General features: G+C 46.8%; 20 protein-coding genes across 51 annotated transcripts; 12 read left to right on the top strand and 8 right to left on the bottom strand.

Annotated features, from left to right (window-relative positions):
- Positions 1-11,781: 11,781 nt before the first annotated feature.
- SEMA4F (ssemaphorin 4F) lies at positions 11,782-46,994 on the bottom strand. 2 transcript variants are annotated; one of them, XM_064268779.1, is made up of 13 exons: positions 46,847-46,994; positions 44,489-44,640; positions 43,836-43,895; positions 38,634-38,727; positions 20,371-20,490; positions 20,120-20,271; positions 19,288-19,466; positions 18,927-19,074; positions 18,569-18,791; positions 18,352-18,461; positions 18,081-18,241; positions 14,606-14,664; positions 11,782-14,350 (listed from the first exon to the last, which is right to left on the bottom strand). In XM_064268779.1, the coding sequence occupies exons 1-13, from the start codon at positions 46,992-46,994 to the stop codon at positions 13,740-13,742; spliced, it is 2,217 nt and encodes a 738-aa protein (XP_064124849.1). In that variant the 3' UTR covers positions 11,782-13,739. The 2 variants fall into 2 exon arrangements, with proteins under 2 accessions (XP_064124849.1, XP_064124848.1); XM_064268778.1 differs by lacking the exon at positions 44,489-44,640 and having other exon boundaries at positions 46,847-46,931.
- Positions 46,995-52,715: 5,721 nt separating this feature from the next.
- LOC100675299 (meiosis 1 arrest protein) lies at positions 52,716-125,313 on the top strand. Its single transcript, XM_010593671.3, has 6 exons — positions 52,716-52,955; positions 82,608-82,793; positions 84,755-84,923; positions 109,176-109,349; positions 117,049-117,211; positions 118,390-125,313. Exons 1-6 carry the CDS (start codon positions 52,716-52,718, stop codon positions 118,553-118,555), a joined length of 1,098 nt encoding a protein of 365 aa, XP_010591973.3. The 3' UTR covers positions 118,556-125,313.
- A 5,908-nt stretch (positions 125,314-131,221) lies between these two features.
- Positions 131,222-135,934, top strand: LOC135227785 (meiosis 1 arrest protein-like). The gene is made up of 3 exons (XM_064268777.1): positions 131,222-131,609; positions 133,364-133,504; positions 135,061-135,934. Exons 1-3 carry the CDS (start codon positions 131,370-131,372, stop codon positions 135,217-135,219), a joined length of 540 nt encoding a protein of 179 aa, XP_064124847.1. The 5' UTR covers positions 131,222-131,369; the 3' UTR covers positions 135,220-135,934.
- A 406-nt stretch (positions 135,935-136,340) lies between these two features.
- Positions 136,341-139,710, bottom strand: DOK1 (docking protein 1). 3 transcript variants are annotated; one of them, XM_064268775.1, is made up of 7 exons: positions 139,597-139,710; positions 139,346-139,450; positions 139,086-139,178; positions 138,438-138,737; positions 138,218-138,311; positions 137,818-138,002; positions 136,341-137,592 (listed from the first exon to the last, which is right to left on the bottom strand). In XM_064268775.1, the coding sequence occupies exons 3-7, from the start codon at positions 139,143-139,145 to the stop codon at positions 136,783-136,785; spliced, it is 1,449 nt and encodes a 482-aa protein (XP_064124845.1). In that variant the 5' UTR covers positions 139,146-139,178; positions 139,346-139,450; positions 139,597-139,710; the 3' UTR covers positions 136,341-136,782. The 3 variants fall into 3 exon arrangements, with proteins under 3 accessions (XP_064124845.1, XP_064124846.1, XP_010591972.1); XM_064268776.1 differs by lacking the exons at positions 138,218-138,311; positions 139,086-139,178; positions 139,346-139,450; positions 139,597-139,710 and having other exon boundaries at positions 138,438-138,523; XM_010593670.3 differs by lacking the exons at positions 138,218-138,311; positions 138,438-138,737; positions 139,086-139,178; positions 139,346-139,450; positions 139,597-139,710 and having other exon boundaries at positions 137,811-138,207.
- Positions 139,711-139,928: 218 nt separating this feature from the next.
- On the top strand, positions 139,929-158,388 carry LOXL3 (lysyl oxidase like 3). Of its 5 annotated transcripts, XM_064268768.1 has the most exons (15): positions 139,930-140,055; positions 141,463-141,766; positions 143,379-143,542; positions 144,192-144,406; positions 152,488-152,547; positions 154,794-155,013; positions 155,253-155,433; positions 155,581-155,735; positions 155,963-156,130; positions 156,267-156,429; positions 156,627-156,870; positions 157,132-157,247; positions 157,325-157,461; positions 157,571-157,682; positions 157,863-158,388. In XM_064268768.1, exons 2-15 carry the CDS (start codon positions 141,475-141,477, stop codon positions 157,934-157,936), a joined length of 2,301 nt encoding a protein of 766 aa, XP_064124838.1. In that variant the 5' UTR covers positions 139,930-140,055; positions 141,463-141,474; the 3' UTR covers positions 157,937-158,388. The 5 variants fall into 5 exon arrangements, with proteins under 5 accessions (XP_064124840.1, XP_064124838.1, XP_064124839.1 ...); XM_064268769.1 differs by lacking the exon at positions 152,488-152,547; XM_064268770.1 differs by lacking the exons at positions 157,132-157,247; positions 157,571-157,682; positions 157,863-158,388 and having other exon boundaries at positions 139,929-140,055; positions 157,290-157,402.
- Positions 158,336-161,467, bottom strand: HTRA2 (HtrA serine peptidase 2). Its single transcript, XM_003413698.4, has 8 exons — positions 160,945-161,467; positions 160,638-160,842; positions 160,354-160,548; positions 160,107-160,139; positions 159,780-159,885; positions 159,550-159,619; positions 158,810-158,905; positions 158,336-158,688 (listed from the first exon to the last, which is right to left on the bottom strand). Exons 1-8 carry the CDS (start codon positions 161,445-161,447, stop codon positions 158,523-158,525), a joined length of 1,374 nt encoding a protein of 457 aa, XP_003413746.1. The 5' UTR covers positions 161,448-161,467; the 3' UTR covers positions 158,336-158,522.
- A 264-nt stretch (positions 161,468-161,731) lies between these two features.
- Positions 161,732-164,713, top strand: AUP1 (AUP1 lipid droplet regulating VLDL assembly factor). Of its 4 annotated transcripts, XM_003413697.4 has the most exons (12): positions 161,732-161,865; positions 161,945-162,082; positions 162,161-162,311; positions 162,517-162,701; positions 162,903-162,975; positions 163,071-163,144; positions 163,392-163,458; positions 163,566-163,668; positions 163,798-163,917; positions 164,018-164,133; positions 164,322-164,440; positions 164,542-164,708. In XM_003413697.4, exons 1-12 carry the CDS (start codon positions 161,816-161,818, stop codon positions 164,576-164,578), a joined length of 1,233 nt encoding a protein of 410 aa, XP_003413745.3. In that variant the 5' UTR covers positions 161,732-161,815; the 3' UTR covers positions 164,579-164,708. The 4 variants fall into 4 exon arrangements, with proteins under 4 accessions (XP_003413745.3, XP_064124844.1, XP_064124843.1 ...); XM_064268774.1 differs by lacking the exon at positions 163,798-163,917 and having other exon boundaries at positions 164,542-164,713; XM_064268773.1 differs by lacking the exon at positions 164,542-164,708 and having other exon boundaries at positions 164,260-164,434.
- Positions 164,714-164,883: 170 nt separating this feature from the next.
- Positions 164,884-173,135, top strand: DQX1 (DEAQ-box RNA dependent ATPase 1). 3 transcript variants are annotated; one of them, XM_023552806.2, is made up of 12 exons: positions 164,884-165,324; positions 165,518-165,773; positions 166,019-166,212; positions 166,607-166,991; positions 167,337-167,570; positions 167,664-167,763; positions 167,868-168,026; positions 168,111-168,302; positions 169,982-170,101; positions 170,279-170,469; positions 170,782-170,972; positions 171,179-173,135. In XM_023552806.2, exons 2-12 carry the CDS (start codon positions 165,537-165,539, stop codon positions 171,333-171,335), a joined length of 2,160 nt encoding a protein of 719 aa, XP_023408574.2. In that variant the 5' UTR covers positions 164,884-165,324; positions 165,518-165,536; the 3' UTR covers positions 171,336-173,135. The 3 variants fall into 3 exon arrangements, with proteins under 3 accessions (XP_023408574.2, XP_064124842.1, XP_064124841.1); XM_064268772.1 differs by lacking the exon at positions 166,019-166,212; XM_064268771.1 differs by lacking the exon at positions 166,019-166,212 and having other exon boundaries at positions 164,884-165,773.
- Positions 173,136-173,247: 112 nt separating this feature from the next.
- On the bottom strand, positions 173,248-175,111 carry TLX2 (T cell leukemia homeobox 2). The gene is made up of 3 exons (XM_003413584.3): positions 174,378-175,111; positions 173,690-173,927; positions 173,248-173,539 (listed from the first exon to the last, which is right to left on the bottom strand). The coding sequence occupies exons 1-3, from the start codon at positions 174,775-174,777 to the stop codon at positions 173,323-173,325; spliced, it is 855 nt and encodes a 284-aa protein (XP_003413632.2). The 5' UTR covers positions 174,778-175,111; the 3' UTR covers positions 173,248-173,322.
- Positions 175,112-180,649: 5,538 nt separating this feature from the next.
- On the top strand, positions 180,650-188,668 carry PCGF1 (polycomb group ring finger 1). 4 transcript variants are annotated; one of them, XM_064268766.1, is made up of 10 exons: positions 180,650-180,792; positions 181,218-181,323; positions 181,442-181,594; positions 182,099-182,170; positions 182,298-182,403; positions 182,585-182,618; positions 182,723-182,809; positions 182,962-183,042; positions 183,304-183,449; positions 188,536-188,668. In XM_064268766.1, exons 1-9 carry the CDS (start codon positions 180,700-180,702, stop codon positions 183,439-183,441), a joined length of 870 nt encoding a protein of 289 aa, XP_064124836.1. In that variant the 5' UTR covers positions 180,650-180,699; the 3' UTR covers positions 183,442-183,449; positions 188,536-188,668. The 4 variants fall into 4 exon arrangements, with proteins under 4 accessions (XP_064124836.1, XP_064124835.1, XP_064124837.1 ...); XM_064268765.1 differs by lacking the exon at positions 188,536-188,668 and having other exon boundaries at positions 183,304-184,409; XM_010593664.2 differs by lacking the exons at positions 183,304-183,449; positions 188,536-188,668 and adding an exon at positions 183,133-183,273 and having other exon boundaries at positions 180,652-180,792.
- A 592-nt stretch (positions 188,669-189,260) lies between these two features.
- On the top strand, positions 189,261-195,510 carry LBX2 (ladybird homeobox 2). The gene is made up of 2 exons (XM_003413695.3): positions 189,261-189,540; positions 190,545-195,510. The coding sequence occupies exons 1-2, from the start codon at positions 189,336-189,338 to the stop codon at positions 190,922-190,924; spliced, it is 585 nt and encodes a 194-aa protein (XP_003413743.1). The 5' UTR covers positions 189,261-189,335; the 3' UTR covers positions 190,925-195,510.
- A 295-nt stretch (positions 195,511-195,805) lies between these two features.
- Positions 195,806-202,706, bottom strand: TTC31 (tetratricopeptide repeat domain 31). 5 transcript variants are annotated; one of them, XM_064268760.1, is made up of 13 exons: positions 202,541-202,706; positions 202,293-202,381; positions 199,227-199,329; positions 198,878-199,107; positions 198,617-198,700; positions 198,133-198,210; positions 197,964-198,044; positions 197,670-197,864; positions 197,306-197,357; positions 197,135-197,225; positions 196,911-197,052; positions 196,609-196,704; positions 195,806-196,425 (listed from the first exon to the last, which is right to left on the bottom strand). In XM_064268760.1, exons 1-13 carry the CDS (start codon positions 202,578-202,580, stop codon positions 196,126-196,128), a joined length of 1,581 nt encoding a protein of 526 aa, XP_064124830.1. In that variant the 5' UTR covers positions 202,581-202,706; the 3' UTR covers positions 195,806-196,125. The 5 variants fall into 5 exon arrangements, with proteins under 5 accessions (XP_064124830.1, XP_064124831.1, XP_064124832.1 ...); XM_064268761.1 differs by having other exon boundaries at positions 195,806-196,422; XM_064268762.1 differs by having other exon boundaries at positions 198,154-198,210.
- A 5-nt stretch (positions 202,707-202,711) lies between these two features.
- CCDC142 (coiled-coil domain containing 142) lies at positions 202,712-208,238 on the top strand. Of its 4 annotated transcripts, XM_003413581.4 has the most exons (9): positions 202,712-203,912; positions 204,194-204,280; positions 204,360-204,527; positions 204,680-204,810; positions 204,884-204,997; positions 206,996-207,110; positions 207,314-207,491; positions 207,639-207,838; positions 207,980-208,238. In XM_003413581.4, the coding sequence occupies exons 1-9, from the start codon at positions 202,838-202,840 to the stop codon at positions 208,234-208,236; spliced, it is 2,325 nt and encodes a 774-aa protein (XP_003413629.1). In that variant the 5' UTR covers positions 202,712-202,837; the 3' UTR covers positions 208,237-208,238. The 4 variants fall into 4 exon arrangements, with proteins under 4 accessions (XP_003413629.1, XP_023408564.1, XP_023408566.1 ...); XM_023552796.2 differs by having other exon boundaries at positions 207,639-208,238; XM_023552798.2 differs by lacking the exon at positions 207,314-207,491 and having other exon boundaries at positions 207,980-208,214.
- A 1,027-nt stretch (positions 208,239-209,265) lies between these two features.
- MRPL53 (mitochondrial ribosomal protein L53) lies at positions 209,266-210,002 on the top strand. The gene is made up of 3 exons (XM_003413580.4): positions 209,266-209,370; positions 209,469-209,581; positions 209,691-210,002. The coding sequence occupies exons 1-3, from the start codon at positions 209,279-209,281 to the stop codon at positions 209,798-209,800; spliced, it is 315 nt and encodes a 104-aa protein (XP_003413628.1). The 5' UTR covers positions 209,266-209,278; the 3' UTR covers positions 209,801-210,002.
- Positions 210,003-212,432: 2,430 nt separating this feature from the next.
- On the top strand, positions 212,433-224,046 carry MOGS (mannosyl-oligosaccharide glucosidase). Of its 3 annotated transcripts, none has more exons than XR_010317954.1 (5): positions 212,433-213,870; positions 214,058-214,284; positions 214,738-214,934; positions 215,192-219,991; positions 223,033-224,046. XR_010317954.1 is itself a non-coding variant. In XM_003413694.4 (4 exons), exons 1-4 carry the CDS (start codon positions 213,531-213,533, stop codon positions 216,933-216,935), a joined length of 2,508 nt encoding a protein of 835 aa, XP_003413742.1. In that variant the 5' UTR covers positions 212,433-213,530; the 3' UTR covers positions 216,936-221,005. The 3 variants fall into 3 exon arrangements, 1 of the variants encoding a protein (XP_003413742.1); XR_010317953.1 differs by having other exon boundaries at positions 215,192-220,087; XM_003413694.4 differs by lacking the exon at positions 223,033-224,046 and having other exon boundaries at positions 215,192-221,005.
- Positions 217,245-219,663, bottom strand: WBP1 (WW domain binding protein 1). Of its 2 annotated transcripts, none has more exons than XM_010593661.2 (4): positions 219,578-219,663; positions 218,418-218,520; positions 218,115-218,291; positions 217,245-217,939 (listed from the first exon to the last, which is right to left on the bottom strand). In XM_010593661.2, the coding sequence occupies exons 1-4, from the start codon at positions 219,629-219,631 to the stop codon at positions 217,488-217,490; spliced, it is 786 nt and encodes a 261-aa protein (XP_010591963.1). In that variant the 5' UTR covers positions 219,632-219,663; the 3' UTR covers positions 217,245-217,487. The 2 variants fall into 2 exon arrangements, with proteins under 2 accessions (XP_010591963.1, XP_003413741.1); XM_003413693.4 differs by lacking the exon at positions 219,578-219,663 and adding an exon at positions 219,444-219,553.
- On the bottom strand, positions 219,927-223,195 carry INO80B (INO80 complex subunit B). 2 transcript variants are annotated; one of them, XM_023552793.2, is made up of 5 exons: positions 223,087-223,195; positions 222,686-222,878; positions 222,354-222,472; positions 222,012-222,181; positions 219,927-220,835 (listed from the first exon to the last, which is right to left on the bottom strand). In XM_023552793.2, exons 1-5 carry the CDS (start codon positions 223,193-223,195, stop codon positions 219,927-219,929), a joined length of 1,500 nt encoding a protein of 499 aa, XP_023408561.1. The 2 variants fall into 2 exon arrangements, with proteins under 2 accessions (XP_023408561.1, XP_023408562.1); XM_023552794.2 differs by having other exon boundaries at positions 220,152-220,777.
- Positions 224,047-233,157: 9,111 nt separating the features above from the next.
- RTKN (rhotekin) lies at positions 233,158-250,769 on the top strand. Of its 5 annotated transcripts, XM_003413691.3 has the most exons (13): positions 234,632-234,729; positions 235,099-235,509; positions 243,404-243,603; positions 245,313-245,374; positions 245,470-245,523; positions 245,621-245,738; positions 245,944-246,153; positions 247,525-247,619; positions 247,718-247,824; positions 248,047-248,175; positions 248,855-249,023; positions 249,218-249,322; positions 249,903-250,769. In XM_003413691.3, exons 2-13 carry the CDS (start codon positions 235,438-235,440, stop codon positions 250,235-250,237), a joined length of 1,656 nt encoding a protein of 551 aa, XP_003413739.1. In that variant the 5' UTR covers positions 234,632-234,729; positions 235,099-235,437; the 3' UTR covers positions 250,238-250,769. The 5 variants fall into 5 exon arrangements, with proteins under 5 accessions (XP_003413738.1, XP_064124828.1, XP_064124827.1 ...); XM_003413690.4 differs by lacking the exons at positions 234,632-234,729; positions 235,099-235,509 and adding an exon at positions 233,158-233,389; XM_064268758.1 differs by lacking the exons at positions 234,632-234,729; positions 235,099-235,509 and adding an exon at positions 233,158-233,389 and having other exon boundaries at positions 249,716-250,018.
- Positions 250,751-255,700, bottom strand: WDR54 (WD repeat domain 54). 2 transcript variants are annotated; one of them, XM_023552790.2, is made up of 10 exons: positions 255,623-255,700; positions 255,026-255,305; positions 254,818-254,880; positions 253,089-253,155; positions 252,947-253,000; positions 252,492-252,619; positions 251,532-251,632; positions 251,276-251,438; positions 251,016-251,090; positions 250,751-250,938 (listed from the first exon to the last, which is right to left on the bottom strand). In XM_023552790.2, the coding sequence occupies exons 2-10, from the start codon at positions 255,245-255,247 to the stop codon at positions 250,807-250,809; spliced, it is 1,005 nt and encodes a 334-aa protein (XP_023408558.1). In that variant the 5' UTR covers positions 255,248-255,305; positions 255,623-255,700; the 3' UTR covers positions 250,751-250,806. The 2 variants fall into 2 exon arrangements, with proteins under 2 accessions (XP_023408558.1, XP_064124829.1); XM_064268759.1 differs by having other exon boundaries at positions 250,751-250,868.
- On the top strand, positions 255,432-265,740 carry C15H2orf81 (chromosome 15 C2orf81 homolog). The gene is made up of 3 exons (XM_064268756.1): positions 255,432-261,929; positions 262,017-262,235; positions 262,359-265,740. Exons 1-3 carry the CDS (start codon positions 261,636-261,638, stop codon positions 263,724-263,726), a joined length of 1,881 nt encoding a protein of 626 aa, XP_064124826.1. The 5' UTR covers positions 255,432-261,635; the 3' UTR covers positions 263,727-265,740.
- The last annotated feature ends 11,000 nt before the right edge of the window (positions 265,741-276,740 follow it).

Here is a 276,740-nt window from a genome sequence, read left to right as displayed (position 1 = left end):
ACTAGGAAAGATGAAAGCAGCTGCCACAAGGCAAGCATCAGGAAGTGATAACCCAATAATGATCAAATGCAAGGGCTGGAAAAGTGTGGGACCTCAGAGAGCAGAAACAACCAGTCCTGTGCATCTAGTATTCCCACACAGCACAATGACCGATGTGTGTAATGGGAATCCCAAATCACAGCAAAGAGGGGTCACGTTCAGCACTCTCTTCAGGAATACTGCACGTGGGGCAGGGCTCCGCTTGGATCGTTTGTATGGCATTTCTCAGAAACCCACCCAAGTGTATTTTCACTGTGGATAAATTGGTATCTTAATATATTTAAAGCATAAAAACCCATTGCCTTGGAGTTGATTCTGACTCATAGCAACACTACAGGGCAGAGCAGAACTGCCCCATAGGGTTTCCAAGGCTATAATCCTTACAAAAGCGGACTGCCACATCTCCTGCAGAGCTACTGGTGGTTTTGAACTGCCAACCTTCTGGTTAGCAGCTGAGTATTTAACCCCTGCACCACCAAGGCTCCTATTTAAAGCACAAGTAGTGTTGTTTTGCTGCTTATATGCTAGTTCCTGGAGCCCTGGTGGTGCGCGGGTTAAGTGTTAGGCTGCTAACCGAAAGGTCAGCAGTTTGAATCCACCAGCCGCTCCTTGGAAACCCTATAGGGCAGTTCTACTCTGTCCTATAGGGTCGCTGTAAGTCGGAACCGACTCGACGACAACCGGTTTGGGTTCGTTTGTTTGTCTGTTTTGGTGCTAGTTCCTAAAACTAGCTAATGGAGAGGAAAGAAAGATGGACCAATTAACTGTTAACAACTTAAGTTCTACGGTTAACCTTACTTTCCTCCCCTGTAAAATGAAGTTGATAATACCTGGCTGGAATATTTCGAAAGATGCCTCGGGAGATCTAATAGGGTGGCTAAGTGAAAATTCTAAGGCAGGTGTTTTAAGGTAGTAATTCCTCCTATCTAGACCGGGACACAGACTAGAATTATAAGAGAAATGAAAATGACGAGTACTTATTATAGAGTGGCTATGAGTCAGGATTGACTCGACGGTTTGGGTTTTTTGGTTATTATTCAAATGTTGGAGATTAGGTAAATCTCGGAGAGATCATTGAGTAAGAATTGGACCCAGCTCACAGAGACCATCTTCGCAGCAGTAGCAATGCGCCATTCTCGGGAAAAGAGCGACACCTACTGTACTCTATCTGTAATTAACCTGGAAAACCAGAGGGCTTTGAACTTGAGTCAGGACCTGTTTTATTCAGGCAGGAGATTCCCACGGTCCACTGCAAAAACAAAAACTAAAAAACGTCAGATAGTATCTTCCCTGCAAAAATCACAATTTTCTGCCTTAAAAAAAAATAACTGTTATTACTTCTTCAAATACAAATGCAATGTGTATTAACTGTAGAGAATTCAGAAAATAGAGACCAGCAATGAAAAGAAAATAAAGATCACCCATAAAATCATTACCAACACATAATCCATATAACCAATAATTGGTGTACAGCGGATACTGTCTTCATCTTCTCTCTCCCCGTTTTCCTCCTTTCTCTTCCCTTCAGTCATGGATCGAATTGTACCCCCTGAAAATTTGTGTCAACTTGGTTAGGCTGTGATTCCCAGTGTTGTGAGATTGTCCTCCACTTTTGTGTTTGTAATTTTATGTTAAAGAGGATTAGGGTGGGATTGTAACACCCTTACTAAAGTCACATCCCTGATCCAATGGAAAGGGAGTTTCCCTGGGGTGTGGCCTGCACCGCCTTTTATCTTACAAGAGGTGAAAGGAAAGGGAAGCAAGTGAAGAGTGGGGACCTCTTACCACCGAGAAATCAGCACGTCCTTTGGACCTGAGTTTCCTGCGCTGAGAAGCACCCAGACCAAAGGAAGACTGATGACAAGGACTTTCCTCCAGAGCCAACAGAGAGAGAAAGCCTTCCCCCGGAACCGGCGCCCTGAATTTGGACTTGTACTCTCTTAGACTGTGAGAAAATAAGTTTCTCTTTGTTAAAGCCATCCATCTGCAGTATTTCTGTTACAGCAGCACTAGATGACTAAGATACCTTCACCTCCTCCTCTTCCTGCTTCTTGTTCCTCCCTCCCTCCTTCTCTCTCTCCCCAACCTGGAATGGGGAAACTGGCAGGGGTGGGAGACTGGACTATGAACATTGTAGAACTATTTGTCTTTAAACTGTATATATGCATAACCTTATGAAAAATGACCATAAAACACGCAGGTAAAAAAAGCTGCAATTGCGCTTAGAATAAGATCTAAACAAGGCCCACCTGATAGGCTGTGGCCCCTGTTTACTTCACCACCTTCATCCCAGGCCACACCCCTGCCACGCCCTACTGAGTGCACTTTAGGCACTCTGGCCTTCCTGAGTTCCTCAAACTCAGGCCCCTCAGGCCTTTCCTCTGTTCTGCTTCCTCTATATAGAATGCTTCCCTTCCACACCTATTCCATGTCCTCTCCTACCCTACTCTTTCAATGGCTAGCTTCTTACCCATTAGGAGTCCTAGTGGTGCAGTGGTTAAGCGCTCAGCTAACTGAAAATTTGGCATTTAGAACCCCCCAGCCACTCCTCGGGAGACGGATGTGGCAGTCTGCTTTGGTAAAGATTACAGCCTTGGAAACCCTGTGGGGCAGTCACTATGAGTCGGAATTGACTCAAGGGCAATGGGTTTGGTTGGCTTCTTATCCTTTAAAGCTCCATCTCAGGGAGGCCGTTCCTGCTCACCTTTCTAAGGCAGATCCCCTTTTTAGCACACTGTATCATGCTTTGTAATTATTTTGTTTACTGCTTTTCTTTAAATCTCTCCCTATGACTGAAAACCACCATGAGATGAATCATGTCTGTCTTTCTCAAGTACCGGCACAGTGTTTGCAGACTCAAACCAAACCCATCCCCATCGAGTCGATTCCGACTTAGAGCAACCCTATAGACAGAGTAGAACTGCCTCTACCATCTCCCCACCTAGGGTTTCCAAGAAGCAGCTGGTGGATTTGAACTGCCAGCCTTCTGTTTAGCAGCCAAGCTCTTAACCACTTTGCCACCAGGGCCTCATATAATAGGTAGGTGCTCAGTAAATATTGATCGCATAAGTGAATGAACAAATGTGAAGTATTAATGAGCAGAGGTTCTTGGAGGCCCATGACCATCCATGCCATATCACTCATTCATGCCACATTTCTCCCAGGCCCCACTGTAGGCTGGGCTTCACAGACATCTCCCCCTAAAGTCCCCCATTCCTACCCATCATGCATACTGAGGAGGGACCTCTCTTCCCCTGCATCGTGCCTGTGGCTCCAGGCTTCAGTAGAGAGTCCTAGTCAGTGACTGGGAGCCTCTAACCCAGACTGTAGATACACATAGCACAGCTGTGTGGACTGATCCTGTGGGAAAGGACCCCAGAGTGCTGACTGAACCCCCAGTCCCTTCAGGCTCCTTGGGGCATGCTGGACTGAGGAAGGAGCACAGGGCCTCCCAGGGGTAACCCAAATCTCTCATTTCCAAATCTGGGGAACAGAGATTCTAGTTTTAAGTTTCTGTTGCAAGAAGTATCCGGAGATGGGAACAATTTGCAAGACCAGAAGGCATTAGGGCAGGCAAGCTTCAAATTTGAATCATTAAGGCTGTTCAAAAACAGTCCTGTTGTCTGGGCACATGGCTAGGATAGCCCTGCTCCATCCGCTTGAACTGAGGCATAGCCACATGACTTGCTTTAGCCATTGAATTGCGATCAGAAAAATATGTGCTACTTATAGGCAGAAGCTTCAAAGACCAGCACAAGGTGGTCTTTTCCTTGCTTCTACTATCAGGAGGGGCCCTGGTGGCACAATGGTTAAGAGCTTGGCTTAAGAGCTCAGCTGCTAGCCAAAAGGTTGGCAGCTTGAATCCACCAGCCACTCCTTGAAAACCCTATGGGGCGGTTCTACTCTGTCGTATAGTGTCACTGTGAGTCAGAATCAGCTCGATGGCAAAGGATTTGCTTTTGGTTTACTATCAGGAGGCACTGGGAGGGGCTCCAAGGGCACGAGGCCGGGAAGCAGACGTTGAGACACCCTTCCTTGGGGCAGAGCCTGCCCACAGGCATGGCGGATTAGAAAGGGTATTTGGTGTGCCCACAACCAGCCCACACTGGGGAGCTTCGCTCAGACTTTGTAGACCATCCAATGGCCTCTTTCAGAACAGGATTTTGATGAGTTAAGTGTGAATGAATCAGAAATACATGGGTTGGATTTCCCTCCAAATGCACTGGGGTTTAAAAGGGACCTTTCTTTTCCATTATTTTTTCTAAGTGGTTACTGTTGAAAACAGGAAAGCTATTAATTTTCGTACATTTATTTTGTAATGGCTGTTTTAACTGAACTCTCATTATTTCTAATAGTTTTTCAGTTCAATTCTCCCAAAGGAAAAAAAAGTTTAGGTGATGTGACTAAACTGACAAAAACACATGAAATCCACCACTGTTCTATATAAAAATGCATAAAAATCAAGATAAAGACGCTTCAAATGCAGCCCAGGGAAGGAAGAGGGAGTCTGCAGAGGGAAGACGTGGCTTAATCAAAAAGGCCTTTTCTTCTTTCTGTTAACTTTTACCACCACCGCCCATTGGCTACTGTTCTCTACCATCCCTCCACCCCAACCACCTCATCCCCAGGGGTGGGAGACCCAGGTCTTTGCTGCCTGCACCCAGCAGAGGACCCAGGCCAGCTCTGCCAGCGTCAGACTCAGGGGGAGCTGGACGCTCCTAGACTCCCTCCGGCTACTTTCCAGGGTGCCTGGTGGAGGCAGCTGGAAGCCTTTCCTCTGGAGACAGTGCCTCTCTGTCCATGCTCGTCTTCTGAGGTGGGGGCACCCAGGGCAGTGAGGGCAGTGAAGTGAGGGTGCCAGATGCCCATCTGGGTGGCATACTTGGGTTCACAGGGACTAGACTGTGGTCCTAGAAGGAAGTGTCTCATAAGGAGGCAAGTTTTCAGGCAAGACTGTGTCTTTATGTATTTAAATCACATGTATTATTTTATTCCTTCATTATAAACATCAAACTTCTTTTTGGAAAGAGCCCTGGTGCAGTGGTTAAACCCACCAGCCACTCACTCCTCAGGAGAAAGACGTGGCAGTCTGCTTCCGCAAAGATTACAGCCTTGGAAACCTTATGGGGCAGTTCCACTCTGTCCTATGTGGTTGCTATGAGTCGGAATCAAATTGATGGCAATGTGTTTGGGTTTTTGTTTTGTTTTTTGGATTATCATGGAAGCATGTGTCAACATGGAGCCTCCATGAGTTTTGGTTCCTGAGTGACTACCTATGATGGACATATGGAGTGAGAAATAAACTGGTTGTTTTAAGCTACTCAGAGTTTGCAGCTGTTTGTTACTGCTTCATAACAAAGACTATCCTGGCTAGTATAGCAATAAATACCGAAAAAGAGTAAGAACTTATCTAGCAAAGTTCCTAATAACAATTTTATCACAAATCTTTGTAGCAGTAGCATTTGGACACCTTGGTTTGTTAACTAGGACCCTACCCTGTACACTTATGTTTCCTTCTGAGGACATTTACCTGGGAGTTACAAGGTCATCATAATCTATGTTGAGCTGTAGTAATATGATGAATCCACAGGTAGACTGCATAAATTCAGTAAACCTGAGAAGTAATGCATTTCGAGTCTGGTAAAAGGTTGACTTGGTGGATATGAGTGGGGAGAAGATGGATTAGTGGGAATGGTTCCTGCAAGGGGTTGGAGGGAGACCTTCTTTATTTCAGACACTGGAATCCCTGGGCAGCACAAACAGTTAAATGCTTGACTACTAAACAAAATGCTGGCAGTTCAAACCCACCAACAAGTGCCTTGGAATAATGGCCTGGTGACCTGTTTCCAAAAGGTCACACCCTTGAAAACCCTACGGAGCACAGTTCTACGCTGACACACGTGGGATTGCCGTGAGTCAGAATCAATTCGGCAGCCACTGGTTACTGGTTCATTCAACTCTATCCTATCTACAGCCAGTTCTCCTCTCTCAAATTATATGCCCATTCATGATACAGATTGCTCAAGACTCAGCTAATTTTTGAAATGCAGATATTAGTATACCCACTCACCCACTGCCGTTGAGTCGATTCCGACTCACAGCGACCCTACAGGACAGAAGAGAGCTGCCCCATATGGTTTCCAAGGCTATAAACCTTTACAGAAGCAGACTGCCGTATCCTCCTCCTGCAGAGCAGCTGGTGGGTTCGAACCACCTACCTTTTGGTTAGCACCTGAATGCTTAACCACTGTGCCACCAGAGTTCCTTAGATACTAGCATAATGGGTATGAATTTTTCTCCATAAACTCACGGGTACAAAAAAATTATTTCTATAAATCAAAGTAACCTGGTTCTGAGCTCCCATTTGCCTGATGGGGAGATGTTCTATCTCAGCCATCTTGGGGATGGTCATCCCTCTCCCTAGAACATGAATCCAGGGGCTCATGTGGCTCCCAGCAAAGGACAGAAGAGCCTCTGGATCTTTCGATTGCTGCTGAGAAACTTATCATCCAAGCCTACACAGACAAAAGGTAGGCAGCTCCACCCTTCTAAATGATAGTGTCACTTCCCTGCAATCCTCAAGGTCATGACTGTCTCCACATCCCATTCCGCTCAAGGTTCTATCCCTTCTGGAGAAGCTGCGTGGAGGCAGGGCACAGGTCTACATCACTCAAAGACTAAAACACCCATCCCCTTCCTCACCTCAGGGAAGGGCTGTTTCTGCCTCACTTCTTCTGAAGGAATAGGAGCTTACCTGTCACCCACGTTTAAGTGTGTCTTAAAAGAATAGTACTGAGGATGGTTGCCAAGTCTCTACGTTTTGAGACTCACAGGGGAGAATTCAGATGAATCTGTCTGTGGCTAATTAGAACTGCTTACCTGACAGACGAAATCTGCCAGTGAAGGCCTGAGGGCTGAGCTTTCACCCTGAGTTCTCTGCCTCAGTCTCTCTCACCAGACAGATCTAATGAGTCTCTTCAATCCTTAACCATCAGGGGGGTCCCTGAAGTGAACTTTGGTCCTGAGATTTTATTCTCAGTCTCAACTCAGAGCATGGCTTGAACCTGAGGGTGAGATGTTGGTCCTTGGATCCACCATCAGTTTTTGACTGTTGTGATTCTTTGTGTGGTTCAGCACTGCCAAGTACCAGAGTCCATGAGATGGGTGCCAATTCTGGCATAAAAGAGGAGGACTGTCCCCACCAGTGGGCAGGTCTCTTCTTGCTTTTATTGCTAGTTTTTCTTCAGTTGGTGAAAACAACTTTTTTTTTTAATTTCCTCTGCTACAACTAAAAAGGCAAGTTTTATCCCTACATCCTTGATAGGGGATCTATGCCCAGTGGACCAAAAGCAGTCACTGTGGCCACAGCTGGCCCCCCAATAACAGGGGTAGAATAGCCAGGAGGGTCAGAGTCCAGCAGATATGGAAGGTGGCCCTTTCCTGTCATTACTGAGGCCACTTGTCAACCTGTGGAGTTGCTGGGGGAAAGGAGGTTGTCTGGGGACTCCTGGGAAGGGAGTGGGCCTGCCTCCTGTCAGGTTCAGGGCCAGTGGTATGCTGGAGCCAGTTTGGCTCACAAGAGCCAGGGTGTGTTTCTTTCTAGTTCTGATGATTAAGTAATGTCACACTGGTAGCAGCAGACCACAGGTTACAGCTGACTAGCTGAGAGCCACCCTCATGGACTAGGGACTAGAACCAAAAGCAGAGAGGAATTTGTGTGAGGGACAGAAGGTGGGCAATCCTTGGAGTCTGGAGGTAAACACAAACACGAGGCCCCCTCACGGCTGATTTAATGTGCTACAAGCAGGCAAGGTCTCTGGTATCAGATTCCTAAGGGTCTTCCCTGCAGGAGCATGGGGGACAGGACACTGGGTGTCCCAACCCTGCACTCTTCTTCAGTTGCCTTGTCCACGGACTCTCTCCCTTTCAACACCACCATTATCCAAAGATAATACAGTCAGGTATTCCCACTGTTTCTTTGGGAGTTGGTTTCAAATTCATGTCCTATTACTTACTCTTGGGCTTGAAATTCCAACCATTAAGATACGGCTCCTCTCCCTTCATGTGTATTTCCATCCTTCCTCATTTTTTCTGCATTCCTCATCTCATCTTCCTCCAAGAGCCACTGTTCATGGACCAAAGGCTCCCAACCCACCATGGTCTGATCCTCCCCACCCACCATGGTCTGATCCTCCCCACATCACCTAAAGAACACTTCTCCTCCCTCCCCAAAGAGATCCCAGTCCCCTCTGACATCTCCCTTATCTCCCTTCCTCCCCAAGAGCAGAACTAACCCATAAACCTCAAGAGTAGGGTGAAGTGAGAATAAACCAAAGTACAGAGGCTTTCCTCTATTCCCATATACCCGGACCAGAAGCTCACTAAGGTCAACACAGCTAAGGATAAGAAACACAGGTGGTGATTCCCAAAACCTAGTCATTGACAGCTAAGATCAGTCCAGAGATGACCCAGGACTGGATGTCTGTGCAAGGTAATTACCCTCCTTCCACAGAATGGGGCCTAAAGTGATTCCATGTGTCATGGTTATTGTATGGCTAAGCTGAATGATAATGGTATAATAAGCCAAATTTTACAACAATAATCTATTTGTATAGATTTCCACATGTCTGCCAGTTCGTTGTATTGTGGTGACTTGAGTGTTACGGTGATGCTGGAAGCTATGCCACCAGTATTTCACATACCAGCAGGGTCACCCCTGGTGGACAGTTTTCAGCAGATTTTTTTTTCCACACTAAGGTAGGGTAGGAAGAAGGACCTGATGGTCTATTTCTGAAAAAAATTGACCAGTGAAAAACTAATGAATAGCAACAGAACACTGTCTGGTATACTGCCAGAAAATGAGCCCCTCAGCTTGGAAGGCACTCAAAATACGACTGGAGAAGAAATGCTTTCCCAGAGTAGAGTCGACCCTAATGACGTGAATGGAGTAAAGCTTTCAGGACCTTCGTTTGCTGAGGTGACATGACTCACAATGAGAAGAAACAGCTGCAAACATCCATTAATAACTGGAACATGGAATGTATCAAGTATGAATCTAGGAAGATTGGAAGTCATCAAAATTGAAATGGACCACATAAAGATTGATATCCTAGGCATTGATGAGCTGAAATGGACTGGTATTGGCCATTTGGAATCAGACAATCACAGGGTCTACTATGCCAGGAATCACAAATTGAGGAGGAATGGCATCGATTCATAGTCAAAAAGAACATTTCAAGAACTATCCCGCAATACAATGCTGTCAGTTGATATAATATCGATACCCCTACAAGGAAGACCAGTTAATACGACTATTATCCAAATTTACGCACCAACCACTACAGCCAAAGATGAGGAAATTGAATATTTTTACCAACTTCTGCAGTCTGAAATTGATTAAGCATGCAATAATGATGCAATGATAATTACTGGCGATTGAAATTGAAAGAAACGAAAAGATCGGTAGTTGGAAAACACGGCCTTGGTGATGGAAACAATGCTGGAGATTGCAAATACCTTTTTTTCAGCAATATAAACAGCCACTATACAAGTGGACCTCGCCAGATGGAATACACAGGAATTAAATCAACTACATCTGTGGATTGACACAGTGGCTGCAACAGTGAGCTCAAGCATAACAACAATTGTAAGGATGGCTCAGGACCGGGCAGTGTTTAGTTCTGTTGTGCATAGGGTTGCTATGAGTCGGAACCATGAGTATATTCCACCTGAATTTAGAGACCATCTTAAGAATAGATTTGACAGGTTGAACACTAATGACCGAAGATCAGACAAGTTGTGGAATGACATCAAGGACATCATAGCTGAAGAAAGCAAAAGGCCATTAAAAAGATAGGAAAGAAAGAAAAAGACCAAAATGGATGTCAGAAGGGACTCTAAAACTTGCTCTTGAATGTAAAGTAGCTAAAACGAACAGAAGAAATTATGAAGTAAAAGAGCTGAACAGAAGATTTCAAAGGGTGGATTGAGAAAACAAAGTATTACAATAAAATGTGCAAAGACCTGGAGTTAGAAAACCAAATGGGAAGAACATGCTCAGCGTTTCTCAAGCTGAAAGCACTGAAGGAAAAGTTCAAGCCTCAGGTTGCAATATTCAAAGATTCTATGGGCAAAATATTGAACGACACAGGAAGCATCAAAAGAGGATGGAAGAACACACAGAGTCACTGTACCAAAAAGAACTGGTCGATGTTCAACCCTTTCAGGAGGTAGCATATGATCAAGAACCAATGGTACTGAAGGAAGAAGTCCAAGCTGCACTGAAGGCATTGGCGAAAAACAATGCTCCAGGAATTGATTCAATACCAGTTGAGATGTTTCAACAAATGGAGGCAGCACCAGAGTGCTTACTAGTCTGCCAAGAAATTTGGCCAACCAACTGGAAGACATCCATATTTGTGCCTATTTCAAAAAAAGGTGACCCAACAGTGTGGAAATTAATGTACATTAACATCACACACAAGGAAAATTTTGCTGAAGATTGTTCAAAAGCAGTTGCAGCAGTACATCAACAGGAAACTGCCAGAATTTCAAGCCGGATTCAGAAGAGGATGTGGAACAAGGGATATCATTGCTATGTCAGATGGATACTAACTGAAAGCAAAGAATGCCAGAAAGATATTTACCTGTGTTTTAGTGACTATGCAAAGGCATTCAACTGTGTAGATCATAACAAATTATGGATAACATTATAAAGAATGGGAATTCCAGAACACGTAACTGTGCTCACGAAGAACCTGTACATAGACCAAGAGGCAGTTATTTGAGCGGAACAAGGGGATACTGTATGGTTTAAAGTTAGGAAAGGTGTGCATCAGGGTTGTATCCTTTCACCATACTTAATCTGTATGCTGAGCAAATAATCTGAGATATCCGCCTATATGAAGAAGAATGCAGTGTCAGGATTAGAGGAAGACTCAAGAACAACTTGCAATATGCAGATGATACAACCTTGCTTGCTGGAAGTGAAGAGGACTTGAAACACTTACTGATAAAGATCAAAGACATCACAGCCTTCGGTATGGATTGCATCTCAGCATAAAGAAAACCAAAATCCTCCCAACTGGAGCAATAAGCAACATCATGATAAAATGGAGAGAAGACTGAAGTTATCAAGAATTTCATTTTACTTGGATCCACAATCAACGCCCATGGAAGCGGCAGTCAAGAATTCAAACGACATATTGCATTGGGCAAATCTGCTGCAAAAGACCCCTCTAAAGTGCTAAAAAGCAAAGATGTCACTTTGAAGACTAAGGGGTTCCTGACCCAAGCCATGGTGTCTTCAATTGCCTCATTCGCATTCAAAAGCTGGACAAGCAATAAGAAAGACTGAAGAAGAACTGATGCATTGAATTACGGTGTGGGCGAAGAATACTGAATATACCATGGACTGCCAGAGAAACAAACAAATCTGTCTTGGAAGAAGTACAACCAGAATCCTCCTTAGAAGCAAGAATGGCAACACTTCCTCTCACGTACTTTGGACATGTTATCAGGAAGGACCAGTCCCTGGAGAATGACATCACACTTGGTAAAGTAGAGGGTCAGCAAAAAAGAGGAAGACCCTCAACGAGATGGATTGACACAGTGGCTGCAACAATGGGCTCAAGCATAACCATTGTGAGGATGGCATAAAAATTGTGAGGATGGCATAGGACCAGGCAATGTTTCAGTTCTGTGGTACTTGGGATCACTGAGTCAGAACCAACTTTACAGCACCTAACAACAACAACATTGGTATAGATAGTACTTTATTGTTTACACATTTTCTTATATAATCCTTGCAGCAACCCTGAGGTAGGTATTATTATCCCCACTTTACAGATGAGTAAACTGAAGTTCCTAGGTTAGATTACCTGCCAAAGATCACACACTTATCCCAAACCAAAGGGGACTCTTTTGAGTAGTTCACAGGCTGCTGCAAGAAGTGGAGCTGAAAACTTCAACTGGGGAGGGCTGGTTTGTTCACTGGAGCCCAACGGGTGCCTCATCAGGGATGAATGAGGCACATTCACAGGCCAAGACTGGAACCGAGCAGAAGCCTGGAGCCGAGCAGAAGCCTGGAGCATCTGGGAGTTGTGAACCAGGAAGAGGCCCTCAAGTGTGGTAAGAGTTGACGTTGTTGCTAGTTGCCGTTGAGTAGATTCAGACTCACAGTGACCCCATGTGTACAGACTAGAACTTTTCCAAAGGGTTTTCAAGGCTGTGACCATTCAGAGGCAGACTGCCACGCCTGTCTTCTGAGGTGCCTCTGGGCGGGTTCAAACTGCCAACACTTCTGCTATTAGTTGGCTGCTTAACCATACGCACCACCCAGGAACACTATCTTCAAATATGCACAGAGCCCAGCTTGCAGGAACTCCAGAAACAAGAGATCACCCAGCGGCTCTAAGTCCAGGGGCCAGCCACAGGGCAGAGGCAGCGGGGCCAGGAAGAGCTGCTGCAGAATGTCACCATCTTGGCATGGCCAAAGCACAGTGACCTCAGGCAGTGGTCCTTGCCCTTGTCAGAGCCTTGAGGATCTCATGAAAACCATAAAACCTCCCCCCCAAAAAACACATACACACAATTACATACAACATTTTGTATACAATTTCAGGGAGTCCATGGACCCCAGGTGGAGCACTCCTACTTGAGGGCAAAGATGTTACCCTGAGTAAAGTCGCTGATACAAACCTGTCTCAGTGCTGCTTGTATTTCCTGTGACTGTTTTTCTTTTGTCTTCCCTGAATATTTAGAATGTCGTGAAGTTTATTTTTAATGAGAGTCAAGGAAATGGGGTTCAGCCCAGACTAGCCAGAGGAAAAGCAGCTGTGGCATGGCAGTGGTGGCAGACAGGAGGCAAAAACCAAAGAGAAAGACGGGGTCACAGGTACCACTGCGCTTCCCACCCAGAAGGTCACTTCAAGAGGTTTTCAAATTTAGAGAAGGGTTGTGGGAGTCATTTGGGGAGGGGCAGTCATTTGTTTCCTTTTAGAAAGGAAAGCCATTCCCAAGCTGGCTACAGGGTCTAAGGTTCTGCAGGCAATGCCCCCGCTATGACCTTCCCCTTTCGGACCCCCCATAAATATGCCTAAGCGCTGGCCCGGTCATTTATGCACACGTGCCCAGGCCTCCTGTAAACAGCCATGTATTTACACATGCTCTTTCATGGAAGGAGAACTGGAATGGGGAGGTCTCAGGGCAGAGATTCCGTGTTGCAACATGGGGACCATGCACCCCACACAGACAGTCAGCTAAACTGGGCTAATCAGCAAACCACCAGAGGACTCAGAGTCCGTTAGCCCCAACCACCTCCAAGGCTTCTCCTTCTGGCCAGGACCCAACCAGAAGCCGAAGTCCTAGCTGTGTCTTGTGCCCCATCCCCAAAACCAATGGGCCCAAGATAGGGGCCAGAGCTGAAGGGGACACAGGGGTTCAGAAGGCAAGGTTGGGAAAAGCCCAGATTAGCTGCAGAGCAGCACCTCTGACCTCTCATGGGAATCAGGAAATGAGGCAAAGGCCTGTCTTGGACATTAGCCCGTCCAAGCCCAGAGAGGGCAGATACTGAAGTCCAAGTGATCACTCAGACTCAAAAAGAACTAGAGGCCCCTATGGTCTTCCAGGTCCAGCAACCCCCACTTCTGTGGTCATGCCATTCCAGTGATCACCATGCACTAGTGGTCATTTACCCAGCTCTAGATGGATGTTTCATCACACGTGGCTAGAGGAGCCCCAGTTAGCCGAATGTGGGCTGGGCTCGGGCAAGGATCAAGCAGGAAGGGTGGAGGAAAGCCACCAAAGCCACTTGCCCTCTTGGCCAGGGCCAGGGGCAGCCGCTCATCTTCAGGAGAGGGGGAGGGAGGGTCCTGGCTGTAGCTCGTGGTCCCAGACGCTGGGGCCCCCAGGTCCAAGCCCACCTTGTCTCGTGCCAGGAGTTCCCTCTGCCGCCGTCGCTGCTGATGCCGACCGACCAAGAGGAGAGTCAGGGATGCTGCAAGAACCCCCAGGAAGAAGCCAGCCACCCCAGCCCCCACTGTGTGGGCCCGGCTTGGAGGGGCCCGCCGGCTACCCCACACCAAGCTGTAAGCGGCTACTACTCGCACTGCCCCACCCTCCTGACATTCACAGGCGTAGGCGCCCAAAGCCCCTGGGGTCACCACCACCTCCAGCCCATCCCGCCGGGGGGTGAATGCCGTCCCTCCACCAGGCTGGTGCCATACACAGGATGCCCACGCTGAGCTTGGGGAACATGGCAAGACCACGTGTGCAGCTGCTGCCACAGGCACTTCAAACACTACTGGGTGTTCTGTGAGGAGACAGCAAAGGCACAAGAGGTGGTGAGGACACAGGCTGGGGGTGTGAGGAGGAGAAATATGGGGTGGTATTGGATACGAGAAGGGGCCATAGTGACAAAGCCAAAAAGAGGATTCCCAATGAGGGTAAGATCCTGGGTCATCAGCTGCCATGCCTCCTAGGATCTAAGTTTTAAAGTGGGTCCAGAGTAGACAACTTTCTAGCCCTTTTCACCCATTCCACCCACACTTCCCTAAACCATACAGACCTCCAGGCTCCTTGGGACACAAAGAAGAGACGTCTGCTGACTCCATGCCTTGCACCAGCCTATAAAGAGAGTACTTGGTAAATCCAGCGTCAACATTTCCTCCATCCTCAGTGTCACTGAACATGCACTGATTGCATCCCCCATCATCTCAGAAATCACTCCTAGAAGTACTGGCCAACATTCTCCTCATCGCTAAACTTTTCCCCAGTCAAAACTCAGTCACCTCTTATACCCCTCGTGACATTTGCCTTGCCAAATTCTGTACATATTTCTAGCAGCCCACAGTTAACTAAACTTGCACTAGGTCTGTTAGGTAGGAGTGTGCTTTTAAAGAAAGATGAGAGCTTTCCAAGAAATGTAGGTGGTTGTCCACCACCACAAGATTTCTATGGAAAAAAATATATTAAAATGGCATTTCTTTTTTTTTTTTTTCCTGTTATTTAAGAAAAAGAGAGAACTTCTTTTCTATAAAAGCTAATGAAAATTCTAGAGAGAACAAGATGATCTCCACAGATGAAACTACATGGGGACTCTCTCACTTCAATACTGTTGATATACATTGGTCTCTAATGGATCTGTTTCAAACACAACATAATCCTCATACTTCCAGAATTTGGGTGGATTGTATCTGACAGAGGGATAGCAAGACAGACTGCTTGTTGAGGAACACCCTGGCACCACTCTCAGTAGGGTGAGCCTTCTGATGCCTCTACTAAGGCTGCCAGTAAAGAAGGTTGGTCTGAACACATGAACATCTTGACTGAAGATAAACCTAGCTTGAGGGTGAACTCCTTCAAGTTATTGAGCCCTCTGAAATGAGTCCTGAGGCTGGTACAAATGGATGGAACTCTATTGGGTAAAACCAAGGCAGACTAGTCCAGCTGAGCTTAGGGAACATGACAACACCACATGTAGCCACAGGAACTTCAAAGTCCAAGTATATTTTTCTCTCTTGTCTGAATTGAGGTATGAAGGATGGAGTGTACTGAAGTACCAATTCAGGCCACTGGCGCACACACATCCCTCACGTATATATGTTAAGGGTACTCGTGAAGCTTAAGAACATAGGCTGCCCTAGCCCAATGAAATTCTTATTTTAATGAATATTAAAACAATAAAGGAAACAACAGATCACCTGATTTTGTCCTAGACATTTAAAATTCTCCCAAGAGAAACTAGAAGACCAGGTCAGAGTTCTTAATCAAAAATGTGAAGCCAGCCAAACCTGCCATCCAACAGCTACTTTATATCCCCAACTGGTGGAAAGTTAACAAAAGAGTCTGAGCAAGAGACGGCACAAAATCTTTCACTTATAATTCAAAATGAATGTCAGAAAGACAAAATCGAAATTTATGTTGTATTCTATGTGTCAGTTATCATATTAAACACTTTCACTGTTTTAACATGTATGAATTAATGTGTTAAATCAGTGGGTCTCACTTGGCTGCATATTAAAATCACTTGGAAAGTTTTTTTTAAAAAATCTGTGATGCCCATGCTACATTCCAGACTAATTACATCTGGGATGTGGGACCAAGGCAGCAGAGCCACAGCCCTAAGCCTTTTTGAAATTCCTACATCTAAGAGGCATTAGCAGGTGGACAGATCCAGGCCCAATCCACAAAGGGTCTGATAATTAGCTCAGATGAGGCCAAGCCAGCAGACAGACACACTGACAATGTAGAGTCAATGTACAATAAGCCAAACATCCTAACAGTTCAGAGACAATATTCAGAAAGACATATGGGTAGCATACAGAGGACAGAGCTAATAGATGAAAAGCAGATCGCATCAATGAACAGGGAGAATCAATGATACAGAAACAACAGGTTAAAAACACTCCTGTATCAGAGACAAAAGACCAGGGAAATCACAGTCAAAGAAATACAAATGACCATTAAATTTAAAAAAAAAAAAAAAAATTTAGCCTGCCCAATAATCAGGAAAATAAAATTAAAATAACATGGAGATTCTAGTTTTACCTGTAAGACTGAGAAAGATGAAAAGGAATCATCCCCATTTTGTCAAAGATGGGGGGAAATGGGTATTTCCTGACATAATTTTATAAATCCCAGAATAGTATGAAAAATTGGGCTTGATGGGATGATGGGTCAAAAGTATAAAGAGAATGTCATACAATAGGAGGGAGAAGGGTGTGGGAAAGTACCTCAATAAATCTGATGCTGCCAGGAAACCAGTCTTAATTCAACCTATCTATTTTCTACTAACCCGGATTACAATGGATCTTCTTAGTGTGAAAATACTCCTCAACTCCCTTCCTTTACTGTGAGGACTAAGAAGGAGTTGCCTGGGATTGTCTCAATAGTGTAGGGCCACTTGTATAAATAGCAAAACCCTCACGGGGCAGCCTGAGCCTGTCTAGAGAGCCTGAGTCCCTCCTGAATGGAGTTCATTACTGACTTCCTGACATCCATCTTTACCCACCCATCCATCCCCAAGAATCCCTCTTGGAAAAGGGGGAAAGCTAAGAATGGGCTCCTATACTCTTCTGCCCAACTCTTAAAAAGGAAATCGTTTTGGTAAGGTCTCTAGAAAATAACCTATTTTTAATCAGGGGCATGATACAATCTGAATGTCTTGTGGTAGGTACCAAAATGAACAAAGGGTGATGAGTTAGATTACTTGAGTAGTCTAGGTAAAGAAGTGATGAGGCTTGGACTAGGATGGTGGCAGAGTAGAGAAGAGAAGAGGATATGTTTTGGAGCTAGAATCAAGGTAAATTGCAATACAATGTGGCTGATTTCTGGTTGGATTACTGGATGAATGGAGGTTCCTTTATTGAGGAAAATTGGAGGAGGCGTTTATGAAACAATAGTGCATACTTAGACTTGCTAAGTATCCAAGGGGAATACCAAGTAGGCAGTTGGATAGAGAATTCTGTAGTTCAGTAAGAGATACATTTGCAGTTGTCATCAGCACTCAAATTGTATTGAAAGTGGGAATGGAATTACCTCGAGAGAATGTGGAAATGTAAAGGGGGTCCAGGACTGAACCTTGAGGAACATCAGCACACATGAGTTGATGGAAAAGGAATCAGTAAGGGAGACAGGCTAGTGAGGTAGGGAGGAAAACCAGGAGAATGAAGAGTCATAGAAAGCAAGAAGAAAGAGTACTTCAAGGAAGGAAGTCGTGGTCAGCTGTGAAAATCTTCTGAGAGTTCTTGTAAGAAGAAACCTGAGAAGTGTCCACTAGAGTTGGTAAGAGGGAGGTCAATCACACGGTCAGAGCAGATCTAGCAGAGAGGCAAGGGTATTGATGAAGTGGCACAAGACGGACAGACAGATGAGTTAGTATGGACCAACATGCAGACACACAAGTGACACAGACACTAACAGGAAGAAAAACACACACAGAGATAGGGCAGCATGAACAGATGGATGAGACCCAAACACAAATCTATGGATGGAGCAGAGCCCCAGGACAGCAGGCAAGAGACCAGTGTGGGTACACTCACCCTCCATGCTCCCCGGTATGGGGCACGCAAGCTCCCAGCCGGAAGCTCCAGGCACAGACAGGGTCTTGGGCCAGGATGCACTCTGAGCAGCTCTGGAGACGGCCACAGTTGGTTGTGTTCACTTGTGTCACTTCAGTACGTGAGCCGACCAGGAGCCAGCCCTAGAGAAAGGGAGTGGGTAAAGGGAATATACTGGATCTCCCAGACCTAAGGGTCACAAACTACCTCTGGACTCAGGTGTCTCCCAGGCCCCCCAAAATCTACAACTCACTTGGTACAATTTCATGTTCTCAATTGGCTGTGGCTCTGAGAATAAGGCTAGATCTTCGAGGACGCTGAGCTGGGCCCCAATCTGCACTGCTCGGTGGAGATGTCCATCCTCTAGAAGGCAGGGACATAATGACATCACTGCACCTGTGCCCAGGATGTTGACGCCCAGCTAGATTACATCTGCACTGGGTGGGCAACGGCTGGACAATTAAATATACCTGTCCCCAGGTAGAGCACATCATAGTCTTTCCCTGAGAGGCTGGTCACCCTGTGGGCCACAACTCTGAGATAGACTGTATCTGTAGTGACCAGCAGCGGATGGCCAGCAGCTGGAAACACTGGCCTGTCCATGAGTGGGTGGTCCCGGATGAAGGTGAGTACACGGTCAGGTAGGGAGAGAGACGAGCCAAACTGCTGGAGCTTCATGTTGTTGGCGATGCACTAGAGGGAACACAGGGGTGGGTAACAAAGCTTTCCAGGGGCCAGAAAGTGTCAGTGATTGTTGGGTGGGCTCCTGCACTCATAGTAGCTCTTTATTTCAGGCCTGGGGATAAAGAGCTGGTCCAGCGCCCTCACCTCTCCAGGTCTGGGCTGGGGCACATCATTGTCCAGGACAGGCAGTCCCCTGTTGCAGTCATGTTTCAGCTCTCTGAAGGGTCCGTTCAGCACTGTCCGAATGTCTTGTGGTCGGAAGGCACAGACAGCAGAGATGGCAGCTCCCTCCCTGGAAGAGTTACAGGTTGGAGCCAGATACTCGAAGGGAGCTAGGGGAAAACAACTCATCCCTTGTCAGCTGAGATGACCCATGAGACATCCACAAGGAGCCTTGCCATCGTGGGGGGGACAGTCCTCCCTCTCTGGAGGAACAGCCCTGACATTGCGCCAATCCCACACACCTCCCACCCCATAACGCTCCTCTACACCAGGACGCCCTCACCACTGGGAGGAAAAGATGCCATAAAAGGTGGGGGTCCTTGCTCCATGCTCAGGTCGAAGGATGGCCATGTCCTGCAAGACACTGGAAGCCCGGCCATGCTCAGACCCTGGACACAGCAGGTCAGCCTTGAGAAACGTTGTCCACCTCTGTTGGAGGGTCTTCCGACCCCCAAGGTCCCCCTGGAGTGAAAAGTACATGGAAGTTCTCTTTAGAAGACCAGCATTGTGGGAGGAGCGAGGAGATGAACACAAGTTTCCTCTCTGACTTCAGGACAGACAGATAGGGAGACAGATATACAGAAATGCAAGAGGAGAGATACAGAGTAACCTGGAAGATAATGAGATACAGGGCTTCAGTATGAAGGTGGGAGGGGTCACGATAAAAGAGACAGTGACTAAGTTAATTGTGTGCTTATGGAGTGCTGTGCTGCGTGCTTTACACAAGTTACCTCACTTAGTCCTCAGAACAACCCCGTAGATAGGCATAATTAGTATCTTCATTTTATAGACGAGGTTCAAAGATGTCAAAGAACCTGCCCAGAGTCACACAGGCAGTACGTGGTGAAGCAGGGACTTGAACCAGGTCTGTCTGTCACCAGTTCCTGCCTGTAACCTTTACACTAGGCCACCTCCTGGTGACAGTGTGTCACGAGGGTAATTATGGGAGTCAAAGGGGCCAGAGCCCCTCCACGCACTCCTCAAGCTCCCATAAAAGCAGCCGCTGCAGAGAAGCAGAGGAGACAGACGGGAGACGCAAAGACAGGGCCCAGAGAGGAAAAGACAGGAGGACAGTCAGAGCAGGAGCCGACAGACAGTTGGGATCAGGGTCTCACCGCACACACGCGGGCCACCCGCGGGACCTTAATGCGCTCGTATGAGTCAAACGCCCGGGAAGACTCCGTAAAGAAGAAGTAGATTTCGTCGTCTCCATCTTCATCCCCCCACTCGGCTGGGCTCAAGGCCATGGCTGCGACAAAGGCTGGGGCTGGGGAGACCGGCGGCCTCAGATCCCCACAGATACATCCTGGTGCCACCCGGCCTCCACCCTCCTGCCCCCCCGGAGCAGCCCTCCCCGTGTCCGCACCGTTAAGCCAGGACGGCAAGGTCTCTGTCCGAATCCAGTCCTCAGCGCGACCCACAGCCCGGGAGATAATTGGTTCCGTCCCCAGGTAGTTTTTCACAGTGGCAGCATAGAGGACCCCCCCTGCAGGGCAAGAGGAAGGAGAGGAGCTGTCAGAGACCCACTGAGGAAAGCAAAAGGGGTCACAGGCAGAGTGGGAGATAAAGCAGAGGCAGAAACTATCAGGGACTGAGCACCCTTAAGTGCCAGGCACTGCTAAGCACATTACAGACGCCACCTCACTTAAAATAGGAAATGAAGTGCTCCTGGGCAGTAAGGGAAAACAGCATTAAGGGGAAACTGCCGGAGGGAGAATAAAGGCCTCTCCTGTGGAAGTCATTTTTTTTGGCATAACCATAAAAGCTAAGTATACTTCTTTTCATTTTCTTTAGGGACTTCTCTACCCCATTATATGCTAATTGGCCTGGAACTCTCCAGGAGCAGGGTTGCTCTATAGTATGTTCCAAGCTTACTTCAGTTCTCCCACTGTGGTGAATGTCTGAGGGAACTAGTGTTCTTTCTGAACAGGAGTGGGTATACAGTGCTCTAGAACAAGTCAGATTTTTATGGTATCCTAGAATCACTTCGGAAGTTGATTAAAATGCAGATTCCTGGGCTCTGGGCCCAGAAATTCTCATTCAGTAGATTTGGGGAGTGGTCCAAGAACCTGCATTTCAAACAAGCAACAAGAGTTATCCTGATACTGGAAATTCAGGACCTCACTTTGAGAAAACTAGCCAAGGGGATTAATGGGGGTCTCACAGACAGTCAGGAGACACAACAAGGAATTGAATCCTCCCTCCTGGTACAGTGGAGGGGCAAAGACACTCTAGGGGTGTTGAGGATTGAGGAAGGGAAAAATCATGGACATTCTGGAAGGAAGGTGAAGCTCTGTTGACTGAACACGAGGGAACCAAGGGCCTGGACATGAGCAGGCACAAAGTGATTCAGGGGGTAGGAGAAGGTTACAAACACACTGCAGGGGATTCGAGTCTCACAGGTACTCTGGAGAGAACATGGATTTTTTGACCACCTACTATGTACAAGGTTCTGTGCCAGGTACAAGGCACACTGTTGCCTCCAAGAATTCCCATCTGAGTCAGGAAGACAAGCGTGTCATCAGATGCCAGGAGGAGGAACACAGAAGAGGGCCCAGCTACGACTACCTAGGGGAGGTGACATCCGAGCTGGGTCTGAAGAATGAGAAATTTGCCACTAAAAGGAGAACTTCAGGGAGAAAGGCAAACAAATGATGAAGAGGTGAGTCATGTTCAGGGATGGTGGGACCCTTCTTGTGGCTGAAGCTCCAGCTGGGGAGAGAGGCAAGTGAGCTGAGATAAAGTTGGAGATACAGAGATAGGCACTGAATTGTGATGAATTTGCCAGGGAATGTGAACTTTATCCCACAGGTAATCAAACAGAGTTCCTATGGACTGTCTACTCAGTTGGCCTAACAGTGTTTTTAAAGTTTCTCTTCTACCCCCTAGTTTGCTGAGTAGTGCCTGGGGTCTTAAAAGCTTGCTAGTGGCCATCTAAGATACAATTGGCCACTATTCACCAGAAGCAGCAAAGGAAGAAGACCCAGGAATCAGAGAAGGTAATTGCCTCCATAAACTACTGCCTCCTTTGTCATGAGACCAGAAAAACTGGATGGTGCCTGGCTGCCACTACTGAATGTTTTGATCAAAGACTCAATAGACGAATCCTGATCAAAATGGGGAGGGAGGTGGAACAGAATTCCAAATTCTTATAGAATCTAGACTTATTGAACCCACTGAGACTGGAGGAACCACTGAACCTATTGCCCTGAGAAAATCTTGAACTGAAGCTATCCCCTGACTTCACCTTTAAATGACAGTTTAGCTAAATTAGTAGGAAAAAAAAATGTTCACCTTGAGCATTGCACTCCTTTAAAGAATTATTTATATTAGATCAAATTGACAACAGTAACTCTAAAGTATAGATGAGAAGTTCAAGGAGTAGTAAACCTAAGTCAATGCTGGTGAAAAAATATGGGTAGAAACAGCAAGAATGATGTCACAATATGAAAAATGTAACCAATGTAACTGAAATGTACATGTAGAAATTGTTTACTGAGTGTATGTTCTACTGTGTATATTGTCATAAAAAAAAAAAAAAAAAACAACAATCACTGGGTGGTGCAAACAATTAACACACTCAGCTGCTAACTGGATGGCCAGAGGTTTGAGTCCACCCAGAGCTTCCTGAAAGAAAGGTCTGCCAATCTACTTCTGAAAAACCAGGCATTAAAAACCCTATGCAGCACAGTTCCATTTGGACACACATGGGGTAGCCATGAGTTGAGATCAACTTAACAAAAACTGGCTTGTTGATTTTAAGAATACAACTGAAGAGGTATTTTGAAAAGGCGAATAAATTAATCCATTTTGCTTTCTTAAGATAATGCTAGGAGGTGGAGTAAGATGACAAAGTGAGTGGAAAATTCCACTTACTTCCCCAGCAACGAACCCACTGAACAAAGAATAAAAACAAGCCAAGATCTCAGAACTCTGGACAGCAGCTGAGGTGTTACAGCATCAGGATGAGTCCAGAAGTGGGATAGAGGAGGAGTGGGGATAGCACAGAAACTGGGAGAACCTGCCATTAACAGTGTGAGCACTCCCTCACTGCAGCCATTTTAAGACAGGGCAGGGCAACACACTAAACAGGAACACAGAAAAGGAGCTAATCTGAGGAAGCCGTAGCCCAATTTTTTAAGGCAGTGCAGATTGGCTGTGAGAATTTGTGGGCCATGCAATTGGGAGGGAAAAAGAGAGACCATGACACTATGAGAGAGTGCTGTTGAATCTCGCTGAGGCCCAGACAGACAGGCACTAGGCCCAGAAGGAACTGCAAGGGCAGCAGGGTGAGGGGAATACTTCAGGCAGGCAGCGACACAGAGGGAAAGGGCTACCCCCTTGCCCACAGTGGGACATCATGGGAGGGCCTGTCAAGGGGCCCCTATGAGGTAGAGATAGAGAGAGCCCCCCACCTTCACCTCAGGAAGTTGAGCCCCACAGCTGATATCAGAGTCTGCAATAAGATAAACTCCCCCCTTCCTGCACATGCGTATTACATTCCAGAGATCAAGCATACAGGACTGAATCAGCACTGAAAAAAAACCTAAGGATAAGAGTGACCTGTAGTGGTTCTCAGGAGAAGATACCAAGCCCACTGCAACTCGGTCGATTCTGGCTTATAGCAACCCTGTGGGGAGATGTGGAGCTTCCCCATGGGGTTCCCAAGGCTGGAGTCTCTGTAGATACGGGCTGCCGCATTTTTCTTCCACAGAGTGGCTACTGCGTGTGGGTCCAGCCTTTCAGTTGGCAGCCAGATGCTTGGCTGCTGCACCACCAGGGTACCCAATCAGAAAATTTTCCCACATAAAAACAGAAAACAAAATTTTAAGTAAAAAATAATAATAACAAAATGGCCCAAGTTCCACAAAAAATGTTAAAACACACAAAACCACAAGAGAAGACAGACGAATCAAAAGGAAAACACGAAGAGGAAATTTCTCCTATAGAAGCCAGACTAATGTAAAGAATTGATAATTTTCAGACCATGGTGCTAAACATGTTTTTAAAAAGCAAAAACCACACTGAAAACAAACTAGCAGAGATCAGGAAATGAATGGAGGAACAAAATGAGAGACTCAACAAGGAAACTGAAAACATAAATAAAAAAAAAAAAAAGAATTGCTGGAACTGAAGAATAAAGCAATTGAATTAGAAAAAGTAAGAGAAACACTCAACAATAGAATTGAACTGAAGATTAATAAACGAACTAGAAGACAAAATAACTGAATTGATCAAGTCTCAAAAGAAAAGAACAAAAGCAAACAAATTAAGAAATCTAACATCAGAATTATTGGAATCCCAGAGCAGCATAACAACAATAAAGGCATAGAAAGTTTTCCAAGAGATAATCAGAGAAGTTCCCAGATTTCAACAGGGAACCAAGCCTGCAAATACGGGAAGCTACATGAACCCCAATTAGAAGAGACACAAAAAGATCAATGCCACACTATACCCTAATAAAATTCTTGAAAACCAAAGACAAGGAAATAATTCTGAAAGCAGCAAGAGAAAAACGCAACACAACATACCAAGGGGCTTTCATAAGAATACTACAGATTTCTTCCCAGAAACTCTAGAGGCCAGAAGACAATGGAGTGACATATATAAAACACTAAATAAAAACAACTGCCAACCAAGAAAAGATGTATTTTTTTGCTTTACCCAGCAAAGATGTAATTCAAAAACGAGGGAGAAATCAAGACATTCCCAAACAGAAGCTCTGGGAAACTGTCACTACCAGACCAGCTCTGCAAGTATTACTCCAGAGACTACTCCAAATGTAAAGGCAAGAGCATTAAGTACTCATATCATATCTATACATGGGGATAAAACAAACAAAAAATAAGAGAGAGAGAGAGATTTCCAAAAACACAACAACCCAGGCAATCATAAGGGCCAATTATTTGATATTGTCAGGGAATAAACTCAATAATTAAATCCCACAAACAATAAAACATCCAGTTTGTAAGAAATAAGTACAAAGTAAACTTATCAAATATAGGTTGTATACTGATGTTAATGGAGACACATCAACAGAAGTGGAGGGAGGAGCATATCAACAATGAATTTATTATGTTAAAGCTGTATGTTAAATGTTGTTCACATGTTAAATGTCGTTGCAAGTCTAAGTTGTGTAATGTAACATACGTGGCAACCACTAAGAAATCACAAAGAAACATTCAGAAGAGCAAAAAGACTCACCACAAGAAAGTAGCCAACAGCTCAATTGGACTGGACCAAAAGCAAAGAAGTTTCCGGGATAAAATGAATGCTTCAAAGGTCAGCGGAGCAGGGGCGGGGGTCTGGGGAACTTGGTTTGAGGGGACTTCTAAGTCAATTGGCAAAATAATTCTATTATGAAAACATTCTGCATCCCACTTTGAAATGTGGCGTCTGGGGTCTTAAATGCTAACAAGCGGCCATCTAAGATGCATCAATTGGTCTCAACCCACCTGGAGCAAAGGAAAATGAAGAACACCAAGGTCACACGACAACTAGGAGCCCAAGAGACAGAAAGGGCCACATGAACCAGAGACCTACATCATCCTGAGACCAGAAGAACTAGTTGGTGCCCGGCCACAATCGATGACTGCCCTGACAGGGAGCACAATGGAGAACTCCTGAGGGAACAGGAGATCAGTGGGATGCAGACCCCAAATTCTCATAAAAAGACCATACTTAATGGTCTGACTGAGACTAGAGGAATCCCGGCGCCCATGCTCCCCAGACCTTCTGTCGGCACAGGACAGGAACCATCCCCGAAGACAACTCATCAGACATGAAAGGGACTGGTCAGCGGGTGGGAGAGAGATGCTGATGAAGAGTGAGCTAATTACATCAGGTGGACACTTGAGAGTGTGTTGGCAGTTCTTGTCTGGAGGGGGGATGGGAGGATAGAGAGAGAGGGAAGCTGGCAAAATTGTCACAAAAGGAGAGACTGAAAGGGCTGACTCAATAGGGGAAGAGCAGGTGGGAATACGGAGTAAGATGTATGTAAACTTATATGTGACAGACTGATTGGATTTGTAAACGTTCACTTGAAGCTTAATAAAAGTTAATAAAAAAAAAAAGAAAGTAGCCAAATACAAACAAAAACAGAAAAATCAGAATAAAAAAAGAAGATATAAAACACTCAAAAAACAAATAGCAAAATGGGTGAGGTAGACACTTTGCTTTCAGTAATACCCTTAAATGTAAATAATTTAAAGCTTCCTGTAAAAGCCAGAAAGTGGAAGAATGGATAGAAAAACATGATCCATCCTTTTGCTGTCTACAAAAAGCATACCTTAGACATAAGGACACAAACAGACTGAAAATAAAGGATGAAGAAAATATTCCATGCAACCAGTAAACAAAAAGAAGACCAGGGGTAGCCACACTGATATCAGAGAAAACAGATATTAGATCAAAATCTATTACAAGAGATAAAGGACATCATATAAAAATAAAAGAATCAATACAGCAAGAAGACCTAATAATTATAAAAATATGTGCAACTAACAGCAATATTCCAAAATACATAAAACAAACACTGACTAATATGAAAAGAGAAACAGACAACTCCACAATAATAGTATTGGACTTCAACATACCACTTTCAACTATAGACAGAACATCAAAAAAGATCAATAAGGGCATGAAAACTTAAATAAAACCATAAGCCATTTGGACCTAAAGGACATATATAGAACACTCTACCCAGATTCAGGACAATACACATTCTTCTCCAGCACACATGAATCATTTTCTAAAACAGATCATATGCTAGAACACAAAACAGGTGTGAACAAATTTCAAAAGACTGAAATCATACAAAGCATCTTCTCTGACTATAATGCTAAGAAACCAGAAATCAACAACAAGAAAAATAAATACACGGAAACTAAAAAAACTATTGAGTCATAGAAGAAATCAAAAGAGATATTAAAAATTTTCTAGAATCAAATGAACATGAAATCACAACATTTCAAAATCTCTGGGAGACAACAAAAGCAGTACTCAGAGGGAAATTCATAGCAAAAAAATGCCTACATTAAAAAAGAAGAATGATCCAAAATCAATAACTTAAACTGACAACTTGAACAAACAGAAAAGGAACAGCAAAAGAAGCTAGTAGAAAAATGGAAATAATAAAGACCAGGGCAGAAATAAATGAAATATAAAATAGAAAAACAATAGAAAGAATTAACAAAAGCAGAAGTTAGTTCTTTGAAAGGATCAATAAAATAGACAAACCACTGGCTAGGCTGACAAAATTAAAAAATGAGAAGAGGCAAACAGCCAAATTAAGAATGAAATTAGTGACATTACAACCAATCCAACAGAAATACAGACAATCCTAACTGATTACTATGAAAAATCATACTCCAACAAATTTGAAAACCTAAATGAAATGGACAAGTTCCTAGAAACACACTACCTACCCAAACTAACACCAACAGAGGTAGAAAATTTAAAAAGACCCGTTACAAAATGAGAGATCGAAGATGTCATCAAAAAGCTGCCAAAAGAATGAGGCCAACATGGTGCCCTAGACAGACATACCACGCCATCTCTCTGCAGATAAGACCTGAAAAATTAAGTAAAACAGATACAAACATCAATCTTGGAATCCTACGCATCAAACGAAGGGATAAAGAACTAGATCAAACACCAAGTGGAAGAAGAAACAGAGAACGAGGAGAGATACAGAGTGGAGGTCTCCTGCTGACTAACACAGCACAGTGTCACCATCTGGGCACAGAGCCAGCAACGACCACACAGGAGCAACATCACAGAGTTCCAAAGAGGAGACAGAGCACCCAGAAACCAGAGAAACACACTTTCCTACCACTCACCCTTCTCATGAGTTGAAGCAAGAACCTCCCCCTCCCGCCATCCCGCCTGCTCGCACCGTTAGGATCCACAATATAAGCCAGACAACCAGCTCAACCTACTCTCTCCCACTGTGCAGCTTTTTCTCCCTCTTTCTTCCTTTTCTTTCTCCCTCCCACCTAGGCCAATACATCACCTCACCCCATTCCCGCAAGCCCCCCACCACACTGCCATTTTTGTACTTTTCTTTTTTTCCCTCTCTCTTTTCTTTCTCCTTCCCACCTAGCCCTGTACGCCACCACTGAATCCCAGCCATGTCATTGCAGCAAGAGAGCCACTGGCATACTACTGCCCCGGGTGTACCCCACCCCCAACTACGGGCTCCCCCACACCACTATTTTTCTTTCTCTTTTTCTTTCTTTCTCTTCTGTCTTTTACTTCTCCCTTCCACCTGGCCCCATACGTCACCCTGTCTTCCCACTGGACACCAGGTCTCCCCTTCCCTTAGTCCTTGGTTCCTGCCACACTACAATTTTATCTTAGTTTATTTTTCTTTTTTCCCTTTCTCTCTCTCACCCAGACCCAACTCCCCCTACCTCCTGCCGAACCACTGCCATGCCATCGTGGCTAGAGAGTCATGGGCCCACTGCTGCCCCAGATCCACCCTTACCCCAACATGCCAAGTCCCACTGTGCAGCCTTTTTTTTTTTTCTTTCTCTTCTGTGTTTTCTTTCTCACTCATACCCAGCCCTGTACATCACCTCCCCTCTCTTCCCACTGGCCCCCTCCCCTCTGCCCTGTCCCCACCTGCCGGCTCCTACTGAGCCATTTTTGTTTGTTTGTTTTTCTTTTTTCCCTTTCTTCCTTTCCTTTCTCCTTCCCACCTAACTCCATACACTACCTCCCCCCTTTCCCACCAAACCTCCACAGGTGAACCAAAATCAGGGGGCATACAGTGCCTGCCCAGACCACCCTCTGCCACCTTGCCAAATCAGTGTACAGAGAAATGGGCTCACCCTGCCTGCTGCTCCCCTGGCCATCCAGACAAGGTGGTGACAGCTTTTGCGCCCACAGACCAGCAAGCAGCAAAGCACTCCTGGCCCACCCAACCTGACATATCAAAACAAAACAAAAAAGCAGGATGAAACAAACATACAATAAATAAAGAAAGAAAATAATAGCTTAATGTCTCAGAGACAGCAGACAGTATCAAAACATATTTAAAAAAGTGGGACAAAATGGCTCCAGCAAACGGCTAATAAAGGCAATCAGACAACCATACACAAAACTAACTCAAAATGGATCAAAGACCTAAACCTAAAACAATAAAGATCAAAGAAGAAAATTTAGAAACAATGCTAGGAGCCCTAATACATCCGATAAATTCAATACAAACCAGAACTAACAATGCACAAACACCAGAAGATAAACTAGATAACTGGGAGCTCTGGAAAATTAAACACTTATACTCATCAAAAGACTTCACCAAAAGAGGAAAAAGAGAACCTACAGACTGGGAAAAAAAATACTGGCTATGACATATTGACAAGGGTCTAATCTCTAAAATCTATGGAATACTTCAATGACAAAAAGACAAATAATCCAATTTAAAAAATGGGCAAAAGATATGAACAGATAATTCACTAAAGAAGACATTCAGGCAGCTAACAGACACATGAGGAAAAGCTAGAGATCTTTATCCACTAGTGAAAGCAAATCAAGACTACCATGAGATACCATCTCACCCCAACATTATTGGCACTAAAAAAAAAAAAAACAGAAAATAACAAATGTTGGAGAGGTTGCAAGAAGACTGCAACTCTTATGCACTGCTGGTGAAAAGGCGAAATGGTACAACTACTACAGAAAATAACATGCTGCCTCCTTAAAAAGCTATAAATAGAAATACTATATGATCTAGCAACCCCACTCCTAGGAATAAGTTCTAGAGAAATAAGAGCTGTCACACGAATATACATGCACACCCATGTTCATCGCAGCATTATTCACAATAACAAAAAATGGAAACAATCTAAGTACCTAAAACCAGATGAATGGATAAATTATGATACATACACACAATGGAATACTGCACAATGAAGAACAATGATGAATCTGAAAAATATCTCACAACATGGATGAATCTGGAAGACCTTATGCTGAGTGAAATAAGTCAGTCACAAAATGGCACTACAGAAAACAACAATCTTTGATGGTTACAAGGGAGGGAAGGGGTAAAGAGGGAAAATCACTACCTAGAGAGTAAAAAAATAAAATAAATAAATGACAAGTGTTAACTTTGGCGAAGGGATAGACAACACACAATATAGGGGAAGTCAGCACAACCTGACCAAGGCAAAGTCACAGAAGCTTCGTAGACATATCCAAACACCTTGAGGGACCAAGTTACTGGGGCTGAGGGCTGGGGACTATGGTCTTGGGGGACATCTAGGTCAGTTGGCATAACATAGTTCATAAAGAAAATGTGCTACATTCTACTTTGGTGAGTAGCATCTGAGGTCTTAAAAGCTTGCAAGTGGCCATCTAAGACACAACTACAGGTCTCTACTCACCAGGAGCCAAACAGTAAGAAGTTAACCAAAAGCTCAGAGAAGAAACTAGACTACACGGGTCACAACCTCATCTACCCTGTGACCAGAAGAGCCAGACGGTCCCCAGCTACCACCACTGAGCGTTCTGACTGGTGTCACAATAGTTGCTCCTGGATAGAATGGGAGAAAAATATGGAGCATAACTCAGATTCTTATTTTAAAAAAAAAAAGAAAAGCCTGACAACCTGGAATAGTAGCGAACAGAGGACTCCCCGAGACTATCGCCCTGAGACGCTTTTTAAACCTAGAACCGAGCCTATCCCCTTAGATCACCTTTTAGTGAAATAGCAGAGTGGCACACAAAATAAAGGATATTACCCATAAGATCAGTGCCCTACTTAAAAACCATCGGTATGAGACCAAAAGGTCAACAAATTACTCAAAAGCAAAGATGAGAAAACAGGGGGAATGGAAACTAGAGTTACTGGAATGGGAACAAACAGGACACAATTAAAGAGAATATCACCGAACAATGTGCGTGGAAACTGTTAAATGGGAACCTAACTTGCTGTGTAAACTTTCACCAAAAGCTCAATAAAATATTACTTAAAATAAAAGAAGATAATGCTAGTTAAAAGACCATTTACACAGTCCAGGCGAGAGTAGAGGGCCTGATCTACAGCAAACACAGAAGGAATAAAGAGGCTGGATTCGGGAGATATTTCTGAGGTAGAATTAGTGAACAAGGTTTGAAAATCAATCGACTCTGAGATGTCAAAGAATATAGTAAGAAAAACATCCCTAAAGTTTCTAGCTAAGATTGAGTAGATGGTGGTATTCTTAACAAAGTCAAGAAATACTAGAAGATCCATAAAGGCAGTAGTTGAAGAGGAAGTATAGCTGGACACACTAAGGTTGAAGGGCCTTCAGAACATCTAGTCAGAGATACTGGAAGGCAATTAAACAGAAGGGCCTAGGAAACAGGGTCAGAGTTGGTCATCTGGGAGTATTACACATCATGTTTAAGTCATCACCTGAAGCGGAAAGAAAGGTGAGCGATAGAAAGCCCTAATGAATGCCACCATTAACAGGGAGGAGCTACTGAAGGCAACGAGAAGATCAAGAACCGAGAAAAGCAAGTGTACTGGAAGCCAATGCCTGGAAATCCTAGCAGGAACCATGGTGGGGCTCACGTACACTTGGAGGAAGCAAGAGAGGGTCGGGCTACTTAGAGGGAAGCACGATCATCTTGGGATCACAGATGCGAGACAGAAGCTGCATGTCTCAGGCTCTGCAAAGATAACCAGCATTAAAAAACACTTTAGGCAGAGCAAAAGCCCTCTGAGGATAGCAGTGAGGGCTAGAAACCCCCTTTGAGGTGGGGAAGGGAGACTATCATTTGAGATTGTGAGAAGAATCCAAGAGTTTTGGAGCCAGGCAGTCTTGGGATTAGACCCTACTTATTAGCAGTATGATCTCAGGCAAATTAACCTTCTTAAGCCTCAAGTTCCTCAAATGTAGAATGAGGATAATACCACTTTCCAGACTGGTGCTGAGGGCTAAATGAGTAACAAGTACAGAGCCCCAGCTAGTACCTGGCAGATAGTCGACATTCAATGCATGGTAGTTGCACTGCTTGATTTGTTGCCATAAGGAAGGGGGAAATACCCTATAAAATGCCTTCTCATTTCCTTTCTGAGGATTTCAGGAGGGAGAAAAACAGGGATACTGGTCATCAGTCCTGGCAACAAACAGAGTAACAAATAGGTCAATCATCATTTTACTCCCCAAAGTAAAAAAAAAGTTGATACATGGGCCAGAGTTGTATTGAATATTTCCCCTAAGAGAAAACATTCTAAAACCAAAACTCGGGCAGAAGCTGTGTCATAGAAAGCCTGAGAACGGAGGGAGGTTTGGGGGAGGGGGCAGTCATGAATATCGTGGGGCATGACTTGTTGTGTAGGGTATGGGGGAAACAATCATAAACATTCTGAAAAGAGTAAAGGACCAGAGATACCACGCAAGGACCTGGTCGTAGATGGAGGTGAAGGGTTCCAAAACTTACTAAGGGATCAATGGGGAGGTCAGCAACACGGAGTCTAGAAATGCTGAAGAGAGCACGGTCACTCAGAGTGGACTCACAGAGGGTCACAGACACTGGGGGACAGCAGGATGGGTGAGAGCTTTGGGAGGAAGTAGAAAGGCTCCAAATGTTCCCAGTGTAAGAAGGGGCTTGTAACAAGCCTTCCTTTCACACACTGGAGAAGGCACAGTCAGCATCACAGGCACGAAGACAGGTGCTTGGGGCGGGGGGGCACAGGACCACCACACTCCCTAGAGTCTCAAGGACAGTCTCAGTGCCAAATACTCTGCTGTACTGTCTATCTAATAAAACACCCCTGAAAGTGCAGTTGTTTGGCAAATTATTGCTGAATGGGTGAAGTCAGGAAACACTAAAATACGCATCTGGCGAACGATGGAGGGCGATCCCCGCAGTGCTAAGGAGTTACTGAGCAGTGTTAATGATGTTTGCCTCTGACTAGTGGAATTACAAGTGATTTTTATTTCCTCCCTTACACTTTTTTGTATTCACTGAACGTTCCTTGTAGTCAGCATCTCAATTTTATAACCTGAAAAATTAAGATATTTTCATTTTGGAAATATCAAAAAATAAATAAATAAACCCAATGGATTAAAAACCACAAACAAAGAAAAATCACAATTATGTATGAAAATGGATCCCTACTTGCCGAGATGTAAAGCCTGAGAACACAGGCTTCCCAAATGTGTTGTTATTAAGTGCCATCGAGTGGATTCTCACAGCAACCTCATGTGACAAAGTAGAACTGCCCCACAGCATTTTCTAGGCTGTTATCTTTACGGGAGCAGACTACCAGGTCTTTCTCCTACAGAGCCGATGGGTGGGTACGAACTGCCAACCTTTCAGTTAGCAGCTGAGCATTGAGCCATTGTGCCACCAGGGCTCTTTCCAAACGTTAGCAACACCACAGTGCCAGCCAGGAAGGGTATCATACCAGTGAGGAGTATACATAAACTCTGGGGATTTCAAGTTTTCACTCTGGTGTCAAAATGAGAAGGTTTATAACAAGAATATCCTGTTCATTAGTTTTAGAAACAAGATTTTAAATATGCCCTGGCCTTTCTTCCTCCACTCCCTTCTCACAGTTAGATGCCTTTCAGATAGACAGTTCCAACCCTAACGTCTCCATTTCCTTATCTAAGGATTGGGCCAGCTCAATACTTTTTTTTATCTTAACAGCCTCTTAAGAAGCATAATTAGATAGTTAGAGATGCAGTGTTTACGTTTTCCTCTGCTGGTCATACAGGACTTCTTCTAAAACTACCTTATTTAAGTGTATGAATGTCAGTCTTGGGTCAGGCATGCACAGATTTATGAGGTAGGCTGGGCTCCAAAATGCTGGGAGCACCCAATGTGCAGTGAGTGCTATTTTGGCAGATGCGGTAATCAAAAGATGTAATGAGGCCAACAGGAGAAGAAAACAGCCCAGGATGGGTTTCTAAAGAGAAAGGCCAAAGCTCCCTCCTTCCCTGCTCTTCTTCATAAAAGTCTCATTACAGGAGGTGGTAGGGAGGACCAAAGACAACTGACTGCTGCTACTCTAGCTTGGGTGCCTCGATGGCAATGGCGCCATTCACTCAGACAGGGGGCACTGGCGGGGGGGCAGGTTTGGGGAGGTGAGTGAAGATGATGAGCTTGGGACATGCTAATTTTGAGATGCTGGTGGAACTTCCAAGCGGAGATATCTGGAAGGCAGATGGATGTTTGGTCTCTAGCTCCAGATAAGGTCTGGGAGGCCATACAGATTTGGGAGGTAACAGAATACAGGTGAAAACAGAAGCCACAGGGCTGGTTGAGATCTCTAGGGTAAGCACACAGAATGAGATGAAGATCTTGGGTGGAAGCCTAAGAAACCCCAAAATCTAAAAGATGAGCAGAAGACAAAGAACCCATAAAAGAGACAGAGACACAGTCGCCAATGTTCTTCAGGCTAATGAGAAAGTTACTGTCAAAACAGTCAGCTTTTTCCAAATTTGAATAGTACAAATACAGACACTGAGAAAATTTCATTGATTTTATCTAAGTGCTTCATATTTGAAGACAAGATTTCTGCAGCTTTTCCCAAAAGAAATACAAGTACCAATAAACATATGAAGAGCAGTTCAACCTCACTAACAGAAATGCATATCAAAACACAAATCAAATTGGACTTTGGAGGAGGTCATTGTTTGCTTGCATATTAACTGTATTCCTTGAGATTGGCAAGGATGCGATGAAACAGGCCCTCTACTGCATTGCTGGTGGGACTGACTGGAGGTCAATGTGGTCAAATCCATCAAGCCCCATAAAAGTCTTTATACCCTTTGACCCAGCAATTCCCAGTCAATTAGGTCCCACTCAATTTTTGGATTGACTCTTATGCAATTGACTTGATTTACATAAAAGATTTATATAAAAATGTATGTAAAAGGATTTCCATGGGACTAATATCCCCACTATCAAATCCTAATAATACCTCCTTCATAAAAGCTTTTTTTTTTATTTCAGAATTACCCTGAAGAAAATTTTCATAGACTCTAACTCGGAATTTGGGTTCCAGTTCTTATATAATATTACCGCTATTTTCTGTACTGCTATTTTCAAAACACAGGGGCAGCTGGGCATAATGGATCAACAAGGATAGCCCCAAGTAAATACCAGCACTTATGTCAGTCCAAGAAAAAGCTTAAATTGTAGCTCAGGAAAGTCAGAACTTCAGAAGAAAATTTATAATATTTGGTGTGGACTGATTAGGATCTGGGACAGCAAGAGACGGGGAGGTTCTAGTTAACTATCTGAAGCTAGCCATTCTAAACCATGACAAAGTGAATTCCCATCACTTCTGTCAATTCACAGATGAAAGGTCACTCTGAATTTCACTATCTGAAGGTAAAAAAGGAAATCCTCGTGGCGTAGTGGTTAAGTGCTATGGCTGCTAACCAAAGGGTCAGCAGTTCAAATCCGCCAGGCGTTCCTTGGAAACTCTATGGGGCAGTTCTACTCTGTCCTATAGGGTCGCTATGAGTCTGAATCGACTTGACGGCACTGGGTTTCTGGGAAGGAAAAAAAAAGGACTTGAAATCTTTTTGAAACGTTCTCCTCTCTGTTATACAAAAATTTTATTTGTGAAATTTGTGTTCTTAAACCACATCCCAATGTGAATTTGCTTGCTGAACAGAACAGAGAAATTACTGACGGTCACATGTGCTTAAAGATTACTACTTTAAACCAAGAAAGTATGTTAAATGATAGTCTTAGAATGTTGCAATTGATCATTTTTGTTGATTAACAACTTTGTGGAATCAAAAGACATTCACAAGTACTAAAACTGAGAAATCTGTCTTAAGGATTCCAATGGCCAGCTCAGAGTTTTGCCAAAGACACTTGATAAAAAGCCAAGAAAAATTATCTATTGACTAAACTTTTATTCAAATATGTGTAAGTATAAGTAAGGTCTCATCAATTTCAACAGATAAACGATAAAAATGATAACCTCTATGCTCATTTCCAAAAACTTTTACGTTGTTTTATTATTTTTTGGAAAAGGTGATTCATTAACTGTGTGACTAAAGAGTGGTTTAATTTTTATAGATTTTAAGACTTTTCCTATAAAGTCATACACAAGGAAAAAAATTAATTGTTAAACCTTGTGTCCCAATTTTTGTTGTTCCTAAAATACTACCCAAAAGTATAGGTAAGAATTAATTTTACAATAAACCAAAACCAAAAAAAAAAAGCCCACCACGTTCAAGTCGATTCTGACTCATAGCGACCCTAGAGGACAGTGTAAAACCACCCAAAGGTTTTCCAAGGGGTGACTGGTGGATTTGAACTGCCGACCTTTTGGTTAGCAGCCAACCCCTTAACCACTACACCACCATGGATCCTTTATGATTAAGGAAGAAGCATTTGTCAGTGAAGAAAGAGAAAGGTCTGATGAATAATGCTAAGTTACTGACTAGCTAGTCAGGAAATTTTTTAATTTAGATCCCCATCTCGTACAATTCACCAAAACAACTTCCAAACAGATCAAAGAGTTAAATGTTTACGGGAAAAAAAATTGTAAGAAGAAATTTTATATCTGCTCTCTAAATGAGGAAGGGTTAGGTTTAGAAAGAAATAATCACAAAGGAAAAGACACGTAGACTGCAACACTAACATGCTATACCTAATAACCTCTCCAAGAACATGGGCAGAGAATTTATCAAAAAAGAAATAAAAATAAGTACTACAACATGAAGAATGTTCAACTTCACTAATATTCAAAGAAACACAAATTAAAACAAGGTGCCATTTTTAGTCTCCAATTAGCAAAGATTTTTTAAACGACATAAATTCTGAGAAAAAAAATTCTCATTCATCATCAGTTTTGGGTGTAAACTGATACACCCTTTCTAAAAATTCAATTAGCAACACATAACGAGCTGTAAAATGTTCACACCCGTTGATATAGTAATCCATTTCCAGGGATCTGAAGAAGACAACGTAAAATAAGGAAAAAATCCCAGACACCCTTTTAACTCAGTACTAAAGTCATTCCTGAGGTTCACCCTTCAGCCAAAGATTAGACAGGCCATAAAACAAAACGAGACTAAATGGGCACACGAGCTCAGGAGCAAGGACAAGAAGACAGGAGGGGGCAGGAAAGCTGGTAAAGGGGAACCCAAGGTCGAGAAGAGGAGAGTTTTGACATGGCTAGCATTTTTTTAGCAACTAATACCACGAAACAATATGTGTATTAATTGTTTAATGAGAAACTAATTTACTCTGTAAACCTTCATCTACAGTACAATAAAAAATAAAGAGAAAAACTTATGTACAAAAGCTTCAATGCAGCATTCTGGATAAAAGCAAAAACTGTGCAGTAAACTAAATAAACTCAAAAATAAACTTTGGAATTGCTTAATTATTTTTTTTTTTTTACAGGATGAGTAACACGATATTAAAAAGTATTTACAAAGAATCTTTAAATTTTATAGAAAATGCCTATGATATAAAGTTACATGAAAAAATACAAAATTTTATCAGTACACCATGGAATTTAAAAGTTCTATACACGTGTACATGCACATAAATTTTCCCTTAGTCTGCTTGTTTTTCACTATTGTGAGAAAATACCTGAGCTTTCACTTGAATTTGGAGGGTATGTGTGAGGTGGTCTGACCTAAAAGAGAGGCTATGTGGCCCACAAACAACTCACTTTGTGATCGACAAAGAACTAAGAGAGTTATTCTCCAGAAGAGATTTCGGCATTATTTGTGACAAAAACACTCCACACTTGAGCAACTGTATATATCCAAAACCCACTGCCGTCGAGTCAATTACCGACTCATAGCGACCCTACAGGACAGAGTAGAACTGTCCCGTAGAGTTTCCAAGGAGTGCCTGGTGAATTTGAACTGCTGACCTCTTGGTTAGCAGCTATAGCACTTAACCACTACACCACCAGGGTTTCCACTGTACATACAGTGTTCAAAAATAAACAAATAACAGTAGGGATTCATTTAATAATCATTAAAGATTTCCCTGAGCAACCAAGGATTGGCCAGCAAAATATATGTGTGTGAGTATACATGGGTACATGCCCATACAGAAAAACAGGCTAGAAGGAAGTACTGCATTAATATGGTAGACACTAGACGCATGTAGCAATTTGCATTAAAATTTAAATGAATCACAGTTTAAAAATTCCATTCCTCCGTCTCACTAGTCACATTTCAAGGGTTCGAAAGCCACACGTAGCTAGTGGCTGTGGTACTGGACAGCACAGATCTAGGATGTTTCCATTGCCGCACAAAGTTCTTTTGGACAGTGTTGTAGATTTTTATGTTCTTCTTTATACTTTTTCCAAATATATTGCAACATGCATTGTAGAGGATTTCCCTTGTACACAGAAAAAATAAACACAATGAGAAAAGAAAATGAGGTTACCAGAGGAGGCATTCACACTAGGTGTGCGAGAGGACACACCATCTAGAGAAAGCCTTGGAGAAAGAACACTGCAGGGAAAAGCGGGAGGTCACAGGTACACTGGGAAGGACAGAAAAGGCTACTAAGAAACATGGGAATTATAAACATTCTGAGAAAAGTAAAGAAAGGATGCAGAAATTCCAACAGTAGGGTCGGAGAGGATGCAATACAGAAAGAAGTCACAGGTTCTTGTCTCCCCCCCCCACTCACCAGCCATTACAGCTGCTGACCGCTGAGCTGGCTCAAAAGGACATTTCCCCCGGCCACTCTCAAGTCTTTCAACCTGCCGGAAACTGGACACATCCTAAGACCAGAAGGGTGCAATTGGTTTAGGGGTCAAAGGGAAGATTCATGGTGAGAATTACAAAGATGGTCACATGAAGGGAAAGCCCAATTCCCCATTCATCTCCTATTGCCCCCCTACCACACCCATATTCCCAGTCTACTATTCCTGACCACCCCTACCTGTGCCTGCATTGCCCATCTCTGCCACCACTCTTTTCATCAGTTTCTCTTCCCTCAATGCCCCTAGTATCCAAAGCCCACGTGCCCTGATGAAAGAACACCTAGGAAGGCCTTATAAGACACTAAGAGGCAGACAGGTAGCTCTTTCCTCTGAAACACTGGAGAACTGTGGGTTTTATAACTGGCTGTAGGATGTGGGACAGGACAAGGAGGACCAGGGAAGCAAGTAGGCCTCCTGAGGACTGGAGCGCTTGGGGAGGGTCAAGAAGAATGCAGCCTGATATAGAATGCTCTGAAGTCCAGGGGCCTAGATAAAGAAGGGCCATCCTCCCCCTACTCCCACCCCAAGGATGAGAGACAGGTCCAAAGTCAAGGATACATCCAAGGGAAGGAGGGGATCTGCAAAGTCAGTGAAGAATGACCTAAGGTTCAGGTCAGAATGTGAAGTTTTGGTAGGTAAGGGCCTCCTCACCCAGGGACAGTGACCTGAATAGGGTACAAGGGGTATAGTTAACTTAACCTAGCATCCAGCACTGAGAGGCTTCAAGATAACATCTAAAATGGATATCAGGGATGATTTCAACCTAGGTCTGAGAGGGAAATTAACCGTGGCTGGTTGGAAGTCAAAGTCATGGCATGGAAGTGTCAGGCATCATATCTCTAAATCACAAATAGGACAAACATATGGTCTGGCTGGAGCCTAAGTACTCTGATAGCAGTTGGACTAGCAACATAACATATATCCCCTGAGCATACTACTGGCCCATTCTCATTGCTCATCTATTTACTGCAGATAGCAAGCAAGATTTTATTTTACTAAGAGCCTTGAAGGCAACCTGCTAGAATCAGATGTGATCTGAGTCTCCATAAAGGGAATAATGAGTCAAGAGAGTCCACTGGAATGGAATAACCCAGAGGCACAAGTATCTTACCTCTGTGGCAGTGGAAATAGTCTAGCCTAAGGAGAAAGATGACAATTTGGTGAGAGATTACTAAGATGTTCAGGTCCTTTGGAGATGGGATGAATACCTGCTGCTGCCCTTCTTAACCCTCACTTAAACTACTGCAATAACCTCTTTTTCTCTATACTATCTAGTCCCACCTCCAATTTATTCTACATATCCACCCCAGATCAGTATGCCTAGAGTATCAGTCACTAACTTGATGATACATTTTTCAGGAAGAGAGTAACAAAATGACTCACCATTGGCTGGAGTAAAAACTCTTTGGACCAACCTACTTATTTTCTGCGACTTCTCAAACTGAATTCTGTTCTACCCAAATCAGATCACCTGTTATTCCATCTCTATGCCTAAAACTACTCCCTTATATTTTACCAAGGACTAAAAGGATGAGCTTTTCTCAGTTCTCATTCTCTTTAATCTTTATGCACAATTTAATATTTTGACTCACTCTCTTCCATGGTATACTCCATTCCTGACTCCCTTAAAATGCGACACTCCTAGAGTCCCTCTTCCTATCTAATTGTTGTTTATCTGTCTCCTTCGGTCATTTCTCTTCTTCTCACCCCTAAACATGTATCCTAAGGATCCTTTTCACATAACCCTCAAAGATCTCATTCATTCTTACATTTCCAGCCAGATCTTCTATACATATGATTCCCCAAAGTCTGGGAGTTCCTCTTCCAAACCCTAGCCATATTTTCAATTGACTGCTACACTTCCTCACAGAGATCATCTAACAGCCCCTTAAAACTCAAACTAGTCCTCTTCCAGTTTCCCCAAGTATCATCATCGAGTCATCCAGGTTTATAACCTTTGAGAAAGTGAGCCTTATATTAACTAGATAGGTTATGATTATCGTATTTAATTAGGGTCTGAAAGAGGCAAGGCCATCCCACTATATTCTCTATCTGGTGAAATTCTTCATTGTATCATCATTGTTTCAATCAGCATAGTCTCTCAAAACCAGTTATGGTGAAGGCAAGTCCCTCAAGCTGAAAGTCAGAGCTGGGTAGGAAGGCTCTCAGTGAGCTGTGGGGATGGAACCTGTCTTTTGGCCTTGGCCAAGAAGGGTACAAGACATACGAGGTGGTCAGAAAAACAAAGATGGTCCTTGTTAACATGAAGCAGGTTTAAGACAAGAAAATGAAGCCAAATGAGCTCTTCTGGGCTGCAGGCTGGACCAAACACAGGAGCAGAGCCAAAAAAATCTGAATTTGAATCTTGGCTCTCCCTCTGCTAGCTATACAATCTTAGACATGGTACCTAACCTCTCTGAATTTCACTTTCCTTACCGGTAAGGTATAAATAAATACCTAAATATCATGATATACTGATGAGAATTAAACTCAATCATGAATGCAGTGTGCTTAGTACCAAGTTCAAGACAGAACAGATACTCAGTTGAATGGGGATTCTTTTTGTCATCATCTTCGCTGTTGTTCTTGTTGTTAGAAGTTCAACATTTTTCTCTACTAACTGTTGAGGAGTTACTTCAAAAAACAAAATATTTTCTTCCAATGTCCAATGAACTGTTACTGAAGGGCAGCGTTCCACATTGTTGGAGCTGGTGGGTCTGGCATTTGAATTTCCTTTGTAAGTCTTCATTTCTCCATAGTCATCTCTGAGCAAGTTGTTGTATCTGGATCAGCAAGTCAAAGCTCTGAGATAAGGGTTATGTAGCCTCAAGTCATCAGTCTGGGTCATAAGAGATTCAGCACTAAAGAAAAGGCAAGAACTTGGTCAAGCACACTGGGGTTGCCAGGAAGCAGGATAAGACAGATAAAGGCAGAAGAGAATGTTCAGAAAGTCTACAAAGCAGACTCAGGGTTAACACTGGTGACTTCTTCAGGGCTATGTTCAATATTCTCCTACAAATAAGCCTTGACAAAAGAACAGCCCTTCATTTCACAAGCTAACCAGGTACCCTCCAGAGAGGGAGAGAGCACTGAAGTTGTGGAGCTTAGGATATAGATCCCCTAGTTTCAGTCTTCGTTGCTGACATTCTTCAAGAGTGGCTAGAGGTCCAAGTCACAGAAATCCTGATAAGTATGTCCAGAATACACCTTATTTGACAACCACTAGGGTTGTATCTCTGAGAGACAAGGAAGAATAAGAGGCACTGAGAGACTAACTTGGAACAATTTCATTGTAGATAAGCCATTGCTCTGATATTCACACCTATGGGCTCCCCAAGCCTGTGCAGGCCAAAAAAAAAAAAAACCCGTTGTCATCAAGTTGATTCCAACTCATAGCAACCCTATAGGACAGAGTAGAACTGCCCCATAGAGTTTCCAAGGAGCAGCTTGTAGATTCAAACTGCCGACCTTTTGGTTAGCAGCTGAGCTCTTAACCATTGTGCCAACAGGGCTCCATAAAGAAAACTAGACTCTTAAAATCACAAGATGAGATACAAAGATTTTCATCACCACCCTGAACTGGAAAACTTTCTAGCCACCAGCCCCAGAATAAGGGAGCTATCCATGCCTAGATAGAGTATCTATCATCCACATTGCAGAAAGGACTCAACATATGCCCAACCAACCCCAAAGGTAACCCAAAGGGACTGACTGGGGCAATCAAGCAAATATAATCATGGCATCCTAAGCCAGAGATGTGAAGATGGTCTGTGGCAAAGAGGGATTTGGAGATACACGCTGTAGATCCAGGTGGCAAGGATTACTGGGATTGTAGAAGGGTCAGGTCAAGCTCTCCAGTTAAGGATTAAGGCCAGAAGATGGGATGGTTCCACCCCCTCCTATTGTTCTATGGATCAGAAAGGGAAGCCATTAGACACAAAGACACGTGAGGCTTTGCACAAATGTGTGCTGTCAGAACCAGTGACTGGCTACTGGACAACCGATGGGAAAAGCTGAGGATTCAAACAGGATAAGACCCCTGCTGAGATGTCACCAGTCCCAGGGACCCATGTAGCCATGACTACCCTAGATGTGATTAGGGGTATATATGTCCCAAGCCTGCCTGGGTCAGAGGGTGGATATGTCCACAGCTTCAGAGGCAAGGAAGAAGATTCAGAAGAAAATGTGGTTGACAGAGTGCCCACTGTGAAGCCAAGATCCAGAGTATGGGGCCAGCAAGTACTACATTAGTGGGCAGTGATCTCAGAAGCCGTGAGAGCAGAAAGTCACAGCCCACAAGAAAATGTGGTCGTCAGGAGAGGTAGGGGAGGGTGAAAAGGGATAGTCACATGCTATGGGAGGAAGAAACAGGCATGGACTATACTGATTAACAAAAGCACCCATGCTGCTTGGACAAAGCATACACAGGACAAGGGAAATGTGAGTTCCTGGCCTCTGTAAGCCTCTCCTGGACTTATCCTCTCCCCACCACAGCCAACATCCCTAACTTCTTTCACCCTCCCACTATGGCTCCCTTTACGTCCTGTATACCTCACCTTCGATAGATAACCTCCCTCCTTCTCCCTTTTATGCCCCTCCCTCAGTGGCAAGCAAAGGCTCCACCCTGTAAGGGCATCCCCCCCACCCCACCCCAACGCTTATCATGCACAACAGTTACTCTAAGCATGCGCCCATCATGGTCACTCACAGCAGGCCCTTCCCGCCCCCTTGGCCCCCATCCCCGAGTAACTCACACTGGTGCAGGCTCCCTCTCCCTCTCTTCCCACCCCGTCACTCACAATAACCCCGCACTTCGGGTCAAAAGCGAAGGTGCCACAAGTGAGGAGGTGAGAAGCATTGGCAATGGCGAGAATCTGGACAAAATTGTGACATTCGTCCTGGGGGTCAGAGATGGTTAGAGAGAATCAGAAGCAGCAAGTGCAGAAAGGGTTGGGTAGTGTCAGGACAGTTAGATGCAGCTCTGGGATCAGAGATGATGAGTGATGGCATGGTGTTAGAGTCCCTGACTAGGCCCATGGGATGGGGGCGCTGCAGGGGACTGACAGAGTCAGAGCTGGACCAAGGCCTCAAATGACACTCAGGACAGGGCCCAGATTCACACCTACCTCCTTCTTGCCTTTCTTCCTACAGTTCTGTCTGTGCGCCTCAGGCACCATCCAGTCAATCTGAAAAAGGAGGAGTGATTGTTCCCCTCAGATCCCCACCCAAACTCCCTCAAGGTCAGGGAAGGTGAGATAAAGACCCCCTAGTGCATTGTTCTTTCAACTGGAGGTCCCCACCCATTGATAAGTAGTGAAATCATGACCAACATAGTTTTTAATGAAATAGAACACAATATATCAGAATGTATCACACACAGGAGATTAGATGCTGTTAAACATTTCTTTCCAGTACACACTTTGTTTATTGGGTCACAATGTAAAATGTATTTCTTACTAATGGGTAGTCACAAAAGGTGAAAGCTGCTGCCCCAGCGATGTGATTCTAGTCATTCCTCTGCCAGCTGTCACCTGAAATCTGGTCACTGTGGCCTCCTCCCCAACATCATGACCCTCCCTCATAACCTCCCCAGGCACCATGACCCCCACCACCCTTAGCTGACACCCTCAGCTGCCATCTCCCCTATTCACTTTCACCAATACTCCCCCTCCCACAACCACCGTTAGTTACAATGAAACTCCTACACACACACATCCTATAACCATGGCTCTAATCACATGCTCTAGGGTCTGGCGTCCTCCCAACTCTCAACTCTCACCCTGCGGGAGCTCTCCCCAGAGAAAGGCAGAGATAAAGCGAAGATGGTGTCCCGGGCGCCAACATAAAGAGTGTGGGAAGCAGGATCCACAAGGAGAACAGAGTAATTGTATGTCTGAGGGACAGCAAACCGGGTGAGGTAGGAGTCAGCCTCTGGCAGGAAAAGAAATGAGAGTGATATTAACCGTTACTTCATAAGGGTTGGGTCCACAAGGGTAAAGCCAAAGAGGCCAATTTTTGGTTTCTTCCAGCTGGTGTTTATTTAGCAGCCATCCGGGAAAACATAGAGCTTGGACCAGCTGACCAGCTAAGCTTCCCCACAGGTAACTGATAAGTCCAGAATATTTAACACATAATCCCATCAAGTATGCTTTTTATTAAAATAACAGCATAAATATTAAGTCTGTAATTTCTATTTGTAGCAACCTGATACATAACTTGAAAATACTTACCAAAGGTTCAAATACTTTCCTCTGCTATACTTCATTTTTTTATCACTACTTAATAATAATTTATTTTCACTTAGAATGGAAGTGTTTAAACTCTTTTTACCAATACACTGAGAGTCTACCTTCCCTCTCTCCCCCACATATTGACCACCTTCCCAATTCCACTCAAAGAGGTAGAGAGTGTAGTGGAAAAAAGTACTTTGGAAACAGACCAGTCTGTGTTTAAATGTGGCTCTTCACTTACTAGCTGGATGATCTTGAGTAAGCTACTTGCCCTCTCTGAGCATCACTTTCCTAATCTGTGAATACCACCATCCAGGGTTGTTCAGAGAATTAAATGAGATAGCATATGTAGAAGCACCAAGCACATAGTACATGCTTCACAAATGGTTCCTTTCTTCCTTCCTTATGCATATGTTCTGTTTTGAACAATTCTAAACCTACCAGCATTCAGAACTCTTATATGCTTAAAGATTAAAATAAATTAGCACAAATTTACCTTCTTAGCTCAACCTCTGACTCTAGAGACCCTATCCCTGCACCAACACAGCACTACTCTGCCTGCTTCATCTGTTCATCTTTCCTTTCCTTAAGGCAATAGAGGGCCATCAGCCATTCATTCTTAGATGTGATATATGGAGTCCCACCCACCTATCCTCCCCCACACACACACTCATCTCCAGGCTACAGCCAGCCTACTCTCTCATGCTTAGAATAAGCACTGGATCGCCCAACCTCCCGCCCTACCCCCAACTCTGCTTCATCTTGCCACCTAGGTCTGTCCAGATTCTGGACATGACCCAACCTGGCAATCTCAACTCCATGTTATGGCTATTACTCCGGCACAACAAAATGAAACCCTAGGCTCTGATCATACAGCACTCCTATGTGTTACTGGTATGAAGTTTAGATTCTAAATTAACATTACCACTGGTGATTTTTGGCCAACAGGTTGTACTTTCCGCTGTACCAGTTCTTTTTGCCCAAGGTGCTAAGAGTCAGTGCCCTCTGAGAAGAAAACAAGATCCAAGACCACTCATGCCCACGTCAGCAGAGAGCCTTGAAGTCTGAATCACTCCTATTACCACTTTTAATGTGTGGCATCCATGGCTCCTTCGACGTCTTGAAAGGGCCATGTCTCCCGGCCCCCTTTCCTTTCGAAGACATTAAAAATCATCTAAACAAAACTTTAAATCAACTCCTTGAATGGTCTTCCTACATTCCACGTAGGGAATGGGTAGAGGGAGGAGGGAACCTTGAGGAAATTAGGAGGGTTAATGGATTGGATATCAGGGAAGATGGGCGCTAGCGTTAGAGATGTGAGGGGCTGGAAAACGAGTTAGGGAGATAGGGCCGTGAGCAGGGCAAGGCTTGGAGGGAGGTAGAATTGATGACAGGGGATAAACGTGAGAAGTGGGCACACGAAAATGCTGAGCTGGGGATTGGAGGGATGGGTGGTTGGAATGAAATGGAAGACCGATGGGTTTGAGAATAGAATGGGCGCCAAACTGGACACAGGTGTGTGTGCAAGAAAGTGGGAAGTGGGGAATAAGGGAGAGGAAACTTCGAAATGGAAGACCTCAAGCAACCCCCCATCCCCTCCTGGGCCTCAGTGTCCGCGTCTTTACCGTAAGGGGCTCCATTCCTGCGGTTCTAAGAATAAGGGGCCGCGCAGGAGCAGCCAGGGCGTGTCGTGGGCACCAAGGCGCGAGGCCCGGGCCGGGGATGCGGTGGAGGAACATTGCGTGGGGGTCCCGTCCCGGTGTGGACTGCTCGGCGGGGGTGTCGCGCGCGCGCTGAATGGTCCTGAGTGCCGCCGCCCGAGTCGGAAGAGCAGGTGGTACGGGCACCTCTGGGCGGGGGCCTGGGCGCGGCGCGAAGGGCTGACGGCGAGGGTGCCCGCGCCTTACCGGAGATGGGAAGGGAGGTCCTGGGCACCGAACGGGGAACGTGGCCGGACACCGGGCCGCTCAGCACCGCCAGCAGCAGCAGCAGCGGGAAGGGCGAGGCGAGAGGCGGCCCAGGGCCCGGGTGGGGCCGCACGGCAAAGGCCGGCATCTTTGGCTCCGCCTGGCTGCCGGGTGGGGCGCGCCCTGCCGCCTCCACTCCCGGACACAGCGCCACCAGCGTCGGCTTCACTCAGCTCTCCTCGGCCGGGCTCGGCCTGAGGCTGCGGGATGGAAAAGCAGCCCAGCTCCGCCCCCTCAAAAAGAGACCAATGGTCGGGCCGCTTTCCTTCTCCAGCCAATTGGGGTTGCGTGGAGACGCCGCTGAGGAGAGGAGAAGCCCAACCCAGGTAGAGGCGGAGTTAGACCCAGGTGTAGGTGGGAGTTCTGCATCCAACCTGGGCTGGAGGTGTAGTTCTAAGGACCTCAAGTGGCAGGTGGGCTCTGGCATCTCCAAAAACTTAAATGCCCAGATCTGCACTAATAGGGAAAATATGTGGGTAAATGGGTATACGCACAAAGTTTCTCATAATTATTCCTTCTGCAAGCATTTAATGAGGGCTCCCTATGTGGCAGATACAACGCAAAACACTAAAGATACAAAAAATCACAGCCCCTGAACTTAGAGTGTTCGCAGTATAATGGGGCAGATATGTAAACAAATAACTGCAAATAGATAATTGCAACACAACGTGATATATGTTTGCTGTTTAATCTGTTTTTACTATGAGAAACAGTTGAGAGGAGAAAAAGTGGTTTAGTGGGTCTAGAACATAAGCAGGTGACCCTTTTCCTATTGAAACGTCGAACCTGTCCTGATCCACTCATTGGCACACTCGGGTCCGCCCTTACTTCCTCCACCCCCAACCTGCATCTTAGACCATGAACTCAGAGAAAGAAAAATATATATATTAATAAAGACAGAAACAAAAGAAACCTATGTATCTATTCATTTTTGGTTTGGCATTTTCTCCCTCTCCTGTGGGCTCATTGAGAGAGGGATTTCTATTCAACCCCACAGAGTTGAAGACCCAGACCAGCCAGCTGATAAGAAGCAGGACACTCCTATCCTATATAGATTTTGTCAAAGAGACTATAGGAATCAACAGCAAGTAAGTGAGGATAAGTATAAGAGGGACAAACCCTCTTGGGATGCCGGAGTTTGAAAAGACTTAAAGAATTTCCTGAGGGTGGACTAAACTCTTAACTTCCATGAAGGCAGGGACCATCGTTTGTTTATCTACTATACCCCAATTTTTACCACAGTGCCTGGCACATACTGTGCCCTCAATAAATATTTATTGAATAAAATGGCGACTGATGAATGAATCAGTGAATGAATGATGTAGAAGAAAGGGTTAAAGCCAAGAACACAGTAGGGATGCTACTGGAATGTTTCATTGGAGGTGGGGTTAGGGGGGGAAAGCTAAGGAGAAAACGCCAGGTTTAGTATAACATTCCCCACAGAGATCCCAAACTCTATTGAAGGGCCAAATTAGGACTGTTATAGGTGACCCGGGGCGTGGAGACCGTGAGCCTGAGGTTCACGTCTGAGGTGAAATCCTCCTTCCTCCTCCGCCCCCCGCAGCTCGCACACAGTGAGCTGCCCCTCCCAGCCGCCGCGGGCCTGAAGGGGGCGCCCTCGGCCGTGCGGGTGGACGCCGAGAGCACGGAAGGCCAGGTAAAGCGGCTCCTGGTGTCTCACGGGAGAGTGAGGCCGTCCGCGCTCCTCCACGCCTCAGGGCAGGAGAAGGGGCTGAGGGCCTCCGAAGAAGGGGTGAGCTCAGCCGCCCTCACACAGGTGTTGGCACCTCAGGAAGCCCCCAAATGCGGCCTGGCCCAGAGCAGGTGCCGAGGCAGGATGGTGACCAGATGCTGAAGGGGAGGAACTAAAACCCACTGCGGGCCCAGTGGTCCTTCAGCTGGCGTGTACTGAGCTGCCGGGTTTTGACCCCGGAGCCACAATGTCTGCCTCTGCAGACTGCTCAGGCCTGAGGGCAGGGCCGTCTGTCCATTAGGCGTGATTAGGAGCGCGCCTGGAGACCCACACAGATTTTTTTTTTAAAATAAGAACAAAACAATGGAGACGGGACCCACAAAATTCATAATGCGGCCCTACCTGAGGGAAAGCCATTGAATCACCACAGGACGAAGTAAACTGAGGGTTATAAAAGCGTTGTATAGGCACGTTTATGGGGCTTATAAAGAGGCCCTAACCTACTAAGTTGAGACCCAAAGGATGACTATTAGGAGAGGATATTCAGGAAAAAAATGATCAGCAGCGGGAACTGAAAGGCACCAGAGAGGGGCTGGGGGGAGAAATGGGCGTTGAGCAGTAGATGGCATGGCATGAGACACAGGCAGAGTTTTGGGGCCGGGGTTAGGATTTTTTTCCAAGTATAACTGGAAGCTGTTGAAGGGTTTCTGTGAAGTGACTAACTGCAAGGGTTTTGGTGGCTGAAGGCCGTGTTCCAGATATAACCAGTTTACAGGTGGAAACCATTAAGTGTTCCTGGCAAAAATGAAGAGTGTAGGGTCAGAAATAAAGTCAGATTCTGCTTAGTACTCTTACCGGAGAATGACCTCGGCTCTCGTCTTCGGTGTAGGAAAGAATTCAAACACTGAGACAAATAGTGCCAAGCGAGCAGAAGTTTATTAGCAAGCAGAGGGTTAGTAGTAAAAGCACACTTGACTAGGAAGCGTCAAGTCGGCTACTCAGGTAGAGAAAGAATCTGAGTGCCCCATAGTCCTTTTCTTAGGATTTTATACCCTTCTTTTTATCTGTCTCTGTTAACCTTTAAAAGCCAGGACAGGACCCCCTATGAAGACCATTTCCTTGGCTTAAGGTTTAATTACCAAGTTAGGGATCTTATCAAGTTAGGGACTTTATCAAGTTAAGGACTTTATCAAATCAAAGACCCCTGTAAAGATCATTTCCTTGCCTTAGAGTTTAACTCTGTGGGGACCCTCTTATTGAGGAATGTCACCACCCCCTGTCTCTTCCTTTGTAGGGATTGTCTCACTGAGGAATGTCACCACCCCCTGCCTCTTCCTATTCCCAAGTGCAAGCTCTCCCCCTCCCCCTTACAGTACTATGCCCAGACACATCAGATGCATTTATCGATCATGTTTGAAGATACAGAAAAGAGAGTTGCCTCTTAACTCATTTAGAATCTTCACATTGTAAGTTAGTGTGAGATGGTCAAAATGACTGTCCAAGCTGAAACCATGCAAAATTATCTAAATGGGAAAAAGTACAATTGTTTTGTGACCTCTTAAAATTGTTGTTAAAACAGTAAAAACTCTGTCAATTATGTGTATAGGGAAATGAAAAACATAGACTAATATTTATGTAGCACATTGTACTTTAAAACATTAGAAACACTGAGAATTAAAATGTTTTATTTCTCCAAAAAAAAAAATCATCAAGAGTAGGTTTGAACAGCACTTGCCTTCATCTCATGGTATTACTTACAATACAGAGCAAGCATCTTTTCTATGCCTTAAAAAAAAAAAAAAATTTTTAGCAAGTCATTATACTCCTTTCTGAGTGTGAATCAGCTTCTAACATTTTATTCTTTGCACTTTGAATGTTACAAAATACCTCCAAGAGTTCTTTTAATGTGAAGTCTTTTGCCAGGGTCACTTTCTCTGGGATATCTTCAGCCATTTGGTCACAACCACTTGCCTCATTTGTGTTGTTAGGTGTTCGTCTTCCCTAAGTTCCTCTGGCTGCGTATCTTAGAGCCTATCAAGTGTGCCGTGTCAACATCCTCATGGTCAGCTGTTTCTTCTATAACTCTGTTTACATTCTAGTCAAATTTCACTTCCAGCATTAACACCTTTCGTTTCTTTACTGGATTTTTGTCTTTGTTACAAATATCCTCTTTTGATTACTCAATTATGTAAAACGTCACACGTGTTTATCCTTAGAAGACAAGGAGATAACAAAACTACACACTTTGCTGTCTGTGTGTGAACTGACTAGCAGATGTGCTGTCAGCAACCGACTTTAGGAAAAATGGGATTGGTCACTGATGATGATGCACGTCTGTTATTTACATAGTGATTTGCAGACTGAAGAGCTAGCTGCAATTTGTACTTTATATATAATTACTCATCATATTGTTGGGGGCCTGGTGTTATTTAACTAAATCAGGTAACTGAAATTGGTACATACTGGAGCCATAGCAAAGTGAGGACTGCCTGTACTCTAAAATGACAAAGCAGGGTTTCAGATGTGAGGGAGGATGGGCAGGGGGAGTAGAAGCTTCTACATCAAATAAGGTATCTGTGTGCCTATTTGCCTCTGTGAATCTGTGTGTCAGCCTCAAATTCAACAGTCCCTGTAGAAATTGGCCCCATGCACTTAGTTTAAAAGTATAGTTAAAAGACAGTTATGTGCTTTCTTGGTCGTTAGTCACTGATTTGGATTACTGGTTCAAGATTAATTTTAACAGAGTAGCATATTTATTTGTTCTGTTGTACCCAGCATGTAGTTAGAGATTCATAAAAAATTGTTGAGTAAATGAATACCAATTTCTACCATCCAAAAAGGGAAATTTGAAGGAAAGAACTTAGCATATTCATTTTGAGGAGTTCCTGGGTAGTGCAAATGGGGGACATGCTCAGCTGCTAACGAAAAGGTTGGAGGCTTGAGTCCACCTGGAAGCACCATGGAAGAAAAACCTGGCAATCCACTTCTGCAAAATCAGCCACTGAAAACCCTCTGAAGCACAGTTCTACTCTGACACACATGAGGTCGCCGTGAGTCAGAATCAACCTGACAGCAACCAGCATTCATTCTGAGAAACACATTTATCTATGCACTTTTAGATAATTCCTAAAGATCCTAAATTACAAAGTGTTGCTGAAAAGTATCATAATCATCTTTCTCTTGGTTGTTGGAGAAATTAAAGAAGCCTTTATTTTCCCTGCATTTTTTAGCTAAAAAACAATTATCTAGATTCATTTTAGTTCCCAGAAGTAGGAACCTGTTTCTTTGATCTAAAGAACATTTCCATTTATGGTTGTTTTAATGTTCCTTTTAAAAAATTATTTTTGCTAATTTTTTTATAACACATATAGAGAACATTTCACAAAACATGAATGTACAATTTAATAATTATAAAGTGAGCAGCCATGTAACCACAATAAAGATCAAGGAACAGAACATTGCAAATACCCCAGAAGTCCCCCACCTTGTCCCTTCTGATCATAACGCCCTCCTTCCTTCCTAGAGAAAATCACTATCCTAATTTCTGTGATAATCATCTCCTTGCTTATAGTTTTACCACTATGTATTCATCCCTAAACAATATACTTATTTTTGCTTAATTTTAATGTCTATGTAGGTACAATCATACTATATGTATTCTTTGTGTCTTGTTTTTTTAGAGTCATCGGTGTCGCTCCATTCACTCATTTTCATCTCTGTATGTGTGAATATACTACAGTTTATCCATTCTAATGACCTTTGTGTTTGCAGTTTGGGGTAATTGTGAACAAGGCTGTTATGAGCAGTCTTTTTGCTGCTATAGTCTGACATTGTTCACTTATCCACGTGCATGTCATTATTCATAGATTACATGATTCTGAACAAAAAATCCAGAAGATTTACAGATAAATTATTATAACCACCAAGAGAGTGTAGCAAGATTGAATTTAGTACCCAGTCTGACTCCTTTTTGGATTTAGTCCACTAGACCTCTGTTCGTTGTTTCAACAGAACACGTATGTCAGTTCTATGAAAGCCAGTAATTTCTCTTTCCTTCCCTACAGGTGTCAAGAATAATCAGAGAGTGGCTGCAGTTCCACCTCTGGTCAAGCTGCCATGTATCGTGGGCCAACTACCAGCAAAGGGCCCTCCACGCCTGCACATATTTACCAGCAACCACCACGACTTCTCATTGTGCATGTCACTCTGCCTTCGTGGGCTGATGTCTGCTCCAACCTGTGTGAGGCTCTGCAGAACTTTTTCTCTCTAGCCTGCAGCTTGATGGGCCCCAGCCGCATGTCCCTGTTCAGCTTATACGTGGTACAAAATCAGCACGAGTGCATCCTGCCCTTTGTGGTGAGTGGGATAATAATTTTTAAATATCTATATTTTATCCTGAAAACAAACATGAGATTTCTGAAGCAGAGATCAGAATTATTACTTACAGCAGTAACCACGCTGGTTCTCCACACCCAGTACCCACAGGCAACATATGGAAGTTTGAACCCCAAAATTATGAATCTGGGAATTATTATGGGCTACATGCCCCCCCCCCAAAAAAAAAAGAGAGCCTTGGCTCCTTAGTTATTTATAATCCTCTGGAATGTAAACAACTGACTTCATGGCTCTGAGTTTCATCTCCCTTTGACATGTAAGGAGCCCTGGTGGTACAGTGGTTAAGAGCTTGGCTGCTAACGAAAAAGGCTGGCAGTTTGAATCCACCAGCTGCTCCTTGGAAACACTATGGGACAGTTCTATCCGGTCCTGTAGGGTTGCTATGAGTCGGAATCGACTCAAAGGCAGTGGGTTTGTTAAGGTCTTTTTTGACATGTGAACAATTAAGGAAATAAGTCTCAATCTTTTCAGAGGTCTCTGACTGTTCAGTCACGCTTTCACCTCCAAGACTCATCCTTTAACCCAGGTTCCAGTTTTCTTTGCTCAGAAAGCCCTAACTGTGAAGAAACATGAAAATATATTCTCCGCAGTTCCACATAGAACTTGGTGAAATTCCCTCTAGGGTTTGAGAAGGTAAAGAGTGGGCCAGGCTTATTGCTTTTACAAAGCTCTCTCACACATAAACAACTATCTCTCCTCCTCCTCAAACATAATTCAAATCTTCCCTTTCTCCCCTATGGAAAGTTCAGAATCACAGGGATCAGAAAGATTTCCCAAGGTTCTAGGTGCATCCCTTTCTTTGAGGCAGCCTTGTGCTGATATATCCTATTAAATGGATATAAATCCTGTTATTTAAGATTTTCAAAGGTGAAAGTTTTATAAATCTATTGCTGAATTGCTAATATACTACCTGACTACAATTAACTCATTTTTTAATTAATACCTTAGTTTCTATCATTTGAAGTGGTAAGATAACATCTTTGTTGATACTATAAAGAATAAAAATAATATTCATTGCTTTATGCCTCTTTGGTTAAAACATTATAAAAATACAAAATTATACTCTGGTGGCTTTGAAGGTACCTTAGGCTCAAAACAGGGGTTTACTTCTCAAATGAAATCATATAAGAAAAGTTTTGCGTATAAATGCTGCAAGTGCTATGTCTGGTGGTTTTGTGTGTGCATTGTTACTTGGGCTGGGGTAGGAATGATGAGGAATGGATGAGATTAATTAAGGAGTTCAACTTATCCTTTCCACAGCCTGAATAGAATTTAGTTCCTATATTAGTTGTCTATTGCTGCATGACCAAAAAAAAAACCATTGCCATTGAGTCAATTCTGGCTCATAGCGTCCCTACAGGACGGTGTAGAACTGCCCCGCAGGGTTTCCAAGGAGCAGTGGGTGGACTCGAACTGCCCACCTTTTGGTTAGGAGCTATAGCTCTTAACCACTGTGCCAGCTGCATAACAAAATATCCCAAAATATAGTAGCTTAAAACAATAAACATTAGTTATCTCATAGTTACTATGGGTCAGAAATTCATGAGTAATTTAGGTAGGTGGTTCAGGCTCGGGGTTCTTCATGAGGTTTCATTCAAGATGTCATCCATGGCTGTCGTCATCTGGAGGCTGGAGTATCCACTTATAAGGTGGCATATTCACAAGGCTATTGGCAAGAGGTCTCATTTCCTTGCCACATAGGCCTATCCATAGGGCTGCTTGAATGTCCCAGCCTGCGCAGCTGGCTTCTCCCAGAGCAAATGATCCAAAAGACAGGGAGATCAAAGAGGAAGCCAAAATACCTTTTATGACCTAGTCTCAAAAGTAATGCATTCCCCTTTCCTCCACATTCTATTTGTTAGAAACAAATCACTGTTCTACCCAAGATGGAGTAACAGGGACTAAATTTACCCTCTTGCTTTAAATAACAAAATAACTGAACAAAATATACGAAAAACAGTTTACAAGACAGTGGACATCAGGCAGCAGATGACAGTGGTCCCTGAAAGACAGGAAACAAAGGAAGTGAGGCCTATAATTGCCCCCCAGCATACCGTCTTGAGAAAATTTCCAAGCTACAATGCAGAGAGGAGGAAACCAGGTGGGCCCAGTGATCTCCCTGAGTTGAAGAAATACATTTGAAAGTCCGGGGAGACCAAAGCAACTGTTCAGTTCATGGATGTAAAGAAACTACTGAAGGCCAAGAAACTAACTGCCTGAAAGGATTAGAGACAGTAGTACCTGGTACAACAGAAATAGAACATGTTCCCATATGCCAAATTGGGAATCCTCATAATTCACAGTACACTGGTTACTCAGAATGGTCTTGCCTCAGTAGTGGGAATAGACTTAGTACTGTTCGGGATCATCTAACAATTCATAAACACAAGATCCAAAAGGATCAACCTGTTTCCAAGTAACTCAACCGCATCCCAGGGTAAAGCTCAAGAATATTTATAGAAATACAAAAATACCCAGCTCCCAACTAGGTGAAATCCACAATGTCTGGTGTCTTAGTCATCTAGTGCTGCTGTAACAGAAATCCCACAAGAGGATGGCTTTAACAAAGAGAAATTTATTTCCTCACAGTAAAGTGGGCTACAAGTCCAAATTCAGGACGTCAGCTCCAGGGGAAGCCTTTCTCTCTCTGTCGGGCTTCTCATCAGTCTTCCCCCAGACTAGGAACTTCTCTGTGCAGGGACCTCGGGTCCAAAGGACGTGCTCTGCTCCCGTCACTGCTTTCTTCGTGGTATGAGGTCTCCTCTCTCTGCTCACTTCCCTTTCCTTTTTATCTCTTGATTGGATATATTGAATCAGAAATGTGACCTGGGTAAGGGTGTTACAATCCCACCCTAATCCTCTTTTACATAAAATTACAATCATAAAATGGAGAACAACCACACAATACTGGAAATCATTGCCCAGTAAAATTGATACATACATTTTTGGGGGGGCATAATTCAACCCATGACATCTGGTATCCAATCAAAACTTGTCAAGTATGCAAAGAAGCAGCAAAATATGATCCATTATGAGGAAAAAGTCAATCAAAACCAACCCAGAGTTTATAACAATGTTAGAATTAGCATACAGGGATATTAAGACAGTTAGTATAACTGTATTCTGTATGTATGTTCAAAAAGCTAAGTAGAGGCATACCAAACCAAACCCGTTGCTGCCAAGCCAATTCCAATTCATAGCAACCCTATGGGACAGAGTAGAACTGCCCCATAGGGTTTCCAAGGAGTGGCTAGTGAATTCGAACTGCTGACCTTTTGGTTAGCAGCTGAATGCTTAACCACTGTGCCACCAGGGCTCCAGAAGTAGAGGCATAGAAGATGTAAAAAAAAAAAAAAAAAAAAGACCCAAATCAAACTTTTTAGAAATGAAAACTAGAATTTCTGACATGAGAAATACACTAATAGCAGATTAGACATTGCAGAAGAAACACTAGTGAACTTGAAAAAATAGCACTAGAAACTATCCAAAATAAAACACAGAAAGAAAAAAAGAATAATAAAAAAGTGAATAGAGTATCAGTGAACAGTGGGACAACTTCAGGCAGCTTGTTATATGTGTAGTTGTGGTCTCCGAGGGAAAGGAGCAAGGGACAGAAAAAATATTTGAAAAAATAATAGCTGAAAATTTTCCAATTTCATGAAAACTCTAAACTCACAGACCCAAGAACCTCAATGAATGCCAAATACAAAAACAAATGAAAACTACACTAAGGCACATCTTATCAAAACTACTATTAAAGAGAAAATCTGAAAAAGAACCAGGCCACTAGGGACATCTAAGTTAATTGGCGTAACATAGTTCATAATGTTTAGTGAGTAACATCTGGGGTCTTAGAAGCTTGCAAGTGGCCATCTCAGATACAACTATTAGTTTCCTCTCATCTGTAGCAAAGGAGAGTGAAGGAAATCAAAGACTCAAGGAACCAATTAGTCCACAGAACCAATGGCCCACACGAACCACAGCCTCCTCTAGCCCGAGTCCAGAACAACTAGATGGTGCCCAGCTACCACTACCAACCACTTTGACCAGGGACACAATAGAAGGTGGTAGCTAGAATGGGATAAAAATGTAGAACAAAACTCAAATTCCTAAAAAAGACCAGACTTACCAGACTGATAGAGACTGGAGGAACATCTGATTCTGTCACCCTAAGACACGCTTTTAATCTGGAACTAAAGCCACTCCTAAAGGCCACCTTTCAGCCAAATAATAGATTGGCCTATGAAATAAATAATAACACCCATGAGGAATATACTTCTTAGAAGAATCAGCTATATAAGACCAAATGGGCAACATTTGCTCAAAAGCAAGGATGAGAAGACAAGAAGGGTCAGGGAAACTGGACGAATGAAAACGGAGAAGGCAGAGTGAAAATGGGGAGTGTGCTGACACATTGCTGGAATAGCAACCAATGTCACAGAACAATTTGTGTGTGAATTGTTGAATGGGAAACTACTGTGTAAACTTTCTCCTAAAACAATAAAATGTTCAAAAAAAAAAAAATTTCACCCACCCCTGGAGCAGGGCCTAACTCATGGAAGTGCTCAATGATTGTTGAATGATAAATACACCTCTTATTTTTGAGGCAACAACAACAACAAAAAAAAAAAAAAGGCAACCAGAGAAAAGACACATTATATACAGTATAACAAAGATAAAGATGAGAACATATTTCTTGTTGGAAACAATTCAAATAAGAAGACAGTGGAGCAAAATCATTAAAGTAATGAGAGAAAATAGAAGTCTGTACTCAACAAAAACATCTTTTAAAAACTAAGGTGAAACTTCCAGTTCTAGAAAAGATCGAGTATTATTCATCCTGCCAGGTACAGCTAAAAGCCCTAGACATTATGTATAAAACAACTCTAAAAGACTCTGAAAAGTGAAGAGAGAAAGTACTAGGGACCTCAGGACCCAAGAAATGACATGGCAGTAAGTTCCCTGGATTTTCTTTTTGCCTCATATCATCTGAACTGGGTGGTAGAGAATTCTCCAACCTGGAAACACAGATGCAAACAAAACATTCCTGAGGAAAAGCCTGCTCATTCTAGCCAAAGGACCAGGAAAGGGCAGCTTAGCAAGACAGAAATTTTTTAGACAATAACCACCCTACTGAACCCAAACATCATGGAAAAAAAAAGTGCAGCTCCAACTCCATCCGCAAAAGCCCAGTGGGGAATAAACTTCTACCCTTGCCCAGCTATGACAATGTACCTGTCCCCTCCAGGCTGGAGATGCCAGAAATGGTCTAATAGAGAGCTAGGACTTTCATCTCTACCTGGCAATAATGAGACCCCCCTCCCACAGTGTCAATGGAGGCCATGTGAGTAACCTGGACTCCCACCCCCTCCCTACCCAACATTAACAAGGTGCCCTTCCTTATCCCTACTGAGATGGCATCACAGGAGGCAGAGCAGATGCCATGTGGGGAAACAGGAGTGAGGCATCCTTTCATCTCCAACCCAGGGTGGCACCAGTGAAGGACTAGTAGAAAGCCAGGACTTTCATCTGCACCTAACAGTAATGAGCCCTTACTCCTAATGGTGTTAGTGAAGGTCAATGGGAGCCTGAACGTCCACTCCCCACCCAGCCTTAACGAGGTGCCCCTCTCCCCTAGAGTGTAATCAGAGGCCAAGTGGGGAACCTGGATTCCTACCATCACCTGACAGTAATGAGGCAGCAACTCCCTTTTTCCACTACCACAATATCAGAGGAGTCCTGCTAAAATGGAGGATTTAAATAAGATCCAGAGTCTCGTAACATAATACCCAAAATGTCTAGAATATCATAAAAAGTCAATCTGCTTATTAGGAATCAGGGAAATCTCAGCTTTAATGAGAAAAGACAATTAACAGATGCCAAAACTGAGATGATACAAATGTTGAAATTATCCAAAAAGTATTTTAAAGCAGCCGTCATAAAAAAATGTTCAGCAAGAAGTTACAAACTTGTTTGAAGCAAAGGGAAAAACAGCAAGTCCCGGCAAATACATACATATATATATACATATATACATATATACATACATACATACATACATACATACATACATACATACATATATATATATATATATATGGAAACCCTGGTGGCGTAGTGCTACAGCTGCTAACCAAGAGGTCGGCAGTTCAAATCCGCCAGGCAAACTCTATGGGGCAGTTCCACTCTGCCCTATAGGGTTGCTATGAGTCAGAATTGACAGCAGTGGGTTGGGATATATATATATATATATATATATATATATATGTATCTATGTATCTATCTATGTATGTATATGTATATATATGTATACATACACACACATATAATATAAAAAAGAACTAAATAGAACTGAAAAAGAGAATAACAAAACAAAATTTTTAATCTCAATGGATGGGCTCAACAGCAGAATGAGGAGACTAGAGGAAAGACTCAGTGAACTTAAAGATAGAATAGAAATTACCCAATCTGAGCAACAGAGAGAAAAATACTTAAAAAAAAAAATGAACAAAGCTTCAGGGACATGTGGGACAATAAAGATCTAACATTCACCACTCGTGTCATCAGACTCTGATGACACGAGTGGTGAATGTTAGATCTTTATTGTCCCATATGTCCCTGAAGCTTTGTTAAAGACTGTGAGGCTGAAAAAAATATTGAAAAAAATACCACATTTTTACACAAATAACACACCCTTTGAAATTTTCTGTTCAGCTCTCTTATTTCTTCATTTCTTCCTTTCACTTTAGCTATTCTACATTCAAAAGAAAGCTTCAGAGTCTCTTCTGACATCCATTTTGGTCTTTTCTTGCTTTCTTCATGTATGATGTACTTGAAGTCATTCCACAACTCATCTGATCTTCAGCTGTTAGTGTTCAATGCACCAAATCTATTCTTGAGATGGTCTCTAAATTTAGATGGACCATACTCAAGGTTGTATTTTGGCTCTCAGGGACTTGTTCTAATTTTCTTCAGCTTCAACTTGAACTTGTACATGAGGGATTGATGAAAAATTTACCAAAAAATGAAAAGGACATTGAGCCAACGGAAGAAAATTAAAATTACCTGCAATCTTAGAGGTAGATTTCCTTTTTCAAAACAAGTTAGTTTTTAAATATTTTTATATGGGAGAGGAGGAGGAGTCACTAAGTACAGCCCCTATTCAAGGAATGAAGAATTAGACTCTATCTTTTGAAGAGAGGAGTGTCAAAGAATTTGTGGACATACAGTATTTTAAAGCCACCACAGTTCCCTTTTGAAGATATCTCAAAAGCTTGAGTCGAAGGATAAAAGCCCTGGATTCTCTAATAGGGGAACTCAATCCTCAAGTCCTTTCCACTGACATTTCTGCCCTTAAGAAATTCTCTCTACAGTACAATTCCCTCATAAAACAAAGGAACAAAATGTTTATTGGTCATTTTCAAACGCGTGAGTCAGATAAATCATCCTGTTTCCTAATTTGTTAATATTAAGCATATACTGTGCACTCACTCCTCACTTATTGACATGGTTAGGCTCCAAAGACCAGGTTATTATGCAAAAATCAGCATTATGTGAAAATGCAGGATGAACACATCAAATCACAAAAAGGAGGATGTCTACATCATTACATACTGCCAAACCACTGAGAATCACGGCCCAGCCAAGTTGACACATAACCTTAGCTATCACAGCCAGCGTTACTCTTGTCTCGCACTTTGGCATTCGTTACTGCCAGACATATGGTTATTGTGCAAAATAGTCAGACGGTAGATTTTTCATTATTGTCACAAATGTGAAATGTCTGATAATGAGACAGTTGATAAGTGAGGTGTAGGCGTATTGTGGAGTGCTTACTGCATACTAGGCATCATACTAAATGTTTTCATGGTTTTCACTTTTATTCTAATATGTGTATTTGTTTATTGATGATGTATTGAATGTAATATTTTTAATCTACTGTGTTGCCATTTAGCTTATAACTTTTCAAATTATTTTAGCTGTCATTTTACTTTTTAAAATAAGGAACTAATGTAAGGAGCTGTATCAGTCAAGGTGTCAACAAGAAACAGATGACATACAAATTGAATAATTTTCAGAGAGAGATACAAAAGGAATGTTTACATAGGTGTAAGCAGAGTTTAGGAAGAGGCACCAAAAGATGGTGCAGAAGCCATATGACCTCTTGGACTGAAGAAGCAAGGGGAAGGAAGCTATATGAAGCGGGCTACCTGACAGTAGCTGTGGCCTTTAGTAGAGCCACACAGCCATCCCATAGCAATCTGGTGAGGAGGGAGCCGGGGGAATAAACATCCTGACCTCATTCTCATCCTGCCTTCTGGGTCTCCTAGCAGTACCTCCCATTGGACAAGCCCTGGTAGAAATAAGAATGTAAGTGAGCTCATTGAATCAATCCCTAAAGGTCAGTATCTTAGGAGGCGCAGAACCAGTAAAGTGTATAAATAGAGAGAGAGAGAGAGAGATTTATATCAAAGAAACAGCTCATGCAATTGTAGAGGCTGGGATATCCCAAGTCCATGGATTAGAATAGAGGCTTCTCCCAATTCACGTAGCTGCAGTGGCTGGCAAACCCAAGATCAGCAGGTCAGAATGCAGGGTTCTTGCTCACAGGCTGTGAATATCCACGAATCCCAAGATAGGGAGATAAGCTGATAGCTCAAGTCCCAAAAAACGGAGGTCAGATGAACAGGAGGCAGCCACAGGATCCAGAGTGAGCAAAAAAGCCCGAACATCTGCTTATATTGGGATGCAGTCCACACCCCCAAGGAAACTCCCTTTCGACTGATTGGCTTCTCACAGCAGATCCAGTCATGGGAGTGATCACATATAAAGACTGAGAATCATGGCCAAGTTGACACACCATCTTAACCATCACAATCAGCTTTCTAGGGCACCAAACACAGTGGAGAAAAGTAGAGAGTGATCTGGAGGGGCAAATAGAAAATATTCAGTATAGTGGGCTTGTTGGAGAGTGAGTTCATGACCCAAACGAGGGTAATAGGAATTTTTTTTCCTCCTCAAGTGACTGTGTTATGGCCCTCCAGCACTCCTCAGCAATTTTGGCCCTAAATGAATCCCTCTATCTCTTACTCACTCCATTAAGAAAGGCAGACAGCTTTACACTAAAAGGCACTGACTGGTCATCAAGAAACAATTGCAAGCCAAAATTTCCTTCCAGAAGAACAGTAAGTTCAACTGTAGTTAAAAGCTCAAGAAGATTGCTGGAACAATGCTGTTACCTTATATACAGAGCAATCCAATCTTCATTTAAGGAAAAGCACAGCCTTAAATTCATTGTCTCTGCCCTATTTAAATATCTGACATTTTCTCTACACAGAGTCAGCACAAAATATAAATGGGGAAAATAGCAAATGGGAAATGTTACCCAGGAAGAGCACCTCGATATATTTCATCATATTTAATTTTTTAGTATAATCGAATCTGAACTTTTTATAAGGAATCATGACAGAAGATTCATAATTTAAATATTAAAATTCATTTTATACTCAACATGCCCTTAATATACATAAATCTGACCAAAATTATTTTCTCCTCTTAGAGCAAGATTTCAGAAAAATTCCCTTACTATAAAGATCTTACCAATTCTTTTACCTTTTCATGAAAACAGTTATTTAAAGCATATATTATCTACAATGTGATTTTTTTTTTTTTTAGTATTTTATTGTGTTTTTGGTGAAAGTTTACATAGTAATTAGGTTCTCATTTAACAATTTCTATACATATTGTTCAGTGACATTGGTTACATTTTTCAGTCTTTCCATTGTCATTATTTCCATTCTGGTTATTCTGTTTTCATTAATCTAGCTTCCCTGTCTGCACTTACCTTCTCATCTTTGGTCTAGGGTAAATGTTTACCATTTGGGTTCATTTAGATGATTATTTAGAGTACTCATGGGTGATATTATTTATTTTGCCAGCCAGTCTGTCTTTGGGCTGAAATGTAACCTCCAAGAGTGGCTTGAGTTCCAAGTTTAAAGGAGATTTCCAGGTGGTAGTCTTGGGAGTTCCTCTAGTCTCTACCAGTTCAGTAAGTCTAGTCTTTTTTTAGGAATTTGAAGTTTGTTCTATATTTTTCTCCTATTCTATCTGAGACCATCTATTGTCTCCCTGGTCAGAATGGTTGGTGGTGGTAGCCAGGCACCATCTAGTTCTTATGGTCTCCAGGTAGGTGAGGACTAAAAGTGCTATAAGTTGAGTGTGACACGTATTTCCTCATCTTTAATATCTGACATTCATACATATTCATTTTAAAATAAAAAATAATGCAGATATATTAAACCATGTAAAGGTAAACACCAAGAAAGATAATGTAATAAACTGTAATTGACTGCTGCAGGACATGGAGAAAAGTTAAAAAAAAAGAAGAAGAAATATACTAATTTTGTCATTTTCATAGTTGGGAATTAATCAATACCGTTAAAGAAATAATTTAAGGAAAGTATATAAACATAGCGTTATAAACACTGGCACAGAAATACAACTTTCCTAATTATGACAAGAAAACAATATACAGAAAAAAGGAAAAGAAAATATACAGTCTAGTGGTTTTCCAAAAGCTATAAAAACAGAAAGTCTACCATAATAGAACTAAGAACAAACTTATATGTCTTATCAATAAATATGTGTGCTAAACTTACCTATTGAAATACTTAAAAAAAAAAAACTTACAGATTTGATTACAAAGCAAAACCCTGCTATATTCAAGAGACAAAGCTACAACAAAGCGGTTCAGGAAGGTTAAAAATAAAGGATGGCCAAGGATATACTAGGCAAATGCAAAGCAAAGGAAAAAGAGAGGATCATGATCTTAATATCAGACAAGGATGAATTTGGGGCAAAAAGCATTCAATAAGACTATGAATGGCACTTTAATGCTAAGGTACAAAATAGAGTGGAGAAGAGCAGAAAATGATCAAGGGGGACATATGGAAGATATTTAGCATAACAGACTTGTTGGAGAGGGAGTCTCTTAAAAATATTTATCAGTTTTGAATACCTGTGCACCAAATAATATAGCATCAACATTTTAAAGACAAATATAATTAAACAGGAAATCTTTACCCTCCTGAAGTGTTCATGGAATATTCACAAAAGTCAACCATATAATTAAGCCTCAAATAAACCCAAAAATTTTAATGCATTCCAAAAAGTTTAGACATCCTTTGAACACACTGCAATAAAGCTAGAAATAAATGACAAAATAAAAAATCTGTACCACTTGAAATTTTTTAACTCTTAAACAACTTTTGGGTGAAAGAGAAAGCCAAGCTAAAAATGCAGAATATCTTTTAACTCAATAATGAAGTCACTTCTGAGGTTCACCCTTCAGCCAACAATTAGACAGGCCCCCAAAACAAAATGAAACTAAAGAGGCACACCAGCCCAGGGGCAAGGATGAGAAAGGCAGAAGGGGTCAGGAAAGCTGGTAAAAGGGAAACTAAGGCCAAGAAGGAGAGAATGTTGACATGTCGTGGGGTTGGTAAACAATGTCACAAAACAATATGTGTACTAATTGTTTAATGAGAAGCTAGTTTGTTCTGTAAACCTTCATCTAAAGTACAGTAATCAAAAAATAATAATAATGCAGAATACCTATAAAATAATATTAATGAAAAACCTACGTATCTGGACCTAAGGGATACAGAAAAGGCAATGCTAAGAGGAAAATTCATACCTTTAAACTGTATTAATTTAAGTAATTTAAAGTATATGAATAAACAAGAAAGACTGAAGGTAAATGAAGCAAACAACTCAAGAAAAAGAACAACAAAGCAAGCCTAAGGAAAGATGAAGGAAGGAAATAATAAAGATAAAAGCAAAAATTAATAAGTGTGGAAAGTCCAGAAATAAACCCACACATGTAGGGTCAACTGATTTTTGACAAGGATACTAAGTCCATTCAATGGGGAAACAAGAGTTTCATCAATAAATGGTGTTGTAAACATTGGATTTCCACATGCAGAAAAATGAAACAGGATACATGCCTCGCACCATACACAAAAACAAATTTAAAATGGACTAAAGACCTAAATGTGAAAACTAAGCCATAAAATTCTTAGAAGAAAACGCAGGGGTAATGCTGTCAGGCCTAGCTTTTAACAATGGATTGTCTATTATAGAAACAAAAGCACAAACATGAAAAGACAAAATAAATAAATGGGACTTGATAAATTAAAATTAAAAACTTTTGTTCATCAGAAGACTTTACACAAAAAGTGAAAAAGCAAGCTAACAACTGGGAGAATATCTTCAGGAGCCATATATCCAACAAGAATCTAATAGGCAAAATATATATATATGACTTCAGCAACTTCAAAGACAAATAACCCAATCAAAAATGGGCAAAGTACTTGAATAGACATTTCACCAAAGAGTACATTCAGATGGTCACCAAACACATGAAAAGATGCTCAATGTCATTAGCCATCAGAGAGACGCAAATCAAAACCCCAGTGAGATACCATTTCATTCTCACTAGGATGGCTAAAATTAATTAAAAAAACAGAAAATAACAACTGTTTGTGAGGATGTGGGGAAAATGGAACACTTATCTATTGCTGATGGGGATGCAAAATGGTACAGCCATTGTGGTAAACAATGTAGGGTTTCCTAACAAAAACTAAAATCAGGACCACCATATGACCCAGTAATTCCACTCCTCAGTATATACCCAAAGGACTTGAAAGCAGAAACGAAACCGAAATTTGTACACCTATGTTCATTGCAGCACTATTCACAATAGCCAAAAGCTGGAAACAACCTAAATGCCCATCGATGCATGAATGAATACACAAAATGTGGTACATGCATACAATTAAATACTATTCAAACAGTAAGAGAAATAAAGTCTTAATACATTCTACAATATAGATGGAGCTAGAAGACATTATGCTTAGTGAAATAAGTCAATTACAGAAGGACAAACATTATATGATTTCACTCATATGAAAAGACAAGAACACACAAATGTATAGAGAATGAAGTTTATTAGTGGTTTCCAGGAGTGGAAGGGAGGGGGAAGGGGTGGGCGGCTATTGCTCATGAAATACTGATTTTCGTTTTATGGTGAAGAAAAAATCAAATTGATTAAGGGTAGGGTTCCACAGCTGATTAATGTAATTGCTATCAATAAGTTGTACACCTGTAAAAAGTCGAATTGGCAAAAGTTGCATGATAGATATATTTACAACAATGACAAGAAAAGAGAGAGAGAGTAGCTGCCAAGGCTGCTTATATACAACCAAACACCTCATGGGGTTTGGTTCCTTGGTTTGGAGGTTTAGGGTCATGGCTTCATGGGACATCCCAGTTAATTGGCCTAATAACGTTTAGTGCTTCTGTTCTACCTCCTAGTTTGTTGCATAGTGCCTGGGGTCTTAAAAGCTTGCCAGTGGCCATCCAAGCTAAATTGGTCTCTATTCACCTGGAGCAACAGAGGAAGGAGAGTCAGGAATAGGAGGAGAAAATGGAATGTGTGGCTACTTGCCTCCATGAACAACTGCACACTTTGCCATTAGACCAGAAAAACTGTATGGGTACCACTACCGAAGATTTTGGTCAAAGATTCTATAGATGAATCCTGATCAAAAGGGGGAAAATGCAGAACAGAATGTAAAATTGTTATGAAACCCAGATATTCTGGAGTCGTAGAGGCTGGATAATCCCCTGAAACTATTGCCCTGAGATACTGTTTAAACCTTAAACCAAAAATATCACCTGAAGTCTTCTTAAAACTAAATAATAAGTTGGCTTAACTAGTAAAGAATGTCTGCTTTCAGCATTGTGCTCTTTTAAGATTTATCTATATGAGATCAAATTGACAACAGTAACTTGAAAGATTAGATAGGAAACTTAGGGGCAGTGAGTTTATGTAAATGGGGAGGAACAACTCAGAAAAGGAGGGTGACTGTCTCAGTCATCTAGTACTGCTATAACAGAAATACCACACGTGGAGGCTTTAACAAAGAGATTTATTTTCTCACAGCTGAGTAGGCTAGAAGTCCAAATTCAGGGCTTCGGCTCCAGTGGAAGGCTTTGTCTCTCTATTCGCTCTGGAGGAAGGTCCTTGTCCTCAATCTTCCCATGGTTGAGAAGCTTCTCAGGCACAGGGACCCCGGGTCCAAAGGACGCAGTCTGCTTCTGATGCTGCTGTCTTGGTGGTGTGAAGTCCCCAACTCTCTGCTTGCCTCCCTTTCCTTTTATCTTTTGAGAGATAAAAGGCAGTGCAGGCCACACCCCAGGGAAACTCCCTTACCTTGGATCAGGGAGGTGTTATAATCCCACCCTAATCCTCTCAACATAAAATTACAATCACAAAATGGAGGACAACCAAACATAGCCTATCCAAGTTGATACACACACTTTTGGCAGGACATCAGTCCATGACACATTTTTAAACTGTTCCATAGCACAGAAAGAAAAAACATTCCAAATTATTTTTATGAAGATAACATAATGTTGATACCGAAACCCAAAAACTTTTTCACAAAATGAAAACTACAGACCAGTTTCACTTATGAATATCTATTCAAAAATCCCAAATAAAATGTTGGCAGTAGAATCCAGCATTACATTAAAAGAACAACATCCCAGAAATTCAATATTAGGAAATGTATTAATATAATTTACCATGTTAATATATCCAAGGAGGGGCAGGGAATCATATGATCATGTTCATCTCCAAAGCTACTGAAAAAGCATTTGATAGAATTTAACATCCAATGTTGTTTTTAAAACCTTAATAAAATGGGAACAGATAGGTATTCCCTTAGCACAATATATCTATGTCAGTGCAATCCAGCATCATATTTAATGAAAAACACTAAAAGCACTCCTATGCAAGACAAGGAAATTTACTATCATTACTATTACTTAACTGTATTCTAGAGGTTTTCATTGATGAAGTTACACAAGAAAAATAATTAGAGTATAAAAATGGAAAAGGAGGAAGTAAAATCATGTTTATTTTCAGATTATATGATTATGTATCTAGAAAACCAAGAGAATCAGCTAGAAAATTATTTCAAACTATAAAAGAATTCAGGACAATGGTCTGGTACAAAAATTAATACAGATATTAATACCCTTTATGTGTCCAAAACAACTAGTTAGAAGTTACAATGAAAAGAAAGTTCCTATCACAATAACCAAAATGGTTAAATAATGAAATTAACAATAAATGTACAAGATTTATATGAATTAAAATGCTATTGAGAAACAAAGAAGACTTGAACAAAATCAGAAGTTACTAGTTCTTGGGAAGACTCAGACTCAGAAAGATGTCAATTATCTCTGAATTAATCTATAAATGTAATACAATTTTCAGTAAAATATTCCAACAGTAGAACTAGACATCAAATTAAAAACAAAACAGAACAAAAGACAAGCAAGAATAGCCAAGAACTATTCATATCAGATATTAAACAGATATGCTCAAATGGTGTGATATTGGGGATTGAAAAGACAGAGAGAGCAATGGAATACAATTTAAAGTCCAGAAATAGATCCCGATACATATGGGGATTTAGAATATAATAAAGATGGTATTTAAAATTAGTTGGGAAAAAAAATTACTCAATAAATACTTGGGTCAACTGAGTAGCCATATGGGAAAAAAATTAAGCTAGATCTATACTCACAGCTCATGCCAGGATAAACTTCAGATGAATCAAAGGTTTAAATGTAAAAACTGAAACTATGTAAGTACTAGACCAGATGGTTTCAGTCTGGGCCTGATCAGGAGACAGAAACCATGCAGTGATCTATATAAGACAGGAATTTTAGTACAGTTTACCGTATTAAACTATGATAACAGAGTAACTATAAGATATAGGAGAACTTTACACAGTGCCCTAAGGCTGGGGGAGAGATTCTAAGAAAGGACAAACTTGAAAAGGGGACCTCCTCCCCAAGGCCAGGATTCAGACTTAGAATGTGTAGTTGCAGCCCACTAGAGGGCAAAGATGTTCACTGGTTTTCCCAGGCCACAGTTGGTCCACAGTTGCTGGGAAAGCAAGAAGCAACACTCTAGGTATAGGCTAACTGCAGCTGGTGGCTGGGTACCCAGATATACAGAAAGAATGGGAATGATAATGAGGGCAGGAGGTCTGGTACACACAATGTCCACGTCAGAAAGGCAGTGGCATTGAGAGGGCCACAGGAGACAAACTTGTCAACAGGGACAGGTGAGCAGCGGAAATTGAGCATCCGTGCAGGCAAGAGGCCTGAAATATATAGTGTCGCTGTCAAGCGGCCTGCGAGAAGGCCAGGCCGGGGCTGCAAGGTCACCAAGGGACTGCAAGCTCTGGGGGCATGGGTAGAGCACCACCAGATGTCCTCCATTTCACTGCTGATCCATGGTGTACCTGCCAGTAACAGCAAGAGAGCCCCTTCCTCCTGGAGGGTCTCTCCAGTACATAGCATCGTGCCCATTGCAAAGGGGAAATGCTGAGAGGAATTCCATCTATTGTCACAGAGCATGGATTGAAGAGTGGATTTGGCACTCAGAGGCAATAAACTGATAATTAGTACACAGGACATGGGGAAAAAATAGTATTGAGTAGGAAGGCCCTTTTAAGCATAACACAAAACTCAAAAGTCCAAAAATAAAAGATTAATAAATTCACCTATATAAAAATATAAAATATATGTTTGGCAAAAAACATTTGTCATGGATTGAATTATGTTCCCCCAAAAACTGTATGTATCAATTTGGCTGGGCCATGATTCCCAGTATTGTGTAGTTGTCCTCCATTTTGTGGCTCTAATTTTATGTTAAAGAGGATTAGGGTGAGATTTTAACGCCCTTATTAAGGTCACATCCCTGATCCCTGTGGTGTGGCCCGCACCACCTTTTATCTTAAAAGAGGTAAAAGGAAAGAGAAGCAATCAGAGAGTGGTGGACCTCTTACTACCAAGAAAGAAGCACTGGGAGCAGAACATGTCCTTTGGACCCGGGTTCCTGCACAGAGAAGCTCCTAGTCCAGGGGAAGATTGAAGAGAAGGCTGACAGTGAGAGAAAGTCTTCCCCTGCATTTGGACTTCTAGCCTACTAGACTGTGAGAAAATAAATTTCTCTCTGTTAAAGCCATCCACTTGTGGTATTTCTGTTATAGCAGCACTAGATAACTAGGACAACAGTATAGCAAAATTTAAAGGCAAATGAAAATATGAGGAAAAATACTTGCTTCTCTTATCACATAGGGTTAATTACATAAATAGCTTCTACAAATGAAAAAGAAAAAGACCAATAATCCAATAGAAAATGAGAAAGGAAATATACAGTTTTCAAAAAAGAAAACACAAATAACCCTTAAATATATGAAGATATGTTTAACCTTGCTCATAGTAAGAAAAATATAAATTAAAATTATCCTGCAATGCCATTTTTCACCTACATGATTGATGAAGATAAAAAATTTTGATGACATACTATTGATGAAGATATGAAGAAATAGGCACACTTATATGCTGTTTCTGGGTGTGTAAATCAACACAATTCTATGGCAGACAATATGATGACAGTGTCACAGTTCACACGCCCTTCGACCTAGCAAGTCCACTCATAGGAACTTACCCAGTAAATATACTTGCACATGTGCAAAAATGATTTAAGTACAAAATTATTTTGTATGAGCATTGTTTGCAGCAGAAGATTGGAAACAACCTGAATGTCCATCGATAGAGAGTTAGTTAAATAATGGGCCATCTATTATTAATGGAATACTTTGCAGCCATAAAAGTATATTTTTGTAAAATAGTTGTAATTTTTTAAAATTTCATGTATTGATGTGAAATGAGTGAAATATAAGTAACAAAAGCAAGATATAGAGGAGTGTTATAGTCTCTTCTATTTAACTAAGAAAAAAGATAGGGTTAAAATATTTTTTTTTTCCATGTAAACAAAGTATCTCTGAGAAGATACCCAAGAAGCTGGTAATATTTATTACCTCTAAAAAGTTACTGGTTACCTGAGGGATAAGAGTGGGAAGATGTCTTTTTTCTATATACCCTTTTGTAACTTTTGAATTTTGAACTGAGTATATTATGTATTCAAAATAAAGTTAAATATTTTTTAAAAACATGTAGAGAAAGTATCAGTTATATATGGGGGTTCTATGCGAGATTTTTTTTTATAAAAGGAGCTTCTACTGATATGTTTTTTTTTTAAATCACTGATCTAAATATATTCTCATTTCTTGACCTGACCTCTAATGAGACATCGATCTGAGTTGTCCTGAACTGTTTACAGGCTAACCCCAAAAAGTTCATGTACGAAAGCTCAGAAATAGAATTCTCGAAGGTTCTGTCTAGCCAAGGCATGTGCATGATGACCAACCAATATTAGCCATACTAAGTCCTTCAGATCAATTAATGTATGTCTACTGATTCCTGGAGTCTGTTCAATGTTATAAACTTTTTACCCCATATTTCTTATCCTGACTTTCTAATAACCAGTTCAACTGGGCCACAGCTCTCCAGTTCCCAAAAACCTCTTCACCTTTACCTCAGTCATGGTTTATACTGATCTAGCTCTAACCTATGCCTTTGAGACTGATGCCTCCAACAGAAATGTGGGCGTCATCCTATTTCAAGGCAGCCCTTGATCTGGAGACTACACTGTGGATGCTACATTTCTAGGAACTAGGCCCTACTGTACTTACACCAAGAGGCAGTGGTTCGAACAAAACGAGGGGATACTGCGTGGTTTAAAATCAAGAAAAGTGTGTATCAGGGTTGTAAGCTTTCACCATATCTATTCAATCTGTATGTTGAGCAAATAATCTGAGAAGCCAAACTATATCAAGAAGAGCATGGCAGCAGGACTGAAGAAAGACTTATTAATAACCTGCAATATGCAGATGACACAACCTTGCTTGCTGTAAGTGAAGAGGACTTGAAGCACTTAATGATGAACATTTAAGACTGCAGCTTTCAGTATGGATTACACCTCAACATAAAGGAAACAAAAATCCTCACAACTGGACCAATAAGCAACATCATGATAAATGAAAAAAAGACTGAAGTTGTCAAGGATTTCATTTTTCTTGGATCCACAATCAACGCCCATGGAAGCAGCAGTCAAGAAATCAAATGATGCATTGCATTCGGCAAGTCTGCAGCAAAAGATCTCTTTAAAGTGTTAAAAAGCAAAAACTTCACTTTAAGAACTAAGGTGTGCCTGACCCAAGCCATGGTGTTTTCAGTCACCTCATATGCATGTGAAAGCTGGACAATGAATAAGAAGACCAAAGAAGAATTGATGCCTTTGAGTTAGGGCGTTGATGAAGAATATTGAATATACCATGGACTGCCGGGAGAATGAACAAATCTGTCTTGGAAGAAGTACAGCCAGAATGCTCATTAGAAGCAAGGATGGTGAGACTTCGTCTCACGTACTTTGGGCATGTCATCAAGAGGGACCAGTCCCTGGAGAAGGACATCGTTCTTGGTAGACAGTCCCCGAAAAAGCGGAAGACCCTCAATGAAATGGATTGACCCAGTGGCTGCAACAATGGGCTCAAGCATGACAATGATTGTGAGGATGGCACAGGACCAGGCAGTGTTTTCATTCTGTTGTACATAAGATTGCTATGAGTCGGAACTAAATCCACAGCACCTAACAACAAGAGGCCCTGCTAAGGTCAACTATCTCATGCAAAAATTGAAGCTGTTAACCATCAAAGATACTTTCAAGGATTGAAAGTAGAGATATTGCCTCAAAGAGGCCCATGACCTCATGTCACTACTCAGAGCTCACCATTTTGGAGTAATTGAGATATTGTAAATCTACCCACACCATAAAATTTCAGTTGCTTTCTTCTAATCATTCTGCCTAACCATCTGCATCCTAAATGGTAGTAGAATCTCTGGGAGGATAAATGGCTTATCTGGAAGTATAGGATGTTACTGAAGTAGCCCTACCCTCAGAAATTCTCTAACCCTAGAACTTTGAGAAAATATCTGATGAAGTCAGGATGGATTCCTGTATATAGCAATGTCAGACTGAGAATAAATCCAGTCAGGGACACTGGATACCAGGACAGTCTGCTCTCTGAGATAGGTTACTATTTGTCCTAGCCAGGGAGATCTACACTCAAGTACTGTGCTTGTGTTGAAACAGCACCCTGGATATCATCCCACCCTATTCAACACTGAATAATCCATAAGAATTGTTGGCAACCTCATACCTATGTATACTACTATACTCTAATGCATCTAGATTCAAGGGATTATTTTACTCTTTCCTGAACCCCTCATATTCTGGGACATCCCAGTCATGCCCCTTCCCACAGCCATGACCCCTCAAACCAAACAAACCAAACCAGTTGCTGTCTAGTCAATTTCAACTCACAGGGACCCTATAGGACAGAGTAGAATTGCTCCATAGGGTTTCCAAGGCTGTAATCTTTACAGGAACAGACTGCTACATTTCATTAGCAGCCAAGCGCTTAACCACTGCACCACCAGGGCTCCTTCTATGACCCCTAGTGACAGTAAATTTAAAGAATGATGGATTTTATTCACTGCACTAGTCCCCATCTGTTCCAGGCTCAACTACCATATTTAATTATATGGTCTCACTCCATAGATTTTCAAGCCTCCAGCTCCGGTTACAGCTTCAGTTTGTGTCCAGAGTTTAGAAGGTGAAGTTCAAGATCTCTAACATCAGAGCTGACCTGTGCACAATTTATCTCTCAAAGACTGACTGTCAACTGTAGTATATCCATTTGACATTATGGATTACTCAAAAACCCCACCGTATTCACCCCACCAAAGTCCTTCTAGAACAACTTACTATACCCATAGGGACCTCTAAAGTACCCCACCATGCCATGGATCAGAACAAGGAGAACATTCACTGGTGCTGGACCCAAGGAGAGAACACCTTCGTGGCACATCTGTAACACCAGTCTACAAAAAGCTGGAAGAAATGTAATGAGAGTCCATCAGTCCTTTACCCATTCATCCCAACTTCCACCCCTCTATTCCATGCCCATCTAACTGAATCAGGGACTCTACTCTGCAACTTGAAAAACCCACCTAGACGATCTAAGACAGAGAGCCTGAGTTAGGTAACGGACTCCCAACAATGTTGTTTGCCAGCTTCAGTATCTGATTCACTGGGAAGGAAATGGGATGGAGAAGTGATCATAAGGACCTACATTTAAACTCAGGAACTTGCCAGAGCATGTTTGAATCTCTCACATTGGAAACCTCAAGTCTCCCATCCAGAGAAGTTGGGTGGGGAGGCAGAAGAAGTTACGGGGTTTGACTGCTTCTTGTCATCTCTAACTATGCCTCACACCCAAATTGTAGATTGCAGGAAATTTCAGAACTCCAGCTCAGGGGCACCGAGGCTTTATCCATTCTCATCCTCTTTATCTAACAGCTCCCCATAGGCCCCTGACCCCAATGGTTTCACATCTTTTGGATTTGGAACTCAGCTCTGAACTATTTACTGTGTTACCTTATAGAATGCTGCCGAGGTAATTCATGAGGAAAAAAGCTAAGAACAATTGTAGCATTCATCAATCTGTTATCAACCTTTGATATAGGAAAATTGCTTCTGGGCCAAACTATATGAGCTCTTCACATCCTAGGCAATTGAGGTTCCAGAAAAGCCTGCATTTTTTTAAAATCATTTCCAGAAGCAGAATTGGTTCCTGAGAGATCAGATTTCATTTTCAAGAGGTATAAAGCATAGCTGTTTTCAGCCTACTTTCTGTTTAGCTTGTATCTAAATGACGTAACCTTTTAGATGAATTGGGTGCATGGCCTCCTGCTTTAACAAATAGGAAGTATCCTCTTCTACCCTGGTCACTTGATCTTATTTCCATTAAGCAGGGATGTCTCAAAGGAGTGACTGATCATATTATTTGATTACTGTCAGAAAAACAGCTTAATTTCGTTATTGTCAAAAACCATTGCATTTGGCAGAATCTTCCAATACTCAAATAGACAATATTTTCAAATCTTATTAGAAGATCATCTCCTTTTCCTAAAGGTTTTTATCTCCTCCTGGCAAATACATCAATAGGCCACTCTATTTTTAAAAAAAGAAAGAAATTACAGGAAGCAAGTCAAGATTTTTCTTTTCAAAATAAAAATACGTTTACTTTTTTCTGATATAAGATTATGTTCTCATTTCAAATATTTAAATCTAGAATAGTCATGTGACTGTTGTCAAAGTTGGCAGTAGGAAACAGACTTTTACTATTGGTTCCTCCTAAAACACTACCAAAAGAGAGGTTTTTTTTCTTTTTTAATGGCACTGAATCAGTTCAAATTAGATTCACCTGTAATAGGGAAAACCTGGTGGTGTAGTGGGTAAGTGCTATGACTGCTAACCAAGAGGTCAGCAGTTTGAATCCTCCAGGCGCTCCTTGGGAATTCTATGGGTCAGTTCTATTCTGTCCTATAGGGTCACTATGAGTCGAAATTGACTCCATGGCAGTCAGTTTGGTTTTCTTTTGTATGAGTAATAGACACCCAAACTAAATGCATCTTAGATAAGATAGGAGCCTCAGTGGCATCATTAAGGAGGCATGGGGGTGCAGACTGCACCGGGTGACACTTTCAGAGGGGGTGACACCAAAATGACTGTCTATAAGATTTTTGTGCAGTGTTTTATTAGAAAATTTTTATTTTTTATAAAAATATCCCTGTGGTTAGTTATAACAAAAACATTTTTCGTTAAGTGCAGCTTATATGTATCAGTATACCTACAAGGCTAAAACTGTGCTAATTTACTTCTGATGCACTCCACTCAGCTGTTATTACTACCCGATTGCAATGACGCTTCAAACACGTGAATTCAGCTGTACGGGCTACAAGCATGTGCTGCTGTCTTAGTTGCTGCCGGTGATTTCAGAGTCATTGATTTGGTCAAATTTTCTGTTTTAGGTACAATATTGTGATAATTCATATTTACGAAGCTATATCAATAACTGGTGAGAATGAAGTAGCAATTAAAGGAAAAAAATCAAAAACGTTAGTACAAAAAACATTACTAAGGATTCTGTATGGTCTGGTACAGGAGGAGGTCCATGGGTGACACCATGAGTTACCTCACTGAGTGACCCAGACCCTAGTGACACCACTGAGAAGTCTACATCTCTCTCAAGTAATTTTAGGCAATCTAGCGCTAGTATGACAACTCCACAGTCAGTAGGGAACCATGCTCCATTTAGCTTGGCTTCTTGCTCCACCATCTGCAACACCACTGCCATCTTATGGTACAAACTATCTACTCTAGTTCAAGCCCTTTGCCTGTATTACAGCCAGTGGGAAAGAGAAAAGGGAGAGCAAAGCATACTCTATCACCCTTTAAATACACTCACCAAAGGGAGGAAGGGAGAGAGGAAGCAGTGTATTAGAACTTTTTCCATGTCAGTAAATATAGATGTACATTATAATTTTAAATGGCTGCATAATGTTTAATTGTACAATCATTAATTAATCAATTAATCCCCCATCGACGAACATTTAGGTTTTTTTTGTTTTTTGTTTTTTTGGCCGTTGTAATCAATTCCTTAATGCTACAGTAAATATACTTACATCATTGGACACTTGTTTGTTTATCTTAGGATATATTCCTAGATGTAAAAATCCTAGACCACAGGTTATACATATTTAACATTTGTATTTTAAAACCACCTTCCAGAAAGGTTATACCAATTTTCACTTCCATTACCAAGCATAAAATTTCTGTTTCTTCACATCCTTGCTAATTACTATGTACTGTCAGTCTTTTTTTATTTTTACCAATCTGATAGGAATTAAATAATAATTACTATGCTGTCATTTCTATTTCTTTTATAGGGAGTGTGGGCATCTTTTCATTTGTTAATTAGCCATTTGTGTTTGTTCTTTTGTGAATTTCCTGTTCACATCATTTACCCATCTTTCATAAATATTTTAAATCAACTGATAGACTAGGCTTTAGTTTGTATTATTCTTTTTCTAACTCCTTAAGTCATATGCTTTTCTTATTATTTTTCAGGGTTATTTCTTTTATTAAAAAATAAGTTAAAACAATCCTGTGATGATTAAGATTATGTGTCAACTTGATTAGGCCATGATTCTCAGTGGTTTGGCAGATATTACGTAGTCATCCTCCATTTTGTGATCTGAGCAGCCAATCAGTTGAAAGCCAATCCGTTTCCTTGAGGGCGTGGCCTACATCCAATATATATATTGGTATTGTCATAAAGCTCTCTCTGGATCCTGCATCTGACTTGTCATCCTCTGAACTCCAGTTCTTGGAACATTAGCCAGCAGCCTGCCACCTGACCTGCAGATCTTGGGATTCATCAGCTCTCATGACCCCATGAACCAGCAGCCTTACGCCTGACTTGCTGATTTTGGGTTCATCAGCCCCCGCAACCACATGAATCAGGAGAAGCCTACAGCCTGATACCTTATCCACGGATTTGGGACTTGCCACCCTCCACAACAGCATGAGCCATTTCCTTGAGATAATACTCTATGTATTTTTATATATACTGTTCACTGGTTTGCTCCTCTAGAGAACCCAGCCTAACACATTTAGTACCGAGCGTGGTTCTAGAGAAACAAAATTGTGAGGATGAGTTTTCTGAATTGGTCCTCAAGTCTGGCTAGTATTAAATGCACTGATGACTCTGCCTTCAGTAGTAAAGACAGCACAGCTAATCCGTAACATGAGGTGGCAATAGAAATATGCCAAATATCACCACCAATGGATTAAATATTTGTGAGAGACAAGGCTCTGGGTGATTGCATATTTGATACTTTCCTACAATTTTGTCAGAATGAGAAGTATAATGAAGCTGGTTGGTTGGTCCTGCTTTCGCTAGACAAAATAGTGAAAGAAAAAGATGAGCTCAGGGCTTCTGAATCACAGCTGAAACATCGCATAAAAGACCTGGAAGTTGCCACTTGTACCCTGAAAGAAAGCCTTATATCTTGTAGTAACAGAGCTGGTATTGCTGAAAACCAAACCCAGAGTTTTAAAGTAAGAGTGGCTGAATTATAATGGCAGTTGAATTCCCAACATTGAATGGTGTCTGAAGTTAAAATGAGAGCATTGGTTGGGAAGAAGTGGGATCCTGAAACTCGGGATGGAGACATGTGGGCAGATGATCAGTTAACTGGGGACATTGAGCCCCTAAATTCCACTGAATCACTCCTGCCAGCAGAACCAGCCCTCTTACTCCCATCTGAAGAGATTACTCCATCTTTGTCTGCTAAGCCATCCTCCCCAGTAAAGCCATTATCCCTTCCACCCCCATCTGAAGAGATTAACACAGCTGTGCCTGAAGAGTCTTTGTCTGAGATATCACCTGGGGCAGCACTTGGGGTGTTGCCTGAGGCAAATGCCTTACAAGACATTGCTGAATATCCCCAGGACCCTCCTCCACCATTCTTTTTTTTTATGTATATATATTTTTATGTATATAATTTTTATTGTGCTTTAAGTGAAAGTTTACAAGTCAAGTCAGTCTCTCACACAAAAACCTATATACACCTTGCTACACACTCCCAATTACTCTCCCCCTAATGAGACAGCCCACTCTCTCTTTTTGTGTCCATTTCACCAGCTTCTAACCCCCTCCGCCCTCTCATCTCCCCTCCAGGCAGGAGATGCCAGCATAGTCTCAAGTGTCCACCTGATCCAAGAAGCTCACTCCTCACCAGCATCCCTCTCCAACCCATTGTCCAGTCCAGTCCATGTCTAAAGAGATGGCTTCGGGAATGGTTCCTGTCCTGGGTCAACAGAAGGTCTGAGGGCCATGACCACTGGGGTCCTTCTAGTCTCAGTCAGACCATTAAGTCTGGTCTTATGAGAATTTGGGGTCTGCACCCCACTGCTCTCCTGCTCCCTCAGGGGTTCTCTGTAGTGTTCCCTGTCAGGGCAGTCATCAGTTGTAGCCGGGCACCATCTAGTTCTTCTGGTCTCAGGATGATGTAGTCGCTGGTTCATGTGGCCCTTTCTGTCTCTTGGGCTTGTAATCGCCTTGTGTCCTTGGTGTTCTTCATTCTCCTTCGATCCAGTTGGGCTGAGACCCACTGATGCATCTTAGATTGCTGCTTGCTAGCATTTAAGACCCCAGTCGCCACTCTTCAAAGTGAGATGCAGAATGTTTTCTTAATAGATTTTATTATGCCAATTGACTTAGATGTCCCCTGAAACCATTCCACCATTCATTTTTGCTTCTAGACCTATAACTAGACTTAAGTCCCCGCGAGCCCCAAAAGCTGAAGTACAATGTGTGGCCCAAGAGGAGGCATGCTATACTCTAAAACAACTGCAGTCCAAGAATATAGATGTGGGCCCACTAAGCACAGATTCTTCATTCAATGTTTCAGCTCAAGAGGTTAGAAAAATATGTGATAGTTTATTTGGTTGGTTAACTAACGAATGGATTAAGCATTGGCCTACACTAAATCAAGCTGAAATGCCAGACTTACCTTGGTGAACTGGAGAAGAAGGTATCCAAGGGCTTAGGGAAATTGTCACGTTAGAGTGGATTTATCAGGTTAGATTCACAGACTCACCCATGGAGTGCACAGAGGACATACCTTTCACCAAAATGATGATGAACAAATTTGTGAAGGGAGCCCCAGCATCCTTGAAGACTGCTGTGATTGCTATTTTATCTAAGTCAGATTTGACAGTGGTGTAGTAGTTAAGACATCTAACTACAATGGGGCTGATCGGACCATGTGGTGGTAGAGGCCAAGTGGCAGCACTTAATTGACAGAGAGAAGGTGGGTGTGGTTACCACAGAGGACAGCAGAGTCAAAGTAGGAAGCAGAATAGTCTGACTAGTATGGACTTAAGGCATTGGCTACTTAGTCATAGTGTCCCTAAGAGTGAAATAGATTGGAAATCCACTAAATATTTATATGATCTGTACAAGCAGAAGAGCTCTAGGTTAAGTGAACTGCAATCTAACTTGAATTGCCAGAACAGAGAGTAACTGCCCCTCAGTCAATTCCCAGACTTAAGCCAGTTTACAGACCCACAACCCCGTAAATGAAGGGGAGGCTGGGTCTCCTTGAGGAAGAACCCCACTACACTACCAAAAATGTATGTTGTTAATCTTTCTCCCGCCCTTCCCCAACAGGATCTTTGCCTTTTGCAAAAGTGACTGTTCACTGGGGAAAAGGAAATAATCAGATTTTTCAGGGATTACTGGACACTGGCTCTGAACTAATACTAATTTAGGAGACCCAAAACATCAAAGTGACCCACCAGTTAAAGTGGGGGCATATGGAGGTCAGGTTATTAATGGAATCTTAGCTCAGGTCCATCTCACAGTGGGTCCAGTGGGTCTCCAATCCCATCCTAATGTGACTTTGCAGTTCCAGAATGCGTAAGTTGAGTATACATACTCAGCAACTGGCAGAACCCCCACATTGGATCCTTGACAAATGGAGTAAGGGCTATTACGGTAGGAAAAGCCAAGTGGAAGCCATTAGGACTACCCCTCCCTAGGAAAACAGTAAACCAGAAGCAATACTACATTCCTGAAGGAATTGCAGGGACTATTTCCATCATCAAGGACGTGAGGGTTGCAGGGATGGTGATTCCCAGCACACTGCCATTCAACTGGCCTGTTTGGCCAGTGCAAAAAATGGATAGATCTTGGAGAATGACAGTGGACTATTATAAACTTAACTAAGTGATGACTCCAATTGCAGCTTCTGTTCCTAGAATATACTTTTACCCTTTAGAACCTATGGTGATAGGAATTTTAAAAATTTGCAATATATAGATATTTTTGTTGCAGAGAAATCTGATAGGATAATCAGTAAAAGGTTGCTAAGCATAAAATTCTATTGCATTAAGATAAAATTCTGTGGAAAAAAATGAAATGGAAATATGAGTTCAAGGAGAAAAAGAAACAATATAAATGTCCATCAGTTAAAAGAAAAAAGCTTGCTAATACATTTTTTAATTGAATGATGTTGGATATCAAATCACAATGGTATTGGATTATATTTAAAGAGTGATGTTATAGTTTTATTTTTAAAATGTTGATATTTACAATCTGCAGGAAGTTACAACCTTAGTAAGTGCTTATACTTAGAATAAAAAAAAACTTTAGATGTGGACTTAAAAATGTATAAAGGGTTACAACATTTTTCAGAATTCTTTTAGGGGGCACATGAGAAAAAATGCTCAAAGGCCACTAGGCTACACTTATGGTCTGATTTATACTCTCATTTCTTTCTTGAGTTGTTATCTTATTTTCCTATCTAGATTGCAGGTGTTCCTTGTTTAAGAATTATGTCCTATTTCTTGTATTTTCCTCAGAGATTTGAGGACAGCAAATTAAGAAGCTGTGGAGCTGAGTAGGGCAGGGATTGACTTAAGCAGTCTTTGTGCCCTGGCAGTATTGTAGCTCATGCTTATGAGTTTTATGTGCATTAAAAATACTGCTCAGTTCTGCTCTTTGATCAGGAAGGTTTCCCCTCCCCAAAATATAATTCTTTCCTACCTTCCACCTGCTGTCAATGCTTGGAATTCCTTCAAATAACGTCAAAATTTTTCACCTCCCATTTAATTCAAAGTGCATATATCCCTGAGAGAAGTAACACTGACCTAGAATCAGATTGTATTGGATTACTTCCTAAGAGCAAGTTTTTATAAAAGAGGGTGAGGAGAACCAAGAGGCCACTTGCATGAGGTTTACATGTTGGCTCCTTGAGCTAACTACAGACTAAGCCAAGCACCTCTTCTTTACCAAAGTGATCATGAGGGACGGATTAGGTAGAACCTTATCAATTCTGAAAGGATCAACCATATCAAAATCTTTACTTCTGGGAAAACATCAGCTTCTTGAATGGAGAAGCTCCCAGTGCCTAGACTGACCAAGAAATGAAGATAGTGTTTAAAGGTAACCCTACCAGGCATCCAGTTTGCAGGCCAATCCAAAGTAATACTAAACAGTCACAACTGCACCCTCCTTTGGGTGAGTGAATGAGTGAGTTAAAACACTTCCTTTCCCCTTCTGGTAACTCAACATAATCAAAACCTTATGGGTTGCAAATTCTCATTTGTCTGGTTCTAATGCAGTGCTTAGAACCATTCAGTAAGTGTCATCAAATAAACAGATTTTCAGGAAAGAAAGGAACTCCTGAAGAGTAATTGATAATGAGGTTAGACCTCCAGTTACTCTGAAATGTGAGTCACTGAAAATTTGTATCTTTGGATGTGTGCATTTATTGCTATAAATTGACCTCTGAGCACTGCTTTAGCTGTGTCCCAAAGGTTCTGATAGGAAGTGTTTTCATTCTCATTGGAGTCTATGAATTTCTTTATTCCATCCTTAATTTTTTCTATAACCCAGTAGTTTTTGAGCAAGATGTTGTTCAGTTTCCAAATGTTTGAATTCTGTTTATTTTTGACATTGATTTTTTTGTTATTGATTCCTACTTTTATGCCTTTATGGTCAGAGAAGATGCTTTGTAATATTTTGATGTTTTAGATTCTGTTAAGGCTTGCTTTATGACCTAATATGTGGTCTACTTTAGAGGATGTTCCATGTGTGTTGGAAAAGAAAGTGAAAATTTGTATCTTTGATTCATTTTTCTCTGCAGCAAGTGAAAGGGAACTTTGCTAGATTGAAGACCTGCATATCAGAGCTACGCATGGTACAGAGAGAAGGTTGTTTCAGACCACAGAACACTTCTCTGAAGCTGGCAGTAGAAGATGGGCTTCAGCAGTTCAAACAGTACAGCAGACATATGAACACAAGTGCAGCTCTCACCTACACTTCCCTGGAGGTAAGAGATGCTGCCTTTTAGGACTCTACACCATCTTCCTATTTCACTCCATCTAGGTGCTTCATTGGGAACCCTGGTGGTGTAATAGTTAAGAGCTACAGCTGCTAACCAAAAGGTCAGTGGTTCACATCTTTCTTGTTCATATACATCAAGCGTAATTTTCAAAGCTAGGTTTTCAGCTCCCTCCAGGCAGGGGTTGTGTTTCTCTTTTTCCTATAACCTGTGCAACTCTGAGTACAGAGCTGGGCAGAGAGATGAGCTCTAAAAATATGGACTGAAGTGGATTACAGGTAAAAACTGAAATCAAAATAAAATCTGAATACGCCATCTGCCTCTAGATTTTGGAACTTGTAAAGCAAACATTAAACTGCTAGATTGGTGTCTTATTTATACTTACCCAGATACCCTTATGAATTTACAGTTGTTCTTAAAATCTTGGCAGTGTCAACAATAAACAACTTAAAACACCATTAACAGATTGCTCTGCAGGTTTAATGGACACCTTTTTAAAGTTGGGCAGCACGTCATTACTCAGTAAATCAGCACTATGATTAAATTAGATTCTCAAAGTGCTGTGTATACAATTTTATCAGGAACTTTGAACAAGGAAAATTTTTGATTGGTTGACAATTATGTCAGAATACACAAATTTTATAAGACAACAATCTGTGCTCAAACACTGTCAACACTTAAATAGAAACCTCGCTAAGACAATCACAAGATCAGTCAGCCATGGGTCCAAGGCCTCTGGAGTCTTGGAAACAGGACATGTTCATTAATCTTCAATAGTTTTCTGAAAGAATATTCAAGTGTTTCAGTGAACCTGGTCACCTAGATACGCTTATGTGAAGCAAGGCAAGCTACTTTTAAATTTTAGTCATAGTTAAAGGCACACGTATAAGCTTTAAAAATTATATATATAAAATTATTATTATTGTACAGCACATGGCTTCCTAACATAAAATGACCTTTAGTGTCATGGGTAAGAGAATCTCTGTTTTCATAATTCAAATCTTTTAATTTTATTTTACAGCACCAAATTGAGTAAATTTGCTTTGGATTTGCAAACGTGCAAATGTAAAAATTGCTGCAATGTTGGTACCAGACGGAGACAGTCTTAAAAACATAAGTAAATCATGACCGCATACTCCATTGGCTATGTGAATGAGCTTAACTTAAAACGCTTTGTCTCTGGTTAACCTGAAGCATCAAATAGATGAGTCAAAAAATATTTATGCTTTCATCTGCCTCTCTCTTCATCATTCACGAACTTCTAGGTACAAAAGAGAATTTTATATATTTAATATTTGCGTTCCAGAGTTTCAAAGTCCAGGACAGAACTGCTGGTAAAAAACATGCAGTGTGGTCATTCAAATAGAAAAATATTCAAATTGTACACAAATACCTCAATATTCCTCCAGGTCAAATGTATTAGTTAATAGTAAATACATTTTAGAGTCAAGAGAGCAAGAGAAATAGCTGGATCCAGGTTGAGCAAGGAGAGAAATCAGTCTGAGAAAGCTATACCAAGCATAACCATGGGAGAGGAACATACAAGCTCTCTGATATTCGGAACACATTTAGTGAGTGGAATTCAAGGATCCTGTTTCCTTTACTTCCTCATAAAATCAAGTCATGTTATGTGGGAGAGACGCTGCCAAGTTCTTAAAGCAATCTTGAAAGACTACAACACAGGTATGGCCCCTCACTGGTCTCTTTCTGGGGTTGGCTCAGCCTGGTTGGAAGGGTTCTGGGATGACCTATTCCACCAGACCTGTCCTACTAGAATCTGTTCAATGAAATTTGGTGTGTAAGTCACATTTAAATCTTCCTCTTTGCTTTAAACACTGTAGCCACTACCACAGACTTCCGCTATGTTTATCCTCCAGATGTAACTTGTTATGGTCCTCACTCTGTGCTTCAGGGAGAGTAGACACATTGATTCTTGGATTTGTTTCCAGATTACTGTTCTGACTTCCCAGCCCGGAAAAGAGGTGGTCAAACAATTGGAAGAAGGCTTGAAAAATATCGACCTAGGCAGAGTCAGGAGGCTTCAGGTCGTTGAGATCACAAAGGGAGTCCTAGAGTGTATGGACTCAGCATTCCCTGTAGAGGAGCTCAGCAACGATGGTAAGAATTAAAAGAAAAGGCAAAAAGAATGGTCAGAATTTTAATGAGTGGCCTTTTACAGGCCAGGGAGATTTTTTTCCATGGTCTTTTTGTATTCTTAAGTGGTATTTGAAGCCGGCAGATTTCACTGCAGTTGGGACAGATGTTTCTAGGTGTTAGAATTGAATTTTTTTTTTTTTCAGAAATAGTATGTGCTAATAATAAAAACTGAAATATTATAGGTACAAAAGGTAGAAATTGCTTCCTGCTTTTAGTCACTTTTAAAGGCTTAAGTTATCCTTCGCAACATTCTTTCATGTGCACGTACATACACACACTCTCGTATGTACACAAACACGTAATATTTATTGGGATCACGACAGACATAATATTCTGCACTTTGTCCATGTGTTGGATAGCTATCTATATTCGTATTAATAGATCTGTCTCTTTTTTTAATGGCTGCATGGTTTTTCATTGCGTGGTTATGCCATAGTTTATTTAACTAATAATTTATTAATGAGCAATTTGGTTTATCCCAGTTTCATCTACTATAATCAGTGCTGTATGAATAGACATATCTGCAGGGCTGGCTTCATGGCTTTACAACTAGAGCAGTAATACAGGACCCTGCATTCAGAAGGGCCGGCGCTTGGGCTTAATGCTCTTCAGTCGCTGCCTTGAAATTCTGCATTTTATTAAAAAAAAAAAAAAATTTTTTTTTATTTTATTTTATCTTTGAATTTATGTTTTGTAAGTAAAGTTTGATAGGACCATGGGATGTGTACCAGGAGCTTAGAGCCTCACTCTAAGGGCCTCCTGCCCCTTTCCCACCTCCACAGAATGGGTTCTCCGTTGCTGGCTCCCCCCTCCCCCACTGGCACCCCAGCACACCCCAGCCCCCTGTTCCCAGCAGGGACCTGGGTGTCAGTGCCTTGCGTGCTGAGTTGAGCTGAGTTGCAGGATAGGTCCCAAGCAACTGTGAGGGTCTGCACCTGCTGGCGAGTGTATTGGTACTTGATGGGATGTGACTTTAAATTGCAAATAAAAAAAGCCCTGTGACAGGTCAAGAAAGAGACTGTGGTGGAAAGGAAAATGTTTTGTATTTTAGTACATTCAATGGCATTTTTCTCCTGCTTTTTGAACAAGGAACCCCACGTTTTCATTTTCTACTGGGCACCAAAGACTCTGCAGTTTGAATCCGCCAGGCGCTCCTTGGAAACTCTATGGGGAAGTTCTACTCCGTCCTATAGGGTCGCTATGAGTCGGAATAGACTCAACCACACTGGGTGACTGGGTCTGGGTACTGGGCCTCCTGCAAATTATGTAGCCACTCCTGCTTATAAGTATAATTGTGCCCTTGTGCAGGTAATTTCCATTGAATAAATTCCTAGAAGTAAGGTTACTAGGTAAAGCAGTGTATATTTTTGCAGTTTTGATAGTTATAAACAAATGGCCCTGCAAAAAGATCATGCCAATTTACCCTTCCACCAATAGTAAATGAGACTTCCCTTCTAGGAATTATCCCCTTTTTTCTTTTTTTTTTAATATTTGCTAATCCAGTGAGGAAAAAATCATTTTGTTTTTGAAATTACACTTTTAGTCTGGAATTGCCCCCCTGGGATTACTTTGGAGGGAAAGTGTAGAGTGGTCTTTCCCCTGGCTTCATTTGCTTTATTTACTTGAATGACCTTTTTCCTGATATTTACATTCTGAAAAACATTCATGCTTACTGTAGGCAAATTAAAAATGCAGGTAAACACAAATAAGTAAATTTAAATGATACACTACCTACACTTCCTGGAAGAGGAAATATTCAAACTGAGTCCTAAAGGACGAGTAGGAATTAGCCAAGCAGAGGAAGAGGAAACGGACATTCAGAGGACCCCTGAAACAAAAAAAAAAAAAAAAAAACCTGTTGCTGTCAAGTCGATTCCAACTCATAGTGACCTTATAGGACAAAGTAGAACTGCCCCATAGGGTTTACCAGGAGCACCTGGTGGATTTGAATTGCCATCCTTTTGGTTAGCAGTCATAGCACTTACCCACTATGCCACCAGGTTTTCCTAAAGGACCCCTTTTTTTCCCTAGAGGCATGAAAAGATAGGGTCAGCTTTCAGAAATGTGCCCATGGCTCCCTATGGCTGGAGCCTGTCAGGGGAGGCAGGAGTGTGGCTAGAAAGACAGGCAACTGTTAGATCAAGAAGGGCCATATATCCCATGCTAAGACGTTTGGATTTTATTCTAAGGCAATGTAAATTTATTAAAAGCTTTTAGTCCAAAAGTCAAGTAAACCCAAAAAACCCAAACCCACTGCCGTCGAGTTGATTCCAACTCACAGCGACCCTATAGGACAGAGTAGAACTGCCCCATAGAGTTTCCAAGGAGCGGCTGGCGGATTTGAACTGCCGACCTCTTGGTTAGCAGCCGTAGCACTTAACCACTATTCCACCAGGGTCAAGTAGAGAGTTCCAAATTGTGGAGTTTAAAAGGTTTTTAACTGGTTTTATTTCATCCAAAACTCAACTGATGGTTTGCCCTCCAGCAGTCCTTTCTGGCTATATTGGCCCCTTCCAAGGTTATGTACACGTGGAGATGCCCACTATTCTGATACCTTTGACCTCTTCTGGGCTCCTCATGATGACCTTGCTCTTTTTTTTTTTTTCTTTCCCAGGAATTAGATCTGGAGGTTGGTAACTAAGGGTGTGGTTCTTATCAAATTCTGACACTTGCAGATCCTTCCAGCATCATGAGGTTATTGACACTGTTCTGGCGGGGAAAGGAAGAGTAGCCAGCCTTAGCCACGTGGTTCGTGAGCTCTTACGTACTGCACAGGCTCTGCTCTTCTCAAGACTGCCTCCTCACTGGCTCCAGAACTGACTGTGCTTGTTTCTGTCTCCATCCCTTCACTCATAGGAGTCTTTTCCTCTGAATTCTGTCTCCTTTCACATGAATTCCTTCCCCTATTCTCATCCAGCCAAATCCATACTTGAAGTCCTAGTTCAGGTTCATGACTACTGTATTGTTCTTCCTCTCCTCAGAACAGCTACGTCACTCGTGGTCCACACCACACAATTTAGCACCTAATTATATATCATGTAGAATTGTTCACCATTGTTTTATTGCGTGATATTTTGTCTCCTCACCTAAATTGTAGGCTGATTGATATCTTTTGCCCCTGTATTAAACTGTAAGCATTTTAGATAAGAAGTTTCTCTTACTCATCTCTGTCCCAGCGTGCAGCATATTCTATATTATCAACAGGTATTTGCTGAATGAGTTAGTGACAATGATACCTAGAGAGGCTGTGCTTCATCTTCCCAGTATCCTCTACATTCCTTTTCTCTGGTAACACCTACACCCCCCTAGTTACAAAGCGGGTCATGACTCAGACTGAGACAATCATGGTTCCCAGGCCACCAATCAGAGTCCTTCCCAGTGGGTTCTCAAACTGTATCCGTCGCTGAAACGTTCTTTTTCTTTCTCCTTGGCCGTGGACAAATCAGGCACAAACTATGTCCTTTCCTCCCTTTAGCGGCTGCACCCCAAGAGAACTTAATGTATCTCTGATGGCACAGAGCTCAGAATACCCCGAGGCCACCTGACACCTTTGTTTAAAGTAGTTAGTGACTAGAACTGCACAGAAGAGCTTTTAAATGCAAGAAAGTAACTTTCTACCTTGTGTCACTGCTAATGATTCTTCCAGTATTTGCTTATAAATAATACATCATCCCATAAATTGCTTGTAATTCTTCCTTATTTGCTTATAAATAATACATCCCATAAATTACTTGTAATTCTTTGTGGGTTAAGTGTATATCTGGTTCATTGCTTGAAATTCTTCCCGGTTTGCCTGTGTTTTCCTCATGATCGATTCCTTTATTCCATTAACTTGGTATCTTCATTAGGAGACTAGCAGCAGCAGCTTCTCATGCTCAGAAGGTAGAACCAAAAAACCAAACCCACTGCCGTCGAGTCGATTCCGACTCATAGCGACCCTGTAGGACAGGGTAGAACTGCCCCATAGAGTTTCCAAGGAACGCCTGGCGGATTCAAACTGCCGACCCTTTGGTTAGCAGCTGTAGCACTTAACCACTACGCCACCAGGGTTTTTGAGTGCTCTGGAATTAGGCTGCCTGAGTCTAAATTCCACTTTTGTCACTTACTGGCCGTGTGACCTTGGGCGAGGAATTTAGCCAAGCCTTAGTTATTAATTCCTGTGCCATGCAGTAGTTGCAAGAATCGATTGAATGAGATCATGTATGTAAATTATTTAGTACATAGTAAGCGCTCAGTAAAAGTTGGCTGTTCTTAGGATTAATAATTTTGAAAATCTCTGTATATCAATGATTTGATATGTTTCTGAGATTTGTTTTTAATGGCCAGGGCAATGTGTCTTATATATTTCTGTATGACCAGCACTTATTACCCTGTCTAGCTCATAGTACATTGTCAGTAAATGTTTCTTGAATAAACAATTGAATGATTGGGGGAAAAAACCAAATGATTCAGGAGAGGTTGTGACATCAACACAAGTAGTTAGAGATGTATCCCAAGTGCTCATAGCTTCCCTTAGTAACCAGTAAATATCATGAATTGATCCAAATACTTCTTGAATTTATTTGTAATTTTTCAAATTCTGGTAACCAGGATCATTAACTAAATAAAAATTGTGTCTATACTTCCTTTTTGAAGAGAGAAACAAGTTACAAGAACAATGCTGATACTCAGATTAGCTTAAAAAGTAACTATGAGAATATGTCCTTTGGTCAGTCTAAATTCTGCCTTCTTTGGTACAGTCCTGCCCAGTGACAACTAAATATCACAAAAAGGACTTGAAGACACTACAAGATCCAGAATCATCAAGGAAAGAATGAACTTACTTAGAAACTAAGAAGGCAGATTCACAGTTTAGAAAATTCTTTAACAGTACCTGAAATGAAAATGGTAACCGTAAATTATATTCATATTAGTTAAGATATTCTATAAAATTTCAGCCTGTACAGCCTATTCTATGTTTTCTTCAAGCTATATAAATGGTACTTCTTTTAATTTATTCCTGCTTGATCTAACTTGGTCATTTTTTCTTTATTTTAGAAGTTAGCTGAAAGACCCTGCCCAGTGCTCTTTTTGGTCGCTTTTGTCTGGTTACTTTTAATTGTTTTATTACGAGTTATGCAATTGCAAACATTATAGAAGTATAATATAGACCAATTCAAAATTACCCAAACTCCCACCCTCCAGAGCTGGTCATCATCAACAGCGTAGGACACATTCTACTGAAATGCTTTCCCTAAACATACATGTACATGTAACATTATTATTGTTATGATATATTTACTCTTATAAAAACAGAAGTATACTATACCCATTTTATTTAGGTATTTATCCAGAAATTTTTTTTCCATGTTGATACATAGTGATCTAACCCATGTCTTTTAATAGCTGTTAGGTAGTCTAATGTATGGATGCATCAGCATTGGATTTTTATGCTTTACTATAAAACTGTGTGACCTTGAGCAAGTTACTCAACCCTGAGACTCTGGGAGAAGATATGTGAACAACAAAACTACAGTCCCTTAATGTATTCCAGCATTTGTGTGTAGATCATAATGACAGCTAACGTTTTATTGAATACTTACCGTTCAAATACTTTCTGTTCTAAATAATTTCTACGTATTATCTTATTTAATTCCCATTTCTCTACATGAAGAAACTAAGGCATAATTTCTTGTCTAAAGCAACTTTCCCCAAGTTTATTCAGGTAAGAGATCGAACAGGTATTCAAAGCCAAGCAGTCTAACTCCAAAGCTCAGGTACTTAACCATTCTCTATATTGCCTCAGTTGAGTTGCTCAACAATTCAAAAGTTGGTTCTTTGAAAAAACTAACAAAATAGAGAATCATCTGGTGAAACTGATGAAGGAAAAAAAAAAAAGGGCAGAATAAGCTATGTCAGCAATGGGAAAAGAAAACATAATGGCAGATAAAACTATGAATGCAAACATTTAGACAAAAATGGACATATTCCTAAAATACATGCCCTATCAAACTGAATCACAAAGAAATAAAAATCTTAATAGTCTCTTAATGAACCAATTCCAGATGATTTTAAAGACAAGTTCTACCAAACTTTCAAGAAACATATCACTCCAGTTGTCATGGATTGAATTGTGTCCCCCAAAAAATGTGTATATCAACTTGGTTAGGCCATGATTCCCAGTATTGTGTGGCTGTCCTCCATTATGTGATTGTAATTTTATGTTAAGAGGATTAGGGTAAGATTGTAACACCACCCTTGTTCAGGTCACCTCCCTGATCCAATGTAAAGGGAGTTTCCCTGGGGCATGGCCCGCACCACCTTTTAGCTCTCAAGAGATAAAAGGAAAGGGAAGCAAGCAGAGAGTTGGGGACCTCATACCACCAAGAAAGCAGCGCCAAGAGCAGAGCGCGTCCTTTGGACCTGAGGTCCCTGCACCTGAGAAGCTCCTCGACCAGGGAAAGATTGAGGACAAGGACCTTCATCCAGAGCTGACAAGGAGAGAAAGGCTTCCCGTGGAGCCGAACCCCTGACTTTGGACTTGTAACCTACTAAGACTGTGAGAAAATAAACTTCTCTTTGTTAAAACCATCCACTTGTGGTATTTCTGTTATAGCAGCACTGGATGACTAAAACACCAGTCAAATTAAGAAGGAAGAAAAAAAGGAAGGAAGGAGAAAACACTCTCCAAGTCAGTACAAAACCAGAGAAGGACAATATAATAAAAGAAAATTGCGGACCAATCTCACTCATGGAAATAGGTGCAACAAGCTTAAATAATCCAGTTATATAAAATAATAATAATACAATATATCATGACTGTTATGGATAGAATTGTGTCCCCAAAAAATATGTGTTGTAAATCCTAAATTCTATGCCTGTGGTTATAATCCCATTTGTTATGTTAATGAGGCAGGATTAGTGTACGGCATATGTTTGGAGTCAATCTCTTTTGAGATATAAAAGAGATTAAAAGCAAGCTAGCAAGTAGAGATGGGGAAAGAGAGATGCCATGCCACATGAAGATCGCGCAGGAGGAGAAGCCCAAAAGAGACAAGGACCTTCCTCCAGAGCCAACAGAGAGAGAAAGCCCTCCCCTAAAGCTGGCGCCCTGAATTTGGACTTCTAGCCTTCTAAAATGTGAGAAAATAAATTTCTGTTTGTTAAAACCACCCACTTGAGGTATTTCTGTTATAGCAGCACTAGATAACTTAGACAATGACCAAGCTGGGTTTATCCCAGGGATACAAAATGGTTTAGCATTAGAGAATATATAAATATAATTCACTACATTAACAGATTGTTGTTCTGTTGTTGTTAGAGAGCCAGAACCAGACAGCCACATATATGAAAGCTTTATATATGACCAAGCTGGCATGGCAGAGCAGTGGGAAAAGGAAGGACCAATCTCTAGAAAAGGACATCATGGTTGGTAAAGTCGAGGCTTCATCGAAAACAAGTTAACCCTTCAATGAGATGGGCTGACAGAACAGCAGCAACAGTGAACTCAAACATATCAGTGATCCTGAAGATGGCGCAGGACAGGGCAACATTTCATTGTTAGGCGTGAGGTCACCATGAATAGGAGCCTACTCAATGGCACCTAACAGCAACAACCTCCAAAGATATATACAATATGATGCCTGTTTGTAAAGCTCAAATAAAACTAAAATAATAAAGCATTGTTTAAAGTAATAAAACTACTTTTAAAAGGAAAAGAATGATTTCCAAAAAATTGTACAAACTTTTCTAAACAATAGCTAGGTAATAAATATGCCAAAGCTAAAATGGCCACTGTGATCAGTGCACTTTGGCATCCAGAGGGCATCTGTCCAGGTTGATGGCAGGCTGCATCTTTGACTGTGCCTTTCAGTCAGTTACAAATCAACCTTACGATGCTGTCAGCCAGCCTACATTTGTCAGCCTTGCACATAAGGATATCAGGTTCCCTTCCTAAGTGCTCGCAAACCATCTGTTTAATATTTCCTCCTAGGCTTTGCCAGAAATCAATGTCAAGCTCTCTTGGAAAGGTATTTTATACATATGTGTTCTCAAGAAACAACGAATGTTAACAACCCGAACATGGAAAACAAAGACGTGTTGCTTCCTAAAGGAGTCCTGGGGTGGGAGGCAGAGGGGGGCACCCCTGTATGCTTCAGTGCAATTGACAGACTCCAGATATGGATTTTTCTTCTTATAGTGTCTTAGAAAATAGACCAGCAAATGCCGCTGTTCATTGAGTTTTCCTTTGATACTAACTGCGTTAAAGTCCCTTTCCTATGGTGTTAAGACTAAATTAGAGCCACTGTTGTATTTATTGTCTAAAGATTTTTAAAACAAAGAGATGTTTGTTTGTTTGTTTCATTAACAGAAGCCATGTTCTTAGAAAAATTCTTTCCTTTTTTTAAAAACTGAATTAAAGAATTTCATAGAGTCCAGCGGGAAATCTGATGTTCTTTGAAAAATGGGATTTAAAAAAATTTTTTTCCTCACCAATTTTATTGAGGAATACCATAAAGTGCAAACATTCAAAGTGTACGACTGGATGAGTTTTGACAGTTGAATGGACCCACAAATTCATCACCACAATCAAGATTCAGAACCATTCCATCATCCCCAAAAGATTCCTCTTGCCCCTTTGCACTCCGTCCCTGCTGTGGACAATTGATATGCTTTGTATCCATTGATCTGTTTGCATTTTATATAAATGGAATCGTATAGTATATATACTTTCTTGAGTCTGTTTTTTTTCATTCAGGTTTTGAGATTCATTTGTGTTGCTGTTTGTATGGGTTGTTAGTTTCTTTTTATTGCTAAATCGTATCACATTGTATGAATATGCCACGTTTTGTTTAACCATTCACCTGCTGGTGGACATTTGAGTTTCCAGTTTTTGACTACTGTGAATAAGGCTGCTACAAATATCCATTTACAAATCTTTGTGTGGATATATGTTTTCATTTTTCTTGAATCTTACTGTTTGTGATTTGTCTTTTATCTCCCATTTACTTTCAACCCATTTATGCCCTTATACTTAAAATGTATGTCTTGTAGACAGCATATAATTGGGTCTTGCTTTTTACCATTCTGATAACCTCTGCCTTTTATTTGGAGTGTACAGGCCATAAGCATTTACCGTAATTATTGATATGGTTGGATTTAGGCCTGCCATTTTATTTTTTGTTTGTCCTCACTGTTTTTTATTCATCTTTTCCCTGCTTTCTTGCTTCATTTTGGTTTGTTTAATTTTTTTAGAATTCCATTTTAATTTATCTATTGTCATTTACCACACATGTCTGTCAGTTTGTCATACTGTAGTGGCTTGCATGTTGCTATGATACTAGAAGCTTTGCAACCAGTATTTCAAATATCAGCAGGGTCAACCTTGGTAGACAGGTTTCAGCTAAGCTTCCACACTAAGACAGACCAGGAAGAAGGACATGGCAGCCTACTTCTGAAAAAATTGCCTAGTGAAAACCTGATGAATATCAGCAGAATGTTGTCTGATATAATGCCAGAAGATGAGTCCCTCAGGGTGGAAGGCATGCAAAATACAATGGAGGAAGAGCTGCTTCCTCAAACTAGAGTTGACTTAATGGTGTCAATGGAGTCCAGCTTTCAGGACCTTCATTAGCTGAGGTAGCACAACTCTAAATGAGAATAAACAGCTGCAAACATCCATTAATAATCATAAGGTGAAATGTATGAAGTATGAGTCTAGGAAAATTGGAAGTCATCAAAAATGAAATGGAATACATAAAGATTGATATCCTTAAGCATTAGTGAGCTGAAATGGATTGGTATTGGCCATTCTGAATCAGACAATCTTATGATCTATTATGCTGGGAATGACAAATTGAAGAGGAATGGCGTCTCATTCATCGTCAAAAAGAATGTTTCAAGATCTATGCTGAAGTACAACGCTGTCGGTAATAGGATAACATCCATACGCCTACAAGGAAGGCCAGTTAATACGACTATTATTCAAGTTTACACATCAAGCACCAAAGCCAAAGATGAAGAAACGGAAGATTTTTACCAGTTTCTGCAGTCTGAAATTGATCAACATGCAATCAAGGTGCATTAATAATTATTGGTGATGTGAATGTGAAAGTTGGAAATAAAGAAGGATTGATAGTTGGAAAATATGGCCTTGGTGATAGAAATGACGTCAGAGATTGCGTGATAAGAATTTTTGCAAAACCAATGGCTTATTCATTGCAAATACCTTTTTGCAAGAACATAAACAGCGACAATACACGTGGACCTTGCCAGATGGAGTACAGAGGAATCAAATTAACTACATCTGTGGAAAGAGACAATGGAAAAGCTCAATATCATCAGTCAGAACAAGGCCAGGGGCTGAGTGCAGAATTAGATCATCAATTGCTCATATGCAAGTTCAAGTTAAAGGTAAAGAAAATTAAAACAAATCCACAAGAGCCAAAATACAACCTTGAGTATATCCCACCTGAACTTGAAAACCAACTCAAGAATACATTTGACGCATTGAACGCTAGTGACCAAAGACTAGACGAGTTGTGGAAAGACATCAAGAACATCATACACGAAGAAAGAAAAAAGTCATTAAAAAGACAAGAAAGAAAGAAAAGACCAAAAAGGGTGTCAGAAGAGACTCTGAAGCTTGCTCTTGAACATTGAGTAGCTAAAGCAAATGGAAGAAATGATGTAGTGGAAAAGCTGATCAGAAGATTTCAAAGGGTGGTTCGAGAAGACAAAGTAAAACATTATAATGAAATGTGCAAAGACCTGGAGCTAGAGAATGAAAAGGGAAGAACATGCTGAAAAAACAGAAGAAAGAATTGAAGCCTCAAGTTGCAATTTTGAAGGATTCTGTGGGCAAAATATTGAATGACGGAGGAAACATCAAAAGTAGGTGGAAGGAATATACAGAGAGAGTCACTGTACCAAAAAAATTGGTCGACATTCAGCCATTTCAGGAGGTAGGGTATGATCCAGAACCAATGGTACTGGAGGAAGAAATCTAAGCTGCATTGAAGGCACTGGTGAAAAACAAGGCTTCAGGAATTGACAGAATACCAATGAGATGTTTCAACAAATGGATACAGTTCTGAAAGTGCTCACTAGTCTATGCCAAGAAATTTGGGAGACAGCTACCTGGCCAACCGACTGGAAGAGATCCATTTTGTGCCGATTTGAAAGAAAGGTGATCCAACAGAATGCAGAAATTATTGAACAATATCATTAATATCACACGCAAGTAAAATTTTGCCGAAGATCATTCAAAAGTCATTGCAGCAGTACATCAACAGGGAATTGCCAGAAATCCAAGCTGGATTCAGAAGAGGACATGGAACTAGGGATATCATTACTGATGTCACATGGATCTTGGCTGAAAACAGAGAATACCATAAAGATGTTTACCTGTGTTTTATTGACTATGCAAAGGCATTCGACTGTGTGGATCATAACAAATTATGGATAACATTGCCAAAAATGGGAATTCCAGAACACTTAATTGTGCTCATGTGGAACCTGTACATACACCAAGGTACAGTTGTTCAAACAGATTAAGGGGATACTGCATGGTTTAAAATCAAGAAAGGTGTACATCGGAGTTGCATCCTTTCACTATATTTATTCAATCTTTATGCTGAGCAAATAACCTGAAAGCTGGACTATATGAAAAAGAATGTAGCCTCAGGATTGATAGAAGACTCATTAACAACCTGTGATATGCAGATGACACAACCTTGCTTGCTGGAAGTGAAGAGGACTTGAAGCACTTACTGATGAAGATCAAAGACTACATCCTTCAGTATGGATTACATCTCAACATAAAGAAAACAAAAATCCTTGCAACTGGCAACATCATGATAAATAATGAAAAGACTGACGTTATCAAGGATTTCATTTTACTTAGATCCACAATTAAAGACCATGGAAACAGCAGTCAAGAAATCAAAGGACATATTGATTGCATTGGGTAAATCCGCTGCAAAAGGCCTCTTTAAAGTGTTAAAAAGCAAATATGTCACTTTAAGGACTAAGGTGTGACTTGCCTGATCAATCATGATATTTTCAGTTGCCTCATATGCATGCAAAAGCTGGACAATGAATAAGGAAGACCGAAGAAGAATTGATGCCTTTAAATTATGGTGTTGGCAAAGAATATTGAATATACTAGGGACTGCCAGGATGAACAAGTCTGCCTTGGAAGAAATAGAGCCAGAGTGCTTCTTGGAAGCGAGGATGACAAGACAGTACTTTGGATTTATTATCAGGAGGGACCAGTCCCTGGAAGACATCATACCTGGAAAAGTAGAGGGTCATCAAAAAAGAGGAAGACCCTCAAGGAGATAGACTGACACAGTGGCTGCAACAATGGGCTCAGACATAACAACCATTGTGAGGAAGGGACAGGACCGGGTAGTGTTTTGCTCTGTTGTACATAGGGTCTCTATGAGTTGGAACCAACTTGACGGCATGTCAGAACAACAACACTGTCATTTAGTTATACCTCTTTGCATTATTTTTTTAGTGCCTGCCATAGGGATTATATTATATATCATTAACTTTTCAGTCTACTTAGAGTCAATATAGTACCACTTCACATAAAATATGGAAACCTAAGGATTATATATATTTTTAATATATAAATGTATATATAATTGTAGATGTATGTGTGTATATATATATATATATATACGTGTATATATATACACATGTATATATAATTCCCAAGTATATATTTAAATTTAACTTTTTTACAACTCAGGTAAAATGTGGAAATCTTACAACTGTGTAGGTTCATTTACACACACATACACTGTCTTTTATAATTTCCGTATGTACGGTATCTATGGAAACCCTGGTGGCATAATGGTTAAGTGCTACGGCTGCTAACCAAAGGGTCAGCAGTTCAAATCCTCCAGGCACTCCTTGGAAACTCTATGGGGCAGTTCTACTCCGACCTATAAGGTCGCTATGAGTCGGAATCGACTCGACAGCATTGGGTTTATGATACCTACATTCATTAAAAACTCCACAAGTGGTTGTACAACATGATTTACATAATCAGTGTCACTAAATTAGTACATGTAAAAATTGCCGCTATGGCAAATTTTTATTATATGTGTATTTTTTTTTACCACAATAAAATTTTTTTTATTTTAAAAAAACATAAAGGTATGAAATTTAGAGGAAAAAAAAAACTCCATGAGAGTATTATAAATTTTTCTTTAAACAATCATGTGCATTTTTTAAAAATTAAGAGAAAAATAGTCTTTTACATTTACCTGTGTATTTACCACTTCTGATCTTTTCATTTATTCCTGAAGATCTAAGCTTCTCTTGGGTATCATTTCCTTCATCTTGAAGAACTTTAGTATATCTTATAGAGGAATTCTGGTGGTGACAAACTCTCTTAGTCATTCTCTCTCTGAAAATATCTTTTTCACCTTAATTCTTGAAGGATATTTTTCTTGTATGTAGATTCTGGGTTGGCAGGGTTTTGGGTTTGTTTTCCTTTTAACACTTTAATGGGAACCCTGGTGGCATAGTGGTTAAGTGCTACAGCTGCTAACCCAAGGGTCGGCAGTTCAAATCCACCAGGTGCTCCTTGGAAACTCTATGGGGCAGTTTTACTCTGTTCTATAGGGTCATTATGAGTTGGAATTGACTCAACGGCACTCGGTTTAGTTTTTTGGTTCCACTATCTTCTGGACTTGCACAGTTCCTGATTAAAAGTCACAGTCCTTCAAATCATTTTTCCCTGTATGTGAAATATTTTTCTGACCACTTTCAGTATTTTTTTTTCTTTATGTTTGATTTTCAGTAGCTTTGCAATGATGTGACTGGTCATAAATTTTTTCTAATTTATCCTGTATGGGGTTCACCGAGCTTCTTGAATCTATAAATTTTATGTCCTTAATACAGTTTGAAAAGTCTTCTGCCACTATTTCTTCTAAGTTTTTTTCTGCCTCATTCTCTCATGCCAGTCCTTCTGGGACTACAATTATCCATACTTTAAACCTTTTTAAATTGTCACACAATTTCCCAAGACTCTGAGCAGTTTTTGTTTTTTCTTTGTTTTGTTTTGTTTTATGTTGTTTTCTCCAAACCTCCTCTCTCCTCTTCAGATAAGATATCTCTATGGACCTATGCTTAAGTTCACTGACTCTTTTGTCTCTCATCTTCCTTTTGTTATTAAGCCCATGTGAATTTTTTTATTTCAGATATTGGATTTTTCAGTTCTATAATTTCAGTCTGGTTCATTTTTATGCTATTTTTCTCTGTTGATATTGTCTGATAATTCCCACATCTTAGTCATTTTGGGATTTGCATCTGTTGATTTTATTTTCCTTTGAGATTGAGTCACATTTTTCTGGCTCTTTGTTTGTCAAGAACATTTGGATTGTATCTTGTGAGTGTTACAGAGACCTGGTGGCACAGTGGTTAAGAGCTTGGCTGCTAACCAAAAGACTGGGAGTTCAAATCTACCAGCTGTTCCTTGGAAACCCTATGGCCATTCTACTCTGTCCCATAAGTGGAATTGATGTGACAGCAACAGATTTGGTTTTGGTTTTGGATAGAGGCTCTGGGTCCTTTTATATTGCTCTGAAAAGTATTTGTTTTAGAAGACAATTAATTTTGTTAGACTCAAACTGCAACTGGTTGTGCCTGCAGTGAGCGGGGACTCAGATCTAAGTTCTGTTCTTTAGCCCTTAGCTATTAGCTACTTTTACTTTGCCCCATACATGTGTGGTACAAAGGTCAGCCAGGCACCTGAACTGAGTTTAAAAATATAATTTAGGTTCCCAAAGACTACTCATCAGACATGGAAGGGACTGGACAATGGGCTGGAGAGAGATGCTGATGAAGAGTGAGCTACTTGTATCAGGTGGACACTTGAGACTGTGTTGGCATCTCCTGTCCGGAGGGGAGATGGGAGGGTAGAGAGGGTTAGAAACTGGCAAAAGGGTCATGAAAGGAGAGACTGGAAGGAGGGTGCGGGCTGACTCATTAAGGGGAGAGTAAATGGGAGTATGTAGTAAGGTGTATATAAGCTTACATGTGACAGACTGACTTGATTTGTAAACTTGCACTTAAAGCACAATAAAAATTATTTTAAAATATATATATATATAATTTAGGGTTCTCTGCCTATGACACTCCTCTTGGATTTCCCTTTCACTCTCTGAAGGCCCTGGTTGCTCTAGGCCCCTTCCCCTGGCAACTCCAGTGAAAGACAGAGGGCTTTCTATTGAAGCTTTAGCTGCCCCCACACTGCTGTGACTGTAGCCACCCACCCTCAGGGCAAAGACTCAAAAAATGGGAAATTCAGTACTTGGTGGTCACTTATTCCAAGTTTCAACTCCTCTCCAAAATCTGTCTGCTTTTGTTCAGTCTCCAGACCACTCAGGTAATTATCTTTTATATATTTTCTAGAGTTTATAGCTGTGATTTGAAGGAAGATCATTTGGATTCTGAAATCTAACAGTACTGGAATCCACTTGATGGGTTTGGTTCTTTCATTTTACCTCCTATTCAGGTTGGTAATCTCACATTCTCTATCACTTCTCTCTCTCTTTAGGAGACTGAGACTTAAAAGAAATTCTTGTTAAATCCCAACTCTTCTCTCCTTCTCCCTCTGCCCCCATCCTCTAACACTCCTAGACACACACCGCTGCTTTACTTGGCAAATGACTTGTATTGCTGCTACCCATTCTTGGGACAATCTGGCCACTTCTTTATCAGAAATCAGCCCCATCATATACCTAGCACTAGTTAACCCCCAATCCTTAGTATACTGCAAAGATTAATTGGGGAACAAGCCCCAGTGTCCAGAAATAGACCCATGGCCATATAGAAATTTAGTATAGGATCAAGGTGGCATCTCAAATCACTAGGGCAAAGATGAAATTGTTCGAAATTTTTTTTCTGAGACAACTGGTTAGCCATTTGGGGGAAGAAAAAAAAAAAACTCCAAATGGACCAGGGATCTAAATGTAATGAATAATAATTTTTCAAAAGTACTAAAAAATATTTGGCAAATGCCTACATAATCTCAGAAGGAAAGATCTAACTATGATTCAAAATCCAGGTACAATAAAGGAAAATGGATAAATTTAACTACATAAAAATAAAAATTTATGGCATGGCAAAAACCACCATAAACCAAGTCAAAGACAAGGGGAAATAGAAAAATTATTTGCAAATTATATCACAGGATTAAAAAAAAAAAAAGACTAAGCTCTCTAGTATATAAAGGACACTTAAAAGTTGAGGGGAGAAAGACCAAAAACCTTATAGAAAAATGGACAAGACATGAATAGATAATTGAAAAAAGATTTTTAAATGATATTTAGACACATGAAAAGATGCTCAGCCTCACTCATAATTAGAAAAATGCAGATTAAGACTACACCCAGATACCATTTCTCAACTATTACATCAGCAAAAACTAAAAAGTATGAAGCACATTCTGTTGGTGAGACTACACTTTTATACACTGTTGGGGAGGATGCACAATGGTACACGCCTTTCGGAGGAGATACTATTTAACGAATTAGAGACTAGCTAAGGAAATCTTTTTTATTTTTTTAAGGAAACTACACATATGTTTACTTTTAACTCAACAGTGCCACTTCTAGGAATCAAATATCCTAACGATACACCTCCAACAGTACAAAAATGCATATATACATATACAGGATCACAAAATTGTTACACAGACTAGGTTTTTTTTTTTTTTTTTTTTTTTAAGATATGTTTTAGAACTTTCTTTGAGTTTGGTGTCTTTTTAGCTTTTTCCTTACCCTACCTAGCTTCCCAATAAGCCTTATATTCTTTTTGGGTTCCCTCTGCTTTTATTTTCACCTCAGAGCAGAGCTTTCTCTCAGGTCCCTTGGACATTAAGGAGGCAAAGCTCTTCCATCTGGTTCTCAGGGTGAGACCAATGAGTTAGTGCCCCCATAGCTCACTTTCCTCTTCATGCCAAACTTCTCCTAAATATCCTTTTTCTCTGCTCTCCTCCCCCACTGCAGTGAAATGGAAAGCATTTCTTCCCAAAAGCTTTCCAAATTTACATTACAATTTGCATTAAATACTTTTGGGTTTATAGACTATATAAATTAATCTCTCTGCTGAAAAAGATTTTTAATACCCGTTAAGTGTAGTGTTTTCCAAGACAAACTGCACTGTAGATTGTGATATACCTAAATCAGTAATGATCAACCTTTTTTGTATGAGCGCTGCATTTTTTTTCAAAAAAATATAAAAATAGAGCTACTAAGAAGCCTAGATAAAATATATTTTCTAACAACTTGGATCACATGCTTTACTGAAAAGAAAAATGTTAATCCCCCCTCCCCCGCACCACCACCAAAATAAATGGCACTAGCTTTTAGTGACAAAATGTTCATAGGTAAACAGCTGGGAGTCCGCTTTCTAATCTTTCATCCCTTATAGTTGCATGGAGCTCTGAACTTCACAAAATGCTTTCAGATGTATTATATCATTTTATACTCAAATGAACCCTTTACCTAGCAATTATTATCGATCCAACTTTACAGATGGAAAAATTGAGTTTAGAGGGATGAAGTGACTGGCCTAAGCAGTGAGGGAGCCCACCCTCCTTAGAAGGGAGTGTAGGGACATGCATCATTGCGTGAGCATGCTCCTTAGGGAGCCCCGTCCTTCACCTAGCCACTTGTCAGCCAGTCCTCACTTCCTCCCTTATATTGCTTTAGCCTTCTTGCTATTCCTCCAACATACCAAGCTGATTCCAGCTTCAAGACCTTTGAACTTGTTGATCCCAATTCAAGGAACCATCTTCCCACAAATGCTTCTGTGGCTTAGTTCTTTACTTCGTTCAAATCTCTGCTCAACTCTCACCTCCTTAGGGAGTATTTCCTTGACCAACCAAGCTAAAATTGCACACACATGCACACACACACACATATCCTAATTCTGCTTTATTTTTCTTTTTTTATTGTGCTTTATGTGAAAGTTTACAAATCAAGTCAGTCTCTCATACAAAAATTTATATACACCTTTCTATATACTCATAGTTGCTCTCCCCCTAATGAGATAGCACACGCCATCTCTCTTGCTTTATTTTTCTTTGTAGTATCTATCATTATCTTCAGTGTATTTTGTTTTATTTGTTTTTTTGTCTGTTCTACTACTACAAATTAAACCATGAAAGCAGAGAATTTGTCTGGTTCGTTGTTGATACCAATCAGTGTCTGACTCATAACCAGTTGACCAGTTGCCATCCAGTCAATTCTGACTCAGGGCAACCCCATGTTGTGTTTGGAGTAGAACTGTACTCCGTAGCATTTTAAGTGGCTGATTTTTCAGAAGGTCACCAGGCCTTTTTTCTGAGGCACCTCTGGGTGGATTCCAACTTGCAACCTTTCAGCTAGCAGCCCAGCACATTAACCGTTTGTACCTCCTAGGAACTGCATCTGGTTCATTTAAAAAAAAAAAAAAAAACTCATAACGACGCTAAAGGACAGACTAGAACTGCCCTATAGGGTTTCCAAGGAGCACTTAGTGGATTTAGCTGCCGATCTTTTGGTTAGCAGCCATAGCTCTTAACCACTACGCCACCCACCTGGTTCATAGAAAGCACTAAATAAATATTTGTTCAAAAGACAAATTGAATGAATGATTAAGTGAATGAATGAATGACAAGAATACTTTCCCTGAGAAGAGTCCTGGGAAATAAATTTTCTCTGTTTCATTATGGTGAGGTTTTAGCATCCTTTATAGATTGGGTCCCTAGGAAGATGACCACCACTTGGCCTTGGACCATCCATACCATCCAAGGACAGGCCACAGGAAGGTCAAATGAAAAGGAATAGGTCTAGCCCAGAGGTCTTGGCCTTTGTGGGACTGGAGAGGAGGTGCTGGACTGGGCAAGGGCACCATTTCCTGGGCCTCTACTTGAAATATTTCATGTCAAGTGAGAAGTACATCCACACTCGTATGTGTCTGTGTATGTGTGTGAAAGAGTTTAATTCTCCCATTGTAAACACACTTCAGTTTTGTAACCCTGTTTTAGCTATTTTTTTTTTAATAGTGAAATGTTCTTAGACTGATTTTGGCATTTCATTGTAATTTTTCAATACCATGATCCTCAGACAGTTAAAATGGCCTGAATCTCCCTTGACTTCTGAGGGATCCTGTTTTGGGCATTACTTGATTTTCAGTCACCTGGCCTCCTTAGCGTCTTCCATTATTGTGCCCCTTCTAGAAAAGCTTAAAAAAGAGCTCTGGAAAGGACGTCACTGCTTCTGGCCACAGGGGGGCAGGATAAACCCAAAAACTGAATGACCTAGGCCTGCGGTGCGGACTGCAGTGAGCCAGACCTCGGTTGGTCATAACCACCCAAACACGCAGAGGCAGTGCTTCACTCCTGTCACTCTCCTGCTTCATGCCCTCGGTGTGGCCCGCCCCCGCATGACGCTCTGCTCTCCGGTCAGGGTGGAGCTTTGTGAGGAAGACAGTACTAGGTGTTGGTGTGTTTATATATGTTGGGAAGGGGGAGGCAGTGACCAAAGGAAGTGACAAATTTTTCTTTTTTTTAAGGAAACCACATTCTTATTTTCCAAAAGCTAATCGTTTTGTTGATGAGAGAGAAGGAAGGGAAATGACATTTATTGAATTTACTTCATGCCATTTAGCTTGCTAGGCATTTCCATCTCACTTTGACTAAAAAAAAAAAAAAATTTTTTTTGACTAAGGTGCGCCTGACCCAAGCTATGGTGTTTTCAATTGCCTCATACGCGTGCGAAAGCTGGGCAATGAATAAAGAAGACCGAAGAAGAATTGACGCCTTTGAATTATGGTGTTGGTGAAGAATATCGAATATACCAATGGACTGCCAGAAGAATGAACAAATCTGTCTTGGAAGCTGTACAGCCAGAGTGCTCCTGAGGAGCGAGGACAATGAGGCTTTGTCTCACGTACTTTGGACATGTTATCAGGAGGGACCGGTCTCTGGAGGACATCATGCTTGGTAAAGTAGAGGGTTAACAAAAGAGAGGAAGACCCTCAACAAGATGGACTGACACATTTTGTATGAGAAATTAACTTGAGCTGTAAACTTTTACCTAAAGCACAATAAATTTAAAAAAGGAAATGGACTGACACAGTGGCTGCAACAACATTCTCAAGCCTAACAGTGATTGTGAGGATGGTGCAGGACCGGGCAGTATTTCATTCTGTTGTAATCAGGGTCGCTATGAGTCAGAATCAACTCGACGGCACTTAACAACAACAACATAATGGTATGGGGGCCCTGGTGGTGTGGTGGTTAAGCATTTGGCTACTAAACAAAAAGTCAGCAGTTCAAATCCACCAGCTGCTCATTGGAAACCCTATGCGGCAGTTCTACTCAGTCCTATAGGGTTGCCGTGAGTCAGAATCAACTCGACGGCAACAGGTTTAATAGGTATGACTTATAAAATAGCTTGTACTGTCCCCCACTTTATAGATGGAAAAACTGAGGCTTAGAGGTTTAAAAATTTGTCCAAACTAACAAAGCTAACAACATGCAAGCCACAATTCAGACCTTAGTCTTTCTACTACATCCCACTGCCTTTCGTAAACTCACAAAAAGAGAAAGAAAAAAAAAAAAACCTTCAGAAGAAACAAGTTAACGCATGAATTAATACTGCCCAAATGAAGCTCACAGATACCCAAGGAGGGGTGCTAATTAAAGTCAGATAAGGAAGGATATAATTAAGCATAACTTCCTGGACAAAGTTAGTCCTGAGTTGAATTGTGGAGAAGGTCACAAGCTACAGATGGGCAGAGTAATAAAAGCCCTAAGGAAGGAAGGAAGTCACATGGCAAAGAGACTCACTTATCTGAAACAAAGGAGTTATAGTAAAAAGTAATAAGAGCTGAAGAAGATGGAATTGTTGTTCAACTCAACAGGCATTTACAAGCTTCAGCTCTCTGCAAGGCACTGAGCTAGGGGCTGGGGAGTGTGCAAGTGGACAGGGAACATTTCCTACCCTTTAGGGGTTTACATTTGAATGGGAGAGATCAAGCAAGTTTCCAAATAGCAATGGTCCCAAGGCAAAATGTAATATGAACTGTACTGCAAATATAAACCAAGAGCTATGGAAATACAGTAGATGGAGGGTTGATCAGAGCAGACCCCATGAAGGAGCTGCCGTTTGAGCTCAGTCAGGGAACAGGATCTCATCAGGTAGAGATGGGGAGGAATAATATGAGCTGTCACAAAGGAAGGGAAGGAAAGGGTAGGGTATTTGAGGAATAATGAGAAGTACAGACTTGTTCAGGATGAGTGAGGGGAATAAAGATGACAGCAGAAAAGTAGTATGTACTCTTTAGCAAAGGAGGGATCCGATGAAACTATGTTTTAGAAAATTCACTGGTAGTAACATAAGAAGAACTAGAGGGGAAGGAATTGAGTTTGATGGGACAGCTAAGAGGCTACTGCAATGTTCTAGGCACAAGGAAGTAAATACTTGAAACCGTGTCAGAGAAAGTGGAAAAGAAGTTCCCCTAAAGTGTTCTGATTTACACATTAGTCTTTAGCTTGAATGATATGAGTCTTTCTTTGAGAGGGCACTGACTCCCTTCTGAGGCTGCAAAACTAAAGCCTCAAACCTGCAGCACAGTGCCTCTACGGAGATTACATGAGAACTGTTTCAAACAAAGAGGCTCTGCTCTGTGGTTCTCCCGACAGCTTATAGGTTGCGAAGTTAGAAAGGATGTAAGGAACATTGATGGGGTGTCTGCAGGGAAGATGGCTGCCTACCAAGACTACCATGCTCTTCAGCCTTACAGGATCAGAAAGTTGATTTTGTCAGAACTCTCTCAGGGACAGACTCACCTTATCAAGCTCAAGATGAAAGTATAAACCAGAATGTTTTTGAGAGAGAACCATAACCGTCAAGAAGAGAAGACTTGACAGCCACATCCCTGCCATTAGGATGTGTCCTTGAGCCAGCGTGTACTCTCCTCTGAGCCAGGTGTGGATGGGCATGGCCAGTGTGCCTCTGTCGCTCCCCTTGGGCTGTGCTCCCTACCCTCTCCCCTTCTCATGGGCACATCTATTTTTAGATATTCTAAAACCTTCAATAAGGCTACAGCCAAATCTTGCTGTGGTTGACTCCACCACTCTGTGTTGGTTAGATAGCTTAACTATCTGAGGACACCCCTAATTTTTTTTTGTTCCAGATTCTTGATGGGCGATGACTTTTCCGTTGTCTCCTTATACTGCCCATAGTAGGGGTTTTTATTTTCTACCCTTCCCTGGTAGAGAAAAAAAAAAATTCTTCAGAATTCTGTTGTTTGAACTCCAAGCAATATTTTCTCCCTACTTTCTGCACTCCTTTACTCAATCACATGTCTTTGGTTCTGGAGCTGCCCCTTATGCTTTGATAACTCTTTGCTTCACTGAGGAGAAGCTGCTCAGCCTTTCCATACTTGTTCCTCAAGCCAAAGTCCAGGCTTCAGGCTTAGAAAAATTACATTACTTCATTTTTTGCCTGTGAAAAAATAAGATTCACATTATTAAAAAATACTTCTCTCTTTACTTATGAGGAACTTTCCTTGGGTCATGACTTCATATTTATCACTGTAGCATCCTAAAGCAGGGTGGGGCAGGTGACAGTTGGACAGACATGGTCAAGAATAACGTTGCTTCATAAACCCCTTAAGGCCAAAGATTGTCATATATACCTTTGTACCCTGTGCAATATTTCGTCTTCTACGTAGTAGATTCTTCATAAATATTACTGCTTGCTGGAAAGAAGGAAGTAACTAGTTAACTAACGAATCCACGTAACTATCCATGGAAGATGATAGAGGTTTAATCATACTGGTAAAAGAGAAATGCATTTGGTGATCCTTTCCAACCACAGAATGAGTGGTTGGCTATGACATGAAGTCATCTAGCTCCCCCACACCTCCCCTGCGCTGGATACCAGCACACTGGACTGAAGCCCCTTTGTTCCCTGGGGAGAGGCTGCCACCTCTGCAGACTAGTCCTCAGGAATGTCGTTCTAGAAATAAACCAGCTTTCTCACTGGGGTCCGTTAGTCGCACACAGAAGTTTAATTCATTGGAAAAACTGGCTTTTCTTAGGCCCTTTGTAAAAGTATTTCAGAACCCCTCGTGGTAAAACGGAGAAAGTTGGATTCCTTTTCGGTTACTTTCCAGCTCTTGCCTCATTTGCTCTGTCTATGCTTCCTCCACCACCTTACATTTGGTTTTCACTGGCAACCTTTACCTGCAGAACCTGACTCCCCCCGACTGCCCCAATTCCTGAGTTAGTGTTCCCTGAAGCAGGAAAAATACCAGCAAAGCCTCATGACCCCCACCTACCCAGTTCCATTCACTCAGATTTGCAGTTAAGTCACATTCCACCAGACCACCCCATCTCCTTAGCTGCTAACCACGCTTGTGAGGCAGACTGTGCCAAAGACAAACTCGAATAATCTGTATCATAAAGTGGAGCTCAAGGGTTCACCTTTTTTTTTTTCCTTATAGTCTTTTTTAAATTGATGTTTTATAACAGAATAATTGAATACATTTTCATTGTCAGATAACACCATAAAGCCCAAGTCCCTCTTGTTAGCTAAATATTTAACTTTCATTGCTATATGTTTTTTTGGTTGTTTTTAGGTTCTAGCATGTTTTTTAAATACAAGAAATATATGGTTACAATAAAATTCAAACAGTATAGAAATATGAGTAATAAATTGCATTCCCAGTCCATCACTGTTAACAGTGATAACGGTGATAGCCTACCAGACCTTTGTAAAATGCATTTTCGTATATATGTATGTGCTTATGCAAATCATTTTATTTCTTATGTAAATGGAACCCCACTATCCGTCTTTTGTCTTTTCTATGACTTTCTTTATCTACTTACTCTCTCTAAGCTCTCCATCAGTACATTTAGCTTTATTTTTTTTAACAGCTGCACAGTACTCCATAGTTTGAGTCTGCCATAATTTATATAAACCTTCCCCTGTTGACGGGCATTTGAGTTGCTTCCCTTTTGGGTTTTGATTATTTGTTATTGTAACAATGCTACAGTGAACATCTTTGCTCATGCCTCTTTGCGTACTGTCCAAAAATTTCTACAGGCTAGATATCTGGAGGTAGACTTGATGGGTGCACTTAAAATTTTGTATTTTTTTTAATTTCCAATTAAAGAAGAAAACACTCTAACCACTATTTCTCTTTCTTCTGCAGAGAGTTCTAGCTTGGGAATTGACATTGACCTTCAGACTATAGACAACGATACTGTCAGCATGGAGATTTTCTTCAAAGCCTGGCTACATAACAGTGGAACCGACCAAGAGCATATCCATCTCCTTTTTTCTTCAGGGTGTTTCAGCAACTTTTCCAGAGCCAGAGATAATCCATGTACACAACCCCCAAAAGGCATTTTATATAGGCTGTGATTATCCTAGTCTGGGATTAGGATCTAGTGAGTCATTAGAGTACAGAGTAGTTGAGGCCTAGGAATTGGATGAGACTCTCCAGTGTAAGCATGAGAAGTCAGAAGGGAAGTTCTAAAAAGTGACCACAGTTAGAAAACCCAACCTTATTAAGCCCAGCCAGCAAAGGCCAATTAGATTAGGGGCAAATAGCCTCAGACACCTCAATAATAGGGCATCAGCTATACGATGTAAGAGCATGATGAATCATTTTTTGTTTTTTCCATTTTCTAATTTTAAGTGTGGTAAATACTGCTGACATTATAATTTGAGGCATACTGGTATCTCAATAATAACAGTTGATAAACAGGGCCTGTGGAGAGAGGGAGAGGACCAAGATTAAATTGAGATATTCTCGCTAGGGAGGCACCAAATTGAGTAGAACCAAAGCAACTACAGAGGCTGGCCCCAGAGAGACAATCAGTGGCCAGAGACCATGTTCACAAGGCATGTTCAGGCAATTATTGAAACCAAGAGATCCAATTCAGTGTTCTGCACATGCCAACAAGATCCTGGATATTGCTCAGACTAGTGACAATACTTCATCCAAGGCCCACTAAATGACAGGAGGAAGGCCATTTCTATTCTTCCACGCCTTTGAAGATTGGCTCAGAACCTGGGGTGATGGGGCCTGCAGATGGGCCCATGGTATAGTCAGCCACACTGAGATTCAGAAAGCTGACTCTTCTGAGATCAACTCTAAAGCGAAAGGACCATGGGATATCTTCCTCTTTAACAGTGGACGTTTGTACCCATTTTTCTCATTGAGTAGCGTCTTGGTAGTGACTACAGAGGTCAGTGGAGGGTTGAAGGCTGGACTGGACATCATGCTTACAGGGGCCCTTCTCACAGGCTCTGACATGACACACTGGAGTCACTGCTTCCTCCAGGGACTCTTTCTTGGCCGTTGGCAGCATATTTGAGTTCTTATGCATGTTCCTTTTTCTTCAGCTGGAACTGTCGTAGAAGTTTTCTATGACCCTGGTCTCTGTCAGGACAGGGAAAAACCCATTGAAGGTGTTATTAGATAGGATTATGGTTTTCCAAGACCCTTTCTTTCTAAAGTTAGCCATGGAGTCTCTAACAGATCCCTTTCTCTCAACCTAGGACCTGGGACGCCTTTGACAGCTTAACTTTATTTTAATCTGCCTTTCCATTGTGTGTAAAATCTTCCCAGGACTTCCTTTCCACCCCTTTTGTCCAAGGTTCATAGCACCAATTCCTCTCTGTTGCATCCTCTGGAATTCACTTCTTATCTATTTTCCCCTATTTAAGGCAACTGGCAATTTTATACAGAAGGTAATTGATAGCCAACATATCACTGAGCCCTCTCACTGTGCCAGGCATCATGTTAACACTTTTCCTTGCATTGTTTCATTTCATCTTCACAAAACACCGTGAGTCAGGTGCTATTACCCTATGACACTGAATATAAGATGCTGTCAATTACAAGATACACCACTCTTTTCTGTACCACTAAGAAAGAAAAACACTGCCCATTAAACATGACATAATTCTGTCTTATCACTTAGAAATAGTATTGAAAGTGCTCTTTTGGGTTAGAGTAGAGTAGTAACCAAAAAAAACCGAAATTCGTTGCTATCAAGTCAATTCTGACTAATAGTGATCCGAAACCTGTATTTTGTGCATTTGACTATTCTCAGCTCAGAGGATGTTCATCAAACCCAGGTCTATCTGCCTTTAGAGCCTGGGCCCTTACCTACTACACTAACCTGCCTAGTGCTGGGCAGTTCTGAGCAAAGGAGCTAGAGATTCACTTCTTTCACTAGGGGGACTTGTTGTTATTGTTGTTAGGTGCCATCCAGCCAATTCTAACTCATAGCAACTCTGCGTACAACAGAACAAGACACTGTGCCATCTTCACAATCATTGTTATGTTTGAGCCCATTGTTGCAGCCACTTTATCAATCCATTTCATCGAGGGTCTTCCTCTTTTGGCAGACCCTCTCTACCTTGCCAAGCATGATTTCCTTCTCAAGGGATTTGTCCCTCCTGATAACATGTCCAAAGTACGTGAGACAAAGTCTCGCCTTCCTTGCATCTAAGGAGCGTTCTGGCTACACTTCCTCCGAGACAGATTTGTTCTTTCTTCTGACATTCAACATTCTTCACCAACACCATAATTCAAAGGCATCAGTTCTTCTTGTGTCTTCCTTATTCATCATCCAGCTTTCACACATACATATGAGGTGATTGAAAATACCATGGCTGGAGTCAGGCGTACTTTAGTCCTCAAAGCGACATCGTAGCTTTTTAACACTCTAAAGAGCTCTTTTGCAGCAGATTTGCCCAATGCAATATGTTGTTTGATTTCTTGACTGCTGCTTCCATTGGCTGTGTATTTTGGGTCCAAGTAAAATGAAATCCTTGACATCTTCACTCTTCTCTCCCTTTATCATGATGTTGCTTATTGGTTCAGTTGTGAGGATTTTTGTTCTCTTTATGTTGAGGTGTAATCCATGCTGAAGGCTGTAGTCATTGATGTTCATCAGTAAGTGCTTCAAGTTCTTTTCACTTTCAACAGGTAAGGCTGTGTCATCTGCATGTTACAGGTTGTTAATGAGTTTTCCTCCAATCCTGATGTTGCATTCTTCTTCATATAGTCCAGCTTCTCGAATTTTTTGTTCCTCATACAGATTGAATAAGTGTGGTGAAAGGATACAACCCTGATGCACACCTTTCCTTGTTCTGTTTGAACAACTGCCTCTTGGTTTGTATATAGGTTCCTCATGAGCACAATTAAGTGTTCTGGAATTCCCATTTGTCTTAGGCTGGGTTCTCTAGAGAAGCAAAACCACTAAAACATATAAATATATATAGAGAGAGATTTATACCAAGGAAACGACTCATGAGTCTGTAGAGGCTGGACCGTCCCAAGTCCGTGGATCAGGATAGAGGCTTCTCTTGATTCACATAGCCACAGGGGCTGGCGAACCCAAGATCAGCAAGTCAGAGAGCAGGGCTTTTGCTTACAGGCTGTGAAGATCGACGAATCCTAAAATTGGCAGATAAGCTGATAGCTCAAGTCCCAAGAATGAAAAGTCAGACGAACAGGAGACAGCTGCAGGATCCAGAGTGAGCAAAAAAGCCAGAACATCTGCTTATGTTCAGATGCAGGCCACACCTCCTAGGAAACTCCCTTTCAACTAATTGGCTACTCACAGCAGGTTCAATCATGGGAGCGATCACATATAAACACTGAGAATCATGGCCCAGCCAAGTTGACACACAATTGTAACCATCACACCATTCTTCACGATGGTATCCATAATTTGTTATAATCCACACAGTCAATGCCTTTGCATAGTTGATAAAATACAGATAAACATCTTTCTGGTATTCTCTGCTTTCAGCCAAGATCCACGTGACATCAGCAATGATATCCCTCATTCCACATCCTCTTCTGAATCTGGATTGAATTTCTGGCAGCACCCTGTCAATGTACTGTGGCCACCACTTTTGAAAGATCTTCAGCAAAATTTTACTTGCATGTGGTATTAATGATATTGTTCAATAAGTTCCACATTCTATTGGATCACCTTTCTTTGGAATAGGCACAAATATGGATCTCTTCCTGTCAGTGGCCAGGTAGCTGTCTTCCAAATTTCTTGGCAGAGATGAGTGAGAACTTCAGGTGCTGCATCCATTCATCGAAACATCTCAGTTGGTATTCTGTCAATTCCTGGAGGCTTGTGTTTTAACAATGCCTTCGGTGCAGCTTGACTTTTCCTTCGATATCATTGGTTCTTGATCATATGCTACCTCCTGAAATGGTTGAACATTGACCAATTCTTTTTGGTACAGTGACTCTGTGTATTCTTTCCATCTTCTTTTGATGCTTCCTGTGTTTGTTCAATATTTTGCCCATAGAATCTGTTATGGATTGAATTGTATCCCCCCAAAATGTGTCAATTTGGCTAAGCCATCATTCACAGTATTGTGTGACTCTCCACCATTTTGTCATCTGATGTGATTTGCCTATGCATTGTAAATCCTACCTCTATGATGTTAATGAGGCAGGATTAGAGATAGTTATGCTAATGAGGCGGGACTCAATCTACAAGATTAGGTTGTGTCTTAAGTCAATCTCCTTTGAGATATAAAAGAGAGAAGTGAGCAGAGAGACAAGGGAGCTTCATACCACCAAGAAAGCAAAGCCGGGAGTAGAGCATGTCCTTTGGACCAGAGGTTCCTGTGCTGAGAAGCTCCTAGACCAGGGGAAGATTGATGACAAGGACTTTCCTCCAGAACCAACACAGAGAGAAAGCCATCCCCTGGAGTCGACATCATGAATTTGGACTTCTAGCTTCCTAAACTGTGAGAGAATAAACTTCTGTTTGTTAAAGCCATCCACTTCTGGTATTTCTGTTATAGCAGCACTGTGTAACTAAGACAGAATCCTTCAATATTGCAACTCAAGGCTTGAATTTTTTTTCTTCAGTTCTTTCAGCTTGAGAAATGCCGAGCATGTGCGTCCCTTTTGGTTTTCTAATTCCAGTTCTTTGCACATTTCATTATAATACTTTACTTTGTCTTCCCAAGCTACCCTTTGAAATCTTCTGTTCAGCTCTTTTACTACGTCATTTCTTCCACTTGCTTTAGCTACTCTACATTCAAGAGCAAGTTTCAGAGTCTCTTCTGACATCCATTTTGGTCTTTTCTTTCATACTTGTCTTTTTAATAACCTTTTGCTTTCTTTATGTATGATGTTTTTGATGTCATTCCACAACTTGTCTGGTCTTCAATCATTAGTGTTCAATGTGTCAAATCTATTCCTGAGATATCTCTAAATTCAGGTGAGATATACTCATGACCATACTTTGGCTTTTGTGGACTTGTTTTAATTTTCTTCAGCTTCAACTTGAACTTTCATAAGAGGAACTGGTGGTGTGTTCCACAGTTGGCCCCCAGCCATGTTCTAACTGATAATAGCTCCTCCATCATCTCTTCCACAGATATAGTCAATTTGATTCCTACGTATTCCATCTGGCAAGGTCTATAAGTATAGTTGCCGTTTATGTTGTTGAAAAAAGGTATTGGCAATGAATAAGTCATTGGTCTTGCAAAATTCTTATCATGTGATCTCCAGTGTAATTTCTATCACCAAGGCCTTATTTTCTAACTACAGATCCTTCTTTTTCGTTTCCAACTTTCACATTCCAATCACCAATAATTATCAGTGCATCTTGATTGCATGTTTGATCAATTTCAGACTGCAGAAGCTGGTAAAAATCTTCAATTTCTATATCTTTGGTATTAGTGATTGGTGCGTAAATTTGAATAATAGTCGTGTTAACTGATCGTCCTTGTAGGCATATAGATATTATCCTATCACTGACAGCATCGTACTTCAGAACAGATCTTGAAATGTTCTTTTTGACAATGAATATGACACCACTCCTCTTTAATTTGTCATTCCCAGCATGCCAGACCATATGATTGTCCAATTCAAAATGGCCAATACCAGTCCACTTCAGCTCATTAATGCCTAGGATATCGATCTTTATGCATTCCTTTTCATTTTTGATGACTTCCAATTTTCTTAGATTCATTCTTCATACATTTTACATTCCAATTATTAATGAATATTTGCAGCTGTTTCTTCCCATTTTGAGTCAAGGGCTAGGGCCTGTCAAAAGACCAGGAACTCCTGCAACCAGTCTTTCTACTCTTCCATTGTTGCATTTGACCATGGTGCTGATCAGAGTTTCTCTGCTTTCCCCCCTCTTTTCACCTCCTTCAGCACCAGGGTCAGAGTCAGAAGATTTATATGTAATCATTTTTGGAAATCTGCAAGTTCTGGGGGCACATGGTCAAACTTAGATCCAGACTCCAGTCAGCATGTCTGCTAGGGAGGTCTTCACTGGACTCCAGACCGAGCACAGTTGGAGTAAGGTCTGGGAAAAGTAGGCCTCCAGGGGTGGGCATGAGCCACCTAAGATTTTAAACAACCACAGTAAAGACTATATTGTAGTTACCCATCGTTTAAAAAACAGAGGCATTGCCACATCCATTTGAAATGAAACAAATCAAAACAAAACAAATTTGAATTCCCCTAGTACAGAGTCTTTTGAAGAATGCTCATCGGATGTCACTTTGGCTCCTCCTTACAAGGTTCACCACTGCACACAACCTGCTTCTTTACTGCCTATTAGCCCTTAACCCATCTCTATGTGCTTCCCTCATAGGCCTCCCACTGACAGAGTGCTCAGTCGAGTACAAACAAGTGTCTTCTCCTTTCTTTGGTTTGGGACCTGCTTTCTCTGGGTGGTGAAAAGCATACCTGGTTCTAGACTCCAGCCCTGCTAAAACAGCTTTCCCAGCTTTGGAATACTTGGCTGAGAACTACAGTTCCTGATTTAATTGGTCTGGGGTAGGGCCCAGACATTGGTATTTTTTAAAATTTCCCCAGGCGATTCTTATTTCAACCAGGGTTGAGATCCTCAGCCGGAGGAACACAGCTGCCCAGTCCTGATGGCCCAGGACCCAGCAGCAAAGTCAGGCAAAGAGGAACTGAGAGTAAACTGGAGTCTTAGGCAAAGTCTTTTCTACCCACTTCCTGGGCTCTGGGAAGCACCAGGCCAAGAGTTGTCTCACCCAGAATTCATGTCTAGGTCCGATTCTCTGGACCCATGAGGGCCAACTGGATCTGACACCTACTCTGACATTCTTTCTTTCTTTTCCTACTTTATTTCTACCTTTATTTTTATCTCATGTTGCAGTTAGTACAGTCATTTGATACATCACTGACATCAACTACTAGCCTTCTCACCAGTCCTGAACATTCTTATATTTGCAATTCTGTTACCAGTATTGAAACTGGGTATACATTTTAAAACTTTGTAATATCAAGAATGCCAGCCTAGTGCCACAGAGCATTGTGCACTGTGGCGTGCGAACGTAACCGCTGGAGCAGAGCATGACACCAAAGAAGACAACACCTGGGTGAGGGACTCATACCGAGTCCAAGCCCTCCTCAGTGATGCTCCAAGGCTTAAAAAATAATAATAAATAATGCTTATGTTTGGAGTGGTTTTGGGGAATCAAAAAATAAACTGTTTCAGGAACTTGTTGCTCCCCTCCCCCGGATTGTCCCTAGAAGAACCCGCAGAGAAACAGTCGCTGTCAGCTGACTGCCTGCCTGACTTCTGCTTTCCTGCTCTTCCTTTAGCAGACCTGCATGCGACCAGTGCTGTCAACAAAGCTGAGCCACAGGGAAGCAGCAGGGGCAAGATTTCCTTCTCTGACTGCCACAGGGTCTCTGCATATGGAAGTGTTAGCTGCCTCCTCCACAGATAACACACATTCCCCTCAAACTGGATCATAAGCCAGATCTCTCACTGTAAGGCAACTGCTCAGCCAGCCCAAGAGAAAACAAATAAAAATCATGTCAGACCCAGAAAACAAGTTAACTGTTGTGTAGAGTGATAGAGATACTGTAGATTCCCAAACCAATCCTGCTTTCTTCTTTCCACTCCCCTGCCTCCTCCCAACCCTTGCCTGCTGGTAGAGGTGGAATGGGCAACAGATGTTGTCTGTTAATCACATAGCCTGAGGTAAACTGTGACCCACAGTCCCTCCCTCAATGTTGTTTTTTATTGTAGTGTGTCTGAAATGTGATCTCCAAGAGAGACTTCTTAGCCCGTCCCTGCTCCCTGGCACAGCTGACGGTTCCTTGAGAATGGATGACCCCAAAGGAGACTTCAGCACAATCTACCAGATGGCTTCCCAGTCATCAGCCTCTCCTTACAAGCTCCAGGTGGTCAAGTATGTTCCAAAAGAACCTCCCCCATCCATGCAAATACTTGTTCTTACTGGTTCCATGGCTAGGTAGTTCAGAGACGGAGGGCATCTCCGAGTGTAGGCAGGCAGGAGGAGCCAGCTCCAAAGCAACAATTACATGTACGGGCATGAAAGAACAAGTAGAGAGCAAATGAGAAGATGGCAGAAGATGTACCTCGGTAGAACGTTCTGAGGTCTGGATGAGGATTGGAAATCCCGAAAGTCTCTGAACATAGAGAAAAACAAGATCAGTAGAAAATAAAAGCTTTACATCCAGTAATTCTTATTGAACACTTACTGTGTTAGGTGGCAGGACAGAGATCTGACCTTCAAGGAGCAAGCAGTACATAGAATCTTCTCCACCCTACTCCTGTTTCTCTAAGCACTAAGATTCTTACTTCCAGGGGAGCTAATTCTAGGGCAGAATTAGGAGCAATGGCAGAGATCACTTTTACTGTTTCCTAATTCTTATGACGATGCTCAGTGCACAGGTACCTGAGCAAGTTTGTTCAGGGGTTTGTGGCTATGGATGCTGTTAGAGAACCTTCTTAAATGCATCCTTTGTCAACAAGTTGCCATGAAAGAGCCAGGGCTGGGATGCAGATGGTTAGCATACTATTGGGTAACATGATTGCTGCAGCAGAGTACCATGGGAGCATCCCCAGAGAAGTCCCTGGGAAGGAATGGGTTCAGCAAAGGAAATATCCATCAGGGTCTCGAGCCCTCATGATGGCTGCTGCATTCATTAGCAGATTTTGAGAATCTGCTGTGTGCCCGATACCATGCTAGGTGCTGGCCATACAAAGATGAATAATTCACAGGTCCCAACTAAAGGCAGAGTCCCTGGGTAGCTCAAACAGTTAAGCACTAGGCTACTAACTGAAAGGTTGATGGTTTGAACCCACCCAGAGGTACATTGGAAGAAAGGCCTGGCAATCTGCTTCCGAAAGGTCACAGCCATGAAAACCGTATGGAGTACAGCTCTACTCTGAAACACATGGGGTCGCCATGAGTCAGAACCTACTCAGTGGCAACTGGTTTGGTTTCTTGTTTTAACCTAAAGACTTTCACAGTAGGGTCTTAGACTTAAGCTGAATTTAAGTGCATCTGGGTAGAGGTTCTGGATATCACTAGAGTCTCTCACTGCCGTTGTTTCTTCTCAGGGCTCTAAAGTTCAGTGGGGTCTGTGAATCACTGATGTACGGGCTCCCATTCATCCTCAGACCCACAAGCTGTTGGCAGCTGGACTGGGATGAGCTGGAGACAAATCAGCAGCATTTCCATGCTTTGTGTCACAGCTTGCTGGTGAGTACCCAGGTCCCCAGGTGAGGACCACAGAAAAGCAGCTAACTGGATCCTGCCCTAATCCCAAACTTGCCCCCATCCTCAAGAGCATAGGGAAAAAAACTGGAAATACTCTGGAATTTGAAGCACCTCTGACTTGCCTTTGTTGGTTCCATGCTACAGAAAATAATTCCTGAATTCAGTTATATAACACTAAATTTGAAAATCCCTGATTTTGTAGGCTGAACATTTAAATGGCAAAGAAGGATTTTCCGTAAGTAACTATATTTTAAAACCCACTTTCTTCTTAACACTGTGCTGGGCATTATGATTTATTTAAATGAAGAGCACCTGGTCTGTGCCAGACATTGCGCTAAGCCCTAGATATTCAGTGGTAATATAAAAGGCATCATCTGTGGCCTCAAGAGATTCACTCTGTAATAAAAGAGACAGAATTAAACACACACACACACAGAGACATACATATAGATATTCCTGAGTGGTGCAGTTAACATACTCAGCTGCTAACTGAAAGGTTGGAGGTTCAAGTCCACCCAGAGGCACCTCAGAAGAAAGGCCTGGCGATCTATTTCTGAAAAACTTAGCTATTGAAAACTCAATGGCAATTGCTGTGTGCATCAATTTTTTTTTTAATTGTGATTTAAGTGGAAGTTTACAAATCAAGTCAGTCTCTCATACAAAAATTTACGTACACCTTGCTCTGTACTCCTAGGTGTTCTCCCACTGATGAGACAGCATACTCCTCCTCTCCACCCTGTATTTCCCGTGTCCATTCAGCCAGCTCCTGTCCCCCTCTGCGTTCTTATCTCCCCTTCAGACAGGAGCTGCCCACATAGTCTCATGTGTCTACTTGATCCAAGAAGCTCATTCCTCACCAGTATCATTTCCTGTCTTATGGCCCAGTCCAATCCCTGTCTGAAGAGTTGGCTTTGGGAATGGTTCCAGTCTTGGGCTAAAAGAAGGTCTGGGGACCATGACCTCCAGGGTCCTTCTAGTCTCAGTCTAGTCTTTTTATGAGAATTTGAGGCCTGTATCCCACTGTTTTCCTGCTCCATCAGGAATCCTCTGTTGTGTTCCCTGTCAAGGCAGTCATAAGTTATAGCCGGGCACAACCTAGTTCTTCTGGTCTCAGGCTGATGTGTCTATATTTTTAATTGTGATAATTTTATAAAGGAAAAGAAGAGACTGCTGTAAGAGGACCTGTCTGTGAAAGTGACATTTAAATTGAGAACTGCATGATGAATGGGAATTAGCCAGGTGAATAGTGGCAGGAAGGGCATTGCAAGTGCAGGAAAAGGCATGTGCAAAGACCCCAAGGCTGGAAAGAGCTGAGAGAAGAATCAAGAACAAAAAGCCATTGTGGCTGAAATACAGAGAGCTGACAGAGAGGCAAAGGTGGGGTTGGAGAAGTGAGTAGGGGTCAAATCACACAAAGCTGTGTAGGCCAAATTAAAGACATTGGACTTTAAGTCCATGAATAATAACATCATCTTTTTAAGTTTTTAAAGGTTACTTACACTGAAATTTGGGAATGAACTGGCAGAAGCAAGAATGGCGACAAGAAAATGAGGTAGGAGGGCAAGCGATAATGGCAGCTTGGGCTAGATGTTGGAAGCCAAGATGAGAAAAGCTGCCAATTAGAGAAATATTTTACAGATAGAATCTTCAGAACTCGATGGAGGAAGAGGAAAGCACCAAATAGCTGCTTCATTTCTAACTTGAACAACTCGGTGGATGCCACTTCCGCAAATGGAAAAAATAAAAGAGCACACACGTGAAACAATAATACAACACGAAAGCAAAATACAACAATGGCAAATATAACTCAAGGCGATGCATAACTGCTCCATGGATGGTTTGACCCAGTCGGATGTGGGCGATCAGGACAGCGCAGCAGTGTGTCTCTTTCACTATCAGAAGCAGACTTTTTTTCCTGTTTCAAAGCCCACACTCCCTTTTGAGTCCACCCACTGAGTTCCTGTTTCCTATCCGAAGAACACCCATCTCTGGTCTTTGCAGAGCAGAGACAACAGATGCCTTCTGACTGGTAGTACCCAACAGCTCAGTTTACTCCCCACTCCACCCAATTCCTCAGCATCTCAGAGACGACACATCACTAGTTAGGAATTTCCCCTGAAACCCTCCAGTACATTCTTATAGTACATGGTATTTTAAACATATACTGCCATTCTAATACACTGCTACAAGGAGTGTGAATTTTCTGGAAAGTAGTAACTTTCAACACTTGAATTCCATTACTGGGAAAGTAGTCCAAGAAAGCAATCAGAAAACGGACCCAAGATGGATGTACCAGCATGTTCAGCTCAGAGTGATTTACAGTAGTGAATAAATAAATTAAAAGGAACAACCTAAATGTCCTGAATAGAGGAATGTTTAAATCTAAATAGAAGAAAAGTTGTAGGAGCTATAATTTGGCCAAACAATAAGGTGCTATGTAGCCTTTAGAAATAAGAATGAGAAAGAATATTCCCTTCCACTCTTAGTTTATATACACAAGATCAGAGTCTCTCTGCGCTAGACTTGGAGTGTGAGAATCTGTATTTATTTATTCAACAAATATTTACTGAGCACTATGTGCCAGGTGGAAACCCTGGTGGCGTAGTGGTTAAGTGCTATGGCTGCTAACCAAAGGGTCGGCAGTTCAAAGCCGCCAGGCGCTCCTTGGAAACTCTATGGGGCAGTTCTACTCTGTCCTGTAGGGTCGCTATGAGCCGGAATTGACTCGACGGCACTGGGTTTGGTTCGGTTTATGTGCCAGGCACTATTCTAGGGGCTGTAGAGAGCTCTTCCTTATCATACCTCTCACATGAAAACTCTCACAAGTTCTGGTTATTCCCTCACTAATACCCTTTTCTGGAGCACTTAGGGACCCTGGTGGCCCAGCAGTTAAGCGCTTAGCTGCTAACCAGAGGGACAGCAGTGTGAATCACTAGCCACTCCTTGGAAACCATATGAGGCAGTTCTACTCTGTCCTACAGGGTCGCTATGAGTTGGAATTGACTCAGTAGCACCAGGTTTGGTTTTTGGTTTTAGTCACTTAACCAAGCACTTTTCAAACTTTCTCTCATTTAATCCTAACAGTAACTGTGTGAGGGAGGGACCATTGTCCCTATTTTTACAGATGAGGAAGATCGAGGCCTAAAGAGGTCAAGTGACTTAACAAAAGTTATACAGCTATTGGAAGTGGGTGAGTCAGAATTTGAACCAAGTTCTGTTGACTTGGAAGTTCATGTGTTTAACTTCTTTGCAAAATTCTATACACTGGATGTGACCAGATACAGACTGCAATGCTAAGGCTAATTATTCCTTCACTTAGACCTCATGCTTCTGCACTTTATTGAACTTGAACTCACTTGAAGTTGACTGGGTCTTCTTAACAGCCCTCACCCATCTTGTGTTACTGCTCTCTCTGCTCTATGTTTCATCCAGGTTAAAGACCACTCTCCTTTTCTGGAAAGGAGAGAAGCAAAGTTTGAATGGGTTCTTTCTTCTTGCTTTTCACATGACAACATCTTCTCCAAGCAGCAAAATCCCTGAAAGGCAGTGTGTTAGTGGAAGGCATTTTTTATAAGCATCTGCTCATTCATTCAACAACAAAGAAAAATTTTTTGCATACCTTCTGCATGACAAGACCTAGTTCAAGTTTTAACCTTCCTGGCCCTCTTTTACAAGTTTGCAGAACTTGTTTAACCCATCCTTGGTCTTTGTGTTCTTTCTGATGCCTTTTTCATGTGCTGTTTTAAAGTCTGATGTCAAGCCAGCTCCCTGTGGAACTCCCTTGCCTCCTGTTTTTCATTGTGATGTTCCCCCTCAAGCCAACTTCTCATTCTAACTTCTGTCTTTCTGTTAATAGCACTACCACGACCGTCTAATCACCCAAGCTTGAAACCTCAGTAACTTTCAGTCATCTCACCCTTTTCACAGACTTCATCACCAAGTCACATCAATTTTCCTCTCGTGAGTTATAACTGACTGCCCTTTCCTTCTCATTCCTTTGTTCTCACCGAGACTTCATCAGTAAACTCCGAACCTGCTTTCCTACCTTGAATCTCTTCTCTTTTCATTTGCCTTGCACTCTGGCACCAGATTAATGTTCTTGAAGCATTCTCCTGATTAGCATATGTTTTTCTGTGGTGCCAATACCCAGTCACTGATTAAGCTTTGCCTGTTCTCTTCCCACACCATCTGCTGCATTTGTCTTCTCCTTTCCATTCTTATTGTCACTATCCTAGTTCAGGCCCTTTTTACCTCTTTCCTTTAAATATTGCAATCATCTCTTACCTTGTCTCAGTGTCTTTGGTGTTTCTCCTTCCCAATCCATTTTATGTGCTGCCACGAGGTTACTCTTGAAACACAGCACAGATCTTACCATTCCTCAGCTTCAAAATATCTTGTAGCTTCCTATTGCTTATACATTCAAGTTCTTAGCCTAGTATTCAAGGTCCAGTCTGGCTTCCATTATTCCCCCTTCGTGCATTGTATATACTCCAGCCAAATTAATATACAAACCTTACATTTTCCCACTCTTGAAGCTTTACTCACATTGTCACCTTTTCATCTTCATGTGTTCAAATCCTACCCCATTCTGAAAGACTCATCTCAAATGGTGTTTCTTTAATGAGACCTTCCAGATTCCTCCATTTATCACTAGACATTTGTGTGCTCTATTCCTTTTTAGAGAGAAGCATATTTCAAATAGCTTAAGGTACATAGGATCCTATGATTTGGGTTAAAGTCTAAGATATAAATTTGACTGCCCAGACTCCGAGATGATGTGGTTGCCTTTCCTAGTGTTTCTAACATTCCTTACTTTACCACCTAATTTAATTCCTCAGTCTTAGTCAATTTAGGTCCAGAGTAGAAATTCCTCCACTTTGTTACCTCTCTTTTTTGGAGAGTCAAAGCAAGGCAGTTTTCTAATCTGTTGTGGTGAAATGTAATTTGTATTGCCCATGAAAAGCATGGGCGTTAGAATAGATGGCTCAAGATTGCTGACAGCTTCCTTGTTTCCCAACTGTGTGAATTCTGACCTTCGGTGTATTCATCTATTTGTAACCCTAACAAATCTAGTAGCCTCCACATGATTTAGTCTTTGCACCAATGTCATGTAAGGAAGCACTACACAGAAGCCCAAAAGTAATTTTCAAATTAATTTATTTTGTGTCTTCACTGAACACCAAAGAGGATCTATTTCATAACCCATGATGACATTTCTCAGATCTCTTTCTCCCCAATTATCTCAGACCTGGAACTGTTCCAAGAGCCTTTCATAAAACTCTCTCTACATCTCCAGTTCCTGTTCCTCTCTCTGTCTGCGCCCTCCCCGTCTCAGCCACGTGTTGTGTAGATTGACTTAGCCTCACTGACATAGTTCTCCTCCCTCTCATGGCCTGTCTCTCTCTACCTTTTCAAAATATGCAGGAATAGAGCTGACATGAGCTCCTCCTTTGTCTGTTTCCACAAATGTAGTCGATTTAATTCCTGTAACATGATAAGACTACTCCTTTCGTGAGTTAGAAGTAGAGTGGGAAAGAAGGGAGAAGGTACATGGTGGACATGTTAGTAACTCTTGTCCCCTGTCACATGTAAAATGTTGTTGTTGCTGTTGTTAGGTGCCATCGAGTCAATTCTGACTCATAGTGACCCTACGTACATTAGAACAAAACACTGCCCAGTCCTGAGCCATCCTCACAATCACATGTAAAATAGAGATAATAAAATATACCTCGTAAGGTTTTTAAGATGATTAAATAATATTACATGTTTAAAGCACCTAGCATATGCCTGGCACATGATTTGTACATAGTGGTTGGTTAGTGGTTCTACAATTTCCATTTGTTTCTTTTTGTATAGGTTCCAGTTTGCTGGAGAAATTCTCCATATTTTCACCTGTTTTCTTGTACTCAGTAATCGTTATTTAAATTCTTATCAGCTAACTCCAATCACCTGTGGATTTGTTTCTGTCGTTTCTTTTTTCTCTTGATTTTCAGACATTTGGTCCGGACTTTCGGCAAACCTGGTAATATTTTAATGGAGGATACATTGTATATAAAGAAATTGTAGCGGCTCTGATTGATTTTGGCGTCCTCTAGAGAGGGTTCATCCTTCCCTGCCCTAGGCAGATAGAGTAGCGGCTGATCATCCTATTCCACTCAGGCAGGACTGTGCTGCATTAAGGCTGGGCTGCAGCCCAGCTAAGGCTCAGTGCACCCCTGGTTTGCTTCTGGCCCTTCAGGGTTTTCCACTGAAAGCCTGATTTATTATGTGCATTCCGTCCCCATGGAAGATCCCAACTCTAATTTTGTCTCCAAACACTGCTAAAATATTCAACTTTTCAGAACTTTCTGCTTGGGTGTTTTTGCCTCCTGCCCCAAGCAGTCCCAGTATTTGGCAAATGAGCTAAGTGGAAAATTGGTTTGAAGCCTCCCCCGCCACCACCATGTCTCTCCCAAAAGGTCTGCTGGTTTCTCTGTTCCCCAGTAAGTGCTCAATGTGTGCAAAGTCTGGATTCTCAGACACTGCCCCCTACCCCGTGCATGTCTGCATGCACACACACACACACACACATACACACACACACCACGCACACACACATACACACATACGCCACACACACACACACAGACACATACACACACACACACTCATTTCCTCCAGCCTGGAATCAACATAGGCCCTTGGGGTAAAAGTGACCACAGTAATTCCCACTCCTCTCAGGAGTCTTCCTTTGTCACAGACTTAGCTACCTCTAGGTCCTATTGCCTCAGGACCTCCCCCACTGCCTTCAGACAAATGGTTTCTGTGTATTATTCAGCTGCTCTGGTTGTTCTAGGCAGGAGAACCAGTCTGCCGCTGGCCACTGCAACCCCCTTAGATACAGAAGTAGATGCTTAACAAGTGTGCAGTTATTTTCTCTTTGTAGCTCCCATCTGGCTAAACAAACTCTACAGTACATTCTCTGGTTTACCCTCAACCATCTGGCTGGCTCCTCCATGTTTTCATTTTCCAGTTCCTGGGTTTCCTTACAAGTGTAAGCATGGCTCAGTTTATTCAGTGCTGTCTCTTCCTCCACCCCTTCTTTTAGAGCAGTTCTTCTGCCATAATTAAATTCTAGTCATTAGTGCCAGCCCACCAGGCCTCATCAGCTATAAATGCTGTGTAACTTTTCAGATTACATTTTACATGTATTCTAAGCCTTAGTCAACTGCAGCCTTAACCGATACTCCGTTCCCTGATGTTTTACTTGAGACTTAAATGTGGCACCCTTCTGCCTTCCTCACAGATTATTTTGCTTTGAGTCAGAAGATCGCTTCATTGAATCAGCAAAGCTCTTGATAAAACATTTTTTCCCAGTCTTTCCTGAAAGACATGTGCCATCCCTTCGTTCCTATAAATTTCACTCCTAGATCAAGGCAGACCATAAGAGAGGTATATGCTTGGACTGCATTCTTTGGAACTTGTATAGCTCTGTATCAAAAAAGCAATTCAGTTATTTTTAATTTAACAAAATTCAATAAGCCTGTTATTATTACTAAATGTATGAATGTATACAGTATAAATCATAAATGTATTTTTAATTTTTAGAAATATAACGCTTTATTACATTTAACGAGTTCTTCCCTGTTCTAAACACCTCACAAATATTAATGTATTTTACCCTCACAACCATCTTAAGAGGCAGGCATTATTATCCCTCTTTTACAGATGTGGAAACTAAGGCCCACATCACCCAGCTGGTAAATGGTAGAACTAGGTTTGAACCCAGAAAGGCTGGCTCCAGAACCCAAACTCTGGACCACTCTACAGCCATATGAAATCCATTATCGTGCTGATTGCAGGAGTTCTCTGAAAGATCATTCACTACTCAACAAGGACCCACAAGAGAGCACCCAGATTTTATACCAGGAAAAGCTGTGGGGCTCCTTTCTCCCAAAAGGAAGTGGTCTGCATTTCAGTGAGCTCATCTAATCCTGGCTCTATCCTTGCCCTACCCTGATTTTTCCTTTGTCCAGTCCTCTTAATTATTTATTTTATATTTCTGTTTTGTTGCATTTTTCTAAACTGGCTTAACTGCTTTATGGAATGTGGCAAGAAGTAAGTATATAAATAAATAAAATTAATGTTTTCCAAGCCTTTATGCCATGAGTCTATCCATCCCCAGGAAAACACTATTTCAATAACCAAATCCTACTGTGTACCCCAGTTATGTAGCTAGTGACTCACTTTCCACAGCCTCGTTTCTCTTACAAAGTCATGTCTGTGCGAACTAGAAAAAGAAATGAAAATACCACCTAGGTCTTTCAGTTTCCTACTTAAAATGTCAGTCTCTGGAAATGCATTCCAGGGCTCTACAGGCCATGTCCGCCCTAATTGGCCACAGAAGTGACAGAACTTAAGCCAGGATGTGTCCAGCAGGAGTCTGAATGTGCAGGCGATGAGCTGGTTGGGCTATAAATGGGTGGGGAAATGGAAAGTTCTTGGTTATACAGGCTTAGAGTCAAACCAAGAATTCAAGCTGAATGGGGTGATGGCAGGTCAGGAGCCATTTTAAAAAAAAGAAGAAGAGAGAAAAAAGTTGCAGAGTGAAGAGTCTACAGTGAAGACAGACAGGTTCTAGGACAACAGGCTAGCATTGGGCCAGTGGGCTTCCTAGACCCAGCCTTGTCTCTTTTTTCTGGGTTCATCTTTACCATGCCCCTCCATCCGTCACTCCAGCCACAGTAATAGATGACCAAAAGTTCCCGAAATATGCAAGCCTGTTTCACAATACACCTTTTTTCTTGCTACTCCCATCCCACTGCCTCTGCTCCCTGACAATATCTACTTGTTTCTTCTATTTTCTGCTTAAGTGTCTTCACTATGAAGCTTTTCCTGCCCCCCAGAGTCTACCTCCACTCATCCTTTTTGCCTTTTCCCCACCTGTGTACCTGTTGCCACATTTATCTTTACCTTCACAGCACTGCTAAGCAGTATGAATTTGCACCATAGCTCTGCCATATAAGAAATGTCACATCACGGTATTTTTTAAATCGAATTTAGAAAATATCGGTCCCCAAGTGCCAGGATATTGATGTACCCAATATTGTTTAGATGCCTCTCTCCCTCCCTAGGGCCATGCTTAGAATCTTAGAGGACTAACACAGTCCAGAAAATGTGGGAAGTGGTCTTCAATACACCTTAATTACCACTGAGCTGCTTATTGTCTGAGTTATCATGTCCATTTCAAAGATAAATTGGCCCTCCCCCTCAGGATTGGGCCAGGTTAAGGAAGCTTTTGTTGAGGGTCCCAAACTCCAGCTCCTAGGGTCCAGCTCCTTTGGGTCCTTCACACAACTATTCTCCCATTCAACGTACGATATATAAAGGGGTAAGGTCTCTGACTCTGTAGGAAACCCCAAGGTCCCCATTATCTCCCCAATTTCCAATAACGTCCCCCTCATTCTCCTGGGGTGGGCCATTTCTACTTCTTCCATCTACCACCAGCTATTCAATAGGCTCTGCAATGCAAGCTTTGATGAGGAGTTGTCTTCCAGGAACTACAACTTCTATCTTCATCCCTAAAACCCAACCACCTTATTGGAACAGAACAGGAAAACATCTCTTATGCTTGCCAGAGTCCTACAGCACAGGAACTATACAGAGTCCTTAACTCAGTAAGTTATCCCACTATGAGTTTCCCCTTTATAAATATTTGTACCCAAAAAGAGAATTTACTTCCCATTCCAGTTTTGCCTCCAAGGATGTGAAGCTATACCAGCCTTTAGCCCAACCTCTCTGTTGTCTGGACTGAACTGCATTCCGTAGAGATCATAACCCCAAAAGTGAATTAATGCCTCATAATGTGTATTTTAATGTGTATAGAAACACAACTGATTTTTACATATTGATCTTGTATCCTGTAATCTTGCCAAATTTATTTATTAGTTCTAATAGGTTGTGTGTGTGTGTGAATTCCTTATGTTTTTCTATATGCAAAAGATAGGTTTATTTCTTCCTTTCCAATCTAGATGCCTTCTGTTTCTTTTTCTTGTCCAATTGCCCTGGCTAGGTCCTCCAGTACAACGTTGAATACAAGTGGTGAAAGCAGACATCCTTGACTTGTTCCTGATCGTAAGGGAAAAGATTCCAGTCTTTCACTATTAAATATGACAGTAGCTGAAGGTTTTTCATAGAGGTCTTTGTCAGGTTGAGGAAGTCCCCTTCTGTTCCTAGTTTGTTGGAATGTTTTTATCATGAAAGCGCGTTGGATTTTTTTTTTTTCATTTGCTTTTTCTGCATCTATTGAGATGACTATGTGGTTTTTTTCCTTTATTCTACTAATGGAGTGTATTATATTGATTGATTTTTTGCAGTTATTTCCAGAATAAAGCTGGGTCATGGTATAAAATCCTTTTTATACGTTGCTGGATTTGGTTTGCTAGTATTTTGCAAACCAATGTTGCATCACTGTTGAAGGATAGTCCCAATATCAGCAGAAACTTTTGGAAGACTTGACACAATTTCTACATACCTCTTCTCTAACAGAATCTTGGCTACTGCCTCACAATTGGTGGACTCAAATTCCAGGGGTCATAATTTTCCTGTGTGCAGCATTCAAGGATCTTAGCAATCCCGCTGTGTAACAGATGTGAATTTACTCCACAACACTACGGTGCAAGAAATGTCACATAGCCAGAGTCTTATAAATCAAATCAATCTGCCTCCAAGCTCCCAGTGACTTGCCGCAGTGGCAAGATAGTCCATGCTCAGTCAAGTCTTGGTAGAGTGACCAACCATCCTGGTGTGCCCAAGACTGGGTGGTTTCCTGGGACATAGGTCTTTCAGTGCTAAAATTGGCTCAGTCCTAGGCAGACCAGAATAGTTGGTCATCCTAAACAAAGTGTTGGACAAACATTAGTTTACAAGCCTCTCGCTTACTAGATTATAAACTCCCAGAAGACAAAGAATGAATTTCTTTGTACCCACACCTAGGGACATAATAGGCACTCAATACATTTTTAGTTTTATAAATTATTAGCAAATAAACTAAAGCACAAAAATGTATGAAAAATAGAAGCTAAAAAAAAAAAGAAAACCAAGGCCTCAGCCCCCTATCAGAAGATTTGAGCCAACTGAAATCAAGTGCAGCTTTCTAGGTATCCCTTCCAGGGAACATCCCTTCCAGGCTTAGAGAGGCCATGTCCTCAGAGCAGGGGGAAATCCACCTCCCCCCCCCGCCCCCCACTTCAAGCACATACACCCTGATTTCTAGATCATTTATATCCAATTTGATGGATTTGATAAGCATCGGGCAGACTCTCCTTCCCATTTTGGATCTCTTCCTCAAGAGGACAGCACATCTCCAGATGGAAGCAAAAGGCTACGAAAGCATGAACTTCTGAAAGTGCCCGTAAAGCTCTTAGCACTTTCTGGTATGATTATGGTTATGATTGTGGTTAATTCCCCCGTGCCCAAATCACCTGCTCCCCCAAACGTTTTAGTGAGCCTACTCCATGCCTGCAAACTTGTCAGTCAATTCCTGAGGTCGCCCACCACAGGAATGATACACACCTCTTCTTCTTGGAGTTATTAACGGATTTCCTACCTTCTGGTACCTACCAAACTCAGAGTTCTGTGCTGTACAGAAGAATGACCCCCAGCACATTCCCTTGAGGGTATAATAACACGCATGCTTCAGCAGTTTTTTTTCTGCCTCACTGTGTCGCTTTCCACTTGTCCCTCACAAGATACTGGTATTCCTGTATCCCCTTAAAATCTTTTTTTCCCCTTTTGCCTTTCTTCTCATGTTATTTCTTCCAGCCTTCCGTATAAGCCAGAGTGGGTAAAGCTAGTGTGTTTTCTTTCATCGTATCAAGTAGAGAGACGGTTATGTGTGCACCAGGTGGAACTGATGACCACCTCACGCAGAAGGATGCACTTTACAGATGACTGCAGCAGCTCTGACTACATATTTCCTGAAGTTTTGTGGTTTTCCCTGAAAAACTGCCACAGAAAATTGCCTCATTTCCATGCCTATCTTAAAAGGGCACACTTAGAAAAACTGGTTTTAAGTCTGCTTGTTCCTTCTCTTCACCCATGGTGCTGACCTCTGTTAATCTACATGGCACACGGTGAAGTGCCACCCTCTTTTCTATGGTACCCTTCACCCACGGAATGGATCCTGACCCTTCACCCACAGAGTGGACCCTGACCCTTCACTCACAGAGTGGATCCTGACTCTTCTTTTTGTCATGTATCCGGTGGCACTGATAGGGAGGCCCTGTACCCACCTGCCTCCTTGTTACACCAAAACTTTCCTTTTCCTGCTGCTCCTCCTCTCGCCTCACAGGCTGCTTCAATACCTTCTTAAACCTTCTCTGGCCATCCCAGGGATATTCTCCCATCCCCACACTCTAACCCCAGTTGTTAGCAATACAACCAGATTTTCCACCCTCAATATAATTTTACAACACCCAGGTGCAAGTATTTGCTTCAGTTATAATTCTTAAAACTCCACATTGACCATTGAGTAATACATTAGTGTCCGCCGCCTCTATGGTGACAACTACTTCAGGTTAAAGGGTATTTCTTAACTTGTCTCTCCACTGTTAACCCCTCCCCCCCCTTTTTTTTTAATTGTTAACCCTTTTGAGATATTCTCTGGCACATCCCTGACCAGGGAGGAAGGGCAGTGCCTTGTGGCATTGGTGATTCAGATCAGACAGGAAGGTCTTCCCTCTCAGGGCCAAAGTGAAATGGCTCAGCCCTCCCTGACTCCCCTAGAGGAACTCAGCAGCCTCAACAGGGACTGATCCTCAAAAGGTGCCAAGGACTGGAGATGAACCAGGGTTTGTGTATGTCCTTGTTTCAGAAAAGAGAGTGGCTGCTGTTGGCCAAAGGGGAACCCCTGAGCCTGGGACAGAGCCAGAGAGCCCCTGCCAGCACCTTCTATGTGATCATGCCATCGCCCTCCCTCACTCTGCTAGTCAAGGCAGTGGCCACGCGGGAACTGATGCTGCCCAGCCTCTTCCCCCTGCTACCTGAAGACCCACCTGATGACAGCCTGAAGACTGTGGAGGCAAGTGGGGCTCAGATCTCAGACCCATGAGGCAGAGTGAGGAGAATGACGAGAATGGAGTTGAGAAAGGGTGAGGGAGAGGAGCGAGCCTGTGAGGGAATGGGTGGGGAACAAGGAAGATGTGGTTCCAAGGGGTGTGGGAAGAGGTCAGAGAAGAAAGCAAGGGTATGAACTGAGACCAGGTGGAAGGAAGTTAATGCTTAGATTAAGGCAGCAGGTGAGGAATGAAGTAAAAAGGAGACTGGAAGAGAAAATTAGGGAGAGAAGGGTAGTTGGTGTAGGGGAATGAGTGGGGATTAGTGCCATCCCTGGAGGAGCATAAGACACACACACACCCTTGAAATCTGATCAAAATGAGCACCAAGGAGAAATGGGAAGACTGCCACAGAAGGGACACCTGGATAGAGCGCAAGTGCATGTGAAAGCAGGGGAGGAAGTCATAAGCCCAGGCAGTTTCAGCTCCAGGTCATGCACTTGATTCTTGTTGTGTTTCATTTTGTTTTGTTTTTGCACTGGCTGGCTACCCTGCCCTCCCACTCCACTGCCACCATGGGGAGGAGATTGTGAGGTTAGAAAAGAGAGATGTATGAATTAGGGGAAAAGGGGAAAGGAGAAGACACATGGAAGGCAGAGGAAGACAAGAAGTAAGGAGAAGGGAGAAAAAGGAGATGACAAAGACATAGAAACCTTGGTATGAGTTCTAGTACCTTTGCGTGCTGATTTTTGTGTCTCTGAGTATGCATGTATTTGAGTCTCTAGACTGGTGTCTGTGTCGGTAAGTCTGTGCCCATCTGTGTGACAGACGGCATTTCCTTATGGGTTCATTTCTCTGCATTATGTGTACGTGTGTATACCCGTGTTTGTGTGCTTCAATTCTGTTGAGGAAAAGGCAGCCAATGTAGGAGCTCAGAACAGGAAGGACTTCAAAATGAGACTCAGCTGCAAAGGAGGGACCAGCTCTGAAGGCCCATCTCTTCCCCTCCTCCCTCCTCCCTCCTCCCTCCTCCCTCCTCCCTCCTCCCTCCTCCCTCCTCCCTCCTCCCTCCTCCTCGGATCTGGATTCTGTATTTCCTCTGTCAGCCTCCCAGGCTGGGGTGGGAGGGGTGGCTCTGGGCAGGGAGAACTGGAGCCCCCTTGCAGCTGGATGGCTGTCTTACGTGCAGAAACGACAGAGCCTGGGATTGTTCTCCCGGCTTGGCTGCCATGGGGATGCCAAGAGAGGTGGGCACGAGTGGCCGTGGCTCGCTCAGTGTCTCACTTCAGGGCCAATGGCTCCTGGCACAGGATGTCATGGCCGGAAAACCTGACTGCTCAGGAATGCTGCGCTCAAGTGTCTCTCCTGTTATGCTCAAGCTCACCTCGAAGGCTGGGAACGCTGTATACTTACTGCCTGCCTCAGCCAGCCCTGCAGGCCGTGAGCGCCAGCAGCCTGCACTGCACGTGGCCTCCCTCAGCGTCCACAGTGCATTCCCTGTAGCCCTCCCGGGCTCCTGGCCCCTCTCAGAACCCCAGGTCACACTCCTCAGGGCCAGGGTGTCCAGTGCCCCTACCTACTCGGGATCCATGCCTCACACTTAACATCACAAGCACTCAGACCTCAGGGACACCCGTCTACTTCACAGACTTCAGTGACACCCTGGGTCGGTCGCACCTCCACCACTGCAGCTTCTCATGCTCAAGGGTCTCTGCCTATCCATTTTGTATTTCTGTGGCCTCAGTTTCCGTGGGTGAGGCTCCTCCTCTCTTTTCCTCAGAGCATCCTCGACAGCCTGGAGCTGGAGCCCACCTACAACCCCTTGCAGGTCTGGAGCCACCTGTACTCACACCTGAGTAGCACCCTGGCCAAGCCTCAAGGGCGGCTCCAGTCAAGCAGGGAGAGCAGAACCCTGAGAAAGGTAACAGCTCCCATCCATACGTGTTTTTCCTTACTGCCCTCCCTCCCCTTTACACCCAGAGTCCAAGAAAGAGTGCCCTCCTGCTTGTGGCTCTGTATAAGCAGGTGGATGGGGTCAGGTCGCCTTCGGGAAACTGGGCCTCAGGAGACAAGGATGAGGTTTTCAGAGCTCATGAAAAACCAGAGGGAGTAAAATCCAAGCCTCATTACAAAGTTCCATCCCCCAACCCCCCACCCAAGGGAGTAGCCTTCCTCCCTGATCCCACCCGTGGTGGAGGGGAGAACCAGGACAACAGAAGAGGAAGAAAAAGAGTAGCCTTTTGCCCTGCTGTTGTGTGCCCTGGAGGTCCACTCATAGCAGTCCTATTGGACAGAGTAGAACTGCCCCATAGGGTTTCCTAGCCTATAATCTTTACAAACCAGATCCCCACATCATTTCTCCTGCCGAGCCTCTGGTGGATTCAAACCCCCACCTTTCAGGTAGCAGAAGGCTTAACCGTTGTGCCACCAGGGCTCCTTGGCCTTTTTCCCTAGACAAAAGAAATTACAAACAGTACCAAGTAGGGGGTCTGCTTGGCTTTTTAATGTATAGCTATCTTAACTGTTGGGAAACACTGGTGGGTTGTGGTTAAGTGCTACGGCTGCTAACCAAAAGGTCTGGCAGTTCAAATCTGCCAGGGGCTCCCTGGAAACTCTATGGAGCAGTTCTACTCTGTCCTGTAGGGTTGCTATGAGTCGGGATTGACTTGACAGCACTGGGTTTTTTTTTTTTTTAATCTCAACTGTAGCATTTATAACTCATTAGTCATTTAACAGACCACTATCCCACTAAGCAAACTGGCTGTACTGGAGCTACAACCACACCGCCCTTCTTGAAAGAAAAGTCAGTAGAGAAGGTAGGAGAAGAAATGCCCAAAGGAAGGGAAATTCACATTTACTGAGTACCAACCTGTGGTCCATGATAAGTGCTTTCACACAAATTTTCCTCATTTAATCCCTACAGCATCCCTTCTAGGTAAGTCTTACGCTCGTTTTACAGTTGATGGTAGTGAGGCTGACCAAGGGTAGTAAGTAGCTCAGAGCCTAGGCTCTAGTGACAAGGATTGGAGAAGAGTAATTGAGGGCAAAGAGTTCTTTTTATGAAATCCACATTCTCTAATGTTTGGGCTTCTTTTTGCTGCTACTAATCTTTTCCTAGTTTCTCAGGAACATTGCCTTTAGAAAAAACTCCCATGTGTCTTAGTTGAAATTAGAGAAAGACGATTCCAAAATACAGTCAATTAGAGGCAGGACAGGACTAGATGTGTGGAAGTGAGCCCATCACAGTCAGACCCCTAGGCTAGCTGGCAGGCAGGCTGACAACAGAGAGATTCAGCAGGGAGCCAGCACTGTGGAGGCTGGAGCCAAGGGGACTCCAAGGTCACACCCCTGGGCCTTGAGGCTGTCACTCCAGGGATGGGACAGGTGAAGGACTTAGGACAGGAGGCCCAGCAGGGAACAGGACAGGAGATCAGAAGCTGTGGTCTTCATACAAGCCTCTGGTTGTTCTTTTTGCAGGCTGGGCAATTGCAGGCCAACCGAGTTCGAGCCACAGTGGCCCCTCTGCCTGTGACTCCAGCCCCAGGCAGAGCCCCCAAGATGCCAGCAGCCCAGAAAGCTCCCTGGGAAGGCTTCTTGCTGCCTTCCAATGAGGAAGAGGAAGAGGAGTATCCCTGAGGACCCTAAGGGGCTGGTGCGAGCCGGCTGACCTGCTCAACCACACCCACACTATGGCTCACAAGTGGCTGTCTGTGGTCAGACTTGCCATCTGTCCACCTAAGCCTCCTCGTGCTGCCAGGAAGCAGGGGCTGTAGTTTTCTTTTGGATCATTTGATACCGTTAACAGGGAGATTAAACTCGTTCAGCCTCCACCATTGTCAGGAGCATTCCCAACTGAGAACGTCTCCTGGTAGCCTTGCAAGCAGGTGGATGGGGTCAGGTCACCCTCGGGAAACTGGGCCTCAGGAGAAAAGGACGAGGTTTTCAGAGCTCACGAAAAACCACCCAAAACCAAACCCACTGCCATCGAGTCAATTCCGACTCATAGCAACCCTACAGGACAGAGTAGAACTGCCCCATAGAGTTTCCAAGGAGCGCCTGGCGGATTTGAACTGCCAACCTCTTGGTTAGCAGCTGTAGCACTTAACCACTACGCCACCAGTGTTTCCCATGAAAAACCAGCAGGAGTGAAATCCAAGCCTAGTTCCAAAGCCGGCGCCCCTCCCGCTACACCCACCACACTGCAGGTCTCTTCAGCTTCCAGACAGACAAGTGGTTGTTGGGGTACCCATATGCAAAGTGGGGGTGCGTGGTCAGGGGAGAGGATGGTGTGAAAAGGGCCTACCCCCTCTCCCCTCACCCTACACCTGCCCACTTTCCTGTCAGCACCGCCCCCCACCCCATGCACAGAACAACTCCCACTGATAAAACATTTCACTCTGGGTTTCAAATTACACTAAGTCCTTTAGAAAATTACCTCATTTCATACAAATAACCCTGTGAGGTACAACCCATTGTTAATTTTTTCATTTTTCAGAGGAGCACTGGGGAGAAACAGGGTTAAAAATGCTTTGTCACTTGCCCAGGCTCACAGAGCTAGATTCCTGCTCTGCCGGGACTTGACCACCATGCTTACCTCACCGCAACACACCCCTCACTGGGGCCCCTGCTCCTTGCCTGGCTCCTAGCACATTCCAGGTTCTCCTCCTGATCCCTCCACACCCTCCTGATCCCCCCACACCCACGCAGCACACCCCGCCACTGTGTCCCCTCTGTGTCTGGTCACACACATAGACCTCTTAAACCCAAACTGGCTTTAATGAGAATAAAATTTTTTTTTAAATATATCTCTGGCAGGGCAATGGAGGGGAGGGGTTAGAACCAGGCACAGTTCAGCATTTCCCTAGAGTCTCCATACAGGCCCCTCAAACTGCACCTGTTCTCATCGTACACCCCTTTCTATAGATGTAGTCCAGCAGTTGTCCATTCCTTTGGGAGGTGGAGGGTTTAGGGGTGCTGGCCCTCCCCAGATCCCATCCCTCAGTTCCTGCCATCTGTTCTACTTCCTAGGACTTGTTGGAATTGGTCATCCTTCCCTCAACAACCCTAATCCCTCTGAGACCCTGGTCTCACACAGGAGCCCCCTGTGCCCTGCTTCCCTCTAGTTCTCACAGGTTTTGTTCATCCCCAGTGCCATCTCCCCATAGTCTTCCTATTAGCTCTGCCAGCCAGGCCTTACTCTCATATGGAGTCCTCTGACTGGACTCCAGTCCTACTGGTCTCTGCTCTGGAGAGCCCACAGTCCCAGCTCCCCGAGGCCCCATTCTTCTGGACCTGACTATACAAGGCAGTGCCTGAGTTGTGGCCTTTGCTGCCACTGCCAGTTTCAGTACTAGGTTCAAGGAAGACCAGGCCTTGGGGCTTGGGAGCTAGGAGAGGCTTTGCGCTCCGAGGGGGGGGCACAGCATAGTCATCAGTGGCTGGGTTGTAGGGGAGCTCATAGCCCTCCTCCTTCACCCGCGCCTGGCACCACCATGCATCCTTGGGCTCTTGAGGCAGGTCATAAAGGCCTCGGGAAGGGGCTGGGGCCAGGCCCTCAGGTTCGTCATAGATGGGGTCTTCTTTGGGGTCCTTCAGGTTGGCCTTCTGCAACTTCTGCTGTACATGCTCATACAAGTCCCAGTAGAGAGGTTTCTTCAACTGCGCCCCGTCTCCTGCCCGAGCACGGGTGCTGTCCAGGGGGTCTGAATATAGGGAGTCCTGGGAAGGGCCTGGAGGGATGCGCAGGGAGTCTAGCGGTTCAGCATACAGGGATGGGGGGCTGCACAGGAGCTCCTGAGGGCCACAAGGAGGAGCCAGCTTCCCTTCTGCCACTTCTTCATGGGAGTCAGTTCTCAGGACATCATGCCCCTGACCAGCCTTTGCCTGGGCCTTCTGCTGACGGATGGCTGTCTCAACTGCCTGAAAGATGTCATTTCCCTGTGCCGTCTGGAAGGTGAAGGTTCCGGGGCCAGACGGGCAACGGCGGCCGGCCTCAAAAGAGAACATAACCTGAAGGTGGTATACAGGGAAGCATCAGAGGAGGTGAGTCACAGGGCTGAACTAGGTAGGGAATCTGAAGATACCATCTGGGGAGCGGGGGTCGCAGGGTAGGCCAAGAAGGGGGGTCCCAGAGAGCAGAGCTTCCCACCTTCCTGTCCTGTCCCACCCCACCAACAACTGCCCAACCCAGCAAGCCCTCTCTGACAGCCGTCCCTGACCGTCCTCACCCCCCACCTTGTCACGGCCATAACGACGCAACAGAGTGTAGGGCCAGTAAAGGAGGGGCTCCAGTTTCTGACTCTGGGTGCCCATGGCCAGAAGAGTCAGCCTCTCAGCCTCTGTCCTCAGCATGTAGGAGCCATGCAGGCCACAGCGTTCAGCAGCCTCAGTCCTCTGCACGGTCACCCAGAACTGAGATCCTGAAAGGAACACTAGATTAGATGCTTAAAAGAGTTACTGGGGAGTAGCGTGAAGGAATGAGGACCCGGAAGGAGTCAGAAGCAGAGTGTCCTGGCACTCACTTGGAAGCCAAATCTTCCCTTCCCTATGGGTCCATGAACCCTCTAATCACTCCCTTCCCAAGGGCACTCCTCCTCCCCACTCCATCCCTGCCCGGACTTCTTGGGGTTTCTACCTTCCCAAGTGGGGCTATAAAGCGAGTTCTCCAGCATCTCCAAGGCAGAAAGTTTAGGTGGGTTTTCGGCAGGCGCCTGAGCCCAGCTGCCTTTCTGTCGTAAAGAGAGAGGGAGTGTAGAGGACCCCATAATCTCCCAGCGTGGCTCCCAGGGTCTGAGCCAGCCGGATGCTTCCCCGCTTCGCCCCAGCCCCTCGATCGCACTCCCCAACCTCCTCACCGGAAAGGCATTTCGGCACAGCGTCTGCACCCAGGCGGCACTGGACCGCGCGTCCGCGGCCAACAGGTGGGAGCGCTGCGCTGTGTCCAGGCGGAAGGCTGCGGCGCCGGGCTCAGGGGGGCTCTCCACGGCCACGGGGACCACGCTGACACACTCTGCCAGGCGGATCACCTTGCAATCCAGGCGGCGCGAGCCCCCGCGGCCACCCCCTGAGCCCGACCCCTTGTGGTCAAAGAACTCGAGCCGGGCCACGCCGTTGGGGCTGGCAGGGTAGAGCACAGCCCAGGTCTTCCTCCACCTCTAAGGAGAGAGACACGATGGGGTGCGGGGCGAGCGCGGGCTGCCCGGGCCCCTACCGGGGCGGTTGAACGGGCTCAGACTAATTTGGCGTCTCAGGCTGATTTGGCGTCTGGGGCTTCCCGACCCGGGGCAAAGTCTCCCAAGGACGACGCCGCTCCGTCTCCCCAAGAACAAGGAGGACGTACCCCGACGCTTCTCTGGAGTGTGCAGAGCGACTTCGCGGGACCATCACCGGGCTCTCCAGCTCCCGGCGCCGCGCTCCAACCCGCGCCCGCTCCCTCCTGCTTTCTGGGCCCTTCCGCCCACCCCCTGCTCTGAAGGGGATCGGCAGCCCCTGGCCCCCACTACCTTGGTCCCGAAGCGCTGACTCTGTAAAAAGAGCGGCCCTTCCATCTCAGCCCCGTCCATGGCCCCCGGCGGTCCCTTCGGCGCTTCCTGGCACTGCGGGCGGGAGGCGGGACGGGGCGGGTCGCAGGCGGGGCCGGACTCGTCAGAGGCGTTCCCGCCCTTCCCTGCCCCCGCGGGCCGCGACAGGGGGGAGGGAGAGGTGCAAGAAAGACCGGGGTCCCCAGATAAGCTGGGCGGCCGCACCACCTCCGGGACCTTACCACGGCCGTGGGGCGCGCACAAGTGGCTCCGCAGAGAGAAAACTTCGGGTTTCGGCCAGACAGCCCCGGCGCCTGGGAAGGGGGCTGCGTGTGACGTCTTATGCCCTGCGTGACATCAGAGTGAAGGCCGTGACATCACCCCGGGAGCGCCTACCGGCACCCTGGGGCCCCAGAGGGGCCACGTGGGCCCTCATGGCCTCAGTTCCCCTCGCCCGGCCCGCCCCCAGCCCGGCCGGAGTCGCAGTGTTTACCCTCCGCGAGCCGGGGGCGTGGGGGAAGGGCTGGGGGCTGGAAGGCTTCCCGGAACCCCGAGCCCAGCGGCCTCCCGCCGCCACGGGGGCTGCCGCCCGGGCCTGTAGGCGGCCCCGCGGCCTCTTGCGTGTCCAGCTACCCGACCGCAGCTGTCCGGCCTCCAACCTGCGGGAAAAGAAAGCCTCATTGAGCGGGCCGGGAGGGCGTGGGGGGGAGGGGGCGCGGCTGCGGCCAGCTCCACCCGGGAGGGGAGGACCGAGAAGAGAAAAGGAGGGAACTGGCTAGGGAGGAATCCAGGGAGAAGGCGGAATGTGGGAGGGCTCAAGGGGATGTAGGAGGGACGAATGGGGGGGGGGGGTCCGGTCTCCCCTGTCCGAACACTTTTTTTTTTTTATCCTAGAACTGATCTCCGGGACCAAGACTCTTCAACCAGCCCCTAGATCCCTGCTCAGCCAAAGGTAGGGGAGTCAGGCTAGCCTGCCAGAGGAGGAACAGGGTTATTAGGGATGGAGAGGACGGTGGAGGGACCAGGGAAAAAGGATGGAGTCGAGGGGAAGCCAACCAACTGAGGGTTTTATTATTGTCAAAAAGGAGTGAGACACTAGAAGAGTGGAGAAATGGGGAGGCAGGGGTCGTGTAGGGTGTCCCAGATGGGGCAGTCGGGAGGACCTTGAGGCTAGGGGCTTGTCTGCGAGGCCTCAGCCCGGTGCCCCCAAGCTAAAATATTCTCAGAACAAAGATGTCTTGTTGGGTTGTTTATCTGGGTTGGGGGAAGCATGTTTCAGTGGGCCCCTCACTGTGGAGGGGCTGTTGTGAGCCCCAGACCAAGAGAGGGCCTTGGCTTCCTATCAGATCAGAGCATTGCCTCCCGTTGCTCGGTGACAGCAAAGGCGGCTCCAAGAACCCCACCCCATCCCCCTGCCCAGCTTGAGGCCCGGCCCTCCTGGGCCTCTTGACCCTGCCCTGCATCTGAGAGCCTGCGTGGTGGGAAAGGTGTACAGCGGGTACTCCTTGTGGTCTAGTGTCTGCCTTCCTTGCCTCTGGCATCTGGTACTCTGGGCTCCACTCCTGTTGGAGGAACCAGAGATCTGAGGGTCTTCTGGGTCCTCCTTGCCTGCCTCTCAGCGCAATCAGTGGAGCTGTCAGTCCCTCTGACTGGCTGAATGGAGTCATCAGGGTCCCTCCCACATCTGCTCCTTGACTCCTGTCCATCCCTCTCCCCCTCACCTGTTGCCTGCAGCTTTCTCTCTGGCACCTTAATTCTGTGTGCCTAGCATTCTCCCTGTCACCTTCTAACTGTCTTCACTGTGTCTGTCTCTCCTGCAGTCTCTTTCCATTGGTCTCCCTTTCATTCCCACACTCTCCCTTCCTCTCACATCCTGTCTGTCTGGGTCTTCCTCTCTGTGTGTTCTTGCGCAGTCTCCATCTCTTTATCTCTTTGTTTTGACCATTCTCTGACTCTTGGTCTCTAATTACTGTCTTTCAGTCTCTGGGTCTCTCAGGCTGGGGAGTAGGGGTAATGGAGATGATGATGGCAGAACTAGGGAAGGATGTTGTGGGACATAACAGCTGATGGTGAGGGTTTCAATATTTACAAAACGGTGGGGAGAGCATATACCTCTCCTCATCATCCCCTTCTTTCTCCTCCTGTCCCCAGTGTGGGCCTGGGTCTTTCATCCCTTACCTGTTTGACTTTGTGTCTCTGCCCTTGTTTAATATATTTCTGTCTTATTTAGTGTCCTTCTCTCTCACTGTCTCTCTATCTCTCTCTGGTATGTCTCGGTGTCTTTCTTTCGTGATATCTCACTTGGACTCTGGTCTTAACCTCAGCTTCTCTCTCACATTCCTCTCTCTGGGGCACCCAGGCCTTCCCTGCCATGCAACCTGTCAGTGTCTGGAAACAGAGTACGTGGGGGCTGCTGCTGTGCCTGCTGTGTGGCTCCTGTCTGGGGTCTCCATCCCCAGACGGAAACCAGGGGCTGCGGTTCCGGCTGGCTGGCTTCCCCAGGAAGCCCTACGAGGGTCGTGTGGAGATACAGCGTGCTGGCGAATGGGGCACCATCTGTGATGACGACTTCACACTGCAGGCTGCCCACGTCCTCTGCCGGGAGCTGGGCTTCACAGAGGCTACAGGCTGGACCCACAGTGCCAAATACGGTGCTGGAACAGGTGAGCAATGCCCCCCAGGAAGAGCCAGGTACCCTGACTGCCTAAATGACACCTAAGTGCAGGGAGAGGAGCACCAGAATGACACAACCACAGGGACACAGGACACCAAGAAGAGCTGGAGTCAAGAAAACCCATGGGTGACACCCAGCCAACACAGTCACTCACCAGAGCTGTGCGACCTTAGGCTGATCAGTTGCTTTGTCTGAGTCTCACATGCCCCATGTGTAAAAATGACTAGATGATCTATAAGTTCCTTTGTTTTGCAAAAGGGTGTGATTCTACAAAGCCATGCACAAGGGCAATTCAAGTACAGCTTGCTCCATGGGAGGCTGAGAGCAGGTAAATGATGTCTGAGTGTCCCAAAGCCAGAAGGGATCCCAGATACTGCTGCTGATAAAATCCAGTTACAGGCGACAGCTGAAACGCACAAACTGGAACTGAGTAAGGACAAGTAAAATGCCTAGGACAAGTCTAAGTGTGGTTGGTAGGGGATTAAGAGCAATTCTGACTGAGGCCTGGGAGTGCTTGCACTGTCTGAGACCACAGTAGGACTGATGGACAGAGTTGGTGCAACCTGACCCAATCCCCCAATCCCCACTGGCTAGACCACTTCTGAAATAAAGTGTCTACTCATAGATGTCAGATTTTTCAGAGACGCTAGAAAACGGAAACACTGTCAGAGAAGAACTACCCAGATGTCAGAGATTCAAAAGCCAAGTTATAAGGAAGCATAGCTGGAGAAACCAGCCATCTTTAATCTGGAAAGAAAAAGCCTTAGATGGCAATTACATGATGGTCGTCTTTAAATATAGTAGGGTCAGTCATGTGACTGAAGACTTTTTCTAGATGGCATCAAAGGACTGAATCAGACTGACAGAGGAAAGTCTTATAGAATCACAAGGACTTTCTGATGGTTACAGTGACCTGGTGGAGGTAGATGTCCCAGTAGAAGCTGGGTAAGCCCTATTACGGAATGCATGAGGGGGTCCCTGCACATTGGCTGGGACACAAGGCCTGTGAGGCTCCACCCAATTCAGAGAAGAAGTTAATGATATTCAGTGTGGTTCAGGCAGGGAGAACACCAAGTGGCATCACGGCAACACAGGCAGGGCAGCCACATGAGAAAATGTGTGAGTGAGGTGAAAGGATCTTTGGTTTCCAGGTCTCACAGACTGGGCCCAAACTCCTAAGCCTCCTCACGGCTGTGTGGCTGTGTGGTCTTATGCAGGTTACTCAACTTCTCTGAAGCCCAGTTTGTTTATATAAAACAGTGATAATATCTTCCAGGCAGCACTGTTCCAAGATGACAACATAGGTACAGACCCTGGCAAAGTGCTTGGCACAATTGTAGCTATCATTGAATGTGTAAGAACTGATCAGAACGTCAGTATCGATTCCTGTTTATTTGCCCTACTAAATTCTTGGGGCTCCCTCCATCAATCCCCCCTTCTCCCTCCACAGACTCCTGTTCCTTCCCCACCCATTATCTTCCCAGAAAAGTGAACTCATCATGGCCAGATGTGAAGCCCCAATGCTCATCCCTCCCACCAGCCCCATCACACCCCATTCTACCTCTCCAAGCCTTTCTGTCCCTCCATCTCTGCCTCCACAGGCCGCATCTGGCTGGACAACCTGAGCTGCAGTGGGACTGAGAAGAGTGTGACTGAGTGTGCGTCCCGGGGCTGGGGGAACAGTGACTGTACCCACGACGAGGATGCCGGCGTTATCTGCAAAGACCAGTACCTCCCTGGCTTCTCAGACTCCAATGTCATTGAGGTCTGCCATTCACAGACACACACACCCCACCCAGGATGGCCAGACAGGGAGGGCTATGGGGTGGCTATATGTGGTTAGAGAAGATACTAGAAGATAAGAAATCACATATGCCCCAGGGGATAATTTGGGTTAGTGGGAGGCTTGGAAGGGGGGCCTAATGATAGAAGTCTTGAGTGCTGTAAGGTCCAAGTTTAGCATTAGCTTTCAGGTTACTAAACTGTCATGAGCCTCTCCAGTTCAGTCCCTGGTCACCCTGGGGCATCCTGTGCTCTCAGTTCCTCAAATGTTCCTGCTACCCTACCCTGAAACATCTCCCTCATTACTTTCTCCTCTTCCTTCAAGGCCTAATTTAAATGCTACCTCGTCTGTGAAGTGCCCCGGCCAGACAGAGCTGGGGGATCTGTGATGGGGACCAGTGAGCTTCCCACTCCTTCCTCAGCTCCCTCAGCACCCGCATCATGTCTCAGTGCACAGCATAGCCCTTCATTCTCAGGGCTGCAGGAGAGTCAGGGCACTCCAGGCTATGGTTCCCCAAGAGCAGACAGCACAGCTCTCTCCTCGTCTCAGCCTCAGAGTTCCCAGAGGGTGGCAGAACATATCAAAGGAGGGAGGGTGCTACTGGAGTTCCTCTGCTGTGGTCTCATCCCAGGTCGACCATCACCTGCAAGTCGAGGAGGTGCGGCTTCGATCAGCTGTGGGGCGGGGCCGGCGACCCCTGCCCGCGACTGAGGGCCTGGTCGAAGTCCGGCTTCCTGAGGGCTGGCTGCAAGTGTGTGACAAAGGCTGGAGCGCCCAGAACAGCCACGTGGTCTGCGGGATGCTGGGCTTCCCTAGCGAAAAGAGGGTCAACACGGCCTTCTACAGGTGAGGTGCTGCAGGCGCTGGATGGAGCAGACCGGAATTTGGGGGTCTGCTCTTTGAGGAATGATGTTAAGAGACCCTGGAGAAGGTCTGGGGCCTTGGGGGGACCCAGGGGTCTGGAACAGGAGGAAAATATGGGAGCTGTTGCTAAGCTGAAGAGTTGGGAAATCTTGTGGACCTCAGAAGGGCTTCCAACGGGGATCTGAAATGGGGACCAGTGAGGTTCCCGCCCTTGCGGGTCGCCAGCCAGGGCGGGGCTAGTGGCTGCGGGTGATGCATTCGGTTGGCAGGCGGATTTCTCTCTTGGGCTCGTAAGGCCACACCCACCGGCTGGCGAGGGATGGGGGCCGGGGGACTACGTGGGCGAGGCCTGGTGGTGGGAGGGCCATTCCCAGAGCGGCGGGAGGCTCCTGGAAAGTGCTGGGGCCCGCCCTCAGTCCAGGCCGCGCCCGGCGGGTCTGGGAGCCCCTGAGCCCTCAGCACTCCTCGGTGAGCCCTCAGCACTCCTCGGGGGGTTTCTTGACACACACTCCACCTTCCAGATAACCCACCTTCCAGATAACGCAACAAGCTGGGGGATGGTTCTGTGCCTATAGCGTCTTCTTTCCACAGTGCCTCTAATTTGGTCATCTTGAGCCACAGGAGAGCCTTTGGGAGCCATGCCACTATTTGAAAATCTTTACAGTGTCTCTCTGTTGGAAACCCTGGTGGGGTAGTGGTTAAGTGCTACAGCTGCTAACCAAAGGGTCGGTAGTTCAAATCCGCCAGGCACTCCTTGGAAACTCCATGGGGCAGTTCTACTCTGTCCTGTGGGGTCGCTATGAGTTGGAATCGACTCGACGGCACGGGGTTTGTTTTTTTTTGTTTTTTGGTCTTTCTGCCATCTTCTATTTTGCTGGCTAACAATGCTTATTTTCTTCAGCTCTTTCCTAGGTAGGCCCATTTGGCAGAAAAGATCTCTTGACATCTCGGTGACCTGCCACTGGGCACACTACTACAGATGTGGTCTGACCCGGGCAGGGCACAGTAGCCATGCTCCACTTTGGTTGGACCATGCCCAGCTTTTGCATTGCCTTTCTGCAAGGCAGCATCACACTGTGCATAGTGAGCTTGCAACCACCTACAGCCAATTCAGGTCTTATACCTTGAGTTTACCCTATTGAATTGAAATATTTAAAAACCATTAAACAGCTCTGAAGATCCCATGACGTTATCTTGAATCTTGACGTTGTTTGCCCTCTGTCATTCCACCCCTTCTTCTCTGGTTGACAGACATGATAACCGTGCCTTCTGGCTTCTTCACAATCACTTAAAATCTTTGCAATGTTTAAAACCAAGAGTCCGCTCTTCTTATGAAACTTACCTCCAGATTTACAACAAGCCTTTAAACATCAGTTGTGAAATACATTTTTTCATCCAATCGGGAGCAAACTGGCAGCACGATGACGTAGCAGATAGTCACCAAATGAACAAAACAGACAAAAGTCCCTGATCTCTAATGAAATCATGGGAGCTTTTGCAGCTCTTTGCTAAAATCCAGACGCACTTTGCTCACAGCCCTTCTCCAGCCTTCCAATGAATAACCCTATGAAAAATGAAATCACGGTGGTTTGACTGAGCTTATTTTTATTTTTAGGTTTCTTAGGGTCATCATTTTCCCTAAATTTCCCAAACTTTCTGTTTAGCAACTTATTCCAGAATATTACTTACTTGTCTGTAGGTTGAGGAGTTCTTTTTCTTCTTTTTGAGAGTCAATGAATTCTTCGGTCTTTTCCACACTTGCCCAAATTTTCCTTGCCTTGGCTCTGAGACACATCTGAAAGTTCTTTCAGCCCCAAAGGAATACCCTTCATCTCCCCTTACTGTCATCTGTCTTCAGGCTCTATTTCTCTGTGCTTGCTCTTTAACTTTCTTAATCCAAACACCATGTTCTGAAAGGCTGTTGTTGTTGTAGTTGTTGTTAGGGGCCATCAAGCAATTCTGACTCATAGCGACCTCATGGGACAGAGTAGAACTGCTCCGTAGGGTTTTCTTGGCTGTAATCTTTACAGGAGCAGATCATCAGGTCTCTCTTCCTTGGAGCTGCTGGGTTGATTTGATCCACCAACCTTTTGGCTAGCAGAGGAGCACTTAAACTGTTGCAACAACAGGGCTCCTTTCTGAAAGATTAGTAGAATTTCAATTGCAGGCATTGCAGGTGAAGAGGACAGCATGGACAAAGGTGCAGGAATTCCTTCGTTTCTTATTTATTTACCAAGTGCTTACTATGTGCCAGGCACTGTCATAGACACTAGGGATTCAACAGTGAACAAAACAGACAAAAGTCCCTGATCTCATGGATCAGGGGAGAAACAGACAATAAAGAAAATAAGCAAGTAAAATTATAAAATGTGATGATGATAAAAAGAGTGTAATGGATAAAAATAAAGCAGAGAAGGTGTTAGGAAGAGGGAGTGGGGTTGTAGTTTTAAATAGAGTGGTCAGGGAAGGCCTCTTTGAGAAGGTGTCATTGGGAAAGGATTTAAAGGGGATGAAGGAACAAGCTATGCGGGCATCTAGGTGAGCATTTCCAGGAAGAGGGGTCGTAAATGAAAAGATCCTGGGGGCACTGGGGCCCAGGAGGAGGGGAGACATTCTTGTCATGCTGCAGAAGGCCGTTGTGGCTAGAGCTTAGTGAACAAGGGAGAAAATGACAGGAGGTGATAGGGAAAGAATGGGGAGGCAGATCGTGTAGGCCCATTTTGGAGATTTTGCTTTTTACTCGTGCAAAATAAGGAACCACTGGAGGGTTTTGAGCAGAGGCATGACATCTGACTTCCATATTTACAGGACTGCTTTGGCTGCTTTGTCAAGAATAAGCAGGAGGGGACAGGGTGAAGGCAGGGAGACTATTTAGAAGGTTATTGTCTCCTGAAAGCCAAGTAAAGAAAGTGAAAGGTGTTAGTGAGCCATGGAAGAGGGGAGTGAGAGAATGATCACATTCTGTGTATAAATAAAGGCAGAGCCAACAGGATTTGCTGATGGATTCAATGTGGTAATAAAGAGAGGAGTTAGGGATCCTCCCAAGGTTTTCGGCCTGAGCCAAGTATGGAGTTGTCCTCATCTGATAATGGAAAGACAGTGGATATAGCAGGTTTTATGTGGGGATGGGGTGGGGAAGATGAGGAACTCAGTTTTGGACATGTTAGATTTGCGTTTCTTTAAGGCATTAAAATGGTAAGGCTGAGTACGCAATTGGGTCTATGACGCTAGAGTTTAGCGGAATAGAAGCATTTAAAGTTCTGAAACTGGACAACATCACCAAGAGAGTGAATGTAAGTAGAAAAAAAGAAACCCAAGGACTGAAGCTTGGGGAGCTTAAATATTAAGAGAATATTGGGAAGATAAGGGGGAACACAGAGTGAGGTAGGAAGACTAGGAGAGCCTGGTGACCTGGAGCCAAGGGAAGCCTTTCAAGAAGGAGGGTGCTAAACTGAGTCAATGCCGCTGATAGGTCTAGAAACATGAGGACTCAGCAACATGGAAGTCATTGTTGACCCCCCAGAGATAACGAACAGGATATATGTGGAAGACAGTAAATTGGTTTATGCTAAGATGTAGTGGAAGAAAGATTTGAATAGTAAAGTAAGGTCAGATAATGGGACACTTCTAGTGCAAATTGGAGGGTTTGTTCTTTGTCTTGAGAAAATTAAGAATAGACATATTTGTATGGGAAAGTGATAAAATAAAGTCAGTGTTTTCGAAAGTTTGCCTGATAGTAGTGAATGGGGGAAAAAAAACAAAAAATGCGGTAAGATTAGTTAGGATTTTGTTATAAAAATGAAGCTGGTTAGGAGATTGACCGCAAAGATAGAACAGATGCAGGGTGACTTGAGAGAAGAGACACCTAAAATGATTCTGCCCAAGAGAAGGGTGGTGCCATTGGGCATCTCTCTGGGTTTCAAGCTTATGTGAACTCACTTTCGAGGTGGCCATCCTTAGGAAATTTGAGACCCAGGAATTGTCCCTAAGTATATGTAGCCTGAAGTAGTGTCCAGAGATCAGGAGTATTTGCTGTAAATATTGGAATCTCTTCCCAAGTCTGGGATATGAAGTCTGGGAAAGGAATTAAAGTAAGACCTGCGAAAGCCGGAACCTGTGTAAGGCAGAAACCTGTCAGAGAAGGAAAATTAAAATATTTTCCACTGAAAGGGGCAATAGAAAAGTGGTAAGACTGTACCCCATCAAAGGCAGAAAATTTGCAAGACCAGAAAAACAAGGCAGTCCCATCGTGTTCCGGCTCTCACAGGTTTCACTGTATATTAAAGTATGGTGGTCATTCTTTTTGCAGAAAGAGAGATTACAGGAGCCCTGGAGATCATGTGGTGGGAATATGTTATAGATCTTCTTTCACAGGCCTAGTCAGTCAAAAGGAATATTCTCATAGTAAAAGTATAAAGGATAGACAGTTCGAATCCACCAGCCACTCCTTGGAAACTATATGGGGCAGTTCTAACTCTGTCCTATAGGGTCTCTATGAGTCAGAATCAACTCAATGGCAACTTGTCCTTTTTTTTTCCTACCCACCCTGGAGAAAGAAAATGCATCTGCTAGCCTTTAGAAGAAGTTGGTAAGCTTTAGGGAATAAGAAACTCAGAACCTGATATATTTATCATTTTTAAACTTGTTTGGCTGGTTCCAACCTAGCACATGTGACAGCTGTAGAATTTTAGATGAAGTAAGTAATTTACAGATAGTTGTACCAGTTACTGCTCTTTCGCAGGTAAGGAAATTGAGGCTCTAAGAGCTTAAGTACTATTTAAGAAATCACTCTTCTAGTTCATTTCAGTTCAACAGACATTTATTGAACTCCTACTATATGCCAAGCAAGGTGCTGAGAATACAAAGATGAGTAAATGATGGGAGAGGTAATTGGGTACCAGATTATAGAAGACTTTATAAGCCATGATAAGCGTTTGGGCCTATATAATAAAAGTAATGGGAAATCACTGAGGTGCTTTAATGAGGAGCATTGCAAGATGACATGATCAGGTTGTGACTCTAAAAGATCACTTGGATGTCATTTTGGAGAATGGCCTAGAGCAAAGTAAGGGTGAATGGTTTGGAAAGATATTAAGGAAGCAAAATGGAAAGGACTTGGTTATAGACTGACTTTGGGAATGGAGTTTATTTTTTGGTTTATTATATTTTATTACATTTTTGGTGACATTAAGATACGTTAAGTAGAAACAAGATGGCAATTGAATATGCAAGGCTGGGTGTGAATGAACGATATAAAGAGAAGGTATGGTGTGAGAAGTAAAGAATGCCCAAAATCCAGCTCCAAAAACTTAAATGACTAGATAGAGGAGGAGATGGAAAAGAAGACCAAGAAAGAGCAAGGAAGGAGCAAGGAAGCCCAGGAAGGAGATTGAGAAGAAAGCAGTGTCAGATGCTGCTGAGAGGTCAATAGGATGAAGACTAAAAAAACGTGTACTTGAACAAATACCCTGCAGTAGAACTTTTTGCAGAGTGATGGGTAGGAGAAGCCAGAAAAGATTGGGTTAAAGAATGACTGGGAAGAGAGGGTATGGAGACGGAGAGTATTGACAACGCTTGAAGAGAGTATTGACAATGCTTGAAAAACATTGCTGTGAAGAGGAGGAGAGATGTGGGATGGAGGGTGTGTATGTGTGTGTGTGTTTATAGGAGAGCTTTGAACATGTCTAAAAGGATTCAAATGAGAAGGAGATGTTGTATACAAGAGAGAGAAAGGATCATAAGGGATAAAATCAGAAACAGTTGGCGGGTGACCTTAGAGAGGAGGGAGAGATGGAATGAAGAACAGGATGTACAGATGTAGGTGAGTTTTTGTTTGATGGTTGAAGGATCAGATGATGGAGGAAAGAAGCACATCTGTGAATGACGAAATGTAAATCAAGACAAATATCAGCACTGGCCTTAAATAAGACCATTTAAATAATTTACAGAAGAAGTACTTCTGAATTTCCGGATAATACTACATTCTTCTGAGTACTGCTCTGGAGAGCCACATGATCTCTCTGGGTTCATTGGCGAAAGAAAGTGCGAGGTGTATTTCATTTTAGACATATTTGAGTAAAAGGCATTTGGAGAAAAGGTTTCGTGCTATATTCATAAGATGAAAGACACCAGATTCTTAATACTGTCTCAGGAAAGGGACCTAGAGTTATTGTAGACTCTGCTGGAAATGTCGGCCATATTGGATGTTTAGCCAAAAGGCCAACTAAATGCACTAAGTACATCCTCAGGAAGAAGCCAGGGTAGGAAATATCAAATAACTTCACCTCTGTGTTTAAAAAAATATATACGTATATATATATATATATATATAAATCCAAAACCCAGTGCCATCGAGTCGATTCCGACTCATAGCGACCCTATAGGACAGAGTAGAACTGCCCCATAGAGTTTCCAAGGAGCGCCTGGTGGATTTGAACTGCCGACCCTTCGGTTAGCAGCTGTAGCACTTAACGCCACCAGGGTTTCCATATATATATTTTTATATATCATTTTTTAATTCATTCTAGTGCATCTGTACCCAGCATACTATGTTCACATCTTACTCCTCAAGAGAAACAGCAGAGCAGGAACATGTACAAAGAAAGAACAACTAAGCTGGTAACAGGAAATTCCACAAATGTGTAAGAATAGACAGATGAGGCCTGCATTCATGTATAAAGAGTTGGACAGAACAAAGAGGCGCCATAGTTAAAGTCTTCGAAATTACAAGAATAATGAGAGGAGAAAGAGACCTAAAATCCAGACACTAGCTTTAAGGCATCCTCTTGAAATAGGTCAATTATTTAGGCCAATTAAAAAGATAGAAGGCTTTAGAATTTATTTCCCTGGAAGTAATTTTGGGAGATAGCTCAGTCTGTGAATCACCAAAACATGTGCGGTTGGAATTTGGGTAGGAGGAGTGCTAATATCTCAAGCCAACTGACCTCATATTCCCCGGTCAAACCAAGGTAACGTCCTTGGTTATCCAGCCTTGGTCCTGGTCCACTGGCCTGATGCCTGGACAATGCCAGAAGCCAGAGGCATACAAGGAAAAAATGACATACTCAGCCTCTTTAGTCATGACCAGGCTGGTTCTCTCTCCTAGCCTGGTCAGTCTGGCTGTCCTAACAATTCTAACACCTTCTATTACACCCCTGCCCTTAGCACCCCCTCCCTAAGTCCACCCTAATTGCTGAACCCAGAGTGCTTCTTCCTCATCTTTCCTTAGCCTGATTTCTATGGGTCCTGGTATAAGGACCATGAAGAGTAGGGCCTCAGAGTATCTGATGTTATAATGTCCTGCCCACCACGAACCCTTCGGAATGATGGAAAAGAAATCTCGCCCCTGGTCCCAGACGCACCAGCCTTTTCCACTTGGTTCTAGACTGATCCTGATTCTACTATTATCCATCTTATCCTCACAGAAAGTTGAGGAAGCGAGCGGCCAAAGCCTCGGCCCGACGCCCCAAGCCCCTTGGAAGGTAATGGGGCAAGAGCCCCGGGACCTCCTGCTCGCCCCTGTGGCCCCAGGAGGTGGATGGATGGATGGCAGCCTATCCATGTCCATCCCAGAACCCAACCTGATCAGTTAGTGATGTGACTGGGGAATGGCCATTCCAGGGGGGAGAGGAGGAGAGGTAGCGCTTTGGTCTTAGGGAGCACAAGGAGGAAAGAATGTAATTCCTCAAATACCTTGGATTCCGGCCTCAGCCACCTGCATTCCTCCTCCTTCTCCCAATGCTCCACCTCCCTTAATTCACCACATCCCATTCCCTGTCCACCCTTTACCTTTCCTCTCATCTCCTCTCCCTGCACCCACCTGGACCATGGGACATAACGGCGTTTACTGGTGCTGAATCCAGAGAGCAGCAGGAGGTTCTGAAACACAGCTCAGCAGTGCTCAGCAGGCAGCATGTGCGGAAAACCCCCGCCATCCTTTGCTTTTGCCCCTTCCCACCCTCAGCATGACGGGTCCCTCCCAGGAACAAACAAAATAACCCTCTACCTTTCCTGGGCCACAGACGGAACCATTACCTCCACCAACTTCTTTCTGCTTCTTTCAGACCAGCCACCGAGCTTAAAGTCAAACCCAAACCCCAAGCAGGCAGGGACCCTATCGAGAGGTAAATTGAGTTCAGTTTGGCTGGAGAGGAGAGGGAAAGGCCGAGTAATGAAGTTGGAGGAACTGGGTGTATTCGGGGAGGGGGCCAGGAGAGGGCTGTTTACTGAAAGAGCTAACCAGGCGGCAGAGGAGGAGCAGCTGCTGTCACAGATCACCTTCCAGATCATTTACCCAAATATTAAGGCTGGCCTGATGTTGGCCTCTGGAGACTTAATGCTTGTCACTGGATCTTTTAAAATCTCAGTAGAGTTCATCCACTCACTTCCCTTGTTCATGTGCTTCTCTGTCTTTCCCCAGTGAATCGAGTAGGTAATCTGCCACTTTTCTCCTTCAGATAGAGGCCATGCTTACCTCTTCCCAAGACGTTAAGTTTGCCTAAGGGGTCACTGTTCCCATCTTACTTTTTTGTTGTTGTTTTAAATAAGCGCCACCAACCTACCTAAGATGGAGGTGAGACCCAGAGACCCATTTGGAACCCTTACCAGGGATGGAATCCTGCCTGCATCTCTTCCCCAGTTTACGGTTAGACTCCCAACTCCATCATTGTCCTCCTGGGTTCCTTCAGGACTTAAGGGAGTGGAAAGCTTCCAGCCCCGGTGCTTACACCGGTAAACATGGCTTCAAAAGGCAGTTTGCACATTTAAAGTCTCCTTGATAACTTCTTCAGCAGTGACTGAGGTGCAGAGAATTCATCTTTCTATTGTCCCTCCTCTCCCCAGCATATTTGGGGATCACCTAGCGGTCCCTCATGTACCTCATTCCCCAGTCCTCCCTCTGGTGGCTTCAAAGGTGCTCAGAATTTGGGGTGTTCTTTTAGTGCACTTCGAGCTTAGGGTCGTCTTCACCCAGCATGGCCATACTCTGGCCTTCCCCGACTTCCACATTAAAGGACGCACTGCAGTTTTAACTTTGTTAGTTGTGGGGAAAAGGGGAGGGAGGAGTTTAGAAAATACATGTCTTTTTCCTGTGATGGCCTTTTTGAATTTTATTTTAGCCATGCAGGACTTAGGGAGAGTACCTGATCTCTTTGACCTTCAGAATCCATTTCTCCTGAGCTTCCACAAAGGTATTCTGTAAAGTCTCCAGGCTTCTCTTGTCTGTTCTGTGTATATACTTTTCCCCCTCTCCATGTCTTCCTAACCAATGGCTTCAAGTCCTCATATTCCTTCCTTCCTCCAACATCAAGTGATGGGCACATCAGTGCAATAATTCCCCCCACAAAATCAGCCTCCCAGGCCCAGGCCACCAATATCAGGCCTCATCTGGTTCCCTTCCTCTCTGGGCTAGAACCAACCACCATTCTAAGAAGAATATAATTCTCTCATCCACACACCTCATTGCAATCTCTTGCTCCATTGATGTTGACAAGCAAATCCCCTCATTCACTCAAGCATTTCTTTGTGGTGTTTCCAACCTTTAACGTCTCTAGTTTAGTCCCATTTTCCTGCTCAGGCAGCTTAGGGAACAGTCTTTCTGTTACGTTTAAACTGAAGAAGCATGGACTTGTTCAAGACTGTCATTCTTGGCTCAGGGCCTGGCGTAGCTTTACCGTTTGTTGGTCACATCTGCCCTTCTTCTCTGGTCACGTGGTTGCTCCAGCTTTTGCCTGTCCTGCATTTATGCATTTTCATTCCTGCATCTGCCAGTCTAGTCCTTCTTGTGTCCATTCTCTGATCTGTTCTTTCTGTAACTGCCCATCATACTCTGTCCTGCGTTCTCTGGCCTGGAAGCCCCTCTGGCCCCTAAGAAGCCATTTGGATTTGCTCACTCCTTTGGATCCTGACTCATTCCTCATTTCAGTCTCAGCACAGTAGAGGGATCGCTCGCTCTGGCTACTCAGGCTTCCTGTTTGTGTCAGCCACACCCTCCTGGCCATCTCATCCAGCTGGGCAGCCCTGGCCCCGCTTTCTCTTTGCAACACAGCCTTAGCCTCAACCTCCATTAGGGCCAACTATTTGGAACAAGGATTCTGTCAGGCAAATCACTACTAGTCATCCTTCCCATAGGGCTCTTCTGCTGCCAGAGGTCCCCAGGGGTCTTCCTGTCTGGGTACTCTAGGCTCTTTCAGCCCAGAAACTTGGCATTTCCTTTGTCTCTTTGGAGGGAAACAGAGAAGAGAAGGAGGGAAGAAGGGAGAAAGTGGTCAGGAGAGGTTGCAGGGTGGTGAGGCATGGAGTGGGAGGAAGGTGTGGGCAGAGAGGCAGGAGCATTGTTTCATCCTGCTGTCCCCCACTCCTGTCCCCCCAGGCTGCTGGCCCAGCGGCAGCAACACTTCTTTGGTCTGCACGGGGTGGCGTGTGTGGGCACAGAGGCCCACCTCTCCCTCTGCTCCCTGGAGTTCTATCGTGCCAATGACACGATCAGGTGCCCTGGAGGGGCCCCTGCGGTGGTGAGCTGTGTGTCAGGCCCTCTCTACGCTGCTTCCAGTGGCCAGAAGAAGCAACAACAGTGGAAGCCTCAGGCGGAGGTGTGTGAGACAATGACTATGATCTTCCCCACCCCAGGTGGAAAAACCCCTAGCCTGGCCATCCCCTGACTAAGCACAGCCCTGACCTTCGAAGACAGAGAGGAACATTCCAGGGAGTGGCCACAGACCTGATACCTCCCCTCCCTGCCTCCACTAATCTCATGCAATGCCCATGTCTATTTAATCCTCTCCACGCTGATGTTTCCATTCACTGCTGTTGGGCACGTCTCTCTCCGTAGGTCCTTGTGCGTCTAAAGGGTGGATCCCACCCTGGAGAGGGCCGGGTGGAAGTCTTGAAGTCTGGCACGTGGGGCACAGTCTGTGACCGCAAGTGGGATCTCCTGGCAGCCAGCGTGGTGTGTCGGGAGCTGGGCTTCGGGAGCGCTCAAGAGGCTCTGAGTGGTGCCCGCATGGGGCAGGGTGAGGGGCATGGAGGTGGAAGGGAGAGGGAAGGAGGAGGTATATACTCCTGGGGGGAGTACCTTCCTTGGGAAGAAGGTTAGGATACCCCTGGGCAGACAGTGAAGGTGCAGTTACAGCCTCCTGATCTTTGACATCTGGCCCTAGGCATGGGTGCCATCCACTTGAGTGAAGTGCGATGCTCTGGACAGGAACCTTCCATCTGGAATTGCCCCCACAAGAACATCACAGCTGAGGACTGCTCCCATAGCCGGGATGCTGGGGTCCGATGCAACCTGCCGTACACTGGGGTGGAGACCAAGGTCAGTCATACTGTCCCCCTTGGTTCAGGTCTCCACCAGTCATCCCAGCCAGCCCTGGGCTCCAACCTGCAGTCTGATGTGCCCAGCCCACTATGCCAGGGGCCTGCCATCCTGCAGCTCCCGCCTGGTTCCACCACCACTATCTAGCTCTTTATGTGCCTCCAAACCACAGACTTCCACCCCGGTCCAAAAGCTTCCCCCAACACCTCCATTATGTGTCATCACAGATCCGACTCAGTGGGGGCCGCAGTCGATATGAGGGGCGAGTTGAGGTGCAAATTGGAGGACCTGGGGCCCTTCGCTGGGGTCTCATCTGTGGGGATGACTGGGGGACACTGGAAGCCATGGTGGCCTGTAGACAACTCGGCCTGGGCTACGCCAGCCATGGCCTGCAGGTGAGTGGGAAGGGGAGAGGGAGCCAAGGCCATTACCTCCAAAGCCTTTGCCTGGGGCAGATGAGTGTGGATGTGATCCCTTGGCCTAGGAGGCTGGTTTCTGGGGCCTCAAGGAACCATCTACCTATGTCCCCAGGAGACCTGGTACTGGGACTCGGGGAATATAACAGAGCTGGTGATGAGTGGAGTGCGCTGCACAGGGACCGAGCTGTCCCTAGACCAATGTGCTCATCACAGCTCCCACATCACCTGCAAGAGGACAGGGACCCGCTTTACCGCTGGAGTCATCTGTTCTGAGAGTGAGTGTAGGGTAGGGTGCTGCAAGCCCGTGTGTCTGGGCCACCCCTTTGTGGGGAAAGAGGGGGCTGAAATCTGGAGGGGTACACCTTCCCCATGGAAAATCAGCCTCATACACCTAGGGGTGGGCAGAAGCACCCCCATTTGTCCCTGCTCCTCAGCAGTGATTTCTAATACACTCCTTCGTTCTCTGGGGCAGCCGCGTCCGATCTGCTGCTGCACTCGGCACTGGTACAGGAGACGGCCTACATCGAGGACCGGCCCCTTCACATGTTGTACTGTGCTGCCGAGGAGAACTGCCTGGCCAGCTCGGCCCGCTCAGCCAACTGGCCTTATGGCCACCGGCGTCTGCTCCGATTCTCCTCCCAGATCCACAACCTGGGACGCGCTGACTTCAGGCCTAAGGCTGGCCGCCACTCCTGGGTGTGGCACGAGTGTCATGGGTGAGAGGGTAGGGGATCAAGTAGAAAGGCAAGAGCAAACGAGAGACTGAAAGGGCTGACTCAATAGGGGGATAGCAAGTGGGAGAAGGGAGTAAGATGTATGTAAACCTACATGTGACAGACTGAGTGGAATGGTAAATGTTCACTTGAAGCTTAATAAAAATTAATTAAAAAAAAAAAAAGAAAGGCAAGAGCACAGGGAGTGGGCAGGCCTGCTGCAGGTAGGGAAGGAAACAGTTCTCTTGCCCCTTGTCCCCACAGGCACTACCACAGTATGGACATCTTCACTCACTACGATATTCTGACCCCCAATGGCACCAAGGTGGCTGAGGGCCACAAAGCTAGTTTCTGTCTAGAAGATACTGAGTGTTATGAGGGTGAGTTGGGGCCTAGAATGGACTAGTGTCTCCATCCCACAGCCTTTCCTCACACTGACATATACCAACCCCTTCAGATGTCGCCAAGAGGTATGAGTGCGCCAACTTTGGAGAGCAGGGCATCACCGTGGGTTGCTGGGATCTCTACCGGCATGACATCGACTGTCAGTGGATCGACATCACAGATGTGAAGCCAGGAAACTATATTCTACAGGTGCTTGGGGTCTGTCTGAGATGTCCAGATGACAAGTGGGAGGAACGTTAGGGGCACCTTAGGATTTGAAGACTACAGCTGGGTGAAATGGCCCTTCTCGCACTCACAGGTGGTCATCAACCCAAATTTTGAAGTAGCTGAGAGTGACTTCACCAACAACGCAATGAAATGTAACTGCAAATACGACGGACATCGCATCTGGGTGCACAACTGCCACATCGGTATTTGATGGATGAGCAGTGAGGGGGAGGCCTTCGTTCTCTTTTCCTGACTAAGTTGTCTGTCTTCCCACCCACCTCTGGATCTCTCAGCCTCTCCATTTTGATCCACCCTGCCCCACAATGGGTCTCTTTTCCTGCCTCTGCCCAGAGTGCCTCCCACACCACCTGTTTACTCTGCAGGTGATGCCTTCAGTGAAGAAGCCAACAAGAGATTTGAGCGCTACCCTGGCCAGACCAACAACCAGATCATCTAAGGTGCCACCACCCTCTGCAAACCACCACTGGCCCCTAATGGCAGGGGTCCGAGGCTGCCATTACCTCAGGAGCTTACCAAGGGATCCCTGATGTCAGCAGGCTCACTGCACTCCCCCAGCTGTGCCCTAGGGATGTGGAACTGCCAAGCAGAAGTCACCACCCTCCCTGCTAGGCCAGCTGTCAGCATCTGTGGCCCAGCACCAAGCCGAGCCCATCACAACGCAGCGCCTAACTAACTGCCCATAACAACAGATGGCAGTGGCTACTTATTTTGAATGGGGAGGTCAAGACGGTCAGCTCCAGTATCTCCCCTCAGTTCAGAGGGGGATACAGCCTTACCTCTAGCCTTTTGGTGGGGGAAAAACCCAGCTCCCTCCCCTTGTTTTGACTATAACAGGTTGCTAGGTATAATTTTATTTTATATAAAAAGTGTTTTTGTGAGTCTTCAGAACCCAGGAATTGGTGCTGGTGGTTGGAGGGACCTGCCCCCACTGGTTCATTTAATCCTCTGCCTATGTGCCCTCGGAGCTGAGGCCAGGAAGGCAGGAGGAAGTCAGCAGGAGCCTCAGACTCTTGCTGATTCATTCATTCTGTAACTTCAGGGGTCACATATAAGGTCAGTGTTTCTGGTCCCCGCCGGATCCGCACTGCCAGCTGGGATTGGGTTCGCACAGCTTCATAGACATCTTCAGCATTTTGTACCAGCTGCTCCCCGATGGCCAAGATCACATCACCCGGCCGTAGGCCAGCCCTAGGGAGAAAGACGGTCAGAAAGAGAAAGGAGGGAGTGTACAGCCCAGCCTTCATGCCTACCCACGTGCCCACCCCCCACACCTCACCCCACTCCCCCCACAGGGCAGTCTCGCCCTCACCGGTGAGCAGGGGAGCCCAGGATGACTTTATGGATGAGCACACCATGCTGAACATCTGGAAAGTTTGGTTCTCGAAGCTGCAGTTCAGCAAGGATGCTGAAAGGACACAAATTACCCTGTTAGCCACATCCAGGTACTCTCCCCATCTTGGGTTCACCTTAGTTTCTCATCAACACACTGACAACCCTATGGACAGACCATGTGCTAGGTACTATAGACACAAAGACAATTCACTTTCTGCCTTTTAGCATTTAGGTAGTGAGAGGTGTACGTAAAAGATAGCTAATTCCAAATGACACACGATGTTAAATCAATGGCATAAATAATTCTAGAGTCCTAAGAGAAGCTTTGGGAGAGAATGGGACTTAACATCAGATGGGTCTGTCATTGAACTATAGAAACAAGAACAGCATAAATAAAAACAGTAGGCAATCAGGGTGACTGCAACAGTATTCACATAGGAAGTAATAGAAGCAAACTCTGAGAGGTTCAACTGGAGACAGATGGAAAATGGCCTTCAAACTCCAGGTGAATGGAATGAAGACTTTAAAGTAAAGCAGCAACAGGATAAAAATCAATCTGGTTGCAGGTGTGCAAAATGAAGTGGGGTGAAAATGTCAAGGTGGTGAGAGGGGACAGCTCCTCTAATAGCTCCACATGTGAGGCAGGAATGAGGCTAAAGACAGGAATGAGATCAAAGCCCAAAAGAGATGCCAGCTGCCCACCCTCAACCCTCATACCTGGGAGTCAGAGTCAGCATCATCACCCCAATGTAGCGGCGCTGGGACCCACTGACTCCAAACAAGGAATCTGTGATAGAGGGACAAATGAACCCCACCCAGCTACATCCTTCCTCCCGCCTCCCACTCCTCCTAACAGACCCCTCTCCCAGCAAGTCCCAATGAATGCTCCTCCCCTGTACCCCACCGACCACTTAAAGGAACTCCCTTCTCCCTTAAATCAGGCTCACTCTTCTTTTCCCCACGACGCAGAAACTCTCGAAGGCGATCAGAAGGGATGGCAAAGGAGATTCCAGCCGTGACTTTCATGGTGTTCACCCCGATCACCTCCCCATCCTGCAGGGACACAGGCCCCTGTTCCCTAGCCCAAACAAATAGTAGGGGATGGGGGGTACCTGAACAAGAGTATCACGGAGTGTTAGGGAGATCTGGCTGGATATTGGGGGATAGCCAACAAGAGACTGCTCAGAAACTTGACCAAACATTCTTCGGTTAGGGAAAATCCCCCTTCCCACACTGACCTGGGGCAGGGATTCTTAGAAGGATGTCCCACTCACCAGGTTAACCAGAGGACCTCCAGAGTTTCCAAACTGTAGGATAAGGAGAAAACATGGAAGAGATCCCGGGGCTCCAAGCCTAGAGGCATAACTGGGATGTAAACATTCTCCAAATTCTTTCTTCTCCCAGCCCCTGAATGAGTGGCTACCTGTTTGGAGCCCAACCACTACCTATCACAGCTGGTGTCCACACCAGCTCCCTCCCACCTCCAACCTAGTTTGTCATTTCTCTCAGGCCAGGACGCACATCAATAGCTGCATCAGTCTGGATGTATTCCACATTGGTTTGGGGCAATCCCAGGTCTCTGGCTGGGCGCTGAGCAGAGCTGACAATGCCGGATGTGATGGTGTTCTGCAGCGCAAAGGGACTTCCCATGGCAACAACAAACTCCCCTTGCCGAACATCGGCTGAGCGTCCCAGCGGCAGCGTGGGGAGAGGCTCCTAAGGGAGAATGGGTGCAAGAGACCTGTCAACTGGAGATGGAGGCAAATTCACAGCTCCAATCAGACCTGGCCTACCCTGACCCCCACCTCGGTCTGAATCCTAAGGGTAGCAATGTCTGCCACGGGATCCACAGCTGTGACCATGGCCTCATAGGTGTCGCCACTGGGCAGCCTCACGCGGACATGGCGCCGATCTGCCACCACATGGGCATTGGTAACGATGAGCCCATCGGCAGCCACCACGAATCCTGAGCCATTTGAGATAGGGACCTCGCGGCTTGAGAAAGGGTGCCTGGGAGGAAGGAACAGCTCGGATGTGAGGAGGCTCTGACCCTCCTGTCGCCCACCCTCCGGCCCGCGGCTTCGGTGCCTTCCGCTCTGCCCCCACCGTTACCGGCCCAGGATCTCGATATAGACTACGGCAGGTGCCGTTTTCTCCACCACGTCTGCGATGAAGTTGTACTGGCTCCGGGGAGAGGTGGGCGGCGGGTCAGAGACCGCGGCGAGGACCGCCGGAGGACCCCGACCCCCGCCCCACAACAACAGCACAGCCCCCCCGGCGCCCAGCGCCACCGCCAGCCACACACGCGGACGGGTCCCAGGGGTCCCTGAGGCCTCCCGGGTTTGGGGATCCGGGATCTCCGCGGTCAGCCGTGCCCGGGAATCCGGGGTCCCCGACGTCAGACATGCCGGGGGTTCAGGGACCCCTGCAGATAACCGGGCCCGGAGATTCGAGGTCCCATACGTCACCCGGGCCCGGGGGTCAGGAGTTCCTGACGTCAGCAAGGCACGGAGGTCAGGGGTCAACAGGGATCCTTTTCCACAGCGAATTCCCCCCAAAGCCCGCAATCCTCGGAGGCTCCAGCCTGCACCCCGCCCCGCCCTCAGCGCAGCCATCAGCTCCGCCTCGGCTGCCTCCTCGCCCGCCCTACTCAGAGGCGGTGCCCTGGACGAAGCAGACGGGACGCGAGGTACGCCGGTACCTGAAGTCCTCTAGAAATGCACGCCGGGACCCAGGATTCAGAGAGGCGACTCCGCCCCCGGCGCCGCGAATGCTGGGAATTGTGGTCCCCCCGGGACGTGAGCTCTGAGGCGGCCCAAGGGGCCGCGGGGCATGCTGGGACCACTAGCCCTTCCGGGCGCCTCTGCGGGATTTCGGGCTCCGACACCCTGGGCGGATGCCCAAGGACTGCCTTCCCAGGAGCCCCTGCGGCGGGGCGCGAAGATGGCGGCGACCGTGGCCGGGCACCGCTAAAGCAGCAGCGATGGAACCTCCTCCAGCACCGGGGCCGGAGCGGCTCTTTGACTCGCACCGGTAAGAGCCTCGGCGGGAAGAAGCCAACTTTCGCGTCCCCTCGGCTTTGGCGCCCGATTATTCTGTTTCTCGCCCACAGGCTCCCGAGTGACGGCTTCCTGCTCCTCGCGCTGCTGCTCTACGCGCCCGTCGGGTTCTGCCTCCTAGTCCTGCGCCTGTTTCTCGGGCTCCACGTCTTCCTGGTCAGCTGCGCGCTGCCAGACAGCATCCTTCGCAGGTTCCGACCCGGCGCTCGAGGAGGGTCAGGGCTGGGCCCGGCCCGAGGCCGTGCAGTCACCGGCGTCTATGTCTCCAGGTTCGTGGTGCGGACCATGTGTGCGGTGCTGGGGCTCGTGGCCCGGCAGGACGACTCCAGACTCCGAGATCACCGCGTCAGAGTCCTCATTTCCAACCACGTGACACCTTTCGACCACAACATAGTCAATTTACTTACCAACTGTAGCACGGTGAGTGGGCGCGAAACCAAAGAGCATCCCGGGGGCGGTTCCCTTGGGCCCAGCTCTAAGGCTTCCCTCTGCCCGCCCCTCCGCCCGCCTATTCGGGTTTCCCTTGGGGACCACAAGGTACTGACCCTTACCCTTAGCCCCACTTATCTGTTTCACATGTCAGTTTTTCTCGTTTCCCTCCATTATTCTTGCTTTCTCTTTCCAGCCTCTGCTCAACAGTTCTCCTAGCTTTGTGTGCTGGTCTCGGGGCTTCATGGAGATGGAAGGACGCGGGGAGTTGGTGGAGTCACTCAAGAGATTCTGTGCTTCCAGGAGGCTTCCCCCAACCCCTCTGCTGCTGTTCCCTGAGGAGGAAGCCACCAATGGCCGAGAGGGTCTCCTGCACTTCAGGTGGGTAAGCACAGGTATTGGGCTCCAACTGGGAAGGTGGTCAGCCCTGGGGACCCTTGGGTTTTCACCTTACTGGTCAGCCCTCGCTGCCCTGAACCCCTCTATACTCCATCTGCTTAGTTGTACAGTTTGACAGTTTCCTATTTTAAGTCCGGTAGGAGCTGCTAACTGGGCTGGGTTCCTATTCTCTCCTTCTTCTAGTTCCTGGCCATTTTCTATCCAGGATGTCATACAGCCTCTTACCCTGCGAGTCCGGAGACCCCTGGTCTCTGTGGTGAGTATGTGTTGGACAAGGAATTTCTAGGGTTTGGAGGGGAAGTTTCTCACCCCTGGCGCTGGCTCAGGACTCACGTCATGCCCTCCCCTCAGACGGTGTCAGATGCCTCCTGGGTCTCAGAACTGCTGTGGTCACTTTTCGTCCCTTTCACGGTGTACCAAGTAAGGTATTAACTATCTTCACTTTTTGGTGGCTGGGGAGAAGCTTACCTCAAGGTCAAGGAGATAGATACCTCCGCCTTGTCTGCTTGCAGATTTTTTAACGTTAAGGTTGCACCACAGAGGCAACACAAAGTATTTATTATCGTCCCACCCTCACCACCACTTTACATAAGAAGAGGTACCAAGAGTGGGGAGGGGATGGCAGCCTTTACCCCAGCTGCCCCCAACATGGCCCTGGATTATTCTTTGCAGGTGGCTCCAGCCTGTTCATCGCCAGCTTGGGGAGGGGAATGAGGAATTTGCTCTCCGGGTACAACAGGTGATGGGGTACACAAGCAGGGTGGAATTGGGGTCTTTCCCAGAAGATGATGGAAAAAGTCTTGAGGCCTCAGATCTTGACACTTCCAACCTTCCAATTTGCCTTAGTTAATGGCCAAGGAATTGGGCCAGAGAGGTACACGGCTCACTCCAGCAGACAAAGCAGAGCACATGAAGCGACAAAGACACCCCAGATTACGTCCCTCATCAGGTGTGTGGTCCTTGTACACAGGCTTTTCATTTTTCATCCTACTGTGATTTTCTTCCTATCCTTGTGCTAGTCAGTTTCTCCTTTCTCCTGGTTCTGTACTTACCATGTTTTTAATTTCTTTTTTGGCAGCCCAGTCTTCTTTTTCTTCCTCTCCTGGCCTTTCTCCTGATGTGCAGTTGGCAACTCTGGCTCAGAGAGTCAAGGAGGTTTTGCCCCATGTGCCACTGGGTGTCATCCAAAGAGACTTGGGTATGGGAAAGGGTGGCTTCAGACAAGGAGACAAGAGGGTTGTGAGGGGAGAAGGTGAGCAGTAACAGACTACCCTTTCTTCTTTTCTCTTCTTCCCCAGCCAGGACCGGCTGTGTAGACTTGACCATCACTAATCTCCTTGAGGGGGCTGTAGCCTTCATGCCTGAAGACATCACTGAAGGGACTCAGTCCCTTCCCCCTGCCTCTTCCCCCAAGGTGAGACCCAGAAAATAAGGGTCAGGCCCAAGACTTGGGGTGGGAACGGGTGTCCTCATACTCCTTCGCCCTGGTCTCTCTTTTTTGATTCTGAGACGCTAGCACAGTGCCTTTCTTACAAAGTAGGCACTCGATGCGTGTTTAATGATGATGACTTCGCAAGCCTTCTGACATTGTGATCACCTCAGTTCCCCAGCTCTGGCCCGGTGACCCCTCAGCCCACAGCCCTAACATTTGCCAAGTCCTCCTGGGCCCGGCAGGAGAGCCTGCAGGAGCGCAAGCAGGCACTTTACGAATACGCGAGAAGGTGAGGAGGATAGAGGACAAGGTAGGAAAGGGCAGGCTAGAGAAAGGAATCACGGAGCTCAGGTGAAAAGCCCACACGATGTCTTCTTCCTATGTTCACAGGAGATTCACAGAGAGACAGGCCCAGGAGGCTGACTGAGCTCAGAGGAGCAGGATGGCACCCAGAGCCGCAGGACGGGGACTGGGGGCAGCCCTCACCCAATTCACAACAGGCTGGATGGGTGGGTGGTATAAAGGGAGGGATGGGGCTCCTCCAGTGTCACATTAAATTCAGGGTTTTCATTCAAGGTCTCTGTTGCCTCTTTGGGTCTCAAAAGCCCTGAGCAGGTCCCTTCCCTTGGTTGTGGGGGTGGGAGTGAGGGCCTCCTTGAGAATTTATGGAGAATGATCAGAATGGAAGTGTCTGAAATCACCTCATGGCCAAGAGTAACTCAACTGAAACCCAGCAGCAGCCGGATCCCAGCTCGGGTGTTGACCCCAGGTTTGCGAAGAAAGAGCTACAAAACTGCAATTCCCAAGATGCCTTCCACTACCAGATGACCCGTCACGCGTATGGTTCACACATGCTCAGTGTGGTGGCTGAAACCTTTTTCAATAGGCTCATAAGTTAAATAAGGTGGAGCAAATGGCACCACCTCAAGATCAGGCTTAAGGATTTGTGTTTGAGACGAGTCCCAGGGTGGAGCCAGAATTTACCTTTGTACTTTATGCAGTCAGGGTTGGTGGCAATTAGCTGGGTGACTTCTGGAACTGGCTGCCATCCTGACACGTCTCAGAGCTACAAGCAGGTTTGAATCAAGGATCCTTTTGGCCCTGCTACCCAGATTCCTGCTACCCCTGAGGACCCCTGCATTAGTCACAAGATTTTTACTACCTGGCTACAGGGTAATAGTCTACTTTTTATAGTCCCTTTGTCGGATACTCAAATGCCCAGCACTGTTTCCTGGCAGGCAAGCAGTTCTGGGAAGGACAGACCCCAGGGCATCTGTATCTGAGGGTAGAGGTTAGGGATCAGGGCTGAAGCGGGAAGACTCAGTTACCAAATATGGGGCCTAACTGGCCACCCTGCCTTCTATAGGTCCTGCCCAACATCCACCATGACTTCACAGCCCCTCGGGCTGGCAGAAGAGTCTGGCCAAAACCCTGGGGAGTCTGAACTGGCTGTGAACCCCTTTGATGGGCTCCCCTTCTCTTCCCGCTACTACGAGCTGCTTAAGCAGCGCCGAGCCTTGCCTATCTGGGCTGCTCGCTTTATCTTCTTGGAGCAGTTGGAGAGTAGCCCCAGTGGAGTGGTGCTGGTGTCTGGGGACCCTGGCTCTGGCAAGAGCACCCAGGTGCGGGGAGATTCTGGGAGTAGACAAAGGGAGGGGCTGGGGAACTGTCACTTCCTTTGGCAAGGGGTACTGGGCTGTTTGAGGTCGTGGGGGAGATGGGCAAAGGGATACGGGCTGGGTTGGCTCCAGTGTGGCTAGTGAAGGACCAGGGGACTCCCAAATAGGAGATTAAATTGTCCGTAGCTCCCCCAGCACATCTGACTGAAGTCCTTCATCTCCCTGACTGGGTGTCCCTCCTACCCCAGATCCCTCAGTGGTGTGCAGAGTTTGCGCTGGCCAGGGGTTTCCAGAAGGGCCAGGTAACTGTCACTCAGCCTTACCCTCTGGCAGCACTGAGCCTGGCTGTGCGGGTGGCTGACGAGATGGACCTGACGCTGGGTCACGAGGTTGGATACAGCATCCCCCAGGAGGACTGCACTGGGCCCGACACCCTGCTCAGGTGGGGCCTCCTGCAGGCCTGGTCCAAATCAAATTTTCCTCATTCTGCATAAACAAGCTCCACTTATCTCACCATGCCCTCCCTCAGCCCAATTCACCCTTGAAGTTAGGCATGATGCAACTGCTGAATAAAGCCCTTTTAACCCCACCCAGGGACCTCAGACATTTACGAAAGTATTGCTTTCCCAGTTGGGCTATAGCCTGTGAACAAAGTGTCCTCAGTGGGGTTGTGGGGTCACAGTTATGAGTCTACAGACTCAGGAAGTCAGTCACAGGGTCTCTTTCTGACCTTCAGTATCAAAATCTAGGTCCCCTGGGGGAGAAGCTCCACTGGACTTCTGGGGCTGGCCAGTGTCCACACTGACTCCTCTGCTCCCTGCTACCAATGTCAACAGGTTCTGCTGGGACAGGCTGCTCCTGCAGGAGGTGGCCTCAACCCGGGGCACTGGAGCCTGGGGCGTGCTGGTGGTGGATGAGGCTCAGGAGCGGTCAGTGGCCTCGGATTCACTCCAGGGGTTGCTGCGAGATGCCAAGCTGGGAAACCTCCCAGGGGACTCCAGAGTGGTGGTCATTACTGACCCAGCCCTTGAACCCAAGCTCCAAGCCTTCTGGGGCAATCCCCCTACTGTGCATGTTCCCAGAGAGCCTTGCGGGACTCCCACCCTCCTCTACAGGGACAGTGTCCCTGCTGACCGGGTGGAAGCTGCTTGCCAGGCTGTGCTTGAGCTGTGCCAAGAGGAGGCTCCAGGTGATGTGCTAGTGTACCTGCCCAGTGAGGAGGTAAAAAAAAAAAAAAAAAAGCACTGCAAAAGGGGATATTCATGTAGGCTGCTTTCTGACCTGGGGGAAAGGGGGCAACAGTGGAATTGTAGTATTTGCTCTCTGTTCGGGTCCTCAGGAAAAACTCAAGGATCTCAGGATGAAGAGGTCTATCTCTCTCTTTCTGAATCCCTCTAATGAAGAGATTTGTGATTCGGTGAACCCCTGCAATTATGACACTCCCAATTTTATGAGTGTGTACATTTTTCAGTGTGAAAAGAAGGGCCATCACTTTCATCAGTTTTTTAAAAGGGTCTGTAACCCAAAAAGATAAGAACTGCCCTAATACCCTACACTTCTCCTCAGGAAATTTCCCTGTGCTGTGAATCCCTGTCCAGGGACATAGGGTCCCTGGACCCCCAACGGCCTCCTCCACGGTTGCTGCCCCTTCATCCAGCCTATGGTCAAGCCATTCAGGCTGTATATGAGGACACAGATGTAGGTGCCCGAAAGGTCGTGGTCACTCACTGGCTGGCTGACTTCTCCTTCTCCCTCCCTTCCATCCGACATGTCATTGACTCAGGCCTGGAACTTCGAAGTGTGAGTGAGGGAGACACAGGGGGGATGGGGAGGTAAGGATAGAAATGGCCCACTCTGATCTGTCTTGGCCTTGGTTTGGGGGTTGGACGACAGGTTTACAATCCTCAGATCCGAGAGGAATCCCAAGTGTTGAGGCCTATCAGCAAGTGTCAGGCCAAGGCAAGACGGCTGCGGGCAAGAGGGTTCCCACCAGGTGAGAGCTTTACCCTCGCTGCAAGCAAACCAGAGAAGAGGCACCAACAAACAAGCCCTGAGAAATCCACAGCAGTATTCTTTCTCAGGTCTTTCTCCCCTCAGGATCCTGCATCTGCCTGTATCCTGAGTCCTTTCTAGAACTAGAGGCTCCCCCAATGCCCCAACCCAGGGTGTGTGAGGAGAATCTGAGCCCCCTGGTATTACTACTAAAAAGGAGACAGATTGCAGATCCGGGAGAGTGTCACTTCCTGGACCGGCCAGGTGAGCACGCCTCCTGCCCAGGTCCTGCCACCTGAGTACCAGGCTCTGAGGCCTCAGGTCCTACAACCCCTGCTTCCTCACCAGCTCCTGAAGCACTGATGCAGGCACTGGAAGACTTAGACTATCTGGCTGCCCTGAATGATGATGGGGACCTGTCAGACCTGGGAGTCATCCTATCCGAGTTCCCCCTGCCCCCTGAGCTGGCCAAAGCCCTGCTGGCCTCCTGCGAGTTTGACTGTGTGGATGAGATGCTCACCCTTGCAGCCATGCTCACTGGTACAAACCCCCTCTCTGGCTCTAAGCCTTCCTGTTGGTATTTTGCTCCTCCTCATGTTAGCCCTTTCCTTTGTGCTCTAGTTCCCACCCGTCACAGCACCACCTGAAGAACCAGGCTTAATCTCTTACTCCCCTCTGTCCCTTTAGCTTTTTCTCTCTGCTGGTTCTTTCCCCTCAAAACACTTACATCTCTCCCAGCTGTTGTTAACACTCACACACCCCTCTTCCTCAACCCTATACTCCTTTTTAACTACAGCTTCATCTCTATCCTTTTCTATCTAATGTGTTCCTCGCCCACTGCTTTCCACCGTCAGGACCCACTGCCCACTGAAACTGCTTTAAGTGCACCAGTGACTTCCTAGATGCCTAATCCAACAGACGCTTTTGAGCCCTTATTTGTAAACTTCTTTCAACATTTGGGAGTGCTGACCAATTCCCATCTTGACACTGTCCCTTCCCTGAGCCTCTGTGATACTACTCTTTGTGATTTTCATCCTACCTCTCTGGTCATTCCCTTAATCTCTTCCTTGGGTTGTTGGGCCTCTGCCCATCCACTGTAAATTGGTCCTCAGCGTTCTGTCCTTGCCCTTTTTGTCTTCTCATTCCCTGAACTATCTGAGCATGTTCATCAACATCCATGGTGTGGACTGCCACCTTTATACTTAAAACTTCCAAACCTTGCATCTCTCTGACAACACCATTCTGGATCTTAGATTTATATATATCTGACTCCTGATTTCTACCAGAAGAGTTCACAGTACCTCAAATAAGTATGCACTCTCTTAAATTACCCCGTCACCACCGCCACCACAAAATCTTTTCCTTCCTCTGTCTCTTCAAGTTTCAGATAACACCATCTCTGCAGCTCCACTACCATCTTTCTAGATTAATCTTTTTTCAGGGTCCTTTTTTTAATTTAATTCATCTGCTGCTCTTCACACTCACTGCCAGTACCAAGGTTAGATCCTTATCACTGCTCAGCTGAATTCCTTAAGTAGCTTCCTAGCTTTTTGAAACACATGGGACTTCCTTATTTAAGAACTTTATTTCAACAGCTGTTCTTTACCTTCAAGACAGAATGTAAACTCCTCTGTACAGCACATTCGGCCTTTCATGACCTGTCCTGTACCTACCTCTCCAGCTTTATCTCCTGCCACTCTGCCACACAGGCCATTCCCTCCATCCATACTAAGCAGCTTGGAGTTCCACAAATATGCCATGATATTCATTCTGTGCCATGCTGTTCCTGTAGTCTAGAATATTCTCTCTGCACCACCCCTTTACCACTGAGCTAATTCATACTCAGACTTCAAATATGGGCCCAAGGGTCCTTTTCTTTTTCCCCCACATCACTCTCCTCCCCACCCAAAGCCTGGATTAGGTACCCACCCCTCCTCTTTGTTTCAAGAGTGCCATAAACACACACCTATCATGCTTATCAAGTTTGCTTACTTGTTGGTCTCTTCCACCAGTCCCTAAACTGACTCTGAGGTCAGAGATGGTCTTTATTTATCCTCAATGTCTAATAAAGTACATGGCTCTTAGTAGTTATCAATGTGTTTCGAATAAAGTTCCCAAAGAGATACTACTTCTACCTCTTCAGAGCTTCACCTTCTCCAAATACTATACTGCTATCCTTTCTGATACCCCTAAATGACCTTCCTCTCTTCTGCTTCCAGCTGCCCCTGGGTTTACCCGTCCCCCACTCTGTGCAGAAGAAGCTGCTCTGCGTCGTGCCCTGGAGCACACAGATGGTGACCACAGCTCTCTGATCCAGGTGTTTGAAGCCTTCATACAGAGTGAGTGGCTCATTCTGCATCCTCTTAGGGAATTCAGATTCCCCAAAGCGGGGAAGTGGTATGCAACTAGCTGACAGATCTCTGTGTCGAGGAGGAGGCCCTGTGGCCAAGGGTTGGGTTGGGTTCTTTTGGGGGTCTCAGGGTCTTTTATTGTAGTTGGTTCCTTTCTTCTACCAGGTGGGGAAGATGAGGCTTGGTGCCAGGCTCGGGGTCTTAACTGGGCAGCACTGATCCAAGCCCGTAAACTTCGGGGAGAGCTCCTGGAACTCATGCAGCGAATTGAACTTCCCTTGTCCCAGCCAGCCTTTGGCTCTGAGCAGAACCGAAGAGACCTTCAGAAAGCACTGGTGTCAGGATACTTCCTCAAGGTTAGGGGAAAGGGTTGGCACGAGGGTGTAAAAGGGGTAGAGGCTGAGGGAGCAAAGATTGGTATGCCATCTCTGAAACTGGGGTCCAGGTAGCTATTCCAAGAGTTCTTTGGAACCTGGAGAGACTTTTCCTTTGAGGCGTTGAGGTACAAAGAACTATGAAATGTCATATGGTAGGGACTACGCAAAACTTCGAGGTAATACTTCACGTTTGACGCTTTCCCCACCCTAACTAATTCTCAGCCGCCTTTTTTCTATTGTCTGCCTCTCCCCACCTCACTTGTTCCTTTAATAACTTCTCCTTTCAATTAGGTGGCCCGAGACACAGATGGGACTGGAAATTACCTGCTCCTAACCCATAAGCATGTGGCCCAGCTCTCCCCATACTGCTGCTATAGAAGCCGCAGGGCCCCAGCCAGACCCCCATCTTGGGTGCTTTACCACAGTTTCTCCATTTCCAAAGACAACTGCCTTTCCATTGTTTCCGAGATTCAACCACAGATGTAAGTTCCCTGACACCCCTCCTATACTGCCCATTCCTCTCCCTGGGACCAAATTATGGCTGGGGAGTTAAGAAGAGGAGGGAATCTTTGTGGTTTGTGGTAGGGTATGATTTGAGGGGAGAGGGTTTGTGGGAGAGGTGGCAAGAAGTTTAAAAGTCTACCTTATAAGAGAAGATAGATCATCTAATTATGACCCTCTCTGTCAGGCTGGTGGAGCTGGCACCCCCATACTTCCTGAGTAACTTACCCCCCAGTGAGAGCAGAGATCTTCTGAACCAGCTGAGAGAAGAAAGGACAGATTTTTCAGCAGGGAGTGAATCCTCCTCCACCCAGGAACTTGGAGATGCCTGTGTCCTGCAGTGACCTACCTAAGGAGTGAAACTGACCTCATCTCATCACATTAGATCTTCCCTTGGGCTAGCACCAAGGCAGCCAGATTTAGAAGTCCAAAGTTTAGGGTCAAGTGTAAAGTCTGGAGCCTGAGTCCCAAGAAATGTTGTGCTGGGAGTGGAGGGAATGGGGTAAGCTATTGTCTACATAGCATAGGACCCTTTCCTTAGCTGTCTCCTATTTATTGGAGAGAAAGTGACATGCTCCTCCCCCAACTTAAGCTAAACTCATCCTTGTGCTCCCTATTGTTCTATAAAAGACTTTTCTATGATACCAAATTTGAGTTTGGTTGTACAGCATCATATACATCCATGAGTCAGAGATGACACTGTATCAAAGACCCAGGGCCAACTCCTCTAGCCGTAGCCTCCTCTGGTTCCCACCTCTGGTCAAGCCTTTGCACTATGACTGATGTAGCTGTCACTAGCACAGAACATAAGTAGTTTGGCTATAGTTGGCCTCTCACCCTGCCTGTAGCTCACTTCCCTCTATCACATTGCTCCAGTCTCCAGGGCACAAAGAAACGAGTGCTATTGGAATCAGACAAAACATCCCCTTTTGTCCTCATACAGCTTAAATCCTGCTTCTCTGTAAACCTTAAGTCTGTTGCAATCATCCCCTAACTCTCAACTTGACAACAACAGGCTACTCAGCAGCTCCTGGCCCACCCACAAGCTGGACTTCAGAGACATCGCCCTTTACTTTCTTTAAAGGGACAGTACTTCCCCTTTTCTTCCTTTGGCCTGTCAACTGCAGTATCCCCCAGCACGTTGCACGTTGTAAATATATTTGTAGAATTTGGTGGAAAGAAAGTCCTTGGGATTCTGCTTTCCTCCTCAGAGTTCCCTGTCAGAATTCCCTCCCTTGGAAATTCTATTTGTTCTCTTCATTCCATCTATCTCCACCCCTATGTGGATGTCAACTGATTTCCACCAAAGGCACTTTTCCAGAATTTATTCCCTCTGGGACTAGGATCTAGTTTTCCCTACAGAGTTACTCTTGCTCCAATCTTCCCAGTTTTCCCCTTCATCATCCACAGCACCATTGACTTCCTGATTCTCCACATTTCCAACCTTGGAATTACCCTTGACACTACTTAGGCCTGTCACTTCCAAATTATTCACCAAATTCTGCTCAGCCTCATTCCACTGGGCGCCTTAACTTTGTCCACCGCTTCCTCCTCTCCCCTCTCCGTAGGTACTAGGTACCGGAGCCAGGTTTGTTTCCCTAGATTTTCTCTTGCGTTCAATGCGTACATATCCGTCTAGCCTACCTCCCAGGCGCCTTGTGAGGACCAAGTGGGAGGACATGGTCAGCGGGCTGAACACACACGACAGGAGGCTCTAAGTCTCGTTGCTGGAAGGAATCCTTAGCGATTATTTTACAGTTGAGGGATGAGATGCCCAGCGTGGACAACCCTCTGGTTCCTGACACAGACTCACAGACTCTGGCGCTCTGGCGAGGCACCTCCTTCATCACCCCGCTGTCGCTGGCGTCCTCCTTTCTTCACAGCTTTCTTACAGACCCAGCCGGCTTGGGGCCGGCGGCTTGCTCGCGCCCAAAACACGAGCTCCCGACCCACCCCTCCGGCCGAATCCCGAGTCTCAGGAGGGCAGCTCCCATTGGCCAGCCCACCCTCCTCCCAGCACCTCATTGGCTACCAGCGTTCAGGTCCCGCCCACTGGGTGCCTCAGGTTCCATCCCGCGCCTCAGCCGTTCTGTGAGAAATGGCGGGAAAGGCCGAGTCTGAGGGCGCTGGGCGGGTGGCGCAGCGTCAGCGTGGGAGCCCGCAGATGGCCGAGGAGCCCTCGAAGATAGCCTCAGGGTCGGCTGCTCCTCACACGGTCCCCTGCCACGGGCCCACGGGAGTGGGCAGCCGCGCGCTTCACCGACCCAGGCCCGCCGCTCCACGCGGCGCCTCGGTCCGAAAAGAGCGCTTGGCCAGTCGAGCGGGCGTCGCTCACACCACCGAGGCGAGCCCCGACACGGAGGCCACCTTGTTGTCCTCGGCCCAGGGCTGCAGGTTCTGAAGCGCGAAAAGCGACGAGTTGTGCAGACAGAGCGGGTCCGGGGGCAGGGGCGGCCGCAGGGGCCGCGGCAGCGCGTCCTGCTGCAGGTGCAGGAGCAGGCGGCCCGCGCGGTGCCGCTCGGCCTCGCGCTCCTCCGCCGTCTGGCGCCTGGGCGGGCGGAGATGCCGGGTTAGCGAGGCCGGGGCTCGCCGCCACTGGGTCCGGCCGTGAGCGCCAGCCAGCCCTGGCCCACCTGGTGCCTCCCCGCCACCTGGACCTGCCGCGGGCCCCGCAGCCCGTACCCAGCCCGCGCCTCACCGCCACTTGGTGCGCCGGTTCTGGAACCAGGTCTTGACCTGTGCGTCTGTCATGCGCAGGGCCTTGGCCAGCGCCGCCCTTTCGGCGGAGGCCAGGTACTTCTGGCGCAGGAAGCGCCGCTCCAGCTCCAGCACCTGCGAGCGTGAGAAGGACGTACGCGGCTTCTTCCGTTTCGGGGGCGTCCGGTTTTGGTAGGGGTGGCCTATGCGGCGCGTCCCGGAGAAGGGCGAGAGCGCGGCTGCGGACAGGACGAAGGACCAGGGCAGAGTTCGCGGAGGCCGCTGAGAAAAGCGCGCGGTTGCTCAGGCTGCAGAGCTCCCGGGTCCCGTCCTTACCCGGGCCCCAAGCTTGGCCCCGCGTCAGTGGAGACCCCTAGGCCAAAAGGGCCTCGGAAGAAACGGTCCTGGCCTCCCCCTTGCTTGAGGGAGAGATGGCTCCCCATAACTTCACCCTGCCCTCCCCGCGCTGGGGACGGTGGGACTGCAGAGGGAGGCGCGGGCACCGACGGCAGCTCCCTCCCCATCGCCTCTCAGTGGCGGGACCCGGAGACCCGACTCAGGGGAGGATCCCCTGGGATAAGCTGGGAGGGAGGACATATGAAAGGGGATTTGGGTTGAAGGAAAAGGATCTGAGATGAGGAAACCGTATCAACCTGGGGCATGAGGGTGGAGGGGCCAGACAACCTCACCCGTAAGCCGGTCCTTGGCGAAGCGGCGGCCGCTGTCCATCCAGGGGAAGGTGAGTCCGGCTAGGCCCCCGGCGCCGCCCAAACCCGAGGGCCCAGGCACCGCAGGCGCACTTGCTGCGGGCGGCTGCACGGGCAGCGGGCGGTGCGCCGGGACTCGGATCACGCCGCCCGGGCCCACGCCGGAGCTGCCGGGCAGTGGGGCCAGCGAGCCCGCGGGGCCGTAACCTGAGGCTCCGTGGAATCCACCCGAGAACGCCGCATTCTCCCCATGACCCGGGCCCCCGCGGCCGGGGCCTAGGCTGCCCCCCGGGGGCTCGGGGCCGCTCAGGATTTGATCAATGCCGAAGCTGATTGGCTCGTGGTGCGGGAGGCTGTGCGGGGCCAGCACCGCCGGCTCCATGGGTCCGGGCCAGAGGACCCCAGGAGGTTCGGCTGTTGGGGAGGGCGCCCTGGGCAGCTCCAGGAGCCCGGCGGCGGCGCGCTCGGGACGGCAGCCTCAGGGACCCGCGGGACTGGCCACCGCGGGTTGCCGGGGCCCCTGTGACAGCAGCATCCCTGTGCACAGGGAGCAGCCGCGCCCGTGCGCTCCGCTGTCCACCGTCAGCGCAGGGACTCTCATCCCGGGGGAGCGCGGCCAGCCGGGGCCCCAGGAGCGCCCTTGCTGGCTCTGAGCCGCAGATGGACGCTGGGGTACCAGGCCGCTGCCCGAGTCCAGGGTGGAGAGGGTTAGCGGGCTCCGGCTGGGGCAGTGACTGACAGATCGGCCCCGGGTGGGTAGTGGGGGCTGGGGGTAGGGCAGGGGCGGGGCCGGGCCTGTTAAAGGGGAAGAGACGCCTGTTTGCGCCAAGCGTAAGGGAGACTGACCCGCGGGGATGGGGGTGGGGGAGAAGTGGCGAGGGTGTTAGGAACCATGCTCCGCGCTGAGTCAGCCGAGATGCTTACGGAGCCTCCATCCTTGCCGGCCTCTGCCTTTGGACTTCCTCGGCCTCACCGGTTTTCTCAGCAGGTGCCTCCTCCCCCAGCCCCCACTCTTCGCCGCCCGATGGGTCCTGCCTGCCGACTCCCGGATTCGTTGTGGCCCCCGCCTAAGTGCCCTCGAAGATCAAATCTCGTTGTGGCATCCCGGCTGCGATGGGAGGCGGCTATTGAACGGCGCCAGGCGAGCTGGAGGCCCGGGGAAGAGGACAGGTGTGGGAAGGGGTGGCAGCACGCGTTCGGTGGCCTTAGGGCGGGGGACAACCACTTTGCGCCAGTGATCCTGGTGCACCTCCCAGCCTCTCCCATAGGGCCCCGCAGCCCCACCCGGGCGCTCCACTAACCGGTGCCCTGTGTTTCTTACAATTTCGTTTTTCCTAAACCGGAGCAAAGCGGACCCGTGGCTCAACCCCGGCCAGCCCAGGCCGGCGGGAGCTTGGGGCAGGCGTTCTCCCTCCGATCCTAAATGCAGGGGGCCCGCGGCGGGATTCTGCCCCTCCGCGCCTAGGACAGCTATTCTCACATGCCCCCCAACCCGCAAAGGTGAGGGGACGAAATCGCCACAGGCGACACGTCAGACCTCACTGAGGCCTTCTGAGGATCCTGGCCGCCTTCTTTCCCATAGACCCTCCACCCCACTCAAGCCCCAAAAAGTGCGCCTGGAGCGTGGCGGAGAAGGGAGGTGAAGGGAGACTGGAGCGGCTCGGTGACCTTGTGACCTCTGGCCGAGGACCCAGGAGCTGGAAGTGTGTGAACTCCTCGTCTTCCCCGGAATGGGACCCCCGCCGGGCGGGCCCCTGCGCCTTAGACCCGCCTCCGCCGCCGCCCGGCCCGGTGCAGGCCGCCATAATCGGGTTAGCTGGGCCGGAATTACATTACCTTCTCCGGCCCGGCCCGGCCCCGGGGGGGCCCTGGCGCCTCAGAGCCGGTGAGACTGGGCGCGGGGAGGGGGGCGCTCCTACCATCCCGTGGCGGGTGGCCACCGGACGAGCAACTCCTCTTGCCTCAGACACACAGTGGTCTGTGGACCCCGCCCGGCTGCGCCATGCTTCGCCCCCAGCCGTTTCAGTGCTCAGCTCCAAGCCCTGGGTTTCCCCGAGAGCCAAAATGCCTTCCAAGTTTCCTAGATGGGTCGCCCTGGGAGCATGGATCTTCCCATTGATTCTCCAAGGTCCCTTGGGGAAGACTCTGCCCCTTCTTTCTCCTCAGCAGATGGGCTGGCAGCCTGATGCCTGGGGCAGAGTGAGGGAGTCTTTTCTCTCCAGGGAACCAGGAGTGATATTTGGGTGTTCCGGCAGGAAGATAAAGAGGAGAAATAAGGAGGTGGACTCTTTTCCAACCCAAAGCCTCCAGCCTCCCTGTGTTCTCAGAGGAAGCCTTAGTCTTAAGGGGGTGGACCCTGAGGGGGGGCCTTAATAGTAGGTTGCATCCTCCCCCCAACCTTGGCCGTCTTCATTTTCTGATTTCTCCAGCTCTCCTCACCCTGCTCAGAGCCCTCTCCTGCCAATTTGGCAGATGTGCTCTTATCTTGGCGGGGAAGAACGACAACCTTATCGCCTCACCCAGCCCTTTACAGAAGCTCCAGTGCCCTTTCTCAGCAGTAAAGGGGGAGGAAAGATGCTAGGGAGCATGAGACCTTTGCTGTTCAGGCAGAACTCTGAGATAGTATGAATTATAGGAGAACAGAGAGCCTAGAGAAACAGCAAAGAGATGAAGACTTTGAAGGAAGGCTGGCCTGCAGACTCAGAGTCTGCCAGTGCTTCTCCCTACTCTGGTGAGTAAGCCGCAGAGCAGGGGTGGGCACAGTGTGTCTGTGATTCCAGGACCTGTCTGGTACCCACCTGAATAAATCCTTCTTGAATGAATCAATGAGTGAATCAATGAATGTGAAAAAGGCAGCACCATGCACACTTGGCTTACTGTACATTCATGCCTTTGGAGGTCAGCAGAGATGGCACTGCCACCCAGATATTTTCCAACTGATCCTTTCAGGAGAAGGATCACAAATCCAGTAATTCATACAAATCTTCTAGGGAGTTAAAAAAAAAAAATTTCGGGGCCCCACTTCAAGGACAGAGGGCACCAGTTTTGTTAGCTACAGTCCTAGGAATGTCTTTGCTTGACTTTAAGCACCAGTTCCTGCTGGCCTCCACCTCTCTGATTCTCCTGGTTGGATGTCTCCTGCTAGTTCACGTTGAAGATGGAAGCCCTGGGGCAAGCGCATGCACATGCACTGCCCCCACCAACCCCCACCCGGCACACGCGGGGCACACACACATGTGCGCGCACACACACACACACACACACTGCTTTGGATCTGTCTTATCATCATCTTTGAGCATGTAGTCCCCAACTCTTCTCAACTGGGAGCCTGCAGCTTCACAGGAAGAGGCTGTTCTCCAGGCATGGCCACTGGTTCCTTCTCTTCCTCCCTGGTGTAGCGTCCTTCCCTTAGTGATGGTCCCCACTCTTACATCATCATTTCTCTCCTAAACTTAGTCCTCCCCACTCCCAGCTGTCTCAGGTCTCCATCATTTGGAAAAAAATCTTTGCGTGGCTCTTCTAGAGAAATTGTGTTTTTCTTCTCTTTACTTCCCACACCGGCTGCCTCCATCTCCTCATCATTTTTGTTTTAACTCACTGCAAGCTGGCTTCACTATGCTGACCCTTCTCAGAGAGCTCCAGTGCCCAGTGTCAATTCTCTGACATAGTTTATTGATGACCGACTATTTCTTGAAATGCCCTTTCATTTGACTTCTGTAATACTGTCTTATTCTGCAGTTTTGGACTCTCATAGCCACTGCTGTCTTTCCTCCACTGGCTTTGCTTCTCCCACTAAGACTGTGAATATTCTTCAGAGATCAAACTTTGGCCTTCTTTCTCTTTCTCTCTACATCTGCTCAGGTTTCACCCATTCCAATTGTCTCAACTCTTACATCTACCTACACACCTCTGAGACCTCCATCCCTGGTTCTGACACTTCTTGAGCTCCAGCCCCACTGTCCTTCTAGCCTGCTGGCCAGCTCCACCTGCCTTCCCTGCTGCCGCCTTAAATTAAGTCCAACAGGCTAGAGGCCATGCTCCCCTCCCAAGTGCCTCATACACCCTCTCACCCAGTCCCCAAACCAAGTCCCTGGCTATTTCCTCCTGTTATGCTTTCCTCTGAAATGGTTCAGATAACAGCTCTTCCTTTTCATTTCTGTTACTAATAATACCCTAATTTAGGCCTTCATCACCACCACTGAGATTCATTCATTTGTTCATCCAGAAAACTTAGACTGAATGACTACTATGTGTCTGGCCCTTGTTCTAGGCGCTAGAGATACAGCAGTGAACACAACAGGAAAAAAGTCCTTGCCACTGAAGAGCTTACATTCTAGTGGGGGAAGATAGATTTTTTAAAAAAGAAGAAAAACAAGAAATATGGAGTATAAACAATAATAATAATAATAAATGTTAAGGAGAAAAATAAAGCAGGGAAGGCGGATAAGAAGTGAAATGGTAAAGGGTTGTGATTTAGGTAAAGTGATCAGGGACAGGACTGCCTCATAGAGGTGATATTTGAGTAAAGACTTGAAGTGATGGAGGGAGTCATTTGGATAGCTCAGCAAGAAGCAATTCAGGTAGGGACATAGTGGGAACTTATCTTGGTGTGTCTGTAGCACAGTGAAGGGTCCAGTGCACATGGAAAGACTGAGTGTCTGGGAGAGCATGCAGGGCCTTGAAGACCATTCTAAGGCCTTTGGCTTTTATACTGATTGAAAAGGGATGCTATCGGAGGGTTTTTAACAGAGAAGTAAAACAATGTGGTTTATTAAATTTATTTTTAATAGCTTTCTTGAGGTATATTTGACATACAAGAAACTGCACATTATTTAAAGGGTACAATTTTATAAGTTTTGACATGTATACACCCATGAAACCATCACCACAATCAAAATAATAAGCACATCCATCACCTCAAAAAATGTCCCTCATGCCCGTTTTATGTTTTAACAGACTCTCTCTGAGCTGCCATGCTGAGAATAAAGAGGGGAAATGGTGGATGAAAGGAAGACAGTCAAGAGGCCACTGCAATCATCCAGGGTCGAGATGATGGTGGTTTGGACAAGAGAGAAGTAGTTGATTAATAAATCACTAATGTCATAAATTCTCCCCTCTCCACTCCAATTCTTTCCGGGATGATAACTGAACCAAATACCTTTCATAGGGTAACTCCCTTCAAAAAAATTGGCTAGCTCCCTATTGCTCTCAGGCTAAAAGTCCCAACTCCTTAAGTCCCTGCTTGGCCTCCTTCCTGTCCGTCTTCAGTTATTCTCCTCGACTCTGCCTTTCCTCTCTATTTCCACCACACTTTTACCCCATCTCTAAATTGTACCCCCACAAAGTCACACTTCTTCCAGAAAGTCCTTCGGGGTTCTCCATTGAGATCTCTCCCTTCTTCAATTTCCAGTTGCGCTTGGTAGTAATACTTCGCAGTAAACTTAACCTTGCTTTTAAATCTCACTGTAAGTACTCTGAGGGCAGCGAAAACCGTGTACAACTCTCCGGGTCTCCTGCAAGATTTCGGGTCTCCTGGGTTAACCCAGAGTGCGGGGCAGGGCCTATGCTACTGCAGGCAGGCTGCCTAAGCGTGCGGCAGTGTCCTCGTCGTCCTCCCCTCCTCCTTCGGCATCTGCTCTGCATTAGTCTGTCCCAGGCCTCCGCAGGCGCCGATGATTAAATCATCATCATTAACCAGGGTCTGCCCCCCCATCCCCGGCAGCAAGAGGAGGTGGGGGGGGGCTAGGATCACTACCAAGTCCCTTGGGGTTCCTCCCCCCCCCTCAGGCACCCTCTCCGAGACTCCGCGAAGCTGGGAAAAACTCCTGCCACCGAGCCGGGTGGAAGGACCGCCATCGGGGTAAAGCTCCGCAATGCGGACTCATCAGCCAACAAGGGCAGCATTACGAGGACAGGGCCCTGGAGGGGCTTCTTCAACGGGGTCATCGTCACAGGAGACCCAGACTCTGGGCGGTGGCGGGCAGAGACAGCCGGGCCTTTTGGAGGGGGGCAGTCTCTTGCAGGCTCCGAAAGTTAGTCCCGAGACCGGGTAGGGTCTTTTACGAAGATTCTTACAGGAGATCGAAAAGATACGACCCCTCCGCGCACCCCCCACACTCCCTAATTACGGATTGAGGAGGGGGAGGGGCCAGTGGGGCTCAGGTGAGCACACGGGGAGAAAGGGGCATGGGCGGGGCCTTACAGAGGTTTAACGAATCCGTAAAGACTTAGGCCCTCGTTGCTGGGAGACAAGTCCCGCCCCGCACACGGCACCGGAAGTGGCAGGCCGGGATCAGCTTTTAAGATGGCGTCTCCTCAGGGGGGCCAGATTGCGATCGCGATGAGGCTTCGGAACCAGCTCCAGTCAGTGTACAAGATGGACCCGCTACGGAACGAGGTGCAGGGGCGGCAGGGCTATTGCTGTGGTCTGCTAGCGGTGTGAAGTGGGGCCGGCTAGAGGACGGGCGGTGGCTGGCCGGGCGCCCAGTGCGCCTGCGCAGAGACAGGGTCCCTAACGCGCCTGCGCGATTCCGGTTGAGTTGCCAAACTCCAGGCTGGGACGCGTGCGCATTGTGCCGCCCACGTCGTGTAGTCTCCCCTGGGAAAGGAGGGTCGGGCGAGTCCACGTGAAGGGAGCCCCCACTGTGCGCGGAGCCCCCTGCTGGGCGGAGGGGAATTGTCAGTTCCCGGCTGCTAATCCCCTGCTGACAGTGCTGGAAGTGGGGCTTGGTCGTGGGGTCTGATAAAAGAGGTGACCCCGAAGCTGGGAAGGTGCACGGGGAGTTGCGGGCTGGTGATCGGTGACAGAGGGTGTGTCTACAGGAGGAGGTCCGAGTGAAGATCAAAGACCTAAATGAGCACATCGTCTGCTGCCTGTGTGCCGGCTACTTCGTTGATGCCACCACCATCACAGAGTGTCTTCATACTTGTGAGTGCCTTGGAGCTGCCTACTCAGACCTTATTTTCTGTTATCCTAATTATCGGTGCACCCTACCCAGCCCATGAACACAACTCCGAGTGCCTGAGCGCCTACCTTTCTTCTGCAGTCTGCAAGAGTTGTATTGTGAAGTACCTCCAAACCAGCAAGTACTGCCCCATGTGCAACATCAAGATCCATGAGACACAGCCCCTGCTCAACCTCAAACTGGACCGAGTCATGCAGGACATCGTGTACAAGCTAGTGCCTGGCTTGCAGGACAGTGAGTGACCAACCTGATTTTGAGGGGGACGGATTGACACAGTGGCCGCAACAGTGGGCTCAGACATAGCAGTGATTGTGAGGATGGCACAGGACCAGGCAGTGTTTTGTTCTGTTGTTCATGGGGTTGTTATGAGTCGGAACTGACTCAATGGCATCTAACATCAACAACTTGGGGACAGATGCTGTGTGGCAGTTTGAGGTGACAAGGGCTTTGGTGAGAATCGTGAAGAGAAAGGGACTGATGGCCAGAGGGACAAAAAGTGAGAGAGGGCTAATACAGTAAAACCTGTGAAAGCTGGAACCTGGGTAAGGCGGAAACCTGTCAGAGAAGGAAAACTCACTGAGTGTTTATGATGTAGGATTCTTAATAAACTGCAATAGAAAGATGGTAAGCACCCTGTCAAAGGCAGGAAACTTGTGAGACTTGGAAAAATAAAGCAGTTCCCTCAAATTCTGGCTCTCATAGGGTTCACTCTACTTCCCATATTCCCCCCCCTTCTAGGTGAAGAGAAGCGGATTCGAGAATTCTACCAGTCCCGAGGCTTGGACCGGGTCACCCAGCCCAGCGGAGAAGGTATGTCCCTGGCAGCAGGATGGTAAGAGAAAGCCCCCAGCGCATTTCTCCTGCCCAGTTTTGCTCTCTTTGAGGAAGGGGAGTCGTGGTACCTGTGTCAGCCTTCTCACTACCCTGTCTTTCTCAGAGCCAGCCCTGAGCAATCTTGGCCTCCCCTTCAGCAGCTTTGACCACTCTAAGGCCCACTACTATCGCTATGATGAGCAGCTGAGCCTATGCCTGGAGCGGCTGAGGTGAGGGGCAGGTCCGGGGCTGTCTGAGGTGACATTGCCCATGACCCAGAGCCAAGGAGGGACCTGGGGAGAGGTCTAGCAATGAGGGTGTGTCTCTTCCCATGAGGAGGGTATATCATGGCTCTGGGTGGGGAAGAAGGGGAAAGACAGGAATCCCTAACCTGTGTCTCTTTCCCCCCAGTTCTGGCAAAGACAAGAATAAAAGCGTCCTGCAGGTGAGAGGGGCTGAGGGGCAGGCCTCTCTAAGGAGACTCACCTCCTTGTGGCTCTTCCCTCACATACCCCACTTTGTTCTCTTCTCTCTTTTCCCCAACCCCAGAACAAATACATCAGATGTTCCGTTAGAGCCGAGGTTCGCCATCTCCGGAGGGTCCTGTGTCACCGCTTGTTGCTAAATCCCCAGCATGTGAGTTATCCCACAGTAGTTTTTTTTTTTTTTGGAGAGAAGGGGCTAAGAAGGGAAAGACAGAGGCTGGGGTTGACCAGGGTAGTTCCTGACCATGCTCCATGTGCCCAAGAGGAAAGTCCCTAAAACTGTGCCCCCTACCTCTCTCCTAGGTCCAGCTTCTTTTTGACAATGAAGTTCTCCCTGATCACATGACCATGAAGCAGATATGGCTGTCCCGCTGGTTCGGAAAGGTGAGCCAGGACCAGGGCAGAGGTGGGCTGAGGGGAGCCTGTAGTAAGCACACTTGGGCTGAGCACTTCTTCCCCTTGTTCTCTCTCTAGCCGTCCCCTTTGCTCTTACAATACAGTGTAAAAGAGAAGAGGAGGTAGGGGCCAAGCCCCTCCCTGTCCCCCCCCTTCCCCAGATATTTATGTAAAATTAACTGTGGCTTTATTTTTTGAAATAAACACTTAAAAAAGAGGGGAGGCTCATTTATCTTCTTCCTTCTTCAGTGTCCCACCACACACTCATGCTTTGTCCTGCATCCTGCTTCCCTCCGATATTCTCTGAGTTTCATGGTCAAGGAGGGCCTCTGCTCTGTGTCCCTGGCCCCTCAGCTGTTGCCGAAGGAGCAGTCCATACACGTGTGAAACTCAAGGTGAGCTCATGAAGCTAGGCTACCCACACCAGCTCTTTGGTGACAGGAAGGCTTTCTGGAAGGAAGCTCTCACTGTCCTTGAATGCTGCACCTATGCTGTGGGGCCTGAGTGGGTGTGTCCTAATCCCAGGGTGGTGAGAGGGGAGCTAGGGTTGGACAGTGGCTGCTGCAGGAATGAATCAAAAACCAAACTTGTTGCTGTCAAGTCAATTCCGACTCATAGTGACCCTACAGGACAGAGCAGAACTGCCCCATAGGGCATCCAAAGAGGCACTGCTGGATTCAAACTGCCAACCTTTTGGTTAGCAGCTGAGCTCTTAAAGTGCTGTACCACTAGGAATGAAAGAGTGATATCTTAAAAATCCAACGAATTGCACTATGATTCTATGACATGGTACATGAAAAAGAGAAATTTAAATAACAGATGGGAGCAGGAAGGCCCAGGGTAGTTGGAGGCCTGGCAGTTTATATAGTATTCACTGGGTGGCCCTATAGAGGGGCTAGGTGAATCCAGGGTGAGGAGAGGGTCGTTGAGAAAGAGAGGGAACTAGTGTCAAGAGGACAGCAAAGGCAGCTCCAAGGAACAAGGAGAAAGCAGCCAGGGAGGAGCTCCCTTGAGTAATTCAGCAAACATTTCTGGTCTGTATGAGACGGCCATGCACTGGACACAAGGAATAAACCCAGTGGATGTCTTTGCTCTGTGGGCCTCTCAGCCAGTGAGATAGCCATAAACTCGCCCAACTGGGGCAGTAACAGGGGGAAGCCTAAGCAGGGAGTTTCAAAATGAAGTGAAGGAGGCTGCTGCCGAATTCGGGACAAGCAGGATGGCGCCGGCAGCATAAAAGTCGCCAGAACCCGAGTTTAAAGCCTAAATCTCAAGTTGATGGAAGTAAAACTCTACGGCGCCAAAACTAGGCGGTCATTGTGTGTGATGGACCCTGGGAGGCAGTGGACTGGGGGGCGGGGTGGGGGCGGGAGGGAGTGAAGACGGCCTGAAGGAAGGAGCCCGAGAGGTGGAGATCTGAGCTGGCTCCCTCACCTGCTCACCCGCTGGTTTCCGGCGGCTCTCTTCGCCTGGACTTCCCCGGGAAACCACAGCTCCTCCGCACGAACCAAGCGCCAAGGCCAAGAGGAAGGCACACAGGGAAGGGCTGCAGACCCCTGCCATGGGAGAGTGCGCCGGTGCGCGGGCAGGCAGTGGAGACCAGGGCGGGGACACTGGACCGACCCGGGCACGATTCCTTCCTGATACAGTCTGCAAGATTCCCAATTCTCCCCCCTTTTCGGGGCCTCCCGCGCCCAGTATACTACCCCCTTGTCCATGCTCTGCTAGTCCTTTAAGGCGTAAGTGTGTCCTCCAGAATGCCTGCCGCAGCCAGAATCAGAGTCGCTTCCACCTCATTTGGGGCTACCTCTACACCTCAGGGTTTTAATTTATATCTATCCCAGGGCTCCCCACCTCCCCAGAATTTGAGCTCTGCTGGCTCCTCGGCCCACGCGAGCACGCGGCACCCAGGCTGTTCTCAAGGGGTCTCTGAGCTAAATACCGATTCCAAGGAGTAAATCTGGAGCGGAGGTGTGGGCTGGAGTAGCGGTAGGGAGAGCAGAAACTTTCCTGGGGTACCTTTCGGAGGTCCAGCAGCTGTGGCAGTTGGGGGGCACTCCGACTGGATCTCCTCCCTAAGCTCCTCAAGCGAGATGGCCCTCGGGTAGGGTTTGGCGTCAGCTCCGCGTCAAGAAAGCCTCATGTGAAGATTGGAGGGCCCAAGACCTGATGACGAAATCTTGGGATGGGATTTTTGATGGCACACGGTCTGAGACCAAGGAGCAGCAGCAGGCGCTGATGCATGAATCTGGAGAGGGTGAGGGATCGGCGCTGCCCCGCCCTGGGTCAGCTCCGCGAAGCCTTCTTTTTGTCTGTCAGCGGCGGTGGCGGCGGCAGCTGCGGGCCCTCTGCTGAGGTGGCTGATGCAGGCCAGCTGCAGGCTCCGCACTGCTCTCCCTCGGTTTGTGGGTCTAGTTTCCCCACACACGTCTGCCCCGCCGCAGACTCCGAGGCGATTCATGGCTTGATGCGCGCCAGGGGCGGGCGAATCGCGCCCACGGTTCTCTTGGCTTTGCTGCCCATAACGCGCGCGGAATAGCCGCCGCAGCCCTGTCCTCCCAGGCGCACCGTTCGCCTCGCCGCTTCCGGGAGAAGGCTTCGGTTTCCACCTGCAGGGCCACTCCCCCGACTTGATCCTACCACCCTTTCCTACCCCAGCAGTTGCAGCGGCCACGCGCACCCGGGGGAGGGGGCACCGAGGTTTGCCTCTGCCTTTGACACAGAGGAAGATAGGTCGGTCTCTCAGCTTGGCCTTCCTGGGCTTGGGAGGATGGGGAAAATGGACTTCCCTAGAAGAGTGAGTCTCAGGGTGTGTGTGGAAGGGTGGGTGTCAGAGTATCCAGCCGCGCCCCCATCCCAGGACGCACCCGCTGGGAACTGGCGGCTGGCGCGGAGAGCTCTTTGCGAGCGAGCGTCTGGGGCCGAAAAGCGCTCACAGACCGCAGCCCTAGAAGTACGAAACGAAAATTTAAGCATCTGAATCGGCTCACTCCGCAGTAACGTTTCCTGAAAGAAAACGAGCTCAGAAATGTGCGAGATGGCTGGACGCCCCGCCCCAAGCTCCTCCGCCTGGGGTTTCCTCCCAAACCCGCCTTCTCTCCCGGGCTAATGGGGTTTCCCAAAGCGAGGGGAGGGGAGAAAGCACTTCGTTACGACTGTCCTAGTCCACTATCCCTAGGGGGTTATTCTTAGGGTCCCCACCCCCTTCCACATTCACAGAATTCAGAGGAATGAGTGGGGCGAAGAATCCCGAGAGGAAAAGGTCTTTTATTGAGCAAGACCTCGGCGGAGGTAGTGGGGCGACGAGCCGGAGTGGGTCCAGGGGAGGGAGCCCGCTGAATTGAGAGTCTGGGGTGGGCATGGCGGGGTGTTCAGGAATAAAAGACAGGATGGGAGCGGGGCTAGGGGAAATGAGGAACCGGGAATCTGAAGGGAGTGATGGGAGGTGTGAGAAAGTATCCTTAAAGGAGAATTGGGGCGCTTTCCCGCGGAAGGAACCTGGAAATGTGGGGCTTTCTAGGAGGGCAGGGGCAGAGGACCCCGAAATGTCTGTAGGGGTATCTGGGGAGGTGGGAGACATGAAGGACTGCCGGACTGAGCGGGGAACGCGGTGCAAGTGGGTGCCGGAGGACCCATGCACTGAGGGTAGGACCATGGGATGGGAGGTGCGGCGAAGGAAGCGCGCACTGCTGGGCAAGCGGCAGCGTCCCAGCTGGCCCCAGCCGAGGGAGAGTCCGCTCTGTCAAGATGGGGTGAGGGGACGCCGAGGAGACAGCTGAGCGCCCCCCACAGCCCAGATTCCAGGTTTAATCTCTTAATCTCCCTCATTAATCACTCGCCCTTCTTCTAACCCCCTCCGGGGATCTGGTTTCTCCCCAGCTCGAGTTCCAAAGGCTGCGCTAGGGAAAGCCCCCTCCTGTGGCCTCGCGACCGTCTGGACTAGTCCATGGTTGCCGATTGCTCGACCCTGGTCGGGCCTCTGCTGTCGGTGGCCTCCTCCCTTTACTAGTCTCCCATTCCCTCCCCTCCCTGCCACTCGCTTCTGGGGACCGCCCAACCCCATTACCTGAGCCCGGCTACGGAGGGGAATGGTAGGGGGAGGAGAGGCAAAGGCTGGTTATGAGGGCCTCACACTCCCCACAGACAGACGCGAGTAACTGAGAGCAGAGGGAGGGAAGGACATAAAAGCTACAGAGAAGATAGATGGTTGAAGTTTGCAGTGACTCCTTGGTGACAGGCCCAGGAGGAGGCTGGGCAGTTTCAGTGGCCTCCTGGGACTCACTTTAATTGCAGATGATGTGAAACCACTAAGATGGTTCCAACTCAGAGGGCAGATCTCTCAGTCCTCCTACACCCCCCTTCCCACCATTAATAACCAATTAACAAGGTCCTGAGGCATCTCAGCTTTCTGCTGTGGCCTCGCTCTGCTCTCCGACCTAGCGGTGGCCCATCAGGCTAAACTGTATTGCTCAGGCCACCAGAGCTACTTGAGTGTCCTAGAGTGTGGGGTGGAACAGGGGAGGGAGAGGCAGCATTGGAGGTGTGTGGGGGAGAGGCAGACACCATGTTTCCCTGTATTTTGGGTTGGCTAAGTCAGTGCCTCTGACCACTTGAGGTTTCCCAACCCAGTTGGCGATAGGTCCCACTATCAGAGTGCCTTCCCATCCTTGCCCCATCCTGGGCTTTCGACCCAAGCCCCTTGGGTCTCCAAGTCCTATTTGAGATTCCCCACCCCCCAACTGCAGGCTCCACTTGACCCAGGGAGTACGTGAACACAGAGGACCACTGCAGAAATGATGGGAGGTGCAGAGGTCTACCCGGATGTGGGAGATGGCCAGGGGCATGGGGTGATCCACCAGGTTCAAGGGAGGTTGTTTGCAAAACCTCCAGGAAGCCGCTTTAGGTTTCCTGCTGCTGGGGCTCAGGCTCTAGGCTTCGAATCCCCTGGCTGCACAGGATGTGCCATGTGAACTAAACCCGTGCCTCAAGGGGGTCTCCACTGCCAGAGCAGCACTGTCACCTAAAACCCATGTGTTCTTCCAGGGGAGGGCTGTGGGCTGCTCAACCAGAGTTTAAGCCCAGGACCAGAATAGGTGTGGAAGGACACAGGTAAAATAGGAATAAATAACCCAGGCCTCTGAGTTTGTCCCTGGGTTGGCAAGCCTACCTCCTGAAAGCCCTGTTGGTGTGTTCCCGGGGTCTGGTTGGGTTGAGCCTGCCCCCTCACTCTTCTGTGACTAGCAGAGGCAGTGACTATCAGTGCCTGACTCCCTGCATTAGTTTCTGGGCCGTGCAGAGCTGTGGAACCAGTACCTAACCGCAGAAGCTTAACAAAGAGACTGATCAACGGAGTGGGCAGGGGAGCAGCAAGCCCTGTGAGGAGGTTGGTTCTCACTGGCAAAGCCTCCTCTGCTCAGTGGCACCAACTCCTGGTTCTGCCCTGTCCTGTCTCCTGAGTCCCAGGTCTCCTGCCTTTTCCAGGTGTTCTGATTTCTTCAGGGCCTCTGAGCTATGGTGGAACAGCAGCCTCAGTCCAACCGGAGTGCTGAAGGGGGTCAACTCACCTGTGCTTGCTTCTGTGTCTCATCCGCCAAGCTCAGTCGCTCTGCCAGGCGCCCCCCCAAGTCTCTCCTCCCCCCCCCCCATTCCGCGCCCCCAGCGGCGCACTAATCACTTCCAGCCGCCAGGACCACTTTAAGAGCGTTCTTGCAGAGGTGGGGTAGCAACGAGGGGGCAAGGTCAGAAGACTGGAGGTCCTGAGACAGGCCAGTGCAACTGGGCCCTGCTCCTGCATGGCTGGGATCCTAGCACAGGCAGCTCTGATCCTCTCCTCGGAACTTTGCCAATTCCTAGCCGTAGGAGCCAGGGAAAACAATTTTATCACAGAAGGGTTTATGAGCTGGAGCAGCGGCTCCGCAGGGAGCCGGCGGCACACAGAGTCAGGGGGCCGCCAGGGAAAGGCCAGTCTAAGTGTGCACCGGGATGCGCCCAGCAACGCGCAGGAGCCCTGCGACCCTGGCCTGGAGCGCGGCTCCGCCACCTTCTCCTTTTCACAATTCCCCACCCTGTAGAAATGAGGCTGCTGGGACATCTACGGGTTCCAGACCTATCGCGTCTCCGGGTGGGGGTGGAGGGCGCAGGAGGAGGGGCACACGGGGCTCTGGCCCAGTGCGGGGGGCGGGTCCGAGGCTGGGGGCCCGGATCGGGTGCAGCACACTGGGGCGCAGGAGGCTGCGGAGCCGAGCGCAGCGGGCCCCTGGACCGCCACAGCCCTGCCCGCCATGAGTTCTAGAACCGAACCCCGAGTACCCCGGACACCTTTCAGCATCGCTGACATCCTAGGCCCGCGCATGGTCCCCCGGACACCACTGGCGTCGCAGCTCCCAGAGTCGGGTCCTGGTCCCACATCGCCGCTGTGCGCGCTGGAGGAGCTGACGAGTAAAACTTTCCGCGGACTCGACGGAAGCGTCCCGCAACCTTCTGAAGGTACAGCGACTCCCCATCTCTCTTCTCCTGGTCCCCGATCTCGAACCTTCGTCCATCCCGGCCCTGCCACCCTAATCCTCCCCCTGCTCCCAGTCCACATGCCAGGACTCGCCTCCTAAGGGCCAAGCCCTTCATCTCTCCTCTGTTAGTACCCTGGAACCACAGCCGCTCCTGGAGGCCGCCAGCGCCGCGGCGAAGGACCGTGCTGTAGAAAACTGAGCGACCCGTAGGTTCGTTCGCTGTAGGCGAGGCAATCGCGACAGAGAAAGGCCTGAGAGAAGACAAAAGGCCTGAGCCGCAGGCGGTAAACAAGCGAGCCAGGGCAAGGGCGGCGCAAAAAGCGTCGGGAGGCGAGGTTCCAGCCTCTCCTGGCGGCCAGGCTCGGTGCCGAGTCGCTCTCTTCTCAAGGCGGCGCAAGGAACAGGTCTTGGGCGCGGCGTGGGCCCGGGCTCCGCGCTTCGCCTTTCCTTGCCCTTTGTACCCCCACTGTCTCCCTTTTGGGCTTGAGGAGGGGGCACCGGTGTCACTAACGAAGTGGCCGGCATAGCATGACCCTCGAGGCTTAGGAAGGGCATGATCCGATTCCTGCTACCTTCGCCATAACGGGTCAGCTACCTCTACACTGACCTCGGCCGGCTCCCGCCCCTGGTGCAGCCCCCAGCAGATAGGCCGGCTCAGTCGGGGGTCCGGAAGGCGCCCCCCCCCCAGACGACCTCAACCTGCTTCGGGCCTCTGCTGACCAATTCTGACCACCTCCCATCCTTCCCTCCCTCACCCGCCATCCGCAAGCCGCCCTCAGGCTGCTGCCTTCGATACCCTAGCCCCTCTGCGCCGGTCTCCTCTGACCCCAGCTTGACCCCTGCGCGGTCGGGTTAGGTACCTCAGTTCTGGCTCCAGCACACCTCCCCTGGCCCACCTTGGCATGGCCTCACCCCCAGCTTTTCGTCCTGAGCCCTAGCCTGATTCCCGCCGGCCAGAGGCTGACCTTCGCCCTCCCTCTGTAGGCCGCCCCGCTCCGGGCGCGCTGAGCCCGGGCCCAGTGGGCCGCAAACGGCGCAAGTCACGCACGGCGTTCACGGCGCAGCAGGTGCTGGAGCTGGAGCGGCGCTTCGTCTTCCAGAAGTACCTGGCGCCGTCCGAGCGCGACGGGCTGGCTGCGCGACTGGGCCTGGCAAACGCGCAGGTCGTCACGTGGTTCCAGAACCGGCGCGCCAAGCTCAAGCGCGACCTGGAGGAGATGCGCGCCGACGTGGCCTCCCTGCGCGCGCTGTCCCCGGGAATCGTGCACCTCTTCACGCTGCGGGACGGTGCCCCAAGCCCCGGCCCGGCCCCTCCTGACCCCGGACCACACCTGTCTGATGAGGAGGTACAGGTGGACAATTGAAGGCAAAGCTGCCGCGAGCCCTAGGCTCTGGGACCCCGGACTCCTCTTCGCTGCGCTCCGCGTCATGTCTGCGCTCTGGGGTGAGGGGAAGGGGGTCGCCCTCGGCCTCCTCCGGCCTCAGTCCAGGCGCTGGCCTTCACCAGTTGTTGAGAATAAAGCCGAGACTCTGCCGCACGTTGCCTCGGTCCCGGCGCCCGAAGCCAGTAAAAGCAAAACCTGGTGATTATTGTGGGAAAGTCCGCGTTTGACACGATGCCAAACACTTTAAACGCGATGATTTGCTTAACCCTCGTGAACAAAACCAAACCCGTTGTTGGGGAGTCGATTCCGACTCATTGGTGGCCCTGTAGAACAGAGCAGAACTAAGGCTGTAAATCTTTAGGGGAGCAGACTGCCACATCTTCCTCACCGCCCAGCGGCTGCTGGGTTGAAACCACCGGGAGGCTAGAAGCCAAGCTCTTAACCACTGCCCCTCCAGGGCTCCTTCTTAACCCTCATAGCAACCCTATAAGGAAGGTGATATAATTATGCCCATTTTGCAAAGGAACAACTCTGAGGTCAGGATTTGAACCCAGGCGTCCAGCCCAGCCAGCCTTCAGAGACGGTGCTTGTCAGCTCTCTACTTAGGAGATGGAGACGTACTGTCGAGGGAAGGAAGGTGGAACTCTGGTTGTTCCTGCGGGCGACCTCTCCACTTTGGTCACAAAACTCCACCGGGCCTTTGATCCGCCTCCGCTTGGGATACCTCCTGCATAACCTCAGGGCCTGTCCTGGAGCGGCGCCTCACGCCTCTTTTCTCCTTGCCCCACCTTTGTCTATTTATTAACGGGAGTCCGGACCCTTCTCCCCGCTCCGCCGAAAGGACCCTACGCTGAGACACAAGCAGAATGATAGGCACACCCCTCCTTCAGGTACCTCCTGGACCTCCGCGCCTGGGTCACAAATGTTCCCACCATTATGGTGGAGACAGCGGGAGAGTGGAAAGGCCCGACCTGTTTAGGCGGAGCTTGGAGTAGCAACCTTGCTGGTGGAGACACCAGCCTAGCTCCACAGGCAGACACTTCTGAGATTCATTTATTCCACTGGTGATTAATCACCCTCCTACCATGTGATTGGGGCCCTGGTGGCGCAGTGGTTAAGAGATCAGGCTGCTAACCAAAAGGCTGGTAGTTTGAATCCTCCACCCGCTCCTTGGTAACCCTATGAGGCTATTCTACTCTGTTCTATCCAGTTGGTATAGAGATGCTATGAGTTGGAATCCACACCAGGGTCAACTTTTTTTTTTTTTTTTTTACAGTGTTAATGAGGAGGGAAGAGAACACTAGGTAGCTACAGGATGCTGTCTTCCCTCATTCCTGGCTGTCCTGTGAGCCTTCAGGAGACAGTGCTGAGGCTGGGTCTGCTTCCCACTTTCCCTTTCAGTCCAGTCTGCCCTCCTCAAACCTTGCCTGCCTCTGCTCACTTCTCTCTTTTATATCCCAAAGGAAATTGGCTCAAGACACAATCCAGTCTTGTAGATGGAGTCCTGCCTCATTAGCATAACTGCCCCCAACCCCACCTCATTAACATCATAGAGGTAGGATTTACAGCATTCATGAAAGTCATATCAGATGACAAAATGGTGGACAATCATGCAATACTGGGAATCATGGCCTGGCCAAATTAATACACATTTTTGGGAAGGGACACAATTCAATCCATAACACCCATCTCTCTCTGCTTGCTCGCCTGCTTATTTAATCTCTTTTACATCTTAAAGAGATTGACTCAAGACATACCCTACACTAATCCTGCCTCATTAACATAACAGAGACAGCTCGTTCCCAAAAGGGTTTATAACCAAAGGCATAAAGGTTAGGATTTATAACACATATTTTGGGGGGACACAATCCATGACAATGTCCTTCTCCAGGGACTGGTCCCTCCTGATAACATGTCCAAAGTACGTGAGATGAAGTCTCACCATCGTTGCTTCTAAGGAGCATTCTGGCTGTACTTCTTCTAAAACAGATTAGTTCCTTCTTCTGGCAGTCCGTGGTATATTCAAAATTCTTCACCAACACCGTAATTCAAAGGCGTCAATTCTTCTTAGGTCTTCGTTATTCATTGTTCAGTTTTCTCGTGCATATGAGGCGATTGAAAATACCACCGTTTGTGTCAGGTGCACCTTAGTCCTCAAGGTGAAATCTTTGTTTTTAAGACTTGAAAGAGGTCTTTAGCAGAAGATTTGTCCAATGCAATGTGTCTTTTGATTTCTTGACTGCTGGTTGCATGGGCATTGATTGTGGATTCAAGTAAAATGAAATCCTTAAATCTTTTCCCCGTTTTTCCTGACTTTGCTTATTGGTCCAGTTGTGAGGATTTTTGTTTTCTTTATGTTAATGTAATCCAAACTGTCTTTTGATTTTCATCAGTAAGTGCTTCAAGTCCTCTTTGCTTTCAGCAAGCAATGTTGTGTCATCTGCGTATCTCAGGTTGTTAATGAGTCTTTCTCCAATTCTGATGCCACATGCTTCTTCATGTAGTCCAGCTTCTTGGATTATTTGTTCACCATACGGCTTGAACAAGTATGGTAAAAGGATATAACCACCACTTTTTTTTTTTTTTTGTCTGTCAGTTTGTCATACTGTGGTGGCTTTCGTGTTGCTGTGATGCTGGAAGCTATGCCACTGGTATTACAAATACCAGCAGAGTTATCCATGGTGGACTGGTTTCAGCGCAGCTTCCAGAGTAAGACTGGGAAGAAGGGCCTGGCTATCTACTTCTGAAAAAATTGGCCGGTGAAAACCTTATGGCTAGCAGACCTCTCATGGAGTTACACAACTATCTCTCCTCTGCCCTAACTCCCAATCAGGTATAAGCAAAGAATTCCTAAAGTATGTACTTCTAGTTAGAAAGATAGAGTTCAGTCAAGTTCATTGGCTTCGAGCCATAACCCCCACCCACTTGAGGTTTCCAGAATTCTAACCCAGCACTACCTTTTTTTAAAAAACATTTTATTGTTTTCAGTGAAAGTTTACACAGCAAATTAGGTTCCTGTTTGACAATTTCTACACAAGTTGTTCAGTGACATTAGTTAATTTTTCACAGTGTGTTAGCATTCTCATTAGTTGTGTTCTGTTTGTTCTATTTCCAGTACTCTAATTTCCCTGCTCCCTTGTCTTCTCGTCTTTGCTTTAGAGTAGTTGTTGTTGGCCTTTTGGCCTCATAGATGATTTTTTAATGGAGCCCTGTACTAATGAGTAATATCCTTTGTGTTCCAATCCATTATTTCACTGAAACGTGACCTCAGGTGATAGTTTCAGTTCAAGGTTTAAACAGTATCTTAGGGTGATAGTCTCAGGGAGTCTTCTAGTCTCAACTGGTCCAGTAAGTCTGGACTTCTTAAGAATTTGAGTTCTGTGTTTTTCTCCCGTTCTATCCAGGTCCATCTATTGTGACCCTGATCAGAACGGTCGGTAGTGGTAGCTGGGCACCATCTAGTTCTTCCGGTATCAGGGCAGCACTGCTGCCTCTTGTAATGAATCCTTGGATAAACAAAACTTAAACCTATTCAACCAAAACGGCCTCTGATTGGGTGTCTTCTGTTAGATCCTAGAGTAGTAGTTCTCAAATGTTAGGGTGCATCAGAATCACCTGGAGGGCTCATTAAAACACAGTTTGCTGGGCTCCACTTTCTGATTTAGAGGGTCTGGCGTGGGGTCTGAGAATTTGTAACAGGTTCCTGGGTTATGCTGATGCTGTTGATCCAGGGACCCCACTTTGAGAACCACAGTCTAGGACCTCTGTATTTTGTGAATTTAAGCAGCAATTCACTCATATCCCTGTCTTCCCACTGTGGGAATAATGAATACGGATGATAGTTGCACATAAAAATAAGTTTATTTAGCACCCGCTATGTACCAGATACTTGGTAGGGGCTATCTCACATTTTCAATCCTCACAACAGCCCTGTGAGGTAGGGATTGCCCCCCATTTTACAGGCGAGGGAAAAGAAGCTCACATGTTAAAAGACCTGCCCAAGGTGACCCAGGTAGTAAATGGCAGACTCCAAAGCTGGTGTTTATCCTGCCACACAGTATTTAAAAGGCCTGCACCATAAAACAATAAATAAAGGAGGTATTTCACCACCTCTTATACCTTTTTTATCTCCAGATGTGAATAGTGTTGAGCAAGACCCACAGGGCAGCAAGAATCATTTATCCTAGCGAATGGCCTTTTCGGGAAAGGCATTCTGGCAGGGCTTAAAAGTCCCTGCAGAGCCACATGTAAACAAGCTAGAAGTCCCAGGCTGGGTAAGGAAGAAACCAGCCAAGGGCAGCTGCCAGGATCTCAGAGGAGAAACCAAAAGAAGACCAGGATTCTTACACAGGACATGGAGAATTATACCCTTCTCTGGGGCAGTGGTCCTTGGTAGAAAACCCAGAAGTAACTTCACATGGGGGAGGTCTACAGGGCAGTCACAATGCCCAGTGCATTTCCCCAATGGAGGAGGGGAGTGGCAGAGGTAGCAGCAGCCCAGGCACCTGTGGAGACCCCTTTCTGTGGGGCGAGCCAGCAGTGGGGAATGTCATCTATGGGCTCTGCCTACTTCCTCAGGGGGATCCTTTAGCAGTGGGAGGCGGGGAGCATCAGACCATTGGCAAAGGAGAGGTCAGAGTGTGCCCAGCCATGTGGACAGGAAATAGGGCATGAGGAGTTGGGAGCATACTGGGGACTGGGGCTGGAGAGCAAGCACTGGGGTTAGGAAGAGGCTGAGCATTCACTGAGCTGAAGGCTGGGGCTCGGGCCTTATTCACCACTGTGACCCCACTCATCAGCACAAAGCGCTGGCTGGTGAATGAATCTTCTGGGACCAAGAAGCTGATCGTGCCCCAAATGCCTCCTTGCTGGGTCTGTGATAGTCTGAAAAACAGAACTTTTGTACAGGTCTCTTCTTTAGTCTTGGGTTTTATTTTTTTCCTACTTCTCCTAGAAGAAGTCATCCGCTTGAGAACCAGAGAGGCTCTTTCAGTGGACGCGGGGCTCTTTTCACTCATCAGGAGGTTCTATGTTGCAAGAGGAACAACTGCAAAGGTTGTCCTTCACTATGGCTTTAGAGTACTAGGTCTCAAAATATGCAGTGAGCCACCACCACACAGGTGTCCCCATCCTGTGAGATGTACACATGGCCTTGCCGTGAAGGATGAACAGGTCGTCCCTCACCTGGCCTGAGGCAGACGCTGGCACCCAAGCCCCAGGATGCCCCTTCCCTTTGAGGGATGGTGGAGATGGAGAGGATGGGGTCCTCTCCTCTGAGCCTGGGGGAGGGGCCAATTAGGATGGCCCAAGTGTCGTGGGGGATAATGTGACGGTGGAGACAGAAGGCCAGGGGCCCTGGGAGCAATGATTCGAGGGGGCCTGAGGGAGAGTAGGCCTGGGGCCCCTGGCTCAGCACGTGGAAGTGGCTGAGGGAGCCCAGCTGATAGAGGTGGTGCGTGGCTTCCTCTTCGCTGATGCTGCTGAGAATGGAGAAGGAAGGGCACGTGATACTCTTTTCAAGCAGCACGGCCCACACCCCTCACCCCACCCATTCTTGTCCTCCCTCGCCCATCTGAGGCAGAAGGTGCCACTGGTTGGCGTTGCAATCCCAGCCAATTTTCCCTGCTGCTGCCATGGCACAAGAGTGGGCCTGGCTCTCTTACCAGTTGAAGGAGGCAAAAGTGGAGCTCCCGAGCTGCATCCGGCTGGGAGCCACCTCTCAGAGTCTCCTGGAACACAGCAGCTGCCTCCTCAAAGTGCTTTGGTCCCAGAGGGTTTGGGAAGTGGAAAGTGTAAGTGTCAAGGGGTCAAGGAACTTAAAGCTGCCCTTTCCCCAAAGTGGCCCCAGCTCCTCGTACAACTAGGAGTGTGAGACTAGGAGCTTACCCAGAAAATGTCAGTGCAGGCCCAATCCCAGCCCATTCCATCCAAGTCCTTCCTCTACTTCCAGCTCCAGACCAATTACCTGCAGTCCCATCAGGGCCTTGCCCAGGCGGAAGAGGCCCCGGGGCCAGCCGGGACAAAGGGTAAGGGCCACCTGGGCATCCGCCAGGGCACACGCCAGCTGACCCAGCCGTTCATGGCAGAAGGAGCGGTTTCCAAATAACCTGACAGAAAGTGCCCAAGGTCAGGGTCCTGAACACCCGGCCTTCCCTTACCTCTCAGCACAGTAGCCAGGTCCCCACCTACCGGTGATCCTGGGGATTGAGCTTCAAGGCCTGAGTGAAGAGGGCCACAGCCTCATGGTAGAAACCATCTTGGGCAAAACTGTTACCCAGCTCTGGGGAGGAGAGACAGTGGTAAGGATCAGATGGGGTGACCCTAGGGAGGGTAGGGTGAGGGGGAGAGAAAGAGTCTCACTTGCCAGCTCTTGGCTCTGCTGTAAGGCAGCTGCCAGCAGTCTTGGAGATGCCTAGGGATAGGGAACAAAGTCAAGCAGGCCTTGGGGCCCCTGCTTCCGCAAATCCTTCTCCTTTGTTCCAACAGCTAATTTGCAGTTGCGTCACTCATCTCATGTAATTCTCACAACACCCTTGCAAGATGGTATCGGGCCTATCTTCTGCAGGGTTAGGGCAACAGTCATGGAGGTTGGCTGCAGGTCACCTGACCCTAGGGCCAGAGAACTCCTACTGGATGCCCCCTGGACCCTCAGGTCATGTGACTTCCCAGAACGTTCCGGCACTCCTTCCACTGGTTCCAGCTGAGGATCTCCCACCCACCTCACCTCAGCCTTAGGACTCTGCCTGGGGCTGTCTTCTCTTGGAGGGCTCCCTTTGTTGTGGCCCATCTTCTCCTGGGGGCCCTGGCTCCTGCGTTGGGGCTCCTGGCTCAGTCCTTTGTTTCTTGGGGCACTGGAGGGCCAATCCCCAACCTTGCGCAAAGCTAGGGACACAAAAGTGCTAGACAGATCCAGTGAGTCCTGTGGGCAGAAAGGAAAGTTTGGGGTGGGTGTGGGATGAAGGACATCCTAGAGTGGTGGGAGAAGAGGGTAGGAAAAGGGAAGGAAGGGGGCTCTCACCGCTTCCTCACCACACTGTCCCTGAGTTGAGTTCCCGGGGCTGGATGGGGGGCTCCCATCCCCATTGGGGGTGGCCTCGGCCTGGAAGGAAGGTGGTCAGGTACAGAGTTGGGATCATCTTGAACCGCTGCCTTCTCAGCCCCACCTTCCTGGCCCTCAGTGCTCTTACCACCTGCCTGGAGACACTCACATTGGCCTCCCCACTGTCCTGCTCCAAGCGCTCCTGCAGCTTTCGTTCCTTCTGACGCTGTGACGACGATGATGATGATATAGTTTCAGCACTTACTAAATGTAACGTACTGGCTAAGAGTTTCCATACACTATCACATTTAATTCTCGTAACTCCAAGGTAGGTATTACCATTATTACCCTCATTTTATAGGTTTTAAAAAAAAAAAGACAAGAGTCACCAGCCAGAGGTCTCCCAGTAAGGAGAGAGGCAGGTTCCAGCCCAGGTAGTATAGTGGACTCCAGAGCCCATGCTGGAACCACCCTATCATATGGCCTCTGGGGAGACCTGCAGTCCCTGAGCCCAGGGGCCCTCCTGGCAAAGGATCCACTGCAGGCCACTTCGAGCTCTTTCCTGTATTCTCACAAGGTATCCTCTTCCATCCCCCACCCCTCTCCTCCCACTCCTTCAGCCTTCCAGGCACCTTCTTCTTCAGTCGTTTCTTCTCTGCTTTCTGCTTCTCACGCTCCTCCTCAGCCACCAGCTCCTCAGCTAGGCGATTAGCTTCCTAAAGGAGGAAGGGCAGGTGACAGGAATAAAGAGAGAGGGAGAATGAAATAGAAACCAAAAGGGAAGCAACAGGTATGGAAAGGACTTGAAAGGTAGAGATTAGGGGAGAATATAGGGATGGGAACATGGGGATTGAAAGAACGGGGGGACGTGAAGCCCCTCCTGAAAGTCTCACCTCTTCAGTCACCAGGAGCTTCTGGGGCATGACCACCTGAAGGAGGCTGTCTGAGTCACCAGGGAAGGATGCAGGGGCAGAGTTGGCTTGAGGGCAGGGCTTAGACTCCTGGGGAGAAGACAGAAAGGACTTTCGGAGACCGCAGTAGGTGCCCAGTCCCTCAGCCCCCTTGCCCCTGTCACACTGTCCAGCCGTTTTCTCCTCATCACAGAAGTAGTTCAGGAGGTAATCTGTTAGGAGGAAGAAAGAGAAGGGAAAAAAAGAAGGCCATCAGAGCAGGGAGCACCTGAGGGCCAGCCCACCCCAGGGTACCAGCCTTGATCCTGGGCCAGCCCCCTTCACTGCCCACCATGATGCCACAGCTGCAGCCGCCTGCTGCTTTTATCCACATAGATCTGGTGCAGGCCCTGGGGATCACTCTCCACAAGCTGCTGAAGAAACTCCGCTATGTCCTGGGGAGGAGAGAGGGGAGGCTGGTGTTTAGGGAAACTCTGGGAGAGGGCAAGGGGCTTGGCTGGGTTCACCTCTCCACTATGGCAGCCACAAACCAGCCACCCAGCCCAGAGAGCTTCACCTAGCTCTGACCTCCCCCACCTCAGCCCCTCAGGATCTTCTGCACCCGGATTTTATGGTGTATCACCTTCCTTCCCTGCTTTCTGTCTTCCCAAGGGTTCAGCATGGCACGTAGCCTTCTCCACCATCTGGCATTTTCTCTCTTGACCTGCCACTAGGCCAGCTACACGGAGTCCCCTGGGATAGAGCCCTCTTACCAGCTCTTCAAGCTCCACTTGTCATATTCCTGAAGCCCCCATATAACCCACCTAAACAAGTGCAGCGGTTCCTGGCTGGTCTCTCCCCTGCACTTCATCTCTACATGAACTTCATAAAACCCAGCTCACAGCAATTACTCCCCAGCTCAAAAACTGCCAGTAATCCTCCATTGCCAGGTTAATGGGCTGGATGAAATCTAGCTCCTCAGCCTTGAATTTGGAGCCTTCCAAAGATCTTCTTGGCTGACTTTTCCAACCTTCTCTTATAATCCTCCTCTGCTTAGCTGCCTTTCTCCTTCCAACACCAGGCTCTTCCCAGTCTTGGGGCCTTCCCCTAGCTACCCTTGGATCCCTTTTGGCTGTGACTTCACCACATCTTGTTCTACCTTCAAGGACTGATTCAAAGCCCCTTTCCCTTCAAAGCCTTCCCAAACCCTCTGATCTCCAATTACTTCTGCCCTCTCTGAACCAAGCTGTGCTTACGTAGTCTGGATGGTACAATCAGAACCTTACTATTCATTGCTTTTTATTGCCGTCTTAATTGGTGGGGCAGCATGGAACTGGAAAGAGTGCTATATTGGAGTGCAGCCACTTGCATCCTAGGTTTGGCTCTGCTACTCCCTAGCTGTGTTATTCTGCGACAACTTGCTTAACTCTCTAGGCCTCAGCTTCCTCATCTGTAAAATGAGGCAGGGCTCTTCAGGGCCTGGCCCACACATTCTGTGGTTCTGATGAGAGTCATTTCCTCAGCGGAAGTGTTGGAGGGCAAGACTCATCATGTTCTTATGTGGCCTAATTAGGTGAAGAAACAGCAGACACTCAGTAGGTGGTTGGCTGACTGAGAAGCTTAGAAGCCACATGAAACTCCAGGCTGCTACGATAATCTATACGCAACACTCTCAGATCACTAAGGTACAATAAACTTTCAGAACAATTTTAGATCCAGGGCTGCCCTCAGGAGATGGTCCTGTTTCAACAGCATCTTCATTTAGAATGTTGGGCGCTTTTGTCAAGTCTTATTCTCAAATTCAGTTTCCTGGTGGGTTTGTCTCAACTTTTTGCCCAAACACAGTCTATGTTACTATCTTACTTCACTCTATGGCATTCATAACCTGGCCCTCCAATACCTTCCTGAATCATCTCCTACCCTCTCATCACCTTCCTTTGCAGTTCCTAAAACACATCAAGTGTGCTCCCATCTTAGGGCTTTTGCATTCTCCTGTTATTTTCTCTGCCTGGAATGCTCTTTCCCCAGTAAATGGCTTACTCCTTCGTCTCCTGCAGATTCTACTTAAATGCCTCCTCAGGGAGGCCTTCTCTAACCATCCCTTTTAAAAACAGCAACCTCCCAACTCCACTCAGCACTCCCTATCTTATTTTGCCCTTGCTTTCCTACCCTCCCCCCCGCCCCAGATTTGACATACTGTGTTGTTTGTTTGTTGACTGGCTGCGACGAATTGCTTAACTCTCTGGACCTCAGCTTTCTCATCTATAAAACGAGGCAGGGCTCTTCAGGGCCTGGCCCACACTTACTAATACTTTTAATTCATTGAATGCAGGATTTTTTTGTCTGTCTTACTGCTTTCTTCCCAATGCCTAGAACAGTGTTTGGTATGTAGCAGATGCTCAGATGTGTGTGTTGAATGACTAGACAGAGGCAGAGAGATTGGTGAAGAGGCTATTCTAATAGAGGTAAAGCCAAGGACCAGTGTTCTCAAATATCTCATGTGACCAAGTGAGTTCGGACTTTATCCTGTCAATGGTGGGAGTTGACCTGATTTGGGGAGTGAAAAGCTCAAATGAAATAGTACTGGGGAAGAAGATGAGTCTTGGGGTAGAAATGATTAGTTAGCAGGCCATTACAACCAATCAGGCCAAAGAGAATGAGTCCCTCAACTAAGGCAGTGGCAGATGGAGCTGGAATGAATTTGAGATATTTCAGGAGATTTTAGTGCCTGATTAAACGTGTGTAGTAAAGGAAGGAAAAGATTACAGAGTGATTCTCAGATTTCTGGATTAAGCAACTGGATGGAAGTTTGTGTTATTAACCAAAATGAAAATTAGGAGAAAAGCAAAGAATGTGCAAAGATGAATAATTAATTTCTGAGTTTCTTGAGTTTAAAGTTTTAAAAGAAATGTCCAAGAAGCAGGTGGAAGTATAGCTTCTCAGTGCTCTCAAACTATCCCTCCTGTTGTCCACTTGAGGACATCCAAACCCCTGTACCAGACAAGGACTTTCAAGCCACTTGGTGCCTCTATTCCAGCCCCATCTCTTAAACTGCCCCAACCAAACCCTCCACTTCGATCCCACTTCAGTGTGTTCTCTTAACTTTTCCTTTTCTCAGTGTCTTTACTCACACTGTCCCCTCTGTCCATTCTGTTTTTCCCTAAGAAACTCCTACCCACCCCACTACCCTCAACTCAGGCCTTCGTTTGTCCTATCCAGCCCACTTCCAGCATTTATCCTGACAGCAGTCCTCTGTCCCCGCCCGTGCCCCCACTCCTTACAGTGCTCCTCCAGGGAAGGGCCTGAGGCTATGCCACCCCCAAACCTCCAGAGCCCAGCGCAGGACTCAGCACAGGCTGGAGGAAAAGAGGCTTGACAGAGATAAACAGGGCTGAGGGAAGCTGGGAGTCCCTTTTACCTCTTCACCGTAGTCCTCAGGACAGAATTCCTTACAGAGTTTAGGGACGGCAGAGACTCCCAGCGGGCAGCCAGACTGCAGAGGACAGTCTACAGGAAAGGAGGGCGGCGCCGCGTGTCAGGGGGCTCTGGTTCGAAGCCAGAGCCCACCGCGTGAAACTTAAAATCCTGTTGAAACTGTCCACAGGTAGACTCAGGTAGGCCCACTTTGCCCTCCTAGACCCCCTCCCGTCTTTGACTCCCGCTCACCTAGCTGGATCCGCCCCACAGTCTTCGGAATCCGCTCCATCTCCTGTCAGCAGTGACCCGAAAGTGAAAGATAATCTGTTTGACATCGACCAAAGGGCAGGGTGGAACAGAGTAGGTGGCCATCTTTGTTATGGGCAGAAGCCTCTGATTACGGAGCCCGAGAGAGTTCATGACAGTTCCGGACGCTTCCCCGCAAGAGACAAGAGCTCTAGGGATGGGGCGGAGTCCCGGCTACGGCGGGCGTTGGGCCGTGCCTGGAAGCGGAAATCGTTAGGTCCGTTCTGGACCCGCCTTCCGATGGCCCAGGCGTCTCGCTCGGGTGGCCTTCTGCCTCCGCTCTCTACCGTGCCGCCGCTGTGGGTGCAACCTGGGGGTGCTGGGGAGGAGCCGTGGGAGGGAAGGCGGGCGGGCGCCCTCCCGGGGGAGGTTCGCGGCTGGCGGGGGCTGCCGGTTGCCGAGAGCATCCCCTGCCTGGACCCGCGACCAGGCGCAGCGCCGGGAGGGCAGCCGTGGTGGGCTGGGCCGGCACCCGCGGGCGCGAGGGAGGACGACGCAGCTGGGGCTGCAGACTGGAGGCGGGAGCCGGCAGCGGGCGGCCAGATCCCTCCAGCCCTGCAGCGTCTTCGGGCCGTGTTACTGCGGCTGCACGGTGAGCGGGAGCAGCTCCTCCGGGCCCGCGACTGCGCCCGTCACCTGCAGGCGGCCGTGCGCCTCCTGTGGACCCTAAGTCCCGGCACACCATCGCTCGGCCCCAGCCCTTTGCTCCAGCTTTGTAGAGACGTGCTGCCTTACGCTTCCCGAGGGGCCGTCCTGCGGACCCGGCCTCTTGAGGCCCTCGAGCCGCTGCTCTTGACGCGTCTCGTAGGACTAGCCACCCAGCGCCTGGATGCTGCTATCGAAATGCAGCTTCGCGTTCTGGGCCGGGCGCCCTCCAGCCCGGGCCTGTCATCTCAACTCTCCGAGCTGCTGCTGGTGCTTCCCGCCTACCATCAGCTACTGGCAAAAGCCAGGAGCCACGTCCCAGGGGTAGCGCGCCCCTTTACCCCGGCCCGAGTGCTCCGCCTCCTGGCGGGGGAACGAGGTTGCCAGGTAGCAGGTCGGCTGGACGAGGCGCTCAGCGGATCAGGCTTGCGGGACCAGCTTCGCAGACAGTGCCAAGAGGAGCGGGAGCTGCTGCCAGGGCTGCTGGGGCTGGTGGAGGGCGTGGCGGGTTCATCCAGCAGTGGACTGGGGCTTGGAGGGGCTGGGGCCCTGTGGAGCCAGTATTGGACCCTGCTGTGGGCGGCCTGTGCTCAGAGTCTGGACCTGAAGCTGGGACCTTGGAAGGACCTTAGGGCAGCAGCACAACAGCTGAGTCAGGCACTGGGTCAGGGTGAGTGATTGGCCTGGGTGGGCGTTTGGGAAGGCTGGGGTTTCTTCCTTATCCCTAGTCAGCTCACTTGTCTGCCAGCCTGGCTACAAAAGCAGGCCCTTTAGATTGAATGTTGATGGGTTTCAGACTATAGTGTCTGAGTTTTCAAGGCAAAGTCTTGCTTTCCGCCCAAGTTATGAGTTTTGGAGGCAGCCTGTTCCCCCTGCTCCCCATCATTGAGTGGGCAGTGGTTGTAGAAAAGAGGCCTTGTTTTCAGGCTCCAGGGTAATTTCTCTCACTAGCATCACTACCTCAGGAGTGTGAGAAGGAGCTGGCTTCTTTGTGCCACAACCTACTTCACCAGTCGCTTATCTGGAGCTGGGACCAAGGTGAGAAGGAAGGGGCACTGAGTGTGTCATGAGTCCCAGGTTGTCCATCCCCTATCAGACCATCCCCCTTCATCCTCAGGCTTCTGCCAGGCCTTGGGATCAGCTCATGGGGATCAGAACAGCCTTCCCCCTTCCTGGGATGGTAGCACGTGCTCTCGAACCACTGAACTTCTGCAACAGCTCTTCCCCCCTCTCTTGGATGCCCTTCAGGAACCCAGGTCAGGGCTGATCCTCTGTAAGCCTCCAGGTGAGATGACGGGCTGGGGCTGGGAGGACAAGAAAATGGTTGAGAATGTCCCCTTTTCCCCCTTTACTCCATTCTGAAGTCTGCCTCCTCCCAAAGATGCATGGCCCCTCAAATACTCACAGACCCCTCAAATACTCTTCTGTTCTCCTCAGGCCCTGCACCCCTTGCCCTCGGGCTCTGTACCCTCCAGACCACCTTGCTCTGGCTCTTGGGAAGAGCTCAGCAGCACTTGGCAGCATGGACCCCAGGCTCTTTCCTGCTCCTGATCCAGAAGGACTTGCCTGTGAGTGACTGGGGAGTCGGGAGGGGAGTGGCCTGGGGTAGGCTAAGACCTTAATCCCTGTTTCTGCCCAAAGCCTCTATTGCATGAGGCACAAGCTCTGTCTAGCCTAGCCTCAGAGGAAAGCTTGGCCCTGGAGGTGGAGCAACAGCTAGGCCTGGAGATCCAGAAGCTGATTTCACAGATCCAGGTGAGAGCAGGAGCCTTGACGGCGGTAATTTAAGACCCTCTTCTGTGCCCAGCTTGGGGGAGAGGGGGTTGGAACATTTCAGAGACTTGGAATCTCCTCGGAGTCTCTGATAAATTTCTTCTCTTGTTCTGTTCATGTTTTATTTATTCTTTGTAACTTTTTATCATGCAAAACTTCAGACCTATACAAAAATGGAGAGGAGTATAGCAGACCCTGTGTTTCCATCACTGAGATTTTAATAGTTATCAACTCATGGTCAATTTTGTTTCATCTATATTTCTCTGTACCCCTAATGATGTCAGGCTGTCATTCTGTGATGTTAACAGCCATTAATGATCATTGCCTAAACCAAAAAACCAAACCCACTGCTGTCGAGTCAATTCTGACTCATAGTGACCCTACAGGACAGAGGAGAACTGCCCTATAGGGTTTCCAAGGAGCAACTGGTGGATTCAAACTGCTAACCTTTTGGTTAGCAACCGAGCTCTTAGATCATTGCCTAGTTCCATTATTTCATTAAGGGTTGCAAAGTGATGCCATTCCAATTCCATTCCTGCTTCATTCGTTAGCTGCATTACTCCTATAAAGAGAAACTTGCCCTCATTATTTGGTGTATTTTGTCTAGAAAAAGCAGGATAAATGATTGAATCTTTCCCCTTACTAGCTTTCAATATAATGCCGCTACTCTTTTTAAAAGTTTAATTTGTATTTTTATTAAAGTAATGCATGTCCATCATTACAAGTGAAATAGTCTTATTTTACAAGGCTTTTAATGAAAAAACTAGCACTTCAATTACCTCCCACTCTACCGCTAATTCCTGTTCCTCAGTGGTAATTTTTTGCCCACTCTTGGCTGTTTCTTCTAATATTTTCTTCTATTTTTATGAATAAAGCTATTGTGCTTCTATTTTAATTTTCCCCCATTTTGCACATTTATCTTTTCCTACTCTGGGAGATGTCTCTCTGGTTTTTGTTTTCTGTCCCTGACAGATTTTTCACTCTTTGCCCGAATAGGGACATGATTTTAGAGTTCAGTCCTTGAGCCTCTGCTCCTTTTCTCTCTACATTCCTGCCCACCCACAGTGCTTTGGTGCCGTGGACTTCCACAGTGGAGCTCTTCTTGGCTTCCAGCATCTGCATTTGCTGGTTGCGGATTTCCACCTTTATTTACTGCTACCTCCTTAAACTCATCATGTGCCAGAGCAGGCTCATCATGAGTAAAGTAGATAGTGATAGTTGTAGAAGCTCTAAGGAGGGAAGCCCATCGTGGCCCTGTGGTCACAGAAGCTCTGCACAGGACCTGTGGCTAGATGGTACTAAGGGTGGGCAAATGGTACTAAGGGTGGGCGGTTCATAGAACCTTGTGGGAATAGTGGGGAGATGACCTGACAGAGCAGAGGCTCCCTCTGTGTATGTAGGGGGGAACTAAGCTGGTTGGCATCAAATTGTGGAGGGCATTGCAGACCAGCCCAAGGGATGTGGGCTTTGTCTCACAAGTGATGGGAACCATTGTTTAAGAGCAGGAGAGGAACAGTGAAGGCAATGACAAATGTTTGATCCAGCTTAGTGGGCCTCCCTTTTGTAGATGATAACCAGGTTGGTACAATTCCTCTCTGTGCATTTCCAGATCATGCAGCCCCTCTCCCTGTCATGTGTTTTTTAACACTGAGGAGTGGAGGGGTGTCTCTCTTTTTAAACTGTTAATGTTCCTATAGAATAAAATTAACCTCAAAGATCTGCCATCTTCTAAACCAAGCTGGGGGACGCAGGGTAATCCTAAGGTAATTGCTCATGGTCTTTTTTGAGTCCAAACCTAGTGGAAAACCCAATGAAAGCTACGGCACTTCTCTTTAGGAAATTTCCAGGATGACACAATTATATTGCATACAGTTCTGGGGTTTGATGGACCCCAGATTAAGCACCTCAGATTTAGAAAGGCATCATAACGTGATAAGTGCCTAACAAATAAGCCCCTTTTACTTTCTCCCTGCCCCACAGCTCCTGCCTGAAGAGTCACTAAGTCTCTTTTCTCAAGAATGTTATAAACAAGCCACACAGGGCTTTGAGCTCTACATGCCACGGGGTCGGTACTGGCGGCTTCGTCTCTGCTCTGGTAACTCATGCCAGCATATCCTTCCAGGGACCCAAGGGGGTAATGGTGTCCCCTCCCCTCAAAACCTTGGCCTTATCCCCCCCCCACCTTCAGTGGACCCACTCCCACCCCAGAAATCCTACTCTTCCACCAAACACTCCATTTAGGGGTTCCTAAATGGGGCTCCGTGTATCTCCATAGCCCTTTCTCTTCCCTCACTCCAGAACTGCCTAGCGTTCCTACTGAGTATGCTGGGTTGGTGGTCCGCACCGTACTGGAGCCTGTGTTACAAGGATTGCAGGGATTGCCACCCAAAGCCCAGGCTCCTGCCCTCGGTCAGGCACTGACAGCCACCCTGGGTGCCTGGCTCGATCATATCCTCACCCACAGGATCCGGTTCAGGTGGGGAGAAAAGGAGACAATGACAGGGGACAATGGCAGGGGGAGAGCAATGGCAGGGGGAGAACTGGAGAAAGGGTCGGAGGGTAAGTGGGGCAGAGTTTGCGGAGGCAGGAGGGTCAGGCAGCAACAATGTACCTTGGCCTTCAGCCTGCAGGGGGCGCTGCAGCTCAGACGGGACTTTGGCGTCGTCCGGGAATTGCTGGAAGAGGAGCAGTGGGGCCTGTCGCCCGACCTTCGCCAGACACTGCTTATGCTCAACATCTTCCAGCAGCTGGATGGGGCCCTGCTATGTTTATTGCAGCAGCCCTTACCCAAAACACGAGTCTACAAGAGACTTCCCTGTTGCTGTGAGTCACTCCCCCTTGCCAACCCCTGGCTCTTCGCCCTGAGGCACTACTTTATTTACCCCGCCCCCAACGCATCCTCACCACTGGTCTGGCTTCAGCATCTCCTCTCAAACCACCTGCTTTCCGCTCTGGCCTCACCAGGTGCTTGTCATGAGGTCCAGACCACGGAATTGCCCGGCAGCAGCCTCAACAGCCTGGAAAGCTTGGAGCCCCCTCTTCGGCCTGCAGCAGCCCCAGCCCAGACAGCTCAGTTGCTAAGCACACTGTGGGGAGGAGGACCTAACCCGGAGGCTTACCTCGTGGGAAATCAGCAGGCCTGGCTTGCCCTGAGGCAGCACCAGCGCCCCCGCTGGCACCTGCCTTTTCTTTCCTGCCTGGGCACTGGTCCTGAACAGTAAGGAGCCTGGGACCAGGAGCTAGGAAGTCAGAGCTCCCCATCTCTAGCTGAAGAAGCTCAGACATCTCGAACTGCATATTAAAGAAACCTGGAACTGGGAGCTCGGGAAAGCATACACAAGCTACTCGGAGCCTGGTACAAGCTAAGAATCCAAGGTCGCTCCAGAGCCAGGAATCCAAAGTAAAGGGCAAAAGCACAGCCTGGAACCTGCGGGTCGGCATCCTTCAGAGACTCAGGCCTGGTTTCCCATCAGTGAAAACATCTCAGGGCCTGAAGCTGAGAGGAGGGCTAGAGGGGTGGATCCTAGGGAACAGGGGAAGGGAACACCAATAGAAAGCAGAGCCTAGATGCCACTTCCTCTTAAGTCCCAGGAGCTAGGCTGAAAACAAAGATAATTCATCAGGAACCACAGAGATGAGATAGGCATTTCTGCACCTGGATCACTCCCAGGGCTGTTACCCTGTACTTCCTTCCCCAGTACTACTTTCAGCCATTCAAGAATTCTGAGCTGTAGGACCATCACGTTTAAGTTTTGGTTACTCAGAGTTCAGCATGTTTAATCGGTTTACCTCTTGGTAGGCATAGAATCCCTGCAGGAGTAGTCTTCCCCGCCCATGGCGGGGACCAGGATTTAAAATGGTCTTAACCGAGATTTGGCACAGCAGGATACCGAAGGGAAAAGGCTGCAGAAGACGGACGTGTTCGAGCCTGGTGCAAAGAGGTTTTGCACTATTTTTTTTATTGTCTGCACCCTGACTCGTACAAAAGGACTATTAACGATAGGTAGTATTTACTCATCGGTTACTCTGGGCCCCTCACTGTGTGACCCTAGCAGGCTAATTTAGCTGCCTCCATACCATGCGCCGAAATCACCTCTTCCTCCCGCCTCCCTTCCCACCTCTTGGACTGAGAGACCCGGAGCGGAGGACAGCGGCGGAACCCCCTATGCGGCCGATCCCGGCGGAACTACTGCCGAAGCGCGCAGCCTCTGGTTGTGGGCAAGACTTCCGCATGCGCGAGTCCCTTCCGGGGCGGAAGTCACAATGGCGGCGGCCTTGGCTAGGCTCGGGCTCCGGGTGGTTAAGGAGGTTCGTGTTCAGTTCTGTCCCTTCGAGAAGAACGTGGAATCTACAAGGTACGCGGAGGCGGGGTGGGAAAGGGCGCGCCTTGCTCCCACTGCGGGTCGGAGCCGCCTCGCCCGGCGCTCACGACGCCTGCGTTTTACCACCGCAGGACCTTCCTCCAGGCGGTGAGCAGCGAGAAGGTCCGCGCCACCAACCTCAACTGCGTGGTGACTGTGGACGTGAGGCACGACGGCTCCGAACCCTGCGTGGACGTGCTGTTCGGTGGGCTCGCGTGGGGAGTCGGGCGGGAGGGGGCGGCAGACAGCCCGCGCTCCCCTCAGCCCCAGCCTTGCCTTACTCCCAGTGCCTTACTCGTTTGTTTCTTCCCCAGAAGACGGACGCCGCCTGATTATGCGCGGCTTCCACCTCACCGCCCAGGAAATGCTTACTGCCTTCATCGCTCACATCCACGCGAAGGGCGCCGGTACCGGGCGGAACTGACAGCGAGGAAGAGGCCAACAGACAGATTTTAGCCTGAAACGTAAGAAGAGCTTGACCTCATCATTCAGATCACTATCTGGAGGGCCAAGGAGCACACCCCTCTCACCCACCCTCCTCCCTCCTCCCTCCAAAGAAGCCCTGCGGCTGTAAATCCAACCAGTGTTTCTGGGATGAGAGAGAATCGTAGAGGAGTGTGGACGAACTTGAATTTATTTCACTTTCTTATCATCACTCGCGGTATAACCCTTTTGAGTTTGATTTCTGCCACCACACACTCAAGGTACCTCTTACTCTTGAGATTAACTTAAACCAGAGCTGTTTGCTTAGTTTTCATCTCTCCATCTCAGTAGCATCTGTCACTTGGAATTCACCCCCTTGTGGAAACCCTTTCTCCTGGGTCCTCATTCTTCTCAGCATGTTTAATTTTCAGTTATCTGTGTAGGTTTACCTTCATCTTTTCTTTCACTCTATTCTTCCTGGAGTGTCTGTCTCATCCTCTCCTAACAGGAACTACCCTCTACGGACTTAATCCCTGCATTTTTGTTTGGCTCTAATCCCAATTTCTGTGCTACAGTCTCACCATTCAGGTTACCTGCTACTAATCTCCCCAAAATCCCACCAATACTCCTTGAGCAAAATAGATTTAAAAGTTTTACACATAGTTGTCTCTCCCCTGACTTCCCCATTTCTTTTAAAGGTACTTCATCTACTTAGCCACGCAGGCTGGAAACCACAGCATTATCTCTGTTCTCTTCCTTTCCCTGACTGTTCAGTTAGTAAATTCAGATTATTTCTGTTTTAAACAAAAGCTCCTAAATGTTCTCTCATTCCTGTTCACTCTCCTACATCATTGTTGCACTCTCCCACCTGATCTCTCTTTCCTAATCATTTTTTGCTGCTGCTTAATGTTATCTTTCCAAAGCATATCACTGGTTTTATCTCCCACTACTATCTGTTTCAGGAAACAGTGTCTAAAGTAGCGTTTTTCATACTGGGTTACCACCATAATGTGTATCATGGAATCAATTTAGGGGGTTAAATCAGCCTTAAAAAAAGTGGAATAGAATAAAAAAGTATCAAAGCGCAAGGCTTACGGTATGGGAGGTGTTCTTTTAGGAAACTTTGGTTTTAAGCATATAATAAAACCAAAACTAAATCTGTTGCCATTGAGTCGATTCTGACTCATAGTGACCCTGTAGGACAGTAGAACTGCCTCACCGGGTTTCCAGGGATCACCTGGTGGATTCGAACTGCCAAGCTTTTGTTTAGCAGTCGAACTCTTAACCACGACGCCACCAGGGTTTCCATAATATGTATATAAAATATACAGTGTGTGTATGTGTGTGTATCTGCATGTTGTTGTGTGCTGTCGAGTTGATTCCGACTCATAGTGACCTTATATGACAGGGTAGAACTGCTCCGTAGTGTTTCCTGGGTTGTAATCTTTCTGGGAGCAGATCGCCAGGTCTTTTCTCCTGTGGAGCTGCTGGTGGGTTTGAACTGCCAACCTTTTGATTAGCAGCTGAATGTTTAACCATTGCGCCACTGGGGCTCCTGTATCTGCAATAAAATTATTTCTTTCTATGAGTTGTAGAAAAAAAAAAGATTGAAAGCCACTGGTTTAGAGAAGAACTTCAGAATGCTCAGCCAGCAATCAGGGACCTCCATACCTTGCCTGCTGTGTACTTTGTCCAGTACTGTCCCATGAGCCTAATGATAACATTATTGCTATGCTGCTTCCCTACTTAAAACGGCAGTCCCTGGGTGGCACAAATGGCTAAATGCCCAGCTGTTAACTGAAAGGTTTGCAGTTCAGAAGGCGTTGGAAGAAAGGTCTAACCATCTACTTCTGAAAAATCGGCCATTGGAAACCCCATGGAACACAGTTCTGTTCTGATACACATAGGATCACTATGAGTCCAGTGCAACAGTTTTTTTTGTTTTTAATCTTTAAAGGATTCTTTTGTCTCCCTCTCTCCCCCTTTAAAAAAGACAAACAGCAGGAGGCAGCAGTACAGTGTGGTAGTGAAGAGTCAGGCTGCAGCTGCCTGGGCTTGAAATCCCAGCTTTGCCTTCATTAGTTCCGTGAATTTTTATTTATTCTCTCAGAATTCCTTAATCTCTCAGTGCCCGTTCTCTCGTTTTTTTACCTCATAGGACTATTGAGAGAATTAAACGAGTTAATATCTGTAGAGTGCCTATAGTGTTGCTGGGAGCATAGTAAGTACTGTCATCCAAGAGTCCTCATACTATTGTCAAAAGAACACTGACTGCCTGGATTTGAATTCCCTGGTTCCATGATTAACTGTCTGTTATCTTTGGCTAGTGTTAAAAACTCTTTCCTCATCTTAAAATTTGGGCTGGTTCAACCATTGCTGTAAACAAATTGAGTGCTGGCACTGTGCTTCTAGATTGTGAACTTGAGTTTGGGGCTGTTGCCTTTTTGTGTCCCCAAGACATGGCATAGTCTGATACAGAGCATGCAATAAACATTTGTTGAATTTACAAATATTTAGCATCTAGTTTGTGTCCATAACTGACTAGTACTGGGATACAGATGTGAGTAGTGGAACTCAGGTATGTAGCAAGTGCTACAACCCATATAGACCAGTTACAATGGTAGTAAGAAGGATAAAAGACCTGTGGACCAGCATTGGGTTTGGTCAGAAGGTGATTGTTGAATGAGCAAGAACTCTACCAGTGGAGAGTGGGGCTAGAAGCGAGATTATAATGAAATAAGGGAGTAGATGTGCAGGATAAAGTATTAGTTTTAGATAATGAGTTTGGAGAGGAGATAAAATAGCTGGAGGGTGTATTAGTAGCGTAAGGGTGCAGAGTAGGGTTTTTTAATGATAGGAGGATCTTGTACTTTCTAAAAATACCTTTTGGGCTGGGCTGTTAAGAAATAAGTAGTTATGATCTAAATTGCATTTATGAACTGCCATCAAATATAATGTTGATTCATAGGTCAGTCTGACATGTCCATGCCTTCCCACAGCCTTCCCTGAACTGGACACAAGCGATCCCTTCCCAAAGTGCCTTTGCTTTGGTGTTTGCTTCTCTGAGTGGATGCACCACCGTTATGGTCTTGTTAGGGTTCTTCTAGCCCAACCTCTTATTGTACAGTTTGAAATCGCAGGGTGGCATAGCTATACCCGCTGTCAGGACTCAGGCCTCGTTTTGGGTCAGTCCTGCATTCTCCACTCCGTGAGGAAAGGAAGCAGTGGGTGCAGGCAGAGTGATCTAGCCTAAGATTCAGATATCCTTTCGTTCGAAGCTAATTACTTCCCAGCTCTGTGTCCCGGGCCAAGTTATTTGACCTTTCTAAAGCCACCCACGGTTTTCTGTAAAACACCTGGGATAACGTCTACGGTTCTCAATATATATAGTTGTCATAAAAAAAAAAAAAAATTGAGGTTGGACTTCTCTACTAGTCTATGAACCCCGTGGGGATGCCGAATAACACTGACCTAGCGGACCCAGGCGGAGGCGAACCCTGGCCTCCAGCCCTTCGTCCCCACCGCGCTCACTGTTTCGGGGTCGGAGCCTAACCTGACGTGGCGAGGCGGGACTTCCGGCAGGAGGCGGAAGTGGAGCCGGCGGCGCGGGCTTGCAGCTGCGGCTGACAACGGTGGTAGCCCGGGCTCGACGAGCGATCTGGGAGGCAAGGCAGGACCGGCTCTCCGCTCCCGCCACTCCGAGCCCCTGCGACGCCGACCTCCGTTCCGAGATGACTCGGGGTGAGCGACGGCGCCGCGCAGCGCCGGAGGGAGTGCGGACAGCCGAGAGGGCTGCTCGGAGCGGCCGCGCACAACAGGGCGGAGGGATCCAAGGCACCGCTAGAGGGGCGGTTCTGGCCGTGGTGGTCTTGTCGCTGGTCCTGGGCCTGTCGGGGCCCTGGCTGCTGGCGTGGCATCGTGCACGGCGAGCAGTCACGCTGCACTCCGCGCCCCCGGCGCTGCCCCCCAACTCCTCCAGTCCCGCCGTGGCCCCAGACCTCTTCTGGGGTACCTACCGCCCCCACGTCTACTTCGGCATGAAGACCCGCAGCCCGCAGCCCCTTCTTACCGGTAACCGGGCCCCAGGGCAGACAGACGGGTGGACTCTTACCTGGGCGCCTATAGTCTCACACCAGAGCAAGGGTGGGGAAGAGTAGACCAGGAGAGTTGTGGAGAGGGATGACCCTGAAGTTCTTGGGAACCAAGAGGGACAGGTCTCCTCCTCTCTCTTTGACTTATGTGCCCATTTTATCCCTAGGACTGATGTGGGCGCAGCAGGGTGCCATCCCAGGGGCCCCAAAGCTCAGGCACACGTGTGAGCAGGGAGACGGCGTGGGTCCCTATGGCTGGGAGTTTCACGACGGCCTCTCCTTCGGGCGCCAGCATATTCAAGATGGGGCCTTAAAACTCACCACTGAGTTCGTCAAGAGGCCTGGGGGACAGCATGGAGGGGACTGGAGCTGGAGAGTGACTGTGGAGCCTCAGGTCAGGGCCCCAGGACACCTTTTTCTTAGACCACACTCCCTCCACTCTTCGCTTGCACTGTGAAGTGGGGGTTAGTAGCAGGGGCTCTGAGGCTGGCTGCCTGGTTTGAATCTGGCCTTAAACACTTGCCTGTGTGACCGTCTCTACCATTTCTAAGCCTTGGTTTCCTGGTCTGGAAAATGGAGATAATAATAGCAACTAACTGATAATATTGTTGTAAGAATTAAATGAAGTCTGTGTAGAGTTCTTAGAATCGTACTCACCACAAAAGCTCTGAATTATTTCCCAGAGAACCCTGTTCATGGCCCTTCCTCCTTCGCACTGTGACCTTTGACACCACCACAGGTGTATTTGCCATACTACTTCTATCTGGTGTCTCTGTCCCTCACTGAGGTAGACTCTCAAGAGAGACTGCCAATCTGATACTTTTTTCTGCCTTCTTTGGTCTTCCAGTCTTCAGCTACCTCTGCTCTCCCTTTGGTCTCCCTGTTCTTCTATGTGGTGACAGATGGCAAGGAAGCCCTAGTGCCAGAAGTTGGGGCCAAGGGGCAATTGAAGTTCATCAGTGGCCATACCAGTGAACTTGGTGATTTCCGCCTTACACTTCTGCCACCAACCAATCCAGTGGATACTGCCCCCAAGTATGGCAGGTAATTGGGAGAAAAGTGTGGGGTGGTGGTAGAGGTGGCATGGGTGCTGACCATGAAAATGATCCAGACCCAACCTGGTTTATTCCCTCCCCCCGCCCCCCTTTTTCCACCATTTGTTTCCCTTCTCATCAGGCTCCATGTTCCCTGCATTGCTGAAACCCTCCTACCCTGACTCCTGGTGCCCTCCTGTATTTCTTCACGTAATCCCCACCGCTTCCTTCTGAATAAAGTCTCCTATTTATCTCCTTTTCTTGAAGCTACAACGTCTTCTGGTCCTCCAACCCAGGACTGCCACTGCTGACAGAGATGGTGAAGAGTCGCTTGAATAGCTGGTTTCAGCACCAGCCCCCAGGGGCCTCCCCTGAACGCTATCTTGGCTTGCCAAGGTCTCTGAAGTGGGAGGACAGAGGCCCAAATGGGCAAGGACAGGGACAAGGGCAATTCTTGATACAGCAGGTGACACTGAAAGTCCCCTTTTCTGTGGAGCTGGTGTTTGAATCAGGTAGTGCCCGGATGGGAAGAAGCCAAGCCCTGGAGCAGCTAGCAGGCAGCCTGCTGACTCAGGCCCTGGAGAGCCATGCTGAAGCCTTTAGAGAGCGTTTTGAGAAGACCTTCCAGCTGAAGAAGAAGGGCCTGAGCCCAGAAGAGCAGGCTTTGGGCCGGATTGCCCTCAGTGGCCTCCTTGGTGGGATCGGCTACTTCTACGGACAAGGTCTGGTGTTACCAGACATGGGGGTAGAGGAGTCTGAGCAGAAGGCAGACCCATCCCTCTTTCCCCCTGTCCCGCTTTTCACAGCGGTGCCTTCCCGGTCATTCTTCCCACGAGGCTTCCTTTGGGACGAGGGCTTTCACCAGTTGGTGGTCCAGCGCTGGGACCCCCGCCTCACCCGAGAGGCCCTAGGCCACTGGCTGGGGCTGCTCAATGCTGATGGCTGGATTGGACGGGAGCAGGTGCTGGGGGATGAGGCCCGCGCTCGGGTGCCCCCGGAATTCCTGGTGCAGCGGGCAGCGCATGCCAACCCCCCAACCCTGCTTTTGCCTGTAGCTCACATGTTAGAGGCTGGTGACCCTGCTGACTTGGCCTTCCTCCGCAGGGCCTTCCCCCGCCTGCTTGCCTGGTTCTCCTGGCTCCATCAGAGCCAGGCAGGGCCAGTACCACTATCATACCGTTGGCGGGGCCGGGATCCAGCTTTGCCACACCTGCTGAACCCCAAGACACTGTCCTCAGGGCTGGATGACTACCCCCGGGCCTCACACCCTTCAGCTGCCGAGCGGCACCTGGATCTGCGGTGTTGGGTGGCACTGGGTGCCCGTGTGCTGGTACGGCTGGCAGAGCAGTTGGGGGAGGCTGAGGCAGCTGCCGACCTGAGCCCACTGGCCACCTCCCTAGAGGCAGAGGCAAGCCTGGATAAGCTGCACTGGGCCCCAGAGCTAGGGGTTTTTGCAGACTTCGGGAACCACACAAAAGCAGTGCAGCTAAAGCCTAGGCCCCCTCAGGGGCTGGTGCGGGTGGTGGGCCGGACCCCACCTCGAATGCAGTATGTGGATGCTCTGGGCTATGTCAGTCTTTTTCCTTTTTTGCTGAGGCTGCTGAGCCCCAGCTCGTCCCACCTTGGGCCCTTGCTGGACGTTCTAGCTGACAGCCGCCATCTCTGGAGCCCATTTGGTTTGCGCTCCCTCGCAGCCTCCAGCTCCTTTTATGGCCAGCGCAATACCGAGCATGATCCTCCTTACTGGCGGGGTGCTGTGTGGGTCAATCTCAACTACCTGGCCTTGGGGGCACTCCACCACTATGGACACCTGGAGGGTCCCCACCAGGCCCGAGCTGCCAAGCTCTACAGTGAGCTCCGTGCCAATGTAGTGGGCAATGTGTGGCGGCAATACCAGGCCACAGGCTTCCTATGGGAGCAGTATAGTGACCGAGATGGGCGAGGCATGGGCTGCCGCCCTTTCCAAGGCTGGACCAGCCTTGTCCTTTTGGCCATGGCTGATGACTACTGAGAGGGAAGGATGGGAGGGGAGACAGGCCCCTTGTACCCCTCTGGACCTGGAGAGACAAGGTCTCTGACTTCTGCCCCCCAGCCCCTCAGATACCCTCAGCTCATCTCAGGTGTGTCCTCACTGTCATCCCACACAGCCCTGGGATGAATGTGAATTTCAGAGTCTATTTTTCTAAATAAACTGGAAAAACATGCCAAACACTTGCTTTTGCCAGCTTTGCCTCACCAAGAGGTCTTAGCTGCCTATTGTCCTCAAGGAAGGTGGGACAAGTAGCTATAATATATCCCCTCCAAATCCAGTCAGATCAAGTACAGTGTAGCAAATTGTACTTAGTCCACCCAAATCCACAAGTGGCTGGTTCACATCTCTTTAATGAGATCAAAGGCTCCTGTGTATGTCTTGTGGGGTGGAGTTAGCACAGTCCCCTCTCTCCTCAGGGCTCCGGCCTCTTCAGGCAGATTCTAGGAGGGCAGGTAGGGGGTCAAGGAGAACTCAAGGAGTTGGGACCAGGGCTGTTTCTGGTAAGCAAGTAAGTCACCAGCCCAAAACTACTTATGGGATGTCCCCTTCACTGGAAGCCAGCCCCACAGGGGAGACCTGGAGTACAGACTCTGGGGGCAGGGCACAAGGGGAGTGGTCCTCCAGATCTGGAAGGGTGGCACTAGCTCTCGCTTCCTTGACTGGTTCATTGGAGTCAGGACAGGGGCAGAGCTCGATGCCAGAGTCACCAGTCAGGCGGCGATAGCGGCAGGAAGCGGGTGTGAAGGCAGAATTCACCGCTACCCCTGGCTCACCCTCCTGATGAGGGGCATGCTGGTGGGAGGCAACACCTTCCATGTTTGTTCCCTCACGGTGGGCAGGGCAGCTAGAGGTGGAGGAGCAGCAGGGGCATTCAGTGGAAGCAGTCAAGGAGCAGCCTGGGACCACAGTGTAAGGAGGTGGTGGTGTGCCTGGGCGTTGAACCACATCCTCGTAGGCTGGGGGTTTGAAGGCGCTGAGGAGGCCTGCAGGGGAGAGAATGGCACAGTTGACTGGTTGGAGGTGACCAGGACTGAGTGGTCTCTTTCCTATGAGGGAACAGGGTGCCTTGCGATGTCTGGGAAAGGGAATGTGGGCATGATTCTGGCTCCTGGTTTGGGAGGGACCATGGTAGTCAGCCCAGAGCTTCAAATCACTCACGAAGGTCAAGCAGTGAACCCGTAGGGACAGGGCCGGCCCCGTGGCATGCCCCATGGTAGGCCAACAAGTTGATCTCACGCTGCCGCTGCTGCTGCTGTAGCCGGAGTTTAGCTCGTCGGTGGCGGAAGGCGCAACAGCAGCTGAAGAGGATGAGGACAGTCCAGAGCAGCCAGAACCCTGCAGGAGGTGAGGAGGGGGTGTCTCAGATGCCTCCCAGGCAGAGAAGGGTCCTTCAAGGCTGGAATTCTGTAGTCCAAGGGAGGATGGGTAGAGGGACCTGAGGATAGTCCCTTGGAGACTCACACCAGAGCTCATAGTAGTAGGTGCAGCAGCCGGTCTCCCCACAGCAGTGACCGCTCTCACAGAGGTAGGGCTGGTTGTTCACTCCTGGACACAGCTCTCGAAGCTGGGGACAAGGAGGCACTTCATACCACGGATGATTCCAGCCCAAGGCACTGTTCACACCCCCAGCCCCCCACATGCACACACACAATCCCACCCTGGGAACCAAATTTAGCTTGGAGAGGCCTATGACGGGATGGGGAAAGGGTGCTGAGAAGTTTTCAAATATTCAAAGGGCTGTCAACGTGGAAGAGGGTTTGGAATAGCAAGAATCAGTCTAGAGAACATGAAGCAAAGTGTGGACAGAAAGAGGAAGATTTCAGCTCTCATACACAAGATTTCTCTCACTGGTAAAGCTGGTTCCCCAGATGCTTTCTGTTAAAGGAGTGTCTTGGCAGGAGCCATCAGACATGGTCTCAGATAACGGGTAAGGGGTTTCAGGTCACTTCTAAAGCTGCTTTCATTACCCTCCATGGTCCATCCCCCACCCAAGCTGGATCTTTCCACTCCTGGGTCTCAGGCTCCCTAGGGTAGAGAAGGGGCAGTGTGAGACCCAGAGCAGTGCTCCCAACAGAGGGGATTGCTGTGGATACTAAAGGATGACATCCAGGGCGCCGAGTTTGGGTTCCAGCTCTTCTCCAAATTGCTCCCTCAAGAGAAGACGCTGCCGGACTCTGTTGTGACAATAGGCACACAGAAAAACATCACAACTGTTACAAGACACTGGGGGCCTCGCTATGCCTCTGGCCACTGGAGAGCCGCTGCAAACTTCCACTACAGCCATGGGATGGGGTCTATGAGGCTGCAGGCAAAGTCAACTGCATCTGCGTTACAAAGTTTAGACAAAGAATGGAAGGGGCATGTTCAGGAACGCCACAGAATCTTTGGCTCCGTGAGTTCCTCCCCCACCCCCCAAAAGGAAGGGACAAGGAAAGAGGAAAGAAATACAAATGGCTGTCGCGACAGGCTTTTGGAGCTTTGGGATACCTGCTGTTGCGGCGCCCGAAGTGCCCCCCACGCCTCCTCGCTGCCGTTTGCGCTGCTGGCCCGAGCCATTCCTCCACCTACAGCCCCCCAAAGACCTGAGTCTCCTCTACCGCCAGCCGCCCCGCCCCTGCCACCTCTGCCGCCACCACCATGGTCCCTGCCCGGCCCATCTTCGCTGCCGCCACCATCACTCCGCGACCGTAGCCTCCATCCGGGGAGAGCTCTGCCAACTAGGGCCCAGATTGCTCTGTCCTACCAATCAACATCGCGCTTCAAGGGACGGGCCAATAGGAACAGATCGGGGGTTTCTCCCTGTGACCAATCTAGAGCACCGCCTCTGCCACTCGTCCAGACAACAAGAGCTTGCACAGACAAAGAGTGGGGGAAGGTTCGACCCACGGCGCTGACTGACAGCAATAATAGCCAATAGCGGGTAACAGGGCGGGCTCCGTCTTATCATCCAATGAACGGTCGACCAGAAGATCAACTTTCCCCCGATTGGCTTGGGCCATATTTTCGAGATGACGCCAAACTCCGTACTACGCCAGGTAATCCCCACTGGAAGAGGCCGGGGGCTGTCTGGTCGGTCTTCCTGCGGCCGTTTTCAGGCCACAGGTGTCTGCGCAAGCTGCAGCGGGGGCAAGGTGTGTGTGTGTACGGGGGATTGGTCTGCTCATATCCCATTACCCCAATTCTGTACAAACCGAGGCACCGGATGAAATTTAATACGGTGGGGGAACAGGGGAAGACACCAAAACCAGGAGGCAGGGGACAGGGCGCCGGGTCCGCGTTAGGTCCTTGCCTTAAGTAGCCAAAAGAGGTGATCCCGGGCCATCCGGACCCCCCAGCCGCATCTGCAGGTTGATGCGGTAGCACTGCAGGCTGCAGAGCGCCTGGCCGGTGCGGGAGCAGGCGTAGCGGCGCGGGTGGGGGCACCCAGGGACAGAGCAGCGCGGAGGAGGGCCTGATGGGGATGGCCGCTGGGACACTGCAGCGGGGGCAGGAACGCCAGGTGGAAAGGACAGGGTGGAGCCCTGTGCACCGCTGCTGTAGCGCACCATAGGGGCCGGGGCCGCGGCCCGCCCTCCCCGCCGCTCGCCTCGAGCAGCTCCCCGGCCTCCCCGCCCGCTGGGCGCTGCAGTCTTGGTGAGGCGCTCGATGGTCTGGTTCTTGTGCTCTTCTGCCCGCCGTGCAGCCTGCAGCCGCCGCTTCCGCGCCCTTTCCTCCCGCTTCAGCAGCATTTCCTCTGTCAGGGCAGGGGCCGGGCAGCCCCCAGCCATAGGGAGCGGCAGCATCGGGGAAGGCTGACTCCGCGCCTTCTGGAGCAGAGCTCGCTGGCAGGGGACAGAGACCGGGTAGTGTCAGAAAACGGAGAAGATGGAGAAGCGATATCTGCAGGAAACCGGAAGGAAGTGTATGGGGGTGAGGGGACACTGGAGGCAGGGCCTGGAGGTGGCAGGTACTGTCTCCTCCCAGTCTCCTGACATTCAGCTTTAGGTCCTTGACTTTCAAGGGGAAAAGCATCAGTGCTGTTACCTGCCTGCTTTGCATACCCAAACTCTGGATTTCTCCCAACCTCTACAAAGCTTTATTTTATTTTTTTAAGGTGTGGGCGGGAGGAGGGGGTGGGGGAACCAGCTTTTAAAAAGAAATTTCAATAGAAGACATCAACTGGATAACTGCTCAAGCCAAATCTCAGGGTTATCCTTAATTCCTCTTTTCTTCTCCTCCCGCCCTGACAGGGTCTATTCCTAAACAGAATCAGAATCCATGTCATCTGATTCACCTCTACTATTTCCATCTTGGTTCCAGCCACCACCATCTCTTACCTGACTACTTCAACAGCCTCCTACCTAGTCTCCCAGCTTCTACCTCTTACTCCCACTAAGATTCATTCTCCACATACAGGCAAAAGTAGTCTATTAAAATGTAAATCAGATTATGTCACTTCTCTGCATTAGCCATACCTTTTCTTCTTGACCCTACTAGGCCTGTTCCAGTTTCAGAGTCTTTGTGCCTGCTGGTCTCTCTGCCTGAAAAGCCCTTCTGGTATTTGCAATGTTATCTGTTCAGAGACACTGTCCTTGATCACCGTATCTAATATTGTCTCTTTTCTGCCCCTTTCTATTTCATCACCCTATTTTCTTCTCATCATATACTTACAGCTTTTTAAAATTATTTATTTACTTATTTACCCTCTCCAAACCAAGAAGGGAGTCCCTGGCTGGTGAAAACTGTTAATCACTGGATTACTAGCCAGAAGGCTGATGGTTTGAACCCACCTGGAAGCACCTCAGAAGAAAGGCCTGGAGATCTGTTTCTGAGAGGTCACAGCCTTGAAAACCCTATGGAGTAGTTCTACTCTGTACACGTGGGGTCACCATGACTTGGAATTGACTCAGACAGAAACAACACCCCCTCCCCCACCCCAGAATACCAGCTCCAAGAGAACAGAAACCTTGCCTCTTTTTTCTCCACTGTTGATATACTACTGCCTAGCAAAGTGCTTGGGATGCAGAAAGTTCTCAATATAGATTTGGGAACTGAATAAAGAATGCACCAACTTACCTGTCGAGCAGTAAGCAAGCGCTCATTGATCTCTTTCTTAAGGTCTCCATTGTCATCCAACTCCCCTTTCTCCAGGGCATCCAGCCACCTCTGTTCCTCCTCTTCCTCCTGACCCCCTAAGCCACCTGCCAGGTCCCGAAGTGGAGGGGGAGACAGATTACTGTCTTCATCTGGAAAGGAAAGTAGGAGAGAGAAAAGCAGAACTGTTCAGATGGGGTGTCCTGATTTGGCCAAGTTAGTACTGGGGCACTCAAAGTTCTCACCCTCTCAGAATCAACCCGTTCCCTTAACCAGCCTGGTACAATGAGGAATCCAGTTTCCCCACCTCCAGATCCTTCTCACCCAGCCAGGCACGGTACTGCTCAAGGGGTACTCCTTCCATAGGTTCCTCTTCATTATCCACAACCATAAGGGGAGAGGGTGAGCGAGGTCCCTCAGGAATCACAGTGAAGGTAGGAACACTGCAGAGAAAAAACACCGCTCTGTAAGCTGGGGAAGCATCTTCTCAGAATGTCCCTCCTCACCGGTGGCTACATCCAGCCTTCCCCAAACTCTCTTGGGTTCCTGCTCCCTTAACTTGGGCCCTGGGGTCAAAGTGTCCATTCTCTGTCTCTCAGAATACCCAGCCTGCCTCTCCTACCTCTGTCTGCTCCTAAAATTCCCCTTGACCTCACCTCTTTGTGCCTAGCACCTGCCCACCCAGCTTGATCTTGAGTTTGAGCTGGGGCTTGGCAGGAGATGGCTGCATGGGCCCGCTCTCCTCTTCCTGGTGGTGTTTCTTTTTGTGTTTCTTCTTGTGCTTCTTGTGTTTCTTCTTGTGCACTCCGTGACCATGGGCACCCGCCAGACTCAATTCCAGCGCTTCCCCTGCGGAAGGAGGGCTTGTCACCCACTTTTCGACCTGGGCGGGGGCGGGGTGGGGGAACCCCCGAAGAATTTACACCCGTGAGAGGTATCACTGATCCCTCGGTACTGGCTGTTACCATACCAACACTCCCTTTCTCCTTCCCACCTGTGGCAGAGTCCCCTGGAGACTCAGAGGACTGAGAAAGTTGCTTGATCGCCTCGCGCTTACCTGGCTCAGGGGCCTCCATAGCCCCAGAGGTGCTTCCGCGCCGCCACAGCTTACTCATGGGATCCTGCAAAGAAAGGGGACTGGAAAGGTTCGGGACATATGCAGACATGCCTTTTCCGCCCCGCGGAAGACCAGGCTCCAGCAAAATAAACGGCTATTTCCGCGTCGTGGCGGCCATACTTGTGCAGGGCACGCTTTGCAGTCAAAATCCGTCCGAGAAACAACCATTCTTTCCAACAATAGTTCCGGGACCTGTGAGGTCCGGACAACCCAAAGGGGCGTGTTTTTCCCCTCGCCCCGCCTCTGCTACTTCAAGAACACAGCGCGGGCGGTTCAATTATTACACTCAAGCTTAGTGAGCGCGTACTCCGGGCCAGGCACCGTGCTGGGCTGTGAGGATACGAAGATGAATATGAACACTCCCGCTGCCCTTGATGAGTTCACAGTTCCGTGGAGGAATACATAGGAAACTCTATAGCTGAGAAAATGGCGGAAGCGCTTAACGGCACTAGTGACAGACCCTAGAAGTCTAAATGCTCATCAGTAGGGAAAGGGTACACGTATAGAATTTGAAACACCGTGGAGCTTCCAAGATGAATTATGGTGCATCTATAAATTTGAAACACCATGGAGCTTCCAAGAATTAAGAGTGATAAGTAATTGATAAGAACTGACATGGAATTTAGATCCCAAGGGATAATAGCAGTGGAAAAAATCTAAGTGTCTTTCTGCTGGGGTATAATTACATAAATTTTGGTACGTCTATACAATGGGAAGCTATGCAGCTATTAAAATCAATGAGGCTGCAGACGGTTATCCAAGAAACTGGTGACAACAGTTGCCAATAGGTGGCTGGGGAACATGGGTGGAGACTTACTTTCATAATGTACCCTTTTGTGCCTATTGAACTTTGTATAAAACGTGTATATTTTACCTAATCAAAAAAAAAAAAAGAAAGAAGTGAATCTGTGTTGCTCCTACATGAAATAGGAAAAACGAGTTTCAAAACGATGTTAGCTACTTAAATAGGCATAATACGTCAGCATATACATAGAAAAAATTGAGGAATGTATACCATACTGTTAGTGGTTGTTAGCTTTGGAGGCTGGGATTGGGGGAGCTTTCACCAGCTAGATCTGTAATGAGTTTTCTTACAGCCAGTATACAACATATTTAGAATAAAAAAAAAAACACCTATATACATATATCTAAATATACGCGAAATGAGTGTATGAGCAAGATAGCAGCAGTAAACAAAGAAAGGAAAGAACTGATTCAACAGATATTTCAATAATAAAATCAGCAAGAATCAATGAGCAATTCTACGTGGGGGTTCAGAAAGAAGTCCATGCAGTATAATGATTTAGAGCTTAAGGTTAGAGAAGGGACTTTGGAGTCAGACAAGCCTACTATCAAATTCCAGTTCCACCATTTATTAGCTGTGCAACTTTGGACTTAAAGTTATTTAAGCTTTTTGAACCTCAGATTCCAGCTTTGTAAGACGGAGATGAAGTCATATCTACTTCACAGGGTTCTTCACAGGAATAAAGCAAACCAAGAATGCAAAGTGCCTAGAGTGGTGCCTGGCACATAGTAGAGGCTCAATAAACAAATAATAAGTGAATGGATCACTTCTAGGTTTCTAGACCAAGTATTGGGAGGGAAAGTAGTGTTTTCATAAGGAAGAAAACATAGGGAGAGAAATAAGTAATGGGATAGTTTTGCCCAAGATGAATTTGAAGTGCCTGTGGGAATACTCAGATGGAGATCGACATCAGTTCTAAAGCTTAGAGAAGTCAGTCCTGAAGGTGTGAGTGTGAATGTCATCAGCACAATAATGGAGGTTCTTGAGGGATGGGAACAAATGAAAGACTCCAGCAAGAGCAGGTAGATGTAGAGGAGAAGGACCAGAAACAGAAACAAGTGGGCACCTGTCCTGGACAGGCAGGCAGAGGGGCCAGGAAGGGCTGAGAAGAGGTGGTTGAAAGGAGAGCGCTGCCCTTACAATCCTGCAGAAGGTAGACAGAGCTCCGAGAAAAGACTGCATTCTAGCAGGTGGTAAAAGCAATACTCCTGCATCCCCAGGCGTTAAAGTAACCCTTGTGCAGGGATCATCTGCAGTTAGTATTTGTGGAATATTTTTATGGATTGAATCGTGTCCCCCAAATATATGGTTGAATTCCTGGCCCTTGTACCTTTGGATATGACCCTGTTTGGAAATAGAGTTTTTCTTTACCAGTGTTGGGTTGATCCTAAATCTAATAACTTCACATGTGAAGGTCATCTGTAAGTCAAGGAATACAAAGGAACCCCCGAAGCTACCAACAAGAAAGGAATCCCCATGGCAGAAACCCCACTGGGACTTTTAGTCTCCAGAACTATGATAAAATAAATTTCTGTTTTTTTTTTAATATTTTCTATTGTGAGAAATAGATATGTCACAAAGCACTTGACATGTCAGCAACCTTCACATCTTCAGTTCAGTGACATTAGCTATGTCCATCATGTTCTTTCAGCATCACCCTTATCCTTTCCCAAATGTTCCCATCTAAATTTCTGTTCTTTAAAGGACCCATTGGTGGTATTTGTGTTACAGCAGCACTAGGTAACTAAGACAAACATGTTGTAGCTTATTACTTGCTTTCATATCCGTCCTCTCACTTGATGCCCGTGGCAGCTCTCTAAGAGAGATACTATTATTCCCATTTCATTAAGCAGGAAACTGAGGCTCAGAGATGTTACATGATTTGACCAAAGCCACACAGTTAGGAAATAGCAGAGCCAGCCTCAAACAGAGGCTTCCTGACACCAGGACCAGTGGTGTTTCCTCTACATCCTGATGCCCAGCAGGGAGGAAGTGGCGACAGTAAATGGAGACCAGCTTCGTTATTTTGTGTCGTTTTTAGTTTTGCTTTGTTTAGGGAGGGAGCGATTTGAGCATGTTTATCGGCAGAGAGGAAGCGCTTTGTCTTTCTGAAATAGAACGTGGCCTTAAATTTTAAAATATAATTTATTTTGAAATAATTTCAAACTTACAGAAAGTCACAAGAAAAGTACAAAGAACACTCTTATCTCCTTAAACCAGATTCCTCAATTGTTAACATTTACCATCTTCTCTCTCTTTATATATATGTATGTATGTATATTTATATACAGAAGCCCCTGGGTGATGCAAATGTTTAAGCATTCAACTATTAACTGAAAGGTTGATGGTTTGAACCCAGAGGTGCCTTGGAAGAAAAGCCTGGCAATCTGCTTCCAAAAGGTCATAGTCTTGAAAAGCCTATGGAGCACGGTTCTACCCTGTACACATGGGGTTGCCATGAGTCGGACTTGACACCATCTAGTTTGTTTATGTATGTACGTGTGTGTGTGTATATGTATATACTTATATACATATACCCATTATTAGTCTTTTCATAATCAATTTGAGTGCAAGTGGCAGACATGATACCACATCACCCCCAAATATTTCAGCATGTGTTTCTCCCAAACAAGTATAATCTTCTATAACCTTCACACAACCCTTCCAATCAGGAAATTAACATTGGTAGACACTACCATCCAGTCCACAGACCCCACTCAAATTTCACCAACTGTCTGAACAATGTTTTCCTTTTTGGTTCGGGATCCAGTCCAGGACTATTCAATCCACGCATTACATTTATTTATGGTGTATCTTTAATAATCTGGAATATTTCCTCACTCTTTCTCTGTCTTTCATGACTTCAACAGTTTTAAAGAGTACAGGCCTTTGATTCTGTAGAACCTCCCCCATCCTGGGTCTGTCTGGTGTTTCCTTGTATCTAGACTTATATGTTCTGGGCAAAAAATCAGGCTGTGCTCTTCTCAGTGTATCAGGAAGCACAAATGTCAGCCCTTCCCACCGCCATTGTCACCTGGACCAGGGGATATCTGCCAGCTCTCTCTACTATAAAGACACCATTTAAAAAAATTTTTTTTTATTGTGCTTTAAGTGAAAGTTTATAAATCAAGTCAGTCTTCCATATAAAAATTCATATACACCTTGCTATATACTTCTAGTTGCTTTCCCCCTAATGAGACAGCACACTCCTTCTCTCCACCCTCTAGTTCCATGTCCATTCAGCCACCTTCTGTCCCCCTCTGCCTTCTCATCTCCCCTCCAGACAGGAACTGGCCTCATAGTCTCATGTGTCTACTTGATCCAAGAAGCTTACTCCTCACCAGTATCATTTTCTATCCTATAGTCCAGTCCAGGTGGCTTTGGGAATGGTTCCTGTCTTGGGCTAACAGAAGGCCTGGGGACCATGACCTCTGGGGTCCTTCTAGTCTCAGTCAGACCATTAAGTCTGGTCATTTTACAAGAATTTGAGGTCTGCATCCCACTGCTCTCCTGCTCCCTCAGGGGTTCTCTGTTGTGTTCCCTGTCAGGGCAGTCATCAGTTGTAGCCGGGCACCATCTAGTTCTTCTGGCTTCAGGCTGATGTAGCCTCTGGCTTATGTCACCCTTTCTGTCTCTTGGGCTCACAATTACCTTATGTCTTTGGTGTTCTTCATTCTCCTTTGCTCCAGGTGGGTTGAGACCAATTGATGCATCTTAGATGGCCACTTGCTAGCATTTAAGACCCCAGACGCCACTCTCCAAAGTGGGATGCAGAAGGTTTTCTTAATAGATTTTATTATGCCAATTGACTTAGATGTCCCCTGAAACCATGGTCCCCAAAGCCCTGTCCCTGCTGCACTGGCCTTCGAAGCATTCGGTTTATTCAGGAAACTTCTTTGCTTTTGGTTAAGTCCAGTTGTGCTGACCTCTTCTGTATTGTGTGTTGTCTTTCCCTTCACCTAAAACGGTTAAAGACACTGTTTTTTTAAAAACCGTTTTTGCCTTCATAATTAATAAGTATTTCCTGGGGAAATACTCTGAAACTATCCTAATATCCTAATCCCTCATCAAACCTCCATCCACCAGGTGTAGTACTCATCGATGAACACTGCATAAATCAACTCTACTGCAATAACTGCCAAATGGTGATTTTTCTGGTTCCATTATTCCAGCTTCTCCTCATATATATATATTTATATCACTATGGATTCCTATTTCAACCCATGGGTTGTAATCCATTGCAACCATTTATTTTGATGCTCATCGTCCCAGATTTGGTCAGTGGACATTCCTTTAAGATGGATTCTGTGTCCTTTTGACATGTCTCCATCATTCTTTGAACACTTTTGTACCTTCTCACACCACAAAATGTCCCCAATTTGCCTGGTACTTGCCTTGGATGATGGCAGGATTCAAGAGAGGTCAGGCAGCAGGGACATACAGCTGAGGTTACACTGTGGCCACACTGAAGTCAGGCCACATGAACCTGAGGATGAGGAGGACTTTCCTGCTGGCACTGCCATTCCCCCTCATGGGCTGCAGGTGCAGTGAGTACATCATAAACTCTCCCTGGGTCTTGTCTGCACTCCCTCAATATTCAAAGTTCACTTGGAAGCGTTCCAGTTGGTCGGCTTAGGGCAAGTGCCTACTCCTGGACTGTGAAGAAGTGAAAATGGGGAATGAATGTCCCTCTGCAGCTTCCATAGAAAGTGTAGAGCCTGAGCTTTCCAGTAGTGTACACAGTATGAGACTGTGTAGAAAGAAGAAGAGGATTTGTGTAGTGGGTGACTAACAGCTCCCTCCCAAAATATCTGCTTCATAGATGGGGAGATATAGAGACATAAGCAAAGGACAAAGTTGGAAAGATTGTCACCAAATCAGTGGTACGCTGGTAAATGTTTAGCGAACAGCTCTCCTGAAAAAAAAAAAAAAAAAAACAGCCCTGATTTGTAGTGTTCACCCATTTCTGTGGTGTAAATACTCCCACTGTTGCTGATTTCAAGCTATCAATGTGACATCACCAAACAGAGTTGTGAAGGGATTTGCAATAGCACAACCTTACACAGCATTTCCACCATACAGACTCTATAGATGTAAATAACCTCAAGAGGTGACAGTAAAAAGCAGTAGAATGAATAGGAAGTGGTGAATTTTAAGTACCTATCACTCTTGCTTTAACATAATTTACTTTACTGTAAATTTACATAATTTAATTTTTAATATCTGTGTTTCACAACTGGCACACACACTTCCTGAAAATTCAATAACCAAGCCTCATAAGCCACTATGAAGCTTCAGCACACCACTGTGCCAAACTGTCTCAGTGTTTTCCTCTGGAGATGGAAACTGGGGCGGGGAAGGCATGCTTTTATTTTTTTACTTCATATTATTTTTAAAGTGATGAAGTTAGGGTTTTGTTTTGTTTTTAAAGTGCACTCATTATTTATTTAATAAACAAATAAATTCACAAAAAACATGTTTCTCCTCCCACAGTCTAGAGCAGTATAAGCTGGCTTCCCTTACCTCAGTCTCATCCTCCTGCAATGGATTTACACAAAAGGCTGACAAAGTATGATCTTTAAAACATAACTCTGGCTATGTCACTTCTTTCCCAAAATTTCGGCTATACTGAGTACAAACTCTTCAGACAACAGGGTTTCAGCTCAACTTCCTTTCCAAATGTTCTCCATTCCTTTACCTCTTGCCTGGGTCTCAGGCTTGGGGTTTTCAAACTCTTCCAGGAAGCCCGTGTTCCACTATGGAGCTGGGGCAGCTGAGGGTGGGTGGGGAGGACAAGGCTTGAGGCTCCAGCCTCTGCTTCCATTGCAGCAGCTCTGACTCTATTTCACATATTCCGGGTGAGATTGCATTTGGGAAGAAAGGTTCTATTGCTAAAAGCAAAGCAAACGAACAAAAAACACCCTGAAACACTTGAAATGGATATTGAAATGAACATCCATTTGATGTCCATGAACAGTCAAGCACTTTCAAAATCTCCAAGCTTCCTTCAGTATGTCCTTTGTTCATTTGCTTCAACCGGTTTTTACTGAGCACCTGCTATGTGCTAAGGTCCTGGGGATAGTACAGTGGATGAAACAGACACTGTCCCTCCCTGGAGGAGTTTACATTTTAGAGGAATGAGTATCAGTATTTGAAGAGATTAAGCAACAATGCCTTTCTTTTTCTTTCTCTTCATCCATCCTTTGAGGTTCATCTCAGACGCCACCGACTTTTTAAATTCTTTTTTTTTTTAATTGTTGTTGAGAATATACACAGCAAAACATATACCAATTCAATAATTTCTATATGGACAATTCAGTAACACTGATTACATTTTTCAAGTTGTGCAGCCATTCTTATCTTCCTTTTCCAAATTGTTCCTCCACCATTAACATAAACTACCTGCCCCCTAAGTTTACTATCTGACCTTTTGAGTTGGTGTTGTTACTTTAATCCTATATAGATCATCCTTTAAAAGAGCACAATGCTCAAGGCAAACATTCTTAACTAATTAAGCTAACCTACTGTTTGGTTTAAAGAAGACTTCAGGGGATATTTTTGGTTTAAGTTTTAAAGATTATCTCAGGGCAATAGTTTCAGGGGTTCATGCAGCCTATATGGCTCCTGAAAGTCTGGATTCCATGAGAGTTTTAAATTCTTTTCTGCATATTTCCCCCTTTTGATCAGGACTCCTTTCTAGGTTCTTTGATCAAAACGTTCAGTAATGATAGCTGGGCACCACATCCAGTTCTTCTGGTCTCATGGCAAGAGAGGCAGTTGCTTATGGAGGCAACTAGCCATGCATTCCATTTCCTCCTATTTCTGACTCTCCTTCCTCTGTTGCTCCAGGTGAATAGAGCCTAATTGTTGCACCTTGGATAGCCACTTGCAAACTCTAAGACCACAGACATTACTCAGTGAACTAGGAGGTAGATTATAAAATCTTTTGATCTGCCTTTCCAACTGACTGGGTTTCCCTTCCCCTATAAAATTTTGCATGTTAAGGATGTTTGTTGTTTTTCCTGCCCAGCATACTTACCTTCTGGTTGTAGTACCTGGAATATTCCCTGGGAAACCACCTCTTCTTTTTTGTCTCCCAGCTCAAACCCAAAAAGCCAATCCCATTGCCGTTGAGTCAATTCTGACTCAGAGTGAGGTTATAGGGTAGAGTAGAACTGCCTTTAATCTTTAACTGGCTTTAATCTTTATGGAAGCAGACTACCACATCTTTCTCCTGATGAGTGGCTGGTGAGTTCAAACTGATGATCTTTTGATTAAGGGCCAAGCATTTAACCACTGCGCCACCAGGGCTCCCAGCTCACTGGATTCTAATTGGACTCCAGAAATGGGCAATTAATTCAGGACTGGCTGACTGACACATAGAATCTCCCTTAGCCACAGAGGTTCAGGTCTGGCCAGTTAGTCTAATTCCACATCACTGGGTACAATGATTGGCTTGGGATAGATGAATGATCCCAGTTGGTCCAGAGTGAATCCCAGACATGCAGGAGTCTCAGGAAACAGATGGTTTCTTCTCTGCTGAATTTAAGCCTGAAAAGATGTAGACTCAGAATTTTTGGCAGCAATCTTATTACACTGTCAAGAGGGAAGCCAACATGGAGGAAAGTAGAGCCAAGTGATGGAAAGGGACCGGTTGCATGACAGTGTCTGAATACCTGAGTCAAGCCACGTCTAAAGCCTGACTTCTGGACTTTTCAGTTCTGTAGCCATGACATTTTTCCGTTTGCTAAAGTAATTTTAAGTCAGATTTTCCAAAACAATGTGGAGTACTTCGCCATAGCAATTCTAATCTGGGCTCTCTGAGAACTAAAGGTTGGTATTTCTCTGGTTCCAGACACATGGTAGTTTTGAGCTCCCCCCCTCAAATTCTCCCCAGTAAGTTTGGAAATGTCCAGGAGACCCCTCCAGTGTGTTCAGCAAGCTAATCCTTTGACATTCCCTCCACTCCCACTGAGAGTGAAGGGAGCCTCCTTATTCTGCAGAAGCTGGGAGTGGTAACCCTATCTTCAGCTGCCCAGCAAAGCAGCTATGAGATAGTCAACACTGAAGGGGCCAAAGTGTGCACCCTCTTAAGGCACTCTGATGTCTGGGTCCAGGCTGCTGGTGTCCAGCCCTGCAGCACAAAGCTGCTGCTGCTGCTTGCTACTCTTACCTTCTTAGCTCCATTTATGCGGTACTTCTATCCCGGGCACTTGGTGCTCATTCTCATATGTAATCCTCACAGCAACCTCAGAGGTGGGGTAATTGTATTCTCATTGAACAGGTGAGGAAACTAAAGCTCAGGTAACTGGGTTCCACAGTTTCCAAGACTGTGCGCTTAAACACTGTTCCATGAATCTGAATCATGGCCGCAGGGATGGGTGGATAGCCTTCGTGGGGAGTTCAAGGGAGGGAGAACAAAGAAGAGACATTTGGGGCTGTAGGAAAGTTGAAAAGGAGCCCTGGTAGCACAGTGGTTAAGCTCACCCAGGCGCTCTGCGGGAGAAAAGACCTGGCAATCTGCTCCCCTAAAGATTACAGCCTAGGAAACCCTATAGGGGCAGTTCTACTCTGTCATATAGGGTCGCTATGAGTCAGAAGGAGCCCTGGTGACCCGGCGATTAAGCTTTGGGCTGCTAACCAAAAGCTCGGCAGTTCGTCTGCACCAGCCGCTCCTTGGAAACGCTATGGTGCAGTTCTACTCTGTTCTATAGGACCGCTATGAGTCTCAATCTACTCGACGGCAACGAGTATGAGTCAGAATCTACTGGAAGGCACACTACAACAACGGGAAAGTTGAAATGGTCCGTTGGAGAGGTTGAGAGCGCGTTGAGAAGGCTGCTTGAGAGTGAGAGTGGGCGCAGTGCCAGCGACCGACTAGAGCTGGGTTGTGCCAAGTGGCCACGGGGTTTTCCGCGCCCAAGGACTTCGCGCCCGCCAGGTGGGGGCGGCTGGTGGGGCGGGGCCTCTCCGGGCCCGCCCATGCCCAGGTGAGGCGCCCAGGGTCCCGGCTGGAAGGGCTGCTGCGCCCCTGCAGGGGTGGCGACCTGTTGTGTGTCCCTGGCTGTCCCGCTGACTGGCTGTCGGGCCAGGCCCGCTTGGTGCTCTGGGACTAGGCGGGCCGGGCCTTTGCGGGGGTGGAGGAGGAGGGTGCCGCGCCCTGCCTGTCCCAGGTGTCGACTCCGGGGGCGGGGTTTGGGAACTGGGCAGCGGGAGATTCCCGACCCGACTAGCTGGCGGGTGTCTAGGGACAGAAACCGACGAGACCAGGCAGAGCCAGGCGGCGCAGAAAGCGTACAGGGCGGGGAAAGGCGCGGACCCGCCAGCATGTTCGCCCGAAACCACCGGAGCCGAGTTACCGTGGCCCGGGGCTCCGCCCTGGAGATGGAGTTCAAACGCGGCCGCTTCCGACTCAGTCTCTTCAGCGAGCCGCCCGAGGTGAGAGACTCGCACCCCTGGCCGCCCCTTCCAGCTCCCGCAGCCCCTGGCCGCTTCTGCCTCCGCCCTGCAGCACGCACGCGGGGGGCGGAGACGCCGTGGTGTGGACCCAAACAGTGCAGAGTTGTTGACTTAAGGCGCAGACCTCTGCACATTAATCGGACCTGTGCCGCCCCAGACACTCCCTGGCCGGGTTGGGACGATTTGCCTCTGCCTGGAAAAACCGGGTTGGCCTCTATTTGAGGGACCCCAGGCTCGATTTCCAAAATGTGCCTGGATCCCGGGCCCTCTCGGGCGTCCCAGGGCAAAAGCAGGTGAACAAGCTAGGTGGGCGCCAGAAGTTTGGACTCTTGGCCTGGCCTGGGCTCTCGCTCCTTCCCGGGTTGCCGGTCCCATCCCACAAACCTGTCTCAACCACTTGGGACAACCTCGACCTCTAGGTCAGGTCTCTGCCCCCTTCGCTGAAGCCCTTCGCTGTGCTGGGGAGGAGGGGAATTCCCTTTTAACTCTTCTAAGGTGATTTCTCATCCCCAAACTTTCAGCGTCCTTCTCTAGGGCCTAAAAGGAGTCCAGCCTCTTGGCTGAGAGTTTCCTCCCAGGCCCACTGGTCAACACATTGTCCCGGACTGAGCCCCACCTGTAACTCCCCAAAAAGGTTCGGGAGGGGCTTGAAGATATGGGGTTGAGCCAGGACTGCGAGGGCGAGTAGCCCCCTGTAGGACTTCACAGAGGCTTTTGTCTTCAAGGTCAGGCTCTCAGTTGCCCAAGGATAGCCCAATTCCAAAATCTTTTCCCTCCAGGTCTAGAAAGGGTTAAGAGAGGACGGCCTTCCTCCCGCCCCCTCTCCCTCCTCGCGGGGATTCCAGGCCTGGCTTTTGCCCTTTTCCTCCCGCCTGCCTTGAACAAAGGCCCTTTTACACCGGTATCCCGTTGTCCCTTGCCTTCTCTAGTTCATATGTTATAGAACTCGGGGGAGGGGACTTTTGTCGGTCCCCCAGCCAAGCAACTCCGCCCAAGGGACCCGCGCGAGCAGGGGTGGGGGCGAGGCCCGGGGACCAAGAGGAGGGGCCTGTGCGCTGGAGCCGCCCCCGGGTTGAGCCAGGCCTTTGGGAGCCAGCGCTAAAGAGCCGGGGCGGAGCCGCAGGGCACTAGGGGAGTGTGACTCCGTGGGCCTGGGGTGGAGGGGGGGCAAACTGCAGCTGGCTGGGAGTCGGGGCTGGTTTCCTGTCTGGAAGGGAAGGGGCCCGCAGAGGGGAGCGGGGGCAGCAGCAGACAGGCACACCCCTGACTTTCTCCCTCCCTTCCTCCCTCCCTCTTCTCCCTTCTGCTGGAAAAGCGAGGTAATCGTGAGTCCAGGGTGGGGCGGGCTGGATGGGGGCCCCGAGTTGGAAGCGGTGGCTCTGGGAGCTGGGTCGCAATACCTACTCACCCCTTTGGCCCACTCCCTGGGTTCTTCCTCGGTTCAAGTCCTCACCTCTGTCCCTGTTCCTCTTAACTCTCAAACTAAGCCAGAACCCCTGTTGAAAATCTCCAACCTCCTGGCAAACCCCAGGACTCTGCAGGACCTGCATGGGATGTCCTCTCCCTGCCCCCGTCCAGCTGTGCCTGCCCCTCACGCCCTCTCTGCACACAGATTCTCTGTCCCAGGGATGTGGGCGGGGGCTGGGGAGGGACCAGAGTCGGAATGAAAGGGCCTTTTTCTTCCACAGCTGGGAGAACAGCTGCCACCAAAGCAAGACTGGGCACTCTGTGCCCAGAGTCCCCTCTGCAGCTGGCCTTTCGTCCTGGACCCCGCTCATCCTCAGCTCACTTTCCTTTCCTCCCCTGCCTGGCTCCCACCAGGGCCCAGAACAGCAAGCAAGCAATAGGCGTGAAGTTTGTCACAGCAGCCAGAGGGGTCTAAGAGGGGCAGCCTTTGCCTACTGCCCAAGAGCTGCCCTTCTCTTTCAAGACTCAGACAGCAGTGGGAGGGGGAACTGTGAGGCCACGTGGTACCTGCCCCCCCTCTGGAGGGGTCTGCAAGGGAAGGGGCACTGGGGGGCACAGAGATGCAGGACAGACTGCACATTCTGGAGGACCTGAATATGCTCTACATTCGGCAGATGGCACTCAGCCTGGAGGTAAAGCCCCACCCCTGGAGTAGGTACCTCCTCTGTCCGCCTGCATCCCAACACCCGGCCTGCACCCCAACACCCCGTCTCTGTACTGCCTTTCCCTGCTGGGGCTGAGGAGGGGGGGGAGGGTAGGGCCTGCTCAAAGTGGGGAGATGGGCAGGTGGTTCTTGGGTGCCGGGTGGGCCCAGGCTCAGTTCCACTGATCAGAGCATTATATTGGTAACAGGGTCTTCACACCCATTTTTGGAAGCTCAGTGGGTGAGTGTGGATCTGTGTTCTGGAGATGAGAGCTCCTTTTAGGTATGAGAGGAAGAGAGGAGTTCACTGTGAGAGAGATTTGCAGCTAGGATGTAGTCTAACTCGCTTGAGGAAGGGAAAGTCACCCTGGAGCAGGAGTATGGTATCAGCTGGCCCTGGAGATGGCAGGGAGGTGTTTATTCAGTCAGTGGTTCTCATGACACACTTACGGAACACTTCCTATGTGCAAAGCTCTGTTCTAGACCCTGGGAACACCTCCGTGAACAAGACAGGGACAGGAATGGTCCATTCTAGTGGGGAAGAGACAGTAGACAGGCAAACAGATAAAGAAATAATCTCACGTGGTGAAGTCATGATGGAAATGGGAACGTAATCAAAAGCAGGTCTGAAGGGTGGCATTAGATGTGGAGGTCAGGAAGGCCCTAGGTAGGGAGATCTTTGAGCTGAGACCAGAAGGACATGAAAACATGTGAAGATTAGAGAAAGAGCTTTCCAGACAGAAGGTATAGCGAGGGCAAAGATGAGAATGAGGTGATACGTTTGTGGGAAAGAAAGGAAGCCAGTGTGGCTGGGACGTAGTAGCTGGAGTAAAGCTGGTGGGCAGGAATCAGATCCTACAGGGCCTTAAAGGCCATGATAGGGCACTTTGACTTTAAATGTGTTGTTGGACCATGGCAGGGCTTTATGCAGGGGAATGACTGATAAATGTTTTTAAATGATGGCTGCTGTGGAGAATGGTCTGGAGTGGTGTGTGTGGAGGGATTCGCAAGCGAGGTAGCAGTAGACCAGGTAGGAGGTTATTCCAGTCACAGGAGTGTGAAACTGGTAGATTACAGTGACCATGGAGACTGGGAGAAGTGGGTGGACTTCAAATAATGGGGGTAGATCTCACAGGCCTGATGGCTTGGAAGTGAGGGATGAGGCAAAGAGAGGACTCCAGGACAATTCCCTGGTGTTTGGCTTGAGTACCTGGGCGATGTGGCTATTTACTGAGATGGGGAAGAGGAAGGAAGTTGTGGAAGTGACCACTAGGATGAGGCAGGGGGTTGCTGCAGAGGGAGTTGAGAGGTAGGACTGTAGAGTCTAGGTCAGGAAAGGCGAATTTATTGCTCATGTGGTGCTCCCCTGAGTTGCTGCTCCCACTCCCTGACCGTAGCAGACATTGCTAGTCAATCACAGCACTCTCTACCAATGAGCCCAGATGTGGCCTCAGAATCTTTCTCAGTGCAGTCTTGCTATAAATTGCGTAGGTTGTGCCCTTCACAAGTGAGCCAGGCAGAGGCGGAAGCCTTGTTCTGACTTGGATTGTATTACGAGGGGGCACCTTTGTCTAATTTGTTTGCCTGGAGGGGGCTACCTTTTTCTAATTTGCAGAAAGGTGCCCAGTGACCCCACTGGGGCTCTGACACTAGCTAATTGTCCTGTGTTGGCACATGAGATAAATCTATTAGCCACCCTGGTGGTTATCTAATAGACAGTAGTTTATGTGAGGAGTCCTTGGGTGTCTAAATGGTTAAGCGCATGACTACCAACCAAAAGATTGCCGGTTCAAACTCACCTAGAGACACCTCAGAAGAAAGGCCAGGTGATCTGCTTCTAAGAAGTCCCAGCCTTGAAAACTCTATGGAGTGTGGTTTTATTTTGTACACATGGGGTCATCATGAGTTGGAATCGACTCTACAGCAACTGGTGTTTTAGTTATATGTGCCTACTTAATTCTTAATTAAAATAAACTACAACATTTAGTTCTTAGTTGCTCTAGCCATATTTCAATTGCTCGTGTGGCTAATGGCTACTGGACATTTCCATCACTGCAGAAGGTTTTATTGGACAGAGCTGGTCTAGATATTTAAGTGTTTCAATTCTGCCCCCACCAATGTAATTTTTCACCATGGGAGGCCTGCCCAGAGTTGGAGGCAGAGGAGGGACTTGGCTTTCACTTTGACCACACCTTTGTCAGCCATGGGCTGGGTGCTGTGCTCTTTCTCCACCGAGCTCAGCTGTTCCCTTCCTGCACAGGTGCTCAAAGGAGAGACTCATTGATGTTGCAGGGGTTGGCAGGACAGGTAGCAGAGAAGAGTAAATCTAAGAAGACTTTCTGGAGGAGGCGACCTTAAGCTGCAAGTAAAGGGGAGGTGGGAGTGGGAGACAGGTTGTTTTTAATTATGTGCTGGGCCAAGGTAGAGGTTAGGCTTTCCCGTTTAATCCTCAAACAGGGCTATGAAGGAGGTGGAATTGTCCCCAGTTTACAAATTACGGCTTTAAAGGTTAAGTTCTCACAGCTAATCAAGTACTTAAGTCAGGATTTGAACTGATTACCCAAAAGTAGCTCTGGTGAGATTATGAAGGGAACAGAAGGCTGTGAGAAGCTGAGCAGGAAGTCAGGGACAGAAGAGAGTGGGAGGGCCGGGAAGGAATATCCACTAGGCCATATGTGTGCTGGGGCTTCTGCCCATGACTCAGCCTCCTTCAGCCCCCTGGGCCATAACCCAGGTCCTGCTGACACCCAATTCCGGCCTCTTTCCCAGGAGAGTCTGGGAAAAATGCTGCTTGCTTGCAGAGAGGGATGTGTGTTGGGGAGAGAGGAGGCATGGAGCTGTACTTGTGGCGGGGTGATAAAGGGCAAAGCACAGGGGTTCAGAGCCTGCTCCCAGATTTCTGAGATCCTCTGCCCCGATCATAGGGAGCCAGAATTTCTAGGGCGCTCTTGGCTCTGGGGCCGTGAATTTTGGGCTGGAGGGCAGGAGGGGGTTGTATGGGCCCCCAGCCCTCTTTCATGCTGCGCCCAGCAGCTTCTCTCGGGCTCTGTTTCACGTAATGTTTACACTACTACCCCCTCCCTATGCTCCCGGGCAAGCGGACAACCGCAAAGTGCTAGGGGCCTCCCTCGCCCCCCTCCCGCCCTCTATTTCTGGCAGGAGCTCAGCGCTGAGGCCCAGAGCCCTTTGCAGGACGACATGGGCGCTCCCGGAGGTCCCGTCCTTGTAGTCACGCTGCCTTGAGCCGGCACCCTATTCTGCCAGGCGCCGGGAGGGACTGCCTGAGCCCCGTCGCCCCTTAGCCGCTCTCGCGGCAGTTGGGAGCTGATGTCACCAGCGCCCCCCAGCGCCGCGGCGGGGGCAGGTGCGGCTGCGCTGGCGCCCGGGCCCCTCCGCTCCCCTCAGCCCTCTGGCCCCTCCCGCTCCTGCTGCCCGGACCCCGCGCGCCTCCTGCGCCGGCGCCGCACGCGCAATGGACAGAGCTGGGGAAGGATCGGTGAGTGCTGGGGCAAAGAAGCTAGCCAGGAGAGGGTTGAGACGCCACTGCATCACCCTCACCCTCACCCCTTTGGGGTGCTCGTGCCAGGAGCTGAGTGCAGAACGGGGTGGGGTTGGCAAGTAGCGAAGCTTAGTGCAGGTGGGACCCTGGTGCAGGCAGACATAGCTGGCTGCTGGAGTGGACCCTGTGGGCTGGGAGAGCTGTGTAGTCTGGGAGGGCTTCCTGGTGAAGGGGGAGTTGGCCTATTTTGGAACGGCAGAAAAGGAACTAGGTGGGTGGTGCAGGGGTGAGGGGTGATGAGAGTCTGATCTGGTGCCCTGGCCCAGGAAATAATAAAGGAAGAATCTGCAGGGAGGCTGGACAAGGCTTTTGAAGGAAATTTGGGGGGTGTTCTGGTCTTGGAGACTAAGGCTGGTGCCACCAGGGACAGAAGCAAGGAAGCAGAGTGTGGAGGAGAACTGGCGTGAGGGAGAAGACAGGTTTTGGGTGGTCTCATTCACCCCCCTCCTCCTACTGGGTGTCTCAACTTGACTTGCCTCCAGAACCATCTATCTGCACACTGATTTGGGTTAGTCTTCCACCTCTGCTCTGAAGCCTTCCCTGGTCACCTTAGCCAGAAGCTCACAGGGCCTGTTGCCTGTACAAGTGTTTATGCCATGACATGGCACTTGTGAAGCAGCCAGTAATGGCGGTATCTTTCACCTCCCAGCTGGATTTTAAATAGAGAGCCTTGGATGGGACAGGGATGCTCTAGTGATCTGAGATAAAAAAATAGCGTCATTAAAATCAGCATCCCGCCATTCATGTATACCAGGCGCTAGTTGTTGTGCTAAGTGCCTTACCTCCCTGTCTCACTGAAGCCTCATAGCAATCCCAGGATGTGGGGACTGTTCCATCCCTGTTTTACAGATGGGGAAACCAATGCTTAGGGAGGCTGAGTAAATTGCCCGGTGCTTTTAAGTTTCTTCTCATCTTCTCAAGAAAATTGCAGGGCTGTGACTTTGACCCAGGTTTGTCTCAGGTCAAACCAGTGCTTTCAAACTCTGCTGTGACCAGACCTCCAGGGCTGCTTTCTGAGCGTATGTTTCTGAGAATCCTGGTGCTTCTCCCAGTGTCTCCCCTCTGGTCCATATGCACAGCCTGCCCAGCCCCTCACACCTGGGGCACCTGCCTTGCTTGCCTGTCCATCCCCTTCCCTGCCTCTGTCCTCACCTCCCAAGCTCAGAGGGCCAGAAGGTGGGAATCCCCTAATTTGGGTGTGTCCGGGGTTCTGTGCAGCATGGGTGAACTCCATAGGTGGTGTGCTCCTTCTCTGCTGTTTCCTTTCCAACAAGATGTTCCCCCGTATCACTTGAGTCTCTGAGGCAATCCAGGATAGCCCTTCCTATCTGTGTCCATTCCTTTTAGCTGGTGGTTCTCAACCTTGGCTGCACCTTGGAATCACTCCGGAAATTTTCAAAAACCCACCAGCCTGACTCCTAGAAATTCTTAATTCTACAAATCTGAGGTGTGGCTTGGTAAATTTTAACTCAGAAGATTGTACTTTTTTCAATAATACGGTAGTGCCCAACAATGAGCTCAAGCATAGCAACGATTGTGAGGATGGCTCAGGACTGGGCGGCGTTTCGTTCTGTTGTGGATAGGGTCGCTATGAGTCGAAACCGACTCGACGGCACCTAAGAACGACAACAACAACCCAAAAAAACCAAACCCAGTGCCGTGGAGTCGATTCCGACTCATAGCGACCCTATAGGACAGAGTAGAACTGCCCCATAGAGTTTCCAAGGAGCGCCTCGCGGATTCGAACTGCAGACCCTTTGGCCAGCAGCCATAGTACTTAACCACTACACCACCAGGGTTTCTGACAGTAGTACAGTAGGATATATATGTAAAATGAATAAATCTGTTTTCCATTCCTGGCTCCCAGTCCCACCACTATTTTATGTATATACAAGCAGAGAGACAAAGAGAAAGAGGGAGGGAAGGAGAGGGAGAGAGAGAGAGAGAGAGAAGAGTGGGAGTGCACCCTGGTGGCGCAATAGTTAAGCACTCAGCTGCTAACCAAAAGGTCGGTAGTTCAAACCTACCAGCCTCTACAGGAGAGTGATGTGGTGGTCCACTTCCATAAAGATTTAAGGCCTTGGAAACTCTATGGGGCAGTTCTTCTCTGTCCTATGGGGTCTCCATGAGTCTGAATTGACTCAATGGCAGCGGGTTATAAAACACACACATACACACACACACATATATATATAGTCAGTCCCTGGGTGGTACAAACGGTTAAGTGCTTGGCTGCTAACTGAAAGGCTGGCTGTTCCAGTCCACCAAGAGGTGCTTTGAAAGAAAGATCTGGGGATCTACTTCCAAAAAATCAGCCATTGAAAATCCTATGGAGCACAGTTCTGCTCTGACACACATGGAGTCGTCATGAGTCAGAAGTGACTTGATGGCAACTGGTTACTGGTTATATGTATATATACACACACGCACATACACATACATATGTGTATATATCATGCACAATTAGTAGCATACTCTAATAGTGTTCTGCTTGCTTTTCTCACTTCATCTATTTTGGAGATTTTTTTTTTTTTGCACACGTGTCTGTCTTACTCTGATGTCTATGCAATATTTTATGGTATTACACACACAGTATATACAAAGTGTATTTGTTTCCTAGGACTACCCTAACAAACTATTACAAACCAGGTGGCTTTACACAACAGAAATTTATTGTTTCACATTTTGGGGGGCTTGCTGTTGTTGTGTGCCATTGAGTCCATTCTGATTCATAGCGACCCTGTATGACAGAGTAGAACCACCCCATTGGGCTTCCTGGGCTGTAACCTTTACGGGAGCAGATTGCCAGGTCTTTTCTCCTGCAGAGCGGCTGGTGGTTTCAAACTGCTGACCTTTCAGTTAGCAGCTGAGCACTTAACCATTGCACCACCAGGGCTCCTTTTTTGGAGGCTAGAAGTCTGAAATCAGGGTGTTGGCAGGGCCATGCTCCCTCCAAAGGCTCTAGGGAAGAATCCCTCCTTGCCTTTTCTAGCTTCTGGTGTTTGCCAACAATCTTTGGCATTTCTGGGCCAGAAGATGCATCACTCCAGTCTCCACCTCTGTCTTCCTCTGTGTGTGTCTCTGCGTCCCTTCTTATAAGGACAATGCTCAGATTAGGGCCCACCCTACTCCAGCATGATCTCATCTTAACTAATTACATCTACAAAGACCCTATTTCCAAATAAGATCACAGTCACCATACTGGGGGCTGGGCCTTGAACAGATCTTTTTGAGGGGACACAACTTAATTCACAATAGTATGGGTGTGCTATAATTAATTTAATCAATACTGTATTGCAGGGCTTTTATTCTTGATGTTTAAAATAATGCTGCAATGAATATTTTTGTATGTTGGGCTTTGCTCACGTGTGAAAGTATACCTGTAGGATAAATTCCTAGATCTCGATCTGGGATCTTAAAAGCTTGTGAACGGCCATCTGCGATATTCCACTGGCTTCACCTCATCAGGAGCAAGGGAGAATGAAGCAAACCAAAGACACAAAGGCAAGATTAGTCCAGAGGACTAGTGGACCACCATTGCCACAGCCTCCACCAGACTGAGTCCAGTACGACTAGATGGTGCCCGGCTACCACCACTGACTGCTCTGACAGGGATCACAATAGAGGGTGCCGGACAGAGCTGGAGAAAAATGCAGAACAAAATTCTCACTCACAAAAAAAAGACCAGATTTACTGGGCTGGCAGAGACTGAAGAAACCTCAAGAGTATGGCCCCCGGATACCCTTTTAGCTCAGTAATGAAGTCACTCCTGAGGTTCACCCTTTGGCCAAAGATTAGACAGGCCCATAAAACCAAATGAGAGTAAAGGGGGCACACCAGCCCAGGGGCAAGGACTAGAAGGCAGAAAGGGACAGGAAAGCTGGTGACTAGGGAACCCAAGGTCGGAAAGGGAGAGTGTTGACATGTCATGGGGTTGGTAACCAATGTCACGCAACAATATGTATACTAACTTTTTAATGAGAAGCTAGTTTGTTCTGTAAACCTTCATCTAAAGTACAATACAAAATTTCCCAGTATCGAATAGCTGGATCAAAGGATATGCAAATTTGTAGTGTTCATAGATTTTTTTTCCCCAAAATTCTGCTCAAAAGAGGCTAAAGGAATTTTTATTCTACTATCAAATGCGTGAGAACATCTGTATTTCTACAAAGCTTCCCTGGTTATTCTGAGGTTGAGACCCAACCCTTGCTCTTGATTTGCTAAAACATAAGTTTCTTAGTTTCTCCTTGGCCACGGCCTACTGAAGGGCTGGGGGGTGCTTCAGCCTGTCCCCTGCCAGATATTTCCTTCCCACCCTGGTCAGGACACGGAGTTGCAGAGGAAGCTAGACCATGAGATCCGGATGAGGGAGGGGGCCTGCAAGCTGCTGGCAGCCTGCTCCCAGCGAGAGCAGGCTCTGGAGGCCACCAAGAGTCTGCTGGTCTGCAACAGCCGGATCCTCAGCTACATGGGGGAGCTGCAGCGGCGCAAGGAGGCGCAGGTGCTGGGGAAGACAGCCCGGCGGTAAGCAAGGGGAAGGAGGCAGTGCATTGTGTGTGCATGTAGAATGTGGACCACCCTGAAGATGCCCTCCTCATGAAGCCTTGCCAGGGGCCTGCCAGGCACCTCAGGTGTCCTCCCTCAGCGGCATGCTGCCCACAGGTGCACCAGTAGCCAGGGCTGGACTCAGAAAAGCCGGTGCATCTGGTGGAAGGCAGGCAGTCTCAGGGGCAGTAATGCCAAAGCACTAATTCATTAAGTCCTGCCTATGATCTGATGAGTCTGGCTTGCTAGTTTCTGGAACACTAATTTTCTCAAAGCCAATGCACCAAATGGCCAATTTACCATAGTTTATTGTACCTGGGGTTCCCCATTAGAGGCAGGGATTGGACAAGGACATAATAAAAAGCCATTTAAGGGAAAGCCTACCCATTCGCATAAATTAGATTATGCCTCCTAAAAGGGATCAGCTCTGGATGAGAGACACAAGTTACACCCAACACTATACTTCGTAGATCTGACAAATTCACAGTGAAATGGCTGAGGTGATCCTGTGGTAAAACTAAGACATTAGGGAAGATATCCTCAATAATTTGGCAAATGGATATTTTTGAGAATTGGCCGTTTTTGGTAAATGGGTCATTTGAAGAATTGGCTTCTGGCAGAGTGGCCTGTTTGGTCCCACTGGGCTGAGTGGGGAGAAGGCCCCGGCCCCTCATTGGTCTGTTGCCCATGCAGCTTAGCCAGTGAAGGCTGACACAAGGGGAGGTTGCCAGGAGCCCTCCAGAGCTCACCCATGCAGCCACCGAGAGAAGGCAGGACACCCACTCTACAGCTGCCCTATGAAGCTAGAGGAAGGCAAGCAGGCAGGGACAGCTTCCTCTGTGAGAGGTGGCTGTCGACAGGCTCTGCCCTGCCCAGAGACATTACTCAAGTCCCCACGTGGCCCAGGCAGTGTGATTTGAGGTACACCCCAAATCTGTGACAGCTAAACCCACTGCCATTAGTGCCACGTCATTTAGCTTAAGGCTCTACTAGATGGGTAATCACATTGGGCATTACGCATTAGTATGGATAAACTGTCATCTTAGGAGAGGGACACAGGCCGGGTGAGTCCTGATGGTGGGGGGGGAGGGGAGGGGGAAAGGCTGGGCATGTGAGGCCCTGTACTGAGGAGCTTGGGCACTGTGAAGGCTCTGGCTGGGGGGTAAAGGAGAAATCAAAGCCTGGGGTGAGGTGGGAGGGGGGAAAGAGTTCGTGGTGAATGGAACATAAATGTCCCCTATTTGCTTTTTCTTTTTTCCCCTGTCATCACACCCTGGTCAGGTTATTTTCTGACTGGCCAGTACCCTCCTATAGCAAAGAAGTGATGAGATGGTGGAAATGAGCAGCCTCCCCTATTTGCAGAAAGACAAGCCGGAAAACCCCTCCAAGTGTGGGCTTTTATTGGAGAAGAGCCCTTGAAAGGGAGTCTCTCTGTAGGCAGCTGTCCTCTAAGAGCCTCACTTGTCCGTGGCAGGGGACTGGGGAGGTAGTCAGGAAGACAGCTAATGTGGCTCTGGTGTCCCTAAGCCCAGCAATCCTCCCCCAGCCCATCAGGCCTGCCATGTCAGCCTGGCTGGGGCCTGGGGGCTGGGCCCCTGGGATCAGAGGGGGTCCTAGAGCCCTTGGGAACTGGAGCAAGAGGGAGCAGTATCTAGAGGCCAGGCTAGGACACTGTGATTTACCCACAGGCCGTCTGACAGTGGGCCACCGGCTGACCGCTCCCCCTGCCGTGGCCGGGTCTGCATCTCAGGTAAGGAGCACAACTACTCCCCCTGCTGGCTTCCCTAGCCCACTCATGGTGTCCTGTGCTGTCTCAACATCTGTTTCTCCCTCTCTGCCCGTTAGACCTCCGGATCCCACTCATGTGGAAAGACACGGAATATTTCAAGAACAAAGGTGGTGAGTTCCACATACCCTGGGACAAATTCAGGGGAGTGACTGAGGTTGGAGGCCCTTGTGGGGCATGTTTTCACCAGTTTTGCCTGCTTTGCCCCAGACCTGCACCGCTGGGCTGTGTTCCTGCTGCTGCAGCTGGGGGAACACATTGAAGACACAGAGATGGTCCTGGTGGACAGGACCCTCACGGACATCACCTTTCAGAACAGCGTGCTCTTGTGAGTACCTCGTCCCTGCGGCTCCCTCCTTTTTCTACGCTGCCCCAGTTCTCAGATGAGGTGGCTCCAGGGGAGCAGAGGGAGGAGGGGAGATGGGAGCCTGGCCTTCCCTGTGGAGTTGTCCTGTGCTTGCACCACTCCTCCTCCCGAGTCCCCCATGACTTCCCTGTGGCCATCCTTCTCTCCTTCTCCCAAACTCTGGTAGTGCGGACGCGGGGCCGGACTTTGAGCTGCGGCTGGAGCTGTATGGGGCCTGCGTGGAAGAGGAGGGGGCCCTGACCACTGCTCCCAAGAGGCTTGCCACCAAACTTAGCAGCTCTCTGGGCCGCTCCTCAGGGAGACGTGTCCGGGCATCGCTGGACAGTGCCGGGGGCTCAGGGAGCAGTCCCATCCTGCTCCCCACCCTGGCCGTGGGGTAAGGTGCTGCACTCCCACCCCTCCCTCAGCTGTATGTTCCCCGGCCACAGGTGACCTCTCAACTGTAGTGAGTGTGTGAAACTCATTTTGCACTGCTGCCAGGACATGCAGACAGGTGTGAATAAGCAGCAGCCACACAGCTGTGAGGCACTCACCCGTACTCCTGAGCCAGGCCCAAGCTGGCTGAGAAGATTAATAGGGAGGGAGAGCTAGGCTCTGGGCTCTAAACTTTTAGCACCAGCAAATGCATCTTATGTGGGTAGATCAAAGCTACCTGGTTGGAGCAGGGGAGCCTGTCGTGGTGCCTATAGCCACCCGGAGGCATTCCGTGGAACCACTGGGACTCTGAGGAGCAGTTTGAGAACCTCTAGGGCAGTGGCATCAAAAGGGTTGATGTCTCCCAGTGCGGTAATTCATGGTGCCACCCCCCCACGCTAATTGCTACAATATTATAGCTAAAACACCAGAAAATTTGACAAAATCAGAAACTGTAAAAACACCAGCGGCAACAAAAACAACAGCCTGTGTTTATAGCGCGTGCAGATGAAACCACGTGATTCGAAGTGTCACTGTAATTGGGTAACAATGACAGCTCTGACTGGGGCACATTAACCCAAAAGACAAACCTGTTGCCATTGAGTCGATTCCAACTCATAGCGATCCTATACAACAGAGTAGAACTGCCCCACAGGGTTTCCACGGAGCAGCTGGTGGATTTGAACTGCCTACCTTCTGGTTAGCAGTTGAGCTCTTAACCACTGCACCACCAGGGCTCTGGAGTGCACGAGAAGGTTAAAAAAGTAAATTAGCATAGAGTTTTAGCTGTAGGTATACTGATACATGCAAGCTGGGCTTACGAAAAACGTTTTTGTTATTATAACTACAGGGATATTTTTATAAAAAATTATAAATTTCTGCTGAAACACTGCACAGAAATTTTGTAGAGTCATTTTGGTGTCACCCCCTCTAAGAGTGTCACCCAGTACAGTGTGCTCCCCACGTGTGATGCCTCTGCTTTAGGGTAATGAACAGAATGCTGGTTTTAGAGACAGAGGTGGATCCAAATTCCAGTTCCACCACTTACCAGCTATAAATTACAGTATGGGCAAGTTTCTTAACCTCTCTAAAGCCTCAAGTTACCTTCTCTCTTAACTGAAGAATGCTACCAATGTCACAGGGCTGCCATGGGAATACAGTGGGACAACATATACCAAACATGAGGCCTGGCACTTGCAGGCCCTCAATAAATGTTTGCTCCTCACCCCTGCCGGGGAGGCAAGCTTGGATTGTAGTTTTGTGTGGGGTAGCCCTTATAGCTCCTGCCATTGAATCCACCCCACTTGTTGAAGCCCACTTGTCTCTCCTGCAGCGGCCCCCGCTACCACCTCTTGGCGCACACCACGCTCACTCTGGCAGCAGTACAAGATGGATTCCGCACACATGACCTCACTCTCACCAGTCACGGTGAGTATGGAGGTGGGCGCTGGCTGGGGAGAAGAGGGGCCATTTGGATGGTTCTCTGTTCATTCCTCACCCTTACCCTGCCCTTCCTCCTCCCCTAGAGGAGAACCCTGCCTGGCTGCCCCTTTATGGTAGTGTGTGTTGCCGCTTGGTGGCCCAGCCGCTCTGCATGACTCAGCCCACTGCAAGTGGTACCCTCAGGGTACAGGTGAGGGGGCCCGTGAGGAGTGGATGGGAAAAGGGAGAAGGCAGATGAGAACTGATCACTTGGAAATAAAAAGGCTTCTGAAAAATCAAGATCTGGGTGGGCAAGATGAGAGAAGATCGGGAAGGAGGGTGGGCAGAAAGGAGGAGGTTCTTTATGGGGGACTGGGGAAGAAAGGTGTTGGGGAGTAAGACTCCCCTAGGAGACCTAGAGTTCTTTATGCAGCAAGCTGGGGAACTGCAGAGCTGGGCCCAAGTGCATGGAGTCCTGAAAGGCACAAACCTCTTCTGTTACCGGCGCCCAGAAGACACAGACACTGGGGAAGAGCCGCTGTTTACTATTGTGATCAGCAAGGTAACGGATCCCCTGGGGGTGAGGCACCACCTGCCTGGGTCCAGAAGCCTCTCCTTTAGGCCCTAGGAGGGTGGGTGCAGTTCTTAGAGAGATAGACGCTGGCTTCCTATTTTTAACCATACTCAGCTTCAGGGCCAGGAAGGCTAAGGGGACCAGGTTCACTGCCAGCATTACTGGAGAAGGATCGTCCCATTCGCTCACTGGCCTTAGCTGCTGCTGAGTCCCAGAGTGGATACTACAGCTGGTTTAGGATCTTTCATCCTCCGCTCTTCCTTCCCTTCAAGTTCATATCTGCATCTACTTCACCATTTCCTGTTCTCTCCTGATCCAGGTCCAACTGCCCCTCTTTTCTCCCCAGCTGGCTTTCCTACCTACTCTTATGGAAGTGTTGAGGGACCTTAGGCCTCAGTGTTCTTGCTCCTCCGTGCCCTGCCTGACTCAGTCCTCTCTCCTGACTCAGAGCTGGTTGTCTCATTCCCAGCCCTTTCCTGCCATTCCTTCCCACTCTTGTCAGTAGAAGGCAAATGAGACGGCTAGCTAAGACCCCACCAGCTCCTTTTTCTAAGGCCCCACCAGCTCCGACTTCTAAGGAATGGATGACCAAGCCTGCCTGGTGTCACTGCTGAATTCTGTGACCAAGGTGTGGCTGGAAGCAGACCCTTTCTCCTTTCTCCTGCAGGACACTCGAGTCCGGGCAGGAGAGCTGGACCAGGCCCCAGGGCGGCCCTTCACCCTGAGCATCAGTAACCAATATGGAGATGACAAGGTGATGCACACTCTTCAGACAGAGAGCCGGGGAGCCCTGCAGAGCTGGATGGAGGCTCTGTGGCAGCTCTTCTTTGACATGAGTAAGAGAAGAAAGGGCTGGGGCATGGGAGGGGGCTGGGCTGAACCTTTGTAAGGCCTGGAAAGGATTGAGGTTAATTATTTTTACCAAGGACTTCTATTTCAAGAATGTGTGGAAGGGAATGTAGCAGAAGAGAGGGCAGCTGGGCATTCTAACAGTCCTCTCCCCAGCCCCCCATCCATGCTCTCCCTCTAGGCCAGTGGAAGCAGTGCTGTGATGAAATCATGAAAATCGAAACCCCTGCTCCTCGGAAACCACCCCAAGCAGTGGCCAAGCAAGGGTCTCTGTACCATGAGATGGGTGAGTGAAAGAGGCCACTCCCAGAAATCTAGAGAGCTGATGGGAAGTGGGGCTGGGGGCTTCAAGGGACCCAGATGATGGAAACAGAGAGAGAACACACTTTGGGATCACCAGTCCCACTCAGTGTCCTGTCGTATTCCTTTCTCCTTTCCAACTCTGCTGAGAACCACCTCTACCAGAGTTCAGAACAAAACCCCAAAGAACCAGATTCATTTCATGGATCTCTTTCCTAACTTCTTCTTTTCTGTTTCCCTTTCTGCATGCGGACTCCTGTCTCTTCCTCTGACCCCTCACTTGCCTGGCTCCGCTTTCATTTGTCTCCTTTTTCTTGGTTCCCTCGCCCACTTCTGCATCCCCCTCATTCCTGTCCACCTTGCGCCCCGCATACCACAGTCCTCTCAGAGTCCGTGGCCACAGGTGGCCCAGGTGAGGGGCTGCTCCTGCAGGATAATGCAATTTCAGCTGAGATCCGGGCTTTGCTTTCCTCCTATTACAGTGAGAGGTGATGGTCAGGGCTGGGTAGGCCTGGGGCCTGAGCTCTGACTAGCCCCCTCCCCTCAACCCCTTCCTGGTGCCGCAGCTATCGAGCCGCTGGATGACATCGCAGCGGTGACAGACATCCTGGCCCAGCGGGAGGGTCCGAGGCTGGAGACACCCCCACCCTGGCTAGCAATGTTTACAGACCAGCCTGCCCTGCCTAGCCCTTGCTCACCTGCCTCAGTGGCCCCAGCCCAAGCCCGGACCCACCCCTTGCTGTGGGGGCGACCCCGAACCTTCTCCCTGGACGCTGTCCCCCCCGACCACTCCCCTGGGGCTTCCCGCTCGGTTGCCCCTCTCCCTTCTCAGCGATCTCCACGGTCCAGAGGACTCTGCAGCAAAGGCCCACCCCATACTTGGCTCCAGTCACCAGTATGAGAGAGAAAGGTGCTGACAACAGGATGCAGCCAGAAGAGGAAATGACCTGTGTGCTGTCGGGCTTTGGATATGGCACTGTCTATAGCAGGCTGGCCAGCCTGGCCTCCCCTTCCTCTGCTGAACTAGGGTTAGGCTGGGGAGGGGAGCCAGAAGCACCTCTCAGGCTGTGGTTGCCATCGTGCTGAGGGACGCATTCTCAGGGCTGGCTGGGACCCCCTAAACCCTTCCTGGGAGAAAACTGGAACCACCCCTGCCTTACCTCCCTGCACTAACCAGTTTTGAGGATGGCACTGAAGAGCCCTGGGAGGGAATGCCTCCCCTGTGACTCCCACATCCACCATTAAAACTTATTTAACAGCAGCCTTCTGGCTCTTGAGGACGGGTTGCCTCTCTGCTTGGTCTGAATCTCCCACCAACCCCCCACCCAGCCCCGAGCTGTGCTCCCTAGTTGTGAAGCAGCTGTGCTCCCTAGTTGTGAAGCGTGACTGTGATACTGAGTAATGAGACCAGGGCTAGGTGAAAGGGGTTCTTTATAAATACCACAGGGAGAAAGGATGGCTGTTCTTCCCTCACACACTCCTGAATCTCAGGATCTCGGCGAGGTCATAGCCAGTCACAGCAAAGGAGCTGCCTGAGGGGTCACAGAATCGGGCACCACACACCTGGGTGTCAGGGACACACTCACCATGACAGTGCTCCGCCTGGGGAGAAGGGGGCTGGTCAGGGCTCTACGGCCCCGCCACTTGGGCCCTCCCCCCACCCCGCCCGTGACACACACCTCAATGTTGTCACTTTCTGGGTTTCTACTCAGCTTCCAGATATGCACAAAGGTGTCCTCAGACGCAGACAGTAGCTATAATAAAAAGCCAGGGAGGACGAGTTGGGACATGTTGACAGGGGACTGGTACAGGCTGGAATGCCCAGTCCAGGTTCCCTGGGGAGGGGGTAACATTGAGTGTCAGAAACAAGCCTGTGGTATTCCTCTCAATCTCCCAGCACCAGGAAAAAGAGTACATAGGGGAGGAGGAAGAGACTGACCTTGCCCGCCTCAGGAGCGAGGTCCAGGGCACAGATGGCCCGGGCGTGGGCGTTGATCTGGACGTGTAAAGCGCCTGTACTGGCTTCATACAGACGCACCTGCCCATTCCCATAGCCTGCTGCTATAATCCCCTGCCACAGCTGCACAGAGGGGCATGGGACCCTGTAAAGGTGACACCCAACTTTGATCTCTCCAGACCCAAGCCCACTCCCCAGCCCAAAACTATCTCAAGAAGGTCCCCTTCCCCTCACCTACCCGAATCCTGGAATGCTGGTCAACAATTTGAATTCAGGCCCTGACCGCCAGACACACAGCAAGCCTGAGTCATCTGCCGTCACCATGTCAGCCACACAGTCCTGAGGGGAAAGGTGGGATCAGCCCTTCACTCTTCCCTTTCTCCCCTGCTGGGGTCCTATGCACAGGGCAGAAGGGAAAGGGCAAGGTATGGAGCCCTCACTGGCTGGGCCCATTAGAAACCCTCTCCAAGGTTCCCTCAGGAATCATAAAATGTTTTCCTTGCATTTCTTAGAGTCCACAACCTCCCCCATCCCATCCTCTCCTACCATGTGTTAGGAGAGGGTGTATAACTGTCCTCACCAGAGGAACCATGAAACCGAGGCCATGTGGTTATAAATTTCTGGAGGTCTTCAAGTAAGCCAGTTAGAGTCATAACTAGACTCTAGCCCCAGACCTGACACCAGCCAGCCAACATGCCCCAGAGGCCTGGTCTGTGCCAGGTCCGGTGGAAAATACAAATCTGAAGATACACACCTTATTCTCAAGAGGTTTGCAATCCAACTGGGGAAACCAGAGTTGTCCTTGAGGGCAGTGCCAATTCAGGGTTCAGTTAAGGGAGATGAGAGGGAGCTGGAATAGGGGGAAGGCTTCCCTCAGAGGGTGGTGCTGTAGCTGGATTAGGTAGGACTTTTCCAGAGAAGGAAGCTGTACATGCCAGAGCTGAAAAGCCTCTTAGCGTCTATTCCAATCTCTCTATTCACATCAGTATTTAAAAGTCTTAGTGAACTACAAAATGCCACATAAATGTAAAGCATCTCTGGCTTCATCACTAGACCTGTGGTTGCTGGAGCCTAGGAAAGTGCAGTAATTTGCCCAAGGTCATACAGCTGCTTAGTGGCAGAGCCAAGACTTGAACCCATGTCCCCTGCCTCTCAGAGTGGGTAAGGCTCCTAGGCATGAGAAGGGAAGTCCACTCACCTGTCCCTGGGCAGGCTCCACGGCAATGTCTGTGACTGGTGTCTGGTGTCCACCCAGCTCCTCACACAGTGCAATGTTGGGACCCTTGACTGGGATGTCAAACACCAGCACACGACCTGACCATGTTCCTGCAGCCAGAATCGATGCCTCATTGATGGCTTCCTGACCCTTCCAGGTCTCTAGCCACCACACTCAGCACTGCCTCCATCCCAGAGACCTCAGTAACAAACCCACTTCTCATTGCTCCAACAGCCCTGTCCTTCCATTCACTGGCCTCATCTGATCCCTGCCCTGCCCCTCTGAACCCCTCCATTGGCTTTTTGGAATTTCCCAGATCGCCTCCACTTCCACCCTCCCCTCTAACCCTCTACACTTGCCTCAGATCCTCAGCATCCTCCTGGCCTGAAGCCCACACCCCTAAGCCCCAGTACCCCCCAATGCCCTGCCTCCCTCACCTACGCAGATGAAGTGGCCACAGGCAGCAATTCCTCGGGCAAACACAGCATGTACTAAGTATGAATGGGAAAAACATCATAAATTCCTCTTCCCAGCCCCGACAAAGACCCCCTACCCCCACCCACATGGTCCTGTATGTACCTGGAGAGGCATCTCCGGAGTTCAGTGCGTGCCAATAGACCATGACAGAGCCATCTGACTCATACATCTGGAAGAAAGGAGAAGGGCTAGAGAATAGCCCAGCTGACATTTGTAGAGCCCGGTGCTGAGTATTTCACTTGCAGTTTTACCCTGTCCTATAGGGTCACTATTTTTTTTTTTATAGGGTCACTATACAGTCACTATGAATCAAAATCGACTCCACAGCAATGAGTTTATGTTAGCCTTAGCTCACTTAATCCTCAAAACAACCCTGGGGAGTAGGCACTATTTCTTTTTTATATTCAATAATTTTTATATGTGCAGTTTATAATGATTACATACCTCACATGCCACCATTTTTTCTTTTTTTTATATAATTTTTATTGTGCTTTAAGTGAAAGTTTACACATCGTCAGTGTTTCACACAAAACCTTATATACACCCTGCTATATACTCCTAATTGCTCTCCCCCTAATGAGACAACACATTCCTTCTCTCCACCCTCTATTTTCGTGTTCATTCAGGCACCTTCTGACCCCCTCTGCTCTCTCATCTCCCCTCCAGACAGGAACTGCCTATATAGTTTCATGTGTCTACTTGATCCAAGAAGCCCACTCCTCACCAGTATCATTTTCTATCCCATAGTCCAGTCCAATTCATGTCTGAAGAGCTGGCTTTGGGAATGGTTCCTGTCTTGGGCTAACAGAAGGTCTGGGGACCATGACCTCCGGGGTCCTTCTAGTCTTAGTCAGACCATTAAGTCTGGTCTTTTTACAAGTATTTGAAGTCTGCATCCCACTGCTCTCCTGCTCCCTCAGGGGCTCTCTGTTGTGTTTCCTGCCAGGGCAGTTATTGGTTGTAGCTGGGCACCATCTAGTTCTTCTGGTCTCAGGCTGACGTCTCTGGTTTATGTGGCCCTTTCTGTTTCTTGGGCTCATAATTACCTTGTGTCTTTGGTGTTCTTCATTCTCCTTTCCTCCAGGTGGGTTGAGACCAATTGATGCATCTTAGGTGGCCGCTTGCTAGCAGTTTAAGACCCCAGACGCCACTCTCCAGAGTGGGATGCAGAATGTTTTCTTAATAGATTTTATAATGCCAATTGACCTAAATGTCCCCTGAAACCATGGTCCCCAAACGGCTGCTCCTGCTACACTGGCCTTCGAAGTGTTCAGTTTATTCAGGAAACTGCTTTGCTTTCGGTTAAGTCCAGTTGTGCTGACCTCTCCTGTATTGTGTGTTGTCTTTCCCTTCACCTAAAATAGATCTTGTCTACTATCTAATTAGTGAATGCCCCCCCTCCCTCCCCACTCTCATAACCATCAAAGAGTATTTTCTTCTCTGTTTAAACTATTTCTTGAGTTCTTATAATAGTGGTCTCATACAATATTTGTCCTTTTGCAACTAATTTCATTCAGCATAAGGTAGGCACTATTTTTATCCCCATTTTACAGGAGGACCCGGAGGCTGGGAGAAGTTAAATAACTTGCCAATAGTCACAAAGCTAGTAAATGGGTAGATATTGAAGAAGGTGGTACTTGGGACACAGATAATGAAAAGGGCATTTGGGAATTGGGAAAGATGGAAGGAATGAAGACGAAAAATAGAGGGGGACTGGACTAAGGATGTGAAAAGTTTGGAATTGTTTAGAGGCAAATGGGTAAGGGCCTGGGGACTTTGGAAGAGAGTTGAGAAGACTCTGTGGAGGAGGGCAGGAGGGTCCTTTTCTTACCTGTATTCCCCGATGTGAGGTGAGTACCAGTAATACTCGGAAGGGGAGGATACACCAGTGGACCTGGAGGGAGGTGGATCAGGGTAGTGAGAAGTGATCAGAACAGGGGCCCTGCGGAGTCATCACAACAGTGGAAATTCTGGAGGTTAGGAGAGGAAGAATGGATAGGACAGGGTTCAGAAACACTGCCCCCAACTCCAGGTCTCACCTGAGTGATAAGTGGGGGGCTCACTCCAGCCGCCTGCTTAGCGTAGAGCTGCCGCTGGGCCAGGGGCACGCCCTCAGGGGCAGCGGTGAGAAGCTGGGTGCTGGGTCCATGAACAACACCGAAGTGTGTGAGGTTGCGGGTAGGTAGCTGCAGCACACTGAGGTTGTTGCACAGGGCAGCAGCCGAGCCTCGAAGAGGGATGGGGCGCTCCCGGCGGAACATCTTGGGCAACACACAGGAAGATCACAGGGTGCGCGTGAACAGACAACAGCGGGGATTCCTGCAGGGGGGAGCCGTCATGAGGCACTGGGGGAACCCCCTGGCACTGGGTCATGTGTAGTGGGAGGCCCCGGGGACAGTGATGGGGAGGGTCACATGGCGTGGGGCACGTCTAGTGGAGCGGGAGAGGGGGGGACCCAGGGCTGAGTCACAGGGCGGTGGGGGAAGCCAGTAGGAAGGATGGTGATGGCGCTGGACGCGGTGGCCTCAGGCGCCCGTGCCAACAAGCCAGGATGAGGCAGGGTAGTCCCCGGCTCGGTTCCCTGCAGACCCCCAGCTCCGGTCAGAGGTCACATTCTTAGCCCCGGGCCCGCTTGCCTGACTCCTGGAACGTTCAGTCCCTCCGAATCCGCCGCCACCATAGAGACGACGCACTTACGCAGGTCGCTGGGCGGGGCGAACGGCCCGAACTGCAGTACGCTGCCTGGTTGCCCGGACAACCGTGGGCGGGGCGAGCGGGCCTGCGCGCGGCGCGGTTGCCAGGGCAACCGGTAGGCGGTGGCAGCGGCTACGGGGCGACACTGTTAAAACTCCCAGGTTGGAGCAACAGCGGCGGCGATGGCGCACGAAGGCTCGGTGAGCTTCAGCAAGATTGGGGGTGCGCTAGAGTCAGAGTCGGCGGTTAAGGTCGGTGTGGGGAACCGCCCGTCAGCTCCGCGACGAGCGTCGCCCCTGCTTCTGAAAGTCCACCGTGGCGACCCGAAGCCATTCGGCTTCCATACGTACGCCTCCTCTCCGGCCGGTCCCCGGCCTCCGAGCACGGAGTTTGCGGATCCCCTCAGCTCCACGCAGCTCTGTCCTCGCTCTCGTCCTCTCGACCCAGAGTTATCCAGGGTGGGATACGTGTCTACTTCTTACCTTCACTTTTGGCTTTCAAGACAACCAAGGAAGTCACGTTGGACAGAAAACCTGCACCTGCACAACGCCTACCCACCCCCTTGGTCATACCAAGGCCCTGAGGGAAAGGGTAAAAAGTGTGGTCCAGAGCCCGAGAACAAGAAGTGAATTCGGAAACAGCTAATGCATCTAATACGTTTCTTAGAGGTCTCATTTAAATGGGTAAACCAGAATAGGTCAGGAATTTGCGGCTGAAGTGTTGCTAGATATTTCACGTATTTCAAGACTGTCAGGAAGAAGAAAACTGTGAAGTTGCACTTGAAAATTATTCTTTAAAAGCCAAGAAACATTTTTTTTAATTGTGCTTTAAATGAAAGTTTACCCTTCAAGTCAGTTTCTCATACAAAAACTTAAACACACGTTGTTATGTGACTCTAGTTGCTCTCCCTACAATGTGACAGCACACTCCTCCTCTCCACCCTGTATCTCCCCTGTCCACAGCTCCTTTCCACTTCTACCTTCTCATCTCGCCTCTGGACAGGAGCTGCCCATTTAGTCTCATGTATAGAAAAAAAAAATTTTTTTTTCTATCTGCTTGAGCCGAGAAGCACATACTTCACAAGTATCATTATAGTCAAGTTTAATTTTTATCTGAAGAGTTGGCTTCAGGAATGGTTTTAGTTCTGGGCTAACAGAGAGTCTGGGGCCATGTCTTCCGGGCTCCCTCCAGTCTCAGTCAGACCATTAAGTCTGGTCTCTTTACTAGATTGTGAGTTCTGCACCCCACTTTTCTCCCGCTCCATCAGGGGACTCTGTTGTGTTCCCTGTCTGGGCTGTCATTGGTGGTAGACAGGCACCATCTTGTTATTCTGGTCTCAGGCTGATGGATTCTCTGGTTTATGTGGCCCTTTCTGTCTCTTGGGCTTATATTTTCCTTCGGTATTCTTCGTTCTCCTTTGCTCTGGGTGCAAGAAACTTTAAGAGCCAAGATTTGAAGAGCAAAAGTTGTGCAAAAGTTCTCTGGCCCATCTGGCCAGGCCAGGTCTAAGCACAGGTGCCAGATGAGGGGCTGGGAGGAGAGGTCTAAGGAGCCAACTCTCCTTTTCTAGCTAGCCCTGCTCTGGCCAAGCCTGGCCTGGGCTGCAGGTCACTTCCTGGGCTTGCCATTAGGGCTGTTCTTTTGGGGGCTCTTCTCACAAGTGAAGAGAAGACAGTTTGTGCCTGGAAAATAAGGTTTAAGGGATTTTGAGTTCAGTGTGAGATTTAGGAAACTCCAAATTTGGGGGAGGATGAATTATGAGGCAATTAGGTGGTGGGGGTGGGGAGGAGGTAAAAGTTTGAGAGCATCATACTTGGAGGAAAATTTTGGGAAGGACCAGGTTTAGGGGGACTGTTGTGGAGAAGTGAAGCACCTAAGAGATTGCTAGTAAATCCCTACGTCCCGAGAATAAATGAGATTTTGGGACATGTTTTTTCCTTTTTAAGTGGAGTTTTCTTGATTATAACAGAATAAAACTCATCATAAAAAAATAAAAAAACAGTTGCTGTCCAGTCTATTCCAATTCACAATGACCTCACGTGTTTCAGAGAACTGGGCCCCACAGGGTTTTTGATGGTCTTGATGTTTCTTCCAGGCACCTCTGGGTAGATTCGCACCACCAACGGTTTTGTACCACCTAAACCCCAAAAACCAAACCCTATGGCATGGAGTTGATTCTGACTCAGCAACCCTATAGGACAGAGTAGAACTGCCCTGTAGGGTTTCCAAGGAACTGCTGCCCTTTTGGTTAGCAGCTATAGCTCTTAAGCACTGTGGCAACAGGGATTTAGAAAAGAGGAAAGCATAGATATACCTACTGTTACTGTTTTGGTGTTTTCCCTTTCTTCAGCACCTGTTGATTTACACATTTGAGATTAAATTCTACATGTAATTTTTATCCTGTTTCCTTCATTTAACAGTACATCGTAAGTATTTTCCAGTGCCATTACAAAATCTTCCTAAATATCATCTGTAATTATTGCACAACATCCAGTCATATAGATATACCACAATTTACCAACTATCCCCCCTTTTTTGCATTAGACGTATGTTTTCAATATTCTATTATAAACAACCTACAGGGAATATGTTAGAAAGTATATTTTTATCTTCAGGATATGCCTTCGGGGTGTATTTATAGAGCTGAAATGGCTGGATTAAAGGAGTTGAAATATTTTTAATGCTCTTGATACATACTCTTGAATGACTTTCCAAAAATATTTGTTCCATTTAACATTCCCACCAGTAGGGTGTCAGACTACTTAATCTTTGCCACTATCGAGTATTCTTATTTTTAAAATAACTTTTATGGACTAAAAATTAGAATCTCAAATTTGTGTTTTGAAATTTTTGAAGGTTGGACATCTTTTCGAATGTTTATTAATGATACACAATTTCTTTTATGTGAAATGTTATGACCTTTATGTGTGCGCTCTTACTGCTTTTCTTTCTGTGAGTTTTTAATGTATTTGAAATATTTATTTTCATATTTGTCGCAAATATTTTTCTTTGTTTGGAAGGCAGGATAAAGTCAGGCTCTGCAATCAGGTTTAGCTGCATATGAATTCTGAACTCCACCACTTTCTAATTATGTGATCCTGGGAAAATTACTGAAAAGTGGGGATGAAAATAGTACATAGTCTAAAAAATATAGTAATTGAGCGTATATATGTAACTGGCATATTTAAGTGCCAGTAAACCATAACTACTAATGTTAGCCTGTAATTAGGAACTTTTTTTTTTTAGGTACAGGAAAATTTGAGCTATATGTATATACCTGTTTACCTATGTCTTTATAATTTCTCCCACTACTTTTATGTGTAAATAGTCCTTTCTAGCAAAAAATATATAACAATTTTACCTGATTTTCCTACTTTTTATGGTTCTGTTTGTTTATTTTTTGAGTATTTATCCTTTAATTCATCCAAAATTTACTGAGACATATAAATGGCTACCAATAATTCCAGCACCGTTTACTGACTTGTCTTTCTTAAGGAGCTCTTTGAACTCCAGTGGATCCAGTGCAGGTAGCAAGGGCCGTGGAGTTAGACCACCACTTGTCCATCTGTTAGTCATACTGCAGTTGCTCTCGTGTTACCATGATGGTGGAAGCTATGCCACTGGTATTTAAAATGCCACAGGGCCACCCATGGTGGAGAGGCTTCAGCAGAGCTACTAGATTGAGACAGACTAGGAAGAAAGGCCTGGTGATCTACTTCCAAAAATCAGCCAATGCAAACTTTATAGATCACAACAGAACAGTGTTGATATAGTGCCGGAAGATGCAAACATACCAGTAATCATGAAGACGGCACAGCGTGGGCAGTGTTGTTTTAAGCAAGGGATCCATGAGCAGAAGAGCACTAGGGGGCAGCTAACAACAACAACAACAACATGGAGTAAAGTATTATAACATGGAGTAAAGTATTATAACATGGAGTAAGTATTATAATGACATGTGCAAAGAGCTGGAGATGGAAAACCAAAAGGGAAGAACACCCTCGACATTTCTCAAGCTGAAAGAACTGAAGAAAAAATTCAAGCCTCGAGTTGCAATAGTGAAGGATTCCATGTGGAAAATATTAATGACGCAGGAAGCATCAAAAGAAGATGGAAAGAATACACCGAGTCACTATACCAAAAAGAATTGGTCGATGTTCAACCATTTCAAGAGGTGGCATATGATCAGGAACCGATGGTACTGAAGGAAGAAGTCCAAGCTGCTTTGAAGGCATTGGCGACAAACAGGGCTCCAGGAATTGATGGAATATCAATCGAGATGTTTCAACAAACAGATGCAGTGCTGGAGGTGCTCACTCGTCTATGCCAAGAAATATGGAAGACAGCTTCCTGGCCAACTGACTGGAAGAGATCCATATTTATGCCTATTCCCAAGAAAGGTGATCCAACCGAATGTGGAAGTTTTAGAGCAATATCATTAATATCATACGGAAGCAAAATTTTGCTGAAGGTCATTCAAAAACGGCTACAGCAGTATATCGACAGGGAACTGCCAGAGATTCAGGCTGGTTTCAGAAGAGGATGTGGAGCCAGGGATATCATTGCTGATGTCAGATAGATCCTGGCTGAAAGCAGAGAATACCACAAGGATGTTTACCAGTGTTTTATTGACTATGCAAAGGCATTAGACTGTGTGGATCATAACAAATTATGGATAACACTGAGAAGAACGGGAATTCCAGAACACTTAATTGTGCTCATGAGGAACCTTTACACAGATCAAGAGGCAGTTGTTCAGACAGAACAAGGGGATACTGATTGGTTTAAAGTCAGGAAAGGTGTGCATCAGGCTTGTATTCTTTCACCATACTTATTTAATCTGTACACTGAACAAATAATACAAGAAGCTGGACTATATGAAGAAGAACAGGGCATCAGGATTGGAGGAAGACTCATTAACAACCTGCATTATGCAGATGACACAACCTTGCTTGCTGAAAGTAAAAAGGACTTGAAGCACTTACTAATGAAGATCAAAGACCACAGCCTTCAGTATGGATTACACCTTAACATAAAGAAAACAAAAATCCTCATAACTGAACCAGTGAGCAACATCATGATAAACGGAGAAAAGATTGAAGTTGTCAAGGATTTCATTTTACTTGGATCCACAATCAATGCCCCTAGAAGGAGCAGTCAAGAAATCAAACGACGTATTCAAACGACGTATTGCATTGTGCAAGTCGGCTGCAAAGGACCCCTTCAAAGTGTTGAAGAGCAAAGATGTCACCCTGCAGACTAAGGTGCGCCTGACCCAGGCCATGGTATTTTCAGTCACATCATGTGCATGTGAAAGCTGGACAATGAATAAAGAAGACCGAAGAAGAGTTGATGCCTTTGAATTGTGGTGTTGGCGAAGAATAATGAATATACCATGGACTGCCAAAAGAACGAACAAATCTGTCTTGGAAGAAGTGCAGCCAGAATGCTCCTTAGAAGCAAGGATGGCGAGACTGTGTCTTACATACTTTGGACATGTTGTCAGGAGGGATCAGTCCCTGGAGAAGGACATCATGCTTGGCAGGGTACAGGGTCAGCGGAAAAGAGGAAGACCCTCAACGAGGTGGATCGACACAGTGGCTGCAACAATGAGCTCAAGCATAACAACGATTGTAAGGATGGCGCAGGGCTGGGCAGTGTTGCATTCTGTTGTGCATGTGGTTGCTATGAGTCCCAGCCAACTCAAGGGCACCTAACAACAAGAACAACATAGCTTGGGTTTACTAGCAGTATGGTCTGGAGCAATTGATGGTTAACCTCTGTTAAGTTGCACTTTCTTTGTCTGCAAAATGAGCTTAGTGGGCTGTTACAAAAATAAAATTAGGTAGGTCAAACACCTAAAAAACATCTGTCACATAGTAGGTTCATAGTAAGCTGTAGTCCCTCTCTCTTTTCCTTCCTACCAGGCATCTTGTGAAAGCCCCTTACTAGCCTATGGCAGTGCCTCCATCCCACTCCTCAGTTTCAGCCCCTGACTGCGTTGTTCTGTTCCCACAGAGGCAGGAGAGGCAGGCCAGAGACCGCGGGGTGACCAGATCCAAGGCGGAAAAGGCCCGGCCGCCCACAGTGCCGGTGCCGCAGGTGGACATCGTGCCTGGGCGGCTCAACGAGGCCGAATGGATGGCGCTGGCGGCTATTGAGGAGGGCGAGGACGTGGTGGGGGACATCATAGCCGACCTGCTAGCCCGAGTCATGGACTCCGCCTTCAGAGTCTACCTGACCCAGCAGGTGGGCCTGGAACAGGGTCCACCGGACGTATTACTCCCTATCCCGACTCCTCCCTGTCGGGCTGAGATCCTTTCTTTACCTCTGCAGTGTATTCCATTCACCATCAGTCAGGCCCGCGAGGCCATGCTGCAGATCACCGAGTGGCGCTTCCTGGCCCGGGACGAAGGGGAGTCTGCAGTGGCCGATGACCCCACATGGGGCGAGGACGAGGAGCCCTTGGCGTGCATTACGGACGCCTGGGCTCAGGGCTCAGTGCCTGTGCTGCATGCACCCGCCTCTGTGGGGCCCGAGGAGACCCTCCAAGAAGTAAGTCCAGCCCCTGTCCCCAGATTCTCTCCCCCTCAAGAGTCCCTCAGGGCCTCTCTGCCCGTAGCCCCTCTCTCCCCTTTCCGACATCTCAGTGGCCCTCACCCCTGTGCATTTCCCCAGGACCGAGGGAGCGTGGACCGCAGCCCTTTAAAAAGATCTTGGGTAGGGAGAGGCTCCCAGGAGCAGATGGAGTCTTTGGAGCGGTCTCCGGAGCCAGGAGCCTGCCCGGGCCCCCCGCCCGCCCCGGAGTTGTTTCAGGAGGCAGGGCCCGGGGAGCCTTTAGAGGAACTGGACGACCAGGAGAGAGGCGCTGTCTCCTCGGCGGAGTCGTGCAACGCAAGCTTCCATCCATCGGAGGAGATGGCGTCCGCCGGCAGTCCCGAGCCATCTGAGGAGGAGTTTCTGGAAGCCGGCTCCCAAACACCGGAGGAGACCGGGCAGCCCCTCAGCAACCAGCTCTCGCTCGGGGACCTCTATTATTGCGCGCCCCAGCCCGACGAGGCGGGGGACCGGGCCGAGCTCGAGAAGGAGGGAGTTTCCCCCATCGCCTCGGGAACGTTGCTGTCCTGCCCCTCTGTGGACTCCCCTACTCGGCTCAGCCCTTCAGCGTCACTCTGGTCGCAGCAGCCGAGGCGCGCCGAAGCCTGGCTGGACGCGCTTCACCATAGGGCCGGCGGCAAGGTGGGGGGAACGGCGCGCCTGGACCCCGCGCGGCTGCCGCGCCACTGGGTGCGCCCCCTGGCGGAGGTCCTGGTCCCAGGCACCGAGGCCTGCCTCCTGGAAGCTTACCGCGGGCGCCGGCGGAACAAGACCGACGCCCGCGCCACACCCCAAGCCCGGGAACACGGACATCGCGTCTCCCCGGCAGCTTTCGTCCCTCTCCGGCCTGGCGTTCCATTCCATGCCTTGGATTCTCGCCTCGGCCTCCAATTCCCCAGTCTCCGGTCTCCAGTCTTAGTGTCGAAGATGCCCTTCCCCAGCCCGGGGCTCCGCTTCCTCACCACACACCCAACGCTCCCCGACGTGGCCCGAAGCCCCAGCCCCAAGCTGTGGCCCAGTGCCAAGTGGCCCAGCGGCTGGGAAGGGGAGGCCGAGCTGCTGGATGAGCTGTGGGCCGGCCGCACTCGCGTGCCTCCACAGCGCTTGGACCCTGGGGACCGAAAGGGCCAGGATTCTCGCGGGTGGCCTCTTCTGGCACCTCGGGTCCTCGAGGCCACCTCCCAGGTGATGTGGAAGTCCGTGCTACTGCCAGATGCCATGAAATTGGAGCCTGGTGTGAGCCTGTGGAACCCGAGCACCCAGGTGCTACTCAGTGCTTCCGAACCCCAGGAGGAGGACAAGGAAGGACGTATTTCTCCTCCTGTGGAGCAGCACCCCATCCAGACAGGTGCCCCAAAGCCCCAGGTGACCGTGGCACAGTTAGTGAAGGACTCAACCCCGAAAGTGTGGTCACTCCCTTCCAAGGACCTGCCCCATTCTGAGACCTGACCTTCTGGCACTAGGAACCCACCTTCCCTCTGTCAGCCTGCTGGAAATAAACACCTGGGTTGCCTTAGGAGTTGGCCTGATGTCTCTCTCCATTTTTTCCAAGAGTGTCCACTTCCTCACTGAACCCCAAGGATGTCAGTGTCCTGTAGCCCTAATAGAAGAACACTACCTCGGGGGAACAGCCCCATCATCACTTAGGAGACCCTGGTTTAGGACCAAAGCTGCTCCCTAGAAGAGGCATTCTGGAGACTTCACCTACCATCTCAAAGAGCAGGCTTAAGGGCTGCAAGTGGAGGTCTGGGGCCAAAGAAGGAAATAGGCTTGAGAGAACTTTTAGAGTCTACTTTCAGTAGGAGAGGGAGGGCATGGCCCTGCTTAAGCACAGAGTGATTCAAGACAAGAGGAACTGGATTTCTTGCTTCTTCAAAATCCGGGACCTGGATGACCTTGAGAACTCTGCCAATGTGCCTTGGAATGCAACTCCAAGTTTTTGCTTTTGGAGACAGATCTGGACCTATGTAGTGTTCCTGGGTGGCACCAATGCTTTGCACTTGGCCGCTAACCTAAAGCTTGCTGATTTGAAACCACCTAGTTTTTTTTTAGTGGTTCCAGGGAAGAAAGGGCCTGGTGATCTGCTTCCATTAAAAGTACAGTCAAGAAAACCCTATGGAGCAGTTCTACTCTGACCCATGAGGTCTCCATGAGTCAGAATTCACAGGAAGGCAACTAATAACAGCAATAATGTTATAGATTGAAATGTGTCTCCCCAAAATATATGTTGTAAATCCTAACCTCGATGCCTGTAAGAATGGTGTGGCTGAGGCATCTGACCTCCTGTAACTTCACTGGGGGAAGGAGAATCAAGATCAACAGCCCAAGGCTGATTTCTATGAGGTAGAGGTCAGACATGCCTATCTCTGCCATCTTTACCAATTCTGACATCAACTGTCTCTCCCACGGCACTTTCTACTTCTCTGCTAAGTTCAGTAATTCATTGCAATGGCCACACAGAACTCACAGATAATACTCACGATTATGGGGTTTATTAGGGAAGTAACAGATTCAGATTCCGGACAGCCCAGGATGCGATTCTTCCATCAGGCCAGCCTCTTCTTAGCCCACAGGCACACCTTTTTCTGGCCCTTGGCCTCTGCCCTGCTCCGGCAAGTGTTACAAAGCTCTTTTAGCTCTGCCAATAAGTGCCACAGGCACTCCACTCCTGCCTTGGCCCAAAGATGCTCAGCTCCAGCTCCCTGCCTTGGCGAACTTAGCTCCACCAAGTGCCTGGAGGCACCCTACTCCGCCAGCAGGCCTCCTGCCCAAAGACACTCAGCTTTCTTGCTCCTGCTGGCTGCTACTGCCACTGTTTCTCTGCCGCAGTTACCACAATTTCATGAGTTAGAGCCACCTGCCACAAACAACCAATTCTTGAGACGGGTGAGGTGGGTAGCAAGAACTTTTTTAGATATACCGGTATATAGAGACAGAGAGGAATGATCTCCTCCTAAAGCTGTCTCCCTGGACTACAGGTCAGCTCCAGTTTTTAAGGGAAAGGGGCCGTAAGTTTTAGGGACTTGTGGAATGTACATTCTCTTTCTTCTATTGGGTTTCGGTGGTCCTTTCTCAAACATGTTGATCTTTTCCTGCCATTATCCCATTGGCTCAGGGGGTGGCTGGTGCCATCCTTTGTCTTATTTGATAGGCTTAGATCAATATCACTTGTTTTCCGTAGTCCTAGAGGAAACATTGGCTAACACTTAACCTTTTGGGGGAGCTGACATTAGGATCTTACTTGGAGACAGGGATGGCCTAGGGGAGGGAAAGGAGAGAAAGAAGAAAGAAGAAGGAAAAAAAAAATTGGCTCAGGTACTGTTCAAGATATGGCTGAGCAGCCTATTTCAATCCCCCCTTTTTATTATAGGTTTCTCAATCTTGGGAAACAGGATGCCGTGTCTCTGTAGCTGCTTCGTGCTGGACGAGGGCGTAAAGGCCTAACGGGTAGAGAAGTGGAACTCTTGTGTTGTATCTCGTGTATCTATATGAAAAAAAAAAAAAAAAAAAACCCTAGCGGCCCTTTATTAGGCTGTTGTCTGTCTTCTTGATGGGGAATGGATTGAAATTTCTGAGGAACCATTGTTACCAATTGCCAATCTGACACAAAGGGTCCTTGTCTTTTCCCGAGTAAGGATACACGTGAAAGACAAACTTTATCTTCAACAAGCTTTATTTTGCATGAGTCAAGAAAAAGGAATCAGTGAGGATCTAATCCTCTCCAAAAGACTAACTTGAAAAGGGAAGAAAGGGTAGGGCTTATATGGGTTCAGTGGAGACAATAGAGTGATGAACACTTAGTGGGCATCTTTCAAGGGGTGGGTACTTCTCAGAATGGCAATGTATGCTAATTAGGTTGCCCATGCATCTGGAATCTAAGATGGAACCTGCTGATATTCAAGATGGAGTCCTCTCAGCAGCCCTTGGTACGGTATCACTTATTATGGGATATAGCACAAGCGCACTTGATCTTCGGCAGTACATCACCATCTTCGGAGGGCTAAGAAAGGTTAGACAGCGGTCATACTTTGTTCTTCTGCGCATGCGGAGCCTGTAAAGGAGGGGACTAGAAAAACACTAAGAGGGAGGTAGGAATTAATGAGTTGTTTCAATCTTATCTCACGTTGACAGGGTGGGTTCCTGTTTACTCAACTTCTAGATGGTAATCTTTTAACACCTCTTTAGTTCAGCTGCGGGCACAGTTAACCCTATCTGTCTCAATCCCCCTGAGAGATTTCATACTCATGTTCAAGCTGACACCAGGTTGTTGGCCTCTTTAGTTCAGCTGCGGGCACAGTTAACCCTATCTGTCTCAATCCCCCTGAGAGATTTCATACTCATGTTCAAGCTGACACCAGGTTGTTGGCCTCCCTAGCTGAGTAAAAATCTCTCACTATCTGCTCTAAAGTTTTGGAAGGACTGGCGGTCTCACTTCCAGGAAAGGGCTAGAAGCCATGCATCATCTTGGAATTGTTGAAACCTAGAGGACACAAACTTTATCAGAAGCTTGAGAAGACAAAGCCCAAAAATCAGAAGTCGAAGTATAGCAACTAAAAAACTCGGGGGCCCAAAAAGGGTAGAAACCAAGTAATAGAGGGGAGTGCCTCCTGCACTGTCCACTAAATATCTTGGCCTCCCCCTCTTTTGTTTCTCAATCTCACACTGTTCTTTTTTTTTTTACATTTTCTGTGTCTCTGCCTCTCTTTTCTTATGGGCTCTCTCCTCACACCCTCCCTTTATAGAACGCTCCCCAGTCTCACTTTCTCTCTCTCTCTCTAATCTTTGTCTCTTTTTGTCTCTCTCACTCATTCTCTTCTCCTCTATCCTCCTGTATCACTTTCTCACCCAATCTTTTTGTTTACTTTAGTCTCACTTTTTCTTCACTAACCTGTATAGGGGCTGTAGGGTGTGGGCTATATGGGGTATGAAGGCCCACCAGTATCCTAGGAGCCCAACAAATGCCTGTGGTTGCTTCACAGTTTCTGGGCAGGGGTAGTTTTGGACCTTATCACCACTTCAGGCATCACTCCTGTTTTACCTGACCAGATAACACGCAAGTACTTGACCGACAAGCCAGGCCCCTGTATTTTTCTTTGCTCACCGCCCATTCCCACGACTGGAGGTGCTTGACAATCTCACCAGTTGCAGTCTGGTCTTCTGTCCAATTTCTGGAGGTTTTTTTTTTGTGTGTGATATCTGTAGAACTTTGTTGAGATGATGTTAACCATTTGTTGATTTTCAGTAACTTCAGGATCTATGTCAGCGTGTCTCCAAAAGGCCTGAAAAATTCTTTCAAGAAACTCAGAGGGGCTTTCTTTAGGTCCCTGAATTACTTCATAAATTCCTGAGAGGTTTTTCTGTTTTTGTACCCCAGTTTTAAGGCCTTTTAGTAAACACTTTCTGTAATGCCTCAGCCTACTCGTGTCCTCCTTTGAATAGTAATCCCACTCTGGATCAGTTCCAGGGACTGTGTTATTGGCTGGCAATTTGGCAGGGTTTTGGGGTTTTATTGGTCCAACAAATTTTCTACTTACTAAATGCTAATAGAAAAAAGATAAGAGTGGAAAGTCTTTTGTGTTCTGTTTGATTGGCTTTATGTGAAAAGTTCCCCAAAAGATAATTTTCAGGATTGTTGGATCTATTGTCTTTATCTCAGGGCTCAGTTGATGTGTCCTTATGAGTCCTTGTGAGTTCTTGTGAGCCCAGCTCCAGCTGAGTTATATCCTCTGTGCTCAAGGACAGGGAACATATTGATGATCAATACCTGGACTTAGTGGAGCTGCTAGATGGCGCCCACTGCGGTTCCTTAAAGTCACAGTGCTGGCTTTCCACTGGATACCATCTGGTTCTTCACCAGGATCTTAAGTCAGAGCAAAGTTCTCATCAACTGCAGACTCAATGTACATCAACATTTTAGCCTGAGGCTTTTCTTTTGCCTTTTAAATGTGTAAGACAATAGAGGATAAATTTTATTATTTCTAATACTACCAGGACAAACCCTTGCAGTAGTGACCTAGCTCATGTACTTATTCTTGATAGTAACCAACCCAATAAATCTGGTGTTTGTAAGGGTGTTACAGTGTGTAACCAAGTAGCTTATCCAATTCTATGTGTTCTACTTTTCTTGTGTTATTTAACAAGAGGTATTTGTTACAACACAGACTACACTTTTCTTGGACCAATAAATAAAAATCTAAGGCTATTCTGTTATGTAATGTCACCTTGGCTTAATGAGGCCAGAGATCACTGTTGTATTTCCATCCCACTAGCAACTTCGTCTGTTATTTGTCCCAAGTTGTTGTTGTTGTTAGGTGCCATTGAGTTGGTTCCGACTCATAGCGACCCTATGCACAACAGAACGAAACACTGCCCAGTCCTGCGCCATTCTTACAATCGCTGTTATGCTTGAGCTCATTGTTGCAGCCACTGTGTCAATCCACCTTGTTGAGGGTCTTCCTCTTTTCCGCTGACCCTGTACTCTGCCAAGCATGATGTCCTTCTCCAGGGACTGATCCCTCCTGACAACATTTCCAAAGAATGTAAGACGCAGTCTCGCCATCCTTGCTTCTAAGGAGCATTCTGGCTGCACTTCTTCCAAGACAGATTTGTTCGTTCTTTTGGCAGTCCGTGGTATATTCGATATTCTTCGCCAACATCACAATTCAAAGTGGTCAACTCTTCTTCGGTCTTCTTTATTCATTGTCCAGCTTTCACATGCATATGATGTGATGGAAAATACCATGACTTGGGTCAGGCGCACCTTAGTCTTCAGGGTGACATCTTTGCTCTTCAACACTTTGAAGAGGTCCTTTGCAGCCGATTTGCCCAATGCAATGAGTCTTTTGATTTCTTGACTGCTCCTTCTATGGGCATTGATTGTGGATCCAAGTAAAATGAAATCCTTGACAACTTCAATCTTTTCTCCGTTTATCATGATGTTGCTCATTGGTCCAGTTGTGAGGATTTTTGTTTTCTTTATGTTAAAGTGTAATCCATACTGAAGGCTGTGGTCTTTGATCTTCATTAGTAAGTGCTTCAAGTCCTTTTTACTTTCAGCAAGCAAGGTTGTGTCATCTGCATAATGCAGGTTGTTAATAAGTCTTCCTCCAATCCTGATGCCCTGTTCTTCTTCATATAGTCCAGCTTCTTGTATTATTTGTTCAGTGTACAGATTAAGTAGGTATGGTGAAAGAATACAAGCCTGATGCACACCTTTCCTGACTTTAAACCAATCAGTATCCCCTTGTTCTGTCTGAACAACTGCCTCTTGATCTGTGTAAAGGTTCCTCATGAGCACAATTAAGTGTTCTGGAATTCTCATTCTTCGCAGTGTTATCCATAATTTGTTATGATCCACACAGTCTAATGCCTTTGCATAGTCAATAAAATATTTGTCCCATAGTGATTGATAAATTTCTTAAAGATTTCTCCAATTCAAATATACTGTAAATAGGAATTAAAATTGAGCACCATACCTCAGTGTTGGACCAATGGGTTTTTTTTTTTTTCCTAACTCTTGTTTGGCAATGGGTAACAAATTTATGGATATCTAAAGATAAAGTTAAGTTCCCGAAGTGTACGGTCTATGCATTTATCAGGAATTTAAACAAGAAATTGTCTACATAAATCGACTATCAGTTGGAAAGAGATCATCTAAAATAGTATAGGTGAATATATCACATAAAAAAAAGTCTAGAAGGAACACACAAAGTTTGTCCAGAGAAAACAGAAAATATAGAAAAGCTTACATGTGACAGCTAAGTTTTCATTAGAGAATTCATGATTAGCAAGATAATACAGGATAGACTTCTCCTGTCGGAGGTCTCCAGTTAATCCATCTAAAATGTACAAAGTGTTCTCCCTGAGGGCAAGTTGCCCCTCCTTGGTTTACCTATTAACAGTCATGGGTCACTTTCTCAGAAGCAGAAGTGGAATCTAAGACAAAATGGAGTCTCAACTCATGAGATTGATCTCCTCTGAGAACCTGGTTTTCTTAAGATACATAATTTTCTGTTTAGCAAGAGGGTGAGGGTTTGATTATAAACATTAGACAGATATTTTATACAACATTGTCTTGAAGACTGATTAAACCGATTACTGATTTACCTTAAACATAACTCTGTTTACTGATCTTGGGAGTCAGTTTCTCAAAACAGACTGAATTCTTTAAAAAAAAAAAGCACAATACCCAGAGCAAAAATAGACTTGTTAGTTTATCTGAACCATTGTTTACCTCAAAGTGGCTTCAGGAATTAGCTTTTTTTTTCTTCCTGAAGCTTGAGGTTCAAAAGGACACCCAAAGGCAATGGCCTGTGTGGGTTGCCCCAACCACTATGAAAGCCAGAAATCTGGATTCTGGGAGAATTACATACAACTCTATCATGGTTTTCTCTTTTGAATCATGATCTTGTTATGGAATCTTTGATGAAAAACGTTCAAATACTATCTGTTTTTAAGATCTCGAGCACCATACAGCAAATCGGGATGTAGGATAGAAACACTAACATTAGGCCATTTTTCTGAAATAACCAATGAAACCATGCCCGTAAGGTCTGTGAACCAAGTAAACAAATCTCATGAGGTGTTTATCTATGCATAAGCCGCATCAGTAACCACTTTTCCTGTGCCTCAGCAACAACTACATTCTGCCAAACCTAAGATTGTTAATTCAAGGGCTACAATATCTAAACCCACTAGTTAGATAATTTAGGAGAAAAGAAAGTAGGATCTTAAAGCATTTCTTATTTCCAGAAAGAAAAGCCTTAGAACATCAGTAATATTCCTACATAAAACCCATAGTATTGTTACTGGAATAAGGTTCTTGCCTCTCACTGGTGAAGAATGAGCAGGTAAGGCATGTAGTTTTCCACAGGAGCAAAGCTTTATTGAAGAAGCTTGCAAGCAGAGATGCCAGCCTAAAGCAACACACACCCCTGCCTCACAGAACAAAAGATGGGCCCGACTTTTTAAAAGTTCTTGGGCGGGAAAAGATTCATGTTTATTCATAGACACAGGCAGGGATATGTTAACTAAGGTGCCTGCAGTAGCTTTCCAAGGTGACTCCTTTCCCAGAGGCCTCTGGGATTCGTAGCAGGACTTATTATGGGGTGTCACGCCTGTGCAGTCTCCCACTCCCAGGGTTGGATTCCCCAGGTGGGGCTGCAGCCCCTTACTGCCCCTGGTGGAAGGTCACACAGCGGTCACAGGTGGATGTTCTGCGCATGTCCCTGGGCCTGGTTTTCTCCAGCTGGTTCTGAAAGGCAACTTTAAAGAAGTTTGCCTGCTATTTTTAGACACCCTGCCCCATTGTTCTGGGGAATGGCTTTGTTTCTGTGCCCTGGCCCATTTCTTGTTACTTTGTTTGCAGATTTGGGGGCCCCTCTGAGTCCTGTCTTAATAAGTCTCTAGGTTCCACACTCAACCCCCTATTATCTCCCTGATAGTAAAACAGGGAGCAAAGGCCCTGAGATCGGAGGGTGCCTGTTTGAAAAATAGTGAAGAGACTGGTGTGGTTGGAGGAGAAGCAAGTAAAAGAGAAATAGACTGTACTATCAGGAAGATGGAAGGAATACATGGAGTCATTATACCAAAAAGAATTAGTCAATGTTCAACCATTTTAAGACGTAGCATATGATCAGGAACCGATGGTACTGAAGGAAGAAGTCCAAGCTGCTCTGAAGGCATTGGTGAAAAACAAGGCTCCAGGAATTGATGGAATATCAGTTGAGATGTTTCAACAAACAGATGCAGTGCTGGAGGTGCTCACTCGTCTATGCCAAGAAATATGGAAGACAGCTTCCTGGCCAACTGACTGGAAGAGATCCATATTTATGCCTATTCCCAAGAAAGGCGATCCAACCGAATGTGGAAATTTTAGAGCAATATCATTAATATCATACGGAAGCAAAATTTTGCTGAAGATCATTCAAAAACGGCTACAGCAGTATATCGACAGGGAACTGCCAGAGATTCAGGCTGGTTTCAGAAGAGGACGTGGAACCAGGGATATCATTGCTGAAGCCAGATGGGTCCTGGCCGAAAGCAAAGAATACCAGAAGGATGTTTACCTGTGTTTTATTGGCTATACGAAGGCATTCGACTGTGTGGATCATAACAAATTATGGATAACATTGTGAAGAACGGGAATTCCAGAACACTTAATTGTGCTCATGAGGAACCTTTACATAGATCAAGGGGCGGTTGTTCGGACAGAACGAGGGGATACTGATTGGTTTAAAGTCAGGAAAGGTGTGCATCAGGCTTGTATTCTTTCACCATACCTATTCAATCTGTATGCTGAGTAAATAATCTGAGAAGCTGGACTATATGAAGAACGGGGCATCAGGATTGGAGGAAGACTCATTAACAACCCACATTATGCAGATGACACAACCTTGCTTGCTGAAAGTGAAGAGGACTTGAAGCATTCACTAATGAAGATCAAAGACCACAGCCTTCAGTATGCATTGCACCTCAAAGAAACAAAAATCCTCACAACTGAACCAATGAGCAACATCATGATAAACAGAGAAAAGATAGAAGTTGTCAAGGATTTCATTTTACTTGGATCCACAATCAACACCCATGGAAGCAGCAGTCAAGAAATCAAAAGACGTATTGCATTGGGCAAATTGGCTGCAAAGGACCTCTTCAAAGTGTTGAAGAGCAAAGATGTCACCTTGAAGACTAAGGTGCATCTGACCCAAGCCATGGTATTTTCAAGCTGGACAGTGAATAAGGAAGACTAAAGAAGAATTGATGCCTTTGAATTGTGGTGTTGGTGAAGAATATTGAACATACCATGGACTGCCAAAAGAACAAACAAATCTGTCTTGGAAGAAGTACAACCAGGATGTTCCTTAGAAGCAAGGATGGCGAGACTGCGTCTTACATGCTTTGGACATGTTGTCAGGAGGGATCAGTCTCTGGGAAAGGATATCATGCTTGGCAAGGTACAGGGTCAGCGGAAAAGAGGAAGACCCTCAACGAGGTGGATTGACACAGTGGCTGCAACAATGGGCTCGAGCATAACAACAGTTGTAAGGATGGCGCATGACCGGGCAGAGTTTCGTTCTGTTGTGCATAGGGTCACTATGAGTCTGAACCGACTAGACGGCACCTAACAACAACAACAACATCAAGGAGATACAGGGGGTTGAGTATAGAACCTAGAGACTTAGTAAGACAGGGCCAGGGCACAGAAACAAAACCATTCCCGAGAACAATGGGGCAGAGAATCTAAAAATAGCCTGCAAACTTCTTTAAAGTTACCTTTCGGAAGCAGTTGAAGAAAACCAGGCCCAGGGACATGTGCAGAACATCCACCTGTGACTGCTGTGTGACCTTCCACCGGGGCAGTGAGGGGCTGCAGCCCCAGCCAGGGAATCGAACCCAGGGAGCGGGAGACTGCGCAGGTGTGACACCCTATAATAAGCCCTGGTATGAATCCGAGAGACCTCCAGGACAGGAGCCGTCTTGGAAAGCTGCTGTGCATGTACCTTAGTTAACATATCCCTGCCTGTGTCGATGAATAAACATAAATCTTTTCCCACTCAAGAACTTGTAAAAACTCGGGCCCTTCTCTGTGAGATGAGGGTAAACTTTGCTCTAGCCCCTCCTCTCTCTGCTTGCAAGCCTCTTCAATGAAGCTTTGCTCTTGTGGAAAACTACGTGCCTTACTTGCTCATTCTTGACCAGTGAGAGAGGCAAGAACCTCATTCCGGTAACAGTAGTGTAGCCTATTTCTCTTTTACTTGCTTCTCTTCTAACCACACCAGTCTCTTTGCTATTTCTCTAACAGGCACCCTCCGATCTCAGGGCCTTTGCTCCCTGTCTTAGTAGCATATCATTTACTCACCCTTATGTAGTTAACTTCTGTTCCATGTGATACTGGATCAACCATAGTCTGTGAACCCATCAGCATTTGCATAAGAATTTTAGAAATTCTGACTAAGTCTAGCCACAGTCTCTTTCATAAGTACAATATAGTCCATGTTTTTTTTGTTGAGAAATTCCGGTCAAATGTTTTCAGAATGTAAAAACTTATCTGTAGATGACAGAACTTAATACGATCCTGATTAATTCATAAACATAATGGTGAAAAACCTGATAGAAATTAATTACAAGTACAGTGCAAAGGCCAAATAAAATCAGTTAAAAAAAAGTTTTAGAGCCGTATTTTTAAAGAACTTCAGATGTAACACGTAATAATCTTGAGACATGATATCATATAAAAAAAAAGTTGTTTTTTTTATAGTGAGGCTATATCGAGAATATACCAAGACCATCAAGTCTCCAAATACCTGAACATCAACAAAAAATAACTTCGTAGGTAAATGATGTGAAATCTCCATTCAAACTATTGGCTTTAATGGTGGTAGATTCCAAAAATAAATAAATACATTTGCAACCAAGTTAGCAATTAAGATGACATATTATGCATTTATTGTCTACTATTTTTTTATTAGGCAAAAACACAACAGGAAATACTAACATATAAATTTTAACCCAAAGAGAAAGAATCAGGTACTTTTCATGATTTTAACAACACGTCCTACGTAATTTAAAAGAAGTTAAAGAAGCCTTTTTAGCACTTTTTCTCTACAAAAATTTATGTGGCTTTTAAACTTGTCAGGAGTTTATCATAAGTCACCAAGAAACGATACTTTACTTATTTAACCCAAAGATCTTAAAATAAAAACTTTAGCTTTTTTCTTAAAGCCATGTGGCTTGGTTTCCGACTCAGGAATCTTATTCCAATGACAGACTGAACCTTTGTCTTTGAGGCAGATTTAATTTAACATCAGTAAGTTACCTAAAAGATCTTAGACATTATTTTAAGCCTGTATACCATAAAACATAACTAACTGAAATAAAATTTCTTTAAATATTCCACGTTTTCATTCGACTTTTACTATTTCTCATATATTTCCAATCTAATTGGCTTTGGAAATCACAAGGTTTCTGTTCAACTGACTAATTAAACATTTCTCCAGACCATTTCATTCTGATTTCTATTTGACCTTGGCAGCTGAGGGCTGGGGGCTAAGAAGGCCTGATTTTTACCCCATCCTACCTGGAAACTCTATGGGGCAGTTCTACTCTGTCCTATATGGTCGCTTTGAGTCGGAATCGACTCGACGGCACTGGCTTTTTGGCTCTTTGGCTACCTACATTTTAACTCAAGGTGGAAGACAAGATTAGCCCATTCTGATTCATTTACATACAGAGGCACTTTGAAAGGCTATCTACCCAGTAAATACCAAAGTCCTTCAGCGATTTTGTAAATGAATCCAACTCTTAGCTAGGGAGACTGGAGGCTCGAGGGAGTTATCCCAATTCCAGACATTTTGAAAGGCAAAAAAAAAAAAAAAAAAGTCTTTCTCTTTTGATGTTCTGGAAGTCTTACTTTTCTTTTAGGACAAAATTATCTTTTTTCTTTAAACCATCTAGAGCAAAAGATGACCAATTGTTCAGTAAATAGCCCAGTCAATAAATTTTCAGGAATCTCCACAAGCATGTTGCAATTCAACCTGAATTTCTCTTCACCAGTTAGTTTCTATGCAACACAAAATTATGTATCTTAAGAAAACCAGGTTCTATGCTGTGGCTGCTAACCAAAGTGTTGGCAGTTCGAATCTGCTGGTGCTCCTTGGAAACTCTATGGGAAGGTTCTACTCTGTCCTATAGGGTCACTATGAGTTGGAATTGACTCAGTGGCACTGGGTTTGGTTTTTTTATGGGACAAATAAAGTTGCTAATGGGATGGCACTACTGCAAGGTGTAGTCCTGATAGTATTAGAAAACCTTGTTGTCTTACACACTTAAAAGGCAAAAGAAAAGCCTCGGGCTAAAATATTAATGTACATTGAGTTTGAAGTTGATGAGAAATTTGCTCTTACTTAAGATCCTGGTGAAGAACCAGATGGTATCCAGTGGAAAGCCAGCACTGTGACTTTAAAGAACCTGCAGTGGGCGCCATCTAGGAGCTCCACTAAGTCCAGGTATTGATCATCAATATGTTCCCTGTCCTTGAGCACAGAGGATATAACCCAGCTGGAGCTGGGCTCACAAGAACTCACAAGGACTCATAAAGACACATTAACCGAGCCCTGAGATAAGGACAATAGATGAGAAAATCCTGAAAATAATCTTTTAGAGAACTTTTGACATAAAGCCAATCAAACAGAACATAAGACTTTCCACTCTTATCTTTTTTCTATTAGCATTTAGTAAATAGAAAATTCGTTGGACCAATAACACCCCCAAAATCCTGCCAAATTGCCAGCCAATAACACAGTCCCTGGAACTGATCCAGAGTGGGACTACTATTCAAAGAAGGACATGAGTAGGCTGAGGCATTACAGAAAGTGCTTACTAAAAGGTCTTAAAACTGGGGTACAAAAACAGAAAAACCTCTCAGGAATTTATGAAGTAATTCAGGGACCTAAAGAAAGCCCCTCT

This window comes from Loxodonta africana, chromosome 15, assembly GCF_030014295.1.
Source record: "Loxodonta africana isolate mLoxAfr1 chromosome 15, mLoxAfr1.hap2, whole genome shotgun sequence".
Lineage (NCBI taxonomy): Eukaryota > Metazoa > Chordata > Mammalia > Proboscidea > Elephantidae > Loxodonta > Loxodonta africana.
Note: the sequence above shows the minus strand (reverse complement) of the source record. Positions and strands in the feature narration are given on the sequence as shown.

Excerpts from the sequence above, each read along its gene's own strand:
- DQX1 (XM_023552806.2), top strand. The coding sequence starts at position 165,537 with ATGACTTCACAGCCCCTCGGGCTGGCAGAAGAGTCTGGCCAAAACCCT. Across the intron at positions 165,774-166,018 it reads GCTCTGGCAAGAGCACCCAG|ATCCCTCAGTGGTGTGCAGA; the intron begins GTGCGGGGAGAT and ends CTCCTACCCCAG. Across the intron at positions 166,213-166,606 it reads GGGCCCGACACCCTGCTCAG|GTTCTGCTGGGACAGGCTGC; the intron begins GTGGGGCCTCCT and ends CAATGTCAACAG.
- WDR54 (XM_023552790.2), bottom strand. The coding sequence starts at position 255,247 with ATGTTCCGCCGGGAGCGCCCCATCCCTCTTCGAGGCTCGGCTGCTGCC. Across the intron at positions 253,001-253,088 it reads CTCCGGAGATGCCTCTCCAG|TACATGCTGTGTTTGCCCGA; the intron begins GTACATACAGGA and ends ATTCATACTTAG. Across the intron at positions 251,633-252,491 it reads TGGAGCCTGCCCAGGGACAG|GACTGTGTGGCTGACATGGT; the intron begins GTGAGTGGACTT and ends CTTTCCCCTCAG.
- TLX2 (XM_003413584.3), bottom strand. The coding sequence starts at position 174,777 with ATGGAGCCGGCGGTGCTGGCCCCGCACAGCCTCCCGCACCACGAGCCA. Across the intron at positions 173,928-174,377 it reads CGCCAAGGACCGGCTTACGG|CCGCGCTCTCGCCCTTCTCC; the intron begins GTGAGGTTGTCT and ends TCCTGTCCGCAG. Across the intron at positions 173,540-173,689 it reads AACCGGCGCACCAAGTGGCG|GCGCCAGACGGCGGAGGAGC; the intron begins GTGAGGCGCGGG and ends CCGCCCGCCCAG.
- LOC100675299 (XM_010593671.3), top strand. The coding sequence starts at position 52,716 with ATGTATCGTGGGCCAACTACCAGCAAAGGGCCCTCCACGCCTGCACAT. Across the intron at positions 82,794-84,754 it reads TCACCTACACTTCCCTGGAG|ATTACTGTTCTGACTTCCCA; the intron begins GTAAGAGATGCT and ends ATTTGTTTCCAG. Across the intron at positions 109,350-117,048 it reads CAGAGCCAGAGATAATCCAT|TGTGTCTGAAATGTGATCTC; the intron begins GTACACAACCCC and ends TTTTTATTGTAG.
- LOC135227785 (XM_064268777.1), top strand. The coding sequence starts at position 131,370 with ATGAACCAGGGTTTGTGTATGTCCTTGTTTCAGAAAAGAGAGTGGCTG. Across the intron at positions 131,610-133,363 it reads ACAGCCTGAAGACTGTGGAG|AGCATCCTCGACAGCCTGGA; the intron begins GCAAGTGGGGCT and ends TCTTTTCCTCAG. Across the intron at positions 133,505-135,060 it reads AGAGCAGAACCCTGAGAAAG|GCTGGGCAATTGCAGGCCAA; the intron begins GTAACAGCTCCC and ends TTCTTTTTGCAG.
- PCGF1 (XM_064268766.1), top strand. The coding sequence starts at position 180,700 with ATGGCGTCTCCTCAGGGGGGCCAGATTGCGATCGCGATGAGGCTTCGG. Across the intron at positions 180,793-181,217 it reads TGGACCCGCTACGGAACGAG|GAGGAGGTCCGAGTGAAGAT; the intron begins GTGCAGGGGCGG and ends GTGTGTCTACAG. Across the intron at positions 182,619-182,722 it reads AGAATAAAAGCGTCCTGCAG|AACAAATACATCAGATGTTC; the intron begins GTGAGAGGGGCT and ends CCCCAACCCCAG.
- LOXL3 (XM_064268768.1), top strand. The coding sequence starts at position 141,475 with ATGCAACCTGTCAGTGTCTGGAAACAGAGTACGTGGGGGCTGCTGCTG. Across the intron at positions 144,407-152,487 it reads GTCAACACGGCCTTCTACAG|ACCAGCCACCGAGCTTAAAG; the intron begins GTGAGGTGCTGC and ends TGCTTCTTTCAG. Across the intron at positions 156,131-156,266 it reads ACGCCAGCCATGGCCTGCAG|GAGACCTGGTACTGGGACTC; the intron begins GTGAGTGGGAAG and ends CTATGTCCCCAG.
- LBX2 (XM_003413695.3), top strand. The coding sequence starts at position 189,336 with ATGAGTTCTAGAACCGAACCCCGAGTACCCCGGACACCTTTCAGCATC. Across the intron at positions 189,541-190,544 it reads CGTCCCGCAACCTTCTGAAG|GCCGCCCCGCTCCGGGCGCG; the intron begins GTACAGCGACTC and ends CTCCCTCTGTAG.
- AUP1 (XM_003413697.4), top strand. The coding sequence starts at position 161,816 with ATGGAACCTCCTCCAGCACCGGGGCCGGAGCGGCTCTTTGACTCGCAC. Across the intron at positions 162,083-162,160 it reads CCAGACAGCATCCTTCGCAG|GTTCGTGGTGCGGACCATGT; the intron begins GTTCCGACCCGG and ends CTATGTCTCCAG. Across the intron at positions 162,312-162,516 it reads TACTTACCAACTGTAGCACG|CCTCTGCTCAACAGTTCTCC; the intron begins GTGAGTGGGCGC and ends TTCTCTTTCCAG.
- DOK1 (XM_064268775.1), bottom strand. The coding sequence starts at position 139,145 with ATGGACGGGGCTGAGATGGAAGGGCCGCTCTTTTTACAGAGTCAGCGC. Across the intron at positions 138,738-139,085 it reads GTCAGCGCTTCGGGACCAAG|AGGTGGAGGAAGACCTGGGC; the intron begins GTAGTGGGGGCC and ends CTCTCTCCTTAG. Across the intron at positions 137,593-137,817 it reads GTCGTTATGGCCGTGACAAG|GTTATGTTCTCTTTTGAGGC; the intron begins GTGGGGGGTGAG and ends TACCACCTTCAG.
- CCDC142 (XM_023552796.2), top strand. The coding sequence starts at position 202,838 with ATGGCCCAGGCGTCTCGCTCGGGTGGCCTTCTGCCTCCGCTCTCTACC. Across the intron at positions 204,281-204,359 it reads TATCTGGAGCTGGGACCAAG|GCTTCTGCCAGGCCTTGGGA; the intron begins GTGAGAAGGAAG and ends CTTCATCCTCAG. Across the intron at positions 204,998-206,995 it reads AGCTGATTTCACAGATCCAG|CTCCTGCCTGAAGAGTCACT; the intron begins GTGAGAGCAGGA and ends CCTGCCCCACAG.
- INO80B (XM_023552793.2), bottom strand. The coding sequence starts at position 223,195 with ATGTCTGCATATGTCCCGAACCTTTCCAGTCCCCTTTCTTTGCAGGAT. Across the intron at positions 222,473-222,685 it reads CAGGTGCTAGGCACAAAGAG|TGTTCCTACCTTCACTGTGA; the intron begins GTGAGGTCAAGG and ends TTTTCTCTGCAG. Across the intron at positions 222,182-222,353 it reads GCAGTACCGTGCCTGGCTGG|ATGAAGACAGTAATCTGTCT; the intron begins GTGAGAAGGATC and ends TTTCCTTTCCAG.
- SEMA4F (XM_064268779.1), bottom strand. The coding sequence starts at position 46,994 with ATGCCGGCCTTTGCCGTGCGGCCCCACCCGGGCCCTGGGCCGCCTCTC. Across the intron at positions 43,896-44,488 it reads CTGGGGAGAGCTCCCGCAGG|ATTGACTGGATGGTGCCTGA; the intron begins GTGAGAGTTGAG and ends CTCCTTTTTCAG. Across the intron at positions 38,728-43,835 it reads GGAAGAAAGGCAAGAAGGAG|GATGTGTCCAGTTTCCGGCA; the intron begins GTAGGTGTGAAT and ends TTCTGGTCTTAG.
- TTC31 (XM_064268760.1), bottom strand. The coding sequence starts at position 202,580 with ATGGAGCGGATTCCGAAGACTGTGGGGCGGATCCAGCTAG. Across the intron at positions 197,358-197,669 it reads GGCAGAGTCCTAAGGCTGAG|GCATCTCCAAGACTGCTGGC; the intron begins GTGAGGTGGGTG and ends CCCTATCCCTAG. Across the intron at positions 197,053-197,134 it reads CTCAATCCCCAGGATCACCG|GTTATTTGGAAACCGCTCCT; the intron begins GTAGGTGGGGAC and ends ACTTTCTGTCAG.
- RTKN (XM_003413690.4), top strand. The coding sequence starts at position 233,279 with ATGTTCGCCCGAAACCACCGGAGCCGAGTTACCGTGGCCCGGGGCTCC. Across the intron at positions 247,620-247,717 it reads CCTCACTCTCACCAGTCACG|AGGAGAACCCTGCCTGGCTG; the intron begins GTGAGTATGGAG and ends CTCCTCCCCTAG. Across the intron at positions 249,024-249,217 it reads GCAGCTCTTCTTTGACATGA|GCCAGTGGAAGCAGTGCTGT; the intron begins GTAAGAGAAGAA and ends CTCTCCCTCTAG.
- MRPL53 (XM_003413580.4), top strand. The coding sequence starts at position 209,279 with ATGGCGGCGGCCTTGGCTAGGCTCGGGCTCCGGGTGGTTAAGGAGGTT. Across the intron at positions 209,371-209,468 it reads AAGAACGTGGAATCTACAAG|GACCTTCCTCCAGGCGGTGA; the intron begins GTACGCGGAGGC and ends TTACCACCGCAG. Across the intron at positions 209,582-209,690 it reads CTGCGTGGACGTGCTGTTCG|AAGACGGACGCCGCCTGATT; the intron begins GTGGGCTCGCGT and ends TTTCTTCCCCAG.
- HTRA2 (XM_003413698.4), bottom strand. The coding sequence starts at position 161,447 with ATGGCTGCGCTGAGGGCGGGGCGGGGTGCAGGCTGGAGCCTCCGAGGA. Across the intron at positions 160,549-160,637 it reads CCCTTAGGATTCAGACCGAG|GAGCCTCTCCCCACGCTGCC; the intron begins GTGGGGGTCAGG and ends ATTCTCCCTTAG. Across the intron at positions 158,689-158,809 it reads CTGGGCTCCCCTGCTCACCG|GGCTGGCCTACGGCCGGGTG; the intron begins GTGAGGGCGAGA and ends CTTTCTCCCTAG.
- MOGS (XM_003413694.4), top strand. The coding sequence starts at position 213,531 with ATGACTCGGGGTGAGCGACGGCGCCGCGCAGCGCCGGAGGGAGTGCGG. Across the intron at positions 213,871-214,057 it reads CCCGCAGCCCCTTCTTACCG|GACTGATGTGGGCGCAGCAG; the intron begins GTAACCGGGCCC and ends TTTTATCCCTAG. Across the intron at positions 214,935-215,191 it reads ACTGCCCCCAAGTATGGCAG|CTACAACGTCTTCTGGTCCT; the intron begins GTAATTGGGAGA and ends CTTTTCTTGAAG.
- C15H2orf81 (XM_064268756.1), top strand. The coding sequence starts at position 261,636 with ATGGCAGTGCCTCCATCCCACTCCTCAGTTTCAGCCCCTGACTGCGTT. Across the intron at positions 261,930-262,016 it reads GAGTCTACCTGACCCAGCAG|TGTATTCCATTCACCATCAG; the intron begins GTGGGCCTGGAA and ends TTACCTCTGCAG. Across the intron at positions 262,236-262,358 it reads CCGAGGAGACCCTCCAAGAA|GACCGAGGGAGCGTGGACCG; the intron begins GTAAGTCCAGCC and ends GCATTTCCCCAG.
- WBP1 (XM_003413693.4), bottom strand. The coding sequence starts at position 219,512 with ATGGCTCGGGCCAGCAGCGCAAACGGCAGCGAGGAGGCGTGGGGGGCA. Across the intron at positions 218,292-218,417 it reads CTACTACTATGAGCTCTGGT|GGTTCTGGCTGCTCTGGACT; the intron begins GTGAGTCTCCAA and ends CACCTCCTGCAG. Across the intron at positions 217,940-218,114 it reads GGGTTCACTGCTTGACCTTC|GCCTCCTCAGCGCCTTCAAA; the intron begins GTGAGTGATTTG and ends TCTCCCCTGCAG.